At 57.1% G+C, this 263493-nt stretch overlaps 1 protein-coding gene across 3 annotated transcripts; it reads right to left on the bottom strand.

Moving 5' to 3' along the window:
* Positions 1–24103: 24103 nt before the first annotated feature.
* AGAP3 (ArfGAP with GTPase domain, ankyrin repeat and PH domain 3) lies at positions 24104–255775 on the bottom strand. Of its 3 annotated transcripts, none has more exons than XM_045004285.1 (18): positions 255489–255768; positions 160494–160552; positions 155565–155652; positions 155252–155337; positions 153115–153256; positions 150430–150564; positions 135815–135942; positions 128304–128459; positions 122796–122888; positions 111896–112000; positions 105067–105235; positions 58213–58377; positions 47724–47885; positions 32193–32347; positions 31552–31642; positions 30111–30333; positions 28066–28321; positions 24104–25613 (listed from the first exon to the last, which is right to left on the bottom strand). In XM_045004285.1, exons 1-18 carry the CDS (start codon positions 255751–255753, stop codon positions 25395–25397), a joined length of 2697 nt encoding a protein of 898 aa, XP_044860220.1. In that variant the 5' UTR covers positions 255754–255768; the 3' UTR covers positions 24104–25394. The 3 variants fall into 3 exon arrangements, with proteins under 3 accessions (XP_044860220.1, XP_044860219.1, XP_044860221.1); XM_045004284.1 differs by lacking the exon at positions 255489–255768 and adding an exon at positions 190650–191530; XM_045004286.1 differs by lacking the exons at positions 24104–25613; positions 28066–28321; positions 30111–30333; ... (5 more) ...; positions 111896–112000; positions 122796–122888 and adding an exon at positions 124147–124280 and having other exon boundaries at positions 255489–255775.
* Between the last annotated feature and the right edge of the window lie 7718 nt (positions 255776–263493).

Genomic DNA, 263493 nt, shown 5'->3' with positions numbered 1-263493 from the left:
CCAAAATCTGGGGAACTAAGCAGCTCCGCTGGGTGCCACTAGGCAATACTCCCCCCTTAACACATCCCTCCCCTGCATCGCACTCTGCTGTCTGAGGTCAGTGACGTCCCAGAGGCCAGGGCACAGTCAGCCCCAGCCCTGTGAGGGGCAGGTACTGCGGCACAGCCTCTGCTTCTCAGCCTCTCGCTGCCACCGTGTCCCCGGGCCAGCCCCCCAGCCCCTCGCCCGGCTCAGTGGCCACAGCTCTCCCATGTGCTGGGCAGAGGGCGCTTGTCCTGCTGCATCTTTTAACCAGATGCCATGGGCTGAGGTGTTCTTAGTGATTTCTGCTCTCTCACTGCCCCGCCTACTCTGCACTGCGTCTCACTGCAACCGTAGCTACATGCCGGAAACCCCAGCCCTGAGCAACCAGATCAGCAAGGGCAGGGTAGCAGTTAGCAAGAAGAAAGACCCCAGGACTATTCAGCTTTCTGTGAACACTAGAAGAGCAAACTAGCATCTAAGAACCTCGAACACGCTCCTCACTGCCTATTCCAATGTCCCTCCCCCCACTGTCTTTTGGCTACCACGCCATGCTTAGTGAGTGAGGTTAACATTATGCCCTCCCCCCGGTCAGGGTATATTAAATACAGTTCTGTGGCCTGTCAGTCACACAATAAGGATAACAACATTTCATTTCCCCTGCTTCCAGGAATTAGGTGGATTTTATCTCAAAATGGCCAAAATTGATCTTGGCAAAGTAGGTGTGTCTTTGCAGATAAGATCTGCCCACGAGGTCCTTTTCTCTAGTTCATCAAGTGATGGCAAGAGAGAGAACGCGTGGTGTCCATCAGATTACATCACTAAAGCCGAAGGCCTCTGCCAAGGCTACTGAAACCCTGGGCCACAGGCCCACACCACAGCACCTCCCACAGGGCGCATGACACGACGGCTACAGCAACCAAACAGCTCCTGCACCGCAGAGCTGCCTGGCCTGGCGGGAGCTGTCTGCACCGCTCTACGTGGTACGGAGACACACACCGTAGAGCTGGGGCCGTGTTCCTGCCTGAGGCAGTAACAGCAGCGCGCAAAGGGGGTGCAGAGCCACCCTTTGAAACTCATTGTCCAACCTGCAGCCCAAGGCTGTGTAGGGGCCATGCTGCAGTAGCGGAACAGCAACTGGGGCGGGGAATGTGGGCGTGGTTATGCTAATGAGATGGTGTCAGCCAAGCATGGCTGTGGCTATTGAAACATGATGATGTCACAGACTCATATAGTTTAGGACCGGACGGGACCACTACGACTGTCCAATCCAACCTACTGCACAGCCCAAGCAAGCGCCCCTCACCAGCGATTCCTGCACCCAGAGCATCACCTCTGCTTGAGCTGGAGTGGGTCTGAGAGAGCAGGCCAGTGGGGAGAGTCCAAGGCACAGAACCAACTCCAGCCCTAGCCATTTGACATGCATCTGACGAAGTGGGTATTCACCCACGAAAGCTCATGCTCCAATACGTCTGTTACAGATTTGTGCCTCTTTCCACTCTGAATTTGTCTAACTTCAGCGTGCACCCATGGGATGACATTCTGCCTTTTCCTCCAGCTACTACCTGAAACCTCCTTCCCATGCAGCCAAGTCACTTCTTAGCCTTCTCTCAGATACACTAAAGGGCTTGTGCTTCTTTAGCCTCTCACCTTTTCCAGCCTTCCAATCCCCTTGTAGCGCCTTCCTGGGCCTTTCGTAGAGGGCTAGTAGGGGTCCCTCCCCCTCTGGCGCAGTGGGATGCCATGCCCCCTCACTCCACCTTTCCAGTGGTTCCATGTCGTGTTTGAAGGGTGTGCCCAGAACTGGTCACAGTATCCACTAATGGCATAGACAGACGGAATATTGCCTCCTCCTTACTAGTCCTTGCTTATACGTCCAAGAGTCGTGTTGCCGCTTAGCTACAGTGACGTGCTGGAGCTCATGTTCAGGTGGTTTCTACCAGGACCCTTAGGTCCTTGTCAGTGTCGCCACATTCCAGGCTAGAGTCTCTCATTTCCTGAGCGTGACCTTTGGGCCTAGAGGTCTGACCTTGCATTTGGCTGGATTAAAATCCATGTTACTCAAAATGAGCCTCCCCTTCCCAAGCAATCCAGGCTGGTCTGTAGAACTCACCCAGCCCCCATCATTATTTACCACTCCTGCTGATACAGCCCAGAAGGATGTTTGCTTTTTTTGCAACAGTGTTACACCATTGACTCATATTTAGCTTGTGATCCACTCGGACCCCCAGATCCCTTTCCGCAGGACTCCTTCCTAGGCAGTCACTGCCCATTGTGTGTGTGCAACCGATTGTTCCTGCCTAAGGGGAGCACTTTGCATTGGTCCTTATTGAATTTCATCCTGTTTACTTCAGACCATTTCTCCAGAGTGTCCAGATCATTTTGAATTTTAATCCTAATCTTCCAAAACACTTGCAGCCCCTCCCAGCTTGGTATCATCCGCACACTTTATAAGTGCGCTCTCTATGCCATTAGCTAAATCACTGATGAAGGCATTGAACAGAACCGGTCCCAGAACTGATCCCTGCGGGACCCCACTCGTTATGCCCTTCCAGCTTGACTGTGAACCACTGATACCGACTCCCTGGGAATGGTTTTCCAGCCAGTTCTGCACCCACCTTATAGTAAGTCCATCTAGATTGTATTTCCCTAGTTTGTTTATGAGGCGGTCACGTGAAACAATATCAAAAGCCTTACTAAAGTCAAGATCTACCACTTCCTCCCTGTCCACGGCCTTGTTACCCTGTCACAGAAAGCTATTAGGTTGGTTTGACAGGATTTGTTCTTGACAAATCCATGCTACTGTTACTTATCACCTTATTATCTTCTAGGTCAGGGGTAGGCAACCTATGGCATGCGTGCTGAAGGCGGCACCAAAGCTGATTTTCAGTGGCATTCACACTGCCTGGGTCCTGGCCATCGGTCCGGGGGGGGGGGGGGGGGGGGCGGGGCATTTTAATTTGATTTCAAATGAAGCTTCTTAAACATTTTAAAAACCTTATTTACTTTACATACAACAATAGTTTAGTTATATATTATAGACTTATAGAAAGAGACCTAAAAACGTTAAAATGTATTACTGGCACACAAAACCTTAAATTAGAGTGAATAAATCAAGACTCAACGCACCACTTCTGAAAGGTTGCCAACCCCTGTTCTAGGTGTCTGCAAATTGATTGCTTAATTATTTGCTCCATTATCTCTCTGGGTACAGAAGTTAAGCTGACCGGTTTGCAATTCCCTGGGTTGTCCTTATTTCCCTTTTTATAGGTGGGCACTATATTTGCCCTTTTCCAGTCGTCAGTAAAAGAAAAAAGGTTTTCCCAATCCCAAAGGACCACGCCCAGACCCAGGTCAATATACAAATCAGATGTTTCCCACAAATCACGCTGTTGCCAATTTTAGGGTCTAAAATCTAAAGGTTTATTCATAAAAGGAAAAAGATGTAGATGGGACATTATTGATATAATCTGGGACCATATAGAACATGATTGCAACCAAGGTCCTGTAGTGGCACCAAATCTTATGTAAAGGGGGTCATATAAGGTGTCTAAGACCAGGTTATGGGTTGCTGGTTATAATTATGGTGTCTATATATATGTATCATTTTGTAGTTGAAGTTATGAGTATTGGCTCTATACTGTCTGTATTTCAAATTTATGCTGTGCTTCTGGGTGACATCCCAGACAAGTTGGTGTTAGCTCTGCCTAGCCTGCTTGATGGCCCATTAAGGACCATCAGCTACAGAACTGACCCATTGAGAGAAGGTAGATATGCCTTGTAACTCAGCAAAGTATGCAAGGACTTGCCCATGTGACTCCAGACTCCATTTTGCTGTAATTTTCCACAGTAAGAACAAAGAGGTTCTTACATCTGGAAAAAGCCTATAAAAGGCTGATGCCTCATCTCCTCATGCCTCATCTGATGCTCTGGTCTTCAGTCCTGCTTCTTACCTCTGGAGGGACTTTGCTATATACTGAAGCTCTGAACAAAGGACTGATGACCCATCCCAGCTGTGGATGTTCCAGAGACTTGATTTGAACCTGCAGTTTACTCCATCACTGCTACAAGCCTGAACTAAGAATTTTGCCATCACTGTATGTAATTGATTCCATTTAACCAATTCTAGCTCTCATCTATATCTTTTTCCTTTTATGAATAAACCTTTAGATTTTAGATTCTAAAGGATTGGCAACAGCGTGATTTGTGGGTAAGATCTGATTTGTATATTGACCTGGGTCTGGGGCTTGATTCTTTGGGATCGAGAGAACCTTTTTCCTGTATTGGGGTGTTCGTTTCCATAACCATTCATCCCCAGGACGAGTGGGACTGGTGGTGATATTGGGAAACTGGAGTGTCAAAGGAAATTGCTTGTGTGACTTGTGGTTAGCCAGTGGGATGAAACCAAAGTCCTCTTTGTCTGGCTGGTTTGGTTTGCCTTAGAGGTGGAAAAACCCCAGCCTAGGGCTGTGACTGCCCTGTTTAAGCAATTGGTCCTGATTTGGCACTCTCAGTCGGGTCCCACCAGAACCGCATCGTCACAATAGATGAGAGCTAGAATTGGTTAAATGGAATCAATTACATCCAGTAACGGTAAAGTTCTTGGTTCAGGCTTGTAGCAGTGATGGAATAAACTGCAGGTTCAAATCAAGTCTCTGGAACATCCACAGCTGGGATGGGTCTGTGACGATGCAGTTCTGGTAAGAAGCAGGACTGAAGACAAGATGGAGATAAGGCATCAGCCTTTTATAGTCTTTTCCAGGTGTAAGAACACTTCTTTGTTCTTACTGTGGAAAATTACAGCAAAATGGAGTCTGCAGTCACACGGGCAAATCCCTGCATACTTTGCTGAGTCACAAGGCGTATCTGCCTCCTCTCCATGGGTCAATTGTGTAGCTGATGGTCCTTAATGGGCCATCAAGCAGGCTAGGCAGAGCTAACACCAACTTGTCTGGGGTGTCACCCAGAAGCAGAGCACAAGTTTGAAATACAGACAGTACAGAGCCAATATTCATAACTTCAACTACAAAACTGATACACACACACAGAGATCATAATCACAACCAGCAAACCAGAACCTCTCCATAGGCCTCTCACACGACAACCTTTGTACAACATTTGCTGCAAATATATAACAGTGGTCACAACGGTGATCTATACGGCTACAGATTATGTCAATAACATCACAAGCACCTCTGCCATTTCCACATTTTCTGTTATTGTCTCCCCCCTACCCACTGAGTAATGGGCCTACCCTGCCTTTGGCCTGCCTCTTGCTTCTAATGTATCTGTAGAATGTTTTCTTGTTACCCCTTATGTCTCCAGCTAGTTTGAGCTCGTTTTGTGCCTTGGCCTTTCTCATTTTGTCCCTACAGATTTGTGTTGTTTGTTTATATTCACCCTTTGTCATTTGACCGAGTTTCCACTTCTTGTAGGACTCCTGTTTGAGGTTCAGGTCATTGAAGATCTCCTGGGTAAGCCAGGCTGGTCTCTTGCCAGACTTCCTGTCCGTCCTACGCAGGGGGATAGTTTGCTCTTGTCTCTGAAATTCTGCCAACTCTCTTGGACTGTTTTCCCCCATCTAGGCTCCCTGTGGAATTGGCATCCCAGGGCCTTTCCCCACATACCCCTCTGTGGTTCCTCTTTTCTCTCCACATCTCCAGCTCCAGTTCATGTTTTCCCTGCATCTCCTGGTGCTGCTGCCGCTCTTACTCATGCATTCACTGCTTCTCACAGTCAGTTCGCGCCCTTCACTGGGCCTCCAGCCTCTGTTGGTCTAGCTGAAGATCCCCCCACTTAAATCCAGTGATGGGGGAGGTCATGAAGAGCCCTGCAGGACAAGGAGGCTTGAGGACACCCTGCTGTGGCTCTGTCACTCTCAGACCCTTGTGGAGGCCCACTTGGGTCTGGCACACTGCAGGGTTCCTCCTAGAGCCAGTGCCAAAGCTGGGCTGTGGGACTGAGCCACCTCCTTAGCCTTGTTAGACCCTCGCCTGTGGCTGGCTGAGCTTTATCAGTGCCGCACCCCAGGGCAGGAGGCCACGTGCTGCCCCGTGAGAACCACCCAGAGGTTTATCTGGGGAGGGCCCAGGGCAGCCTTTGCATGGAGGTAACTGGAATCAGTTTGCAGGAGGTAAAACTGGCAGAGGCATCTCGGGCCTCGGGCTGGTCACACCCATGGGCTTGCACTGACATGGTGGAATCTGTGTGATGCGGGTGTGCCAGCACAATCGTGCTGGGCTACATCAGGACATGCTCCCAGCCGAAGCCGCGGACTCACTGAATGAGACTGAGTTCTAATGGACAACTGGAAAAAGGCTACTGTAGTGCCCATCTTTAAAAAAGGGAAGGAGGAGGATCCAGGGAACTACAGGCCAGTCAGCCTCACCTCAGTCCCCAGAAGAATCAGGGAGCAGGTCCGCAAGGAATCCATTTTGAAGCACTCAGAGGAGAGGAAAGTGATCAGGAACAGTCAACATGGATTCACCAAGGGCAAGTCATGCCTGAGCAACCTGGTTGCCTTCTATGAGGAAATGATTGGCTCTGTGAATGAGGGGAAAGTAGTGGCCATGTTATTCCTTGACTTTAGCAAAGCTTTTGATACGGTCTCCACAGTATCCTTGCCAGCAAGTTAAAGAAGTCTGGGCTGGATGAATGGACTATAAGGGGCTCAACGGGTAGTGATCAATGGCTCCATGTCTAGGTGGCAGCCGGTATCAAGTGGAGGGTCTCAGGGTTCGGTCCTGGGGCGAGTTTTGTTCAACATCTTTATTAATGCTCTGGATGATGGCGTGGACTGCACCCTCAGCAAGTCTGCAGATGACACTATGCTGTGGGGAGAGGTAGATACACTGGAGGGTAGGGATAGAGTCATAGAAGGTTGGAAGAGACCTCAGGAGGTATCTAGTCCAACCCCCTGATCAAAGCAGGACCAACCCCAACTAAATCATCCCAGCCAGGGCTTTGTCAAGCCGGGCCTGAAAAACCTCTAAGGAAGGAGCTTCCACCACCTCCCTAGGTAACCCATTCCAGTGCTTCACCACCCTCCTAGTGAAATAGTGTTTCCTAATATCCAACCTAGACCTTCCGCACTGCAACTTGAGACCATTACTCCTTGTTCTGTCATCTGCCAACAATGAGAACAGTCTAGATCCATCCTCTTTGGAACCCCCTTTCAGGTAGTTGAAAGCAGCTATCAAATCCCCCCTCATTCTTCTCTTCTGCAGACTAAATAAGCCCAGTTCCCTCAGCCTCTCCTCGTAAGTCATATGCTCCAGCCCCCTAATCATTTTCGTTGCTCTCCGCTGACTAGCTCCAATTTGTCCACATCCCTTCTGTAGTTGGGGACCAAAACTGGATGCATTACTCCAGATGTGACCTCACGGGTGCCAAACAGAGGGGAGTAATCACATCCCTCGATCTGCTAGCAATGCTCCTACTAATGCAGCCCAATATGCCATTAGCCTTCTTGGCAATGAGGGCACACTGCTGACTCATATCCAGCTTCTTGTCCACTGTAATCCCCAGGTCCTTTTCTGCAGAACTGCAGTTTAGCCAGTCAGTCCCCAGCCTGTAGCGGGGCATGGGATTCTTCCTTCCTAAATGCAGGACTCTGCACTTGTCCTTGTTGAATCTCATCAGGTTTCTTTTGGCCCAGTCCTCCAATTTGTCTTGGTCACTCTGGACCCTATTCCTACCCTCCAGCGTATCTACCTCCCCGCCCAGTTTAGTGTCAGCTTGCTGAGGGTGCAATCCACGTCATCCTCCAGCTCATTAATAAAGATGTTGAACAAGGGCTCTAGGGGTGATCCTGGCAATTACAGACCGGTAAGTCTAACGTCGGTACCGGGCAAATTAGTTGAAACAATAGTTAAGAATAAAATTGTCAGACACATAGAAAAACATAAACTGTTGTGCAATAGTCAACATGGTTTCTGTAAAGGGAAATCGTGTCTTACTAATCTATTAGAGTTCTTTGAAGGGGTCAACAAACATGTGGACAAGGGGGATCCGGTGGACATAGTGTACTTAGATTTCCAGAAAGCCTTTGACACGATCCCTCACCAAAGGCTCTTAAGTAAATTAAGCTGTCATGGGATAAAAGGGAAGGTCCTTTCAGGATTGAGAACTGGTTAAAGGACAGGGAACAAAGGGTAGGAATTAATGGTAAATTCTCAGAATGGAGAGGGGTAACTAGTGGTGTTCCCCAGGGGTCAGTCCTAGGACCAATCCTATTCAATTTATTCATAAATGATCTGGAGAAAGGGGTAAACAGTGAGGTGGCAAAGTTTGCAGATGATACTAAACTGCTCAAGATAGTTAAGACCAAAGCAGATTGTGAAGAACTTCAAAAAGATCTCACAAAACTAAGTGATTGGGCAACAAAATGGCAAATGAAATTTAATGTGGATAAATGTAAAGTAATGCACATTGGAAAAAATAACCCCAACTATACATACAACATGATGGGGGCTAATTTAGCTACAACGAATCATGGAAAAGATCTTGGAGCCATCGTGGATAGTTCTCTGAAGATGTCCACGCAGTGTGCAGAGGCGGTCAAAAAAGCAAACAGGATGTTAGGAATCATTTAAAAGGGGATAGAGAATAAGACTGAGAATATATTATTGCCCTTATATAAATCCATGGTACGCCCACATCTCGAATACTGTGTACAGATGTGGTCTCCTCACCTCAAAAAAGATATTCTAGCACTAGAAAAGGTTCAGAAAAGGGCAACTAAAATGATTAGGGGTTTGGAGAGGGTCCCATACGAGGAAAGGTTAAAGAGGCTAGGACTCTTCAGCTTGGAAAAGAGAAGACTAAGGGGGGAAATGATAGAGGTATATAAAATCATGAGTGATGTCGAGAAAGTGGATAAGGAAAAGTTATTTACTTATTCCCATAATACAAGAACTAGGGGTCACCAAATGAAATTAATAGGCAGCAGGTTTAAAACAAATAAAAGGAAGTTCTTCTTCACGCAGCGCACAGTCAACTTGTGGAACTCCTTACCTGAGGAGGTTGTGAAGGCTAGGACTATAACAATGTTTAAAAGGGGACTGGATAAATTCATGGTGGCTAAGTCCATAAATGGCTATTAGCTAGGATGGGTAAGAATGGTGTCCCTAGCCTCTGTTCGTCAGAGGATGGAGATGGATGGCAGGAGAGAGAGATCACTTGATCATTGCCTGTTAGGTTCACTCCCTCTGGGGCACCTGGCATTGGCCACTGTCGGTAGACAGATACTGGGTTAGATGGACCTTTGGTCTGACCCGGTACGGCCATTCTTATGTTCTTATGTTATGTTCTTATGTTCTTATGTAACAAAACTGGCCCCAGGACCGACCCCTGGGGCACTCCGCTTGATACCAGCTGCCAACTAGACATGGAGCCGTTGATCGCTACCCATTGAGACTGACAATCTAGCCAGCTTTCTATCCACCTTACTTCTTACTATCCAGCCCATACTTCTTTAACTTGCTCTCAAGAATACTGTGGGAGACCGTATCAAAAGCTTTGCTAAAGATAGGGTCCAGAGTGGGCCAAAAGAAATCTTGTATAAAGGAGGTTAAGTAATGTGTCTATGACAAGGTTATGATTGGCTGGTTATGGTTATGCTGTTTGGGTGCATGTATCATTTTGTATTTAAAGTTATAAGTATTGGCTCTGTCCTCTCTGTATTTCAAACTTGTGCTCTGCTTCTGGGTGACACCACAGACAATTTGGCGTCAGCTCAGCCTAGCCTGCTTGATGGCCCATTAAGGACCATCAGCTACACAACTGACCCATTGAGAGAAGGCAGATATGCCTTGTGACTCATCAAGGCAGGAACATGCCTATGGACAGAACTCTACAGTTTTTCCATGCCATGTGCTGGGCAGCTTGTGTTTGGAACAAAGGAAGCACAGGTCACATGGCAAGAGACTATAAAAGATTGCTGCATCTCCTCCATCTTGTCTTCAATCCTGCTTCTTGCCTCTGGAGGGACTTTGCTACAAACTGAAGCTCTGAACAAAGGACTGAATGACCCATCCAAGCTGTGGATGTATTCCAGAGACTTGATTTGAACCTGCAGTTTATTCCAACTGCTACAAGCCTGAACCAAGAACTTGCCATTGCTGTATGTAATTGATTCCATTTAACCAATTCTAGCTCTCATCTATATTTCTTTCTCTTTATGAATAAACCTTTCGATTTTAGATTCTAAAGGATTGGCAACAGCGTGATTTGTGGGTAAGATCTGACTTGTATATTGACCTGGGTCTTGGCATTGGTCCTTTGGGATCGAGAGAACCTTTTTTCCTTTACTGGGGTGTTGGTTTTCATAACCATTTATCCCCAGGACGAGTGGGACTGGTGGTGATACTGGGAAACTGGAGTGTCTAAGGGAATTGCTTGTGTGACTTGTGGTTAGCCAGTGGGGTGAGACCGAAGTCCTCTCTGTCTGGCTGGTTTGGTGTGTGTTAGTAATAAAGAACACCCAGCTTTGGGCTGTGACTGCCCTGCTCTAAGCAATTTGTCCTGACTTGATACTCTCATTTGTGTCCCACCAAAGGCAGCATCATTACAGTGGTGTAGTTGTGCTAGGAGCCTCAGAACCAGGTCAATTAAGCTTTGCATCAGAACCCCACACTATCCAAATGTGAATTTTGGGACTGAGAGTTTTGTTGGGTTAAAGATCAGTGACCATGAGCCAAAAAGCATCAGCAGAAGCAATGAAACTGCAAACCCTGAGAGACAGCCTGCAATTTGAACATAATAAAAAATTGGCAGAAATTTGAATGAGAGAGAAGCAAGCCTTGGTCCAGCTGGAAAAAGAAGCTGACAGGGGGCATATGGAACTGATGACTGTTGAGGAGAGGGTTCGCCAGATGCAACAAGAAACTACCAGACTTCAGCTCCAAGTTAAAAAAGCGACGGAAGAACAGCAGAAGCTGTATCCTCTTGGAAGTCCAGTTTATAACAATGTTGGTATGCTTGTCACAAAGTCCCTGGGCGATGCTCTGGAACTGCTTCCCACAAAGTCATTCAGGACTTTGGGGAGCCTCCTCTCCCTCGGAGCAGCCTGTCTTCAGGGCAAGAAGCTCACACGGCTTCACCTTCCTGGGTCTGACCTTGGAGCATTCAGCATGTGCCCCTCCGAGTGCTTCCCACAGTGAGTCCACCCAGTCGGGGTCCTCGGGAAGCCAGAGGGTCCTGCACCCCCACTTTGCAGTCAGGCGTGACTCTCAGCCAGCCAGTAAAACAGAGGTGTATTCGATGACAGGAACACATTCTAAAACAGAGCTTGTAGGTACAGAGAACGGGACCCTCAGCCGGGTCCATTTTGGGGACCAGTGAGCCACACCCCCACATCTGCTCTCACTCCTCGTCCCCAGACAGCTCCAAACTGAAACCCCCTCCTTCTCTGCTGAGTTCCTTTCCCGGGCCAGGAGCTCACCTGAGCGCTTTGTTCTCCCACACCTTTAGCATCCCCTTGCAGGGGGGAAGGGCCTAGCCATTTGTTGCCAGGAGACAGAGTGTTGGCCAGAAACTGAGGCACCCACACAGTATTCAGAGGAAACATTAAGAACAGTCCCACTTCGTCACAATGCTATATTACTCTGAGCAGTTTTCTGTGTTTAACCCATTATGCTATGACCATTGAGAGGAGGAGAAGGACCTAGGGGTTACAGTGGACAAGAAGCTGGATATGAGCCAACAGTGTGCCCTTGTTGCCAAGAAGCTAACAGCATTTTGGGCTGTATAAGTAGGGGCATTGCCAGCAGATCGAGGAATGTGATCATTCCCCTCTATTCAACATTGGTGGAGGACATAGACTTTTTCACTAGGAGGGTGGTGAAGCACTGGAATGGGTTCCCTAGGGAGGTGGTGGAATCTCTTTCCTTAGAGGTTTTTAAGGCCCGGCTTGACAAAGCCCTGGCTGGGATGATTTAGTTGCGGTTGGTCCTGCTTTGAGCAGGGGGTTGGACTAGATACCTCCTGAGGTCCCTGCCAACCCTGATATGCTATAATTCTATAAAGCTAACTCGGGAGAACTGCTGTGTCAAACAGCCAAAGCCAGCCAGCCTTGGGGAGGCTACAGAAGCCCACCTCACCCTGCGACAGGGCCAGCAGGCGGACAGTCCCCACTGAAATGGAGCACATCTCCTGCCTGGGTAATGCCGTGCCATCAGCGCTGGGCACACGTACCAGGAGCGCCTGAGGATCAGCCCTGCCAGATCCACAGGAGCTAGTCTTACCCCTGTTGTGCAGCACCACTGGAGGGGGCCATGACACATGACACCTTCCACCAGAGTGTGACAAACTCTGGTGGGTCATTAGTTTTCCCTTCGCTTACTAGCTGGCCCAATTTTGAGTAACACCTGCGATAACCCCAACCCCTGCATGGCAGAGGGTGGTGAAATGAGCTGAGGAAAAAGCCTTGGCATCAGCAGGGGAAAGCTAGAGGATCTTGGCCAGTCACCTTTTGAAGTCTTGTGCGACACTAGTCAGGGCCTATTGTGGATAGTTCTCTAAAACGTCTGCTCAATGTGCAGCGGCGTCAAAACAGCGAACGGAACATTGGGAATCATTGGGACAGGGATAGATAATGAGACAGAAAATATCACATTGCCTCTATATAAATCCATGGTACACCCACATCTTGAATACTGCGTGTGGATGTGGTCGTCCCAGCTCAAAAAGATATATTGGCATTGGAAAAAGGTGCAGAGAAGGGCAACAAAAGTGATTAGGGGTACGGGACAGCTTATATATGAGGAGAGATTAATAGGACTGGGACTGTTCCTATTAGAAAAGAGACAACGAAGGAGGGATATGAGAGAGGTCTGTAAAATCATGGTGTGGCGAAAGTGGCTAGGGAAGTGTTATTTACCCCTGTCCAGAACACAAGAACCAGGGGTCACCCAATGAAATTAATAGGCAGCACATTTAAAACAACCACAAAAAGTTTTCTTCACCCAACGCACAGTCAGCTTGTGGGACTTGTTGCCAGGGGAAGCCATGAAGGCCAGAAGTATAACTTGATTCAAAATGGAACTCGATCAGTTCCTGGAGGACGGGTCCATCAATGGCTATTAGCCAGGATGGCCAGGGATGTGACCTCACGGTCTGGGTGTCCCCAGCCTCTGACTGCCAGAAGCTGGGGCTGGACGGCAGGGGATGGATCACTCAATAACTGGCCTGTTCTGTTCAGTCCCTTTGACGTGTCTGGCTCTGGCCGCTGCCAGACGGGGCACTGGGCTAGATGGCCCATTGGTCTGGCCCATTGTCACACAGCCACAGGTCCAGTGCTCTGGAGCAGTCCCCAGGAGGTCCCCTTCAGTGTATCAGGCCCCCGCTTTAGGGTCACACGCTCTCACTGGGGTCAGTCCTTCAGTTTCACCGCCTCCTGGGATCCACCCTGGGAGCCTTCAGCCGCCTGCTTCATGCCGTGAGCTCCCCTCAGGGCGTCCTGGGGCGAGACACCTGCACCCCCAGAGGGAGTCCTGCACCCCCAGTTCCTGCCTGCAGTGAGCTCGGCCAGCGTGTGAGAGCCGGGGGTCAGTGGGTGTCTGGACCCAGCGCAGACAGTCTGTAGTTACCACAGAGAACAGAAAGTTACAGCCAAGTCCAGCTGGGTCAGGCCAGAGCCAGGACCCCTCCCTAGGCCCAGGCCAGGCGCTTCTGGGTCCAGCAGCCCCCACTTAACACCCCCGGCCCCTCCTCAGCCCTTTGTCCTTGTTCCCCATGAACACGGTCACCTGCCTCCTCCTCAGCCCTTGTCCTCCCGCTGGTCACACCCGGCTGGCCTGCTGCAGAGGGGCCGGGCCATGGGTGCCAAACGTCCGGGCAATTGGAGTGGCCCTTGTCTTTGGGGATGTTCCATGGGCCCGGGGCCCAGCCCCCAGATAGCCAGTCGTCCGTCACACCCGGATCTCTAGGGTTCTGCAAAGAGCAAACAACCCCGCCCCCTTGCCGAGTTAACCATGCAGCCTTAAGGGTAAACTGAGGCACACACCGTATTCATACAAAACGTTACAGACAAACCTCACTCTGGCACATCCAGTATGCCCAGGCTTAGGTCCCCCCAGGCCTCGCAGCAGGACACTGGACACCCCCTCTCACCCCAGATGTTTGTTTGCTCTGTGGGCAGGGACAGTCTCGTCCTCGCAGGAAATTCCCACAAACGAAGGGTCACAGTCACCCTCCCATAGCACAGGCCCTCTGGGCACCCCTAGGCCTCTCCTGTGGCACAGTCATGCCCCGGGCTTGCCTGGCCCATCCGTGGCTTGTTCTCTCTCCCCACACAGGCTCTGGGCTCTCCTGGGCCCCACCCCAAGGCGCTGAGGACAGATGGGAAGGGAGGTCTCAGGGCTGGTGAGTCAAGCTGGGTCGGGAATGGGCACAGGGGCTCTGGGGGTGCTGGGCTGGGGCGAGATGGTCAGGCAAGGCCTGGGGCTGGTGGGCTGGGCCACAGAGGGTCGCAGGCTAGAATGGGGCAGAGAGGGGGCTGGGGTGAGCTGGGAAGGGAGGGTATGTGACTGGTGGGATGGGGCTATGGCCAGAAGAGTATGGGGCTGCTGGGCAGGGCAGGAGCATATAGGGCTGGGGCCTGTCAGGCTAAGTATGGGGCCAGGCTGGGGATGCTGTATGAGGCCGGGCCAGGGGTGAAGTATGGGCCCAGAGCCAGGCCAGCAATTATATATGGGCCCAGGGCTGGGCCAGGTGGGCATGGGGCTGGGCCAGGGATGATTTATGAGCCCAGGGCCGGGCCAGGAGGGCATGGGGCTGGGCCGGGGCTGATGTATGGGCCCAGGGCCGGGCTGGGTGGGCATGGGGCTGGGCCGGGGATGATGTATGGGCCTAGGGCTGGGCCGGGTGGGCATGGGGCTGGGCCGGGGATGATGTATGGGCCTAGAGCTGGGCTGGACTGATGTATGGGCCCAGGGCTGGGCTGGGGATGATATATGGGTCCAGGGCCGGGCTGGGTGGGCATGGGGCCGGGCCGGGGATGATGTATGGGCCCAGGGCTGGGCTGGACTGATGTATGGGCCCTGGGCTGGGCTGGGTGGGCATGGGGCTGGGCCAGGGCTGATGTATGGGCCCAGGGCCGGGCTGGGTGGGCATGGGGCTGGGCCGGGGATGATGTATGGGCCCAAGGCCGGGCTGGGTGGGCATGGGGCTGGGCTGGGGATGATGTATGGGCCCAGGGCCGGGCTGAGTAGACATGGGGCTGGGCAGGGGCTGATGTATGGGGGCTGGGCTGGGGCTGATGTATGGGGGCTGGGCCGGGCTGGGTGGGCATGGGGCTGGGCAGGGGCTGATGTATGGGGGCTGGGCCGGGGCTGATGTATGGGGGCTGGGCCGGGCTGGGTGGGCATGGGGCTGGGCAGGGGCTGATGTATGGGCCCAGGGCCGGGCTGAGTAGGCATGGGGCTGGGCCGGGGCTGATGTATGGGGGCTGGGCCGGGCTGGGTGGGCATGGGGCTGGGCAGGGGCTGATGTATGGGCCCAGGGCCGGGCTGAGTAGGCATGGGGCTGGGCCGGGGCTGATGTATGGGGGCTGGGCCGGGCTGGGTGGGCATGGGGCTGATGTATGGGCCCAGGGCCGGGCTGAGTAGGCATGGGGCTGGGCAGGGGCTGATGTATGGGGGCTGGGCCGGGCTGGGTGGGCATGGGGCTGGGCCGGGGCTGATGTATGGGGGCTGGGCCGGGCTGGGTGGGCATGGGGCTGGGCAGGGGCTGATGTATGGGCCCAGGGCCGGGCTGAGTAGGCATGGGGCTGGGTGGGCATGGGGCTGATGTATGGGGGCTGGGCCGGGCTGGGTGGGCATGGGGCTGGGCCGGGGCTGATGTATGGGCCCAGGGCCGGGCTGAGTAGGCATGGGGCTGGGCCGGGGATGATGTATGGGCAGATGTATCAGATCGCACAAGATAAACAAGCAGGGAATTTCATCAGCGCCCATCATGGCTTTAATTTGGCTGCCTAATGAGTCAGATCCAGCCGCGCAGATAAAAGTTGTCAGAGCCGCAGCCCTAATGAATTTCTTGCCACTTGTAATCAAGGCAGCTTGTCGGAGGGGGATGATTAATGGGTCCCCAGAGGAGCTGCCGTCCCTTCTCTGCCATTCGCACTAATGCAGCCGCCAAGAACTTCGCCAAACCGGGCGCAGCGCGGCCTGGGGCTTGGGGCAGAGCATGGGCCACGTGGGGATCCAGGCTGGGGTGGGGCACGAAGGGCTGAGGGTGCAGGCTTGAAGTGGGGCAGAGGAGGAGTGGGGGGGAGGAATGGGGTGGGGAGGAGGGAGGAGGAGAGGGACAGAGATAAGATAAGATGGGGTTGGGGGGAGGGGGCCGGTGGTATATGAAAAGCTCAGGAAAAAGATCTTGGCGTCATCGTGGACAGTTCTCTGAAGACGTCCACGCAGTGTGCAGTGGCAGTCAAAAAAGCAAACAGGATGTTAGGAGTCATTAAAAAGGGGATGGAGAATAAGACTGAGAATATCTTCTTGCCTTTATATAAATCCATGGTACGCCCACATCTTGAACACTGAATACAGATGTGGTCTCCTCATCTCAAAAAAGATACACTGGCACTAGAAAAGGGTCAGAGGGCAACTAAAATGATTAGGGGTTTGGAACGGGTCCCATAGGAGGAGAGATTAAAGAGGCTGTCACGGGGTCCCCGGGCGCTGCTCTGGAACTGCTCCCCACAAAGCCAGGCAGGACTCTGGGGAGCCTCCTCTCCCTCGGAGCAGCCTGTCTGCAGGGCAAGAAGCTCCCACGGCTTCACCTCCTGGGTCTCTCCTTGGCGCATTCAGCATCCTCTGCCCGTCCGTGCGCTTCCCCCAGCGAGTCCGCCCAGGCGGGGTCCTGGGGAAGCCACCGGGTCCTGCCCCCCCACTTTGCAGTCAGACGTGACTCTCAGCCAGCCAGTAACACAGAGGTTTATTCGATGACAGGAACAGGGTCTAACACAGAGCTTGTAGGTACCGCGAACCGGACCCCTCGGCCGGGTCCATCCTGGGGGGCAGTGAGCCAGACCCCCACGTCTGCCCTTCACTCCTGGTCCCCAGCCAGCTCCAGACTGAAACCCCCTCCAGCCCCCCCTCCTCTGCTCAGCTCCTTTCCCGGGCCAGGAGGTCACCTGATCTCTTTGTCTCCAACACCTTCAGTTGGCACCTTTGCAGGGGAGGGGCCCAGGCCATCAGTTGCTAGGAGACAGTGCCAGGCATTTAGGTGCACTGGCCCCTTGCTCTGCAGCAATCACACACCCTGATCCCACCACCTAGATACCTAAGAACTGCAGAGGGGACACTGAGGCACCAACACAGTATTCAGAGAAAACATTAAGAACATTCCTAGTTCGTCACATCTCTCCCCCCTTCGAGACCGAACTGAGCGAGGTCTCTTCAGCCAGTGACCTGGGGAAGTTCGAACCCACCAATGTTCCCAGGGATGCCCCAGCATCTCTCCCATTCCTTGGTGGGAGTTACACCAGGACAGTCCAGTCTCACGCCCTCCCTTAGGCCGGGGGTGCTTGATGGCACTCGCAGGCCGCATGTGGGAAGGTTTATGCGGCCCGAACCCTTTTGCCACCCTGTGATGGAGCAGGGGCTGTCTGTGGGGGGGTTGGGAGAGCCGGGGAGGATTTAGGTGAGAGACAGGACCTGAGCCTGTAACCTGAGCTAGGCAGGGGGGAGGGGAAGTCAGGGAAACTAGACAAAGGCAGGGAACCGGCTGGACGGAGGGGGGTCAGTTTTCGGTTTGGGGCTTGGGGGTGAGTTCAGGGAATCCTATGCTGGGATCCAAGCCCCCTGAACCCCAGAAGGACTCGATTGAGGGGTCCTGGTTGTGCTGTATCCTGTGCTCCTGTGTCCAATAAACCTTCTGCTTTACTGGCTGGCTGAGAGTCACTGTGAGTCCCAGGAAGAGGGGTGCAGGGCCGGATTCCTCCACACTCCGTGACACACCCCAATACCCCTGGGGTTCAAACTGGGACGGGGTCTTCTCCCAGCACCCTGGTCTGCGATTCGGGCTCTCTTGGTTAAGAGCCCTCATCTTGGCCTAGGCCAGCTCTGGGCTTGGGCAGCCGCTCCCCACCTTGTGCCCAGATACGACACCTCTGCCATCCCCACCTTGCACTTTCACCGTCAGTCCCACCTCCTTGAGGCAGCCCAGCCCCCTCTTCACCTGGGACACCTGTTCCTCCCAGATCAGTGTACGCCAGGGCCAAGTTCTCCATCCCCCTCAGCTTGTCTAGACTCTCCCCAGGCCTAGGCAGGGGGTCGGCATCGGACACCGCGATGGCTTTAAGCTTCCGATGGTCCCCACAGAACCAGATCATCCTGTCTCCCTTGGGGACCAGCCCCACGGGTGAGGCCCATGGGCTGTTGAACGGCTGGATCCCATCTAAAGCCAGCAGGTCCCTGACCTCTCTCTCCAGGTTCTGGGCTGCTTTCCCAGTGACTCTGAACGGGAAACCCCTGATGGGGAGATTGGCTCCCACCTCAGGGAAGAGATCCCCCAGGGGGTCTACCCCCTTCTCCTCCCCTTCCAGGTCCAGGGGTCCCCTCACTCTCCTCCCATCCAGCAGCTCGAGAGGGAAGAACCCTGTGGATTCCTGGGGCACCCCCAGCTGCCTCCCGATTCCCCCCAGTTCTACTTCCCCTTGGGGAGCCCATTCCCGGTACAGGAATCCCTTCTCCCGCAGGACTCTGTCCCTGCAGCCTTCCCCAAGGGGGTTTGCAGCACTGGGGCCAGCAAGTTCCCTCAGCTTCTCCAAGGAGGGTCCCTCTGCAGCTCGGTCTGGGATTCAGCTGCTGGGGCAGGGAGTGGGACCTGCTCCCTCTCGCTGGCTGGGCCTGGGGTCACAGCCCCCCTGAGCCCTGTCCCTGGTAGCTCCCTCCCTGCTGTGTAATCACTTCCCAGCAGCACGTCTGGACCAGGCAAACTTGGTTGGCAGCCGACCTGCCCTGCCTGGGTGTCCCCCCACTCAGCTGGGGTCTCCGCTCCCCCTGTGCTCAGCGCTGCCCTGGCTGTCCCAGTGGGGGCAGGCAGCGAGCTCTCTGCTCTGGTCACAGCCTCAGAGCCAGCGTGAGCCCCTCTCCGGTGTGCAGGGGGGCGGGGAGCATCTCTCCCTCCCACTCAGCCCCAGGGGGCTGGTTACAGGCAGGCAGGTACCCTGAGCCCAGCAGCCCCTCCCCCCTGCCCGCCAGGTCATTTGCATTTTCACTGACCATTTCGCTCTTAGCTGATTGTTTCCCTGGATTTAAATTCAAACCCTCGGCCATTACAGGAGCAGGGCCTGGATCCTGTCCCAGAGAGACCCAGTCACCCCCCAACAGGGCCTCCCAGCCAATATCCTGGAGAACCCCAACTACCAACCAGTCCGACCCCTCCTGGGGCTGCACAGGGATCCGGGCCATAGGCAGGGTGAGGGGCTTCACCCCGGGGACCTTCACCCAGGTCCCACAGCCCCTCAGCATCTGCGGCTGCACCACCACAATTCTCTCTGTCCCAGGGTCTCGCCACCCCAGGCGTGTCTCCCCACTGACCCCTGGGCAGCCCCCTATGTCTCTCCACTCCACCATCACCAGTCCATGCTGCTGCTGCTTCTCCTGCAGCTTTTCCTCGGGCTCTTGCTCTCTCTCACGGTCCTCTCACTCTCTCGGGCTCTGCTCCAATCCCATCCGTCTCTGATCGGGAACCCGATCGTGAAGACCCTTGTCTGGTTGGGGACCAGACTCTCAGGGATGCCTGGCTGCTGCTCCAGCTGCTCCCAGATCCTCCTGTAGCCCCATCTGGGTCAGGAATCTGCTCCTCAGAGCAGTCCTCCTCCTCCAGCTGCACGATTAACTGGGCCTTGGTGAACTTCCCCATGCGTCACCCTCTCTCTGTGCACAGGATCACAATGTCCTTAAGGAGATGGTGACAGGCCATCACTGCACCGCTCCCAAGTGGCTCTGGACTCAGAGGCCTGTGTGCTCTTGGCTCCCCCATGGTTTCCAGGAAGAACCCCTGGTGTGCCAGCCCTCCTCATGGTCACCACCTCTCTGCCAGGGTCGAGCTGCAGCCTCCTCCGCCCCTGGGACGGCTCCTGCAATCCCCAGGGGAACCCTGCTACTGCAAAAATCCTTCTCTCTCCCAGGGTCGAGCGGCAGCTCCTCCGCCCCGAGACTGCTCCCTGCAGCCCTCAGGGGGACCCCGTTACTCCAACAGTCCTTCTCGCTGGTCACACACTCCCAGAGGTTAACCGCCCCCTGAAACCGTCCCTCGCTGAGCCTTCAGCACGCCTGGTCCTCATTATCCCCCCCTTCGTTTTACTGCTCCCCAGTCACTTACTGCAAGAATCACCATTCACGGGGTGTAGCACATCCCACCGCTACCACCAGTTGTCATGGAGTCCCTGGGCGATGCTCTGGAACTGCTCCCCACCAAGCCAGGCAGGACTCTGGGGAGCCTCCTCTCCCTTGGAGCAGCCTGTCTGCAGGGCAAGAAGCTCACACGGCTTCACCTCCTGGGTCTCTCCTTGGAGCATTCAGCATGTGCCCCTCCGTGCGCTTCCCACAGCGAGCCCGCCCCAGCGGGGTCCTGGGGAAGCCACCGGGTCCTGCAGCCCCACTGCGCAGTCAGACGTGACTCTCAGCCAGCCAGTAACACAGAGGTTTATTCCATAACTGGAACACAGTCTAAAACAGAGCTTGTAGATACCGCGAACGGGACCCTCAGCCGGGTCCATTCTGGGGGGCAGTGAGCCAGACCCCCCCGTCTGCACTTCACTCCTCGTCCCCAGCCAGCTCCAGACTGACACGTCCTCCAGCCCCTCCTCTGCTCAGCTCCTTTCCCGGGCCAGGAGGTCACCTGATCTCTTTGTCTCCAACACCTTTAGTTGGCACCTATGCAGAGGAGGGACCCAGGCCATCAGTTGCTAGGAGACAGAGTGTCAGGCATTTAGGTGCACTGGCCCGTTGCTCTGTAGCAATCACACACCCTCCTCCCACCACCTAGATACTTAAGAACTGCAGAGGGGACACTGAGGCACCAACACAGCATTCAGAGAAAACATTCCCAGTTTGTCAGAGGCTAGGACTGTTCAGCTTGGAAAAGAGGAGACTAAGGGGGGATATGATAGAGGTGTATAAAATCATGAGTGGTGTTGAGAAAGTGGATAAGGAAAAGTTATTTACTTATTCCCATAATACAAGAACTAGGGGTCACCAAATGAAATTAATAGGCAGCAGGTTTAAAACAAATAAAAGGAAGTTCTTCTTCACGCAGCGCACAGTCAACTTGTGGAACTCCTCACCTGAGGAGGTTGTGAAGGCTAGGACTATAACAATGTTTAAAAGGGGACTGGATAAATTCATGGTGGCTAAGTCCATAAATGGCTATTAGCTAGGATGGGTAAGAATGGTGTCCCTAGCCTCTGTTCGTCAGAGGATGGAGATGGATGGCAGGAGAGAGATCACTTGATCATTGCCTGTTAGGTTCACTCCCTCTGGGGCACCTGGCATTGGCCACTGTCGGTAGACAGGATACTGGGCTGGATGGACCTTTGGTCTGACCCAGTCTGGCCCCTCTTACGTTCTTAAGGGATGGGCAGGGATAGGACTAAGTTGGAGGGATGTGGAGGGGAGGAGGCAGGAGAGGAGGGACTGGGGCAGGGATACGAGTGGGGAGGAGGGTGGGGCAAGTGCTAGCCGTCAGGGGGAGGGATAGCCCTGACCTGGGTGTAGGCGCTGCCCCGTTCCAATGCCCCCAAGGAGTGGTGCTCAGTAGGGGCAGGGGGTGCCTGTCCTTCCCCAGGAGCTGCCCCCGCTCCTTTGTCCCAGCTGTCCCTGCCGGCTGTCGCCCAGCCTGTCCGTGTGGCCGGGCAGCCCTGAGGCAGACTGTCCCCCTGCGTGCCAGGCCGTGCCTGGGAGGGCAGCCCAGCCTGGGGACCTGCTCAGATGCAGCTAGTTTCTGCCTCATCCTGACAGCCCCCGTGTGACCCCCCAGGCCCTGCGGCAGGGCAGCCTGTGACCCACTGGCGCGTGGGGGCGGGCACTCAGCCCAAGCCCTGGGGACGAGCCTGTGAGGGCACCGGCTGCTCGGGGACGTAAGCCAGGCCCAGGGGCCCAAGCTGGGCATTGTGCTGAGAGCCGACAGGCCGGGCCTGCGTGGCCCCTCCGGAGTGGCGCTGGCACTGTGCCCCAGGTCTGTGGTGATACTGACCTGGCCACCCGGAACTGGAACCGCCCGGCACCTGGGATCCGCAGCACCACGCTGGCTCCAGCCGTCCCTCACCAGGGCATCTCCAGAGCCCCGAGGTGCGGGGCCTGTCGGGCCAGCACGGCCCCCTTCTCCTCAGGGGCCTGAGGAGAGCGTGGGGAGGTGGTGGGCCACCAGATCCCAGCTCCTGCCAGGCCTCCAGTGCGCATCAGAAGGGTCCCAGCATCGGGCCCAGCTCCCCCTGCGGCTGCCTCTCCCCAACCCACCGAGCTGCTCTGGGCTAACGCTGGCACTGCCCAGGCACTGGTGGCAGCATGATCCACTGGGGCCGCTCAGCCACTTCCTCAGCGCCCAACGGGGATGGGCCCCTGGCGCTGACCTGGAAGGGCTGGAGACTAATGGCTGTGAGGGGCTCGCATGCTGTGTGGCTGGCTCAGCCCCACATACGTTCCCTCACCCCATCACTGCTCCATCTCCCTAGCGCCTTGGGTGTCCACGTCTTCCCTGCGTGGCCCCTTGCGTCCTCACTAGCACTGGGCACCGTGCCCTGCCCGGGGAAGGCGCGGGCTCCTGCTGCAGCTGTGTGGTACGTGCCGCAGGCATGCCCGGGGCGGGGGGCCTGCACCCACGCTGCCCTCACTGGTTCCCGGTCTTGGAGGCAGAAACGGAGGCGCAGGCCGGCCTCGTGGAGCCTCAGCTGGAGTTTAGTTTGGGTCACGGCTTACGGGCACGTCTGAAGGCCAAACCCACGGGTCTCACGCCCCCTCTTGCTCCGGGAGCTGCTCACCTGGCACCAGTGTGGTGACGGGTGTACAAGCAAGGGCAGCCAGAGGACATGCCGTGGGACCCTGGATTGGAGAGGTGTCAGCTGGGCATTGCCGTGCCAGGGAGCTCTGCAAGGGCTGGGCCATGACTGGTTCAGCCAGTTAGCCGGGCAGAGAGAGGGTCCGTGCTCCAATCGCCAGCACTGGCTGCCCAGCTGCAGTAGCCGACAGGTTACATTCGTGCTAGCAGCACAGCAGGGTGATGGAGCAGTTCCTCCCGCCTCAGCCCAACGTCGCTCTGGGGCCAGTGTTTCCTACCCTCCCTGGGCAAACTAAGGCCCAGCTGTGAGGCCCCCACCTCCCGAAGTGACCCCGTGGCCCCCTGCCTGCCACCTAGAGCCCTCGGAGGGGCTTACGGCTGGCTAGCAGCTCCCCCATTTGCTCCTATTCCCCTCCTGCCCGGCTGTGCCTCGCTCCCCCAATCACAGGGCTGGGTTTAGCTCCCACCCTGTTACCCAGGGTCCCCTGACTGGCCCTTCCAGAGTCTAGTGGCTGCTTGGGCAACCTCTGGCCCGTAACGACCATTCCCTTCACTCTGCTCGTCTGTTCCCAGTTCTGGGTGTCTGAATCCCCTGGGCTCGCTAGCTCCCTCGGAGATGGTGCAGCCCACTGGCCCAGCCACAGCTCCTCGTGCCCAGGTGTTTGCCTGTTCCTGGGCTGTGCAATCAGGGATGTGCAGTGACAGCCCACAGCCCTGCCTGTGCAGTGGGGCGGGGGGGCTCGTGGCATTCGCAAAAGGCCCCATAGCGCCTGCTCACCACATCCACACCTGGCACGCCCCTGTGCCAGGCCTCCCGGCTGCACCCTTCCATGCTCAGCGCGATGGACAAGCCGAGGCCTCAGCACCTGGGGGCCTGGTGCCACTGCTGGCCAGGCCCGAGCCCATCAGGCCAGTGGGGGCAGGGGCTCCCTGGGCTGCAGGCCGGGCTGAATGTCCTGGGGGAGGGGGCACAGAGAGGCTGGGCTGGCAGGAGGAGGGAGCTTTATTGGCCGTTATCTCCTGGGCTGCAGGTCACACACACAGGGCAAAGAAACAGTATTTACAGCGCGTCCATATAAATATTTCCAATGTACATTTTATACATGCGCAGCGGCGCCGCCCCAGAAGCGGTGTCCCAAGCCTGGGGGCTCAGCACGTGGTGCAGGCTCGGGCCAGGCCGTCAGAGGACCCGGCTCCTCTCCCCAGGCTCAGCCGGAGACCAGGCCCCTGGCAGGGCAGCAGGAGTTGGGCACGAGCCATGGGGAAGGCCAGGGAGTCTCCAGGGGAAGAGACACAGCCAGGAGGGTCCCAGAGCGGGTCAGTCCCTCTCCTCTCCTGCTTGCAAGCGAGGGGCCGCGGATGCCCAGGAGGGCGATTCCCTTTGCAGTTGTAGGCAGAGGAAGCAGCGAGGCCACAGCACGGAGCTGGGCTCCGTCCAACAGTGATGCCAGCCAACATGCACGCAGCCCCCCGAGCCTGGCACCCATGGGGGGCAGGGGAGGGTGCACAGGAACTGCCTCCATGTACCGACGGGGCGTGCGAAGGGGCACACAGGGACTGTCTCTCTGTACAGGGTGGAGGGCACATAGGAACTGTCTCTGTACTGAGTGGGGGTGCACAGAAACTGCCTCCATGTATGGGATGGGGCAGACAGGAACTGTCCCTGTACCAGGTAGGGGGAGCCAGGAACTGTGTCTCTGTACTGGCTGGGGGCACACAAGGACTGTCTCTCTATACCGGGGGTGGGGGGCAGACAGGGACTGTCCCTGTACCAGGTAGCGGGGAGCCAGGAACTGTCTCTCTGTACCGGGTGGGGGCACACAGGGACTGTCTCTCTGTACCGGGGGTGGGGGGCAGACAGGGACTGTCCCTTTACCAGGTAGCGGGAGCCAGGAACTGTGTCTCTGTACCAGGTGGGGGCACACAAGGACTGTCTCTCTATACCGGGGCGGGGGGTGGGGGTGGGGGGCAGACAGGGACTGTCCCTGTACCAGGTAGCGGGAGCCAGGAACTGTCTCTCTGTACCGGGTGGGGGCACACAAGGACTGTCTCTCTGTACCGGGGGGGAGGGGGAGTACACAGGGACTGTCTGTACCAGGTGGGGGGCGGGGGGTGCATAGGAACTGCCTTCCCATATGGGGTGGGGATGCAAGGCAGGGGAGCCCCTTCTCCTGCGAGGGCACCTCTGCGCGTGGAGCAGTTCAGCTGGGGTGTCGGCCACAGGGTGCACCGTGCCAGCCCCACTGCTCCTGTGAGACCCCCCAGCAAGGCAGGGAGAGCAGGTCCCTGCACCAGCAGCAGTGTCTGGCGGGGCCGGGAGCCCCCCACTGTCTCGCGGCTCCGAGTGGGAGGCCGGCCCGGCAGGGTGGCTAGAGGACGCTGGGGCTGGAGCCCAGCTCAGCCGGGGACGCCGAGCAGGAGTTGTTGGCATTGCGGCGGGGCAGGCTGGGGGTCAGCGTGCTGACGGAGCTGTCGCTCGGGCATCCGTGCTGCAGGAGGATGTCGATACACTCCTGGCTGCCAGCTTGCCGGGCGTACGCCAGGGGCGTCAGGCCACGGGCGTCCCTGCTCTTCACGTCCACCCCGTACTGCACAGGGACAGAACACACCAGGGCAGCCGGTCAGTGCCAGCCAGCACCGGGTGGCTGCCGGCAGGACAGCCACGCAATGCGAGTGGGGCTCCCCTCCAGGAAGGGGAGCCCCATGTGGGTTTCAGGAAATGGTGGGAGTTGTGGGACTTAGAAAGGGCCTGGTGCAGGAGATCAACAATGGGAGGGGGAGAAAGGGGGTGCTGTGGGCTCAGCGAGGGGCGCGGGGGGACCGGAGCCGGGAACCGGGCTCAGCGAGGGGCAGGGGGGGACCAGAGCCGGGAACCGGGCTCAGCGAGGGGCTGGGGGGACCGGAGCCGGGAACCGGGCTCAGCGAGGGGACTGGAGCCGGGAACCGGAGCCGGGAACCGGGCTCAGCTAGGGGACTGGAGCCGGGAACCGGAGCCGGGAACCGGGCTCAGCGAGGGGACTGGAGCCGGGAACCGGGCTCAGCGAGGGGACTGGAGCCGGGAACCGGAGCCGGGAACCGGGCTCAGCGAGGGGACTGGAGCCGGGAACCGGAGCCGGGAACCGGGCTCAGCGAGGGGACTGGGGGGGACCAGAGCAGGGAACCGGGCTCAGCAAGGGGCAGGGCGGGGACCGGAGCCGGGAACCGGGCTCAGCGAGGGGACTGGAGCCGGGAACCGGAGCCGGGAACCAGGCTCAGCGAGGGGCTGGGAGGACCGGAGCCGGGAACCAGGCTCAGCGAGGGGCTGGGGGGGACCGGAGCCGGGAACCGGGCTCAGCGAGGCACAGGGGGGGACCGGAGCCGGGAACCGGAGCCCAGAGCTGGGAACCGGGCTCAGCGAGGGGTAGGGGGAACCGGAGCCGGGAACCGGGCTCAGCAAGGGGCAGGGTGGGGACTGGAGCCGGGGACCGGGCTCAGCGAGGGGCAGGGCGGGGACTGGAGCCAGGGACCGGGCTCAGCGATGGGGGGGACCAGAGCCGGGAACCAGGCTCAGCAAGGGGCTGGGGGGGACCAGAGCCGGGAACCGGGCTCAGCGATGGGGGGGACCAGAGCAGGGAACCGGGCTTAGCGAGGGGCTGGGGGGGACCGGAGCCGGGAACCGGACTCAGCGAGGGGCAGGGGGGGACCAGAGCCGGGAACCGGGCTCAGCGAGGGGCAGCGGGGGACCAGAGCCGGGAACCGGGCTCAGCGAGGGGCTGGGGGGGACCAGAGCAGGGAACCGGGCTTAGCGAGGGGCTGGGGGGGACCAAAGCAGGGAACCGGGCTCAGCGAGGGGCTGGGGGGGACCGGAGCCGGGAACCGGGCTCAGCGAGGGGCAGGGGGGGACAAGAGCAGGGACCCGGGCAAAGCGAGGGGCTGGGGGGGCCCAGAGCCAGGAACCGGGCTCAGCGAGGGGCAGGGGGGACCAGAGCCAGGAACCGGGCTCAGCGAGGGGCAGGGGGGGACCAGAGCCCGGAACCGGGCTCAGCGAGGGGCAGGGGGGACCGGAGCCGGGAACCGGAGCCCGGAGCCGGGAACCGGGCTCAGCGAGGGGGGACCAGAGCAGGGAACCGGGCTCAGCGAGGGGCAGGGGGGGACCAGAGCAGGGCACCGGGCTCAGCGAGGGGCGGGGGGGGACCAGAGCAGGGCACCGGGCTCAGCGAGGGTCTGGGGGGGACCAGAGCAGGGAACCGGGCTCAGCGAGGGTCTGGGGGAACCGGAGCCGGGAACCGGGCTCAGCGAGGGGCAGGGGGGACCGGAGCCGGGAACCGGGCTCAGCGAGGGGCTGGGGGGACCGGAGACGGGAACCGGGCTCAGCGAGGGGCTGGGGGGACCGGAGCCGGGAACCGGGCTCAGCGAGGGGCTGGGGGGATCGGAGCCGGGAACCGGGCTCAGCGAGGGTCTGGGGGGACCGGAGACGGGAACCGGGCTCAGCGAGGGGCTGGGGGGTACCGGAGACGGGAACCGGGCTCAGCGAGGGGCTGGGGGGACCGGAGCCGGGAACCGGGCTCAGCGAGGGTCTGGGGGGGACCAGAGCAGGGAACCGGGCTCAGCGAGGGTCGGGGGGGCCCCAGAGCAGGGAACCGGGCTCAGCGAGGGGCTGGGGGGATCGGAGCCGGGAACCGGGCTCAGCGAGGGTCTGGGGGGACCGGAGACGGGAACCGGGCTCAGCGAGGGGCTGGGGGGGACCCGAGAAGGGAACCGGGCTCAGCGAGGGGCTGGGGGGGACCAGAGCAGGGAACCGGGCTCAGCGAGGGTCTGGGGGGGACCAGAGCAGGGAACCGGGCTCAGCGAGGGGCAGGGGGGACCGGAGCCGGGAACCGGGCTCAGCGAGGGGCAGGGGGGACCGGAGCCGGGAACCGGGCTCAGCGAGGGGCTGGGGGGACCGGAGACGGGAACCGGGCTCAGCGAGGGGCTGGGGGGACCGGAGACGGGAACCGGGCTCAGCGAGGGGCAGGGGGGACCGGAGACGGGAACCGGGCTCAGCGAGGGGTTTCTCCTCACCCATATGAGTAGCTGTGTGAAGACAACGTTGGCCATGGCGCTGGAGAGGTGCAGTGCCGTTCGCCCGTCCCCGTCCCCGTACGTCTCGTTCACCTCCTCCTTGGTGCCATGGGCCAGCAGCGTCACCACCAGGCGCACGTCGTCCTCCACCACGGCCCGCAGCAGCTGCTGCCCCAGGGGCACGTCCGAGTGCGGCAGCGCAGCCAGGAACAGCTTCTGCTCATACTTGGCCCGGATCCAGCGCTCCTTCTCCTCCCTGCAGGGAGGGACCCCTCACCGGGGCACCAGTGTCACAGGGCACCACATGGCAGGGGCGGCTTGTGCCCCACACCACCCCGCACATGTGCCCCTTACACTATGCAGCAGCGCTCGTGCCCCAAGGGCAGACCTCTGTCCCTCATGGCCTTCACTCCCCCTTGCTTGTGCACCATGTGCAACCCCAGCTCTCGTGCCCCTCACATACACTCCCCAGAACTCGTGCCCCACGTGCACCTGCCTGGCTCTTGTGCCCCATGTGCACCCCCACCTTGGCACTCATGCCCTGGGCACCCTTGCCCCAGCTCTCACACCCCACGTGCCCCCAGCTCTCGTGCCCCACGTGCCCCCAGCTCTCGTGCCCCACGCACCCCCCCCAGCTCTCGTGCCCCACGTGCACCTGCCTGGCTCTTGTGCCCCATGTGCACCCCCACATTGGCACTCATGCCCTGGGCACCTCGCCCCAGCTCTCACGCCCCACGTGCCCCTAGCTCTTGTGCTCCACGTGCCCCCAGCTCTCGTGCCCCATGCACCCCCCCAGCTCTCGTGCCCCACGTGCCCCCAGCTCTTGTGCTCCACGTGTACCTGCCTGGCTCTTGTGCCCCATGTGCACCCCCACCTTGGCACTCATGTCCTGGGCACCCTTGCCCCAGCTCTCGTGCCCCACGTGCCCCCAGCTCTCGTGCCCCTCACATACACTCCCCAGAACTCGTGCCCCACGTGCACCTGCCTGGCTCTTGTGACCCATGTGCACCCCCACCTTGGCACTCATGCCCTGGGCACCCTTGCCCCAGCTCTCACACCCCACGTGCCCCCAGCTCTCGTGCCCCATGCACCCCCCCAGCTCTCGTGCCCCACGCCCCCCCCAGCTCTCGTGCCCCACGCACCCCTCCCAGCTCTCGTGCCCCACGTGCCCCCAGCTCTTGTGCTCCACGTGTACCTGCCTGGCTCTTGTGCCCCATGTGCACCCCCACCTTGGCACTCATGCTCTGGGCACCGTTGCCCCAGCTCTCGTGCCCCACGTGCCCCCAGCTCTCGTGCCCCACGCACCCCCCCCAGCTCTCGTGCCCCACGTGCATCCTCCCAGCTCTGGTGCCCAGTGTCCCCCCCACTCGGCACTCCTGCCCTGTCTGTGCACATGCACCCTGCTGTTCTCATGCCCCTCCTGCTGGCGCAGGTCCCCGGAGCGTCTCCCTCGCGCTGGGCCCGGCCCGCGGCAGGGAAAGGTTAGCTGCTGCGTGGAGCTGCCTGGTGCCGCAGGGGGCAGCGTTATCGCAGCTGCCGTCGCGCCTGGTGCAGACAAAGGCTGAGCCGCCGGCCGGGCCCGCCTGGGGCTGCCGGGCCCGGCAGATCGATGTGCGCCGTGCGCCCCGCTATCTGCTCCCATTCTATCCATCTGCATCTGGCAGGCAGCGATCAATACCCGGCGTGGAGCATGCTCACTGCCGCTGCCCTCTGACCCGCGCCGAGCCGCTGATAAGGCGCAGAATGGGCTCTTGTCTGGGTGGCGGGATGAGTGACAGGAGAGACGCTCCGATAGGGACAGACAAGGCCTGAAAGGGACGCACCCCTGAGACCCACAGGCAGGCGCCGGCAAGCTGTCGCCGTTAACCCCTTCCACTCCGCAGCCAGCCGGCACCAGGGCAGCCACAGCACCCGCCAGCCGGACTCACCTGCCCCCAAGGGAGACACCCACCCCCTGGGGCCGACAGGGCTTCCGAGCTGCAGACCCCTGGAGCTGCCTCCCGCTGCCCCCATCTGCCCACGAGCTCCCCACCGCAGCCCCTCACCTGCTGCTCTCGGGGCCCGGCTTCTGGTAGCCCTCCACCGCCCCTTCCCAGACAGCGTTGGCCAGCGCGTTGCCGATGGCCGTCATGACCACGATGAGCTCGCCAGGCCAGTCGTCCAGGTCCAGGGAGCGCACCCGGGACAGGTGGGTGCCCAGGTTACGGTGGATCCCAGAGCACTCGATGCACATGAGGGAGCCCAGGTTCAGACTCGCCCAGTCAGGGTCTGGAGGGTGGAAGGTGAGCGCACCGTGTTAGCAGAGGCCCCAGGGACCCACAAGCCCCAGGGGCACCAGCCCTGCCGGGACCCACAAGCCCGTCCTCCGCCCCCCGGGGCACCAGCCCTGCCGGGACCCACAAGCCCGTCCTCCGCCCCCAGGGGCACCAGCCCTGCCGGGACCCACAAGCCCGTCCTCCGCCCCTAGGGGCACCAGCCCTGCCGGGACCCACAAGCCCGTCCTCCGCCCCTAGGGGCACCAGCCCTGCCGGGACCCACAAGCCCGTCCTCCGCCCCCGGGGGCACCAGCCCTGCCGGGACCCACAAGCCCGTCCTCCGCCCCCCGGGGCACCAGTCCTGCCGGGACCCACAAGCCCGTCCTCCGCCCCCCGGGGCACCAGCCCTGCCGGGACCCACAAGCCCGTCCTCCGCCCCCAGGGGCACCAGCCCTGCCGGGACCCACAAGCCCGTCCTCCGCCCCCGGGGGCACCAGCCCTGCCGGGACCCACAAGCCCGTCCTCCGCCCCCCGGGGGCACCAGCCCTGCCGGGACCCACAAGCCCGTCCTCCGCCCCCGGGGGCACCAGCCCTGCCGGGACCCACAAGCCCGTCCTCCGCCCCCGGGGGCACCAGCCCTGCCGGGACCCACAAGCCCGTCCTCCGCCCCCCGGGGCACCAGCCCTGCCGGGACCCACAAGCCCGTCCTCCGCCCCCCGGGGCACCAGCCCTGCCGGGACCCACAAGCCCGTCCTCCGCCCCCGGGGGCACCAGCCCTGCCGGGACCCACAAGCCCGTCCTCCGCCCCCCGGGGCACCAGCCCTGCCGGGACCCACAAGCCCGTCCTCCGCCCCCAGGGGTACCAGCCCTGCCGGGACCCACAAGCCCGTCCTCCGCCCCCGGGGGCACCAGCCCTGCCGGGACCCACAAGCCCGTCCTCCGCCCCCAGGGGCACCAGCCCTGCCAGGACCCACATGTCCCTCCCCAAACCTGCAGAGTCACCAGCCCCACAGGGATCCAGGGACCCACATTTTTTGCCTCTCTTGGGCAGTAAGATCTCATGGGGAAGTGAGGCCCTAGGGCAGGGTGGGAGGGCCTGTGGGGCGCAAACCCCCCTTCCCTGGGCAGGGCAGGAGGGCCTGTGGGGCGCAGGGTGGGAGGGCCCTGTGGAGCACAAACCCCCCTTCCAGGGCAGGGCGAGAGGGCCCCATCCTCAGGCAGCGTCACTCACTGGGCGCGTCGCAGTCCACGCAGAAGCTGTTCCCACGTGCAGTGCGGACCGTCTGCAGGGCCAGTGCGTCGCTCTGGCTGCCCAGCCGAGCCTGGAACAGGAAGGGCAACCCCCCGAGTCGTTAGGGGCTGGCTGGCCCCCCGGGCCTGTCTCCTCTCATCGTTGTCCTCAAGACCAGCCCACCGGGCAGCCACCAGGGCCGCGCTCTGATGGGCACCAGAGGGGCAGACAGCACTGGGGGCTGTCCCTGGCCAAGGCAGGGCACGGGGGGCAGGAGAGAGATGGGTGAGTGATGCCAGCCCAGGCAGGGTTGAGGGCGCAGGGGGGCAGGCACCAGCCTGGTGGTGTGGAGGATACACAAGAAGTGGCCTAGGCAGGACCCCCAGTGGGGCACACACTTACCGGGGTGGGGGTGCAGGGGCTGTGGGGCAGGAGCCAACCCAGGTAGGGTGAGGCTGGGGTGCATGGGGGCCGGCACCAGCCGGGGTGGTGTGGGCCTGGCCTGCGTAGGGGCGAGTGGAGCAGGCGCTGATGGGGGGCCCAGACCAGGAGGGCCTGTGGTGGGGCAGGTGTCAGCCCACGCAGGGCAGGGTGGGGCACAGTGGGACACCTGCCAGCCTGGGCAGAGAGGGGTCCCTCACCTTGTTCTTGCTGCTCTCGCAGCCCTGGAGGCTGGCCAGGATCTGGCTCTCGATGGCCTGGACCCACAGCTCCCGTTCCTCGGACGTCGAGGCCTCAAAAAGCCAGGTCTGGCCCGTCAGCGACACGATGATGAACTCGAACGACTCGTCTTGTTCTGGAACAGAAGGGAGGGGTCACTGCGCTGGGCCGGAGGGGGGGGTGATGGGGTTACTGCGCCGGGCCGGAAACGGGGGGTGATGGGGTCACTGCGCCGGCACTGGGGTGGTGATGGTGTCATTGCACTGGCACGGGGGGGGGGGTGATGGGGTCACTGCGCCGGCACAGGGGGTGGTGATGGGGTCACTATGCTGGCATGGGGGTAGTGGTGATAGGGTCACTATGCTGGCATGGGCGGGTGATGGGGTCACTGCGCAGGCACAGGGGATGGTGATGGGGTCACTGCGCCGGCACAGGGGGTGGTGATGGGGTCACTATGCTGGCAGGGGGGGAGTGGTGATGGGGTCACTGCACAGGCACAGGGGATGGTGATGGGGTCACTGCGCCGGCACAGGGGGTGGTGATGGGGTCACTATGCTGGCATGGGGGTAGTGGTGATAGGGTCACTATGCTGGCATGGGGGGGTGATGGGGTCACTGCGCAGGCACAGGGGATGGTGATGGGGTCACTGCGCCGGCACAGGGGGTGGTGATGGGGTCACTAAGCCGGCATGGGGGGTAGTGGTGATAGGGTCACTGTGCTGGCCCATGTTCTCTTAGGAGATTGGCATCCAGATCTGCCCGTCATGGCGACTTAGCCAGGGAGGGCCCAGTGCTGACCCAAAGGGGCTGCCGGGGGGGGAGAGCAGTAACCCCTCTGCGAGAGGGACTCCTTAGGGTGTGCCATGGGCAAGGGGGACTATTCTGCCAGAAGCTGGGAATGGGCGACAGGGGATGGATCACTTGATGGTTCCCTGTTCTGTTCACTCCCTCTGGGGCACCAGGCATTGGCCACTGTCGGCAGACAGGACACTGGGCTGGATGGACCTTCGGTTTGACCCAGTGTGGCTCTTCTTATGTACTCAGGGACTCTATGGTGGGTGGGTGGATGTGGGGGGGAGGGGGCTCTGCTTAGAGTCCCCCTAGTGGGTGGGGCCCTGATGAAGGTCTCCCTGGTGGGGGGAGGAAGGGGCTCTGCTCAGAGTCTCCCTGGTGGGTGGGGCCCTGATGAAGGTCTCCCTGGTGCGTGTGTGCAGGGGTGGGGGAGGGGGCCCTGCTGAAGGACTCCCTGGTGCTGGGGTGGGGGTTTCCCCGCAGGGGTGCCTGGGCGTGGGATGCTCGCACCCAGAGTTCACACGGGGTACGTGTCCCATCTCTGCACCCAGACGCCAGATTTACCGTTTATTGCCCAACTTGAGCAGTTAGTGCAGCGAACGACTGAACTACGCAGGGCCCGAATGGAATGACTAATAAACGTTATGTCACAGCACACGCTTCAGCTCATAGCAAAATGATTTGTAATTACCTAATTAGCGTTATGCAAATAACACCCTCATCTCCATAATGTGCCTTCCCAGTTCTCTATTAAAAGCAGGGAGCCAACTGCGCAGCTCCGGAGCCAGCAGGGAGGTTGAGAGGCCGGTCCTGGAGCAAGCCAGGGCTCTGCTAGCCCCGGGCCTGGAAGTGATGGGGGCCCCGGCCTTCGCTCTGCTCTCTGTCCTCCGCCCCCGGCCCTGTGAGCTGCAGGCCAGAGCAGGCTCTCCCCAGGGGCAAACAGGACACTTCAACTGTGCAGAACACCCCCCAGAGAAAGAGGGGGGCCGGCCACCACTCCCACTCAACTGCCGCATTGCTGGGTGACTGCTAGCTAGGCCCTGGGTGATGCTCACAACCCCTCCTCGCAGCCTGGGAGAGAAGGGGGCCAGCCAGGGCGCCACAGCAATGGCAGGTCCCCACCACAGCATCCAAGGCAGAGAACCGCAGAGCAGCAACCAGCTCCAGCCTGCGAGGGTCTGCCAAGCAGCCCTCAGCCACAGCCCGGGGGAGAAGGCAGCCGTGACGGGGGCTGGGGAGCACAGCTCTCTCCATCCACGGGGCTCCCACTCAGGTCAGAAACCCTGCCAGCCGCTGTGATGCCTCTTGGACCAACCAGCACTGCTGAGCCACCACAGTGCAGCAAGAGGGTAAACGGCACCCAGGGCTCTACGCCGCTCCAGGGGCAGGACAACGGGACTGGGCTGGTCCTGGCGAGGGCTGAGCGGCTGCTTCTGGGTACTGACGGGCCACCATCCCAGCTGCTCCTGCCCTGGGGCCCACTGGGAGGTTCGGGCCAGGAGGGTGCAGGGGCTTGTCCATCTGGTAAGCTGCACCATTGCAAAAGCCGCAGCGGAGATGAGGCCTGACAAGCGTGCCAGCCTGGGGCCGGCTCCATATAGATTTCCTAAGTCAGTTAGGAGGTGACTCTTTACTGGTAGAGTTAGACCAGGCCAAGGCCAAGTGTGGCCGCAGTGAAACTGGGATAGAGGGGCCGCACACCCGGACAGCTTACCCCCGTCCCTCACACCGCCGAGCCCTTCGTACTGGAGTAGCTATAGCCACACAGGGACCTCACACCTGGACAGCTTACCCCATCCATCACACCGCCGAGCCCTTTGTTCTGGGGTAGCTACAGCCACACAGGGACCTCACATCCGGACAGCTTACCCCGTCCCTCACACTGCCAAGCCTTTCGTTCTGGGGTAGCTACAGCCACACAGGAACCTCACACCTGGACAGCTTACCCTGTCCCTCACACCGCCAAGCCCTTCGTACTGGAGTAGCTACAGCCACACAGGAACCTCACACCTGGACAGCTTACCCCGTCCCTCACACCGCCGAGCCCTTCGTACTGGAGTAGCTATAGCCACACAGGGACCTCACACCTGGACAGCTTACCCCATCCATCACACCGCCGAGCCCTTTGTTCTGGGGTAGCTACAGCCACACAGGAACCTCACACCTGGACAGCTTACCCCGTCCCTCACACCGCCAAGCCCTTCGTACTGGAGTAGCTACAGCCACACAGAGACCTCACACCCGGACAGCTTACCCCCGTCCCTCACACCGCCAAGCCCTTCGTTCTGGGGTAGCTACAGCCACACAGGAACCTCACACCTGGACAGCTTACCCCCGTCCCTCACACCGCCAAGCCCTTCGTACTGGAGTAGCTATAGCCACACAGGAACCTCACACCTGGACAGCTTACCCCGTCCCTCACACCGCCAAGCCCTTCGTACTGGAGTAGCTACAGCCACACAGAGACCTCACACCCAGACAGCTTACCCCCGTCCCTCACACTGCCAAGCCCTTCGTACTGGAGTAGCTACAGCCACACAGAGACCTCACACCCGGACAGCTTACCCCCGTCCCTCACACCGCCAAGCCCTTCGTTCTGGGGTAGCTACAGCCACACAGGAACCTCACACCTGGACAGCTTACCCCCGTCCCTCACACCGCCAAGCCCTTCGTACTGGAGTAGCTATAGCCACACAGGAACCTCACACCTGGACAGCTTACCCCGTCCCTCACACCGCCAAGCCCTTCGTACTGGAGTAGCTACAGCCACACAGAGACCTCACACCCAGACAGCTTACCCCCGTCCCTCACACCGCCAAGCCCTTCGTACTGGGGTAGCTACAGCCACACAGGGACCTCACACCTGGACAGCTTACCCCCGTCCCACACACCGCCAAGCCCTTCGTTCTGGAGTAGCTACAGCCACACAGGGACCTCACAACTGGACAGCTTACCCCGTCCCTCACACCGCCAAGCCCTTCGTACTGGAGTAGCTACAGCCACACAGGGACCTCACACCCGGACAGCTTACCGTCCCTCACACCGCCGAGCCCTTCATACTGAGCTAGCTACATCCACACAGGGCCTCACACCTGGACAGCTTACCCCGTCCCTCACACCGCCAAGCCCTTCGTACTGGAGTAGCTACAGCCACACAGGGACCTCACACCCGGACAGCTTACCCCGTCCCTCACACCACTGAGCCCTTCGTACTGGGGTTGTTACAGCCACACAGGGCCCTCACACCCGAACAGCTTACCCCGTCCCTCACACCGCCAAGCCCTTCGTACTGGAGTAGCTACAGCCACACAGGGACCTCACACCCGGACAGCTTACCCTGTCCCTCACACCGCCGAGCCCTTCATACTGAGCTAGCTACATTCACACAGGGCCTCACACCTGGACAGCTTACCCCCGTCCCACACACCGCCGAGCCCTTCGTTCTGGGGTAGCTACAGCCACACAGGGACCTCACACCCGGACAGCTTACCCCGTCCCTCACACCACTGAGCCCTTCGTACTGGGGTTGTTAAAGCCACACAGGGGCCTCACACCCGGACAGCTTACTCCGGTCCCACAGACCACCGAGCCCTTCGTACTGGGGTAGCTACAGCCACACAGGGGCCCTATCACCTGGACAGCTCACCCCCGTCTCGCACACTGCCAAGCCCTTCGTACTGGGCTAGCTACATCCACACAGGGCCTCACACCTGGACAGCTTACCCACGTTCCTCACACCGCCGAGCCCTTCGTACTGGGGTAGCTACATCCACACAGGGGCCTCACACCTGGACAGCTCACCCCCGTCCCGCACACCGCCGAGCCCTTTGCACTGGGGTAGCTGCACCCTCACAGGGGTGTCACACCCAGACAGCTTACCCCGTCCTGCACACAGCTGAGTCTCCCTGCTCCAAGTCCTTCGCACTAGGGTAGCTACACCCACAGTCAGAGTGTGGATAGGCAAGGAGCTGCCTGCCTGCCCTAGCCCAGAGCTTCCTGTTAGGGGCTCCTTGTGAGGAACCCTCTCCTGCCTCACACTATTGCTACCCCTCGGAGCATGGCCATGGGCATTTCCCTCCAGAGCCGGGTTCCTGCCTGACCCATCCCAGCAGCCTGGCAGGACAGGCAGGGGCCTGCTTTGCTCTAGTGGCACAGCCCACTTTTGTGAGAGACTCGAATCCAAGAGTTAGAGAATTTCGGTGTTAGGCTCCAGGCCAGTGCTCAGGCTCCTGGTGCTGGGAACATGCCCACCCCGCTCAGCTGAGACTAGTTACTGGAGGAGGACTGAACTTCCCTGTTTGGTGCCAGCTCACTGCCAGGGTCCCATGCTCCAAGTCTGCCCCCTCTCAGGAGAATGCCCATGTGCTGACCCCATGGGGACGGCTTGGCTCCCGACCCACAGCCCCCCTGTTCTCCCCACCCTGGGCGCCGTGCTGCTGATACCCCCATGCCTGACCGACAGCCCCCTGCAATCCCCACCCTGGGCTCTGCGCTGCCGGTGCCCCCATACCTGACCCAGATCCCCCCTATTCTCCCCACCCTGGGCGCCGTGCTGCCAGCCCCCTGCAATCCCCACCCTGGGCATTGCGCTGCTGGTACCCCCATGCCTGACCCACAGCCCCCCTGGGCTCCCACCCCAGCTCTGCTGGTGCCCCTCAATCCTGAACCGCCATATCCCATCTGGATCAGGCATGGGGCAGCAAGCCCCGGGGAGGGGGCTCTCCTAGCTGGCTGGGGGGGGCAGCGAGCCCCGAGGAGGGGGCTCTCCTAGCTGGATGGGGGTTGGGCAGGGGGACTCCCCAGCTGGCTGGGCAGAGGCTATCCCAGGGACAGCCCCTCACACAGGCTGGGCCAGCCTGAGAGCAGGACTAGTGGGAGTGTATTACGCCAGATCCATTAGAATTAGTGGGCAGTGGAAATGAACAAGGCAATTCTCTGCCTCTTGATGAGGTTTTGATGAGGTTTTGAAGACTGAGCGCTGTGCAGAGCTGCCGAGCAGAGCGTGGCGGGACCTGCCGTTGTTAATGTGCGTTAACCCCCTGACCCCATCTCCAATGCCGCCCAGCAACAAGTCCTCCAGCTGAGAGTGAAATTAGCAAGGGCACGGGATGGGCGCACACGGCACACGCAATTAACACGCATGCCACCGAGTCGAGCACAGCTCCCTGTGCTAAGCCCCGCAGGCCCATGGAGCCAGCACTGGGGAAGGGACGCACCCACACCACCAAGCAGTCAGTACGGGGGTAGAGGGACCCAGCCCCATCCGCCAGGGAGTGGGAAGTCAGCCCCCTTCTGCCAGGGAGGGGGGCAGTCAGGCAGCACAGACTTCCCTTCCCTTGGTGTGACAGCCCAGCTCCCAGAGCGCCCTGAGGCTGGGGAGAGGAGGCAGCAGGAGGACGGATCGATCTCATCTGGCAGCAGCAGGAGCTGCTGGTGCTTGACTAAGGTCTTGGGGCTCCCGGCCCTCCAAGGGGGCACGGGAAGGAAGGGCCAGCTCTGGGCTGGGGGTGACAGAAGGAGCGGGACTGGGCTGGTTCCCAATGGGAAGCTGCCTGGGCCTGTCTGACTGCACTGACCCCAGAACCCAGGGCTTGCCCTCCAAGGTGCGAGAGCACAACCCCGGAGAGCTCTCCCTCCGCCTGCGCATGCCCACAAGCACGGAGTAAAGCTGGGGGCTCCCTGGCACTTGCCAGGGCAAGCTACGCTGCAGCAGCTGTGGGTGTGAGAACACAGTGCCCCCTCCCCCGGAGCAGAGGACACTGCGCTAGGGCCAGTGCGCACAGGCGCATGGGAATGCTGAGCACCCTCTCTTCTGGACTGCGGGGGCAGCACTGCCCAGCATGCAGGACACAACCACCTCTTGGCATGCAGGGTGGCAACCCGCAGAGCATGCTGGCACTCCCCACAGCGTGCTGGGCATAGGGACTCTGGGGCCGTGGGGTGGCATCACCCACAGCGTGCTGGGCATAGGGCCCTGGGGGCACAAGGTGGCATCCCCCACAGCATGCTGGGCATAGGGCTCTGGGGGCACAGGGTGGTATCCCCCACAGCATGCTGGGCATAGGGCTCTGGGGGCACAGGGTGGCATCCCCCACAGCATGCTGGGCATAGGGCTCTGGGGGCACAGGGTGGCATCCCCCACAGCATGCTGGGCATAGGGCTCTGGGGGCACAGGGTGGCATCCCCCACAGCATGCTGGGCATAGGGCTCTGGGGGCACAGGGTGGCATCCCCCACAGCATGCTGGGCATAGGGCCTTGGGGGCACAGGGTGGCATCCCCCACAGCATGCTGGGCATAGGGCCTTGGGGGCACAGGGTGGCATCCCCCACAGCATGCTGGGCATAGGGCCTTGGGGTGGCATCACCCAAAGCAACAAACCTAGCAAGGGAGCAGAGCCTCCAGCAGAATAAGGAACTGGAGCTTCACACCCAGAATCAAGTGCTGCATCTTGGAGCAGAATCCACTTCGGAGATGCCCCTGCCCTCGCCCCTGGGCCGACACCCCCAGTGCCTCACTCCTCCCCTCCTCCTTCAGGACCCTCCCCGAATTCACCCTGTCCCTCACTCTGCCTTGCCATGGGGAAGGGGCAAGGGCCTAATGGTGCAGAGAGAAGGAGAGGAAGTGCTGCCGGGGTCATGGCTGGCAGCAGGGGAGCGGCCCCTGCTCATACAGGATCACTCTTGCCCAGCTGAGGCCGAGCTGCAGCCCCCTTCTCGCCCCAGGCCCAGCAGCAGGGGCAGACGGCAGGCCCGTGGCTGGGGCTGGCAGGCGGCCGCGGGGTGTCTGTTTGCAAGCTGCCAGTGTGTCACTGTATTGTGATGAGGTGTTTGGGATATCAACAAATTAGCAGGCGTGGGGAAGAGAAGGATGCAGGCGCCATTCGTAAATGTCAGCTCGCTGCCTCCTCATTTTGCAGCTCATTAAACCCAATATTCTAACCTGTATTAGTACAACGGGAACAGGCCCCTCCGAGGAGACAAGCCTCTGGGAGAACCACAGCAGCAGGCATGGAGTGGAGACTCCCACTGCGCGTCCCCCGGCCTGGGGCCCAGCAGGACCAACTGCGCCCTCACCTGCCAGCTAGCCTAGCCCACCAGCCAGTCCCCCAAGGACCCCGTCCGCTCCTGCCTCTCGGGAGGTACCCAATGAGGGTGGGTGCGCAGGGGGGTGGCCAAGGGGCACACAGTGGGGGGCCGTGGGGTGGGCACAGGGATGGTGGGGTCAGACCGAGGGGCACCCAGTGCTGGGACGGGGGTTTGGCACGTATGGAGCAGGGGGGGTTGTACCAAGGGGCGCACAGGGGTGGAGGATGCGGTACATACAGAGGAGGGGAGGTTGTACCAAGGGGCACAGAGGGGTGGGGGGTGGGGTACATATGGGGGAGGGTTGTACCAAGGGGCACACAGAGGTGGGGTACATATAGAGTGGGGGGGGTGAACCAAGGGGCGCACAGGGATGGGGGGTGTGGTACACACAGAGCGGGGGGGTTGTACCAAGGGGCGCACAGGGGTGGGGAGTGGAGTACATACAGCGCAGAGGGGCTTGTACCAAGGGCACACAGGGGTGGGGTACATATAGAGCTGGGGGGTTGTACCAAGAGGCGCACGGGGTGGGGGATGGGGTACATTCAGAACGGGGGGGTTGTACAAAGGGAAGCACAGGGGTGGGGGGGTGCGGTACACACAGAGCGGGGGGGGGGTTGTACCAAGGGCGCACAGGGGTGGGGTACATATAGAGCGGGGGGCTTGTACCAAGGGCGCACAGGGATGGGGGGTGGGGTACACACAGAGCAGGGGGGGTTGTACCAAGGGCACACAGGGGTGGGGGGTGGGATTACATACAGAGCTGGGGGTGTTGTACCAAGGGGCGCACAGGAGTGGGGGGTGCGGTACATACAGAGCAGGGGGGGTTGTACCAAGGGGCGCACAGGGGTGGGGTACATATAGAGCGGGGGGGGTTGTACCAAGGGCACACAGGGGTGGGGGGTGGGGTACATACAGAGCTGGGGGAGGTTGTACCAAGGGCACACAGGGGTGGGGGGTGGGGTACATACAGAGCTGGGGGGGTTGTACCAAGGGCACACAGGGGTGGGGTACATACAGAGCAGGGGGGGTTGTACCAAGGGCACACAGGGGTGGGGAATGGGGTACATACAGCACAGGGTGGGTTGTACCAAGGGGAGCACAGGGGTGGGGAATGGGGTACATACAGCACAGGGGGGGTTGTACCAAGGGCACACAGGGGTGGGGGGTGGGGTACATACAGAGCTGGGGGAGGTTGTACCAAGGGCACACGGGGTGGGGGGTGGGGTACATACAGAGCAGGGGGGTTGTACCAAGGGGTGCACAGGGGTGGGGGGTGGGGTACATACAGAGCAGGGGGGGTTGTACCAAGGGGTGCACAGGGGTGGGGGGTGGGGTACATACAGAGCTGGGGAGGTTGTACCAAGGGCACACAGCGGTGGGGGGTGGGGTACATACAGAGCTGGGGGGGTTGTACCAAGGGGCGCACAGGGATGGGGGGTGGGGTACATACAGCACGGGGGCGGGTGTACCAAGTGGCGCACAGGGGTGGGGTACATATAGAACGGGGGGGTTGTACCAAGAGCGCACAGGGGTGGGGGGTGGGGTACACACAGAGCAGGGGGGGGTGTACGAAGGGGCACACAGGAGTGGGGGGTGGGGTACATACAGAGCAGGGGGGGTTGTACCAAGGGGCGCACAGGGGTGGGGTACATATAGAGCGGGGGGGGTTGTACCAAGGGCGCACAGGGGTGGGGGGTGGGGTACACACAGAGCAGGGGGGGTTGTACCAAGGGCACACAGGGGTGGGGGGTGGGGTACATACAGAGCAGGGGGGGTTGTACCAAGGGGCGCACAGGAGTGGGGGGTGCGGTACATACAGAGCAGGGGGGGTTGTACCAACGGGCGCACAGGGATGGGGGGTGCGGTACATACAGAGCAGGGGGGGGTTGTACCAAGGACGCACAGGGGTGGGGGGTGGGGTACATACAGAGCTGGGGGAGGTTGTACCAAGGGCACACAGGGGTGGGGGGTGGGGTACATACAGAGCTGGGGGGGTTGTACCAAGGGCACACAGGGGTGGGGGGTGGGGTACATACAGAGCTGGGGGAGGTTGTACCAAGGGCACACAGGGGTGGGGTACATACAGCACAGGGGGGGATGTACCAAGGGCGCACGGGGTGGGGTACATACAGAGCTGGGGGAGGTTGTACCAAGGGCACACAGAGGTGGGGGGTGGGATTACATACAGAGCAGGGGGGGTTGTACCAAGGGCACACAGGGGTGGGGGGTGGGGTACATACAGAGCAGGGGGGGTTGTACCAAGGGTCGCACAGGGGTGGGGGGTGGGATAACATACAGAGCAGGGGGGGTTGTACCAAGGGGCGCACAGGAGTGGGGGGTGCGGTACATACAGAGCAGGGGGGGTTGTACCAAGGGGCACACAGGGGTGGGGGGTGGGGTACATACAGAGCAGGGGGGGTTGTACCAAGGGGCGCACAGGGGTGGGGGGTGGGATTACATACAGAGCAGGGGGGGTTGTACCAAGGGGCGCACAGGGGTGGGGGGTGGGATTACATACAAAGCAGGGGGGGTTGTACCAAGGACACACAGGGGTGGGGGGTGGGGTACATACAGAGCAGGGGGGGTTGTACCAAGGGGCACACAGGGGTGGGGGGTGGGATTACCTACAGAGCAGGGGGGGTTGTACCAAGGGGTGCACAGGGGTGGGGGGTGGGATAACCTACAGAGCAGGGGGGGTTGTACCAAGGGCGCACAGGGGTGGGGGGTGGGATTACATACAGAGCAGGGGGGGTTGTACCAAGGGCACAGAGGGGTGGGGTACATACAGAGCAGGGGGGGGTTGTACCAAGGGGCGCACAGGGGTGGGGGGTGGGGTACATACAGAGCAGGGGGGGTTGTACCAAGGGGCGCACAGGGGTGGGGGCCTGTGGCACGTATGGAGCAAGGGGGGTTGTACCAAGAAGCACACGGGGTGGGGCACCTGCAGAGCACGGGGCTGTCCCAAGGCGCACACGGGAGGGGCGAGGCGTGCATACGAGGTCGAAGGGGCAGGCGGAGGGGGTGGCCGCCTGCCAGCGGAGGAGGGAGCGCAGGAAGGCCGCGTTAGGGCCGAAGGAAGGGGTTCCAGGGAAGGGGAGCGTGCGGGTGACGGTGTCTGCGTGGGGCAGGAAGGAGCTGAGCGCTACCAGCCGTAATCCCCGGCAAGCTGGTAAATGCAGCTCAGAGAAGTGTTTCCAGCCAGCGAGATGGGCGCTCCCGACAGCCCCTGACAGTCTGCATTAATCACGCCCGGCGCCCAGCACAGCTCTTTACTGGCCATCAATTTCCCCCGGGTTTTCAAACTACAAAACAAAGACAAAAGCGCGTCGTTTTGCCGCCGCTGAGAAGCACATTAAGGGGCTGTCAGCTTCTCGCCATGCACCCTGCATCACTCTTTAAGCACATGAGAAGTTCATTATCCCTGGAGCTCTGGCAGCCATGGGGATGCTGGGCCAGGGAGCGTCGCAAAGGCGCCTGCTGCCAGCACATCCCTCGCATGCTCGCCTGGGCTCCTCCTGGCTGCCGAGAGCCAAGCCAAAGGGCTGGAGCGGCCGGGGGAGCCTAGGGCGACAGGCTGGGGCTGATGGGCAGGGCTCTGAGCTGGCAGCTCCTGGCCTGCTTCATCCCATGGAGTTCAGTGCTGGCCCCTCACAGCCCGACATCTCTCCCTGGCCAGCATGGCAGGTCTGTGGCACTCCCAGAGCGCCCCGGTTTCCCGATGCTCCTGCTGCACTCGCTCGTTTGGTGATGCACCCTCGCAGCCTGATTGCACGCTTGCCATAGTTTGTTGATGCTCCCTAGCAGCCTGACACGCCGCTCTCTTTAACATGCGACCATGTAAAAAAGCAACAGCTCGTTTGATTTATGATACTTCAGAACAACTAAGATTCAATTGCTCTGCACGTCCCCAGCTCTGATTACCTCCTAAATGAGATAAACTGATGGCAATTTATCCCAGACCTCCCCAACTTTCCCAGGGTGCTAACCTGAGAGACGCATCGGCACATGGGGCCAGCATGCCGGGCAGGGGCCGTGCCAGGGAGAGCGGGTGGCAGAGCATGTGCACACGCTGCCGGGCAGGGAGAGGGGCAGGAGGGGGCAGGGGCCCTGACACCAGGACAGCAGTCATGGACGTCAGCCACTGCCCAGCAGGGGGAGGGTTGTCTCAGTTCTGGGAAGTGGACTCCAGCCGTCTACATGGGAATATTATTTCCCCTGAAGTAAGTGACTTGCTGCAGGCAAAGCCATGGGCACACTGAGCGCCCTGCTTTGCCCTGCAAAACCACGGTGGCAGCTGGGCAGACCTGTCGGCAGCCTCATGCCTGGGCCTGTCTGACAACAAGCAGCACCCGTGCAGGCAGGCACTAGTGCACTCGAGGCAGCTGCTGACCCAGGCTGCCTCGGAGAACACAGAGCTGGAATGTGTAACCCCACAGAGCTGGCAAAACACAGTTTGGGGGGACGCTCCCCCCTGGCAAGCCCTCCCTGCTCCTCAGCGTGGGCGAGCTAGCCGCAGTCCCTCTGGCAGATGGCTCCACGACAGGACGCTGGCTCCTCGCAGAGCACGGCATCTCTGTCCCTGAAGGCCCAGCCCCCCACCCAGGGGCTCTCTCATTTCCCCAGCATGGTCACTGCTCCAGGAGGGCCTGGCCATCAAGGGGAGACCCGGCGCTATGGCTAACAGCAGCGATTCCAGGAGGCTATGACAGCGCCTGCACCAGGGCTTCCGCCGACCTGACTATGAGAGAGGGGGAGGGCCTAAGATAATCCCCATCAGCTCCTGTGGGGTTCTTCCACCTGCTGCTGCAGCACCAGGTGCTGGCCACTGGCCGAGGCTGGGCACTGGTCTAGTGCTATGCAATGCCTCAGGGAACATCAAATGCCAAATTACCCCCACTGCCAAGCTTCCCGGCGTGGCCCATCCTGCATGTGTCTGGCTGGCTGGGGCCGCCCCACGCAGTGCCCCGTCCAGCGCTCAGTAGTGCAGAAGGGGGCCTGGCAGGGTGCAGGACGTCTGAGCCTGGGAGGAGGGTCCTGCCAGTCCCAGCCCAGAGGAGGGCTGAGCTGGGCTCCCCCAGAAGGAGCACACAACTTGGCCGAGGAGGTTTCTGTTGAGTATAGGCGTGACTGAGACATTTCCCAGCCATGCTACAGAAGCTGCCTCAGACCGAGCAGAATGGGGCCTACAACCGCCAGCTACAGGGCTCCTGGCTGGCTACGGCTGTACTGCATTGCCACCCTGGGAGCAAACAGGGCTTCTCCTTAGGAGCAGCCCCAAACGGCACAAACAGCCTGGGGCGGGAAAAGGCTTTGTCCTACCCAGAGCACACTGCAGCTCAGGGCCCTCCCTGAGCCCCAGTTAACGGCCCTGTCTTCCCCAGCCAAGGGGTGAGATTCCAGAGAGACTAACAGAATTAACCCAACTTTTCAGGGCTTGGCTTCGCATCCTTATCCTCTTTTTAACACAGGAAATTGCATTAGTAACGTACGTTTTTTAAAAAGCACACGTTCTATGATTCCATGTCCCTCTCTGGCCAGCCTATCCCGCTATGCGCCTGCTCCCCCAGCCTCACCCCGCCCTCAGTGTCCCAGCCCCTGCACTGCAGCAGCAGGCAGCTGCTCCCCCTCCTCTAGGCGCCTGCAGCCTGGGCACCAGCAGGGTGAGGACTGAGCGCACAGCACAGGGGTCCCCCTACACTCAGGGCTGGCGCCTGGCACCACAGGGGCCTCTGGCAGCCGGGAGGGGCAGTGACAAATGAATCACAGAATCATAGAATCTCAGGGTTGGCAGGGACCTCAGGAGGTATCTAGTCCAACCCCCTGCTCAAAGCAGGACCAACCCCAACTAAATCATCCCAGCCAGGGCTTTGTCAAGCCTCAAAAACCTCTAAGGAAGGAGATTCCACCACCTCCCTAGGGAACCCATTCCAGTGCTTCACCACCCTCCTAGGGAAATAGTGTTTCCTAATATCCAACCTAAGCCTCCCCCACTGCAACTTGAGACCATTTTGGTACATGACATTTCACTGGCAAATGAACTTTAATGGGACAGAGAAATGCACATTGGAGGGGAACATTGTAACGCCTCGTACACCTGACGGGTTCTGAGTTAACTCTCAACTCAGGAACGGGACCTGGCCTCAGTGGAGGCAGACAGCTCAGTGGAGTGGAGGCCTCTGCTGTGATCAGACACGTTACCAAGGTGTTCGGACGCACAAGGAGAGGGGTTGGGGTTAGATCAGATGGATAGGTTGACATAAATCAATGGTGCAGCAGCATCCGGATCCCGTGTGCAGCACCATCTCAAAAAGGGTTTGCAGAACTACTGGGGGCTCAGAGAAGGGAGAGGAGATTGATTGAGGGCCTGGAAAAACTCCCCTATGAAGAGAGACTGAAATAACTGGGATTGTTACAGTACAGAGCAAATGAGTAATAGGGGACAGTAAAGGTCTATAAAATAAAAGCTCTAGACAAGGGAGACTGGGAACTTCTCTTCGCCCTATCTCCTAACACAGGAACAAGGGGACACGCCATGCAATTACGTGGGAAGTTCAAAACACAATGCATCGTTAGACAGTGGAACTCCCTGTCCCAGGCAGCTGTTGAGGCCAAGAACGTAGCCAGATTCAAAGAGGTGTTTATATGGATATGGATATTTATATGGATATCCAGAATTTCCAGAGTTGTCATAATTAGCGCTAACAATTGTGGAAGGGATATTATAGCTCATGCTTCAAGGCTCAGAGATTGCTGTAACTATGAGAGATCAGCCTGAGAGCTTGCGTGGGGGAAAACTTATCCCCATCTGCTACTGTGGGATTCTTATACCTTCCTCGGCAGCACCTGATGCTGCCAGTCACCAGGTACTGGGCTAGCTGGACCTCCGGTCTGATCTAGTCTGGCCATCCCTACGTTCCTCAGCCCTGCTGTGGGGGTCGCTACAGTTAGAACTGACAGGGAATTTAGCAGTTGGGGCAGATTTTCACCAGGACAGCAAAAAGCTCCTTTCTGGCCCCAGGGCAACCCCTGGGCTCAAATGGGAGATGCTGGAGCTTCTCAACGCAATGGATGTCGGAGCTTTTAAACTCTTATGTTCCTGAACCTTTCTCAGAAAGCTTGGCCTGAGGCAGCCAGACACAGTCCGAAATTAAGGCCAGCAGGCACTACCAGACCATCCCTGCACATCACAGGCCACTAAGCATGACCCAGCACCCACCCAGCACGCCAGCAACCACAACAGGTCAAAGTACTGCAGCCCTCAAGAGACTAACCTTCTGCATGCCAACGCCGAGCACGGGAGAGACCAAGGGCGCCAGCCTTGGGATGGGAAGTTCCAATCGCTACAGCTGGGCACATTTATAAGCAAATGAAAATAGGATCTTACACTGGCAGGAGTCTGACAGCCTCTCCTATGGGCCCTCCCAGGTTTGCCACTGGTGTCAGAAACAAACACACACATACCCAGAGCAGCAGCTGCCACGGGAGCATGGTCCCTGCTCCCAGCTGCAGGGGAGAAAGCGAGGGCAGACAAGCTGGCCTGGAAGTTCATTTCCATGGCAGGGCGGAGAGCTCAGGCTCCCCCAGGTACTACTGGCTGGCTGCGGCCGCCCTGGCAGGACGACAGACACTTCCTACCTTCTGCTGCTGTGCTGGGGCCGTCAGGGCGGGCTGTCCCTGTGCTCTTTTTCCTGCGGTGTTTCTTCCTGTTTGCATGAGGAGAAGGAGGCGGCTCCAGCTTTGGGCTTGCAGCGTTGGACATGTTTGGGCTGGAGCTGAGAGCATCTGCGGTGCCATTAGCTATGGACAGAGAAAGACAGAGACGGCGACGTTTAGAGACTCCAGCACCACCATGCTCAGACCTGCCTGACTCCCTCCCACAGAGAAAGCCCAAGACACCCCACCCTGCCCCACAGAGACGCCCCGAACATCCCCGCCTGCTCCTGTGCCACAGAGACGCCCCGAACATCCCCGCCTGCTCCTGTGCCACAGAGACGCCCCGAACATCCCCGCCTGCTCCTGTGCCCCAGAGACGCCCCGAACATCCCCGCCTGCTCCTGTGCCCCAGAGACGCCCCGAACATCCCCGCCTGCTCCTGTGCCCCAGAGACGCCCCGAACATCCCCGCCTGCTCCTGTGCCCCAGAGACGCCCCGAACATCCCCGCCTGCTCCTGTGTCACAGAGACGCCCCGAACATCCCCGCCTGCTCCTGTGTCACAGAGACGCCCCGAACATCCCCGCCTGCTCCTATGCCACAGAGACGCCCCGACCATCCCCGCCTGCTCCTGTGCCACAGAGACGCCCCGACCATCCCCGCCTGCTCCTGTGTCACAGAGACGCCCCGAACATCCCCGCCTGCTCCTGTGCCACAGAGACGCCCCGAACATCCCCGCCTGCTCCTGTGCCACAGAGACGCCCCGAACATCCCCACCTGCTCCTGTGCCCCAGAGACGCCCCGAACATCCTAATCTGCTCCTGTGCCCCAGAGACGCCCCGAACATCCCCGCCTGCTCCTGTGCCCCAGAGACGCCCCGAACATCCCCGCCTGCTCCTGTGCCCCAGAGACGCCCCGAACATCCCCGCCTGCTCCTGTGCCCCAGAGACGCCCCGAACATCCCCGCCTGCTCCTGTGCCCCAGAGACGCCCCGAACATCCCCGCCTGCTCCTGTGCCCCAGAGACGCCCCGAACATCCCCGCCTGCTCCTGTGCCACAGAGACGCCCCGAACATCCCCGCCTGCTCCTGTGCCCCAGAGACGCCCCGAACATCCCCGCCTGCTCCTGTGCCACAGAGACGCCCCGAACATCCCCGCCTGCTCCTGTGCCACAGAGACAGCCCCAGACACCCCCACCTGCGCCCACCCATCAGAGATGTCCCAGCTGCCCCCCACTCCCCAGACAGGCCCTGGGACGCCCCACCCTGCTCCACGAGTCGGGCCGTGTCCCCAGAGGGAGGCGGGGGGGCTGTTGGAGCACACACCTGCTGGGAGTCCCACCTAGGCCCTGCTCAGGCGCTCTGCCGCGGCTGGCAGCCATCGCCAGGCCCAGCGCGGGACTCCTCCTCCAGAGGAGACGACTGGGCTGCCTCTCTCAGGAGCCCGAGTAGGATGGGCTCCAGAGGCTGCTGATACAGAGCAGAAGAAGCCGTATCCCCGGTAGCAACGCACCAAATTTATCCTCAATCATACTGTTCCTTACAATTAATAGCAGAATTAGAAACAATCAGGGAGCTGCCTAATTACTGTCAATTAGAGTGCGCTAATCAAGCTCCGCTCACACACACACATGCTGCCGCTGCACTCACCATTAAATGTCAAATTTCATTAGAGACCAGCAACAAAATCAAAAGCCTGACATTCAATTTCAGCAGCGCACACAGCACAGGCTTCCAATCAGCATAAAAATGCAGACTCCGGGGAAGGCAGCGAGGTGCGAGCGCCTCGCTCCGAGTTAACCCTCTCTGAAATACGCTCCTGCCTCCTCTGAGGGCCAGGTGCTGGGCCTCTGCTCCGAGTCCCGGCCCAACGCCCCCGAGAACCTCCCTCTCTGCTGCTCTGACACCCCTCCCGCCACGTCCCCTTTGATCTCTGGGCACTGGGCTGGAACTCAGGGGATCCGGTTCCACTCCGACCCTGCTACTGACCCCCATGGGGACCTTGGCCAAGTCGCTTCCTTTCTCTGGGCCTGTCCCCGCATCTGTTAAGTGTGGTTAGACCAGCGTGACCAGCGCTCTGCGGGACGGCCCCCATCCAAACAGCGCAGTACTGGCGGGATGGAGAAGGCTGGGACAGCCTCACGAGGTAGCAGCCAGGGCCCTTTAACACTAGCTAGGATACAGCCCTGCGGAACACCCTTGGTCTGCCCTGGCTTAGGGATTGGGAGGGCCCCAAGCTCTGTCTACACTGCAGAGCCTATGCCAGCAGGACCCCTAGTCTGGACACAGCGTACACCCACAGAAGCGTTTCCGTCAGCACAGCAGTAACAGCACTTCCCTGAATGATGTCAGCGACGCTGACAGATGCCCTCGTCCATCGGGATAGCTGTCAGTCAGGGGTCTGGCTTTTACACTCCCTGACCAGCGGAGCTGCGCCAGCCTAACTTTTACGGGTTGCTCAAGCCCTGGTATAAAAGCGTCTCTCTCTCTAGTGTCTCACGCTCACCCCCAGTGGAGACGCACAGTAGCTGGGGGTTTCTGCCACCAATTATCCACAGGGAAAGAGTTCACAGAGTTGACAATTAAGGCAGCTGAGTCTAATAAACTGAATCAATTCCCCAAACCAATGACTCACACCAGGGCAGGGACATAGTTTCTTGGCATTGGAAATGGCTGCTTCCCAGACACAGGGAGGAGGTGCTGTGCTTGGCACAGGCCGGAGACACACACAAGCTGGTTCAAGAATCCCTGGGCCTGGTCTACCCAGAATGCTGCACCAGTGTAACCAACGGTGCCACATGAACCCAGTCAGCTAACGCAGCACTGCTGTGTGCAGGGGCAATGGGCATCTAAGCAGAGTATCTAAGCAGAGACAAACAGCTCAGTCACTTCCCTCCCTACTCCGCTCCTGGTGCCTTGCTGCTCAGTGTGTTCCAGCACCCACCCTCTTGCCCGTGGTCTCGGGCAGCACCTCCCCATAGGTAGCAGGTCTGGGATGGGCATCTCCCAACATCCGCCCTGGTGGAGGCGGATGCGAAGGAGTCTTTTAGCTACTTTGCAATGTCCTTAGCCTCCAAAACTCTGTCTTCCCTGCAGTGACCCTGCTGGTTCTCTTGCAGGCGCCTTCCTTCTGATTCTCCCAGAGACCGAGAGCCCTGGGCATCCCTGTGCAGTGGAGCCCTGTGGCACATGCAGGGAAGGGGACAGGGCTGTGTCCCAGCTCTCTGCTCCTCAGCTCACCTGGACCCCTGGGGCTGGCTTCGTGGATTTGATCTCTGACAGGACCCTTCCCCATAGCTCCCTTCCCCCCCCCCCTTTGCACAGCTGTGCCCAGTTGTGAGGCTGGTGCACAGATGGCGGGATGCAGGAAAGGGAAGGCTGCTCTCCCGTCGTAACAGTGACCATACCCCACTGCTCTCTGGCTCTGGGCAGGGTCAGCCCAGAAAATGACCAGGAAAGTGGAACTGACCTGGTAGGCCGAGAAGGCTGCCCTCTCCCCGGTCCGCCTTGCCTGTTCTTGTCTCCCCTTTGGCTGGGTTACAGAGTCTGAGTGAGGTTCTGTCTGTCCCACTAGAACCCGCTGGGTGGCCAGAGTGGTGGGGAGCTCCCTGCGGAGCAGACACGCACTCAGCAGCTCCTTCAGACACACAATTAGCTCTGGAGCCGAGATCTCCACCCCCTCCATGTCACCGTGAATTGGCAGCGACTTGTTCCCTATTTGTATCAATCTCGGGGTTACTTTGCATGAAATGAGTGGATTGCTCGGGGTGGCAGCAAGCAGAGGCAGCTCTGTCATGTGGAACACGAGCAGAGAGGCTGCCACGCCCCTCTGGGAGCTCCTGGACCAGCATGGGAGGCAAAGTGACCCCCCCCCCGAGCAACAGCATGTGCCAGGCACAGCCCCTGCCAGCCTCTGCAAGTGGGCTGACAACCCGGGCATGAGCCAACAGCCAGCAAGCCTGAGGGCAGGCAGGCAAATAGCAGCTTGCTGAGCCGCTCTAGCCTGTGACGGGGCCCCATACATCATCACAAAGGCACCTGGCTGGGGGGTGGGGGTAGATTCCACCCCACCCCAGCCCACCACCCACCTCTGCGTGTGTGTGAATTCCAGCACTGCCTGATCACCGGCCTACTAAAGAGAGCATGTGTATGCGAGGACGTGCACAGAGATGTTACAATGCTGAGTGGCTTGCCCACACACGGGGTAGGAGCCCTGCAGTATTGGGATGGGCGGCTCCCCCATTTCTTGGGGGACCCTGAGGGGTTGGGGTAGGCAGCACCCTCACGTCTGGGGGAACCCTGCGGTATCGCGTTGGGTGGCTCCCCCATGCCCAGGGAGACACCTGCAGTATCGGGGTGGGTGGCTCCCCCATGCCCAGGGAGACACCTGCAGTATCGGGTTGGGCGGCTCCTCCATGCACGAGGGGATCCTGCAGTAAATGTCCAGGGGGACCCTCTGGCAAATGAAGTGTAAAAATATCATTAGGAAGGCAAAAAAGAATTTGACAAACAGCTAGCCAAAGACTCAAAAAGTAATAGCAACAATTTTTTTAAGTACGTCAGAAGCAGGAAGCTGGCTACACAACCAGTGGGGCCACTGGACGATCGAGGTGCTAAAGGAGCACTCAAGGACAACAAGGCCACTGCAGAGAAACTACATGAATTCTTTGCATCGGTCTTCACAGCTGAGGACGTGAGGGAGATTCCCACACCTGAGCCATGCTTTTTAAGTGACAGATCTGAGGGACTGTCCCAGATTGAGGTATCATTAGAGGAGGTTTTGGAACAAATTGATAAGCTAAACTGCAATAAGTCACCCGGACCAGGTGGGATTCACCCAAGAGTTCTGAAGGAGCTCAAATGTGAAATTGCAGGACTACTAACTATAGTCTGTAACCTATCATTTAAATCAGCTTCTGTCCCAGATGACTAGAGGAGAGCTAATGTGATGCCAATTTTCAAAAAGGGCTCCAGGGGTGATCCAGGCAATCACAGGCTGGTAAGCCTGACTTCAGTACCCAGCAAACTGGTTGAAACTATAATAAAAAACAAAATTGCCAGACACATAGATTAACATAATTTGTTGAGGAAGAGTCAACATGGTTTTTGTAAAGGTAAATCATGCCTCACCAATCTACTAGAATTTTTTGAAGGAGTCAACAAACATGTGGACAAGAGGAATCCAGTGGATACAGTGTATTTAGATTTTCCGAAAGCCTTTCACAAGGTCCCTCACCAAAGGCTCTTAAGCAAAGTAAGCTGCCATGGGATAAGAGGGAAGGTTCTCTTATGGATCAGTAACTGATTAAAAGATAGGAAACAAAGGGTAGGAATAAATGGTCAGTGTTCAGAATGGAGAGAGGTAAATAGTGGTGTTCCCCAGGGGTCTGTACTGGGCCCAGTCCTATTTAACATATTCATAAATGATCTGAAAAAAAGGGATAAACAGTGAGGTGGCAAAATTTGCAGATGATCCAAAATTATTCAAGATAGTTAAATCCAAAGCAGGCTGTGAACAGCTAGAAAGGGATCTCACAAAACTGGGTGACTGGGCAACAAAATGGCAGATGAAATTCAATGTTGATAAATGCAAAGTAATGCACATTGGAAAATATAATCCCAACTATACGTATAAAATGATGGGGTCTAAATTAGCTGTTACCACTCCAGAAAGAGATCTTGGAGTCATTGTGGATAGTTCTCTGAAAACATCCACTCAATGTGCAGCGGCAGTCAAAAAAGTGAACAGAATGTTGGGAATCATTAAGAAAGGGAGAGATAATAAGACTGTAAATATCATATTGCTGCTATATAAATCCATGATACGCCCACATCTTGAATACTGTGTGCAGATGTGATCACCCCATCTCAAAAAAAAAATTGGAATTGGAAAAGGTTCAGAAAAGGGCAACAAAAATTATTAGGGGTATGGAATGGCTGCCATATGAGGAGAGATTAATAAGGCTGGGACTTTTTAGCTTGGAAAAGAGACGACTAAGGGGGGTTATGATAGAGGTCTATAAAATCATGATTGCTGTGGAGAAAGTAGATAAGGAAGTGTTATTTACTCCTTCTCATAACACAAGAACGAGGGGTCACCCAATGAAATTAATAGGCAGCAGGTTTAAAATGAACTAAAGGAAGTATTTCTTCATACAACACAGACAGGGGTGGCTCCAGGCACCAGCGCAGCAAGCGCGTGCCTGGGGCGGCAAGCCGTGGGTGGCGGCCTACCGGTCGCTGTGAGCGCGGCAGTCAGGCAGCCTTCAGCAGCATGCCTGCGGGAGTGTCATGGAGTCCCCGGGCGCTGCTCTGGAACTGCTCCCCACAAAGCCAGGCAGGACTTTGAGGAGCCTCCTCTTCCTTGGAGCAGATTGTCTTCAAGGCAAGAAGCTCACACGGCTTCACCTTCCTGGGTCTCTCCTTGGAGCATTCAGCATCCTCTGCCCCTCCGTGCGCTTCCCCCAGCGAGTCCACCCAGGCGGAGTCCTGGAGAAGCCACAGGGTCCTGCACCCCCCACTGCGCAGTCAGACGTGACTCTCAGCCAGCCAGTAAAACAGAGGTTTATTCGATGACAGGAACATGGTCTAAAACAGAGCTTGTAGGTACAGAGAACGCGACCCCTCAGCCGGGTCCATTCTGGGGCCCAGCGAGCCAGACACCCACGTCTGCTCTCACTCCTCGTCCCCAGCTGCTCCAAACTGAAACTCCCTCCAGCCCCTCCTCTCTGGCCTTTGTCTCTTTCCCAGGCCAGGAGGTCACCTGATCTTTGTTCACCTTTCGTCATCCCCTTGCAGGGGGGAAGGGCCCTGGCCATTTGCTGCCAAGAGACAGAGTGTCGGCCATTTATGCACACTGGAGACTTAAGAAATGCATAGGGGAAACTGAGGCACCCACACAGTATTCAGAGGAAACATTAAGAACAGTCCCACTTCGTCACAGGGAGGTCCACCAGTCCCGCGGCTTCAGTGGCAATTTGGCGGCGGGTACACTGAAGGCGTGGGACCGGCAGATCACCCACAGAACCGCCACCGAATCCGTGTGACCAGTGGACCGCCCGCAGGCATGCCGCCAAAGGCTGCCTGACTGTCGTGCTTGGGGTGGCAAAAAACATAGAGCTGCCCCTGAACACAGAGACAACCTGTAGAACTCTTTGCCAGAGGATGTTGTGAAGGCCAAGACTATAACAGGGTTCAAAAAAGAACTAGATAAATTCATGGAGGACAGGTCCATCAATGGCTATTAGCCAGGGTGGGCAGGGATGGTGTCCCGAGCCTCTGTTTGCCAGAAGCTGGCAATGGGCAGCAGGGGATGGATCACTTGATGGTTCCCTGTTCTGTTCATTCCCTCTGGGGCACCTGGCATTGGCCACTGTCAGAGAGGATACTGGGCTAGATGGACCTTTGGCCTGACCCAGTGTGGCCCTTCTTGTTCTTACTGGGGCAAGCATGAGGAGACCTCTGCAGTATTGGGTTGGGTGGCTTCCCCATGTTGGTGAGACACCTGCTGTATTGAGGGGTCAGATCCCTTATGCCCAGGGGGATCCTGTGGTAGTGGGGGGAGCGGCTCCCTGTGCCCAGGGAGTCACCTGCAGTATCGGGGTAGGCTGCTCCCCCATGTTCAGGAAGACACCTGTGGTATTGGGGTGAGTGGCTCCCTCATGTCCGGGGGGAGCTCTGCGGTATTGGGGTGGGCAGTTCCCCCATGTACAGGGGGGACTCTGTGGTATCAGGGTGGGCAGTGCCTCCATGTACGGGAGGACCCTGCGGTAACAGGGTGGGTGCTCCCTATGTCCAGGGGGGACCCTGCTGTATTGGGGGGGTGCCTCCATGTCTTGGGGGACCCTGTGGTATTGGGATGGGTGACTTCCCCATGCCTGGGGAGACCCTGCAGTATCGGGAGGCAGCTCCCTCATATTCAGAGGGACCCTATGGTAACAGCGTAGGTGGCTCCCCCATGTCCAGGGAACCCTGTGGTGTTGAGGTGGGCGGCTGCCCCATGTACAGGGGGGACCATGCAGTTCTGGGGTGAGCGGCTCCCCCATGTCCTGGGGAACCCTGTGGTATCAGGAGGCAGCTCCCTCATGTTCAGGGGGACCCTACGGTAACAGGGTGGGTGGCTCCCCATGTCCAGGGGAACCCTGCAGTATCAGGGCGAGCATGGGGAGACACCTGCAGTATCGAGGGGTCAGCTCCCCCATGTCCAGGGAACCCTGTGGTCAGGGCCGGCTTATGACCCGCGGGGCCCAATTGGAATACTCGGCGGTGGGGGGTCCTTCAGCTGAAATGCCGATGACCCCCGAAGCGGACCCCCCCCCCCACTGCCGAAATGCCACCGAGGCCCCCTTAGACGCAGGGCCCAATTCCGGCTCTGCCTGTGGTGTTGGGGTGGGCGGCTCCCCCATGTACAAGGGGGACCCTGGGGTATTGGGGTGAGCAGCTCCCCCATGTCCAGGGAACCCTGTGATGTTGCGGTGGGCAGCTCCCCCATGTCTTGGGGGACCCTGTGGTGTTGCGGTGGGCGGCTCCCCCATGTCTTGGGGGACCCTGCAATATCGGAATGGGCAGCTCCCCCTTGTACAGGGGGGACCCTGTGGTATCGGAGTGGGAAGCTCCCCCATATTCAGGGGGACCTTGCGGTAACAGGGTGGGTGGCTCCCTATGTCCAAGGGGACCCTGCAGTATCGGGGTGGGTGGCTACTCCACGTTGGGGAGATACCTGTGGTATTGGGGTGCCCGGGAAGACACCTGCAGTATCAGGGTGCGCTTCTCCCCCATGTCTGGGGGGACCCTGTGGTATCATGGTGGGCAGCTCCCCCATGTCCAGGGAGACACCTGTGGTATTGGGATGGGCGGCTTCCCCGTGTACAGGAGGATCCTGCGGTATCAGGGGGCAGCTCCCCCATGTCCGGGGGGGACCTGCGGTATCAGGGGGCAGCTCCCCCATGTCCGGGGAGACCCTGCGGTATCAGGGGGCAGCTCCCCCATGTCCGGGGAGACCCTGCGGTATCGGGGGGCAGCTCCCCCATGTCTGGGGAGACCCTGCGATATCAGGGAGCAGCTCCCCCATGTCCGGGGGGGGCTGCGGTATCGGGGGCAGCTCCCCCATGTCGGGGGGGGACCCTGGGGTATCAGGGGGCAGCTCCCCCATGTCTGGGGAGACCCTGCGATATCGGGGGGCAGCTCCCCCATGTCTGGGGGGGACCCTGTAGTATCGGGGAGCACCTCCCCCATGTCAGGTGGGACCCTGCGGTATCAGGGGGCAGCTCCCCCATGTCGGGGGGGGACCCTGCAGTATCAGGGAGCAGCTCCCCCATGTCGGGGGGACCTGCGGTATCGGGGGCAGCTCCCCCTTACAGGGCAGGGCACGGAGGGGCTCCGCGGTGGGACGGGGTCCTGTGTGGCTGTGGGTGCCGTGGCCAGCCTGGCTCTCGCTCGTCAGCTGCTCCGGAGCGAGAGGAGCGTGGGAGCTGGCCCGGCCCTGCTCAGTGTCCGACGGGGGGCGGGGGAGCGCGAGCACATTAATGCTCAGAGCTGCGCCCTTCCGCTCCCGTCGCCTGCGCTGCCCCATCAGCAGTAACAGTCTGATTAATTCGCTTCCAGCAGGGAGCTGATGGGGCCAATGATGGAGCCGCTGCATCAGGCGCGCTGAAATTGATAGTTTTTCACAGTTACAAATGAGGAGCCTCCTCAGCTGCAAATGGCGCCCGCACAGTCGGACTCCGGTAATGATCATAAAGAGGCTCTCTTTAAACTGCGAAAGCCCCTGGGACGGAGCGGGGGGGCGGCTGCCGCGCTAATGAGAACGACAAGGGGGCGAGCAGGCATGGAAATGGCTCCTCCACTCTTGATGTGCATTTAACTGCTTTTTTAGTGCGGCGGCAGCGCCAGGAACGAAGGAGTGATGGATGCAGCACAAAGGCATTTATTTTCCAATTCGGCAAAGTGGCTACGTTGGGAAATGTATGAATTATTTTAATTCACTCAACTGTCCTGAACCATCGTGTGTGTGGGGGGGGGGGGAGGGGGGGGAGGAGTACACAGCCCGTATGTATGAGAAACAGGTCTTCCTCCGACTCACTTCACTCTCCCCAAACCTGGGGTCTGGGGAGCAGTAAAGAGAGGGGGACAGGGAGGAGAGAAGACGGGGGGAAGAGACCAAACGCAGGGAGAACGGCGCTGGCAGTGTGGGGTGGGCAGAGGGAGCAAGGGGCATCCTCTGCAGAGGGAGCAGGCCCTGGGTGAGCGACAACCCAGCACAGCTGCAGTCTCTGTGCGCTTGGCTCCCCAGCACAGACAGGCGACCGGCCCCAATGCAGCGCCCACCTCCCCACAGTGTCTGCTCCTGAGAGCGCTGGCAGGGCGCTCGGTGCCACGCTGCCGACAGGGCACGGCTCCTGCAGGGGGCCCGCACGCCCCTCCCGCCCGCAGCAGCTGAGCGGCGCAGGTGAGGGAGAGGAGCAAAGGGTACTCACGGGGGTTGGGGCAGCTGCCGGGGATCACCACAGCCTCGTTCCACTGATCTGCGCTGGAGACGGAGTAGGAGCGCTGGTGCAAGCCGTCCGGCTTCGAGCTGAAGCCCACCAAGTTGATGGAGCGTTCGGAGTGCAGGGAGGTGCTGCTGGTCGAGTGAGGCGCACCTGCAAGACAGGCCCAAGCTCAGCACCAGGCTGCCCCAACGGCACAGAAAAGTGAGTCAGACGCCAGTTCGCCAGCTGGGCCCCACAGCACGTCCCAGCCAGACACCCCAAAACGTCCCCCCCAACCAACACGTCCCAGCCGGGCCCCACAACACGTCCCCCCCTCCAACCAACACGTACCAGCCGGGCCCCACAGCACGTCCCAGCCGGGCCCCACAACACATCCCCCCCAACCAACACGTCCCAGCCGGGCCCCACAGCACGTCCCAGCCAGACACCCCAAAACGTCCCCCCCAACCAACACGTCCCAGCCGGGCCCCACAACACGTCCCCCCCTCCAACCAACACGTCCCAGCCGGGCCCCACAGCACGTCCCAGCCGGGCCCCACAACACATCCCCCCCAACCAACACATCCCAGCCGGGCCCCACAGCACGTCCCAGCCAGACACCCCAAAACGTCCCCCCCAACCAACACGTCCCAGCCGGGCCCCACAACACGTCCCCCCCTCCAACCACCACGTCCCAGCCGGGCCCCACAGCATGTCCCAGCCGGGCCCCACAACACATCCCCCCCAACCAACACGTCCCAGCCGGGCCCCACAGCATGTCCCAGCCAGACACCCCAAAACATCCCCCCCAACCAACACGTCCCAGCCGGGCCCCACAACACGTCCCCCCCTCCAACCAACACGTCCCAGCCGGGCCCCACAGCACGTCCCAGCCGGGCCCCACAACACATCCCCCCCAACCAACACGTCCCAGCCGGGCCCCACAACACGTCCCCCCCTCCAACCAACACGTCCCAGCCGGGCCCCACAACATGCCCCCTCCCCCAACCAACACATCCCACAACACGTCTCCCTCAGCCAACATGTCCCAGCCAGGCCCCACGACACGTCCCCACTCAACACATCCCAGCAGAACGACAGGCTTCAGAGAAGGGCAACACCCCCTTGAAGAGAGATTGACAACTGGGATCGTTAGCTCAGAGAGCGGACGTGAGACAAGCCTATAAAATAATGACCGGCCTAGAGACGGGAGAGTTTTCTCCCTGATTCACAACCCAAGGACAAGGGGACGTGCCATGACATTCAATGGCGGGAAACGCAAAACCGCAAACAGGAAATACTTCTTCAAACAATGCATGATTAAATGGTGGAACCTGGTGCTACAAGAAGTCACTGACACCAGGAATTTAGCAAGCTTCGCGGAGAGATGGGATGTTTCTACTGATCACACCAATATCCAGAGTTCAGTAAATACTAAACGCGGCTTTGGAAGGGAGCCATAATCTCCTATTTCAGGGCTTTAACCCAGGGCTATTAAGGGTGGGGCAGAGTGCCCCAGGAGAGATTAGCCCACATCTGCCCACTGCAGGGTGCTTCTGATTTCCCCAGAAGCATTTGGGGCTAGCCCCGGATATTGGATGCAGGAAGGGGAGGACCAGAAATGACCAGGCTAACGGGTTCCCAAGCTGCCAGCAGGAGAGGCTCTGGTCAGCTGCACTCCCTGCTGGGGAGGAGTCTCAGGGAAGCCATAGAATCATAGAATATCAGGGTTAGAAGGGACCTCAGGAGGTATCTAGTCCAACCCCCTGCTCAAAGCAGGACCAACCCCAACTAAATCATCCCAGCCAGGGCTTTGTCAAGCCAGGCCTGAAAAACCTCTAAGGAAGGAGATTCCACCACCTCCCTAGGGAACCCATTCCAGTGCTTCACCACCCTCCTAGGGAAATAGTGTTTCCTAATATCCAACCTAAACCTTCCTCCTAGGGAATGGTGTCCCTAGCCTCTGTTGGTCAGAGGATGGAGATGGATGGCAGGAGAGAGATCACTTGATCGTTGCCTGTTAGGTTCACTCCCTCTGGGGCACCTGGCATTGGCCACTGTCGGTAGACAGATACTGGGCTAGATGGACCTTTGGTCTGACCCGGTACGGCCTTTCTTATGTTCTTATGTTCCTCCCCTGGCAAGGACTGGTGAGCGCTGAGGTGGTTTAAAGCTACCTTTGCCACCCTGTTCCTTTCTGGTCCTGGGCTGAGGCCTCCACTGCCAGATGTTAAGTATCAGAGGGGTAGCCGTGTTAGTCTGGTTCTGTAGAAGCAGCAAAGAATCCTGTGGCACCTTATAGACTAACAGACGTTTTGCAGCATGAGCTTTCGTGGGTGAATACCCACTTCTTCGGATGCAACTGCCAGATGTTGACTTGCATCCGACGAAGTGGGCATTCACCCATGAAAGCTCATGCTGCAAAACGTCTGTTAGTCTATAAGGTGCCACAGGATTCTTTGCTGCTTTCACTGCCAGAGTGCAGCCTTGAGTTCACAGGCTTCCCCTCCGTTCACCATAACCCACTGGGTGGGGCCCAATCCACGGTCAACTGGCCCTGCACAACTGGGGACAGCTCCCCTCAAGAACCTGCACACAGCAGCCCCCACAATTGCTGGGGCTGGGGGCTGTGTTCAGAGTGCTAGGCAGCCTGCCCTGGAGCCAGAGCCTGTCTCATCCCAGGTCAAGATCTTGGAGGGGCTGAGAACAGCTGAGCCATCCTGGGGTCAGCAGTCACTGGGCTCCAAAAGCCCAGAGCTCCTGGGAGACGAGGCATCTCCCAGTCGCTGCCTGACATTTCCCCATTTTCAGAGGTGTCCCTCGAAAGCGTCTCTCTGTCACCAACAGAATTCGGTCCAATAAAAGATATCCCCTCCCCCACCTCGTCTCTCTAATTCTCAGAAGGGTCAGTAAGTAGCAGCAGACAGTTCTTGGGCAAGGAAAGCCAGGCGGGGTGGCATGAACACACCTCTGGGGCCCACAATTTAAGAAGAATGTTGACAAATTTCAGAGGGCTCAGAGAAGAGCCACAAGAATGATTACAGCAACACGACCCCCTTCTGACAACAAAAATTACTACAGGACCCCAGGAGACCGAAGCCTGAGCCCACCCGAGCCCCGCTGCCCTGGGAGCAGGGGGGTGGCCAAAGCCGAAGCCCAATGGCTTCAGCCCCAGACAGGGGGACCTGTAACCTGAGTCCCACGGCCTTGGGCTTTGGCCCTGGGCCCCAGCAAGTCTAATCCTGGCTCTAGCAACCCTATTAAAACAGGGTCCCGACCCACAGTTTGAGAACCGCTGGATTACAGGATTGGAAAACCTGCCTCCTGGTGCTCATAGATTCATAGACTCTAGGGCCAGAAGGAACCATTGTGATCATCTAGTCTAAACTTCTGTAGAGCACAGGCCCTAGAATTGCCCTGAATTAAACTCAATCCAGCTTAACAAAGACTCAACGAATTCTGTCTCTTGGCAGGGAGTCAGACTAGACCAGGTATCTCAGCCTTTGATACCAGGGACAGGCTTGCTGCCCTCCTACGTGTCAGGAAGATCTCGGGGACCGGCACCGGTCCACGGAGGGGTCATTGAGAAACACTGGACTTGATGACCCTGGTGGTCCCTTCTAACCCTGTGGTTCTCTGACTCCATGAAGGAGAAGGTTGGGGGTGAGCTGATCACAGTACCTACATGGGGAACAAATACGTGTTCAGTCCAGCAGACGAAGGTCTACCACCATCCAGTGGCTGGAAGCTGAAGCTAGACAAATTCAGAGTGGAAATAAGGGGCAAGTTTTAACTGAGAATCATTAACCACTGAACCATCTTCCCAAGGGCTGTGGTGGATTTTCCATCCCTGGCAACGTTCACATCAGGCTGGGATGTATTTCTACATGACGCGCTCTCGTCCAAACAGGAATTCATGCAGGGAAGTCTTGCAGCCAGTGTTACGGAGGAGGGCAGACTACCTGATCAGAGTGGCTCCTTCTGGCGTTATAATGTAGGAGAGCACATGTTGAGCCTCTGGTCCTCGAGTCAGCCGCTGCCAGGAGAGTGCCAAGGGGGGTCCTGCCGCCAGGACCAGGGGTGGAGATTCGGTATGTCTACACTGCAACAGAACACCCGCGGCTGGCCCAGGTCAGCTGACTCGGGCTTGCGGGGCTATGAAACTGCTGTGTCGGCATTCGGGGGGAGGATCCCCCAGCCCGAGCCCAAACATCTACACTGCCATTGTATAGCCCTGACATGGGCCAGCGGCGGTGTTTCACTGCAGTGCAGATGTACCTGGGAGGCTGCCCCCTGGCCAGGGCAGAGGGAGCCTTTGGGGGCAGCAGAAGTGCCTGTTCTTATGCTTCTTCTCTTTTCTATAAGCCCTGAGCCCCCCAAGATCTGGGAACCAAACCCTGACCTGCGAGCCCCATCTGCTCCCGAGGCCAAGGCTCAATACATACAACCTCCCGAGGTCCCTTCCAGCCCTGATATTCTATGATTCTATGATCCTCTGCTTGAGCCCTACTAGCTGTTGTGTGTCCCTCACTCGAGGTCCTGCGCTCCGGCCAGGGTCCCATGCCATCTGCGATCCCATGGCCACAGGACTGGCTGCAGCACCCAAGCTGCCATTTGTCAAATCCCATTTCCAATCCTTTGCAGATCCAAAGGAAACCTTGGAAACATGGCCCAAGTGTCTGCAGACAGCCTGAAACTGCAGCTCGGAGCGGCCTGGCCTGCCCCAGCTCCAAACACAGGGATGCCGGGACAGCAGGACATTCAGCAAATCCAGCATCCGAGGATTGCAGCATGTTTACTTCATTCAAAAACCACAGTGTTCATTTAGATGAAGTGGCCGCAGAACTCCCTGTCTGCCACCCTGAACACACAGGTCAGGGAACTACCCACAAACCTTGCCTGTGACGGCTGCCTGCCCACGCCAGCTGCAGCCGTGGTGCCCCTAGGGCCAGTGCTCCTGTCTGACCCACTCCACAGCCTCACTGTGCCAGTGCCGCTGTTCCCGGAGCCCTGCCCCCTGCAATGCGTGCACAGCGAGTGATCGGCCTGGCTGCTGCGCACTCCCCCTCCCCTCCCCTCCCGTCGTTCAGCGCCACAGAAACACGTGTAAAACCATGACACTGACTTTGCCTCTAATTAGCCCTTAATTTACAAGACACACTTGGAAGGGTAATTAGCTGGCACTCGGCTCCTGACGGCAGCATCCATCTCCACTCCTTCCCCTTGGGGGAGGGGGCCTGCTGGTGGTAGGAGCAGGGAGGATTCTATCTCCCTGTGGGCTGGGGACATGCTCAGAGGGGAGCCTGCCGTCCCCACGACACAGAGCAGTTCCTCACACAGCTCCAAGACCCTCCTCTTCCCAGACACAGCCGGACCCCAGCAGGGTGCCTGAGAGGAACCTCCCCAGACAGCCCCCACCAGTGGGCCTGGGGACTCGAGATTAGCTCCCCACCAGGCAGTCCCCAGCAGCAGGTCTCCAGCGCCTGAGCTGAGAGCCCCTGCCACCCCACTCCAGGTCAGCGTGTCTGTGATTGCAACCCCTCTAAACAGACAGGAAGCCAAAAGCTTCCGGGGCAGAGATTTGCTGCAAATCAAACACCAGGTATTTCATTTCATTATTAATTGTCCTGTCTTTATTCCAGAGTCTGTAACTGGCTCTGCACTCAGCCCACGCTGCCAGTTACTCACCCATTCCCTGTGGCCATGTATCTAGTCCCCTCTAGGTGGGTAGGCACCAGTGCACTTGAGACAGTGTGGAAAACACCCCCCCACACCCACGCACGGACAATACAGCTCACAGAACCACAGTCACTGTACACCGTAACTATTTCTTCTCCTCTGAGTGACGTCTGTACACAGACGTTCCATTGCTGGCGGTTCCCACACAACAACCCTCGCTGAAGAGGAGTACCGAGAGTCTAGCGAAACAGCGAATGTAGAACAGTCCCGCCAGGCTCTTGGCCTCGTTAGATGCCTCGACCGTGGCACAGTGTTGTGCGGATGGAAGACCAGCTGCCACTTTACAAATGTCCACGAGTGGGAGATTTCTGAGAGCGGCTACTAAAGCGGACTGAGCTCTTGTCGAATATGCCGTGCCTCCGAGGGGGATATTTACTGGCCAACTCACAGCAGAGCCTGCCGCAAGATGAGATCCCAACAGAAATTCCTTGGGGTGAAACATCTTCATCTTTAACCTTCTCCCTCTGTGCTGTACGAAGTCAGGGAGATTTCCTAAAGCGTCCAGGCCTGTCCAAATACAATGGAAGTGCTCTACCTACGTCCCAAAATGTAATTTTTCTCCATCTTTATTTGAGTGAGGTTTGTGGAAAAATTCTGGCGGATGAATGATTTGGTTCAAATGCAATTCAGAAGCCGCGTGAGGTAAGAACTGGGGGGTGGGTTCCAGGGTATCTTGATGGAAGGTGGAGTGCGGTGCCTGTAATTCTCCCACTCTTCTGCCCGAGGGTATTGCCACAAAAGGACATTCTGATGGAAAGGCAGAACAAAGAGCAGGTAGCGAAGGTGAACCCTCGAGACCTCGCAGAACTCCATTTCCATCCCAGAGAGCCACAGGTTTCCTTATTGGTTACCACAGGGTGAGAAGAAAAGGACCCCCACCCTTCTCTGGGCTGGGGAATCACTGAGACAGCCACCACATGGACTCCCAGGAAGCTGAGTGACAGGCCTGGGCTCTCTGACTCCAGGAGGGAGTGTAGCATGACTGGATCCCAGGAGCTGAGGGAGACAATTGACGCTGATAAGCCCATATTGAGAATCTCTCCCATTTTGCTAGCTAAGCAGACGTTGGGGAGTCCCACCTCCTATGTCTGAGCATAGTCCGCCCTTCTGAGGAACAAGCTCTCTCTGACAGAGGCAGCCGGTCAGCATCATGCTGTCAAGTGGTGAGTTGTGGGATATGGATCCAGGATCTGTACCTGCATCTGAGTGAGAACGTTCAGAGGCAGTGGTAAGGTTATGGATGGCTGAACAGATAATATTTGGAGATCTGAAGACCAAAATTGCCTGGGCCAGGCTGGGGTTATCATAATTAATTCGGCTGCTTCCTGCTTGAGCTTCCTAAGTGTTCGTGCTATGAGTGGAGTTGGGGGACAGGCAGACTAAGTAGCCCCGAGGACCATGAGATTAGAAATAGGTCAGAGATGGATCCTGGGCTCTGTCACCCTCTAGGGCAGAATCAATGACACTTCCTGTTCCTCCTGCTGGTACAGGGGGAAACGCCTCTTTAAGAAGATGGACTGAATCCCCTCTTCTCTTCCTGGTGACTCGTAACTGCTCAGGCTGCCTGCCAGGGAACTGCAGTCCCTGCAAGGTGAACAGGTGTCAGGGAGCTGCCGTGAAGTCCACCAACACTCCACAGTGGGAGCAGGACCCTGCTTTATCTTGCGGGTTTAGGTAAAACATGGCAGTCATGCAGTCTGTCACCACCTGAACAGAGAGGCCTTTGGGCTCCGCCTGAAAGACTTCGCATCTCAAGTAGGTTTATGGAGAGAGACATTTCTTGAGGGAACCACACAGCCTGAGTCTGTAGGTTGTCTCTAGGCGGTCCGCATCCCAAGGAAGATACGTGTGTGTCACTGGTCCCCAACAGACGGGGAGGAGAACAGGAAACCCCTCTGCAAACTTTCGCTGGGTCCATTTCAACCACTGCAGGACCTCTGGTTGAACATGCACCTGTGTGTGCAGGTGATGTTTGACAGGTTAGTGCACTGACCGAGCCCAGCTCTGTAAGCGGCGCATGATCTTACCAAAGTCCTGGTGCTGGCACGTGAGTGGGCACAGAGAGGGAAGAGTGGTTGAAATCTGTCTGTTGTGGAGTCTAGCATGGTCCCAATAGACTCTCTTGTCTGGGCTGGGGGTCAATACTGGTTTTTCTTTGTTTATTACCAGTCCCAAGTGTGAGAACAGAAGAAGAATTTGATAAATGCTGTTTTTTGTACCTGTTGCCACAAGCTTCTGCAAACCAGCCAGTCGTCTAGATAAGGGAACACCTGGATTCCCATCCTTCTGCTGTAGGCTGCTACTACAGCAAAGCATCTATTGATAGTGCCCTCTCCAACCACAAACCTCAACTATCTTCTGTGTGACAGATAGGTCACAATATGGAACTACGTGTCTTGAAGACCAAGAGCAGAGTACCAATCATTTGGATCTAGGGATAGTATGATAGTGACTAGAAACACCATCCTGAACTTGATCCTTCTGCAGAACGTGCTCAACTGGCATAGATCCAGGATAGGCCAAAGTCCTCCCTCCTTTTGGGGATGAGGAAGAACCTAGAATAAAACAACTTCCCCTTAAGAGAGGAAAGGACCTCTTCTATTGTTCTGAGAGCTAGAAGTGACTGGACTTCCTGAGCTAACGCTTTCATGAGAGGGGTCCCTGGTGAGGGTGATTGAGACTGAAATGTAATAGCATATCTCACCTCTACAATCCGGTCGGTGGTGAGAGTGCTCCAGAAATGGCAGAAATGGGACAGATTAGAATAGGTAGAATAGGTAGTTCCTTCCAGAACCATTGGTGAACTGCTCCTATGAGAGCAGTCAAACCTGCTGCCTCAAAGATCCAGGAGGCAGGTGAGATGAACCGGCAGCAGGTGCAGAGGATTTCTGCCTAAGAAACATCTGCTGTTTCTTGATGGATTTGTTTGCTTGTATAAGCAACGTGCCTCTGGTCAGGCTGTGGCTTGTACTGTTTACATGTGGGAGCAGCCAGAGACCTGAAGGTTCCCTAAAATCTCTGAGTAAGTGCAATGCCTCATCTGCCTACTTGCTAAACAGATGACACTCTTCAGTGGTTATTTATACCTTCTTACATGTCCCAGAGCAATTGAGCCATAAAGCCCTGTGCATTGTAATGGACATTGTCCTAGATCTAGATGCTTTGTCTGCTGTGTCAAGGGCCACCAGAAGTGATGGTCTTGCGACCAGGTGACCCTCAGCTATCACAGCCCTGAGCTCGTCCCTCAAACTCTGTGACACGTTTTCCAAAATATTTCAACACACAGTCCCAATTATTTCTCATATTTAGTCAGTACAGTTTGATAGTTTGAGATCCTCAGCTGTAAGCTTGATTTGGAGTAATCTTTCTGCTAGAGTGGCTGGGCTCTTCATGGGCTCTTTATCCGTTCACGTAGATCTCTGTTGTCCCTGGCAAGATCCTTCACTGGCTAGTGCTACAATCAAAGAACCTGGTACAGAGTGGGCGAAGAATTGTTCGAAACCACTGAATGGTACTTGATAGCATCAATCAACACCCTTTGATATAATGGCCAAGGAAACCAGGGTTTGCCATAGTAATTTGGCTGGGCCTAACAAGCCCTTCTTTATAGGAAGGCCATTTATTTGGCGTATGCAAGCTGGTCAAGCCAAGCCACAGTGTTCCTATCAACAAAGTTCAAGGCACAAAGACCTCCAGGAAGTTGAGTCATTTTGCAGTTTTCAACAATGTGTGTCATGGTTGGTGGCTGCCCACACGGACATAGTGGGTGTCTCTAAAATGGCACCAAAATTCAGCTGCAGCACAAATTCCATGTCTGGTACAAAACCGGTTCAGAAGGCTCCATTGCCTTTGCGGTAACTCAAAAGTTGACGTTGATGTTGAGTGGGGTCAGAGATAAGATAATTATTTGTCACTTTCTCTATGGCCCATGAACCTCACCATGTGTCTGCTACTGTAAATCCCTCGCCCTCCCTCAGAGGAAGACCAAACCACCTGACACAGGGATGTGTGAAATGTCTCAGGGCCTGTGCTGGACCTGTGGCTGTCCTGGACCATCTTCACCGCTATTTCTAGAGTCAAGGCCACTCTCCTCATTAGGTCTTGGAAGGCCTTGTAGTCATCAGGATCGGGTGCCGACAACTCAGGAATCACCATCTTGCTGGAGAAAGAGGAAGAAACCTGCACAGGAATAGGGTGTTCTGCAGCCTGCGCTTCCTCATCAGATGGTGAGACATTAATAAGAGGTTCCGTCTACTGTGAAGGAGAAATATCCTTCCGTACTGGTTTAGGAGAGTAAGATCTTGGCCTAGATTAGGTAGTTGATACCAATGGCACTGCCCCAAAGGCCCCAGTAGCTCAGGGCTATTGGTATGTAAATGGGTCCAGTGACCAAGGAGAAAACGACCATAGTTCTCAGTTTCCGTAAGAGCCCTTATATCTCTGGTGGTAATTAGAGGCAGTCCCGGACTTTTGTATCCAGGTAGGAGGGTCAGAACAACGTCAAATGAACTCTCTCTGTGTCCTCTTTCAATCTTGAAGAGAAAAAGGAGTTTTCCTCATGAAGAAGTGGAGCTGTTTTTCATCCATAGATCCCAAGGCCAGAAGAGATCATGTAGCTTGACTTCCTGTATAACACAGGCCACAGACCTGCCCCAGAATAATTCCTAGAGCAGATCTTTTATAAAAACATCCAGTCCTTATTTAAAAATTGTCCGTGATGGAGAATCCACCTCAACCCTTGGTAAATTGTTCCATGGTTAATTACCCTGCCTGGCAAAAATATACACCTTATTTCCAGTCTGAATTTGTGTAGCTTCAACTTCCAGCCATTGGATCATGTTAGAGCTTTCTCTGCTGAACTGAAGAACCTGTTATCAAATATGTGCTCCCCAGGTAGATCCTGTGACAAAGTTCCTCCTCTACCTTGGTGGGTCCTGCGCTTATTGGTGGATTTGCTCACCTCACAGATTCACCCTGTGGGTTGGGAAACAGCCCAGAGACCTTCCCCTCTGGGAGAACCCACAGTCCAGGTCAATTCCTCCTGTGTCTGATCAGGAGTTGGGAGGCTTGGGGGGAACCCGGGCCCACCCTCTACTCCGGGTTCCAGCCCAGGGCCCTGTGGACTGCAGCTGTCTAGAGTGCCTCCTGGTACAGCTGCGCGACAGCTACAACTCCCTGGGCTACTTCCCCATGGCCTCCTCCCAACACCTTCTTTATCCTCACCACAGGACCTTCCTCCTGATGTCTGATAACGCTTGTACTTCTCAGTCCTCCAGCAGGATGCCTACTCACTCTCAGCTTCTTGCACACCTCTTGCTCCCAGTTCCTCTCCTCTGGCTCCCTCTGGCTTGACTGGAGTGAGCCCTTTTATAGCATCAGAGGGGCCTTAATCAGAGTCAGGTGCTTAACAGCCTCACCTGACTTTTAGCAGGTTAATTGGAGTCAGGTGTTCTCATTAGCCTGGAGTCAGGTGTTCTCATTAGCCCCTGCTCTGGTCACTCAGGGAACAGAAAACTGGTTATCCAGTGGCCAGTATATCTCCCTTCTGCTACTCTGCTGTTCCCAACTGGTCTGGATCTATCACAATACTTATAGACTATGATCCAGTCACCCCTTAGCTTTCTCTTTAAGTTAAACAGATCGAGCTCTGTGAGTCTGTCACCATGAGGCGGGTTTGCCAATACTTTACTCATTCTTGTGGCTCTTCGCTGAACCATCTGCAATTTATCAACTTCCTTAAATTGTGGACACCAGAACTAGCCCCAGCATCCCAAGAATGGTGCCACAAGTGCCAAACACAGAGGTAAAGCAACCTTTTATCCCTACTCAAGAGTTTCCCGTTTATGCATCCCAACCACAGCATCGCACTGGGAGCTCATGCTCAGCGGATTGTTCTTTTCCAGAGTCACTGCTGCCCAGGATAGCGTCCCCCAACCCACTCTCGCTGAACAGCCTGGAATCTGAAGAGCAAGCCCCTCATGGTACTGGCAATGACAAAGGTACCAGGGTCGATACTGGGGGAAGCTCTTTGGTGGAGGCCAGTGAAGGAGACTCTGCTACTGGGGAGACAAGGAACTCAGCGCCGGTACCGAGGCTGATGGTAACCAAGGGCGGTACTGCATGATGACTCTCAGTGGAGCCTTTGACACTGCTGAAATCGGAACCGCTTTTATCAGTACAGGAGTGGTCTGTCCCAAGGCCATCGGCACCGGGTGACCAGAGTCAGCCAGTCTGGTCTCAGCACACGCACTCATGGAGCTCTGGGAGCTCTCTCTTTGCCCTGTGTACCTTATGCTCCTTCCGTCTTCTGTTGCAAGGAAATTTCTGTGGCTCAGAAGGTATCACGATGGCCACAGCAGTCTGGTGCAGCAGGGGCAGTTCCCCTGGAGATGGCGTCTGATGTTTCTGCCCTGGGCAAATCAGCATCAGAGGCTGGGTGCATGGACCTTTCTGGAAGCAGAGTTTTAAGGCAAGATTCTCTCACTTGCCAGGCCCTCTTTGAACATGAGTTACAAAAGGGACATTTGTCAGCAATGTGCCCCTCGCCCTGGGAAATGGGGCAGTTTAAATCTTAGAATATCAGGGTTGGAGGGAACTCAGGAGGTATCTAGTCCAACCCCCTGCTCAAAGCAGGACCAATCCCACATTTAACAGCATCCCTGCCTCACAAGACAGACAGTTCTTACATCCTGGGGATCTGTGCTCAGTCCTGGCAACTGCAGGGCCACACAGTACCCCAGGAAAAGGAAACCTGTCCTCCCACAGACATGGGAACGCTGGGCTGTGCTCACAGCTCATCTCCTGATGGCTGGCAGGTTGGGGAGGATGAGGACGGAGTGCGGGTTCAGTTCCAAGGCTCTTAGGTCCACAACAAGGTGACTCATTATCTCCCCAGTGCAATGGAGCCAGAGCCTGTTGCTGAGCGGACGACCCAGCACTTCAGCCTGTAGGGGATCAATACCCTGGATCAGTGGTGAGCTGGAGCAGGTTCCCACAGGTTCTCAAGAACCGGTTGCTAAAATTAGACCTCCGTGGAGAACCGGTTGTTAAAGGGCCAGGGGATGGGCAAAGAACTCTGGTCCGTGGGCCGAACCATCCTGTTGCTCCCAGGATTCCCAGCTGGGGAGGCTGAGGCTCCCCCAGCCCTTCCCCCGCTTCCCCCCAGCTGCAGCGTGGCCAGCCACCGGCACCAGCTGGGCAGCTCAGCTGAGCTCTGGAGTCATCCTGCTGCCACTTTTTGAATGGCCCAGCAAGGTGTGTGTGTGGGGGGGCTGCTGCACGCTCCAGGGCTGGCCAGAGGGGAGGGGAGGGGGAAAGTGGGGCAATTGGCCCAGGCCCTGCAGGGCCCCCCGGCCCCACGAGGATCAGAACTTTTTATAGGGAACCGGTTGTTAAGATTTTGGCAGCTCATCACTGCCCTGGATGTCTGAAAGCAGATGCAGCTGGAGTGGCCTCACTGCTGACTTCCAGCACCTCCAGGACCTATGTAAGTGAGCTGAGCTGGGTGAGAGGCGCCTGGAGGTGGCCGTGTGCCTGGTGTGACCTGCTCGGTTGTGCTGCCAGCCACTCCTGCCTGTGCAGGCCCAGTGGAATAGACCGGAGAATCCTTGGCTCTGTTACTGCACGAGGCCATCAGGATGTACCAGCCTGTCCCCCGACCCTGGGCTACACAGGTGCTACGCACAGGAGGCAGCTCCCTGCTTCTCCCCGTGCCAGACAGAAAAGCAGCTGGATTGACTGTTATTTCTATAAGTTCAGCCATTGCCAGGCAGCATCTGAGACAAAGCTGGGACCCTTCACAGACCTTCAGTCTCTGTGAGGGGCCACCGCTGTGCGGAGGATGGGAAGACCCTGACTCCTTTCCATGGGAGGGGAAGACCTGACCATGACAAGACGTCATGTCACATCCCCATCTCCAGTCCCACAGATCAGACCCTCAGCATCTCCTCCTCTAAGCAGGATACTCCCATGGCTGTGGGGGCCAGGAGATCATAAACTGACACACACGAGCCATCCTTGCACAGACGCCAACCCGGAGCCAGACCCCACATCTCACGGGAATGCTCAGGACCCGCACGCTCAAACCGTGTGGGACCCCCCAGCACCACCGGACTCTCGCTGGCTCGATCACACACCCCGGCAGAGCAAGCTGGGCCAGCTGAACCAGGCTTCACCTCTGCAGGTGGGTTTCCGCCTCAGGCAAGCGCCGCCTGGGCCACACGGCTAACAGGAGCACCCAGCGAATGCGAACAAAACGAACTTCCAACGGGAGACTGAACTTGTTGCTTTGGGGCTTATGACTGTCTGACTCAGAGATTGGAAGACCTTCAGGGGAGGCGGGGCAGGGGCAGATTATGCCATCTCTGCTACAGTAGGGCCCTTGAAGCTCCCTCTGTGGCTGCTGGCACTAGCCGCTGCCAGAGCCAGGCTCCTGGGCGCGCTGGGCCTGGGTCTGTCCATGACAGACGGCTGTGGGGGAAAGATCCTGGACTGGGACTCCAGGGTATTAGATTCTCTCTGGCTCTGCCACAACCTTCCTTTGTCATGCTGGCAAGTCACTTACACCAAACATTGCCCAGGCACCGCTCACGGTGTGTTGCTTATTTTCCGGATGCCCAACGTGTGGCACCCGAGGCCACATTTGCAGAAGAGCTTATTGCTCCCGACTGCAACCAAAGTCAATGGGTATGGCCCACGGCCGCTGTGCCACGATGCACCATGCTAGGCTCCCTCTCGCCCCACATCCCTCCTTTCCTCACTGCCTCCTTCCCCCCCCCCCCCGGTTAGCCCTGCAGGGCACAGCTACTTTACTGTTCTAACAAGTAGAACGTGAATCAAGTCCCAGTAATTATCTCTAATTAGGGTTAGTGATTACAGTGCTGGGTCAGAGCAAATCAGCCTCTGGGTTTCCGTCAGGGAGGGAGGCGAGAGAGGAGGGGAGCAGATGCCAGCAGCTCCAGCGCTTGGGTTCCTCCGGGTCAGCACGCCCCTGCGCAGATTGCTAATGGCTTTGCCAGCAGGTGCAGGGCAGGGGCTCAGTGTGGGGAATCTCCTGTACCACAGAGCGAGAGTGTGACACAGACAGAGCAAGAACATGGCCCCTGGTACCCAGCCCCGCCCAGCGTGGGGAGGGTCTAGGGCCCGTGTGAGAGCAGGCCACCAATGGGTACTCAGAAAAACTGGGAAATAAATTAAAAAGTGGTAGTGAGGGTTTGTACCTGAGCAGAGCGGCCCCTTGGAAGCTATTGCACAGTGCTGTGGGGTCCAAGCAGCCACTGGACAGGCAGGGCTGAGCCTCCAGGAAATCCAGACTCCAGCTCTGCCACCCCTGGCCAATGGTCACATGTCCCCGGAGTCTCCAGCCCGACACGTCCCGTTCAGAATGCGGAATGAGACTCTCACCACAGTAACCCATCTCTTAAATCAGATTCTGCACCAGATGACTGGCAGATAGCTAATGTGAGGCTGCTTTTTAAAAAAAGACTCCAGAGGTGATCCTGGCAATTACAGGCCTGTAAGCCTAACTTCGGTACCACACAAATTAGTTGAAACTATAGTAAAGAACAGACTTATCAGACACACAGATCAACATGACATGTTGGGGCACAGCCAACATGGTTTCTATAAAGGGAAATCATGCCTCACCAATCTACTAGAATTCTTTGAGGGGGTCAACGGGCATGGGGTGATCCAGTGGATATAGTGTACTTGACTTTCCGAAAGCCTTGGACAAGGTTCCTTTCCTTAAGCAAAGTAAGCTGTCATGGGATAAGAGGGAAGGTCCTCTCATGGAAGTCAAATCCTAGTGAGGTAAATAGAAAGGAGCATAAACACTGCCAAATTAAGTGTAAAAATGTAATAAGAAAAGCCAAAAACGAGTTTGAAGAACGGCTAACCAAAAACTCAAAAAGTTATAACATAATGTTTTTTAAGTACATCGGAAGCAGGAAGCTGCTAAACAAACAGTGGGGCCCCTGGACGATCGAGATACAAAAGGAGCGCTTAAAGACAATAAAGTCCTTGCGGAGAAACTAAATGAATTTTTTGCTTCAGTCTTCACGGCTGAGGGTGTTAGGGAGATTCCCAAACCTGAACTGGCTTTTGTAGGTGACAAATCTGAGGAATTGTCACAGATTGAGGTGTCACTAGTGGAGGTTTTGGAATTAATTGAGAAACTCAACATTAACAAGTCACCGGGACCAGATGGCATTCACCGAAGAGTTCTGAAGGAACTCAAATGTGAAATTGTGGAACTAACAACTATGGTTTATAACCTGTCCTTTAAATCGGCTTCTGCACCCAATGACTGGAAGATGGCTAATGTAACACCAATATGTAACATACAGAGCACAGTCAACTTGTGGAACTCCTTGCCTGATGAGGTTGTGAAGGCTAGGACTTTAACAGCGTTTAAAAGAGAACTGGATAAATTCATGGAGGTTAATCCATTAATGGCTATTGGCCAGGATGGGTAAGGAATGGTGTCCCTAGCCTCTGTTTGTCAGAGGGTGGTGATGGACGGCAGGAGAGAGATCACTTGATCATTACCTGTTAGGTTCACTCCCTCGGGGGCACCTGGCATTGGCCACTGTCGGTAGACAGGATACTGGGCTAGATGGACCTTTGGTCTGACCCAGTACGGCCATTCTTATATTCTTATGGGTCAGTAACTGGTTAAAAGACAGCAAATAAATGGTCAATTTTCACAGTGGAGAGAGATAAATAGCAGGGTCCCCCAGGGGTCTGTACTAGGACCAGAGTTGTTCAACATAGACTCATAGACTTTAAGGTCAGAAGGGACCATTATGATCATCTAGTCTGACCTCCTGCACAATGCAGGCCACAGAATCTCACCCATCCACTCCTGTAACAAACCCCTAACCTATGTCTGAGTTATTGAAGTCCTCAAATTGTGGTTTGAAGACCTCAAGCTGCAGAGAATCCTCCAGCAAGTGACTTGGGCCACACACTGAAGAGGAAGGCAAAAAACCTCCAGGGCCTCTGCCAATCTGCCCTGGAGGAAAATTCCTTCCCGACCCCAAATATGGCGATTAGTTAAACCCTGAGCATGTGGGCAAGACTCACCAGCCAGCACCCCAGAAAGAATTATCTGTAGTAACTCAGATCCCAACCCATCTAACATCCCATCACAGACCACTGGGCATACTTACCTGCTGATAATCAAAGATCAATTGCCAAATTAATTGCCAAAATTAGGCTATCCCATCATACCATCCCCTCCATAAACTTATCAAGCTTAGTCTTAAAGCCAGATATGTCTTTTGCCTCCACTACTGCCCTTGGAAGGCTGTTCCAGAACTTCACTCCTCTAATGGTTAGAAACCTTCGTCTAATTTCAAGTCTAAACTTCCTAATGTCCAGTTTATATCCATTTGTTCTTGTGTCGACATTGGTATTAAGCTTAAATAATTCCTCTCCCTCCCTAATATTTATCCCTCTGATATATTTATAGAGAGCAATCATCTCTCTCCTCAGCCTTCTTTTGGTTAGGCTAAACAAGCCAAGCTCTTTGAGTCTCCTTTCATAAGCCAGGTTTTCCATTCCTTGGATCATCCTAGTAGCCCGTCTCTGAACCTGTTCCAGTTTGAATTCATCCTTCTTAAACATGGGAGATCAGAACTGCACACAGTATTCCAGATGAGGTCTCACCAGTGCCTTGTATAACGGTACTAACACCTCTTTATCTTTGCTGGAAATACCTCGCCTGATGCATCCTAAAACCGCATTAGCTTTTTTAACGACCATAACACATTGGCGGCTCATAGTCATCCTGTGATCAACCAATACTCTGAGGTCCTTCTCCTCCTCTGTTACTTCCAACTGATGTGTCCCCAATTTATAACCAAAATTCTTGTTGTTAATCCCTAAATGCATGACTTTGCACTTAACATATTCATAACTGATCTGGAAAATGGGGTAAATAGTAAGGTGGCAAAGTTTGCAGATGATACAAAATTAGTCAAGGTAGTTAATTCCAAAGCAGATTGTGAAGAGCTACAAAAGGATATCTCAAAACTGGGTGACTGGGCAACAAAATGGCAGATGAAATTCAATGCTGATAAATACAAAGTAATGCACATTGGAAAATATAATCCCAACTATATATATAAAAGGATGGAGTCTAAATTAGCTGTTACCATTCCAGAAAGATCTTGGCGTCGTTGTGGATAGTTCTCTGAAAACATCCACTCAATGTGCAGCAGTCAAAAAGGGAACAGAATGTTGGGAACCATTAGGAAAGGGATAGAAAATAAAACTGAAATTATCATAAAGCCACTAGGTAAATGCCTGGTTTGTGCACATCTTGAGTACTGAATGCACTTCTAGTTGCCCCATCTCAAAAAAGATAGAATAGTAACAGAAAAGGACAACAAAATTCATTAGGGATATGGTACATATGAGGAGAGATTAATAAGACTGGGACTGTCCAGTCTAGAAAAGAGATGACTATGGAGGTATATGATAGAGGTTTATAAAATCATTAATAGTGTTGAGCAAGTGAATAAGAGTTATTTACCTTTTCACATAACCGAAGAACCAGGAGGTCACTCAGTGCAATTAATAGGTAGCAGGTTTAAAACAAACACAAGGAAGTATTTCTTCACACAACACACAGTCAACCTGTGAAACTCGTAACCAGGGGATGTTGTGAAGGCCATAGGTTTAACAGGGTTCAAAAAAGAACTAGATCATTTCCTGGAGGATCGGTCCATTAATGGCTATTAGCCAATAAGGAAAATGATGAAACCCTATGCTCTGGGTGTCCCTAAACCTCTGACTGCCAGACTGGATGACAGGGGATGGATCACTTGATAATTGTCCTGTTCTGTTCATTCCCTCTGAAGCACCTGGCATTGGCCATGGCTGGAAGACAGGATACTGGGCTTAGGTGGGCCATTGGTCTGACCCAATATGGCCGTTCTTATGGTGTAAACAATGACAAAATGAGGTCCACGTTGTGCCAGTAATTCCATTGACAAAAAGCCTGTTCAGGCAGAACATTTCCTAACGTAGGCAAGGTCTCTGGGGCTTTCCAGTACCAACGCAGTGCTAAGGCGGAGCTCTCAGTGCTGCTCCAGCCCCAGCAGAGTGAGACTTTGGCTCCATCTGACCATAAACGGCTTGGGTGCAAAGCCTCATCTAAATGGTCTGTCTCTTGGATGAGGTGCCCTGCTCTGATTTGTCCTTGAATGTTGCAATAACTGTCTAGCCCTTTTTACATTCGCTGTGCCCAGCAAACCAGGAGGTTTTGGAAGAAGCACAAGCTGAAAGACCAGCATCTAGTAGCCACAAGAAATTGCCTTTAAAGGTCTCTGGGGCTTTCCAGTACCAACGCAGTGCTAAGGCGGAGCTCTCAGTGCTGCTCCAGCCCCAGCATCTAGTAGCCACAAGAAATTGCCTTTAAAGATGAGTGATAAAAAGGACAATGAGGGGTGATGAATCCCTGAGTCTAGTGAGCATCATGTTAAAATCTCATGAGCTATAGGTTATACATGCTCAAGGTTATACAGAGACCCTTTAGGGATCTTTTAAAAGGTAGCTGGACAAAAAGACAGGGCAGGCATTGTCCATGTGGGGTAGCAAGCCACAAATATACATATCCAGGGAGACACCTAAGAGCGACTCATAGATTCTAAGACCTATGGTCATCTAGTCTGACCTCCTGCGTAACATAGGCTTTAGGACATCCCTGAATTAATTCCCATTTGCACTAGAGCAAATCTTTCAGGAAAACATCCAATCTTGATTTTAAAATGGCCAGTGATGGAGAACAAAACCAACAAGATGTGGCTCTCCCTTTCCGAGGCCAACCCGAACGACTGCCACTTTAGAGTGCAAGTTTTCTGCTCAGGAAGCTTCTGGGACTACAGCCTAAGTCTGTGCTCACTGTGGCCTGGCCTACACTTGAACTCAGATCATTTCTCGGGGGGGGGGGTGATAATCCGCACGCCTGAGTGCCAGAGATACGCTGACCTAACTCCCACTGTAGACGCATCAAGGTCTAGTTTCCATTGCTCAGGGAGGTGGAGTTCCTACAGTGACAGAAAAAACCCTTCCATTGTGGTAGGCTGTGTGTACACTATGGGGTTTCAGTGGCATAGCTACATCGCAAGAGCTGCGCCTCTGTAGCGCCACGTGTAGACGTGGTCTAAGTGCCAAACCTCCCGGTGAAGAAACTTCTGGATCCAGCTGTAGGATCTGAACTGTCCCCCCACCTCTTACATCCTGAGATAGCAGGCCTAGGGACAATCTGCCTTGTATGCTGGGTCAGCCATAAAGGCTCCCAGATCCCCCTGCACCCACCCCCAGCCATGGTGATGGCTATGAGGAATGAAGTCTTGAGGGGCAAATGGAGGAGGGAATAATTCTCCAGAGGTTCAGACAGGAGTTTCCCAGCTCACTGAGGACTAAGCTGATGCTCCATGGTGAAGTAGGTTCTCTGACAGGAGGAAAAAGGATGAACAGACCCTTAATGAACCTTGTAGTGGTTGGGTGACCAAAGACTGACTACTCCTCAATGGGAGTGTGTGAAAAGCTGTAGTGGCAGCCAGGCAAACTTTGAGTTCAGCAATAATTCCATGGTTCTTCAATGTAGCAGGAAATTGAGACTGTCCATACAGCGCACCTCTAGAGGAGGCACAAATTGGTGGCTGCACCAAACCCGAGAATGTTTCCACTTCTGTAGGCAAGTGTCCTTGTAGTCCGTTTTCTACTCTAGAGCAGTACTCTGGGCCTCTGGAGAGCAGTCACGTTCGAGGCCAGAGAGCCAGCTAGTAGCCAGGCCCTGAGGTGACGCGACGAGAAGTTGGGGTGGGCCATGGAGCCTGACTCCTGGGTGAGGAGCTCCTCTGTCAGAGGAAGGCAGAGAAGCAGCTGCAGGGACATGTGAACCAGCTCTGGGAACCATACCTGCCTTGAGGAGTACAGTGCTGGGGGATACGTGTACAGCAATGCGTGAGGCCAAGGGCTAACAAGGGCACCTCCCAGCAAAGTGAATCGGCTGCACTTCGTGTTGGATGAAGAGATCTCCCTGTGGATGACCCCAGGCAAGCCATATCCATCAGAGCACTGCATCATTCAGGTCAAGACAGAAATGCCTGCTCCAGAAGTCTGCTGCCAGGCCATGCATTCTGGGTAGGTAAACCATGGAGATCTCTATGCACCTGTGCCACAGCTTCATGGATTCTGCGCACAAGGACTGGGATCTGTTCCTCCTTCCCCGTTTATATAATACACTGCTACTCTGTTGTCCAGCATTATTCTTACTGAGTGGCCCTTGATATGGGGTAGGAAGCGATGGCAGGCATAGTGGACTGTCCTGAGTTCCAGTATGTTGACATCGAGAGTTGCTTCCCGGGGGCCTATTTGCCCTAAGCTGTGAAGTCCTGGAAGTGTGGGCCTCAGCTGTCAGAGAGGGGTCTTTGGTGATCTTTGTATGGCGGAGGATGTGAGAACAGAACACCCACACAGAGCTCTTGGGAATCCTTCCACCAATTAAGAGAGCCAAGGACCCTCTGAGGTATGGCCACCCGCCATACCTGTGTTTGCTGAGGGTATAGACAGTTGTCAGCCAGGCCTAAAGACATTTGGGGTGTGTAGTCTTACCATGGGTGCTACGAGCATACAATCATAGAACCACAGAATATTAGGATTAGGATAACCTCAGGAGGTCATCTAGTCCAACCACCTGCTCAAAGCAGGACCAATCCCCAACTAAATCATCCCAGCCAGGGCTTTGTCAAGCCTGACTTTGAAAACCTCTAAGGAAGGAGACTCCACCACCTCCCTAGGTAACCCATTGCAGTGCTTCTCCACCCTCCTAGTGAAAAAGTGTTTCCTAATATCCAACCTAGACCTCCCACACTGTAACTTGAGATCATTCCTCCTTGTTCTGTCATCTGCCACCACTGAGAACAGATGAGCTCCATCCTCTTTGGAACCCCCTTTCAGATAGTTGAAAGCAGCTATCAAATCCCCCCTCATTCTTCTCTTCAGCAGACTAAATAATAAATAATCCCACTTCCCTCAGCCTCTCCTCATAAGTCATGTGCTCCAGCTCCCTAATCATTTTTGTTACCCTCCGCTGGACTCTTTCCAGTTTTTCCACATCATTCCACAAAACTGGTATAGGAATAGGGCTTTGCTGGTTGATGATTGCACCTCAAGAAATGGACAACCCGTCAGGAACCAATCATCTATCTAAGGAAGGATGATTATTCCCATCTGATGGAGATGGGCTGATGGCCAAGAGGACTTTGGTAAAGACCCTTGGGGCAGTGGAGAGCACAAGGATATGCTCGGCGCAGGTGTGGATCTGAGGACATGGCTGATAAAATACTGGGTCAAGAGCACCTGGGCACAGACAGCCTGGCACACAGCACCCACGGGGACAGGAACTCGACCGGAGATAGAGAGCACACGAGCACACACAGCCGGGCACGCAGCGCCCACGGGGACGGGAACTCGACCGGAGGGAGAGAGCACACGGGCACGCACAGCCAGGCACGCAGCGCCCATGGGGACGGGAACTCGACCGGAGGCAGAGAGCACACGGGCACAGCCGGGCACGCAGCGCCCACGGGGACGGGAACTCGACCGGAGGCAGAGAGCACACGGGCACAGCCGGGCACGCAGCGGCCATGGGGACGGGAACTTGACCGGAGGGAGAGAACACACGGGCACACGCAGCCGGGCACGCAGAACCCACGGGGACGGGAACTCGACTGGAGGGAGAGAGCACACGGGCACACACAGCCGGGCACTCAGCGCCCACGGGGACGGGAACTCGACCGGAGGCAGAGAGCACACGGGCACACACAGCCGGGCACGCAGCGCCCACGGGGACGGGAACTTGACCGGAGGGAGAGAACACACGGGCACACGCAGCCGGGCACGCAGCACCCACGGGGACGGGAACTCGACCGGAGGCAGAGAGCACACGGGCACAGACAGCCTAGCATGCAGCGCCCACGGGGACGGGAACTCGACCGGAGGGAGAGAGCACACGGGCACACACAGCCGGGCACGCAGCGCCCACAGGGACGGGAACTCGACCGGAGATAGAGAGCACACGAGCACACACAGCCGGGCACGCAGCGCCCACGGGGACGGGAACTCGACCGGAGGGAGAGAGCACACGGGCACGCACAGCCAGGCACGCAGCGCCCATGGGGACGGGAACTCGACCGGAGGCAGAGAGCACACGGGCACAGCCGGGCACACAGCGCCCACGGGGACGGGAACTCGACCGGAGGCAGAGAGCACACGGGCACACACAGCCGGGCACGCAGCGCCCACGGGGACGGGAACTTGACCGGAGGGAGAGAACACACGGGCACACGCAGCCGGGCACGCAGCACCCACGGGGACGGGAACTCGACCGGAGGCAGAGAGCACACGGGCACAGACAGCCTAGCATGCAGCGCCCACGGGGACGGGAACTCGACCGGAGGGAGAGAGCACACGGGCACACACAGCCGGGCACGCAGCGCCCACAGGGACGGGAACTCGACCGGAGGGAGAGAGCACACGGGCACACACAGCCGGGCATGCAGCGCCCATGGGGACGGGAACTCGACCGGAGGGAGAGAGCACACGGGCGCACACAGCCGGGCACGCAGTTCCCATGGGAACGGGAACTCGACAGGAGGCAGAGAGCACACGGGCGCACACAGCCGGGCACGCAGCACCCACGGGGATGGGAACTCGACCAGAGGGAGAGAGCACACGGGCGCACACAGCCGGGCATGCAGCGCCCACGGGGACGGGAACTCGACAGGAGGCAGAGAGCACACGGGCACACGCAGCCGGGCACGCAGCACCCACGGGGACGGGAACTCGACCGGAGGCAGATAGCACACGGGCGCACACAGCCGGGCATGCAGCGCCCACGGGGACGGGAACTCGACAGGAGGCAGAGAGCACACGGGCACACGCAGCCGGGCACGCAGCACCCACGGGGACGGGAACTCGACCGGAGGCAGAGAGCACACGGGCGCACACAGCCGGGCATGCAGCACCCACGGGGACGGGAACTCGACCGGAGGCAGAGAGCACACGGGCACAGACAGCCTAGCACGCAGCGCCCACGGGGACGGGAGCTCGACCGGAGGGAGAGAGCACACGGGCACACACAGCCGGGCACGCAGTTCCCACGGGGACGGGAACTCGACCGGAGGGAGAGAGCACACGGGCACACACAGCCGGGCACGCAGCGCCCACGGGGACGGGAACTCGACCGGAGGCAGAGAGCACACGGGCGCACACAGCCGGGCACGCAGCGCCCACGGTGACGGGAACTCGACCGGAGATAGAGAGCACACGGGCACACGCAGCCGGGCACGCAGCACCCACGGGGACGGGAACTCGACCGGAGGCAGAGAGCACACGGGCACAGACAGCCTAGCACGCAGCGCCCACGGGGACGGGAACTCGACCGGAGGGAGAGAGCACACGGGCACACACAGCCGGGCACGCAGTTCCCACGGGGACGGGAACTCGACCGGAGGGAGAGAGCACACGGGCACACACAGCCGGGCACGCAGTTCCCACGGGGACGGGAACTCGACCGGAGGGAGAGAGCACACGGGCACACACAGCCAGGCACGCAGCGCCCACGGGGACGGGAACTCGACCGGAGGGAGAGAGCACACGGGCGCACACAGCCGGGCACGCAGTTCCCATGGGAACGGGAACTCGACAGGAGGCAGAGAGCACACGGGCGCACACAGCCGGGCATGCAGCGCCAATGGGGACGGGAACTCGACCGGAGGGAGAGAGCACACGGGCACACACAGCCAGGCACACAGCGCCCACGGGGCCGGGAACTCGACCGGAGGGAGAGAGCACACGGGCACACGCAGCCGGGCACGCAGCGCCCACGAGGACGGGAACTCGACCGGAGGCAGAGAGCACACGGGCACACACAGCCGGGCACGCAGCGCCCACGGGGACGGGAACTCGACCGGAGGGAGAGAGCACACGGGCGCACACAGCCGGGCATGCAGCGCCAATGGGGATGGGAATTCAATCGGAGGCAGAGAGCACACGGGCACACACAGCCGGGCACGCAGCGCCCACGGGGACAGGAACTCGACCGGAGGGAGAGAGCACATGGGCACAGACTGCCTGGCACGCAGTGCCCACGGGGACGGGAACTCGACCGGAGGCAGAGAGCACACGGGCGCACACAGCCTGGCACGCAGTGCCCACGGGGACGGGAACTCGACCGGAGGGAGAGAGCACACGGGCACACGCAGCCGGGCACGCAGTGCCCACGGGGACGGGAACTCGACCAGAGGCAGAGAGCACACGGGTGCACACAGCCTGGCACGCAGTGCCCACGGGGACGGGAACTCGACCGGAGGGAGAGAGCACACGGGCACACGCAGCCGGGCACGCAGCGCCCACGGGGACGGGAACTCGACTCAAAGGGGAAGGGATTTTCTCCAAATCACACAGGGTGTCAGTGGCACGGCTGGAACAGAACCAAGGTCCCTGCTCTAACTATTGGACCATCCTTCCGCAGAGATGGAAGCTCACCAGGAAAGCACCAAGACCTGTCCCAATTGTCCCTGGTGCAGGGGGACTGGAGCCTGGCTCTGCCCAGACCACTGGGCTACAGTCCTTCTCTCTCGCTCACATGCCGGCCCAGCCACTCTTCTATTCATCCCCAGCGAAGCAGACAGAAGGGAGCTGGAGGAAGCCCCACCCCAGCCTAGCCCCCAGCTCCACTCTCAACGCACCCTCATGTTCAAACCCTCTCTCCACCTCAGGCAGAGGGGGATTGAGTCTGGGTCCCCTTCAGCCAAGGCGACTGCTCTAAGCACTGGGTAAGAGGGTATAAGGAGAACTGCTCCTCTCCCTCCCCGTTCGTGTGTAGACATGTCCCGTTCACCTCAGCCCCCCGTCTGCAGGAGCAGGCTCTGCACTGTGGAGCCGCAGGTGCCTTTGCCTGGGATTAGTACACCCCCCTTGGTCGGCATCTCCCATCGGTTAGCTTAGGCCACCCCTCCTGCATGCTGACTTTCGTGGCTCACATTCATAGACGCCCATTTCTCCCCAATCACTGCACAGGGAGTCTTGGCACCGAACTCCTGGATCCCGGTGCTATCCCTAGGATTTCCTAGGCCGCCATGTTGAGTGTTCCAGCACCTAAGGCCTCTGTGGATCTGCTCTCTTGGCCTCATTCCAAAGCTCTAGAATCTGGCTAACAGCAGCTCCCTCCCTCCCAGTGAGGTTCTGAAGATAAACTTGTTAACGTTAGTGAAGCACCAGATACTGTGGCCATGAGGACCACAGGAAATTGCCCAAGGATGTCACGAATTTTGCATTCAGTGCAGGGTTAGGATGGTGTGCAGGAAATAATGCATGTGGAGGCTAACAGTAAATACCGAATAGCTATCCGTTCCACGAGCACTGTCCACCCAGTGCCCTGAGTGAGGCCAGGGCCTGTGGGAAAAACAGAATATGATCACGGCCTTAAAGACTGCCTCGTACGCAGATGTCCAAGGAGCTGAATTAAGGTTGCATGGTCAGCTTCAGTTCTCACATTTCCTGATTTTTCCGTGCTGGACGTTGCAACCTTGGAAGCTACATGTAGGAAATGCTCTGTTGTTACTATTCCAAATGCAGCAGCACCTAACGCTAAGGGTACGTCCACACTACTCTCCGGTCCGGCGGGTAGCGCTCGATCTGTCGGGGATCAATGTATCGCATCTCGTCTAGACGCGATATATCAATCCCCGAACGCGCTCCCGTCGACTCCGGAACTCCACCAGGGCGAGCGGCGGTAGCGGAGTCGACGGGGGAGCCGCGGCCGTCGATCCCGCGCCGTGAGGACGGGAGGTAAGTCGAACTAAGATACGTTGCCTTCAGCTACTCTATTCCCATAGCTGAAGTTGCGTATCTTACATCGACCCCCACAGTGTAGACCAGGCCTAAGTCAGAGAGACAGAACCCACTGGGCTCCCTGTGTCATTCACCTAAGTCCTAATCAACTGAACCAGGGCTGAAGCCAATTGTCTTTACACTGAATTGTGAGCGACAGTTCCCGCTCCTCCCTGACGGCAACGCACTCACTACTGACTGCTAGTTAAACACAAGCTGCAGCCACGATCCCACAACCCAACCAGCCCCTATAAATCTCTGGGAGACAGGAGCAGCCTCCCACTCTGGAACTGAGATGGGAGAGTCCCTGTCTCCGGGGCTCTGCGAAGATGCCATGCTCAGCTCTGAGCACCTTGTTCTCAGGGAGATGCTGGCGAACAGGAAGGCGTTGCAAGGAAAGCTATTGCCAGAGCCAGCCGGGGTTGAGTTCAGGGGACAGAGTGGAAGAGCAAGACCCGTCTGCCTCAGCTCAGTGACACTGGGGGCGGGGGGAGGATAAGACTGCCAAGGTCAGAAGGGGCTGGCAGCCAGGAGGGCAGAAACAGGCAGGAATGCAGAAACGGCCAGCGGGCTCCGGACGTACCCCCCCGATGCGGAGCAGCACCAGTGCAGTGCTGGAGCCCCCCAGCAACTCTTCACATGCCACCAAAATAGCAACCAGGGGCTTCTGCAAAAGGATGTGGAAAAATTGGAGTCCAGCAGAGAGCAACAAAAATGATTAGGGGGCTGGAGCACATGACTTATGAGGAGAGGCTGAGGGAACTGGGATTGTTTAGTCTGCAGAGGAAAAGAATGAGGGGGGATTCGATAGAAGCCTTCAACTACCAAAGAAGATGGAGCTCGGCTGTTCTCAGTGGTGGCAGATGACAGAACAAGGAGTAATGGTCTCAAGTTGCAGTGGGGGAGGTCTAGGTTGGATATTAGGAAACACTATTTCACTAGTAGGGTGGTGAAGCACTGGAATGGGTTACCTAGGGAGGTGGTGGAATCTCCTTCCTTAGAGGTTTTTAAGGCCCGGCTTGACAAAGCCCTGGCTGGGATGATTTAGTTGGGGTTGGTCCTGCTTTGAGCAGGGGGTTGGACTAGATACCTCCTGAGGTCCTTTCCAACCCTGAAATTCTATGATTCTAAAACCTGCCCATGCCAGTCACCAACACACGCCCCTGCTGGTGAAGGGCTGGGGAAGAACAGGGTCCTCTATGGTATTGGGCCAGTCGGGGAGGAGGGGGTCCCCTTTGATGGTCAGCTGCGGGGGGTGGTGGTTCTTAAGCAGGCTTCCCCATTTCACATGTGAAGCTGGGGACAGGTAAGAGGGGAGGCAGATCTCCCACAGCTGCTGCGGCAGGACAGGAGGGGAACACGGCTCTGGGATTCTGTCTGGGAACAAGCAGACAGGCTCCAGCAGGGAGAGAGATGGGCCGCAGGATTCCCAGGCAGTGCAGCAGCTGCAGCTTCGTTCTGCCACCCCATGTGTCGCTGGAGCTGCCAGGGGTGGTGCTGCCTTTCCGGGGGCTGGCTCGGGAGAGCAGCACGGGCAGCTGTTGGTCCCTTCCAGCTTCGGAGAGGGACGGTGTTCGAAGGAGCAGAGCCGCCGTAGCACGGGAGGGCAGGCCTGTGAAATTATGTTTTGCAGGCCCCAGGGAAGTGATTCCTGTGCACCATGCCCACCCCACTCTGCATGGACAGGCTGCCCACAGCCTGTGGGGAAATCAGCAGGAGCACTCTCTGGGACACCCCAGATGCCACTGACTAGCTTTACTAGTTCAAAGTGGGGGCGAGGGAAAGGGGGAGATCTCTTTAGGTTCCCCTGACCTTTCTGGTGCAGAAGGGAAGGCAGACTGCTTGCTCCTCTGAGCCCTGCGAGTCTGTGACACCCTTCTGGGCTGCTCCTAGGGGAACAGGCCAGCCAGACTGGCTCTCTTGCTGAAAGCTCAGTTTCTCTTGCATGGAGCCCAAATGTGGTTCTGTTAGCAGGGGCCAACATGGGCCCGCTCTGGGTCTGGAGAACAGGCTGCACTGGCTGGGATCAGTGGAGGCGTGTGGCATGAGCTAACGGGGCTTTTCTCAGCAATGTCCTGTGCCACCCGGCCCCATGGCGTGCTTTCTGCCGCCTCTTCTTCCCTCAATGTCATTGTCCCCCACAGCGAGCAGCAGTGTGCCGGGGAAACAGGTTTTCCCTTTTCTTTGTTAATTCTCCCCTCATTACATTTGAAATTCCACAATCAGTGTGCACTGTAATTGTCGAATTTGATGCTAATGATTAATGAATTAAACATGGATCCATCAATTAGTCCTCGGAGAATAATTCTGCATAAAGCAGCGGATAATGTAATTACAGTAACAAAGATAATGAGATGTTAACATCGACGGAGCCCGACGTGACATGATCACAGCAGGCTCAGCAACCCCGGCCTGGGGGAGCCAATCCCTCGCTCAGCAGAGAGGGAGCCGCAGGGGCAGTGCACACACCCCTTCACCCTGCCCAGAGGGGGAAGGGCAAGGCTCCGTCTCGTTAGGGACCAGAGGCCAGGCAGCGGAATGGGCAGGCTGGCTTCCCTCCACTTGCACGGGTACAAACATGCCCCAGACTCTGCATTCTGGAGGTGATGATGAAATGTGCCATTAGGGCTGCCCCCAAGCACTGCTGCCACCTGCTTGGGCTACCAGGAACACCCCCCAGCAGTGGCTCCCTGTCTCTGCAAAGCACGTTACAGGCCCCCCTCATTCCAATGGGCCCTGCACATGGGGCCCCGACTCACAGCCTGACCCTACTTCCAGAGGCAGGCCCACGGGTGAGTGGGTTCCCCAACCCCCCCGCACTAGAAGAAATACTGCAGCGGATAGGCAAGAAGAGCTCATACTACAGGAGACCATCCAATTCCTCCCCTGGGGGGTGGGCAGCGTCAAGCCTAGAGTCTGTTCTCCCGTTCACGTAATCACAGTGCCTGCGCTCCCCTGGGAGAGGATTCCCCAGCGGGAGCCATCTCCTGGCCAGGCACCTGCCCTGAGATTCAGCCTCAGTCTCCTCTCTGCTGCTAACCCCCCAGCATCCCACCATTAACAATCCCCACTTGGGACTTTCAGCCCTCAGGAGTCTGCAGATCCTGCACCTTAGTCATTGCTGAGCTAAGCCAGAGAAATCTCAGCCTCAGACTCTTCCTGACCTCACCTCTCTGGCTCCCTGGGAATTTGCATTATTCTGGTTATAGATCTGTAGATTTGAAAGCCAGAAGGGACCATTCTGACCATCCTGCATGACAAAGGACAGACAACTTCTGGTGCTAACTTCCGGATGAGCTTTGCACTGGTCTTCAAGGCTGAGGTTGTGAGGGAGATTCCCAAACCTGAGCCATTCTTTTTCGGTGACAAATCTAAGGAACTGTCCCAGATTGAGGTGTCAATAGAGGAGGTTTTGGAACAAATTGATAAATTAAACAGCAATAAGTCACCAGGACCAGATGGGATTCACCTGGGAGTTCTCAAAGAGCTCAGACATGGAATTGCAGAACCACTAACTGTGGTAGTAACCTATCATGTAAATCAGCTCCTGTACCAGATGACTGGAGGAGACTTAGTGTGATGCCAATTTTTACAAAAGGCTGCAGAGGTGATCCTGGCACTTATAGGCCAGTAAGACTAATTTCAGTGCTGGGCAAATTGGTTGAAACTATAGTAACAAACAGAATTATGAAGACACGTAGGCCTGGTCTACACTAGGAAATTAGGTCTGTGACATTACTGACATAACCTGTAGCTGTATAGATCATTGTTGCACCCACTGTTATATATTTGCAGCAAATATTGTACAGGGGTTGTCGTGTGAGGTGTCTATGAAAAGGTTTGATTTGCTGGTTATGATTATACTATCTAGCTGCTGAAGTTGTGAATATTGGCTCTGTACTTGTATCTCAATGTGTTTGATTCCAAGTAGCCTCAGTGAAGCATTTGGGAAGCTTCTTGAGAAAGGACCATTCCCAGTAACTGCCCAACTGACACTGAACTTTGGGAGACGCCAATCCACATCTGAGCTTTCCTGGGAACGTTCAAACTAACATGCAAACATTGGCATCGGCCTGTAAAGAACTGAGTCATGCATGGACAGGTGGCTTGTCCATGTGACTCCAGGCTCCATCTTGCTGCTGTGATTTCCACAGTAAGAACGGAGGGGTGTCCTTCTGCATGGAGAGGATATAAAAGGCCCTGGAAACCCCTCCATGTTGTCTTCTATCCTGCTTCTTACTTCTGGAGGAACATTGCTACAAACTGAAGCTCTGAACAAAGGACTGAATGACCCATCCCAGCTGGGGATGTTCCAGAGACTTGATTTGAACCTGCTGTTTATTCCATCACTGCTACAAGCCTGAACCAAGAATTTTGCCATTACTGGATGTAATTGATTCCATTTAACCAATTCTAGCTCTCATCTCTATCTTTTTCCTTTTATGAATAAACCTTTAGATTTTAGATTCTAAAGGATTGGCAACAGCGTGATTCGTGGGTAAGATCTGATTTGTATATTGACCTGGGTCTGGGGCTTGGTCCTTTGGGATCAGGAGAAACTTTTTTCTTTTACTGGGGTTTTGGTTTTCATAACCATTCATCCCCATAACGAGTGGCACTGGTGGTGATACTAGGAAGCTGGAGTGTCTAAGGGAATTGCTTGTATGACTTGTGGTTAGCCAGTGGGGTGAGACCAAAGTCCTCTCTGTCTGGGTGGTTTAGTGCCTTAGAAGTGGAGAAACCCCAGCCTTGGGCTGTAACTGCCCCGCTCTAAGCAATTTGTCCTGAATTGATACTCTCAGAAGTGTCCCACCAAAGGCAGCATCGTTACAAGGTCAGTATAACCATGTTGCTCGAGGTGTGAAAAATCCACACCCCTGAGTGATGCAGCTAATCATATCTAGAGTGATGCAGGACCTAACCCCTGGTGTAGTGTGAGGTCGACGGGAGAATTCTCCCATTGAGCAAGCTTCTGCCTCTTGGGGAGGAGGATTAGCTATGCTGAACAGAGAACCCCTCTCACTGGCACAGATAGTATCGGCAGTGAAGCACTACAGCGGTGCAGCTTTGCTGCTGTAGCGGCTTATGTGTCGAAACACCCATAGATGAATACAATATGTTGGGGGAGAGTCAACATGGCTTTTGTAAAGGGAAATCATGCCTCACCAATCTACTAGAATTCTTTGATGGGGTCAACAAGCATGTGGACAAGGGGGATCCAGTGGATATAGTGTATTTAGATTTTCAGAAAGCCTTTCACAAGGTCCCTCACCAAAGGCTCTTAAGCAAAGTAAGCTGTCATGGGAGAAGAGGGGAGATCGTCTCATGGATCGGTAACGAGTTAAAAGACAGGAAACAAAGGGTAGGAATAAATGGTCAGTTTTCAGAATGGAGAGAGGTAAATAGTGGTTTCCCCCAGGGGTCTGTTCTGGGACCAGTCCTATTTAACATATTCATAAATGGTCTGGAAAACGGTGTAAACAGTGAGGTGGCAAAGTTTGCAGATGATCCAAAATTATTCAAGATAGTTAAATCCAAAGCAGGCTGTGAACAGCTAGAAAGGGATCTCACAAAACTGGGTGACTGGGCAACAAAATGGCAGATGAAATTCAATGTTGATAAATGCAAAGTGATGCACATTGGAAAACATAATCCCAGCTATACATATAAAATGATGGGGTCTAAATTAGCTGTTACCACTCAAGAAAGATCTTGGCGTCATTGTGGATAGTTCTCTGACAACATCCACTGAATGTGCAGCGGCGGTCAAAAAAGCGAACAGAATGTTGGGAATCATTAAGAAAGGGAGAGATAATAAGACAGAAAATTCACATTGCCTCTATGCCCGTATCTTGAATACTGTGTGCAGATCTGGTCGCCCCATCTCAAAAAAGATGTATTAGATTGAAAAAGTATAGAGAAGGGCAATGAAAATGATTAGGGGTGTGGAACGGCTTCTATGTGAGGAGAGATTAAAAAGACTGGGAATGTTCAGCTTGGAACAGAGATGACTAAGGGGAGATTGATAGAGGTCTATAAAATCATGAACAGTGTCGAGAAAGTAAGTATTATTTACCCCTACACATAACACAAGAACCTGGGGTCACCCAATGCAATTAATAGGCAGCTGGTTTAAAACTAACATAAGGAAGTTCTTCTTCACACAACGCACAGTAAGCCTGTGGAACTCATTGCCAGGGGATGTTGTGAAGGCCAAGACTACAATATGGTTCAAAAAAGAGCCAGATAAGTTCATGGAGGATAGGTCCATCAATGGCTATTAGCCACGATGGGCAGGGATGGTGTCCCTAGCCTCTGTCTGCCAGAAGCTGGGAATGGGTGACAGTTCATTCCCTCTGGGGCACCCGGCATTGGCCACTGTCGGTAGACAGGACACTGGGCTGGATGGACCTTTGGCCTGACCCAGTGTGGCCGTTCTTATGTTCTTTAGTCTCTCACTGTCAGGTAGGTTTTCCAGACCTCAGATCATTTTTGTGTTGTTTTCTTTTTGTGGACATCTTTCCAATTTCACATCATCCTATTAAAGGATGGACAAAATATCCAGTAATGATCTCAATAACGCCGTACATGGAGGTATATTACATAGCTCATCATTCACTTGTTCAATTTTCAAACAAGCACCATTGCGTTTTCTCTCATGCTGCCACTCATGCTTGGGAGGAACTCCCGTAAACAGCCACAAAGTCACCTCATGCAAATCCCTTCTTACAATTTTCCTTTTCCTTTATGTCTATGGGCTGCTGGTGTGCTGAGACCATTCAATTCATTCTGACCAATATACAGTAGAACTTCAGAGTTACGAACCCCTCGGGAATGGAGCTTGTTTGTAACTCTCATAACTCTGAACAAAACGTTATGAGTTGTTCTTTCAGAAGTTTACAACTGAACATTGGCTTAATAGAGCTTTGAAATTTTACTGTGCAGAAGACAAATGCTGTTTTTAACCATCTTAATGCCAATGAAACAAGCACAGAAACAGTTTCCTTACCGTGTCAATTTTTTTTAAACTTTCCCTTTATTTTGTAGTACTTTATGTTTAACACAGTATGGTACTGTATTCGCTTTTCCATGTGCGTCTCTGCTGCTGCCTGATTGCATACTTCTGGTTCCAAAGGAGGTGTGTGGTTGACCGGTCAGTTCGTATCTTTGGTGTTTGTAACTCTGAGGTTCTACTGTAGTCTCATTGCTCCCTTGTGTTCCCATCTGTCTCTCTGTCGCCAGCTACTGTCTCTGACCCTGTTGCTTGGATTGCAAACCCTTTGGGCAGGGACTGGCTTTGTTCTGTGTGGGGGCCTATGAGGTGCTGCCACAATACATATTAATTAAAGGTACTGCCACCTCCCTGCTCCTATTCACGGTTCTCCGCTTATATCCATGGACTCAGCTAGCCCTTAGCTACAGCATCGCACTGGGGGCTCATGTTCAGCTGCTTTCCACATGAGCCTAAAGTCCTCCTCATAGTCGCTTGTCTCCAAAATAGCCTCCCATCCTCTAAGCGTGACCTGCATTCCTGGCTCTCAAGACCTACGACCTTCTGCTCTAAACTCCCTGCAGATGTTCAGTATCTTGCTGGGATTTGCTGGATCCTGTGATCAGTGAGGAAATGGGGTTCTGTGCTGGGGAAGGGGGAGCGGGGTCTGGGTCATTGGGAGGCAGGGCTGGGATTCTAGGTTGGGGCACGTCCTGTCCGACCCAGGTAAAATTCCCTTTTTGTCCAGTCTGCACGTCCAGTAGAAGCTGCCTCTCCCAGGTGCCTGGCACCTGCCTCTGCCCCTCATGCCAGGAACAAGCGGAGGCGGCAGGCTGGGGGATGAGAGGGGAACCAGGCTCTGTGAAGTGCAGAAGCAGGACCAGGAAGGTGTTGGCCTGCTGGTTGGGGGTGGAGCTGTGTTCTCTCAATTGGCTCTCAGGTGTGAACAGAAGTGTGGAGAGAAACGGGCTCCGGCTGGGAAGAGGAGCTGTAAACACGCTCCCTCCACTCAGTGCCCGGGAATATGTTCTCAGCCAGTTCAAATCCGCACGGCAGCAGCTCCTCCTGCAGCCAGTGAAATCTGAAATACTATCTCATACCCAGGACTACCATTGTACATCCCACTGCTGCATTCACCAGTCCAAACGCAACTCTGCCTGCCTGGCACCCTTGTCTTGTACACATTGCTGGGTTTTAAATTAGCAGAAGACAGACCTGGGTATCAATGTGGAATGAGGAGTGGAACCTCTGAAAAATGACCAGTGCTTATTGTGCTAAGATAGGCTTGTCTTACGGCTATCTCATTCTTGAGATAATAGTAAAACTCGCAGCGAGCTGGTAAATAACCCTAAAAATATCCTAATGCTGTTATATATTTTTACTTACTATTTGTGTTCCCGCAGGGTCTCGGAGCCCAGTCAGGGCCCCGCACAGACAGAACAAAGAGAGGGGCTCTGCCCCAAGGAGCTGACAATCTGAGTATAAGACAAGAGACACCAGATGGAGGAGCACGAAGAAATAACACTGGCCAGCCTGAGGCACCAGCAGCCTCACTGTTACCAAGCTGTTTGCCGGCATTGTGCCAAAGGAGACTTTGGAGTCAATCATTCGATGGTGTGGCCTCCTCTGGGCCGTTGCCCGCACTGGTGATCCCAGGTCTCACCGGATACCGCAGCACTGGGGAGGGGACAGAGGCGAACGAAGAGAATTACTGGAGACCTGAGGAATTCATTCGAGGCAGCGCAGGAAGTGGGCTCGGGCTGCCCAAGACCTTCTGTTATAAGATCGTGTTGTCAGTTGTTTATAACTTCGCCATGGTTCAGGCTGACATTTTCCATGCCAGGGGATTGCTTCAGGCTGAATTTTACTGGGATGTTTCATCTAAAAGGGACCAGCCATTTCCAAGAACACAATCTATTTCCCCCAACCTTGTAGGAAGTGGCTGAGCCGTTTGGAGCAGTGACTTGGAATGTGACGGGGAGGTGAGATAGTCGCCCGGGTCTCAGGGAGATGCCATTAGATGCATCTGTGAAAAATTGCCCAAATTTGAGCAAGTTATCACTCTCTGAAAAAAGATCTGTTTGCACATGCTCAGTAAAGACTTGGGAGTTTGGCAGCTAAAGTCTCTGATTATTCCATCTGATCTCAGGGGACCCCCCTGCCCCCGACAGCTCCAACATGTGACCGGCCTGTGCATGCGCCGTCCCACAGAGAGACTGAGCAAACTGCAGCTCAGGGCAGCCGTGGCTGAGTAGCACTTCTCCTGCAATTGCTCCTCCAAGCTGCAGAAAGCCACTGTGGTGCTGGGCCCAGGAACAGAGCAGGGAGCCTGTCCCCTGGGCACTCAATGTCCCCACTGAGCCAGCAGCTCAGGGCGTGCAGAGACGAGCTGATGGAGATGCAGGAGGCTAGGAGCAGAGGTAGGTTGGGAAGGGAGTAGGAGCAAGGAGGAGCCACGGGAGCAGAGAAGGGCAGACGTAGGCAGGAGGAGAGGACGGGGCAGGAGAGGAGCAGAGAAGGGCGGACGAAGGCAGCAGAGGACGGGGCAGGAGAGGAGCAGAGAAGGGCGGACGAAGGCAGCAGAGGACGGGGCAGGAGAGGAGCAGAGAAGGGCGAACGAAGGCAGCAGAGGACGGGGCAGGAGAGGAGCAGAGAAGGGCGGACGAAGGCAGCAGAGGACGGGGCAGGAGAGGAGCAGAGAAGGGCGGACGAAGGCAGCAGAGGACGGGGCAGGAGAGGAGCAGAGAAGGGCGGACGTAGGCAGGAGGAGAGGACGGGGCAGGAGAGGAGCAGAGAAGGGCGGACGAAGGCAGCAGAGGACGGGGCAGGAGAGGAGCAGAGAAGGGCGGACGAAGGCAGCAGAGGACGGGGCAGGAGAGGAGCAGAGAAGGGCGGACGAAGGCAGCAGAGGACGGGGCAGGAGAGGAGCAGAGAAGGGCGGACGAAGGCAGCAGAGGACGGGGCAGGAGAGGAGCAGAGAAGGGCGGACGTAGGCAGGAGGAGAGGACGGGGCAGGAGAGGAGCAGAGAAGGGCGGACGTAGGCAGGAGGAGAGGACGGGGCAGGAGAGGAGCAGAGAAGGGCGGACGTAGGCAGGAGGAGAGGACGGGGCAGGAGAGGAGCAGAGAAGGGCGGACGAAGGCAGCAGAGGACGGGGCAGGAGAGGAGCAGAGAAGGGCGGACGAAGGCAGCAGAGGACGGGGCAGGAGAGGAGCAGAGAAGGGCGGACGAAGGCAGCAGAGGACGGGGCAGGAGAGGAGCAGAGAAGGGCGGACGTAGGCAGCAGGGGACGGGGCAGGAGAGGAGCAGGGTGGGGGATAAGTGGAGCTGTGTGGGACCAGGGGTGCAGGAGCAGAAGGGGACAGAGAATTAACTTTATAAACACTACAGTTCTCTGCCCTACAGAACCTGGCATTTAACCTATTTTTTCTGTCTCTCAGCTTTCGTTTAGGGTCTGGTAAAAGGCTGAGAGGCCACGGGCAAAGTGTGAGTCTTCTACTCTTATCAGTTAATCTGTAGCTTGAGCAGCACGGGACTGTGTTGTGGATCTAAAGGTCTGAACCCCGCTGACCATCCACACAGGGTTAACACACTAACTGATGCACACAGGCTTCACACCTTTAGTTAATGGGCCTGCACTCTCCTTAGTCCCCATGTAGACAGCGAGCTGGTGCTCGCCTGCTGAAAAGCCTCCCCTGCTTCTCCTGCTTCCCTGCCACCTGGCCCTAAGCCCCTCCCATTCCCAGCTCACCAGGCCCCACCCCATCGGAGTCCACCCTAAACACTTGTATTACTTTGCTTGTTGCAGTCGAGTTCCTCCCCTCCTCCCCCCGGGCACCCTGCATGCGCCATCCTGTCTCTCTGGGGTCCAGCTGGCACTGCCAGGTCTCTGGGTGAGGAACTGACTCGTTCCGGGTCTTGTCAGCACTGAACTAATAATGCCTTTCCCCAGCGAACTTGACATTGAAGAATGTGATGAGCTACCAGAGGCTGCACATCCTGGGAACGCCGGCAGCTCGAGCCGATTGGGCATTTTTTGACAAAATGGTTTTTCATTGAAAAGTAACAGTTTATGAAAACCAAATGTTTTTCTGGAAATGTACTGGTTCCAAAGAAACGTTTGTCAGGAAGGTTGTTTGGTCCAGGACGCACTTTGTGATTGAAACGAGAAAGAGAGAGAGACCCCAGACTAGCCAGTTGGGTAGAGAATTGTTCTCTCTCTCCGGCCTAATGAATATGTAATTATTGATACCAAATGGAAGAGCTCCAGCAGGAGGCTGAGAGGGAGAGAAAGACACTGACTCTACAGCCCTGTGCTCATTGCCGGGGATCGCTATGTGCTAGTTCCTTACCCGGAGGCCTGGCACTCACCTGGGAGATGGGAGACCCCGGTTCACGGCCCAAATCATCCTGATTCGGAGACGGGAAATGTTCCAAAGCCAGGACTCGTCTCCCACATCCCCGGTGAGTGACCTCGCTGCTGGGCAGTCTGAGGTGCACCTCTGTCCCCTCCCTCCACTTCTGAAAGGTCTCCGGTTCATTCCAATGCAGAATCACCAGGACTTTCAAAGCCTCACCATTTTTTTGCAACACAGAATTCTTGTTTCCAGCCAGTCCTACTCACCCGCCATTACGCCCCCTTCCGGCCAGGCAGCTGACCCTCCTCCCAGGGTGCGGCTCTGCCCATCCTCAGAGCAGGGCTGCCTCCCCACCCCCCCTCCTTCCTCCACCTGCAGGCAGGCGCCTTTAAAGTGGTTGTGTTCCCAGACATGAAGGGGGGGCCTCAACTCCCCTCACCTGTGGCCCAACAGTTCCGCGAGCTGAGCTCCGCAGGGCAGTGGCTCCCTCTCTGGAGACGCACTGGCAGTGGGAGCCCCTGCAGAGCCCAGCCCCGGCACTGAGCAGCACCACCAGGCTGGCTGGGCGGCTGCGCGTGGCACTGTCATTTCGGAAGCTGAGATGATTCAAGGCTCCCTTGGCTGGCAGTGAAGGGGAATGAGGTGACAAGGACACACTGGAGCAGATTTGAGAGGTAGCTGTGGACGGTGGAGAACTCAGAACTTTCTCAAATTCCCTGTGGTCTGACGGCTCCCAGGCTTCCCTAGAGGGCATGGTCTGGGGTATGTCTGAGCAAAACAGGTCAGCTAGTTTTCAGTTTCAAACCAAAAGTGAAAAAAACCAACCCCTTTTCTAACCTGCTCCAGTCCCAGGGGTGGGGATTTGCTTGCCAGGCCAGTTTGCCTTGCTCAGCGTAACCCTGTAGATCAGGCCTGCACAACATGCGGCCCGCATGGGCTCGCTGTGCGGCCCGTGGGCGGTGAGTGGGCAAGTGGCAGGTGAAGGAGGTGAGCGGGCGGGCAGTGATGGGGGGTGAGTAGGCGAGCTGGGGGGGCGGGAGGCTGAGGAGGAGAGCGGGCAGGCAGTGATGGGGGTGAGAAGGCGAGCTGGGGGGGCGGGAGGCTGAGGAGGAGAGCGGGCGGGCAGTGATGGGGGGTGAGTAGGCGAGCTGGGGGGGCGGGAGGCTGAGGAGGAGAGCGGGCGGGCAGTGAAGGGGGGTGAGTAGGCGAGCTGGGGGGGCGGGAGGCTGAGGAGGTGAGCGGGCGGGCAGTGATGGGGGGTGAGTAGGCGAGCTGGGGGGGGCGGGAGGCTGAGGAGGAGAGCGGGCGGGCAGTGATGGGGGGTGAGTAGGCGAGCTGGGGGGGCGGGAGGCTGAGGAGGAGAGCGGCGGGCAGTGATGGGGGGTGAGTAGGCGAGCTGGGGGGGCGGGAGGCTGAGGAGGAGAGCGGGCGGGCAGTGATGGGGGGTGAGTAGGCGAGCTGGGGGGGCGGAGGCTGAGGAGGAGAGCGGCGGGCAGTGATGGGGGGTGAGTAGGCGAGCTGGGGGGGCGGGAGGCTGAGGAGGAGAGCGGGCGGGCAGTGATGGGGGGTGAGTAGGCGAGCTGGGGGGGCGGGAGGCTGAGGAGGAGAGCGGGCGGGCAGTGATGGGGGGTGAGTAGGCGAGCTGGGGGGGCGGGAGGCTGAGGAGGAGAGCGGGCAGGCAGTGATGGGGGGTGAGTAGGCGAGCTGGGGGGGCGGGAGGCTGAGGAGGAGAGCGGGCGGGCAGTGAAGGAGGGTGAGTAGGCGAGCTGGGGGGGCGGGAGGCTGAGGAGGAGAGCGGGCGGGCAGTGATGGGGGGTGAGTAGGCGAGCTGGGGGGGCGGGAGGCTGAGGAGGTGAGCGGGCAGGCAGTGATGGGGGGTGAGTAGGCGAGCTGGGGGGGCGGGAGGCTGAGGAGGAGAGCGGGCGGGCAGTGGCACAGGAGGTGGCTGAGGCGAGTGGGCAGGCAGTGGCGGGGGGGCAGGTGAGCCAGCAGCGGCGGGGGCCTGAGGAGGCGAGCTGCGAGTCGGTGGGGGGGCGGGGGCCTGAGGAGGCGAGCTGCGAGTCGGTGGGGGGGGTGGGGGCCTGAGGAGGCGAGCTGCGAGTCGGTGGGGGGGTGGGGGGGCTGAGGAGGCGAGCTGCGAGTCGGTGGGGGGGGGCCTGAGGAGGCGAGCTGCGAGTTGGTGGGTGGGGGGGGCCTGAGGAGGCGAGCTGCGAGTCGGTGGGGGGGGTGGGGGGGAATGAGGAGGCGAGCTGCGAGTCGGTGGGGGGGGTGGGGGGGACTGAGGAGGCGAGCTGCGAGTCGGTGGGGGGGGGGGGCCTGAGGAGGCGAGCTGCGAGTCGGTGGGGGGGTGGGGGGGCTGAGGAGGCGAGCTGCGAGTCGGTGGGGGGGGGGGCCTGAGGAGGCGAGCTGCGAGTCGGTGGGGGGTGGGGGGTGAGGAGGCGAGCTGCGAGTCGGGGTGGGCGGGGGCCTGAGGAGGCGAGCTGCGAGTCGGTGGGGGGGCCTGAGGAGGCGAGCTGCGAGTCGGTGGGGGGGGGGGGGCCTGAGGAGGCGAGCTGCGAGTCGGTGGGGGGGTGAGGAGGCGAGCTGCGAGTCGGTGGGGGGGGGCGGGGGCCTGAGGAGGCGACCTGAGATTCGGGGTGGGGGGGCGGGGGCCTGAGGAGGCGAGCTGCGAGTCGGTGGGGGGGGTGGGGGCCTGAGGAGGCGAGCTGCGAGTCGGTGGGGGGGTGGGGGGCCTGAGGAGGCGAGCTGCGAGTCGGGGGGGGGGGGTAGGGGCCGGAGGAGGCGAGCTGCGAGTCGGTGGGGGGGGGCTGAGGAGGCGAGCTGCGAGGCGGTGGGGGGGGGGGGGGGCGGGGGCCTGAGGAGGCGAGCTGCGAGTCGGTGGGGGGGGGGCCTGAGGAGGTGAGCTGCGAGTCGGTGGGGGCGGGGGCCTGAGGAGGCGAGCTGCGAGTCGGTGGGGGGGGGGGGCCTGAGGAGGCGAGCTTCGAGTCGGTGGGGGGGGGGTGAGCAGGCCAGCAGCGAGTAGGTGGGGGGGGTGGGGGCCAGCCGAGGCGAGCGGCGAGTCGGTGGGGGGGGGGGGGGGGAGGAGGCGAGCTGCGAGTCGGTGGGGGGGGTGGGGGACTGAGGAGGCGAGCTGCGAGTCGGTGGGGGGGGGGGGGCCTGAAAAGGCGAGCTGCGAGTCGGGGGGGAGTGGGGGGCCTGAGGAGGCGAGCTGCGAGTCGGGGGGGAGTGGGGGGCCTGAGGAGGCGAGCTGCGAGTCGATGGGGGGGGGCCAGAGGAGGCGAGCTGCGAGTCGGTGGGGGGAACGGGGGCCTGAGGAGGCGAGCTGCGAGTTGGTGGGGGGGGGGGCCTGAGGAGGAGAGCTGCGAGTCGGGGGGGTTGGGGGGGCCGAGGAGGTGAGCTGTGAGTCGGTGGGGGGAGCGGGGGCATGAGGAGGCGAGCTGCGAGTCAGTGGGGGGGGTGAGGAGGCGAGCTGCGAGTCGGTGGGGGGGGCCTGAGGAGGCGAACTGCGAGTCGGTGGGTGGGGGGTGAGGAGGCGAGCAGCGAGACGGAGGGGGGGGCGGGGGCCGGAGGAGGCGAGCTGCGAGTCGGTGGGGGGGCGGGGGCCTGAGGAGGCGAGCTGCGAGTCGGTGGGGGGGGGGGGGGCGGGGCCTGAGGAGGCGAGCTGCGAGTCGGTGGGGGGGGGGCGGGGGCCTGAGGAGGCGAGCTGCGAGTCGGTGGGGGGGTGTGGGGGGGCTGAGGAGGCGAGCTGCGAGTCGGTGGGGGGGGCGGGGGCCTGAGGAGGCGAGCTGCGAGTCGGTGGGTGGGGGGGGGGGGGCTGAGGAGGCGAGCTGCGAGTCGGTGGGGGGGGCGGGGGCCTGAGGAGGCGAGCTGCGAGTCGGTGGGGGGGGGGCCTGAGGAGGCGAGCTGCGAGTCGGTTGGGGGGGGGGCCTGAGGAGGCGAGCTGCGAGTCGGTGGGGGGGGGGGCCTGAGGAGGCGAGCTGCGAGTCGGTGGGGGGGGTGGGGGCCTGAGGAGCCGAGCTGGGAGGCGGTGGGGGGGGGGCGTGAGGAGGCGAGCTGCGAGTAGGTGGGGGGGGGGCGGTGGAGGCAAGCTGCGAGTCGGTGGGGGAAGTGAGGAGGCGAGCTGCGAGTCGGGGGGGGGGGGGGGCTGAGGAGGCGAGCTGCGAGTCGGTGGGGGGGGGGCCTGAGGAGGCGACCTGCGAGGCGGTGGGGGGGGTGGGGGGGCTGAGGAGGCGAGCTGCGAGTCGGTGGGGGGTGGGGCCCTGAGGAGCCGAGCTGCGAGACGGTGGGGGGGGGCCACAGGAGGAGAGCAGCGAGTCGGTGGGGGGGGGCCTGAGGAGGAGGCGAGCTGCGAGTCGGTGGGGGGGGGCCTGAGGAGGCGAGCTGCGAGTCGGTGGGGGGGGGGGGTAGGGGCCTGAGGAGGCGAGCTGCGAGTCGGTGGGGGGGGGCCTGAGGAGGCGAGCTGCGAGTCGGTGGGGGGGGGCCTGAGGAGGCGAGCTGCGAGTCGGTGGGGGGGGGGCCGGAGGAGGCGAGCTGCGGGTCGGTGGGGGGGGGGGGGGCCTGGGGGGGCGAGCTGCGAGTCGGTGGGGGGGGGCCTGAGGAGGCGAGCTGCGAGTTGGTGGGGGGGGGGGCCGAGGAGGCAAGCTGCGAGTCGGTGGGGGAAGTGAGGAGGCGAGCTGCGAGTCGGGGGGGGGGGGGCCTGAGGAGGCGAGCTGCGAGTCGGTGGGGGGGTGGGGGGGCTGAGGAGGCGAGCTGCGAGTCGGTGGGGCGGGGCCTGAGGAGGCGAGCTGCGAGTCGGTGGGGGGGGGCCTGAGGAGGCGAGCTGCGAGTCGGTGGGGGGGGGCCTGAGGAGGCGAGCTGCGAGTCGGTGGGGGGGGCCTGAGGAGGCGAGCTGCGAGTCGGTGGGGGGGGCCTGAGGAGGCGAGCTGCGAGTCGGTGGGGGGGGGGCCTGAGGAGGCGAGCTGCGAGTCGGGGGGGGGGGGGCCTGAGGAGGCGAGCTGCGAGTCGGTGGGGCGGGGCCTGAGGAGGCGAGCTGCGCGTCGGTGGGGGGGGGTGGGGGCCTGAGGAGTCGAGCTGCGAGTCGGTGGGGGGGGGGCCTGAGGAGGCGAGCTGCGAGTTGGTGGGGGGGGGGCCGAGGAGGCAAGCTGCGAGTCGGTGGGGGAAGTGAGGAGGCGAGCTGCGAGTCGGGGTGGGGGGGGGCCTGAGGAGGCGAGCTGCGAGTCGGTGGGGGGGGGGCCTGAGGAGGCGAGCTGCGAGTCGGTGGGGGGGTGGGGGGGCTGAGGAGGCGAGCTGCGAGTCGGTGGGGCGGGGCCTGAGGAGGAGAGCTGCGAGTCGGTGGGGGGGGGCCTGAGGAGGCGAGAGGCGAGTCGGGGGGGGTGGGCGGGAGGAGGAGAGATGCGAGTCGGTGGGGGGGTAGGGGCCTGAGGAGGCGAGCTGCGAGTCGGTGGGGGGGGCCTGAGGATACGAGCAGCGAAACGGTGGGGGGGGGGCCTGAGGAGGCGAGCTGCGAGTCGGTGGGGGGGGGCCTGAGGAGGCGAGCTGCGAGTCGGTGGGGGGGGTGGGGGCCTGAGGAGGCGAGCTGCGAGTCGGTGGGGGGGCCTGAGGAGGCGAGCTGCGAGTCGGTGGGGGGGGGCCTGAGGAGGCGAGCTGCGAGTGGGGGGGGTGGGGGCCTGAGGAGGCGAGCTGCGAGTCGGTGGGGGGGGGGTGGGGGCCTGAGGAGGCGAGCTGCGAGTCGGTGGGGGTGCCTGAGGAGGCGAGCTGCGAGTCGGTGGGGGGGGTGGGGGCCTGAGGAGGCGAGCTGCGAGTCGGTGGGGGGGGTGGGGGCCTGAGGAGGCGAGCTGCGAGTCGGTGGGGGGGGGGGGGGCCTGAGGAGGCGAGCTGCGAGTCGGTGGGGGGGGCGGGCGTGTGGAGGCGAGCGGCGAGGCGGGGGGGGGGGGGCCTGAGGAGGTGAGCTGTGAGTCGGTGGGGGGGGGCCGGAGGAGGCGAGCTGCGAGTCGGTGGAGGGGGGGGGGCCTGAGGAGGCGAGCTGCGAGTCGGTGGGGGGGGGGGCCTGAGGAGGCGAGCTGCGAGTCGGTGGGGGGGGGGGCTGAGGAGGCGAGCTGCGAGTCGGTGGGGGGGGGGCTGAGGAGACGAGCTGCGAGTCGGTGGCTGACCTGTTCTGCTGATCTGGTCTGGCTCCCAGCCCCACTCCAAGGGTTGCTGCTGTCTGGAGGTGCTGCCTTCCCGCCTTCCTCAGTCCCACCTCATTCATTCAACAGGGCAATGGGTTACCAAGTGGGGGGAAGATCTTATTCTACTTCTAGTAAAAAGACATTTTTCTTTTACCTTAATTATACTACCTTAGGGGCCCGCTATAACATATTACCACGGTTCACTACCGCTGTTTCGGTGGGTCGGCGCTGGGGAAGGAGGGTTTGTTTCCGTGGGGCGGGTGGCGCTGGGAGGGACTGGGAGGTGCTGGGGGGTTGTTTCCGTGGGGCGGGGGGGGTGTTGTGTTTTGGGGGGAGCTGGGCGGCACTGGGGGAGCGGAGCCGGGCGGTTTCGGCCCTCAGCTATTTTCTTTGGAGCAATATGGCCCTTTCCGCTTCGTGAGTTGTGCAGGCCAGCTGTAAAGTATCATGGTCTGTGATGAATGCAGACAGGAAATGCAAACTGGGTGAGTTAACATGGGACAGCAACACTCACTTCGGGAAATTCCTGACTCGATTGCTCACCCTTAATGCTTTATTAACACTAGTCATCTGCATTTAATTAGATACTAAAAACTGTTAACAGACCTTACACTTGGCCTCAGCAATGGGCTTGTCCCTGGTTGGATTCTCTACTCTCTGTATCATTCCATACAAAAAACCCCAAACAAATCGATATCAAAAGAACATTAGGGTTGCAAAGTCGAGCACTCAGAGAATAAGAATGCACAGGCTGTCCTGTCACAAGCTCCAGCTCTGGGAGCCAAGGAGCATGCTCAGTGTGGAAGGAATGTTCAAGAGATTTTATCAGCAAGCTTCTAACAAGCTCTACTGAGTATGCGCAAATGCAGTGTACAGGGGTTTATAATGCTGCCAAATCTGAACACATTTGCATGGGGATTACAAAAGATGCCTCTCTAACCCCAGGACTATTCCCTGGCTACATTTCAAGTTCCTGTTCTACGCCCCAAGGGGCTGAAGCTCTTCAGGTGGAAAAAATTCTTCAGCGTTGGCAAAGCTAATGGTGAATCATTTTTGCTTAAATGTTTAAAAATTCAGCCTCAGGCAGAAGCCCAACATGGAATATTTCATCCCAAAGAGTTCAAGTTTGGCAATGTTATATGCAGCTGAAAATAGGAGCTTATAATGGAAAATGTTATTCCACCTTAACTAGAGGCATCTCTACCAGTTCTGACTATAAATTGTCCTCTTTGTAACCTTTTTGACCGTCGATGTTCAGGTTTTTCCCCCCAAAAGATATTGAGGTAAAGTCACCCATGAGTCAGTGTCCTGCAGTTTCTGAGGATTTATTGTTCTCTCCCCATTCCATCTGAGGAGTGGAGGTGGCCTGGAGCAGATGTGTCTGACATTTCTCCGTTACCCTTAGCCCTTCCCAATGGTTTCTCCCACAACCACTTCCTGCCACTCTGCCCCCCGTGCCCAGGCTCCCCCACCCCCTGCCTGATGGGCAAGACCACCACCATCTCCTCCTTCACCTGTCATAACATCCCCGAGAAACCAGCCCATGAAGCTGGCTGGGCGCAGGAGCCACGGATATAACAGTTGTCCCTATTGTCCCTTGGGGATTGTGCCTGGAGCCATCACCTGAGTACCCAGATGTAGGGTGGGAGGGAGATTTCTGCTTTTCTTCTTAGCTCTTGGGCAGGGACTGTGTCTCCTGTTAATGTGAATGGCACATGGGCAGTGCTCAGCCCACCAGGCCCCAGTAAAGCCCTAGGTCAGAATCTCCTCTCAGCAACACCCAAGTTCTTGTGGCTCCGTCTCCCAGGCTCCTGGCAAGTCTGGACAGAGGGTTCAGCATGTCGGAGTCAATCAGTCGTAATCTGTTTGAGAACTTCCCTCCAGCTCTGACTGAGAGCACCTGCTGGAGTCATGAAGTTCAGCAAGACCAGTGGCTCTCAAACTTTGTACTGGTGACACAGCGAGCCTCTGAGTGCGACCCCCCTTATCAATTAAAAACACTTTTTGTATATTTAACCCATTATAAATGCTGGAGGCAAAGCAGGGTTTGGGGTGGAGGCTGACAGCTCGCGACCCCCCCCCCCGCAATGACCTTGCGACCTCCTGAGGGGTCCCGACTCCCAGTTTGAGAACCCCTGCACTAGACCCTAGGAAACGTCTCATTCCTCCCACCCCGAACGTCTCTTAAAGGGACACCAATCAATGAAAATCCACTTGTCTGAAAATCTGGGACTTGCTCTTGTCCCGTAACTCTCCAACCACTGCCACTGAGACTGCCGATGGAAAAGCTTTCACATGCTTGACAGTCTCTTTCTTTATGCATTTGCCAGCACTTTGTGCAGTCGGATAGTTCCCTGTCTGCCTGGCAGACCAGTCAGTCACGGGGCTTCCATGGCAACAGAGGGGAAACATTTTCTAAAAACAGGAAAATGTGACTGTAAAGCCACAAAGATGTCAGGGGCCTGAGAGGCAGGCGTATCAGCCCCGTCCCGTCTCCAGAAGGGAAGCCAGACGTCCCTGCCCAAACAGGGCGCTCATCTCGGCCCGTGCACACACAGGGTCCCTGTGTAAAAGACACTGGTGAAAGGAGTGGGAGGAGCAGCAGACACCAGAACCACTCGTTCACTGTCTGTTTGTGACTTAGCTAAGAGCCCTGTAGCCGCTCAGCCTGGGCGAGAGCCTCCTCCTCTCCTTACCTGCGCCTCCTGGGAACTGCATGCTGCTCCGCTCCTTGGCAAGCCCGTTGGTTTTGGGGCTGGCGCTGGGGGCTGTCGCCGTCGTCGCCCTGGGGAGCCGCTTGCCCGGCACCTTCACTGTTGTTCTCAGCAGATCTATTTCCTTGCCATGGACGTTCTGCATGTAATCCTACAGCAGAGAGACAGCAGGTTCAGGCTCAGAGCAAGCCTCTCCGCCTCCCTCTGCTCACAGGCTCTGCCAGGCGGCCATTGCCCCAGACAGCCGCAAGGCGGCCAGCAAGCAACATGGAGGTGTTTCAGAGCTCCGGATTCACTTCCCCATTACAGCTCAAACACCCCAGGCTCCTCTTGTGCTTCCCCTGCACTACCAGTGAGAGGCTCCCTGTCCTGTTCCCAGGGCCAGCCACTGCCTGACATGAATAATGCCATCCCTGAGCCAGCCAGCCCCCTCCCAACCTGGGGCAGGGTTAGACCTCAGTGCCCACAGCCCAGGCCCCTTCGTCAGAGCACAGGTAGCGATGCTGAGCTGCGGGAACAGCGGGCAGTCCCATCCTTCCTTCCTGTAGCCTGTGGAACACAGAGCTGAAAAATCTCTCCCAGATCCCAGCTCCTGGGATCCAACACAGGGAGTTCCCTGTGGTACATTCGCCAGCACGACTTTCAATGACTCTAGACTCTGGGCTACACCTCTTCTCTTGGGAAACCATGACAGCAAGTGGCACACCTCACCCACAGACTGCAAGTACGAGCCACCCTGAGAGACACACTTCAATCTTTCAGCCTCTCCTCATAACTCAGTCCCCCAAGCAAGTCCCTCCAATCTGGGACTGATGTGCCCAGAAATATGTGCACGAGTCCATGTGTGATGCCCTCACAGAAAGGGGGTGTCCCTCCTGCTCTGGGACACAGGCCTCGGGCTGAGAGCAAGGTCCCAGGAGCAGAGGAGGAGGGGAAGGCTACAGAGAGGGGCTGTCCCCTCCCTGCTCTGGGACCCAAGGCAGCTCTGCCCAGCATCCCCTGCCTGGGGGCTTGCGCTGTACGTGGCAGAGGAGGGACAGCAGCTGGCCCGGACGAAGCTGCAGCTGCAGTTCTCTGTTCTGCAGGAAAGCTTGGGTTTGCTCCAGTTCACAAGGAGGTCACCAAAAAGATTAAGTCAGAGTTGGTCCCTGTGTAAATCCTCTGCTTCTAAACTCAGGAAGATAGAGCAACAAACAGGCCCAACCTAGGAGCCACGGCTCCTCTGACCACCCCCTGGCTTAAAGAGGCAGGTGGAGGAGGGTTGTATGGGTCACACTTCCATAGCCTCCAGGTCATGATGTGCAAGGAGCACCGCTGCTGGGCTGGCTCAGCCAGTCTGCACGGACCTCCCTCACTCTGACAGTGCCTCACCCCGGGGCCTAGCTCCCAGCCCAGCAGAGAACGGCCACAGCACTTCACGCCGCACACCCTTCCCAGGCACTGGACTCCTAGGGGCCTTGACTCGACCCGAGCAGAGCGCCCAAGCCAACAGACACCCTTGGGTGTCCCCAGCGTTCCCCAGCTGTACAGCCTCATTCCCAGCTCCTCCAAGCAGCACCGGGGCTGAGTGGGAGACCGGAGAAGCCCCTGGGCAGGGAATCTCACAGGGGCTGAAGGATTTTCCCTAGCTCAGCACAAACGCTGTGCTAGCCGGCTGCCTGCCGGAGAGAGCGGTCACCAGCACGCTGCTTTTATTACATGCTATAAAAGAGCAATTTCTTCCCCAAGCCTCCTCACTAATTACCCAGCCAGTTCTCTCATTTCATTTTATTACTGGAATTAACAACGAGTTCAAAGCGTGGAAAGCTATTAAGATGTGTGATTAAGCCACATTCAATTAGTTTCTACAAACAATTTAATTGATGTTGCAGATAGAATTAACAGAAGGTGATTGTGTGAATGGCTCCACTGGCTGCAAAATGGGAGATGCTTTCTCTCTGGCGCTGCTTCGCGCAGCCTGGCCGGGCCGAGCCGTGTGCTTTCCCCAGGAGCAGAGACACTTGCTCTCCAAGGCTTTGGGAAAGTGACTTGAAACTGCCTTGGCCTTTCCATGAAATTTGCTCTTTTCCTCGCATGGAACAAACTCAGACACCAAAGAAGGGAAAAGAGGCCAAGGGAATGTGGAAAGCTGTGCCAGAGACCTGCAGCCCTGGGACCCGGCCTGCAGAGCCCTGCTGTCTGCAGCATCAGCTGCTGCTCTCAACTCCAGCTCAGGACACCCCATCTGCACAATGCCCAAAGCTGCTGAAAACTCAGAGTCAATGAACACAGATTCCAGGGACAGCAACAAGAGGAGATACCAGCTGTGGGCTGCAAGACAAGGCTCTGCTTGAGCTCCAGGGAGATAGCAGCAGGTCCAGGCTACCAAGGATTACCTGACCAGTACAACCAAGGGGGTAAAGGACAGTTACCTCCAGGGTTGAACAAGGTCTTATGAGAGCGTCACTGCAAGAACTACAAGTCTAATCCCTGGAGATAGTGAGGAGTCTAGGGAAAGGGGGGGAGGGGGGCTTTTTCCATTGCTGGAGCTGGAGGTGCCAAGAGCTCAACTTGCTGATCAACGAATCCCAGTAAAACCAAAGCATAGAATATCGGGGGTGGAAGGGACCTCAGGAGGTATCTAGTCCAACCCCCTGCTCAAAGCAGGACCAATCCCCAACTAAATCATCCCAGCCAGGGCTTTGTCAAGCCTGACCTTAAAAACCTCTAAGGAAGGAGATTCCACCACCTCCCTAGGTAACCCTTTCCAGTGCTTCACCACCCTCCTAGTGAAAAAGTTTTTCCTAATATCCAACCTAAACCTCCCCCTCTGCAACTTGAGACCATTGCTCCTTGTTCTGTCATCTGGTACCACTGAGACCAGCCGAGCTCCATCTGCTTTGGAACCCCCTTCAGGTAGCTGAAGGCTGTTATCAAATCCCCCCTCATTCTTCTCTTCTGCAGACTAAACAAGCCCAGTTCCCTCAGCCTCTCCTCATAAGTCATGTGCCCCAGCCCCCTAATCTTTTTTGTTGCCCTCCGCTGGACTCTTTCCAATTTGTCCACATCTGTAGTGGGGGGACCAAAACTGGACACGATACTTCAGATGTTGCCTCACCAATGCCAAATAGATGGGAATAATCACTTCCCTCGATCTGCTGGCAATGCTCCTACTAATGCAGCCCAATATGCCGTTGGCCTTCTTGGCAACAAGGGCACATTGCTGACTCATATTCAGCTTCTCATCCACTGTAACCCCTAGGTCCTTTTCTGCAGAACTGCTGCTTAGCCACTCGGTCCCCAGCCTGTAGCAGTGCATGGGATTCTTCCGTCCTAAGTGCAGGACTCTGCACTTGTCCTTGTTGAACCTCATCAGATTTCTTTTGGCCCAATCCTCCAATTTGTCTAGGTCACTCTGGACCCTATCCCTACCCTCCAGCTCAGTGTCATCCACAAATTGGCTGAGGGTTCAATCCATCCCATCATCCAGATCATTAATAAAGATGTTGAACAAAACTGGCCCCAGGACCGAGCTCTGGGGCACTCTCGTTGAGCCAGATGATCTAGCCAGTTTTCTATCCACCTTATAGTCCATTCATCCAATCCATACTTCTTTAACTTGCTGGCAAGAATACTGTGGAGACCATGTCAAAAGCTTTGCTAAAGTCAAGATATATCACATCCACTGCTTTCCCCATATCCACAGAGCCAGTTATCTCATCAGAGAAGGCAATCAGGTTGATCAGGCATGACTTTCCCTTGGTGAATCCATGTTGACTGTTCCTGATCACCTTCCTCTCCTCCCAGTGCTTCAAAATGGATTCCTGGAGGATCTGCTCCCTGATTTTTCCAGGGACTGAGGTGAGACTGACTGGTCTGTAATTCCCCGGGTTCTCCTCCTTCCCTTTTTAAAAGATGGGCACTACATTAGCCTTTTTCCAGTCATCCGGGACCTCCCTGGATCGCCATGAGTTTTCAAAGAAAATGGCCAATAGCTCTGCAATCACCTCAGCCAATTCCCTTAACACCCTTGGATACATTAGATCTGGCCCCATGGACTTGTGCTCGTCCAGCTTTTCTAAACAGTCCCGAACCACTTCTTTCTCCAGAGGGCTGGTCACCTCCTCGCCATGCTGTGCTGCCCAGTGCAGCAGTCTGGGAGCTGACCTTGTTTGTGAAGACCGAGGCAAAAAAAGCATTGAGTACTTCAGCTTTTTCCACATCACCTGTCACTAGGTTGCCTCCCCCATTCAGTAAGGGGCCCACACTTTCCTTGACCTTCTTCTTGTTGCTAACATGCCTGTAGAAACCCTTCTTGTTACTCTTAACATCTCTTGCTAGCTGCAACTCCAGTTGAGCTTTGGCCTTCCTGATTACATGCCCGCATGCTTGAGCAATATTTTTATACTCCTCCCTAGTCATCTGTCCAAATTTCCACTTCTTGTAAGCTTCCTTTCTGAGTTTAAGTTCACCGAAGATTTCACTGTTGAGCCAAGCTGGTTGCCTGCCATATTTGCTATTCTTTCTGCACATCGGGATGGTTTGTTCTGTGTCCTCAGTAAGGATTCTTTAAAATACAGCCAGCTCTCCTGGACTCCTTTCCCCCTCATATTAGCTTCCCAGGGGATCCTGCCCATCAGTTCCCTGAGGGAATCAAAGTTACTTTTCTGAAGTCCAGGGTCCGTACTCTGCTACTCTCCTTTCTTCGTGTGCCTGCTGGACCCATGCTGCTGCTGCGGCCCCGGCGATCCTTGCTTTGGAATATAGCCCTCGCTAATCAGCCAGGCTGTTCTAGTGTCACATGCTCGGCTCAGGGCGCCCCTCGAGGACCCACGGGAACGCCCGCTGGCGCTCTCCTCGGAAGTGGCTCCTGCTGCGCTCCCAAGTGGTGAGGACAGCCTATGACCCCCCCCGCAGGGCTCCCTTCCCCTCCCTGTGTCGTGTGGCTCCAGCTGACCCCTGGCCCCAGAGCAGAGTTCTCGGAGCAGGCGTCAGGCCAGCCGCAAGGGGCACTCGGCCATTCAGGCCTGCCCACAGCCCACCAACACTCGAGTCTGCCAGCCTTCCGGAAGCAAAACAACATGGAAGTGTCCAGTGCGGCTCTTGGCGCCTGGGGAAGACGGTGTCTGGGTGGGGAGGAGACAGACGCCCTTTGCCCTGCAGGGAGCTGGGGGGGCAGAGAGGGCTACCAGCATGTGCATGCCAGGCAGGCCTTATCACTCCTCACTTTACTTCCCTGCTCAGCACCTCGGTGGAAAGGCACGTAGAGGAGGCGATGCCTTTGGCATGTAGTTCCCTGGGTGTCCAGCCGCACTGGGCGAAGGGCCCAGGGTGCCGGCGCTGGGCAGTACCGTAATGTCACACGATGACGGCGAGGGACATCCCAAGGAGTTCCTCCACCCTCAGCAGTGGGAGCTGACCGAGGTAACAAGGGCCGGCTCTGACCCCAGTGTAAAGGTGGTGCACACGCACACACACACACACACACAAGGCACATGCACACACAGGGCATACACACATGGGGTGGGCGCATGCACACATGGGCCACACGCACGCACACACGGGCCACACACATGCACGGGGAACACACATGCACGCACAGGGCACACGCACGCACGCACACATGGGGCACACGCACGCACACATGGGGCACACGCACGCACGCACACATGGGGCACACGCACGCACACATGGGGCACACGCACGCACACACACACGGGGCACACGCACGCACACACGCACGGGGCACACGCACGCACACACGCACGCACGGGGCACACGCACGCACGCCCTCTCTCTAGGCAATGGCAGGGTCCAAGGCTATGGAAGGGAGAATGCAGGAGGGAGTCGGGGGTTGGAAGAGGAGTCGGGTGGCACAGCAGAGCTAGGAGGAGGAGAACAGGTTTTACAGTCCCATGGCTTCAGGCAATGGGATGAGAGGTGGCGCTCCAAGCTGAGCTGCGGCAGGACAGGGCACAGAGAGCGGCCAGGGCACACGGGGTTCCAGGAGCTGAGGAGCAGAGGGATGGAGCTCTGGGCATTAGAACACTTGGGGTCCGAGGGATTCAGGGCTCTGAGCATGGAGCAGCTCACCCCTCAAGCCCCGGGGCAGGACGGCACCCCTTTGGCTAGCTCCGGACCCCACCGCGCACTGGCTGCCCTGTGCCCCCCAGGAAGTGATCCCTGCTGTCCAGAGGGTGCAGCGGTCTGCAGGGCCACAGGTGTGTCGGTGGCCACAGTTCACTGTCTTAGCAGCAAACTGTGCTCAAGAGGGAACGGGAGAGAAGCCATTAGCCCCGCAGCAGGGAGGCGACAGAGATGGATGGAAGAGGCAGCTGTGAGCCAGCCGCGAAGAGGATTGTAGATGCATCGAGTGACAGCTCAGCTCGCAGGCTGTGCACGGCACCTCCTCTCTGTTACCCAGTACCTAACAGCCAGGAACACGTTCCACACCCAGAAGGAGCTTTCGCCGTCTCCCTCCTGCCAGGGGCCCTGCCTGACTGGGGACTGGCCAGGAAAAGAAAGGGGCATGTTCACTGACCCCTCCCCTCAGCCAGACGCTCCATGTGCTGCCGAGCTCCGGAGGGGGCCGAGAGGTGCTGCCCTGGCCGGCGGGGACCAGAGTGCCTGCCTGGGTTCCCATTACGGGGAGAGGCTGAGTCCTGGGTCTACCCAGGCTGCGGAGCCCCCCCTCCCCCCCATCAGGCCTGGTGCTTTGGGGGGAGTCACGACACCCCCCGAGGGACCTGCAGGAGCAGCAGAGCAGAGACCACCTCTGTGCCTCCCCCTGGCCACCCCCCGGCTCTGCAGGGCCTGCCCGGGGGTCACTCACGTGCAGGCTGGGGTGGTAGGTGAGGACTCCGTTATCGCACAGCGTCACATACTTCTTCTTCCACTCCTTGTTGAGGGACTTGCCGCTGCGCTTCAGGAGAATGCCCTGCGGGAGAGGAGTCGAGAACCTCAAATCCTGCCCTGGCCTGGCGCTGCCCCCCCACCCTGCCGCCCCGGGAGCACCCCTCGTGGGACACCGTCCCTGGCACCGCCCCACCCCTACCGCCCTGGGACTGCCCCTAATGGGACATCATCCCTGGCACCGCCACACCCCTGCCCCCCCACCCTTATCACCCCAGGAGCACCCCTCGTGGGACACCGTCCCTGGCACGGCTCCACCCCTGCCCCTCCACCCCTACCACCCTCTGACTGCCCCTCGTGGGACACCGTCCCTGGCACCACCCCACCCTGCCGCCCCGGGAGCACCCCTCGTGGGACACCATCCCTGGCACCGCCCCACCCCTACCACCCTCTGACTGCCCCTCGTGGGACATCATCCCTGGCGCCGCCCCCTCCTCCCCCCCCACCCCTGCTACCCCAGGAGCACCCCTCGTGGGACACCGTCCCTGGCACGGCTCCACCCCTGCTGCCCTGGGATTGCCCCTATCCCTGGCACCGCCCCCCCCTGCCCCCCCACCCCTACCACCCTCCAACTGCCCCTTGTGGGACACCGTCCCTGGCGCCGCCCCCTCCTTCCCCCCCACCCCTGCCGCCCTGGGAGCATCCCTTGTGGGACATCATCCCTGGCACCGCCCCACCCCTGCCCCCCCACCCTTATCACCCCAGGAGCACCCCTCGTGGGACATCGTCCCTGGCACGGCTCCACCCCGGCCAGCGCGGCCCACGCCTTTCCCCCACCCCCTCAACACTTACCCCGGCCGGCGGGGCCCACGCCCCCCCCCAACATCTACCCGGCCGGCGGGGCCCACGCCCCCCCCCCAACATCTACCCGGCCGGCGGGGCCCACGCCCCGCCCCCCTCCTGCCGCTCTCCACACCCCCCTCAGGCCTTCTCACGCCCGCACCCCAGCCGTGCTCCCCAGCAGCTCCTGAGTCGGGAGGCAAGCCGCCCAGGGGTGCGAGGTCGGGGTGGCGGAAGGGCATGCGACCAGCAGTGCCAAGCAACCCGCAGCACACAGCGAAAACACACAATGAGCTCCCAGGCCTGCCTCTCCCCTGCCATCGGCTGGGCCCAGGGGGCTGGCAGAGGGCATGGGGCAGACACTGCAGCAAGGGGCATCAGGGACTCCTGTCCCCAGGGTAGAAGCCAGGTAGCAGGGCGCAGCCTATGGCTCCTCTTGAGTTGTCTGGCTTCATTTCTCATCCCCTCTGAGCAGCTGCTCAGCCCGGCTCCGCCTGGATCAGGTGAGGCCCTGGGCTCTGACACTTTTCCCCGGGCTGTGGCTGCCTGAAGGGGTGTCCACCCCGCCCCCGGCCCGAGGGGTCCGTTCGGCCCATTAACGCGTGGGCTGCACCCAACGGAAAGCCGGCGCGCTGCCGAAGCCCAGCGGGGAGAGGAGCTGAGCTGGGTTTATAAAGCCAGGACGCTGGCAGCAGAAGGTGGCTGCAGTCACTCCGTCAGAGCAGGGAGGTACATTACGGGTAGCAGGGGTGTCCACAGTCACTCCCCGAGAGGAGGGAGGTGGGAGGCTGGGGAACCCAGGAAGGTAGGGGAAGGCTCGGGGGAAAGCAGCATGGCAGAACAGTGCAGGCCGTGGCTGCTGATCGGAGGGACCTTGAGCTGGAACCCGGAGTAGGGGGCTGGCCCGGGTTCCCCTACCAGCCACTGGGGATGTGGCCTGGGATGGTTACATCCCCCCTTCCCCTCCAGAAGGGGACATTGCGTAGCGACCTGGCCGGAGGGCTGATGACGAAGAGGAGGCAGCAGTTCCTGGAGTGAGAGGGGCTGCAGGGCAAGACCGCCGGAGGAGGGCGCAATGCCTGGCAAAGCTAATCGCCAGGATGGCCAGGAGGCGGTGCCGTGTCTGCACTAGGGCACTGCAGTGCTGTAGCTATGCGGCTGTAGGAGTGTAGACGCACACTACAGCGACTGTTGCTATAGTAACTCCACCTCCCCAAGCAATGGTGGTGTTCTTCCACCGACCTGTACTGGCGCTTAGGGCGGCACAACTGTGAATTCTGCACATGCCTGAGTGCCGGAGCTGTGTCCACCTAAGTTTTAAGTGCAGCCCAGCCTTGAGCCTGTCGGGCCCCTGGGGTCAAGCACAACCAGCTAAAGGAGTTAAAACCATCTACCCTCGTTGCTAATCTAGTTAGGCAAACAAACCTCACCAAGGGGAGGGAGACGGGAGCCAGAGACTGCTCTGCAGACACAGATAGCAAGAAGGGCCTCCTGCATGGTGCTACAGCCAAATCAAGAGGAGTGCTCAGCACGGGAGGCCAAGAGAGAACTGGGAAACAAAAACAAGAATGGAAAATGGAGTCTGGGGACAAAGCTGGATCTAGCCCATTGTTGGCCCAAATGCCACTGCCTAACTGCAGCTAGCAGGCCAACAGCACCGCAAAAACCTGGATCGAAAACCTCCGGACTGCTAGATCAAACCAACTTTGGGACCCAGTCCCACTGCCTAATCTCCATCAGAAAGACCCAACATATGACACCTCCAGGGGCAGCAGTGAAACTATCATTGTAAAACGGCCACCGTGACACAGGAGAGGCAGAAGTGTTCAGCAAATATTTCTGTTCAGTATTTGGGAAGAAGTTGGATGATATACTTACCGTTCACAATGAGACGGAAATACTTCCTATTTTTACAGGAACTGGGGAGGATGTTAAACAGCAATTGCTGAAGCTAAACATCTTCAGATCTTCAGGCTCAGATAACTTGTGCCCAGGAATTCTAAGAGAATTTGCTGAGGTGGTTTCTGAGCCATTAATGTTGATTTTTAAGAAATCCTGGGACACCGGTGAAGTCCAGAGGACTGGAAAAATGTGAACGTTGTGCCAGTATTTAAAAAGGGTGAAAGGGAAGGCCCCGGTGGCTATGGGCTGGACAGCCTGACACTGATACCAGGCAAAATCATGGAAAGGCCAGTATGGAAAGAAATCAGATAAGCATTAAAGGACTGCAGCATGATTAATGCCAATCAACAGTGTTTTATAGAAAACAGATCCTGTCAGACAAGCCTGATACTATTTTTGATGAGATCATGAGTTTCATTGAGAAAGTTATCTGTGTTGATAACCATGCTTAGACCTCTGCAAGGACCTTGTTACAGAATGACATTCTGATTTAAAAATTACTACGATATACAATCAACATAGCTGATAAAAAATGGAGTAAAAACCGGTTACATGATAGATCACAAAAAGTAACTGTAAACAGTGAATCATCATCCAATGACAGTCTTTCTAGAGGTGTCCCACACGGATCAGCTCTTGGCCCAAATCCATTCAATATCTTTATCAATGATCTCGAAAAACATATAAAATGATGCTGGTAAAATCTGAAGAGGACACAAAATTGGTGGAGTGGTAAATGATGGTTGGGACAGGTCAGTGATACAAACCTATCGGTATCACCCAATGCAAGGTCATTCATCTAGGAACAAACAAGACAGGCCAAATGTACAGGGAATCTGTCTCCTGGAATGCAGTGACACTGAAAAGAACGTACGGGTCATGGTGGAAATGGAGAGAACATCGGCGCTCGGTGCGATCTGTAGCTAAGAGGGTGAATGCAATCCAGGGATATAGAAGCAAGGGGATATCAAGTTGGAGCACAAAGATGATACTGACTCTGCCCAAGGCATTAGTGCAACCATGACTGGATACCGTGTCCAATTCTGGTGTCCACACTTCCAAAGGACGTTGACAAATTGGAAAGAGCCACAAGAATCATTTGAGGCCTGGAAAACCTGCCTTATCATGAGAGACTAAAGGAGCTCGATCTAGTTTATCTCCGAGATAAAGGAGTGACTTGATCATGGGGTCTACAAGTAACTAGTGGAGAAGAGATTTCTGATAGCCGAGAGTTCTTTGCTCTGTCAGACAAAGGCAGAATGAGATCCGATGGCTGGAAGCTGAAGCGAGATACATTCAGACTAGGAACAGGGCACCAAACGTTTAGAGTGAGGGCTTTTACCCTGGGAACAACTGACCTAAGGATGTAGTGAATTCTCCATCACTTGGAGTCTAAATCAAAGCCGGATCTCTTTCTAATAGCTCAGGGAGACGTTACGGGCTTGACTCAGGAACCACTGGGCAAGATTCCCTATCTCAGCTATGTAGGAGGTCATAATGGCCCCTGCTGGCTTTTTAACATCTGACTTCTCTAGCCAGATCCTGCTAATATTTACTACAAAACAAAAATTCTACCATGTAAACAGAGGCCAAGTGTAACTGCCCCTGTTCTCCTTGAAAAGACTGGATCCTGATGTGCCTGGGTGCAACAGCATTGCAAACTAAGTCACTGAGTGCCGGTACCCTGCTACCCCTTGCCAATGCTGGCCTCAACCCCAAACTGTGCTGTCTAGAGAGACAACAAATGCAGCTGCTCCTAACCCACTATGCAAATCAGGACCACGACAAATCCTGGCACACGAGAAGGCAGGTATCAGCGTCGTGTTTTTCCAAGACTATTGAGCTAGGGTGCCCCAGATTCCAGATATTTCCAGTGGAGTTTGCATCAGCCAGACTTGCTCTTTATTTAGATTATACAGATTGAGGGTTCAGGGCCAAAACCTTGCAAGCTCCATGTAGATCCAGGCTTTTGCAGCACGGCTGGGTTGGGACGCAAGGGGCTCCAGACGTTTTCAGGGCAGTGGAAGCAGACAGACTTGTTCTGTACTGAGGCATTAGAAATTGGGCGGGTTGGAGAAAGAAGTGGGAGGGAGCAAGGGCTGGATCCAGGTTTTCGTGACACTGCAGTGTGGCTTGCACCAGGGCTCCCTGTTAATAAATATAATAATAATTGGAGATATACCAATCTCCTAGAACTGGAAGGGACCTTGAAAGGTCATCGAGTCCAGCCCCCTGCCTTCACTAGCAGGACCAATTTTTGCCCCAGATCCCTAAGCGGCCTCCTCAAGGATTGAACTCACAACCGTGGGTTTAGCAGGCCAATGCTCAAACCACTGGCTGACTTGTTCTCTGGGCTGGACCTAGAAGCAGCTAGGGAGATCCAGCTTTCCCATTTCCTGAGAAATGGAGCAAAATCCCAATCCTACACAGAAAAAGAAATAAGGAGCTGAGGAGAGGAAGGAGGGAGGAGAAGGACAAAGCCCAGGTGAGATGCAGCAGCCACATGTGAACCTAGGGGCAGATCCATCACAAACGGGGGGGTCCACCCCCAAAGGGCTGGAGACCTCTGTGCTAGCACATCCCACTCACGCGCATGCTCTGTGCACACAATGCCCCAGCTCCCCCCACAGAATCCCCAACCCCACATACTCACACACACACTCTCCACAAATCCTGCGTGTTCCCAATGGCCACGCACATCCCCAGGCCTCCCCTGGGGAGTCCTGTACGTTCTGAATCCTTTGCTAGCGCCTTTTCCCCAGTGTGAATGTCCCAGCAGGGAAGAGGCCGGGAGGGATGAACCACAGGCCAGTCCACCGCCTCCGAGGCGCCTCCCCTGCCCCGCGAGGCTGGACTGTGTGACTGTCTCGGCGTGTTGTGTTCGGATTGGGTGGTGCACAGTAAACGCAGTGGCAGCAGCAGCAATATGCAGTGTAATGAGGCAGGGAGCCACGATGGCCCCCAAAGGACTCGTTCACTCCACAAATCTCCCTTCCACTCACTTTTCGCTAAGAATTTTAACACCAAACTTAATTGTAAAGTCGTGTATTGATTGGAAAATGCAAATGGCAATTTAAATGTAATCTCAGCTCCCAGCATGGTCCCAGATCCCGAGGAGGAGGAGTCCCTGTCCCCGGCTCTGGGCCCCGCTGAAGAAGCCAGCCCAGCCAGAGCTGGCCCAGGGACCCCAGGCCCTCAGGGCTGACTATGTGACTGTGCACTCAACAGCAGCATCTGCAGGAGGAAGGGGATGTGTGTTTGTTCCCAGTAACCACCAGCTGGGAACAGCAGCCTCCCAGCCCAGCTAGCCCAGTTCTCAGTGACAAGCGTCCAGCCACAAAGGTCCTCTCCCCACCCAGTGCGGGCCTGGGCCTGCCGAGGCCACAGGATGGGCACCAGGTGGGGAGCTGGAGCCTCAGGTGCAGCACCCCTCGCACCAGCAGGAGCTCAGAGGGGAAGGGCTAGAGAGAGGAGGTTGGACTCCTTCGTCTCACGCGGGGGCCATGGGAGTTGGGCGCCTCCAGCTCTAGAGACTGCGACTGGAGTTTGGGGGAGACGAACATCAGCTCACGAGCAGCACGTTCTGGGCGTGCTGTGAGTGGCAGGGCTCAGCGGCTGCCACCAGCTTCCTGCAGGGCAGTGCTGCTCCCTGGTACAGCAGCCTTCCCCACTGGTGCAAAAGCATCCCCCAAACTCACTCCTTCCGGGATGCTCTTAACCAGCCTCCTGCCCGAGCAGGCAGCCCACTCGCGCAGGGCCCTGCGGCTCTGCCGCTGAAGCTGGGATGAATTCAGCCACCCAGAAAGGTCACTAGGCAGATTGGACTGAGAATAAGGGAGGTCACCTACGAGTAGCAGGACTTCCCCCACGTACTGGCTGTGCCCGCTGGGCAGCATTCTACCGGAGGCCGCACACGCCCAGGCAGAAGGTCCCACTTTCCAGCCACCTCACTTAGCCCATATCCATCCTCAGTCCCCCTGCGTCAGTGGGGGAGCGTTAGCCCCTCCGCAGTTCCACAGCCAGCTGTCACACGAGCTGTGACACTCTGGAGAGGTGGGGATCTGCTGAGGTCCCCACTCCCCTCGGAAGGAACAGCCCCAGGAGAGCTGAGCAGCGGTTACAAGGTTTGCACTTCTCGGCAACAGCTTCCGAAGCCCTGGCGGCTGTTCTGCATTTGGAATATCGGCCCTCATGACCTCTCTGCAGGGAGCCCTGAACCAGAGTGCAGGGCAAGACTGCATCCTTCCCACGCCCCTGCTGAGGCTCTGAGGACCTCTCACTGCAGGTTTACAGCCAGCTCCTCCCCACAGATGCTGGGAAATGGATCTTAGCCTCTCTTCCTTTACGAATTAACTCACTTGTCTTTGTATGGCTCTGGCCACACTCTCCTTGCTAGCAGCAGCAGAGTGGTGATTTCACAGTGCAGTCGTTTCTCGCAGGACGGACGGGTCCCTGGAAAGGGGGTTGTGGTTAGGGCTGAGCCGTATTCTACCATCTCCAGGGCCCACCAGTTCATTGGGACGCAACACCATGCAGAAATAAAATGGGACTGTGGTCCTCAGAGCCTCAGGGAAGGGGACCTGTATCAGCATCCACTGGTCCCCAGCTCTCTGCAGAGACATCAGAAATGCTGCTTCCCAGGGGTCAAGGTCTCTGGCAGCGGCCAGTGTTTGCCCTGGGAGAGCTATCTCAAGGTGGCACCTGGCAAAAGGATGGTCCAGTGGTTGGGGCTCTACTCTGGGACCCAGAAGACCTGGGTTCAGGTTCCTGTTTGGCCAGTTACTCCTAAGGCTGGTCCCTCCGTGTCTGTGGGCCAGTTCCCCGATGATTGCTTTGGCCTGCCTACAGTGAGAGCGAATGCAGGAAGCCTGTCAGAGTGTGAGGCACTCCACGCTGCGGTGACGGGGCCAGAGAAACAAGGAAAAGGTACCTGTTGCCACCCTTCAGGCAGGCTGGGATCCCCTGAGCCGGGCTGCTGGCCAGGGCCTGTCAAAGCCTGCCAGGGCTCTGCTGACACCCATCAGAGGCAGCGTGCCGTGAGAGCAGAGCCGGCCTGGCCTGGCCGGGAAAGCCCAGGAGGAGCTATAACTGGCATGCCGGGGCAGTGCAGCCAATCAGCTGCAGGGATCTCAGTCACCCCACAAGGGTTCGGGGTCAGAGGTATGACCCAGGAGCCATCACAGCTCCGAGAGCTGGAGCCCTGGGAGAACGTCTGAAAGGAACGGGACCTGCTGGAAGTGAAGGGAGGCCCTCATCCAAGCCATGGGCGCCACCCTCCCAGCTGAAGGGTCTATGGGCACCTGAGCAGAGACGGCTCTGCACACGCCTCGGACAAGGAGAGAACAGCGCTTGTGCACCCTGCTGGGCTGCTACAAGCAAAGACTTTACGTTTCCCATCCAAGCAGGGGCCTTTCAGCAGCGAGTGCAGCGAGACTCCGGAGGCATCGCTCTCTCCTTGCTCTCAGGGCGAAAGCAGTGCAGGCCGAGCGTCCCCTGGGCCCACCTGGCAGGGCAGTCGGTTCCTCCACACCGTGACACCCCAGAAGCCCAAGCATATCCCGGGGCCGCTGCACAGGATCTGTCCACCCAGCAGTTCAAATTCCTGCTCCCCACCGTACCTGAGCCTCCCTGACTGACCACATCTGCACTGCCCTTTGGCAACGGGGACAACTCCCACAATGCTCCTTGGGCCAGGGACTGTCTGGGACACGTTTGTACAGAGCCCGGCACAACAGGGCCCCAGCCGCTATGTCCCACCAGAGTCACCAATTCTCGTGATTTTATTGTGGTTTCTGCAGCACTTGGTGCTTCTCCGACAGCCCCAGCTCCTGGAGTCCAGTGAACATGGAGAATTGCAACTTTCCGAGGCCAGTCTTGGGGGCTGACTCACGAGTACAGTGAGGGTACAGCCTTGTCCCTACACGCAGGGATTCTGCCCAGCACTTTCCCCTGCCCCTCCCGCCTGGCAGCCTGCACAGGGGTAGGGGCACAGCACATGAACCCAGCCACTAAGGACCCACCCTGACCTGACACTGCTTCTAAAAGTTGGGGAGGAGGGGGTGGATCAGCTCTAGGAATAATTGGGGGGCAGGTCTCTGGCCTGCGTTACACCGGGGGTCAGACGAGATGGTCATGTGACCCTTCTTCCAGTCAGAGAGGGCAGCAACAAGGGCCAGGTTCCATATCTAGGGGTTCCTCTTCAACAATACAACACAAAACCGACTCTAGCCCCGACCCGGTGACCCAGGACAATCACACACCACCCCTGGGCGCCTCGAAGAGGCAAAACTTCCCCTGTCACAAGCACAAAGGTCTCTGTTGGCCTTGGCATCCATGAACCTGGGGAAAGTGATGGTGCTGGGGCAGCTGTGGGGCTGGGGATATGTTCATCCCACAGCAGACGCCTGCAGAGGGGCTGGGAGAGCCAGGGCCAGCACACGACCCCTGCAGTGGGGCCCGGGGATGCAGCCAGCCCCACAAGCCAGGGAGAAAGGGGAGCAAGGGGAAGGGATGGCCAGACGCCCCCAGCTAACAGAAACAGGATTAAACAGCCCACAGGGACCTCAGGTCGAGCTCCACTTTGGTGGGGAGGAAAAGACTCAATGAGCAGACCCCTCCCCATCGCCTCAGAGCCAACCACAGACCCCTCCCCATCGCCAACCACAGACCCCTCCCCATCGCCTCAGAGCCAACCACAGACCCCTCCCCATCGCCTCAGAGCCAACTGCAAACCCCTCCCCAGAGCCAACCACAGACCCCTCCCCATCGCCTCAGAGCCAACTGCAAACCCCTCCCCAGAGCCAACCACAGACCCCTCCCCATCACCCCAGAGCCAACCGCAGACCCCTCCCCAGAGCCAACCACAGACCCCTCCCTATCACCCTAGAGCCAACCACAGACCCCTCCCCAGAGCCAACCACAGACCCCTCCCCATCACCCCAGAGCCATCCACAGACCCCTCCCCATCGCCTCAGAGCCAACGGCAGACCCCTCCCCAGAGCCAACCACAGACCCCTCCCCATCACCTCAGAGCCAACCACAGACCCCTCCCCATCGCCTCAGAGCCAACTGCAGACCCCTCCCCATCGCCTCAGAGCCAACTGCAGACCCCTCCCCAGAGCCAACCACAGACCCCTCCCCATCGCCTCAGAGCCAGCCACAGACCCCTCCCCATCACCCCAGAGCCAGCCACAGACCCCTCCCCATCACCCCAGAGCCAGCCACAGACCCCTCCCCATCGCCTGAGAGCCAACCACAGACCCCTCCCCAAAGCCAACCACAGACTCCTCCCCATCGCCCAAGAGCCAACCACAGACCCCTCCCCAGAGCCAGCCGCAGACCCCTCCCCATCGTCCCAGAGCCAGAGCTGCCCTCAGCTCTCCCTATCCCTGGAGCCAGAGCTGCCCTGGCTGCCCCTTCCCCCTGGCCTGGCCTTCCCCACCAGAGCTGCCACGGGGACAGAATGATGCCTGGCCCCTCCCTTCCCCTTTGCTCGCTGCCCTGGGGCGCCTCCTTGTGACTGCACGGGAGCTGCCGCTGGCCCCACTCCCACCATCCGCCACCCTGGAGCCTGGGCTCAGAACCACCTCTGGGGCTGCAGGACACAGAGAGGGGCTGCAGGCTGGAGTCACGGCTCCCCAGCTCTCCAGCAGAACCTGAGCTGCCCAGCGTGAATTGGCGCACTCTGGCCATGCAGGCCCGGCCACGGCGCACTGCTCGGCATCACGAGGTCAGAGCCTGCGTGTCCTCAGACAGCAAACCCCAGCCAGGAGCCGGAGCCGGCAGCCAGGAGCCGGAGCCAGTGGCTGAGCCACAGCGGCGCTCTGCTGCCCTCTGCTGGGCAGCATTAGGACCAGCACGAGTATGGCAAACACCCACGCAGCAGGTGCACACGCACGAGGGGGCACAGGTGGGGGCTGCGCGCACACACACACACACGCACGCTGAACGCAGAGCCGGTGACAGCGACACATGCATGGAAACACAATGAGCCTGAGACAGACACTCCCCCTGCTACCACTTGGACGCCCACGCGGCCTGGCCCAGCGTGCACCCATGGCACATCCATTCAGCACGCCCCGGCCCAGGCTGAGGACCCCGCCCCAGCAGCACGGCTAGGAGGGTCAGGGAATCCGAACCTGCTTAATGGGAATGGCTCGCCCACTGCCGATACTGTCCGCCTTGCACTCCGGCACCTTCTTCTCCCGCTCCGGGTCTGCGCCCTTTCGAGACTGGAAGAGAAGAGACACAGGCGCATTAGACACAGGGGCAGGGGTAGGAGTAACACGCAGCCCACTTTTCTCCCCACCGGGCCAGCACACGCTCCCAGGGCAGCCTCTTCCCCGTCCCCTCTAAGGACGCTGTGACCAGACTCAGCTCCCATCCTGGCCTCCCCACCTGCTGCCAAGCTTCCCGCCCAGCCCCCCGACCATCTAACACCCTGCCCCAGAGCCGTTCTCCTGACTCCTCACTCCCTCGGGGGCACACAGCACACGGTGACACAAACAGGAAGAGCATGGGATGTCGGTGGAGCATGGATGGAAGCAGGAGGCCAAGGCAGTGAAAGGAACTCACACTCCTACTAATCCAACAGATTTATTCTGTGAACACACTTGCACCATACAAAGTAGCACAGGTCACTGGGCAGAGACCAGCCCCTTACAAAAGAGCATGGACAATAACTATCTAGTTTACATCTAGAGAGTCTAGCGCAGTATCGGATACTCCTTGAGGATGGCTGTGGTGAGAGCAAACTCCAATAAATACAATATGAAATATACAGTCTGTTGAGCAGAACTCATTCAAGGTGCTTAAGACAGGAAAATATCAAGTCATACACGGCATGGAGCACAATCAATACATTCAGAATCACAACAATGGCAGCAGAAGGGCAGCAACAACGTCTCTCCCTTGTGTCCTACGAGCTCCCTCAGGTGGGGAGCTCCCCGTGTGCTTTGACTCAGAAAGGAACGTCTGCCCCGCGCGCCTGGGACACCAATCCGCTCGCGTTTGGGCCCAGAATAAAACCAGGAGATTGAAAGAGAAGAAATGAAAGAGACACAGATGGCTGCTCTGCCACGAGGAGGAAGAGAAGGAGGAGCAGGAGTCCATGCAGGCTGCAGGAAAATGCAGGAGGAAGGAAGGGGCCGGAGTGCTAGCAGCAGGCGCTAGTGGCAGCAAAGCGTCCCTTGGCCCATCCAGCTCCACTTGCTGCCGTTGCCCTGGTCCCGCTGGGTCTGCAGGTCTTTCCATCCCAGGAGGGTCGTCCGCCTGGCATCCCCGACAGACGGAAAGTGCCTAGACAGCGTCCGGCAGGCCCAGAAATGTCCCAGCTTAGAGTGCAGGCGCAGGCCGTCTCAGCGCTTCCTAGACTGTACATTGGGGGGGGGTTAAAAGGCTCCTGCGTGTCTCCAGGAGGGGAACCCATGCTGGCTGGAGGGCGGGCGGGCGAGCCTCTAATCTTAGATCAATCCCAGTGCCCATCCCTTATCCGGCCCTGGAGAGGCAATGAAAAGTGAGAGAATTTGTACAGAGGTGCCGTGTGTAACCACCTGGATCTTCTAATTTGGAAGGAGTTGGAAAGGCCTTTTTGTAGATGAAAAGTTGGAAACAGTGGCACATATCTGCAAATATCGAAAGAATAAAGAGTTTGGCAAGTTATACTCAGAACACGGACATGAGTCTGTCAGCGGTGGGGACAGACAGACAGGCCATGGAGCGCGGAGCCAGAGGCAGCAGCAGGCCGAGCCCGGGAGTTACTCCCCTGCTAGCTTGGGAGGCAGCCGTCACTGAGAACGGGAGTCTGTCTCCACCTGGTGGCCACTGACACACACCCTCTGCCTGCACCTCACTCACCGGGACAGGAACACAGGAGAGGCCCAAGGCAGCCTGCAGAAGAAACTCCAGGGAACAAACTGCAGCTCAGAGCTGGATGAGCTGCCTCTGGGACTCAGCTGCTCCCAGAGCAGGTACTTAGAGTCTCTCCCCAATGCTAGAAACCCAGGCCAGGCCCTGCACACCCAACCAGAGGGGCCAGCCGACCCAGCGAGAGCAGGCCTTGCCGCTTGGCCGCGCTAGCAGCCGGACAAACTGCTCTGCCCAGCCCAGCTGCGGGGGGAGGGAGGAAATCAGCACCTTCAAATTCTGCTGCTGCCGCCACCGCCACCACCCGATGCGAGTCACGTGCGTGCAGCCAGCGAGCGTCAGCCCCAGAATGAGCAAGCGAGCGTGAGCCCCAGCACAAAGTCAAGTGAGCAAGAACCCCAGACTGAGCGAGCATGAACCCCACAGAGAGCAAGCGAGTGTGAGCCCCACATAGAAGGCAAGCGAGCAGGAACCCCCAAGAGACGGCAAGCAAGCGTGAGCCCCACACCAAGCATGTGCCCCCCAAAGGGCAAGTGAGTGTGAGCCCCAGACAGAGAGCGTGAGCCCCACATAAAAGGCAAGCGAGCAGGAACCCCCTGGAGACGGCAAGCAAGCGTGAGCCCCAGGCTGAGCGAGAGAGGGCAAGCGAGCAGGAACCCCCTGGAGACGGCAAGCGAGCGTGAGCCCCAGGCTGAGCGAGAGAGGGCAAGCGAGCAGGAACCCCCTGGAGACGGCAGGTGAGCGTGAGCCCCAGGCTGAGCGAGAGAGGGCAAGCAAGCAGGAACCCCCTGGAGACGGCAAGCGAGCGTGAGCCCCGATTGATGACTTCCATAGTGATGAAGCATGAGCCCAGAATGAAGAAGCTGAGAATGAGCATGTCACCACAAGCCTGACGCGCTCCAGCAGGAGCGAAAGGGAGAGCGTGAACATGAACCGACCGCGAGTCCGGAACCAGTGGGTGCGTGGACGAGCGTGAGAGCGCATGAGAGAACCGATGTGCACTGGTGCACAACAGCAAGTGTGAACATGAGCGACAGTAACGGCGGGGGAGGGAGCAGGAACATCCATTAGAACAGGAGCACAACGCTGGGCATGGCCACATAGGAAACTCTACAGGCCCTTGTTGAGCGGAAATGGGGCAAGAATTTGGGGGGTGCACGTGCTGGAGGGTGCTGGGGAGCAGCGGGGTCCACGGTGGGAACTGTGTGCACTGGGGACGAGGGTGTTGGGGAGGTGAAGATGGGTGAGAGGTGTATGCATTGAGCATATGGGTATGCACACTGGGAAGGTGGGTATGTGTGGGTGTTGGGGAGCAGTGGGAGGGTGTGCGCACTGGTGTACGGGTGTTGGGGAACAGTGGGCGGGTGTGCGCACTGGTGTTGGGGAACAGTGGACAGGTGTGCACACTGGTGTACGGGTGTTGGGGAGCAGTGGGCGGGTGTGCGCACTGGTGTTGGGGAACAGTGGACAGGTGTGCACACTGGTGTATGGGTGTTGGGGAACAGTGGACGAGTGTACGCACTGGTATACGAGTGTTGGGGAACAGTGGGCGGGTGTGCGCACTGGTGTTGGGGAACAGTGGACTGGTGTGCCCACTGGTGTACGGGTGTTGGGGAACAGTGGACAAGTGTGCGCACTGGTGTACGAGTGTTGGGGAACAGTGGGCGGGTGTGCGCATTGGTGTACGGGTGTTGGGGAGCAGTGGGCGGGTGTGCGCATTGGTGTACGGGTGTTGGGGAACAGTGGATGGGTGTGCGCACTCATGTTGGGGAACAGTGGACGGGTGTGCGCAATGGTGTACGGGTGTTGGGGAATAGTGGGCGGGTGTGCGCACTGGTGTACGAGTGTTGGGGGACAGTGGGCGGGTGTGCGCACTGGTGTTGGGGAACAGTGGACAGGTGTGCACACTGGTGTACGGGTGTTGGGGAGCAGTGGGCGGGTGTGCACAATGGTGTACGGGTGTTGGGGAACAGTGGATGGGTGTGCGCACTCATGTTGGGGAACAGTGGGCGGGTGTGCGCACTGGTGTTGGGGAAGAGTGGACAGGTGTGCACACTGGTGTACGGGTGTTGGGGAGCAGTGGGCGGGTGTGCACAATGGTGTACGGGTGTTGGGGAACAGTGGATGGGTGTGCGCACTCATGTTGGGGAACAGTGGACGGGTGTGCGCAATGGTGTACGGGTGTTGGGGAACAGTGGACGGGTGTGCGCAATGGTGTACGGGTGTTGGGGAACAGTGGACGGGTGTGTGCAATGGTGTTGGGGAACAGTGGACGGGTGTGCGCAATGGTGTACGGGTGTTGGGGAACAGTGGACGGGTATGTGCACTGGTGTTGGGGAACAGTGGACGGGTGTGCGCACTGGTGTATGGGTGTTGGGAGCAGTGGGTGGGTGTGCACAATGGTTTACGGGTGTTGGGGAATAGTGGGGTTCCTACTTGCTGTGTGTGTTCAGACATGGGGACGGAGGTGCATGTGGGGCACGTTGAGATGGTGTGTGCGGAGGCCTAGGTGCCTTGGGCACAGTGGGGTGGCTGTGTGTGCACATGGGTGTAGAGTGTGCTGAGAGATGAGGTGCAAACACAACCAGCAGAAATAACAGCTGTAAATGTCCCCAATTGACTCCCCATGATGTCGCAGGGCTGGGGGTCCCTCAATCCCCTGGTTCAGACACGCCCAGCCCTCCCCCTACATATCAGCAGGGGCCCCACAAAGCTCCTAGGTGTCTGGCTAGCATCACACATGGATGCAAGAGGAGCTCTATGCGCCATTGCTGGCTCTGAGCACCACTGCCTACGAGACCCTGCCTGGCCCATTCAGCCAGTGCAGAAACAGAGCCCCAGCCTCTGGGGATGTCGGCCCCTGCGCGGGGGACAGGGCACCAGGGAGAGCGATGGGAAAGGAGCACCAGCGCTGTATGCCCACAGGCAGAGCCGCTCCTCACGCCCCCCACCAGGAGGATGCACACGCACACACACGGAGGATGCACTCACACACATGGATGTGGAGGATACACACACAGGATGCACGTGCTCATGCACGCAGAGGAGACACACATACGTGATACACATGCACACGGAGGATGCACACGCACAAGGGGAGGATTCACACATGCACACACGGAGAATGCACATGCACACACAGAGGACAGGCACACAGAGGATGCACACACACATGAAGGATGCATGCACACACGCACACATGCACACGGAGGAAACACATGGAAGATGCACCCGCACACAGAATGCGCACACACACACAGGATGCACACGCATGCACCCACAAACACACAGAGGATATGCGCGCGCGCACACACAGAAGACACACAGGGCGAATTCACACATGCACACAGAGGATGCACACACACACACACACACACACGGCAAATTCACACACACAGAGGATGCACACACATGCACACACAAACACACAGAGGATGTGCGCGCGCACACACACAGAGGACACACACATACACACAGGGCGAATTCACACATGCACACAGAGGATGCACACACAGAGGATGTGCGTGCACACACACATGGAGGACGCACACACACAGACATGCACGCACACACACACAGAGGATACACACACACACACACACACACACAAACGCACTGCATCGCGCTCCCCACAGCCTCTCTGTGCCCACGTGCCCACAGAAGTCACGCTCTGCTCGGTGGCACCAGCACGTGAATGACCGTGAGCAGGGCCGCCCTGTCCTGATGGGGCCACTCTCCCCTCGCCCGCCTGCCTGGTGTGTCCCGCCACTGGCCACGCTTACCGTGAAGATGTTGGAGCGCCGCTTGGACTGCTTGCGGATGGGGGTGGGGGTATTGGAGGCAGCGATGGTCTCGATGCGCAGCTCCCGCTGGCTGATGCTGGGGGTGGAGGGCACAGAGGAGGAGTAGTCGCTAAAGGCGCCGCTGCCGTTGGTGGCCTGCAAGAGAGAGAGCTGGGTGAGCTGGCGTGTGACTGGCACCCGCCTGCAGGCTGCCCCCCGGGTGGCTACAACATCCCCCTTGGGTGTGCTGACACTGAGCGACCTCACTCCGCGGGGCCACCTCAGACTGTCCCTGGCGCCCCAGGGAAGCCGGCTCAGACAAGGGCTTGGAGCGGAGGGCACGGAGCCCACGGGGGACCACACAGCTCACCACCCTGACTCCGTGTTCTCCCCGGGCTGGGATGCGGCTCGTGACACTGCAGCAGGGCTGGCTTCTCTGAGGACTGTAGCACTAGCCCCTCGGTGCTGGACCTGGGAGTGCAGTGGAGTTTCCCTCGTATGCAGGATTCGTTCGGTTCAGTGGCTCTCAGCACCCCCACTACACAGACTATCCCAGCAGCCCCAACCAGCCAGAGTAAACCAGGAGGGCACAGCTGGCACGATGCCAGCTGCACGAGGCCTGTGGTGAGCAGTTCTTCTCTCCTGCCCCTTCCCAGGGAGGCTGCAAACACCCCAAAGCAGGAGGCCGGGGAGCCCTGCCAGACTCTTGGGTTCGTTTCAGTTCTTTGTCACCCCCCTGTGGCAGCTCCAGATGCGCCTGTATCCAGACAAACATCTGACCCTTGTCTGGCTCCATGTCTAGCTGGCAGCCGGTATCAAGCGGAGTGCCCCAAGGGTCGGTCAATATTTTCATTAACGATCTGGAGGATGGCGTGGGCTGCACCCTTAGCAAGTTTGCAGATGACACTAAACTGGGAGGAGTGGTTGATACGCTGGAGGGTAGGGATAGGATACAGAGGGACCTAGACAAATTAGAGGATTGGGCCAAAAGAAATATGATGAGGTTCAACAAGGACAAGTGCAGAGTCCTGCACTTAGGATGGAAGAATCCCATGTACTGCTACAGACTAGGGACCGAGTGGCTAGGAAGCAGTTCTGCAGAAAAGGACCTAGGGGTTACAGTGACGAGAAGCTGGATATGAGTCAACAGTGTGCCCTTGTTGCCAAGAAGGCTAATGGCATTTTGGGCTGTATAAGTAGGGGCATTTCCAGCAGATCGAGGGATGTGATCATTCCCCTCTGTTCAGCACTGGTGAGGCCTCATCTGGAGACTGTGTCCAGTTTTGGGCCCCACACTACAAGGAGGATGTGGAAAAATTGGAAAGAGTCCAGCGGAGGGCAACAAAAATGATTAGGGGGCTGGAGCACATGACTTATGAGGAGAGGCTGAGGGAACTGGGATTATTTAGCCTGCAGAAGAGAAGAATGAGGGGGGATTTGATAGCTGCTTTCAACTACCTGAAAGGGGGTTCCAAAGAGGATGGATCTAGACTGTTCTCAGTGGTAGCAGATGACAGAACAAGGAGTAATGGTCTCAAGTTGCAGTGGAGGAGGTTTAGGTTGGATATTAGGAGGAGGGTGATGAAGCACTGGAATGGGTTCCCTAGGGAGGTGGTGGAATCTCCTTCCTTAGAGGTGTTTAAGGTCGGGCTTGACAAAGCCCTGGCTGGGATGATTTAGTTGGGGTTGGTCCTGCTTTGAGCAGGGGGTTGGACTAGATACCGCCTGAGGTCCCTTCCAACCCTGATATTCTATGATTCTATGACTCCTGCTCAGCCCTCGGACTAGTGGCAGTGAGTTCCTCAGGCCAAGTGCCCACTGTAAAGAATGGCTCCTGACTGTACAGTAACCAGTTGTTGGTGACATTTGTCCGGGTGAATCCCACTGCCGGGGCACGTGTGGGGCCTCCTGCCCAGCCGCGTCCATTGGGGTTGCACCTGCGTACTGTGCGTCCAGCAGCACCCCGCTTGGAGTCCCCCCTGGGAGATGCAGCCTCCCCCACCGCGCCCTTCCCTCACTGATCCAGAGGGCAAGCTGGCCTCGAAGGAGTGGGAGAGGAGCACAGGTTGCAGGATCTGCACAACCATCTCCGCCTCCTGCCAGTGAGGATCCACACACACCACTGACAATCCACGACAAGCGAGCAGCTGCCAAATGAGGCAGGTGAGGTCTGAGGAGGGAGCCAGATCTAGGCAAGAACACAGCGCCAAGGTGCAGACGACTCCATGATGCAACCCTGCCAGGCTCTCTGGTAGCAAGGTTCCTAAGTCTTGCTAAAGGAGCTGCAGCGCCGATACACACGGGATGGGGGAGGCCTGCAGCTCACAACAAAATGGGCTGGTCCACTGGGATAACCTCTGGGGAAAAGATTGCCCCCAGAACTACCACTGCGGGTTGCAAACTACCATGCAACTCCAGAGTGGTTTTGTCCTATCTGGATAAACAGAAGGAGCTCTCTGAGCACCCAAGGCATGCAGCCTCGCCTCCCCAGGGTGAGAAATCAGGTAGGTCACTTGCCTGCTTCAGATGGGAGCAAGAACGCACCTTGGAGAAGGCTTGGGGCAGGGACTGAGCCTCCCCTCTCCCTATGAGCACCATGTAGGAAAGCGAGGCCTCAGGGCCCGCAGCTCACCATCTCTGGCTGTGGCGACAGCCACCGAGAAAGCCATCGAGATACTAGTGATAAAGGGAACAGTCCTTCCTGGGTCCCAGCAGACCAGGCGGACCATCTAACTGATGGATTAACACCCTGGAGGAGTCTGGGTGACCACAGGGGGTGAGCACTAGGTAGGCTCAGGTGGATGGCAGGCAGAGGCTGCAGCCAGGGGGGCTCTGACTGAAGTGACGGCAGGACCGGTTTGCTACAAGCAAAGGAGACAGTTCAGTCCTCAGGGCAGGAGTTTGTACAAGAACCAGGTGAGTCCAAGTACCCCAGACAGAGAACCTTTTGCCCACCCCCTGCAGAGGGAGCTGGTGGGTGGTTCCTTGCTGTGGATGAGGATGCCATGAACATCTGTGAAGCGGGATCTTTTGGTGATGCTCAGTGAGCTAACATCCATGTGGCCAGCGGCAGCGACCTGAAGGATCTGTCCCTGCTTTTGAGACAGAAGATCCAGGATGTTTGGAAGTGGGAGCGGGGGCCATATGGACATTGTAGCAGGTCCGTCTCACCTCGAAAGGAGCTGCACAATTCATTGTAGCTGCATCTCATCTACTCTCCCGATGACCCTGGAGATGAGGCCCTGGAGAAAGCATGCAGGAGACTTCCTGTCCATGAGAAGAGGAAGGCATGTGAGAGACTGCGTGTGGAGCAGAGCAGGGGGCACTTGCTCTGATTACTGGCGAACTGATCTGTCCAAGGGAACAGGGATTTGAGGACAGTTTCCTTCCGGAGCCCCTCCTGGGCAATGAATGCTTCCTGCCAAGGGAGTGGGCCAGGCCGCTCTCACTCGTTAGCACTGCTGAGTGTGGATGGCTTCCGGACCAGAGATGTCCAAGCCCTGACCTGCCCCCTGACACAGCACATGGTCCATGGTGCTCTCTGTCAGGAAAGGGGAAGCCGCACCCTTCCCCAGAGCCCTGCCATGACACGGCCTGCTCTGCTCCCCAGGGCCCACAGACCCGGGGCATTCCCCACCCCAGAGCGGACGCTGCTGCAGGAAGGGGTGAGTGGAAGGCCCCCCTGTGCAGACTGACTTTCGCTCAGCGAGATGGGCGCCCCCACCGTGTCTGCTGGCTGGTAGACTGCCTTCTGCCAAGGGAACGGGCCAGACGCCCCAGCAGCCTGCGTGTGGCTGGCTGTGGCGAGAGGATGAGCTGGGATCTCTCCGGAGGCTGGAAGGTCTTTGGAATGCAGTAGTGCTCCTACGAAGCCAGAGACCACTGGCACAGGTCCCTTGCAAACCCAGGCACGAGACAGACTCCGCACTGCAGCTGTCCTGCAGGGATCTGCCCTGGACAAACCAGGCTGCAAGGCGGGGTGCACGTCTCACGGCTCTCCAGGGGTGAGCTCTGCCATAGCCTCGATATACTTTCGGGGAAGACCCCCATGGTTTGCCAAGCTCTAGGCTTAGCTTTCCCCACGATGAGCCCCATGGATCCATGCTCCCAGACCAGGCCTGTGGGCGCCAGCCCCCTCTGACTCGCAGCACGGCTCCCCAGACTCCTGGAGAGACATCCCTCTCTCAGGACACGACGCTCTCAGTGTCTGCAGCACAGCCCGCTCACAACAAGGCAGCGTTTATCTGGACTCAGAGTCCTCAGCACAGGGAAGCCACGTTTCAGGCAGAGCCCAGGCTGGCAGAAGCAGCTGCTCTGACTCCCTGCCATCCTCTCTCTCCCTCCGGCTGCAGGTCTGGGCGTCTGCAGCTGCACACCTAGCACCCAGCTGCTCCCGCCTCAGTTTCTCTGTCTCCGCACGCTGGGTTTGCGCTTCAGCTTCCTTTGTTTCCAATCGTTAAACTAATCTGCATCGCGGAGGGTTCCAGCGTCTCCGCAGAGGCTCTGAGAAGGCCACTGGCCGGGCCGGCCCCGATCACGGACTGGCTCCTTTCGGCAGCTGGGAGCGAGAGGCCCAGGGACCGGGGCCTGGCTTCGGAGCCCTTGAGGGTGTGCAGAGATCACTGCGCGGCTCGGCCAGGCCTGCAGGAAGCGGTGCTCTCAGTGCTGGGTTCGCTGTCTTCTCGCTCCAATGCCCAGGGTCTAATGAATTGGCACATGTGCGGTCAGGAAGGAATCGTCCCCCAGGTCCGACTGGCTGTGACCTTTTCGCCTCCCTCCGTAGCGTGTGGCTGCAGATCACTCGCTGGGATTACCTGGGACTATCTCAGTATCATTTCCCTGCCACTGCTCGAGCGCGGTGCCCCTCAGTCCCCCGCAGTCTCGGCCTGTGGCACATCAGTTGCCCCCTGTGTGTCTCAGTTGGGTGGCTGCGCTGAGTGGGCAGGCGCTGGGTAGACAGGGGGTCAGACAGATGATCTGGTGGCCATTAAACTCTGTGACTCTAAGATAAGGACCAAGACCATGAACCTGAATAGAAACTCACCCAATGAAAGACGCCAGCAGCTCATTCTGGCAGCTGTGTCCCTGTTACCGCCTCATTCTCAGCATGTTCAATTCTGTGTTTAATCCTTGTTTCAACCACTTTAAGCACTCCTGGAGCCAGGCTCCCAGGTCTGTGAGTCAGGCACAGTGTTTGTACCTGCCAGGTCTCTGCTGTGGGAGCTGACTTGACTAAGAGACGCAAACTCTTGCTAGCAGCTCAGCTGCTTGGCCTCTCGGGCAGACAAACATCCAGTTCCGGAGACTTGCTGCTCCCTACTGACCAGTGTGTCCAGCACCTCCTCTCGTACACCTCTGTCTCGGACAGCGCCTCAGGGCCAGGGCAGCCATCTCCCAACATGCTCTCTGGATTGAAGACTGATGGCTCTCTGCAATGTCCTCCTCCTCCTTACCTGCGCCCTTCCCCCAGGGCTCCCAAGAACCATTTTCTCACAGCCTTCCTGCTTCTCAAACACTTCGACAATATTTTGTTTCAAAGTCTTCGGATATTTGCTCTTTAAATTCCCTCAGGCTCCCTGTTTCTGCACCCGCCTTACCTGCCAGAGTTTGTTCCTTCTGCAGGCCACCCTTGGCTGCATGTCCCTGGCCCAGCAAGGGGTCTGTTTGCCTCGGGGACCCTGGAACCTGGTTACGTAGCCAGACTGGCTAAGCTCTTGCTGCCCTGCCGCCTTTGCGGTCTACAGCTTCCCTGCCTGCTAGGACTCTGTTTTGTTGCCTCAGGTTCCCACGCTGATCGAAAGATTGTAACATCCTCACTTTGGACTCCAGGATCTTCAGGGTTTGGAATCCCCCTTCCCAGAGCCAAGTGTCACTGGGCCGGTGTTTGGTACCTTCCCTCACGTCAGGACGGTGAACTGACCCATCCCATGGTCACTGGTACTTGGTGGCTCACCCAGGTTACTCCTTGAACCCGCAGCTGTGCGCTGGGAGCATTCCCTGTGCTCCAGGTCTCGCTACTCCAAGACACAGTCGTTTCCAGCGTGGAGAAACTCCTTGTGAGAACTGACTGATTTAAATGCAGGGAGCAGAAGTCCTGTTTGCTTAGACCTCGCTGCCTCTCTAGTCTCCCTCAGCACTGCGTGAAAGGTCTCCTGTCCCGGAGCTGGATGCCCTTGCGGGGGGGTGTGCACAGGGCTGGGAGGCACCTCCTGGGTCACTGAGTCCAGCCCCAGCTATCACAGGCCACCCCGTCACATCAGCCCGTTCAGAAACCAGTCAGCTCCCTCTCCACCAAAGGGATCTGCTGTGTGCATGTCTCCGCTAGGTGCGTTCTCAAGGACTCTGTTGGGCAGAGTGCCCCTCTCCCCCCTCCGGCTGCCCTGCCTGCGTGGGGTACAGCCCCCATCTGTGTCCCACCTGGCAGGGATGCCTGTTCTTCACGCGCCCCTCTGGGGCCAGGCCTCGAGTCACGGCCTTTCACTCATCAGTATCTCTTAGCGGAGCAGACACATTTCTAGAGTTTGTTTCATTCCTTGGTGCAACGCCCCATCCTGCTCCTGGAGGGGTCTGCCCCTGAAGTCTTCTCCTTCCCTGCAATGTCTCTCCCCAGGCTCAGCCTGCCCCTGCCCCAGGTCAGCTGGAATTTCTGCCCTGGCTACACCAGTCCCTTTGGCTCAGTGACCTCCCAGGTGGAGGCCTCTGCCTGCCTGACCAGGGCTCCTCAGGCCCTGCTGGCATTCCCAGCTCCTAGGCGGTTACCCCCAAACCTAGCCTGCTCTCTGCTGGCAGCCTGGTTCCCTTTGCTAATGGTGGAGCCCGTCCCTTTTGCAAGGACTCTGCCTTCCCCAGAACCCCATCAACACAACCCCTCCTCCTCCTCCTCCTCCACCTTCGGTACCTGCACTGGGTCCCTGGGGTTCCCCGCAGGCTGGCCCTGCCCCTGGTGCATGGCAGGGGACAGCCACAGGCCTTGGCATAGCCTGTTCCTAGCCCTGGAGCTGCAGCTCCCAGGAACTGACCCCACCCCCTGGGCTCCCCCCAGCGCCCTCTTGGAGCTTCTCCAGGTGCCTCCCACCCGGGGGCAGGTTCCTGCCTGGCTCTCAGAGTCTCCACAGCCATAGCACAGCCTGGCTGCACCCCCCAGCTGGCACCTCAGCTCCTGGAGCGTCCCCCATGCTGCGGGAGGGACCGTCGGCCTCCCCTACGTCCAGCCGACAGCAGGGCCAGCTGCGCAGTGTGTCCGCTCCCCCATCTACAGAGCCGGCCCGGGCAGCCAGGCTAGACTCTACACGCTGCCCCGGGGCTCTGGGGCCCCCACGCTGCTTCCCTGCAGCCCCCTGGGCCCCAGGCAGGCAGTGAGCTGTTGTGGGCCCTAGGCCGGCAGCCCCCCGCCGGCTGCTCCTCCAGCTGCACTGGCTGCTCCAGGGTGTGTTCAGAGACAGGGGCTAGGCAGACCCAGCCTTTACCTTTCAGTCAGTGGGGAGTGCTGGGGCGAGGGTCCCACTTCTCACCTGGTTGATGTGCACAGAAGGAATAGAGGCAGCGGAGACAGACGAATGACTAGGTGAATTGGGCAGGGACTTGCAGGGCCCTATGGAGAGCTGCTGTTTCTTCCGCAGGGCCACCACCTTCTGAGCCACTGGAAGAGAGAAGAGAGGGGCTAGGGTCAGACGGCTTTCCCCACCCAACTGCCTCTCCAGAGCAGTTCAGAGAGACCCAGTGCCGGCTCCTGCCTCTGCCTGCAGCCATTACCTGGGGCTTCAAACTGCCCCTCACTGCGGCACCAGGGACTCCCTGCGGCTGCCTCAGGCTGCAGCAGACTAGAGCATGGAGCCGCTCCTGGCTCCCTAGGGGAGCGCCGTACCACTGCAGTTTGCCCTGCCCTCGGGTACGTGCCCCGCAGTTCCTGGCACTGCCCCATAAAGCACTGGCTTCAGGGGGATTGTGAAAGATCTTCTAGGAGCCCAGGTGAACTGCAGGAGAAAGAGTCAAACTCCCATAATTTCTTGGGACACCCCCATCAGTCTGTGGCACTGGCTCCGTACCCAAGCCCTGGTCTCAGAACAGGGCCAGGCTGAACCCGCAGCTGCTGAAGCTTTTTTTTTTTATATATATATAATAATTGGAGATACACCTATCTCCTAGAACTGGAAGGGACCTTGAAAGGTCATTGAGTCCAGCCCCCTGCCTTCACTAGCAGGACCAAGTACTGATTTTTTTTGCCCCAGATCCTTAAGTGGCCCCCTCAAGGATTGAACTCACAACCCTGAGTGTAGCAGGCCAATGCTCAAACCACTGAGCTATCCTGCCCCTCCTTTGGAAAGCTGTTGCAAGGCACCAGGGGCAGCGGAGGGGCTCCCGCAGGAACGGCAGCGGGTGCAGCAGCTCACAGAGCCAGCTCCTGAACTGGGCATGCCCTGAGCACACCAGCTAGCCCTGGCCTTCATCCCAGCTTCTCCTGTGATCCGCCTCAAATGCCCCGGGTGCCCCCATCCCAACCTCCACATCCCTGTCCTCCAACCTGGGCACTTGGCACCTCCATCCTCCAAACTGGGAGCCCTCCACTCTAGACACTCCTCTACCCATGTTTAAACAAAGATAAACACCCCCCTCTCCTGTGACCCACACCGTAAGCACAGCTCAGAACCCAGAGCCCAGGCCTTCACAGTCTCTGCCGGAGCCCTGCCCACCCTGAGGAGAGCAGACAGCTCCACAGAATGCCCTGAAGGATGACGCACATGGGAGCAGGGGAAGCAGGCGCCCCGGTGAGGGGCCATGCAGAGAACGCCCTGCCAGAAGCGCTCCTCTCTCCTACGTATGGGGCTCCAGCCAGTGCCCCACTGATCACAACAGCATCAATACGGCACTGGGAGAGGTGCCCCTCAGACAGGCAGTGCAAAGCCACTGAGAGCTTCATGGGGTAAAGCCAACCTGGTCGTGCCATATGCTGCTGGCACCATGTGCCCTGTCACACGCCTGCTGCTAAACCAGCGGTTCTCAAACTTTTGTACTGGTGACCCCTTTCACACAGCGAGCCTCTGAGTGTGACCCCACCCCCCTTATAAATTAAAAACACTTGTTTATATATTTAACACCATTATAAATGCTGGAGGCAAAGCGGGGTTTGAGGTGGAGGCTGACAGCTCACAACCCCCCATGTGATAACCTTGTGACCCCCTGAAGAGTCCTGACCCCCAGTTTGAGAACCCCTGGGCTAAACTCTGTGCTGGCTGCAGTTCCCAGAGAGCCTGAAGATGCCACACCAAATACAGCATCGAACTGGGAAGTGTCTAACCCTCAGGTAGCCCCAAGGGTCCCTGCACCCCAACACCAAGGCTGCACGCAGATGGGAAAGGCTGACCTGCCTTCTCGGCCAGAGCTGGGAGTCCAGCCCAAACTCCCTCAATCAGAGCAGCCCGTATTACCTCTGCCATCTCTCCCAGCTGCCCCCCCACCACACAAACCGACAGCACTTCCCTCTTCTCGGGGTGAGCCTCAGGAAGCAGGCTCGCACCCAGGCTCTGCGCTCACTCCAGTGCTGGGCTGGGGCACTGAGCATGCTGGCTGGACCTGGTGATGTCGAGACACAGAGCCATGTGTAGCCAGCCTACTGCAGGCACCACAACCCCTCGCCCTCAGCCTGTCTGCAGGCAGAAGAAGAAGGGAGACGAGATGGACCCAGCAGACCCTCACCATGCTGTGATGGTCATGCAATCCCCCGCTCAGGAGCAGCGACCCACCCAGCCCTGGAGGCCAGTGCTCAGCGGGTGGAGTGTGACCGCAGACTGGTAGCACAGAGCTGTTGTCCGGCTGGCAGCAGAGGCTGCAGAACTTTTTCATCCCTCTGTGGGGAACAGGCCTCAGCCATGCAGCCTCAGGCCACGTGCATGAGAGTGGCCATTGCCCTGCCCATGAGCCCACTCGATTGTTCCTGGACAACTGGGCACTGGCTTGCGGTCAGGACTCCACCGTGGGTGCTGTTGTCACGTCTGTTTCCATGCACTACACAGAATGCTGCAATGGAGGGGGCCAATTTACCAGCGCGTACCGAGGGACAGAAACAGCTGGAGCCATCTGCTCCCCCACCCCACCCCCAGCAAGCCCAGGAGGCTCCACGCCAGCCTTGGTGGCAGGTCTCTGCAGGTCTCCTCAAGAGCTGGCAGAGGAGGACACTTCGCACCACGTAACACTGACCCTGGGGCACCAGGCACACACGCTTGTGCCCAGGCTCCCAAGTCCTCTCCCAAGCTGCGCAGAGCGTTGGCAATTCTGCTAGGCAGCGAGTAAGGGCAGAGTGGGCTGGGGTTTGACTAGGAGAGTCTGAGGACGTGGCAGTCCCTGATGGCCCACGGTGACAGCTCTAGGGTGGAGCCACACCACGGCATGAGGCAGCAGCAAGATGGACACTATCCACAGCTGGACAGAAGAGCAGCCGCTGGGCGCAGCCTGCATCAGAAATGCTCCGTGCGCACAGGTTCCAAGGGAGGGGGAAGGAGGACGGCTCATTGAGCTAGTGCTGGCCTGTCATTTCCTGCTCCGCTGCGGGGGGTTTCTACATCTGTATTAGTTATTCCACTGCTTTTGTTTGCATTGTGAGGGGTTTTCATGGAGCAGAGAGCCCTGTGTGCGCTGATGAGGCAGGAATTATTAGCGACTGTAGCTACAGGCACCGCAAGGGACTTTGGGTGGCGAGTTTGCTCTTTGGCCCGATGGCCGTTTTCCTCCTGGTGAGTTTGGGTTTGTATTGGTTGTGGTGAGGGAGCACAGGCCGACTGATGTGCTGCCTATGCAGAGACCTTCGGCAGAAATTCCTTCATTAAACGAGCATAAACACGCAGGAGAGCGGTGAGATCCAATGCAGGGAACACGCACCCTGAACCGAGGGCAGCAGGGCCATGACATGTGTGCCTTGGGGAGTCTCGTTTTCTTTGCCACCATCACAGGAAGGAAGGAGCTGGCAGGTGAAGGAGCTGCCCTGAATAACCAGGTGGAGCAGAAACCAGCTGCTGTGTCTGCCATCCTCTCCCTGGAACCATGGCGCCCAGAGCTCATTTGCCTATTCTGCCACCAGTTCTTGTCCCGGCTCTCTCCTGCTCAAGATGGAGTGTCGACTCCGAATCCCTCTCTCCTGGCCCCTGGTGTGTGTAGTTGCTCTGACACTTGGATCCTGCAGGCCTGACCCACCACCTGCTCTGGGCGCTGCGGGGGGTGTACGGGTCACTACAAGGAATAAGAAGTGAACGGGATAATGGCCATAGCAATGGCACCTCCACCCTTGGACTACCAAGGAACGCCAAGCCCAGCGCCTCCCCTGCATCCTACAGCGGCAATGGCAAGTCGCAAACTCTGCAGTGAGGCGGGGGGCAGGTATGGACGCGCGTGGGGGGCGGCGGTTACGGCTTGCAGGGGAAGAGCTCCCTTCGGAACAGCTGGGTATTAGCCAGGGCTTCAGGAATCCTGCAACAGCAGGGTGACTAAAATCAGCGGGACTCTGCTCTGGGGGTTTCATGGGAGAAGACGAGGAGCGGCCCAGAGACTTCAGCTCCAGCCAACAGTCCCGAAGAGATCAGACAGGCAGGGAACAGGCAAACATTATCTGCTGCCCCCCGAGAAGCTTTTCACTCCCCAGAGCCGAGGGCTTTCTGCATGCCGTCTGCACTCCCGCTGGGCTCAGCAGCTCTGAAATCCTGCCCTGACACTCAGGCCAGGAGGCGGCGCGATTCCCGAGCAGGAGGCAGGATCAGACCATCTCCTTGAGACAGCAGGGCTCAGGGTACCAGTAGGGAAAATGAAGGCTCCCATAAGAGATTTGGGAGGGCCTAGCTGAGGCTGGAGCAACCAGCATGACTCGAGCTCTGGCAGTGGGGAGACGCTCCAGCCTAGCACGGCCATGGGATGGCGTCTCTGGGGCAGAGCACAGCGCACTTCACACTGATGCTTGCTGGAGAGGGGTCCTCCACGTCTTTAACAGCAGATCCACCGGGGCCTGTTTCAAGCAGGATTCCTGTCCCTGTCATAGATACTGCATCTGGGCTCCTCACAATTTGTAGTGCCCCTGTGAGGTGGGGCAGGGCTGTTACCCCATTTTGCAGTTGGAAACTGAGGCAGAGAGCGAGAGACCAAGGGCTTGTCTACATGGGACATCACTGTGTGGCCAGCTAGGATGCTGCAGATTCACATTCTGGCTTGTTGCACAGGAATGTCCCGTGCAGAGAAGAAGCCCCACGTGACGTGGCCAGGATCACAAAGGATGTTTGCTGTGGAGCAGGAACTGAACCCAGGTCTCCAATCACCAGACCCAGCCTTCCTCCCCGTGCCCACGGCTGTCTCTAGTGCTCTCTTTGCCGGCTGGATGACGAGCCAAGCACCAGTCCCACAGACCCATTCCCACCTGACAGGTCTGGGAATATGCACTTGTTTGGTGATGGAACAGGAAGCGTTCACGGGTGATTGGGCAACACAACATCACATCTCCTGAGCAGCAGCACAGACGATTTTCCAACTCATCTCCCAGCTCTTGGTTCCAGATGCTGCTGCAGAACACGGTCCCCAAACATCTCACTGCCACGAGCTGTCCGCTCTGGGGAACCAGCCACCGCCTGGGTGATGATCCCCAAAGGGGCTCAGAGAACTCAGCTGCACTCCCTTCAGCCCAGCGTCCAGAAGCGCCCACCAAGAGGTGGGCCAGGGAGCACTGCCTTGTCATCGGCACTGAGTGTGAATCCTGCTGCCAGCCAGGGCTGTCGCAGCCTCATTTGCAGCTACACCAATGTCTGTGTGAAGAGACCAAATGTCCCTTTGTCCCAGGCAGACTCCCACTGATCTCTGAGGATCCTATCTCAGGAGAAGGGTAACTGGTAAACATCTCTGGAATAAAGGCCTTGGCCTGGCCTGAGCCCTTGATGTGGGGGAGAGTGGACTTGTCTCGAATCCAGAGACCGAGGGCCTGGAATACCTTGAATGATTCCTTGAATGCTGGGGAGAACGGGGACAAACTAGCCAATTGTCTAGCGATGGGAACATCTCGACACCCGAGATTGACATGAGCCACTCCCATGCATTTGGTGAGTCCCCTTGGTGCAGCCCGTTGCACTGAGAACAGACGCTGTTCCTCCGCAGAGAGAGGCGTCACTCCGACAGCCACACAGACGCAGGCATCGCTACACAGAGAGCTCCAAGCCAGTTTAGAGGGGACAGGACAACATATGGAGCTTCCCAGGAAGCTAGGTTTCAGAGTGGTAGCTGTGTTAGTCTGTATCAGCAAAAACAACGAGGAGTCCTTGTGGCACCTTAGAGACTAACACATTTATTTGGGCAGAAGCTTTCGTGGGCTAAAACCCACTTCATCAGATGCATGGAGTGAAAAATACAGTAGGCAGTATCAAGTATCAGAATACCCACTTTGTCAGATGCATGTAGTGGAAGTTGCATCTGACGAAGTGGGTATTCACCCACGAAAGCTTATGCTCCAATACGTCTGTTAGTCTATAAGATGCCACAGGACTCTGTCGTTCAGTAAGCAGGATATATATTACAGCACATGAAAAGATGGGAGTTGCCTTACCAAGTGGCAGTCATCATTTTATAGACCTCTATCATATCCCGCCTTTTCCAAGCTGAAAAGTCCCAGTCTTATTAATCTCTCATGCAGCAGCTTTTCCATACCCTAATCATTTTGTTACCCTTTTCCAAGTCCAATATATCTTTTTTGAGATGGTGTGACCAAATCTAGAGGGGAGGGATAGCTCAGTGGTTTCAGCACTGGCCTGCTAAACCCAGGGGTGTGAGTTCCATCCTTGAAGGGGCCACTTAGGGATCTGGGGCAAAATCAGTACTTGGTCCAAGTAGGGGGCTGGACTCAATGACCTTTCAGGGTCCCTTCCAGCTCTATGAGATAGGTGTATATCTGCACACAGTATTCAAAATGTGGGGGTACCATGGTTTTATATAGTGGCAACATGATATTTACTGTCTTATTATCTATCCCTTTCTTAATGATTCCCAACATTCTGTTTGCTTTTTTGACTGTCGCTGCACATTGAGTGGATATTTTCAGAGAACTATCCACAATGATGCCAAGATCTTTCTGGAATGGTAACAGCTAATTTAGACCCCATCATTTTATACGTATAGTTGGGATTATGTTTTCCAATGTGCATCACTTTACATTTATCAACATTGAATTTCATCTGCCATTTTATTGCCCAGTCACCCAGTTTTGTGAGATCCTTTTGTAGCTCTTCGCAGTCTGCTTTGGACTTAACTATCTTGAATAATTTTGGATTATCTGCAATTTTTGCCACCTCCCTGTTTACCCCTTTTTCCAGATTATTTATGACTATGTTGAATAGGACTGGTCCCAGTACAGACCCTGACCATTTATACCTACCCTTTGTTTTGTCTCTTTTAACCAGTTACTGATCCATGAGAGAACCTTCCCTCTTACCCCATGGCTCCTTACTTTGCTTAAGAGCCTTTGGTGAGGGACCTTGTCAAAGGCTTTCTGAAAATCTAAGTACACTATGTCCACTGGATCCCCCTTGTCCATATGTTTGTTGACCCCTTCAGAGAACTCTAATAGATTAGTAAAACACGATTTCCCTTTACAAAAGACATGTTGACTCTTCCTTAACAAATTATGATCATCTATGTGCCTGGAAATTTTGTTCTTTACTATAGTTTCAACCAAGTTGCCCGGTACTGAAGTCAGGCTTACCGGCCTGTAATTGCTGGGGTCACCTATGGAGCCTTTTTTAAAAATTGGCATCACATTAGCTATCCTCCAGTCATTTGATACAGAAGCTGATTTAAATTATCTGCAGTCATAGAATCATAGAATGTCAGGGTTGGAAGAGACTTCAGGAGGTCATCAAGTCCAATCACTGCTCAATGCAGGACCAACCCCAACTAAATCATCCCAGCCAGGGCTTTGTCAAGCCGGGCCTTAAAAAATTCCACCACCTCCCTAGGTAACCCATTCCAGTGCTTCACCACCCTCCTAGTGAAAAAGTTTTTCCTAATATCTAACCTAGACCTCCTCCACTGCAACTTGAGACCATTGCTCCTTGTTCTGTCACCTGCCACCACTGAGAACAGCCGAGCTCCATCCCCTTTGGAACCCCTCTTCATGTAGTTGAAGGCTGCTATCAAATCCCCCCTCTTCTGCAGACTAAACAATTTCACATTCGAGTTCCCTCAGAACTCTTGGGTTAATACCATCTGGTCCTGGTAGCTTATTACTGTTTAGTTTATCAATTTGTTCCAAAACCTCCTCTACTGACACCTCAATCTGGGACAGTTCCTCAGATTTGTTACCTAACAAGAATGGCTCAGGTTTGGGAATCTCCCTCACATCCTCAATAGTGAAGACTGATGCAAAGAATTCATGTAGTTTCTCTGCAATGGCCTTGTCATCCTTGAGTGCTCCTTTAGCATCTTGATCATCCAGTGGCCCCACTGGTTGTTTAACAGGCTTCCTGCTTCTCATGTACTTAAAAAAAAATTGCTATTACTTTTTAAGTCTTTGACTAGCTGTTCTTCAAATTTTTTTTTAGCCTTCCTAATAATATTTTTACACTTCATTTGCCAGTGTTTATGCGCCTTTCCTTTCTATTTTCCTCACTAAGATTTAATTTCCACTTTTTAAAGGATTCCTTTTTGCCTCTCACTGCTTCTTTTACTCTGTTTTTTAGCTACGGTGGTGCTTTTTTGGTTCTCTTACTACGTTTTTTAAATTGGGGTATACAATGACGTTGAGCCTCTATTATGGTATCTTTAAAAAGTTTCCATGCAGCTTGCAGGGATTTCACTTTTTGCGCTGTACCTTTTAATTTCTGTTTAACTAACTTCCTCATTTTGTGTAGTTCCCCTTGCTGAAATTAAATGTTATAGTGTTGGGCTGCTGTAGTGTTTTCCCCACCACAGGGATGTTAAATTTAGTTATATTATGGTCACTATTACCAAGGGGTCCAGCTATATTCACCTCTTGGACCCGATCCCGTGCTCCACTTAGGACTACATCAAGAATTGCCTCTCCTCTGGTGGGTTCCAGGACTAGCTGCTCCAAGAAGCAGTCATTTAAGGTGTCAAGAAACTTTATCTCTGCATCCTGTCCTGAGGTGACATGTGCCCAGTCAATATGGGGATAGCTGAAATCCCCCATTATTATTGATTTTTTTTATTTTAATAGCCTCTCTAATCTCCCTGCGCATTTCACAGTCACTATCACCATCCTGATCAGATGGTCTTATGTGCTTATGTTCTTATGACAGCGGAGAGATAAGCAGGAGAACTGAATGGGGTCGGGTGGGGAGGGGCTGAGCAGTAATGGGTGGGGAGCGGGGACTAGAAGGACATGGGGAGAGAGACAAGATCATAACCGCTCCTTTAGACAACACTAAAGGCAACATTCATTCAGAACTCTCCCTGAGCCAGCACCATCGGGCCCCAGAGCACACACTGCTTACCTGCGTTAGCGGGCTCCTCCTGCCAAACTGGCTTGGTCACTGTCTCTGCTACTGTGTCTGGATCCTGAGACTCACTGAACAGATCCTGGCATCCCAGCAATATCTCAAGGGCACCCCTTGTCCCTGCGCTCCCCGTTTCACAGACCCAGCACTCTCCCCTCATTCCCGGTCTATAGCCGCAGCAGCGGGTGAAGCCTGCGTGCTGTCCCGCTGCATCTCAGGCTGGCAGAAAGATGAACACTGAGAATTCATTCCAAAACTTCAGAGAGCTGAGGAGTCCCACTGCTTCGCCCCTGCTACCCCGACCCTAACACACCAGAACCGACATCCCTTCCCTTCTCCACAGCTCTCCAGAGTCCTGAGCAGAGCAGAGTGAATTCAGCACAGCCCATCACCCCGTTCATAGAGATATACCTGCCTCATAGAACTGGAAGGGACCCTGAAAGGTCATTGAGTCTAGCCCCCTGCCTTCACTAGCAGGACCTGCACATCTGCTATCACTAGCAGCATGCTCAAAGGAAGGCCTCCGAGACATGCCAGCAACAGAAGCAGAAGGGAATAATCATCATTCAGGATGCTGATGCTGGCAAAATGGTGACAAAAACTGAGCTCCATGGCACCTGCAGTGCTACTGCACAAGGAGGAGGCCGTAGAAAACTTGATCCCTGTGCAACAGAGTGAAGGAAGCAGACCAGACAGGTCACAGACTCATAATGTTTAATCTCAGAAGGAACCATCAGATCATCTGACCTCCTGTGTCTGACAGATCATTCAGTTACACCCAGTGATCCCTGCACTGAACCCAGTCACTGGCGCTTAGATAAAGCACCTTCCAGAAAGGCCCCTAGTCTGGATCGAGAGACACCCGGAAATGGAGAACTCACCCCTTCCCTGGGGAGTTTGTTGCAGTGGTTAATCATACTGTTAAAAACGTGCACCTCATTTCTAGTTCGAATGTGTCAGGTTTCAGCTTCCAGCCAGTGTTCTGCCTGTCTCCACTAGAGTACAGAGCCCTCTAGTGCCCAGGTACACGTACACTGCAATCACGTCACCTCTCAGTTGTCTCTGTGAGAAGCTACACAAATCGAGCTCCTGGAGCCTCTCCCCGCCAGGCATTTTCTGCAGCCCGTGAATCATTTCTCTCTCTTTTCTGAACCCTCTCCAGCTTTTCAACTTCCTTTTGAAAATGCAAACACCAGAACTGGCTGCCATGTTCAGGATCGGACTCACCAACTGTGCAGAGGTAACATCACTTCCCTACTCCTATTCCCGTTTACACATGCAAAGATCATACTAACACTTTTGCCTTAGCATCACACTGGAAACTCACAGACTAAGTCCAGAAGAGATCTCATCATCACCTAGTCTGATCTCCTCCGACACCAATCTTCATGTCGTCCACACAGTAATTCTCTATGGATTTCCAGGTCGCTGGTTAAAATGCTGACTGGCATTGGGCCAAGTCCCAATCCCTGTGGACCCTGACACTCAATGGCGACTCTCTATTGATAACTACATTTTAACTCTTAATCCATCTGATCTGCGCTTCACTGATACCGGGTACTGCTGATATTTTAATCAGAAAGTCGCGCGGTGGGCTGTATTGACTGGGCCTAGAAATTAATCCTCATTGTAAATTCAACTGTAAGAAGTGACTGAAAGTTCATAAAATGTCACAATAAGCTGCAACAACAAATTTTGTGTGAAAAGGTACAAAGGGGAGAGAGAAAAACTGAATTAGCCCAAACAAAAAGGCCTGCTGACATAAGTCAAGGCCTGTGTTAAAAACATGTCTGGTAAACAAGACCGTGTGAGCCCGAAAATCAATGAACCAAAACTGGCATGTTGGCAGTTAGGCCCAGCTGATGGGCTAGTCCACCCACCACTCCCTTTTCAGGCCCTTAATGAAAGAGACTTTGGGGGTGAAATTGGCAACTGGAGCACGCTTCACCCTCATGACTGCCTCCCCCACCCCCTGTGGGACCCTGGACCACCTTCGTCCTAATCCTGAGAGGTGCGCTGGCCGCACTGGGCCACAGAGAGGGAGCCGGACGACACCAGCACCAGCTATTCCCGAATGCCACCTGCGATGTGAGACTCTGGCTCTCTCCCCCTCCCCCACGTGTCCTTCCCCCTTTCCAACCTCACTCCTCCTCTTTCCTAGCCCTCTCCTTTTTCCTTCTGTCTAACAGGAGCCCAGCTTAGCCGGCCAAAACGGGATATTCTGCAACGCGGCCGTAAGCCTGAGACCCGAAAGAGGCAGCTAAAAGCAATGGCCTGACAGCCTGTTGCTGGTACAAGTTTGCCAGGCCCCAGAGTGGCTGATCAGCCAGGCGCTGCTCCCGTTTCTCCAGCAGGGGGAGGGGGCAAGTGAAAGTCGACAGCCAACACAGAAGCTGCATTGTCTCCGTTTTCTTTTCTCTCCCCTTTCGTGTGCGTTTGGCTTGTTTTGTCTTCTGGGAAATGGGATCAGACTTTAGCAGTAACAACCGCTCCAGCTCATCCATCTAATTATGTCTGTGTTCCGTTACTACCACCTGTGATACCCCTCACCCAAGCGGGGTCCTTCTAAAATCTCTCCCCAGCTAAAGGGAAAGGGAGAAGGAATGTTGTTAAAATGAGAGCCTGATGTCATACTTAACCTTTCGAGCGCTGCAACTGCTATTCCTTCTGTTCTGTGGCTTTAATACCAGGTTAACAAGAGTGCTTAGAGGAGTGTTTGCCATGGAGCTAAGCAGGCTGCGGTCCCTGGATACCAAACCTCAAACCTTGTTTAAAACTGTTTAATGTTGGACGGTGACTGGGTCATGTTTACACCTTACACCGTGTCCCTGGCCTCTGTTTGCCGGAAGCTGGGAATGGGTGACAGGGGATGGATCACTTGGTGATTCCCTGCTCTGTTCATTCCCTCTGGGGCACCTGGCATTGGCCACTGTCAGAAGACAGGATACTGGGCTGAATGGACCTTTGGGCTGACCCAGTATGGCTGCCCTTATGTTCGGGGCACACAGTCCATCTAAATCAATACAAGGTACTGGGGGCTGCTCCACATGGAGCCGTGGTGTGCGGCAGGCTGGGGTGTAACTCTAAAGCACACTAGGCTGATGCACACTCACTGGCCAAGCAGGCCCTGCTGCTGTGCACTAATGGTGCCATAGTGCACTCTGACCTACCGCTGTGTGAGCACGAGGGCTGACAGTGCGCTGTGCAGCAGGCCAGGTGGCTCTAGATTTACGTCCCAGCTTGCCGCGCACTAAGGGAGCTCTCTACACGTGCAGTACGATACAGGGCGCTGTCTACACCAATACAGCTGCGCCGCTTCAGTGCAGCTGGTGAAAACACACGATGCCGATGGGAGAGAGCTCCTGTCGCTATAATAAAATCACCTCTGTGAGCAGCAGAAGCTGTGTCGGGGAGAAGCTCTCTTGCTGACATAGCGCTGTCCACACCAGCGCACTTGGGGGTGTAACTCATGTCACTCAGGGGCTGGTTTATTCACACCCCTGAGTGACATCAGTTATGCCAACGTCGGCTATGTCTACACTAGTCTCCACATGGACAAGCCCTAAGCCCTGCTCAACCTTCTCCTGCCAATCCAGCTACCGCCTCTCGGGGAGGTGGGATACCTACGCCACAGGAGAAGCTCCCTCACCCGTCGGCGTAGGAGCATCTTCACTAGGCGCGACAGGGCGGAGCTGCACCAGGGCAGCTCTGTCAGTGGAGACAAAGCCTTACGTCAAACGCCTTGCAAACTCCACGTCTAGTACATACACAATCACCTTTATCGAGCAAACCTGGAATCTCCTCCTAGCAGGACACCAGCTGTGTCTGAGGGTACGTCCATACTACCCGCCCGGGTCGGCGGGTAGCGATCGACTTCTCGGAGTTCGATATATCGCGTCTCATCTAGACGTGATATATCGAACTCCAAACGCGCTCCCATCGACTCCGGAACTCCGCCACCGCTGTTCGCGGTGGTGGAGTCGACGGGGGAGCCGCGGAGTTCGATCCCGCGCCGTGAGGACAGGTAAGTACTTCGAACTAAGGTACTTCGAATAGCGTAGCTGAACTTGCATACCTTAGTTCGAACCCCCACCCCCAGTGTAGACCAGGCCTGAGAAGACCTATTTTCCATAAACCCATCTCGACTGGCATTATGATATTCCCGTCCTTCAATTTATCCCCTGAATCCTGTCTCACTTTCCCCAGGAAGGGTGCCAGGCTAATGGGCCCGTATCATCCCTCTTGCCTTCACCCGGAAGTGAGGCTGGGGTCACACTGGGGAGTCCCTCGCAAGTGCACAAATTGGTGGTGTCTGGTAAATTCAGTTCGCTAGTTCCCATAAGCTCCCAGAACACACATTGCCCAGGCCCACTTCCCTGTGTCTCGTCAGACGATCCTTTATCCATGTTTCATCCAGGTCTCCACTACATCCTAAATGTCCAGACCTCCTCTTGATAGCAGCTCTGGATCCCAGCCATTTTAGAGCCATCACTTCTGCCACCCCCTGCTGGTTTATCTGTGCCCATATCATGCTCTCTCTAGCTCAACCCATCCCGCTTACCTGACCTGGGATGACCCCTCGGTAGGAAGTCATTAGCCTAATGACAGCAAAGCAGTGCGGTCAGGAGCAGTGTTTCTCAGCGGGGCAGTGGGAGGGAGGGGATGTCAGCAACCCCCAGCAGGTCCTAAAGCACTGAACGCTTTATTACAATCTAAAGCCAAGAAAATCTGGCTCCTCCACGCCCTGCACCCCCGGCCTGTCGAGACCAAGTATTCCCTGCCAGCCTTCCGAAGGCACCCGGTTATCACTGCTACTCTTCCTTCCCTTCCTTCAGTGGGCCCAGTCACCCAGCAGGTGAATCCCCGAACCCTCAGCTCTTGGATAGCCCTTCCCCTGGAGCCCAAGAGGCTTTGCAGAGGGGGAGCAGGGTCATTACTTAGCTTACAAAAGGGGAAGGACTCAGTGGCAGAGTCAGCCGGGGCCCTGCCCACTAGACCACGCTTCCCTCTTCTAGGACCAAGAGAGGAAGAAATCAAGCCCGGCCGCAGTGGATTGCATTGCACCCTTGTGTTCCTTCACTTCCACTCCAGCTGCCCCTTGCTCCAACCTGCCTCTCCCTTGTCAGCAGTGCACTGTCCTTTCCAAACCTCCTTCCATGCCCCTTCCTCTGTGGGCACAGTTCTCCTCCTCCTCCCATTCCCCTGCACACAGCTCCAATCCATCCGGCCACACAGCCCCTGCCAAGCTCGCCCTGGAGAGACGGGGTGGGAAGGGAGAGCAGCCTTTGCAGCGTCTCGCCCAAGGAAGGCTCCAGCTGCGACCCCCTGCTCTGTGCAAGCAACAGCAGCAGCGTTTCTATCCCAGCTGTTCCAGTGCTCTGTTCCCTGGCTCGGGGCAGCTGCTCCGGCCAGCAGTACGGCTGCTCCCCGGCCCACTGCACGTCTAGATACAAAGGATTCAACTGGATTTCCTCTGCCTCTCGGTACATTTGCAATCGCCTATTTCTCCGGCCGCGCAATCCCTTTGGCTCACACAGGCCCCCTGGGGGAGCCAAGCACTCCGGCGAGCCGGTCGCAGGTATCTGGGGCTGCAGGTGCCAGAGCACCGTATCTGCGGGAGAGCGAGGGGGCAGGGACGGGCGCTGCGCTGCAGTTACCATCTTGGAAGACTCTCTCGACGTTCAGGCCATAGGTGGCACAGGTCTCGTAGTACGTGCAGCGCTTCAAATCATTGGAGAGTTTGCGGGCCCGGGAGTCATCGATGACACGGGGATTTGTGGCACTGATCGCATCTGGAGCCCAAAGAGAGGAAGAGATAGAAAACAGGTTTCCATACCCCCATCCCACCCTGGAGCCCCCCAAGATACCAGGGTCCCACAGCACATTCCCAGGGTCCCTCCAGCCCCATCCAGGGCTGGGATAGCCAGCTCCAAAGCCCAGGCCCCTTCTGTCCCGGGCTGAGATAGGCGGGTTCCACAGCCGTCACTGGAAACCTGGCAGCCCTCGTCTCCCCACCAGCCCTGCCTCCAGATCCCCCGGTTCCACAACCCACGCCGGGGGTCCGAGGACTTGGGTCAGGAAGGCACCGTCCACCACTGACGATTCTCCGCTATCTGTAATTCCTTGTAGCCCAACCCTAGGAATTTCTCCACCCAGCCCCTCAAGCACTGGAGCTCTGGCTACAGCACCCCCACTGCCACATCCTCCAGCCCCCACCGCCACTCCCATGCCCAGAACAATCCTCCCCCAGCCCCTGGCAATCCCACCCCCCGGCCCCTGCCCTTCTGTCTACAATCACAGGCACACATCAAGATTTCAGAAGTCCCGGAGTTCAGGCTGTCCATGCCCAAGTCCCCCGCCCCTCCCGCCTCCCTCCCCTGCCTGAGTGAGTGTTGGCTAATGTGAGTGGCACCCCTGCAAGGCAGGACTCGGCCTCGTGGCCGCATGAAGCACCCTGCACGAGGCAGAGGCAGTAACGCTCACACCAGCGCTAGGCCTTTGCAGTCTGAGTGGCGTCGCTACCACCAAGGCTTGAGAGCCCAAGCCGCAGCCTGAGCCGCCAGGCCCACAGGCTTGCTGGAGCCCCGCGAGCGCCAGGCCGGCTGCCAGGCTGGGACGCTGGCTGCCAGCTGCAGGCTCCTTGTTCGCCCACTTCTGCTGCAGGACGGCCAGCTTCTGCCTTGTGCCCCCGATTCTGACCGAAGGGAAAGCTCCTCCCGGCTCAAATCCCCTGGCCAGCCCCGCCCACGGGACCCCCCATGCAGCCAGTCACCTTCCCCCAAACCCACTGTGCCATCCTGGGCAGGTCTGTCCGACCCATCTCCTCCTCTGCACCCGGCACTGGCAGGACCTGGAGAAGTTTCCCCGCACCCAGCATCTTCAGTCTCTGCCCAGGGCCCCGAGAGATTCATATGCTCATCACACTGGCCTTTGCTGGGGCTGAGATCCTTGGTGAGCCCCTAAGACCCCCTCTCCACCCTCTGCCCGACTCCAACCTCCTGCAGGGGGGTGCCAGGATGTCTCAGGGGGGCCCAGATTTGGGGTGGGTCTGGGGGGGAGATGCCGGGACACCTCAGGGGGACACAGAGTCGGGATGAGGGTGGGGGGATGTGCCAGGATGCCTCAGCATGGCCCAGAGTGGGGGTGAGGGAGGTGCCAGGACGCCTCAGCATGGCCCAGAGTGGGGGTGAGGGATGTGCCAGGACGCCTCAGCATGGCCCAGAGTGGGGGTGAGGGAGGTGCCGGACGCCTCCGCATGACCCAGAGTGGGGGTGAGGGAGGTGCCGGACGCCTCCGCATGACCCAGAGTGGGGGTGAGGGAGGTGCCGGTCGCCACAGCATGGCCCAGAGTGGGGGTGAGGGAGGTGCCAGACGCCTCAGCATGGCCCAGAGTGGGGGTGAGGGATGTGCCAGGACGCCTCAGCATGGCCCAGAGTGGGGGTGGGGGGATGTGCCAGGACGCCTCAGCATGGCCCAGAGTGGGGGTGAGGGAGGTGCCGGACGCCTCAGCATGGCCCAGAGTGGGGGTGAGGGAGGTGCCAGGACGCCTCAGCATGGCCCAGAGTGGGGGTGAGGGATGTGCCAGGACGCCTCAGCATGGCCCAGAGTGGGGGTGGGGGGATGTGCCAGGACGCCTCAGCATGGCCCAGAGTGGGGGTGAGGGAGGTGCCAGACGCCTCAGCATGGCCCAGAGTGGGGGTGAGGGAGGTGCCAGACGCCTCAGCATGGCCCAGAGTGGGGGTGGGGGGGGGTGCCGGATGCCTCAGCATGGCCCAGAGTGGGGGTGGGGGGGAGGTGCCAGGACGCCTCAGCATGGCCCAGAGTGGGGGTGAGGGAGGTGCCAGACGCCTCAGCATGGCCCAGAGTGGGGGTGGGGGGGGGGTGCCGGATGCCTCAGCATGGCCCAGAGTGGGGGTTGGGGGGAGGTGCCGGATGCCTCAGCATGGCCCAGAGTGGGGGTGAGGGAGGTGCCGGATGCCTCAGCATGGCCCAGAGTGGGGGTGAGGGAGGTGCCGGACGCCTCAGCATGGCCCAGAGTGGGGGTGAGGGAGGTGCCGGACGCCTCAGCATGGCCCAGAGTGGGGGTGAGGGAGGTAGCAAGATGTCTCAGGGGGGCCCAGAGCCGGGGTGGGGGAGGTGCTGGACGCCTCAGGGTGCCTGCAGGGGAGGCACCGTATGGCCTGGTGTTTGACGTTCCCAGCAGGGCTCGCCACCCCAGTGCAGGACAGGCTGGGTCAGGGGAGCGACTGGCCCCACACGGAGTCCCTGTGAGCCCCTTACAGGCCCGGCCAGCCCTGGCACCCTGGGGTGTCCCGGCAGCGCACGCCCTGGGTCCCTCTCACCTTGCGTCCCCACCAGGACCATGGGCACCTCGGCCGTGCTGCGGCAGCTGCAGAGCCGCAGGTAGTAGTTATACACCGTCTGGAAGCTGATCTCGTCCTCCAGGCTGAAGACAAACACCACGGCGTCCACCCAGGCGGCAAACTGGGGAGACACCGACCATCAGCCCATCGCCTGCCCCACCGAGCCCCACCCTGATCCCTGCAGCCCAGCGCCTGCCCCACTGAGCCTCCACCCCAGCGCCTGCCCCGCTCCCTGCACCCCTGCGCCTGCCCCACTGAGCCCCCATCCCGCTCCCTGCAGCCCAGCGCCCCCTGCCGAGCCCCTGCCCCGCTCCCTGCTCCCCTGCACCTGCCTCACTGAGCCCCCATCCCGCTCCCTGCAGCCCAGCGCCCCCTGCCGAGCCCCTGCCCCGCTCCCTGCTCCCCTGCGCCTGCCCCACTGAGCCCCCATCCCGCTCCCTGCAGCCCAGCGCCCCCTGCCGAGCCCCTGCCCCGCTCCCTGCTCCCCTGCACCTGCCCCACTGAGCCCCCATCCCGCTCCCTGCAGCCCAGCGCCCCCTGCCGAGCCCCTGCCCCGCTCCCTGCACCCCTGCACCTGCCCCACTGAGCCCCCATCCCGCTCCCTGCAGCCCAGCGCCCCCTGCCGAGCCCCTGCCCCGCTCCCTGCTCCCCTGCACCTGCCTCACTGAGCCCCCATCCCGCTCCCTGCAGCCCAGCGCCCCCTGCCGAGCCCCTGCCCCGCTCCCTGCTCCCCTGCGCCTGCCCCACTGAGCCCCCATCCCGCTCCCTGCAGCCCAGCGCCCCCTGCCGAGCCCCTGCCCCGCTCCCTGCTCCCCTGCGCCTGCCCCACTGAGCCCCCTTCCCGCTCCCTGCAGCCCAGCGCCCCCTGCCGAGCCCCTGCCCCGCTCCCTGCACCCCTGCACCTGCCTCACTGAGCCCCCATCCCGCTCCCTGCAGCCCAGCGCCCCCTGCCGAGCCCCTGCCCCGCTCCCTGCTCCCCTGCGCCTGCCCCACTGAGCCCCCATCCCGCTCCCTGCAGCCCAGCGCCCCCTGCCGAGCCCGTGCCCCGCTCCCTGCACCCCTGTGCCTGCCCCATTGAGCCCCTGCAGCCCAGCACCTGCCCCACTGAGCCCCTGCCCCGCTCCCTGCACCCCTGTGCCTGCCCCATTGAGCCCCTGCAGCCCAGCACCTGCCCCACTGAGCCCCTGCCCCGCTCCCTGCACCCCAGCGCCTGCCCCACTGAGCCCCTGCAGCCCTGCGAGAACCAATGGATATAAATTGGCAGTCGGGAAGTTTAGGCTTGCAATTAGACGAAGGTTTCTAACCATCAGGGGAGTGAAATTCTGGAACAGCCTACCGAGGGAAACAGTGGGGGCGAAGGACCTCTCTGGCTTTAAGATTAAGCTTGATAAGTTTATGGAGGGAATGGTTTGATAGGAGAACGTGATTTAGTCAATAGGTCAATAACGTGCCGCCACTGGTAATTAGTACCGAGGGTCAATGTTGGGATATTGAAAGTCTTTTTCCTGAGTGTCTGGCTGGAGAGTCTTGCCCGCATGCTCGGGGTTCAGCTGATCGCCATATTTGGGGTCGGGAAGGAATTTTCCTCCAGGGTAGATTGGCAGTGGCCCTGGAGGTTTTTCGCCTTCCTCTGCAGCATGGGGCAGGGGTCGCTTGCTGGAGGATTCTCTGCTACTTGAAGTCTTTAAATCAGGATTTGGGGACTTCAACAGCTGAGTCAAGGGAGAGAATTATTTCAGGAGTGGGTGGGTCAGCTTTTGTGGCCTGCATCTTGCGGGAGGTCAGACTAGATGATCATAATGGTCCCTTCTGATCTTAAGTTCTATGATTCTATGACCCCGCTCCCTGCAGCCCAGCGCCCCTCACACCACACTGGGGTCAGCACTGACTGAGGGGAGTGCGGCCTTGCTGAGCCCCACCCTGCTCCCTTTTAAGCGTTTCCTGGTCTCCCATCCAGCCCTGCTGTGAGATCCAAACCCCTGACGCCTCCAGGAGAGGACCTGGTCCCGGACTGACGGCCAGGCCAGCGGCCTCCTCTCCTTCCCCAGGAGCTCGCTACTCCTTGTGCTGGGCTCTCAAGGGGCAGGATTAGTGCAAGGGAGAGGGGGGCTCTTACCTGGAGCTCGGGGGGGCCCCCTTCATCTCGAATCAGCAGCAGGTAACTCTGACCATCCACTACGATCTCCTTCTTAAACCGGCCACCTGGGGACAAGGCAAAGCACCGCACTGAGCCGGGGTGGGGGCGGGGGGGTGAATGGAGGGCACCCACCTCCAGGGACACACCTGACGGAAGGCAGCTGTGAGGCTGGCACTGCGCACAGAGGTGTCTAGCGGGGGGTCCCCTCTTGAGCCAGGGACTAGGAGTCAGAGCCCAGCCTGCCCTGCCGAGCTCAGTATGGGGACAGCCCCCAGGAGGGCGAGGCCCTTACCTTCTGGGGACTCCTCCTGCACGTACGTGCCAGTCAGGTAGCGATGCACCAGGGCCGACTTGCCGCTGGACAGGTTCCCCACGATGCCCTGCAACACAAAGGTGCGTGAAAGCGCCCTGCCCCCTCCGCGCTAATATCACCAGAGGGCCCGGCCCATCGACACGGGGCCAGCACTAGCCACCTGAGAGGGCCCAGCCACTGCACGCCCCAGCTTGCCATCCAGGAGCACTGAGCGGCCTGGAACGGTGCAGGAGCGGAGAGCAGATGCCGGAGCCCTGCTGGCTCAAGGCAAGTGGGCTTCCCGTTGTACCGCAGAACAGCTACCGCCACCGCGGGCCCAGCACCAGCCCCCCCTCCACCAGCCCCCAGGTCTCCCATTGCTTTGATGGACACTCGTGCTGGAGACCCTTCTCCCGGCCCACACCAACCTCCCAAGGGCCACACGACCAGTGAGGCAGAGAAAGCGCCTGGCTGTGGGTCCCAGCAAGTGGGGGTGAGATCTGCCCTTTCTCCGTCAGCAGCAGCGCACACATTTATAAGCGGGGCTGGCCGCGCTGCCTGGAGATATGGTTGCCTGACACAACCCATTATAAGCCCGTTGCTAATGACTTTGCCAAACTTGAGCTGCCTGGGCTGAGATTTGCCAAGTCAGTGCCTGCTTCTGGCTGGCTCATTCAGGGCGTCTCCGTAATAACATGCTGCTCTTTTGGAGAGCAAGCTCAGGCGTTTCTCTGGAGAGCTCTAGTGCCTCGGGGGGCTGTAGCAGGTACTGGAAAGTTGGCAAGAGGATAGTCCGGGGGTCAGGGAGGCACCTTCCGCTGTCTGGGAAAACCCGGTCAGAGGTGGCCAAGTTCTAACCTGTAGAGCAGACAATCCCCACTTGCACATGTCCAGTGCAGCTGGGTGCTGGCTTGTGCCTTCCTTTTCTGAACTGTCCATCTGCACTGAGCACGCTCCTCCAGCCCCACTGAACGCCACCGCACAGAGACAACATGGATCCTTCACCTGCTGTTCTCCCCCAGCCTACGGGACGCGGCACTTGGCCAGGGGCCAGGAGAAGGAGAGTTCTTACCGCACCTCTTCTCCTGAGGGCTGTTCCTGGGTGCACGTCCCTTTCTGCTGACCAAGGCCTCGCTGCCCCACACTGGGAAGTGGGCCAGTATCAGCCTGTTACTTTGCAGAGCTGGGAGTGTAGCACAGAGTCTAGCGGCGCAGACCCAAGTCTCAGCTGCTTAGCCCTGCCTGAGGTTAAGATTTTGCCACAAGTACTTTTAGTAAAAGTCATAGACAGGTCATGGGCAACAAACAAAAATTCACGGAAGCCTGTGATGTGTCCTTGACCTTTACTAAAAATACCCGGGGGGGCTAAACGTCAGATCCCCGCCAGGGGATGGCCGCTGGCCACTGCTCCTGCCCCAGCCACTGCTCCTGTGATGGAGGCTGACCCAGCCCGGCCGCTGCTCCTGGGCAGGGGCTGACAGTTGCTCCAGCTCCGCTGAAGAAGCCAGGAAGGTCCATTAAAGTCACAGAATCCGTGACTTCTGTGACACAATCGGATCCTTAGCCACGCTGCCTCGCAGAAAGAACTTGCATATCTTTGGCCTTGGCCATGCTGTCTGTAAAGTGGGGCTACTCGTGTATAAATAACCCAGTGTGTTTTGTGTCTGTCTCTAGTGGCTGCTTCAAAGAGGATATAACCTACCACTGCTGCTAGCTAGGTGCACTGCACCCAGAAATCCTGAGTTCAGACCCTGCTAGTGACTGAGGCAAAGATGCTTACAGTTGTATATAAATGAATTTTTTCCCTTCATTTTTCTATTTTCAAAAAAAATGCTAGTAAATTCCATCTCCATAGCTAGGAAACCCGTGCACTGAGCGAGGCATGGTCCTGTGGGAACACACCCAGACAAACCCAGTGCCAGAGTAGACACCCCAGGGATGAGGAAAGGTTCATTTCTGGCATTTCTGAACTCCCGAGTGCTCAACTTTTAAACCTGGTCCCAGTCTCTTCTGACAGTTTTGTGTGTGGACGGATAAATGCAGCATGCTAGGAGTCAGCATCCAGGTGCTGCACCACATTGGCTCTCCCCCGCACCCTGAGCCCATATGGGCCTGACCCTTGGAAGAGTGGACAACCTGATCAATCTGGCTCAGGGTAACTTTGTGTGACTGGGTATGACACCGCCATGCAGTGTGTGGCTGGGTGAGGGTTAACCCCCTGAGGAACGGCGACCACACCACGACTGTCCATCCACAAGGGGCACATGGCTGGGCTGCTCTGTGCCCCATTTTCTCCTCCTCCCCAGGTGCCAGGAGGAGGATGGCTGCTATGACTCTACAAGGACATGTGATGAGACCACGTCTCTACACTCCACCCTGGGACGTGCTGGACCCCGGCGAGAGGGCTCCGTAGCCTGTGCACGGAACACCCGGGCATTCCAAGCCGTGAGCAAGTGCAGTTTGCCCCTAAGAATCTGCAGCCTGCCGGTGTCATCTCTTGGGGTGAGACTCTGCTACTCAGACCCAGTCTAGCTAGCACGTTAAGCTGGGTTTGCGTCTTTTGTTTATTTGCTAGGTGATCTGCTTTGATCTGTTTGCTAGCCCTTACACTCACTTAAAATCTCTCTTTTATAGTTAATAAACTTGGTTTTGCTTTATCTAAACAAGTGAGCTGGAGTGAAGTGTGTGGGAATCAGAACTCAGGGGCAAAGGCTGTTGTATATTCCTCTCCACACTGAGGGAGGGGGCGAACTCTATGAGCTTGCACTGTGCAGTTCCCTGGGTTTATACTCCAGAGGGGTGTGCGCCTGGGGAGCTGGGAGTTGCCTTAACTGTAGCCTTCCTATGCAGGGGCTGGTCAGAGAGCCTGCATGTAACTGCAGCTGGGTGTGTCCCTACCTGTGGGTGTGCTGGTGAGCATGCAGGCTGGAGGGCTTTGTAGCTTGTCACAGCAGTGCAGTGTGAGAAAGAGCCCAGACTGGTGGGTCATGGGGCTCAGTGGTACCCCAGTTCCAGGTGGCACCCCGGGGGGAACCCATCACACCCATCCCATGCCCAGGCCAGCTGCTCCAGTGGGGAATTATCCTTGCTGGGAAAAAATTTGCTTATTTCCAGTTTGAACTTTGCCGACATCAACTTCCAGCCACTGGCTCTTGTTCTACCTTCATCTGGGAGATCAAATCTCCTCCCCGCTTAGGCACTTCTGGACTGTGAACCGTCTCTTTGCTAAGCTAAGCAGAATGAGCTTCTCCAGTCTCTCACTACAGGACAAGTTTTCCAGACTTAAAATCCCTGAAGTTCTGTGCAGACAGAGAACAAGTCCCAGACATGCTGAGGTGCCGCGGTCAGACCCAGATCCAGCGCCAACCAGGTGGGGTGCTGGCAAGAGAGCACCCACTGAGGACCCCGGGAGACTGGGCAGGACCTAGCCACGCCAGGAGCTCTTTGCCGGTGCGATGCACAGGGAGAGCTGGCTCCCGTTCTGAGCACAGCCTGGCCATGCTGCACACCCAGCGAACTGCACGGATGGGGCTCAGGCTCACAGGGACCTGCCCAAGGTCACACAGAGAGTCTGTGGCAGAGCCCAGAATTGAATCTGGGTCCCCCGACTCCCAGCCAGGTCCTGAATCCTAAGGCCAGGTGTGAGACACCCCGTCAGCAGGAGGGAAATCCAGGTACCACGACACTGCTGCCATGCCCAGGGCCACACACAGGAGTGCCCTGAACAGTGCGAGGCTGCACATGGGGAGGGAAATGGAGCAGCCAACAGTAAGGTAGAGGGGAGGGGAGAGGAGCTTGGTTCCCCCAGGCACCTATCACCACGTAACAGGACACCAGGAACAGACAGGGGCTGAATGGAGACAAACAATGGAACAGCTGACTGGGCGGGGGCAGGGACTCCATCACGCAGGGTGAATCCAGACCAGGAGTCTCTCTAACCCACCTGCTCTAGCTACACCAGATGGGCTGGGCTGGGCTGAAGGAGTCCCTGGGTGAGGGTCCCTGCCCTGGACCCTGCAGGAGGCTGGATGGGATGGGCAGAACGGTCCCTGGGGCTTTCATGTCTAAGGACCTAACCCCAGCCCAGCAGTGACAAAATGAGAGTTTTCTTAATGTTTTGTATGAATACTGCCTCAGGGTGCTTCGGTTTCCCTTGTGTGTTCCACAAGTCTCCAGGTGGTGGGATAAGGGTGGGTGATCAGAGACCCCTAGAGGGCAGGTGTGACTGCCAGAGAACGCCGGGGTCGACACTCTATCCTGGCAACTGATGGCCGGACCCCCTGCCCTGAGTTGGAGAACAAAGTGAGAGGTGGAGACCAGGTGACCAGTTGGCGGGAGCAGAGGCAGCTGGGTGTGCCTGAGGCTGGGTGGCTGGAAGCTGGTCAGTCTCCTGGTTGGGACTTGGGGGGAGGGGGGAGCCCAGGGCTCTGGATCCCCCCAGGATGGACTTGGCTGTAACTGCCGGTTTCCTGTGCTAACAAGCTCTGCTCTACGCTGGGCTCCTGACAACTAATAACCCGTCTGTGTCACAGGCTGGCTGGGAGTCCCTGGTGGCTGCGGTTTGGGGGGCAGGGCCCTTTGGGGGGGGTGAGGCTCCCCAGGTGTCCCCTACTCACTGCGGGGTGCTCCTGGTGCGAACAGGGACTGAATGCTCCGAGATCAGACCCAGGAGGAGGGGGCTTGCCCTGGTGAGAGCGCACCCCAGGGGAGTCACACTGCCCGAGGGCCCCGTCTGACTTCATTCCCAGGGTTGCAGAGCACCCAGCCCGTGCAGCCGACACCATCCAAGGGGACATGCACACGGCAGCCCTGCCCCACCTCCCGCAGAGCAGGGGGGCCTCACTCCCACGGCTCACAAGCAGGCACACGCCCCAGCCACAGGCCCTCCGAGGGGCTCCGCAGGCAGAGCCGGCTGGGCCAAGCACTCACCACTTTGAGCTCAGGCACCGAGCGGCTCAGGGTCCATTCCTGGCTGTTTACAAACGAATCTGCAGAACAGAGAAAAGAGGCCGTCAGCGCTGGGCGGGAAAATCAGCAGGAGCCATGGGCAGGGTGACCAGACGGCAAGTGTGAGCAATGGGTGGGGGTGGGGGGCCAATGGCTCCGATATGAAACAAAGCCCCGAATACTGGGACTGTCCCATAAAATCGGGACAGCTGGTGACCTAGGCTGGGGGATACACCCGGAGGTGAAGGGATACAGCGGGGGGGAGAGGTTGGCCTGGGTGGGAGCGGGAGGTGGGGGCAGGGGAAGGGGCAGGTGGGAGGTGTGGGAGGGCCCAGGGGAGGGGCAGGGAAGACGCAGCCAGAGCTGTGATGCCGGGGGGGGGGGCAAGTGAGGGGACGCAGCGCGAGGAAAGAGGCAGGTGGGAGGTGGGGGAGGGCCCAGGGGGAGGGGCAGGGACTCCAACCCAGCCAGTCTGCTCACCTCAGGCTCTGTCCAGCCGCCCTGCCCCCTGTTCGTCCGCCCCCCCCCCTCGTTAAACCCCAGCCAACATCAGAGCCAGCCCAGGGGCTGCCTCGCCCTGTCCATTGCCCCGGCCTGTGCCAGTTCTGGAGGGAAGGGGCTGTTACTGCCCGTGCAGCGCCCAGCACCCCAGGCACCACTGCTGGCCAGGCCCGTGGCACTCAGCCCCGACCCTCCTCCCATTCCCCATGGTGCTGCTGCCTCCACTGCACCCCTCCACCGGGCTATACAGCCCCCCTGCGCCGGCCGACTTCTCCCCACCCAGAGAACAGCACCCGCACCCCCTGCCATCCCGGAGCGGGATCCAACGGCCCCCAGCCCATTTCTCTGGCACCTGTGGCTCCTCCCCTGTCTAAGAACCACCCGACAAGTTCACAACAGTGCCACTCAAACCAGTTGTGCCAGTCGAGCAGCTGTGGGTCCCGGCCCCGGCCGATGCTTCACCCCTCAGCCCCCACTCACACGGGACACCCAGCCCGGGACACGCCAGCAAGAGAAGGGTTTCCAGCCCAGCTTCGGTCTCCTGTACATGCAGCGGGGCAGCGTGACAGGCCTGCACCCCATGGCCATGGGGCCTGGCCAGGGAACACAGGAGACCCAGCCCTGCCCAGCCAGGCCGGTCTCCACCAATCACCAATGACAGCAGGAGCTCAAAGCGCTTCACAAAGGAGGTCAGTGTCATTAACCACATCTTACAGATGGGGAAACTGAGTCACAGAGAGGCAAAGGGACTCGCCTGCCAGGGCGGAGCTGGGAAGAGAACCCAGGTCTCCTGGGTCCTAGGTCAGTCCTCACACAGCTGCCTCCCACCAGCCCAGTCAGGAGCACAGAGCTGCAGAGCAGGGGCCCAGCTAGCCAGGAAGCTCAGCAGGACCCAGCACGGGAGCCATTTTTCTATCCCTTTCAAACAATGGAAATTAAATGCAACAACCTGGGCGGGCAACTGCTGAGCTGCCGTGGCCTCTGCCCCCATCACTGCCTCTGGGGCAGGCAGGCGGCACCGTCCAGGCCAGCTTGGGCTGCTGGCCAGAGCTTTGAGCCAGCAGCCACTATGGCACCACGACACCACTGTCTGCATCCCCCGCAATGGCCGACGGCATTCAGTTGGGGCCCTGAGCGCTTGGGGGGAGATTTAGGGTCCCCGAGAAGGGGAGCTCCTGTCGCAGGAGATGGAGGCTGCCCTGCCCCTTCTGCCTGGGCCACGAGCACTCACTGGTGCACCCATGCCACCACACCCATGCCCATTAGCATGCACAGGGGCTCATCACTGCACACACTCCACTGCACGTGGGCGTGGGTGCAGTGTGCCCATGCACGCTAATAGGTGCGGGTGCAGTGTGCATAAGCACTCATGGGTGCACATGTACCATTGCACCCACGCCCATTAGCGTGCATGAGCACACTGCACCCGCACCCATTAGCGTGCATGGGCACACTGCACCCGCACCCATTAGCGTGCATGAGCACACTGCACCCGCACCCATTAGCGTGCCTGAGCACACTGCACCCGCACCCATTAGCGTGCCTGAGCACACTGCACCCGCACCCATTAGCGTGCCTGAGCACACTGCACCCGCGCCCATTAGCGTGCCTGAGCACACTGCACCCGCGCCCATTAGCGTGCCTGAGCACACTGCACCCACACCTATTAGCGTGCCTGAGCACACTGCACCCGCACCTATTAGCGTGCCTGAGCACACTGCACCCGCACCCATTAGCGTGCATGGGCACACTGCACCCGCACCCATTAGCGTGCATGGGCACACTGCACCCGCACCCATTAGCGTGCATGGGCACACTGCACCCACGCCCATTAGCGTGCATGAGCACACTGCACCCGCGCCCATTAGCGTGCCTGAGCACACTGCACCCGCACCCATTAGCGTGCATGAGCACACTGCACCCGCACCCATTAGCGTGCATGCACTCTCACCAGTGTGCCCACACCACTGCGCCACACCCACTACTGTGCATGCACACTCACACCACTGCACCTGCACAGTCCAGAGTACATGAGCACTCACTTGTGAGCCTGCACCACTGCACCCTTGCTTGCTAGCATGCACATGAGAGCTCACCAGCGTGTGTGAGCCCACTCGTGCATGTGCAAGCTGGGCCACTTTTCAGCTCACAAATCTCTCCACGGGCCCAAGCGAAGCCCACAGGCGTGGGAGGATGGAACCGGAGTTGTGTCGGGGCCAAGTCTCCCAGTGACCAGCCTGAGCCAGCCCATTGTGGGGGGATGGAGGACGCGTCTGACATCCCAAATCAGGTCCCTTTAAGTCACTCTGGGTCCCACCTTTCAGCAGCCATCACACAAGGGCCGAAATGGACCTCCTGGGTCTTCGATGCCAGTCCCCGTGGCCAGCCGTCACCCATCACGTCATTCCCATCACAAAACTCACCACGCTCCGCCTTTCAGCTTGTGAGCTCCTTTGTACTCCTATTGGGAGGCTGGTCCAGAACCTGCCTCCTCCCAGGTTAGAAACCCGCTTCTCATTTCCTGCTTCAGTTTACTCCCTGACAGTTCGTCCCCATTTGTTCTTGTGCCAACACTGTCCATTAGCTTCACTAGCTCTTCTCCCTCCCTGGCATTCACACTGACGTATTTCTAGGGCACTCAGATCCCATGGGCCTTCACTGTGCTGGGCTAAAGGAGCCAGCCTCCTCTCCAGAGGCCACCCCTCCAATCAGAGATTAGCCTAGCTGCCCGTCACTGCACCTGCTCCAGTCTGGATCCCGCTTTCTTCAACACAAGTGACCAGAACTGCATGCAGCGCTCCAGGGCCTTGTGCAATGGCATTAATACTTCCCTGTCTCGACTGGACATACCTTGCCTGATGCAACCCTAGAACACGGCTGCATCTCATCCTGTGTTTGACTGATACACTCAGGTCTTTCTCCTTCTCCCGGGCCAGAGCTCCAAGCCCGGGACCCCTCCCCTGTTCCGCCCCCATTCTGCCGCTTCCCCCCGATGCCGATGCCCTACCCCTATTCTAAGACCAAAAGCAATTCTGTGAACATCTCGTCTGACTTCCTCGGTGTAACAGGCCATAGGCCTTCCCTGAATTCCCTGCTGTTTGAACCTTGCAGAGAAATAGCCCAGCACGATTTAAAACCTGCCAGTGATGGAGAATCCATCATAACCCTTGGGAAACTGTCCCAAATGGTTAATTACCCGCACGGTACAAAAAGGTTCCGGTTATTTCCAGTCTGTACTTGTCTAGCTTCAACTTCCAGCCATTGGATCGTGTTATATCTTTGTCTGCTAAATCGAAGAGCCCATTATCAAAGACTTGTTTGCCATGTTAGGTAGTTATAAAGTGTGATCAAATCACCCCTAACGGTCTCTGTGTTAAGGTAAACAGAGAGACTGTGGGAGATCAATCACCGAAGGCAGGTTTGTAATCCTTTAACCATCTTCTCTGAGCCCTCTCCAATTTATCAACATGCTTCTTGAATGGCGGGCAACACAACTGGACACAGGATTCCAGCGGTGGTCGCACCAGTGCCTAAGAAAGAGGTCAAAGAACCTCTCTGCTCCTACCTCGAGATTCCCCTGGTTATGCATTCTCGGATCCCATTAGCCCTTTTGGCCACAGCAACACACTGGGAGCTCGTGTTCAGCTGATTATGCATCACCACCTGCAACTCTCTGCCTGAGTCGCTGCTTCCCAGGACAGAGCCCCCAGCCCGTCAGGGTGGTCTGCATTCTTCGCTCCTGGACGTGTACGTTTACATTTAGTGGTGTCAAGATGCACATTATCAGAGGGGTAGCCGTGTTAGTCTGGTTCTGTAGAAGCAGCAAAGAGTCCTGTGGCACCTTATAGACTAACAGACGTTTTGCAGCATGAGCTTTCGTGGGTGAATACCCACTTCTTCAGATGCAAGACATCTTGCATCTGAAGAAGTGGGTATTCACCCACGAAAGCTCATGCTGCAAAACGTCTGTTAGTCTGTTAGTCTATAAGGTGCCACAGGACTCTTTGCTGAAGATGCACATTGTTTGCTTGCACCCAACTTACTGAGCGATCCAGATCACCCTGGGTCAGCGCCCTGCCCTCTTCGTTATTTACCACTCCCCCACTCTGTGGGCCAGCCGCAAACTTTATCAGTGACGATCTTATGTTTTCTCCCAGGTCATTAACAAAAAATGCATGGGGCCAAGAACTGCACTAGAACCTCAGAGTTACGAACTGACCAGTCAGCCACACCCCGCGTTTGGCACCGGACGTGCGCAATCGGGCAGCAGGAGAGAGAGAGACACAAAAAACCACACCCCGCGTTTGGCACCGGACGTGCACAATGGGGCAGCAGGAGAGAGAGACACAAAAAAACACACCCCGCGTTTGGCACCGGACACACGCAATCGGGCAGCAGGAGAGAGAGACACAAAAAACCACACCCCGCGTTTGGCACCGGACGCGCACAATCGGGCAGCAGGAGAGAGAGACACAAAAAACCACACCCCGCGTTTGGCACCGGACGTGCACAATCGGGCAGCAGGAGAGAGACACAAAAAACCACACCCCGCGTTTGGCACCGGACGCGCGCAATCGGGCAGCAGGAGAGACACACAAAAAACCACACCCCGCGTTTGGCACCGGACGTGCGCAATCGGGCAGCAGGAGAGACACACAAAAAACCACACCCCGCGTTTGGCACCGGACGCGCGCAATCGGGCAGCAGGAGAGAGACACAAAAAACCACACCCCGCGTTTGGCACCGGACGCGCGCAATCGGGCAGCAGGAGAGAGACACAAAAAACCACACCCCGCGTTTGGCACCGGACACGCGCAATCGGGCAGCACAAGAGAGAGACACAAAAAACCACACCCCGCGTTTGGCACCGGACGCGCACAATCGGGCAGCAGGAGAGAGAGAGTCACAAAAAACCACACCCCGCGTTTGGCACCGGACGTGCACAATCGGGCAGCAGGAGAGAGAGAGTCACAAAAAACCACACCCCACGTTTGGCACCGGACGCGCACAATCGGGAAGCAGGAGAGAGAGAGAGACACAAAAAACCACACCCCGCGTTTGGCACCGGACGCACGCAATCGGGAAGCAGGAGAGAGAGAGAGACAAAAAACCACACCCCGCGTTTGGCACCGGACACACGCAATCGGGCAGCAGGAGAGACACACAAAAAACCACACCCCGCGTTTGGCACCGGAAGTGCGCAATCGGGAAGCAGGAGAGAGACACAGAAAACCACACCCCGCGTTTGGCACCGGACACACGCAATCGGGCAGCAGGAGAGAGAGAGAGAGAGAGTCAAAAAACCACACCCCGCGTTTGGCACCGGACGCGCGCAATCGGGCAGCAGGAGAGAGACACAAAAAACCACACCCCGCGTTTGGCACCGGACGCACGCAATCGGGCAGCAGGAGAGAGAGTCAAAAAACCACACCCCGCGTTTGGCACCGGACACACGCAATCGGGCAGCAGGAGAGAGACACAAAAAACCACACCCCGCGTTTGGCACCGGACACGCGCAATCGGGCAGCAGGAGAGAGAGAGAGACAAAAAACCACACCCCGCGTTTGGCACCGGACGCGCGCAATCGGGCAGCAGGAGAGAGAGTCAAAAAACCACACCCCGTGTTTGGCACCGGACACACGCAATCGGGCAGCAGGAGAGAGACACAAAAAACCACACCCCGCGTTTGGCACCGGACACGCGCAATCGGGCAGCAGGAGAGAGACACAAAAAACCACACCCCGCGTTTGGCACCGGACGCGCGCAATCGGGCAGCACGAGAGAGAGACACAAAAAACCACACCCCGCGTTTGGCACCGGACGTGCGCAATCGGGCAGCACGAGAGAGAGACACAAAAAACCACACCCCGCGTTTGGCACCGGACGTGCGCAATCGGGCAGCAGGAGAGAGAGAGAGAGAGAGACAAAAAACCACATCCCGCGTTTGGCACCAACTCCACCAGAGAGGTCCTTTGGGGCCAGCTGCCTGTCCCAAGTCAGGGGAAAGGAGGAGGGTTGGGCGTGGGACTAGCAACTTCACCCCGTAAAAAAATCAACTTGCTACAGAAACGCCAACAATAGAGATAACAGAGACTTTTAGCCTGGAAAAAGAAGGGTCTTCAACTCGAAGACGCATGACGCTGGGTGGTGAAAGCCACGAGGAAGCCACTAAGCCGATTACCCTTCTTGCAACCAGGAGGATTACCATCGGCACATGGAACATGAGGACCATGTACAAGTCAGGAAAGACGGTGCAGGTTGCAGCAGAGATGAGGAGCAACAACCTGACCCTACTAGGCATTAGCGAGACAAGGTGGACACAAGCTGGACAGAGACGACTGTTGACAGGAGAGCTGTTGCTGTATTCAGGACATGAAGAGAGTGACGCACCCCACATACAGGGAGTAGGCTTCATGTTGTCTAAGCAGGCACAGAGAGCACTGATTGGTTGGGAGGCACATGGTCCCAGGATCATCACAGCATCCTTCAGAACTAAAATGAAGAGGATTAAGATGAATGTTGTTCAGTGCTATGCCCCAACCAATGACAGCGAAGAGGATGATAAAGATCACTTTTACAATAGACTTCAGAAAATATTAGAGACTCTCCCAGACAAAGATATCACCATTTTTATGGGAGACTTCAATGCCAAAATTGGACCCGACAATACAGGATACGAACAAGTCATGGGGACCCACGCTCTGGGAGAGATGAGTGAGAATGGAGAGAGATTTGTGGATCTGTGTGCATTTAACAACTTGGTCATAGGAGGCAGCATCTTTCCTCACAAGCGGATCCACAAGAGTACTTGGGTATCGCCAGCAGGCACGACAGAAAACCAGATCGACCACGTCTGCATTAGCAAGAAGTTCAGAAGATCCTTGCAGGACGTTAGAGTTAGAAGAGGAGCAGACGTGGCGTCCGACCATCACTTAGTGGTGGCCAGACTGAAGCTGAAGCTGAAGAAGAACTGGATAGACGCGTCAGACAGAAGAGCGAAGTACAACGTCAGCCTTCTGAAGGACCATAAGACCAAGGAAGATTTTGGATTGACGCTGAAGAATAAGTTTTCAGTACTACAGGATCGGTCTGAGGAAGAGGAAGACAGTGTACTCAACTGACGGCAGAAAGTGAGAGAAACACTTAGGTTAGCATGCCAGGAAGTGCTTGGAATTAAGAAACACCAGCAGAAAGAGTGGATTACAGCAGAGACCTTGACTAAGATAGAAGACAGAAAGAAGAAGAAGGCAGCAGTTAACAACAGCAGGACTAGAGCAGCAAAGGCCAAAGCTCAAAAAGAGTATGCTGAAGCTCACAGAGCAGTGAAGAGGAATATTAGGAAGGATAAGAGAGATTATGTGGATGGACTGGCAGCAGAAGCGGAGCAGGCAGCATACAGCGGCAACATGAAACAGCTGTACGATACTACCAAGCGACTGTCTGGAAAGTTCAGCAAGCCAGAACGTCCCGTTAAAGACAAGCAGGGAAAGTCTATATCAGGAATAGAACAACAGATGAACAGATGGGCGGAGTATTTTGAGGAACTTCTGAACAGACCAGCACCACCAAATCCACCAGACATCGACCCAGCCAACGAGGACCTCCCAATCAATTGCGATAAACCAACCAGACATGAGATCAGAAAAGCCACCACCATGATGAAGAACAGGAAGGCGGCTGGACCTGACGACATCCCAGCAGAGGCCCTGAAAGCAGGCCTGGATGCTTCAGTGGAAATGCTGTACCCCCTCTTTGAGAAGATATGGGAAGAAGAAGTGATTCCGGCAGACTGGAAAGAGGGATACCTCATCAAAATCCCCAAGAAAGGAGACCTCAGCAACTGTGCCAACTATAGAGGAATCACACTCCTGTCGGTGCCAGGGAAGGTCTTTAACCAAGTCCTCTTAGAGAGAATGAAGGATGCCGTTGATCCACAGCTACGAGATGAACAGGCAGGTTTCCGGCAGAACAGATCATGCACGGACCAGATAGCAACGCTCCGCATCGTAGTCGAGCAGTCTATGGAGTGGAACTCCTCGTTGTACATCAACTTTGTTGACTATGAGAAAGCGTTCGATAGCATGGATCGAGAGACCCTCTGGAAGCTCCTTCGGCACTATGGCATCCCAGCAAAGGTGGTCAACCTGATCAAGAACTCATACGACGGTATACACTGTAGAGTGATCCATGGAGGGCAGCTCACAAACAGCTTCCAGGTGCGAACTGGAGTCAGACAAGGATGCTTGTTGTCACCATTTCTCTTTCTCCTTGTCATTGATTGGATTATGAAGACATTCACTTACGAGCATAGGAACGGAATCCAGTGGACGTTGTGGACCCAGCTTGATGACCTGGACTTTGCCAACGACCTTGCACTCCTTTCGCACAGTAAACAGCAGATGCAAGAGAAGACCAACGTAGTGGCAGCCACGTCATCACAGGTTGGCCTCAACATCCACAAGGACCAGACCAAGATCCTTAGGATTAACTCCATCAGCAATGACCCAGTCACACTGAATGGAAGCCCCCTGGAAGAAGTGCAGTCCTTCACCTACCTAGGTAGCATCATTGACCAGCAGGGTGGCACAGAAGCAGACATCAAAGTAAGGATTGGTAAGGCAAGAGCAGCCTTTTTACAGCTTAAGAACATCTGGAGCTCCAGAGAGCTGTCTTTGGCAATAAAAATTCGACTGTTCAACTCCAACGTGAAATCAGTCCTACTATATGGAGCTGAAACCTGGAGGACAACCAAAATAACCATCAGGAAGATCCAGACCTTCATTAATAGCTGCCTTAGAAGGATTCTCCAGATCCGCTGGCCAGACACCATCAGTAACATCCACCTCTTGGAGAGGACCCGTCAATTCCCAGCAGAGGAAGAAATCAGAAGGAGAAGGTGGGGCTGGATAGGACATACACTACGCAAGCAGCCAACTAACATCACCAGACAGACATTGCGGTGGAACCCGCAAGGCAAGCGGAAAAGAGGCCGTCCAAGAAACACCTGGTGACGCGACCTTCAGGCTGATAGCAAAAAAATGGGCTTTACCTGGAACCAGCTAGAGCGAATGGCCCAGGACAGAGGACTCTGGAGATCTGTGGTTGGCGGCCGACACCCCGACTGGGATGACGGGCATGAGTGAGTGAGTGAGAGCGTTTGGCACCAGACGCACGCAATCGGGCAGCAGGAGAGAGACACAAAAAACGACACCCCGCGTTTGGCACCGGACGCACGCAATCGGGCAGCAGGAGAGAGACACAAAAAACCACACCCCGCGTTTGGCACCGGACGCGCGCAATCGGGCAGCAGGAGAGAGACACAAAAAGCAAGTACTGTACTGTGCTGTGTTAAACGTAAAGAGCTATTTTGTTTGACAAGATGCTGATTGACATTACCCTTCGTTAGTTTTTCATTAATCAAGTCCCATATCAGTTGCTCCATTATTGTTCCCGGGATGGAAGGGCTGGCAGGCGTATCCCATTTACCCTTGTATATGCTGGCATGTTACCCTTCTTCCAGGGAAATGCCCTTTTGTTCAAACTCTAACCTTTCACCCACATTTTGGGTGTTTAAAAAAAAGCGCCATTACAAACCTATGCCATTCACAGCTGAGCTGCCAGGGAGGCAGGGAAAAGGGAAGCACCCAGCTGTTGAGAGAGGGACTTTTCTGTCTGCATGGCCAAGTAACTGGTTTGTATGACTTCAGTGCCAGCGGGACACTAGCCTGACATGGTTTGATCCTTTGGGGCTCCAAACGGCACGAGCTGTGAGTCCTTGGGACCAAGAGAAGCTGGCATCAACTTTGCAAAATCACCTGGCTCAGCATGTCTGCACCTCCCAGTATTTGTGGGACTTGCCAGATGGGAAGGGGCGGATCTTTGTCTGCACAAATCCCCTAATCTAACCTGACTGGGCAGTCAGGGCCTTGCTTCCATTGGCCAAAGGAGGTGCTACACGAGGCAGGACACACCAAGCCCATGCCTTGAAGCCTGAACTCTGACACCACTGAGATCTGGGTTCCCTTCCCCACAACCGGCTGCGAGAGACGCAGGAACCAGCAATACCTGCAGCTCTTTGCAGAGATCAGCAGGGTCTAAAGACTGGTCCTATCAAGCCCAGTCAGCCACTCAGTCCATCACTGTGGATTGGCTGAGCCAGGCAGATCACCGGCTAATCTGTCCGGCTTGAGCACCAGCTTCTTCCAGCAGCAGGAAGTCACCACGACCACCTTGCAGAAAGACTTGCAGCTTTTTGGTTTTAGTTTGATTTTCCTCGGCAGAGGGGGCCCCTGCTAGCTCAGCAGCCTTGCACTTGTTTTTGTTAATGCCACTAGTGCTCACTGGCATTGAGGGAGGGAGGGAGCGTGTCCGCAGAGAGCCCACAGCAGGTATCAGCATGGCACCTCCAGACACCCAACAGCCCTAGGTCAAACCACCACCTAAGAGAGCCCACACGTCTCTCGAGGGGCTGGAGCTGTCTGTCTGTGTACACCCAAGGACGCAGCGACCTCCATCTAGAACCGGGTGTGAGTTAAACGTACCCAGTTCTGTTAGCCACGCATTGGGCTGTTCTGAGAGCAGAGCACATGTCTGTGGGCAAGCAGCTCATTGCCGGCATGGGAACTGCAACGGCACACGTGGGGGTTGGTTCACTCCCCCTCTGGACCCTGTTTAAACCTCCCTGGCACAAAGCCCAGTGTGGGGCTGACACCTCAATGGACGGTCCCCTCCTATCTGGTCCAGGGTCAGGGTAGGGATTGTTGGGGATAGTAATTTGTCTGATTCACCTCACAATTGGACGAATTTGATGTTTATTATTAATGGGATTTTTCTTTGGTTTTCCATTTCCCTTCACTAATATAAAACACAGTATAGAAAACTGGAAGCCAGGGGCGGATGGGGGGTGTTGACTGTTTCTGCCCCAGGCGTCCAGGATCTCGAGAACCTAGAAGGAAAGAGACCTATGACCTGCCCTTATCCTCTCTGATCCTCACAGCCGGCAATATGGCCTCCCTTGAACCACGTGCATTTTATTACAGCCAAATGCAAGCTCTAGAAACCAAGCCTGTAGGTCGCACAAGCTGGGGATCTCGCGTCGCACAGTGACGGTTCAGAGCAGCTCTCTGATGGTGGAGGGCTCTTTTCTCCAGCAGGCAAAGACGGAACACGATCCAACAGCTGGAATTTGTAGGTAGCAAAGTTCAAACTTGAAACGAGGTGCCGATGTGTAGCGGCGAGATTAACTAACCCCTGAGTAACTGACCTGAGCCCTGGTGGAGTCACCATCTCTTGGCACTTGTAAATCGGAACCAATGTCTCTTTCCAAAGAGCCCCTCTGGCTCAGCCGCAGGATAGCTGGCTGGTGTCCAAGGAAGGAAAAGGAATTGCCTCCACTGCAGAGGGGGCTCTGGGCAGAGGTCTGCGCTCCGTAACAGAAGCCCATCTCCACCGTCAAGGAACAGGGCTGGGAAAAGTCGAGAAATCAGACACGACGAGCGCTTGCTCTGACCCAAGGGCTGTGTTAAGGCATAGCTGGTAAGCCCAGGAGACTGGAACCCAAAGTTAACAGAGCACAGTGGGTGGGCTGGAAGTCAGACCTAACTGGAGAACAAACTAATGAGGGCTGGGCTGTTCCACCATCATCCCCTGGTGGCACCTTCCGATGGAGATTCTGCTGGGCTGGGCAGGGCAGGGCAGGAAGGGGAGTCCAAAGGGCTGAGACGGTGGAGTGAAAGGAGCCAGCTTCACCCGGGGCTGCCACCCCCCCAGTCTCCCAGGATCCAGGCCTTCCCTGTCCAGATCCTGGGAGACATCCTGACCAGGCCAGGCCAGAGAGAGGGACCCAGGTGACAGCGCCACCTCCACCGTCTGGGGCTAAATCCCAAACACCATGTGAGACGTGGGTTCCTGCCCCACCTCCGTTCCCTCCCCCTGTGTTTCTTCTCCTTCCTGGCCCTCTCGTTTTGCCTTCTGTGTAATAATCTGGCTTGGCTGGCCAATGCCGTCTCTTCTGCGACACTGCTGAGCCTGTGACCAGAGGGAGCTGAAAGCTAGGCACAAAAAGGGCCGATGCGGGGGCAGGCTCCCAAGTGTCAGAGTGGCAGATCCGACCATGCTGCGCCTGCTCCAGCAGCAAGGCTGCAAGCGACAGTCAGCACCAGAGACAAACGCTGCATGTTCTGTCTTTGCTGTTCCTTCCTGCTCCCTTCTGTGAGTGTTTGGCTTAAAGGAAGCAGGACTGGGCTTTACCAGCAGCAGCCCAGCCCAGCTAACTTCTTTTCTCCCCCAAAGGGGCAGTTACCGCCATCTTTAACATCATCTTAACGACCGTCACACAGGGAGGAAGAGCTCCTTTGCAGCTCCCAGGGAAAGGCAATACGGGACATGGCTCCATACGCGCCTTACTCAATGTTCTACAGTTCATTTGCTGTCACCGTTTTCCTGCATTTTCTGGGTCTTCACTAGCCGGTTACAGAGATTACCGTGGCGCCAAGCAGGCCAAGGTCTCTGCACTCCAAGCCCTGAACCATTTCACTGGTCAGTGCTGGACAGGGACAGGGGAATGGGAACACGGGACTTTGGGCCCCAGTATTCCATTGAAATTAACCCAACAGAAGGCTTTGGCCCGTGTGTGCAGGACACCAGACGGTTCCTTCTGCCTCTACAAAGTACAACAGCCACCCCATGAGCCATGTCTAGAAGCTCCGTGCAGCTACTCAGCACACGGGAGTGGGGGTTGGGGAGAGGACGCAGCCCAGACTGCTCCTCGAACTGGCGACCTTCCTGCAGCTAGCAGTGGAAGCAGGTGCTGCTCAGCCAGCCAATTGCTGTGCGCAGGCATCTCCTCCCCACGCAGACACGGACTGACAGCCCTGCCAAAGGAGGGCACTTAATAATTACCTAACTCCGGAGTCACTGAGGGACTAATCAGCACATTGAACCTCCGGGCACTGAAATCCCGGCCCTAAAACTAGTCCAGAGGCTGAACAAATCTGCTGTGTCCACAGAATCATAAAATATCGGGGTTAGAAGGGACCTCAGGAGGCATCTAGTCCAACCCCCTGCTTAAAGCAGGACCAATCCCCAACTAAATCATCCCAGCCAGGGCTTTGTCAAGCTGGGCCTTAAAAACCTCTAAGGAAGGAGATTCCACCCCCTCCCTAGGTAACCCATTCCAGTGCTTCACCACCCTACTAGTGAAAAAGTGTTTCCTAGTATCCAACCTAAACCTCCCCCACTGCAACTTGAGACCATCACTTCTTGTTCTGTCGCCTGCCAACACTGAGAAGAGCCGAGTTCCATTCTCTTTGGAACCCCTTCAGGTAGTTGAAAGCAGCTATCAAATCCCCCTTCACTCTTCTCTTCTGCAGACTAAACAATCCCAGTTCCCTCAGCCTCTCCTCATAAGTCATGTGCTCCAGCCCCCTAATCATTTTTGTTGCCCTCTGCTGGACTCTCTCCAATTTTTGCAGATCTTTCTTGTAGTGTGGGGCCCAAAACTGGACACAGTACTCCAGATGAGGCCTTATTAATCCTGAAAAGAGGGGAATGATCACGTCCCTTGATCTGCTGGCAATGCCCCTACTTATACAGCCCAAAATGCCGTTAGCCTTCTTGGCAACAAGGGCACACTGTCGACTCATCTCCAGCTTCCCGTCCACTGTAACCCCTAGATCCTTTTCTGCAGAACTGCTGCTTAGCCAGTTGGAGGATTGGGCCAAAAGAAATCTGATGAGGTTCAACAAGGACAAGTGCAGAGTCCTGCACTTAGGATGGAAGAATCCCATTCACTGCTACAGACTAGAGACCGAATGGCTAGGCAGCAGTTCTGCAGAAAATGACCTAGGGGTTACAGTGGACGAGAAGCTGGATATGAGTCAACAGTGTGCCCTTGTTGCCAAGAAGGCTAACGGCATTTTGGGCTGTATAAGTAGGGGCATTGCCAGCAGATCGAGGGACGTGACCATTCCCCTGTATTTGGCATTGGTGAGGCCTCATCTGGAGAACTGTGTCCAGTTTTGGGCCCCACACTACAAGAAGGATGTGGAAAAATTGGAAAGAGTCCAGTGGAGGGCAACAAAAATGATTAGGGGGCTGGAGCACATGACTTATGAGGAGAGTTTGAGGGAACTGGGATTGTTTAGTCTGCAGAAGAGAAGAATGAGGCGGGATTTGATAGCTGCTTTCAACTACCTGGAAGGGGGTTCCAAAGAGGATGGATCTAGACTGTTCTCAGTGGTGGCAGATGACAGAACAAGGAGCAATGGTCTCAAGTTGCAGTGGGGGAGGCCTAGGTTGGATATTAGGAAACACTATTTCCCTAGGAGGGTGGTGAAGCACTGGAATGGGTTACCTAGGGAGGGGGTGGAATCTCCTTCCTTAGAGGTGTTTAAGGTCAGGCTTGACAAAGCCCTGGCTGGGGTGATTTAGTTGGGGATTGTCCCTGCTTTGAGCAGGGGGTTGGACTACATATCTCCTGAGGTCCCTCCCAACCCTGAGATTCTATGATTCTATGAAATGCCTGAGACAACTACACCCTCCTCCTGGAAGCTGCACCAAGCTCCCCATACCACTCCAAAGGCCACCCACAGAAATGGCAGCTGGGCACTGCCAGGTGAACCAGAAGGAAGAAGAATTCCCACCTTGGAGCCAGGATCACATAATGGTCCAGCGAGTCAGGCATGCTGCAAAGTCAGTGGTGGGTCTCTTCCCTCACATGCTCCAGAACACGCCCTGCTCTGCAACTCTATCATTTGTTGATATGGGTCAGTGTCAGCCCATTTTTGTTCGTAATATACGAACCAGCCAGACGGCACCAGTAGCTGATGTGCACACCTGGTGTCTTCTGCGCTGCCTCAGGAGCGGATTTGTAACCAGCGATCCCTGGCCAGGTGAGTCTCTGCCACGCATGTCCTTCATGGAAACATCACGGGAAATCCCCACTTTGATCTGCTCCCATGGTGAGTTACCCTCACTACCAGAAATCGGAGCCTGAAACTGTCGTGCCACCGGTTCTCATGCTGCCTTTCTCTGCCAGGTTAGAGAGATGTCTTCTCTCAGCCATCTCCTCCCTAGGGAGGCTTTATACACCATGGCCCAGTCATCCTTAACCTTCTCTAGTAACACTAGGTTGATCGAGCTCCTTCGGGCAGGTTCCCAGACCTCAGATCACTCTTGTGGCTCTCTTCTGACTCCTCTCCAATTTGTCCGCTTCTCTTTTGAAGTGCGGACACAGCACGGGACATCGTAACAGTCTCTCCCAATGCTGTATGTGAAAGGCACCATATCTCCCTTCTCCTACTCGATGCTCCCCAGCTAACGTATACGTTTCCCTTGGCAGGCCAGTGCGACATGTGTAAGAGATGGTGCATGGGAGTGTTTCATGATTTCACTGTACACGAGTAAGGTGAAAAATCTTCCTCTTCTCCCAGCCACTTCCCATTAGCCGTGGAAAGCACTCTACCCCCAGCAAATCCTTCTCTTTCACACAGCCAAGCTTCCCGAAGGTCCGACTCAACAAGGGTGAGATCCAACGTCGGGGGATTCTATACTGCACCTATCCTGACAGATAGCGAGGAACCGGTCACAGAACCAAAAGTGAGTGGTTCTTAATCACGTTCGTTATGTACAAACAAACTAAAGTCCAGACTAGTAATATACATGGCACGACCCAGGTAACTGTAGATCTATCAGTATATATCAATCTATATACTTGGGGCTTTCAGAAGGCCAATTTCACAAAGCAATTATCAGCCACCTCACCTCAGAGGAACAATTCAAACTGAAAATATAAATGACCATTTGGAGTTATTTATTTAAGAACATTTTGCTAGATGCCTCAAAAGCCACAAGTCCACAATCAAAAGGGAAGGCTGCACTAGCTAAAATGACAACCCAGTTCAGAAGGGAAGCAAAAGGCAACAAAAAATAAAAAAACAACAGATAACAAATGGAAGCAAGGGGAAGCGTATATTAATGAATATAAATCAGAAGATCGGACTTGTAGAAAGTGATAAGGAAAGCAAAAGGATACAAGGAGGAATCTCTGGCCAGCAGAAGGTATTTTTTCAGTATATTACGAACAAAAAGAACCCTAACAATGGTCCATTACTAGACAGAAATGGTAGAATTATCAATAATGCAGAAAAGGCAGAGGTGTTCAATAAATATTTCTGTTCTGTATTTGGGGCAAAACAGAGGATGTAATCATATCACGGCAATGGTGACAATGACATCAGGAGGATACTACAGGAGGAGGTTAAACAGCAGCTACTAAAGTTAATAATTTTTAAATCAATAGGTCCAGATAACTTGCACCCAAGAGTTTTAAAAGAGCTGTCCGAGAGGCTCGCTGGACCATTCATGTTGATTTTCAGTAAGTCTTGGAACATTGGGGAAGTTCCAGAGGATTACAAGAAAGCAACTGATGTGCCAATATTTAAAAAGGGTAAATGGGATGACCCAGGTAATTGTAAATCTATCCGTCTGCACTGATCCTGGGCAAAATAATGGAGTGGCTGATCTGGATTTGGGGGAGGGATAGCTCAGTGGTCTGAGCATTGGCCTGCTAAACCCAGGGTTATGAGTTCAATCCTTGAGGGGACCACTTAAGGATCTGGGGCAAAAATCAGTACTTGGTTCTGCTAGTGAAGGCAGGGGCTGGACTCAATGATCTTTCAAGGTCCCTTCCAGTTCTAGGAGATTGGTATATCTCCTATTATTATTAAAAATCTGCAACTCAATCAATAAAAGATTAAAGGAGGGTAATGTAATTACTGTCAATCAACACCAGTTTATGAAAAGTGGAGCCTGTCAAACTAACTAGTTATCTTCTTTTAATGAGATTACCAGTTTGACTGATAAAGATAATAGCATTGATGTAATAGACTTGGACTTCTAGAAGGCATTTGACTTGATCCCACATAACACTTCAAGAAACTAAAACAAATGAAGAATTAACCTGGTGCCCATTCAATGGATTAAAAGCCGACTGACTGATAAGTCTCCAAATGTTGCATGTAGTGTTGTTGTAGCTGAGTTGGTCTCAGGATATTGGAGCGACCAGGGGGGTGAGGTGATATCTTTTATTGGACCAACTTCTGTTGGGGAGAGAGACGAGCTTTCGGGCTACACAGACCTGAAGAAGAGCTCTAGGTAATCTCGAAAGCTCGTCTCTCTCCCCTGCAGAAGTTGGTCCAATAAAAGATATCACCTCACCCACCAGGTCTCAGAATGTAACTGTGAACAGGGAATCATCATCGAGTGGGACTATTTCTAGTGGGGTTCCACAGGGATCGGTTCTTGGCCCTGTTGTTTAACATGTTTATCATCACTGACCCAAGTTTGTAGGCAAAGATTGGAGGAGCGGTAAATGATGAAGAGGGCAGGATACAGACCAAAGACTGATTTGGATCACTTGGTAAACTGGGAGCAACTAAACAATATGCATTTCAATCTGGCCCGATGTAGAACACAACCAGGAACAAAGAATGATAATGGCCATGCTTATAGGATGGGGGAATCCAACCTGGGAATCGGGACTGGGGGGTCATGGCAGATAATCAGCTTAACAAGAGAACCCCCTGTGACGGAGCGATTCTGGCGGGACCCAACTGAGAGTGCCAAATCAGGACCAATTGCTCAAACAGGGCAGTCACAGCCCTAGGCTGGGGTTTTTCCACCTCTAAGGCAAACCAAACCAGCCAGACAAAAAGGACTTTGGTCTCACCCCACTGGCTAACCACAAGTCACACAAGCAATTTCCTTAGACACTCCAGTCTCCCAGCATCACCACCAGTGCACTCGTCCTGGGGATGAATGGTTATGAAAACCAACACCCCAATAAAAGAAAACGGTTCCCTCGATCCCAAAGGACCAAGCCCCAGACCCAGGTCAATATACACATCAGATCTTACCCACAAATCACGCTGTTGCCAATCCTTTAGAATCTAAAATCTAAAGGTTTATTTACAAAGGGAAAAAGGTGGAAATGAGAGGTAGAATTGGTTAAATGGAATCAATTACATACAGTAATGGCAAAGTTCTTAGTTCAGGCTTGCAGCAGTGCTGGAGTAAACTGCAGGTTCAAATTGAGTCTCTGGAACATCCCCCGCTGGGATGGGTCGTTCAGTCCCTTGTGTAAAGCTTCAGTTTGTAGCAAAGTCCTTCCAGAGGTCAGAAGCAGGATTGAAGACCAGATGGAGATGAAGCATCAGCCTTATATAGGCTTTTCCAGGTGTAAGAATCTCTTTGTCTTCACTGTGGAAATTTACAGCAAAATGGAGCCTGGAGTCACATGGGCCAGTCCCTGCATACTTTGCTGAGTCACAAGGCGTGTCTGCCTTCTCTCCATGGGTCCATTGTGTCCTTAATGGTCCTTAATGGGCCATCAAACAGGCTAGGCAGAGCTAACACCAGCTTGTCTGGGAGGCTTCCCCCAGAAGCACAGCACAAACTTGAAATACAGACAGCCTAGAGCCAACATTCATAACTTCAACTAAAAATGATACAGACATATAGACAGCATAATTATAATCAGCAACCCAGAACCTGGTCTTAGACACCTTATATGACCCCCTTTACTTAGGATTTGGTGCCACTACAGGACCTTGGTTGCAACCCATGTTCTATATGGTCCCCATTTATATCAATAACGTCACACCCCCAACGCAAAATTGATGCAGGAAGGGATGACAAAACATCGCTGACTGCATCCCAAGAGCCCCCTTTCCTTGGGTCTGTCTCACTACAGCTAGTGTTGGGCTAGAGGCCGTACCAGTGTATAACCGAAATGGTTTATCAAAGTCATGTTCAATAACATGAATGGATCTCTTTACAAACTCAAGGTATAACTTGGTTAGCTTTTGCAGCATGGTTCCTGTATGTTTCATGTGATCTTGCCAAGAGCTAAAGAAAATAGCTACTTTATCCATACCAGTTCTGGCCAATGTTTTGAACCCCAATAACATTAAACCAATGTAGATATTGAGGTTGTTCATAGTACAGGAATCTTGGCATTTAGCCATGAAAGCAATATGGTAGTGTGCCTCAGTTTCCCCTTTCATACAGCACATCAGGTCTGGAATGTATTTTCCCCTGTGAAAAGTTCCAACACTGTTTACATGCATTAACGGTGAAACATCAGTATAGCAAGGCCCTTTAACATAAAGTGTGTTTTCATGTATTCCTTTCAACATGTTTAAGGGATTTTCCAAAAGATTAGGCACATTGTACATTGTTACAGTTCTTGGCCATAGCAACACATTAGTTACAAAAATTAGCATTAGCAATAACAACAAATTCATTGCAAGTGTCCATTTACAATCATGTTTGTCATGCCACACCCTTGGCTCAATACCATTGGAGTTTGGACATTTTAGGGTTAACCTGTGGCTTCCCTTTGCAAAATTCAGTCTTCTCTTTCCTTCTGGATTAAACCCTGATTTCTCTTGCTTAACAGAATTCACTGGCTGATGGGGCGGGCCCTCTGTGCTAACAGCTATTAGCAATTCTGTCTTCTCCCTGCCAGCCAAGTAATTCGCATCAACACACACACTAGCTTTTAACTCTTCAGCTGCTATGGATTCCAAGGCTGGACTTTGTCTCACAGAGGTACCACACAAATCCAAAGAGTCTGAGGGTGAGAGCTGGCTTGCTCTCCCCTGCCTCCTCAAGCATTTAGCCATACAACTGTTCTGCTCTGAAACACCAGTAACTGAATCTGTCCTCAGATCCTGAAGCACAGACTGCTCACTTACAGATTCAGCATGGAGACATTCCTGTCCCAACAGCATTGTCTCCCCACCAACAAGCTGGCCACACACAGCCAGGTGGTTATAGGGCTGCTCAACTTCCTTAACAGCTTCTACTCCACCTGAGACCTTTTCAAAGCTGCCCACACTGGATCTCTCAAAAGGAAAGTCAGTGGATCCATTCACAACAGAAAATTTCTGGCTGTTAGGAACTGAAACTTTCTTGATTAAATCACTTTTACACCCTTCAGTTGCAGTAAACTGCTTGCACAGGCTACCATGAGGATTCCTTTCCCTAGGAGCTTCTCTAAGCAGCAATTCACCCCTCACAGAAATTCTGCCCTTCCCCTCTTCACCTAGGGCTTGCTCTACAGGAACACTTCCCTGAGCAACCACAGATGCTACAGACTTTCTAGATAACAGGTTAGAAACAATATCCTTCCCTTGGCCATGAACAAGTTCAGGAATCTTTTCCTTCTTGCTACAAGTTGTCAAACTGTCAGTCGGTAACACAATTAAATCACCTTTATGCTCTCCTTGTGCCCTGGCTGGGGTATCACCCTGATCAGACAGAGTTGCTGCACCCTTTTCCAACCACACATTAGCAACTGGCAAACCACAAGCACCAGAATTGTCTGTTCTCTGGGATTTTGCTAAGACACTAACTGGATGCAACCTAGTCACAGTGCCATTCTCCCCAGCAGACCCAAACTCAGGACCATTCCCTTCCTGGGCTTTAGCTGTATTTACAACCAACTTCGAGACAACTGAATCACCCTCAACCATCACAGGCTGACAGGCACCTTCTGTCTGCTCCACAGACACAGAAGAGCCGGAGACACATTCTCCTTTACCAGACACACAGCTTGGGATTTTACTTCCCTTGTCCCAGCACACAGGGCTGTTCACAGACAACTGCTTGGAGACTGGGGTAGCTTCCTTTATAGGCAAGTCAATACTCCTGACAGACACAGGCACATTCCCTCCACTGTCACATTTCTCCACACAGGAAACAGGTAAGGGATATGGACACTCATCTTCCACTATCCCTCCCTTCCCAAACTGCTGATTAGACAAAGCCATCAGCTCACAAGGCTGCCTAGGCTCCTCCAAACTTTCCCTACCAGGCACATTGCCTCTCCCAACAGATAAGCTGCTGCTCTTTTCACTACACTGAGCTACTTTTAGCAAATCACAGTTACCCATTTCAGGTTTACTTCTACAAGCTGCACTAGCCACCAATCCATTACCCATTACAAATTTACCCTCTCCTTCCTCAGTTAGGGATTTAACCTGAGAAACATTTTCCTCCCCAATGAGATTTTTCTGCTCTTGATCTAACTCCAGATTTCCTTCTGAGACATCAGACAGACATTCAGAAACTTCATTCCCAGACACACTGCTTTTTTGCACAGACAAACCTTTGGAGCAACCCTCCTCAGGCAAATCATTGCTCACAATAGACACAGGTTTAAGATCATTCCTCTCCTGTGACTGGCTACCTGGACTGAACAAAGCTGTAACATTCTCCCCAATTAAAAGATCTTTAGGCAATAACTTCCTGACGCCAGCTATCACTTCATGCTGAGCCCCATTCCACTCAAGGTGGATTCTAGCTAAAGGCACACGGACAGTAAACTCACAGAGGATCACAACATTCACACTCTGATTTGGTAAATAATCTTCCTCTTTGACCAGATCTGCTTTAACAAGAGTGATGTTAGAAGCCATAATTTGCCCTAAACAGCTTTTACCATTGACTTTTACACACTCTATGAATTTTCCATTACCATTCCCATCCATAGCACTGGCACAATTTATGGGGCCACCCCCTACTGAACACACAGTAACAGCATTGACATAAAAGGTGGCATTGTTGGGGTACATTTGGTTACCCCCAGACAACTGCTCAGAGTTATACAACATACCAACATTGTTACAAACTGGACTTTCAAGAGGATACAGTCTCTGCTGTTCTTCCATTGCTTTTTTGACTTGGAGTTGGAGTCTAGCTGTCTCCTGTTGCATCTGTCGAGTTTTCTCCTCAGCAGCCAGCAGCTCCAGACGCCTCTTACGAGCTTTTTCTTCTCTCCTAGCAACTTCTTTCTTTCTCTCATCAGCCTCTTTCTCCATTCGAATTTCTGCCAGTTCTTGCTCATAATCAAACTGCAGACTGTCTCTCAAGGCTTGCAGTTTCCTTGCTTTTCCTGATGCTCTCTGTAGCATGGTCACTGATCTTTAACCCACCAAACTCTCAATCCCAAAGTTAAAATTTGGATAGCGTGGGGTTCTGACCCAAAGCTTAATTGACCTGGTTCTGTGGATCCTGCCGACTACGCCACTGTGACGGAGCGATTCTGGCGGGACCCAACTGAGAGTGCCAAATCAGGACCAATTGCTCAAACAGGGCAGTCACAGCCCTAGGCTGGGGTTTTTCCACCTCTAAGGCCAACCAAACCAGCCAGACAAAAAGGACTTTGGTCTCACCCCACTGGCTAACCACAAGTCACACAAGCAATTTCCTTAGACACTCCAGTCTCCCAGCATCACCACCAGTGCACTCGTCCTGGGGATGAATGGTTATGAAAACCAACACCCCAATAAAAGAAAACGGTTCCCTCGATCCCAAAGGACCAAGCCCCAGACCCAGGTCAATATACACATCAGATCTTACCCACAAATCACGCTGTTGCCAATCCTTTAGAATCTAAAATCTAAAGGTTTATTTACAAAGGGAAAAAGGTGGAAATGAGAGGTAGAATTGGTTAAATGGAATCAATTACATACAGTAATGGCAAAGTTCTTAGTTCAGGCTTGCAGCAGTGCTGGAGTAAACTGCAGGTTCAAATTGAGTCTCTGGAATGCATCCCCCACTGGGATGGGTCGTTCAGTCCCTTGTGTAAAGCTTCAGTTTGTAGCAAAGTCCTTCCAGAGGTCAGAAGCAGGATTGAAGACCAGTGTAAGAATCTCTTTGTCTTCACTGTGGAAATTTACAGCAAAATGGAGCCTGGAGTCACATGGGCCAGTCCCTGCATACTTTGCTGAGTCACAAGGCGTGTCTGCCTTCTCTCCATGGGTCCATTGTGTCCTTAATGGTCCTTAATGGGCCATCAAACAGGCTAGGCAGAGCTAACACCAGCTTGTCTGGGAGGCTTCCCCCAGAAGCACAGCACAAACTTGAAATACAGACAGCCTAGAGCCAACATTCATAACTTCAACTAAAAATGATACAGACATATAGACAGCATAATTATAATCAGCAACCCAGAACCTGGTCTTAGACACCTTATATGACCCCCTTTACTTAGGATTTGGTGCCACTACAGGACCTTGGTTGCAACCCATGTTCTATATGGTCCCCATTTATATCAATAACGTCACACCCCCCCAGGCTACACTGTGGCCAAAAGAGCTAATGCCATCCTAGGAGGTAAGGACAGGAGGGAGGTTATTTTACCTTTGTATCTGACACTGGTGCAACATTGCTGGAATACGGTGCCCAGTTCTGCTGTCCACAGGGCAAGAAGGATGTGGATACATTGCAGAGGGTTTAGAGAAGGACTGGAAAACCTGCCTTATGATAGGCTTGAAGAGCTCACTGTCTAGCTGAACAAAGAGCAGGTTCTGGGTGATCTGATCGCACTTTACAGCTATCGACATGCGGAACAAACACCTGGCAATGGGCTGTTCAGTCTAGCAGAGGGAGGTCTGACCCGGTCCAGCGGCTGGAAGCTGAAGCTAGCCGAATTCAGACTGGACAGAACGTGTACATCTTTGGACAGGGAGGATAATGAACCACTGGAACAACTTGTGACACTGGCAGAGCAGGTGCCAGCTCCTGCCAAGGACCCTGTGTGTCACTGAACACTGACAGATACCTAGCCGGGTTCCGGCTGGCTCACCTGGGTGTTAGCACTGTTAGAACAGAATCACAGAACGTGGCTAGTGCTCAGACTGTCTGGAATGCTTGTAAACTGCGGCCGGCATTAACCTCCCTTATAACAGCCGTACCCCATGTCGTGAGGTGATATCTGAGCGGTTGTACTGTGAGCCTCCGTGACAGTGCACGTCACCAGACCAGAGATGTTAAAGTAGCGAGCAGCGCTGCTCTCCAGCAGAGGCCCAACAGGAAACGGCCATCGACAGCAGACCGACAATTGTAGGAGGATAAAAAGGGACTCCGCCGGTCAGCTGAGTTTGCAGCTCAGAGCACACAAGAGTTGGAGAATAAAACCCCCTGGATCTCTGTGCTGCATAGACTGAGGGGGGAGGGGGGATCCCCCGTGCTCAGCCTGGGCTAGCCCTAAAGGTCACACACAGCTTGCTGATTCTAGACACTTCTATGACTTTTTGGAACTTAAGACTGAAGTAAGTGAGAGAGAGAGAGAGAGAGAGAGAGAGAAAGAGAGTGTGTTCGTTCACCTGCTTTAACCTCGTAATTAACTCGTTTCCTTTTCCTCGTTAACATGTCTGTCGCTAGTTTATTACAGGATAACATAGTGAATGCTTATGGGAAGGGGGTATGTTTAGACGTTAAAATAAAAAAAGAACAAGTAAAAAATCACTTAGAAAAGTTAGATGCCTGCAAGTCACCAGGGCCTGATGAAATGCATCCTAGAATACTCAAGGAGCTAACAGAGGAGGTATCTGAGCCTCTAGCTATTATCTTTGGAAAATCATGGGAGACGGGAGAGATTCCAGAAGACTGGAAAAGGGCAAACATAGTGCCCATCTATAAAAAGGGAAATAAAAACAACCCAGGAAACTACAGACCAGTTAGTTTAACTTCTGTGCCAGGGAAGATAATGGAGCAAGTAATTAAGGAAATCATCTGCAAACACTTGGAAGGTGGTAAGGTGATAGGGAATAGCCAGCATGGATTTGTAAAGAACAAATCGTGTCAAACCAATCTGAGAGCTTTCTTTGATAGGATAACGAGTCTTGTGGATAAGGGAGAAGCGGTGGATGTGGTATACCTAGACTTTACTAAGGCATTTGATACTGTCTCGCGTGATATTCTTATCGATAAACTAGGCAAATACAACTTAGATGGGGCTACTATAAGGTGGGTGCATAACTGGCTGGATAACCGTACTCAGAGAGTCGTTATTAATGGTTCCCAATCCTGCTGGAAAGGTATAACTAGTGGGGTTCCGCAGGGGTCTGTTTTGGGACAGGCTCTGTTCAATATCTTCATCAATGACTTAGATGTTGGCATAGAAAGTACGCTTATTAAGTTTGCAGATGATACCAAACTGGGAGGGATTGCAGCTGCTTTGGAGGACAGGGTCATAATTCAAAATGATCTGGACAAATTGGAGAAATGGTCTGAGGTAAATCGGATGAAGTTTAATAAAGACAAATGCAAAAGTGCTCCACTTAGGAAGGAACAATCAGTTTCACACATACAGAATGGGAAGAGACTGTCTAGGAAGGAGTATGGCAGAAAGGGATCTAGGGGTTATAGTGGACCACAAGCTAAATATGAGTCAACAGTGTGATGCTGTTGCAAAAAAAGCAAACGTGATTCTGGGATGCATTAACAGGTGTGTTTGAACAAGACACGAGAAGTCATTCTTCTGCTCTACTCTGCGCTGGTTAGGCCTCAGCTGGAGTATTGTGTCCAGTTCTGGGCACCGCATTTCAGGAAAGATGTAGAGAAATTGGAGAGGGTCCAGAGAAGAGCAACAAGAATGATTAAAGGTCTAGAGAACATGACCTAGGAAGGAAGGCTGCAAGAATTGGGTTTGTTTAGTTTGGAAAAGAGAAGACTGAGCGGGGACATGACAGCAGTTTTCAGGTATCTAAAAGGGTGTCATGAGGAGGAGGGAGAAAGCTTGTTCACCTTAGCCTCTAAGGATCGAACAAGAAGCAATGGGCTTAAACTGCAGCAAGGGAGGTTTAGGTTGGACATTAGGAAAAAGTTCCTTACTGTCAGGGTGGTTAAACACTGGAATAAATTGCCTAGGGAGGTTGTGGAATCTCCATCTCTGGAGATATTTAAGAGTAGGTTAGATAAATGTCTATCAGGGATGGTCTAGACAGTATTTGGTCCTGCCATGAGGGCAGCGGACTGGACTCGATGACCTCTCGAGGTCCCTTCCAGTCCTGGAGTCTATGAATCTATAAGGATTGCCTTGTCTTTTTGATGTAAGAGCTAAGGCAAAATTGACCTGGCCCTTTCGACCTGAATATTGCTAAAAACAAGGAGCCCTTGTGGCACCTTAGAGACTAAAAAATGTATTTGGGCATAAGCTTTCGTGGGCTAGAACCCACTTCATCGGATGCTAGTCTCTAAGGCACCCAAGGACTCCCCGTTGTTGTTACTGATACAGACTAACCCGGCTACCCCTCTGTAACCTGACTACTGTTGTGACCCTTCCATCTATCACAGGCAGGCTCTGCTGGGCGCTGAGATGGACCGGATGCCAAGGCGACTGTCAGTGACTCCATGGTCAGGCTGCTGTAGTCCCTGAGGAGTTCACACTCGCGAAGTACAGAACTCACGGCCAGGGTGGGTTTTTGCACTGCTCCTTGCCAGCCTGCCCTGAGGTTGGTGCTCACGTGCAAGTCACAGCAGGCAGCTTTCCACAGCTAACCAAGGGTTGTGGTGGTTTCTCCGTTACTGGCAATGTTTAAATCAAGACTGGATGCCTTGTAAAGCTAGGCTCTAGTTCCAACCGGAATTATCCTGGGGAGTGCTATGGCCTAAACCTTCCGGCCTCACAACCAGGAATCTAGTCATTCTCACTGCACGCAGGGCCCAGCTCTCTGTCTGACAGACTGAACAGCCCTGTCGGGTCTCCACATCGGTACTTACCGACTGTGATCACGTGGCCCTTCACCTTCTCTTCGTTAGCGAGAGACTGGGCTCCGTGAGTCTGTCACGATCACCATCCCCCAGGCCTCTTCTCTGAACCCGCTGCAATTTATCAACAGCCTTCTGGGAGTGCCGACCCAGGATTCCAGCAGCAGTCGCGCCAGTGCCAGTCAGAGGTGAAATCACCTCTGCTCCGGGAGTCCCCAGGACTGCATTAGCCCCTCGCCACAGCATCGCACCGGAAGCTCATGTTCAGCTGATTATCTACCCCCACCATCCCCAAGCCCTTGTCAGAGTCTGATTCCCAGGACAGAGTCCCCCATCCTGCAAGTATGGCCCACAGCCGTTATTCCTAAAGGTACGACTTGACATTTGCCTGTATTCAAACGCATATTGATACTAGTGCCTGCTTTACCAAGTGCTCCCGATCACTCTGCCAGTGCCCTGTCCTCTTCCTCCCCCGCCCCAGTCCGTGTGTCACCTGCAAACCCCCAGTGGGGAGTTGATGTTTTCTTCCAGGTCACTGATAAAAACGTTCAGCAGTGGAGGGACCCCCTAGAAACAGACCCACTGCAGGATGATTCCCAGCTACCTTCTGAGAGCCAGCCGCTAGCCACTTCCTAATCCATCGAATGAGTGCCAGGTTAATTTTATATCGCTCTGTGTTTAAGCCAGATGTCATGTGGGACCAACACAAGGCTTTGTGACGACACCGTTACCAACCAAAGGGGTGATCTCATTCAGAGAGAGATCTGGGTTGTTTGACGGGCTCCCTCCTTCATCCTCTGTTCCTCAGCGCTGCAGACAGCTCCCCAGTCACACGCTCTGGTCCGAGCCACAGCCGTGCTTGGGAGGCAGCTCCTGCATGGGGCGGCTGGCAAGTAGCAACAGGTCCCCCGCTGCAAGGGAAGGGGCCAAACCCTCCTCTGTTTGGGACGCACCCACATTCCTGAGCCATGAACGCTGCCTCCCTGCAGCCTGGGAACCTCCTGCCTCGGAGCCCAACAGCACTGAGCTCTGCACCCACCAGCTCCAGCCAGGGGACGTGCCAGGAGGCAGCGTGCAGCCCCAGGGAGCCTGGAGACCTGCATCAAGTTCCCTCCTTTCTGCACCATCACAAAGCACAGCCAGCCCCTCCCCTGGGAGGTGAGAGAAGCACAGAGGATGATGGCGTCTGCACCAGGGGCCCCCCAGGATAAGAGCCCCAGTGCACTGCCTGACCCAGCCCATACTCCCATCCCTTCGCTGCTCACCCAGCTCGGCAGCTCTAGCCCACTCCCTCTTCTGACACTTCCCAGGCCCAGAGCTGGCTCCTCAGGGTCGCCCGAGGCCCCTGGCTAGTCCCAATCAGTCGCCTCCAGGAGAGAGCAGCTCTGCTTTCACAGTTGCTCTGAGCCAAGAGCAGGACGGAAACCAGAGGAGCCCTGGGTCTGAGCAGGCGCCTGGCGAACATGGTGCCCTGACCCGCCGGGGACCCATCTGTGAGAGCAGCCCGACCCCCTGACTCTGCCAACCTGCCAGCATGCACCACCCTGCATCCTGCAGCCACCGTTCTCTGCCTAGCCCAGCGCCACCCCAGCCAGGGCACCCCTCCCACCCACTGCTCCGGGCTGGGCACACGCCAGGCTGCAGGCCACTGCCACCCTCTCGCCCAAACCCGGGTCAGAGCCACCTTGGGCGGGTTCAGCACTGGGGCTGCTCCATGCCATGGCTCCGGCAGGCCAGAGGAGCCCTAGGCTCTGAGGAAGGAGCAGGCCCAAGGCGGCACGAGCTGTGGGACAGACGGCGAGTGACAGCACCTGCTTCTGTCCACACAGACCTTGTGGCCGTTCATTGCCAGGGCCCCACAGGCGACGAGGGGGAGTCACAGATTCCCGGGCCAGAAGGGACCCCTGTGAGCATCCAGTCTGACTCGTGTAGAACAGGCCAGACCATGCCCACGGCACTGCCCTGCCACAGCTCTGCCCAGCGGGGTCTGGGGGTGAGCCAGCCGCCGCCAGGGAGAGGGGGCCAGCGCAGACCCTGTCAGGGAAATGCCCAGAGCGGCTCCCGCGCTGCCCGGGGAAGGAAGCTCTGAGCCAGGCTGGGTGTGTCAGCCCCAGGCCAGCCCGCGCACTGCCCAGGAACCTCATTCAGCGCCTGTGGCCAGACCTGCTAGAGCCCTCCAACCGGCGCGCGAGCCAGAGAACCTCCCTGCCAGGGGCCACTCTGTGGCCTTGTGCTCCATGCCCTTCGCCCCCTGCTACCAGCCTCTGCCCCCCCCCCCCGCTCTCACCACAGCTACACGGCCCTGCCCGCTCCTGCTGAACCACTGGGCACCTCTCCCTGGGGACCAAACGAGCCGTTGTTCATTCAGCACCTGTGATGACAGCGCCGCAGACTCCCCTTGGGGGTGGGACCCAGCCCCCACCACTGTCCCCCGCCCCCTACACACACACACACACACACAACACCCCTCCCCCCACTCTCACCCATCCATATTATGGCAGAGCCAGAGCCACGCAATGAGACCAGGGATACAGCAACCAGCATTTCCGCCCCAGTGCAAAGGGCCCAAATGTGTCACCTCCCAGCTACTGTGACCAGGGCCTGGGGCCTTCACTGGGGCAGGCTCTCACCGCCCTCCCACAGCCCCACAGGCCGGGGCTCTCACCACCCCTCCGAGCCCCACACTCACTGGGGCAGGCTCTCACCACCCTCCCACAGCCCCACAGGCCGGGGCTCTCACCACCCCTCCGAGCCCCACACTCACTGGGGCAGGCTCTCACCACCCTCCCACAGCCCCACAGGCCAGGGCTCTCACCGCCCCTCCGAGCCCCACACTCACTGGGGCAGGCTCTCACCACCCTCCCACAGCCCCACAGGCCAGGGCTCTCACCGCCCCTCCGAGCCCCACACTCTCACTGGGGCAGGCTCTCACCCCGCCCCCCCGAGCCCCACACTCTCACTGGGGCAGGCTCTCACTGCCCCCCGGCCCAGGGCGTCTCTCTCTGGCTGCCCAGCCCACCTGCCCCTCGCCAGCAGCCTAGGCTCCTCCCCGCGGCACCGGAGCCGGGCGGCACTTACCCAATGCTCGCAGCGGGCTGCCCCCCACGGCCACAAGGATGGACTCGGTGCCTCGGGGGGGCTCCTGGGGAGCGGCGCTGCCCCGGTCCCGCCTGCGGAAGCGGCCGGTGAGGAGTTTCCAGAGGCTGCCGGCCTGGCCGGAGCCTGAGCACGGCTTCCCGCCGGCTCGGCCCAGCTCCGGGTACAGCAGGTCCCGCTTGCTGGGGCAGGTGTGCAGGGAGCTGGCGTCGCCCTCGCTCTTGGTGCGGAGGCGCGACGGGCGCAGCAGCCCCCCCGACTCCGAGCGCCGCAGCTCCTGGCCCCGCCGCAGGCGGAAGCTGAAGCTCTTGCGCAGGGAGCTGAAGTTCCTCCTGGGGCCGGGGCTGCTGCGGCTGCTGCCCCGGAAGATGTTCCAACGCCCGCTGCCCCACAGGGAGCTGCCCCGCAGGAAGCCCGAGGCCTCGGCCGCGGGCGGCTGCCGCCCCGAGGGCAGGCAGGTCATGCTGGCCGGGCGCAGGCGCTGCGCCCCATCTGCCAGGCCCCCCTCCTCCCGCCGGCGGGGAGGCCGCAGCCTGAAGAAGTCCAGCAAGCCGCTGCGGGCTCTGGCGGGGGGCGCTGGGAGCAGCAGGGCGCCGGGGCCTAGCCCGTTGCCCACCGAGCACAGGCTCTTGGGCCGTCTCTTCTGCTGCTGGGCGGCCGAGAGGGCAGCCTGCACCGCCGGGTCGCCCCGCAGGTCCAGCGACTCGCACATGCTCACGGCCCTGCGGGGGCAGGCAGCCCCGGGCCGGGAGCTCCATGGCCAGCCCTCGGCCATGGTCAGCTGCTGGGCTCTCCCTGCCCCATGCCCCAGACGTGCCCGGCCCGGCCGGGGCAGTGCAGACTGTCAGCCACCCCAGCGCTCCGGCTCCGTGCACCTTCGCTCAGCTCCTCCGCTCACACTGCGCCTGCAAGCCCAGACCTGGCCCCCGGCCGGCCGGCGTGCCACAAACTGCGGTGCTGGATCCTGCCCTGGGACGGGAGCCAGGCCCTGCACACACAGACCTCCCCTGGCCAGGGGCCACAGCCCCACACCCACCCAGCCGCTGCCAAAGGAGCAGAGGGCAGGAGGCCAGAGATGGCGCCCGCCCCCGTCCCGCCCCTCAGCACCGGCAGAGCTCCCCCCACTGAGCCACAGGCCAGCCTGCCCTGAACCCAGGGAGGAGCAGGGTGCAGAGCTGGCCCGCCCGCCCACGGGAGCTCCCGGCAGACCGGCAGGGCAATCTGAACAGCTGGGTTTCCCCGCCCCGCACGCCGGGCCCAGGGGCACACCAGGGACTGTGAACGTAGGGGGGCCAAGCCCGTCCAGCTGTTACCCCCCAGCTCCAGTGAGACGCCAAGGGGGGTTCTCACAAGTGGAGGACATGAACCCCCAGAGTGCAGAGTGCAATGTCCCACCCCCAGCACCCATGGCTAGGATCCCCGCCTCCTGTCCAGCCAGGCAGCACAGCACCCTCGGCTGGGCTCTGCGGTTCTGTGAGGAGCCGTGGGTGCTCGAGATGTGAGGGCAGACAAGCCAGGGTGGGCGTGAGTCAGGGACTGCAGCCTGGAGGAATCAGGGGCAGGGGGTGCTGCAGTCAGGCACTGGCCAGGAGCAGGGTGTCACGGGGTCCCCGGGCGCTGCTCTGGAACTGCTCCCCACAAAGCCAGGCAGGACTGTCTGCAGGGCAAGAAGCTCCCACGGCTTCACCTCCTGGGTCTGACCTCAGAGCATTCAGCACCCTCTGCCCCTCCGTGCGCTTCCCACAGCGAGTCCGCCCAGGCGGGGTCCTGGGGAAGCCACCAGGTCCTGCCCCCCCACTGCGCAGTCAGACGTGACTCTCAGCCAGCCAGTAACACAGAGGTTTATTAGATGACAGGAACAGGGTCTAAAACAGAGCTTGTAGGTACAGAGAACGGGACCCTCAGCCAGGTCCATTCTGGGGGGCAGTGAGCCAGACCCCCATGTCTGCCCTCACTTCCTGTCCCCAGCCAGCTCCAAACTGAAACCCCCTCCAGTCCCTCCTCTCTGGCCTTTGTCTCTTTCCCAGGCCAGGAGGTCACCTGATCTCCTTGTTCACCTTTAGCCATCCCCTTGCAGGGGGGAAGGGCCCCAGCCATTTGTTGCCAGGAGACAGTGTGTCGGCCATTTATGCACCCTGGAGACTTAAGAAATGCATAGGGGAAACTGAGGCACCCACACAGTATTCAGAGGAAACATTAAGAACAGACCCACTTCATCACACAGATTCCTGCCTTGGACGCCCTCTCCCACAGACACACAGAGTTCAGGGCCCGAAAGGACCCTTCAATCGTCTCGTCTGAGCTTCTGCACCGCACAGGGGAGTGAATCTCACCCACTTAGCCAATAACTGGTGTTTGGCCAAGCATCTTCCAGCAGGTACCCGCCTGGCTCTGGAGACAGCCAAGTACAGAGACCCCACCACTGCCCTGGGGGTTTGCTCCTCCCACAGGTTCATCCCTCACTTGGAAGTTTGGGCCCAACTCCTCCCTGAGTTAGCTGGGTTTTAACGTTCTGCCGTCGGTTCTGTCCGGACTCTCTCAGCTAGCTGACCCCGGCTGGTGTCCCCAGCACAGTACCCACACGCTAACCGAGTCACCCCTCTGGGGGCTGAGTGCCTCTCCCTGCCAGGCTCCAGCCCTCAGATCATTGCTGGGGCTCTGTTCTGCGCCCCCTTTGAAATGTGGGCCCAGCCCTGAGACAGCGCTCCAGCTCGGCTGTTCCCAGCCACGGGATCACACGCTGTCAGGATGGAAGGGACCTCGAGAGTTCACCAAGTCCAGCCCCCTGCGCTCAGGCAGGGCCGACCGTTACCGAGACCCTCCCTGACAGGGCTTGTCCGGCCACCCCGCCGCCACCTTCCCTCAGAGTCAGGTTTGCCAACCTTCCATCGTTTTGTCGCTCTCCTGTGGACTCTCTCTAGTTTGTCCACATCTTTCCAGAAGTGTGGCTCTCAGAACTGGACCCAGGGCTCCAGCTGGGGCCTCACCAGTGCTGAGTAGAGCAGGACAATGACCTCCCGTGTCATACATACGACACTCCTGTTAATACGCCCCAGAACGACAGGAACCATTTTCACAGCTGCATCACGTTGGGCCATATTCCATTTGTGATCCTCTAGAACCCGCAGATCCTTTTCCGCTGGCTACCACCGAGCCAACTGTTCCCCAGTTTGCAGCTGTGCTGGATGCACGAATGCGCAGAGGTACCAATCCCACCCTGCTCCTGCGCACACATCCCTGCATCGCACTGGCCCTGTGTGGCTCAGCATGGCCCAGGGAGCTCCTGTTCAGCTGACTGCCCACTCTGACCCCTCCATCCTTCCCAGGCTCCCACCCCATGCAGCCGCCCGTGGCCTGCACTGCTGGGTCCTGGGGTGCTGAGATGGCTACCTGAGCGGTGCCCGCAGCACATGGCTGGCTGCCGGGGCAGGACCAGGCATGATACTCAGAGCTACATGCAAGGCCAGAGGGCATGGAGGGCCGGGAGGATGGCAGCATCCTGAGGGGAACACCCGCCGCTTCGCTCAGATTGTCTGAGCCCCGCGCCCAAGTTGCTGCACAGAGCACTGGCTGCTTGCGCAGTGCCGGCTCTGCAGTAACATACAGCAATGCACATGCCAAGCTGTCCTGCGGGGGCCAGAGCACGGTGCCACTCTCGGGGCAGGACACGAAGCGCACACGGGCTGTGAGTTCTGTACTTAGATTCACCAACAGTGTGAAATCCTCAGGCTTGGTAACAGCCTGACCATGAAGTCAGTCAGTCCCCGGGGCACCCGTCTCTCTCGCCGCCTACACAAGCCTGCCTTTGCGAGAGGTGCCTCTTTCACCAAAAATCACAGCAACACTCAGGTCACTTCCCCAGGTCAGCGGCACCTTAGATCTCCCCACAGAGAGCGCGTGGCGCCAATCCCATAGTAAACAATCTGAAGATTTATTAACTAGGGTTAATTAACTAAGATTAATTAACCAGGATTTATTAACTAGGAAAAGGAAACGAGTTATTTACAAGGTTAAAGCAGGGAGACACAACACACCCATGAGTTACAATCTGAGGTTTCAAAAGGCAATAGGACCTTCTATAATAAGCAAGCTGTGTGTGTCTCTTCGGGCTAACTCCGGCAAAACATTGGGGCGTCTCTTGCTTACGCCCAGAAAACCTTGCCCGGACAGTCCAAACTGCACAGTGCTACAGTTATTCGCTCCCCCTGCACTGTGAGCTGCAAACTCAGCTGGTGGGAAGAATTCACAGGCATGTCGCCTCTTTGCGAGGGCAATAAAGTCTCTTGTCCTCTGCTGCCCCACAATCGTCCGTCTGGCGTCGATGGGCAATCTCTGCTGGCAGGACCGAGCGCCGTCTGCTGGACCCAGCATTTCACACTAACTCATGTCCTTTCCTGCCTGGGCATTTACACCGTAGGAGGCTCCCAATGCAAACACTGAGATATCACCTTACAACACGGGTACTGATGTTATCAGTGAGATTAATGCAGGCAGCAACTTACACGCATGTAAGAGAGTCTAAACACGAAGGGCACATCTATACTTACAGCGCTACAGCAGCGCTGCGGAAGATGCTCTGTGCCAATGGGAGCCTGCCCAATAACAGACATCACCTCCCAGCCCCACTGCAGCCGAACACCAAGCACACGGTTACAGCTCGAATCCCTCTTTTCGCCAGGTGAACAGACACTGACCTAGCCCCAGGCCAGCTGTGTGTCAGCATCCCCGTGGGCATGGGGGCTGGGCATCAGCTGGCCTGCCAGTGTCACAACACACACGCTGGATGTTGCTGCAGGAGCCATGGGTCGGGGGAGAGGAAGGGAGTCTCTGGAGAGAGGCTGAGACAGGCTGGGGACATGGAGTTGGGGTCCAGCCTTCTCCATGGGGCTCCCCAATGTGAGGAGGCGAAAGCACTTTGCTCAGTGAAGCAGGCCAAACTCTCTCACCCAGGGGCATGCGCCAGAGGGGGCAAGCAGGGACGCCCCGCCCCCATCAGCAGGGGCACACAACTCCCCTGGGGCCGGGACGGGCTCCACTGGCACTGGGTCCACAGCTGCAGCACAGAGAGGCAGCTCCTCCAGCTGCAAGGGGGGGGAGGGGGAGTTCCTCCAGCTGCCGGGGTGGGGGGGAAGTGGGGGGAGGGAGAGGCAGCGCCTCCAGCGGTGGGGGGGGAGTGGGGGAGGGAGAGGCAGCGCCTCCAGCAGGGGGGGGGGAAGTGGGGGGAGGGAGAGGCAGCGCCTCCAGCCGCCGGGGTGGGGGGGGAAGTGGGGGGGGGGAGAGGCAGCGCCACCAGCCGCCGGGGTGGGGGGAGGGAGAGGCAGCGCCTCCAGCCGCCGGGGGGGGGGGGGAAGTGGGGGGAGGGAGAGGCAGCGCCTCCAGCCGCCGGGGTGGGGGGGGAAGTGGGGGGAGGGAGAGGCAGCTCCTCCAGCGGTGGGGGGGGGGAGTGGGGGGAGGGAGAGGCAGCGCCTCCAGCCGCCGGGGTGGGGGCGGAGTGGGGGGAGGGAGAGGCAGCGCCTCCAGCCGCCGGGGTGGTGGCGGAGTGGGGGGAGGGAGAGGCAGCGCCTCCAGCCGCCGGGGTGGGGGGGGAGTGGGGGAGGGAGAGGCAGCGCCTCCAGCCGCCGGGGTGGGGGGGGAAGTAGGGGGAGGGAGAGGCAAAGCCTCCAGCCGCCGGGGGTGGGGGGAAGGTGGGGGAGGGAGAGGCAGCGCCTCCAGCTGTGGGGGGAGGAGTGGGGGGAGGGAGAGGCAGCGCCTCCAGCCGCCGGGGTGGGGGGGGAAGTGGGGGGAGGGAGAGGCAATGCCTCCAGCCACCGGGGTGGGGGGGGAAGTGGGGGGAGGAAGAGGCAGCGCCTCCAGCTGTGGGGGGAGGAGTGGGGGGAGGGAGAGGCAGCGCCTCCAGCCGCCAGGGTGGGGGGGGAAGTGGGGGGAGGGAGAGGCAGCGCCTCCAGCTGCAGGGGGGCCACAGAAAGTGCCATCGTCATCATCACAATAGGGGGCCGTGACCCTCCCACTTTTTGAAAGTTTTGGTTGCTCTCCTCTGGACTTGCCAATTTGTCCACATCCTTCCTGAAGTGCGATGCCCACGACTGGACACAGGACTCCATCAGTGTGGAGTAAAGCGGGATAATTACAGGGCCCCCGCCCCTCGCCCTACACCCCCAGCCAGGCCAGGGGCACGAGCCCGGGCGGGGAGCCGTGCAGCAGACCCTCCACCTGCCCGGGATGGGAGGGCCGAGAGCAGCCCATGGCCCCACCCCAGGGCAGGCGAAGGGTCCTTGGCGCCTCACAGCTGCCTGGCCGCACGGCTCTTACCATGGCCGGGCTGCGGCTCCGAGGCCCCATCCCCCGGCCAGAGCTAGGTCGAGGTAACAGCTGTGGGGAGCCTGGGTCCCTCCACCTTCCCTGGGCGGGGGGTCCAGGAGACGGGACATGGGCTGCTCTCGGCCCCTCCACCCTGGGCAGGTGGAGGGTCCGCAGCTCCCAGCCTGCTCCAGCTTCTGCCTTGGGCAGGAGGGATGGGGGCCTTGGCCTTGGCCCTGGCCCCCACTTTTGGAAAGGCTCTGCCAGGGCTGAAAGTGCCCCTCCAAAAGCAGCCACATTTTTATTCCTGGGCACGCGCCTGCTCTCACCCAGCCTGGTGACGTGACACAGCTGCAGTAGCCACCAGGTGGCAGCAGAGCCGCTCGACGGAGAGCTGGCGGGAGACCATGCAGCCCACTCCCCGGCCCCTCCGCCTGCAGGACGCGCCCTGGACCTGACTCCTGGGCACAGGGCACGTGTGTATCAGAACCGCAACTGGGGCAGAGACGGGCAACAACCAACTTCCCTCTGCAGAGAGGGTGAACAGCCCGGGCTGCTCAGCTGGAAAAGGGACGACTGAGGGGGGATATGACAATCATGGCCGGTGTGTAGAAAGTGAATAGGGAGGTGTTATTTATCCTGTCACATAACACAAGAACTAGGGGCCCCCCAATGAAATTAATAGGCAGCAGGTTTAAAACAAACAAAAGGAAGTATTTTTTCACACAACGCACAGTCAATCTGTGGAACTCTTTGCCTGGGGATGTTGTGAAGACCTAGACTACAGCAGGGTTCAAAAAAGAACTAGATAAATTCATGGAGGACAGGTCCATCAATGGCTATTAGCCAGGATGGGCAGGGATGCAACCACATGCTCTGGGTGTCCCTAAACCTCTGTTTGCCAGAAGCTGGGAATGGGCGACAAGGGATGGATCACTTGATGATTCCCTGCTCTGTTCATTCCCTCTGGGGCACTGGGCATTGGCCACTCTCGGTAGACAGGATACTGGGCTAGATGGACCTTTGGTCTGACCCAGTGCGGCTGCCCTTATGTTCTTATGTAATGGGGCTACCCCCACCCCACCTATTGGACCAGGATCCCTGCCTAGGAGGCAGTGTTATGAGACCATGGTAGGGACGACTGCAGAGTGAAGTTGTCTTTCCACAAGCCTCCTTGTCACAATGACCCACCCATGTACAAATCATAGAATATCAGGGTTGGAAGGGACCTCAGGAGGTCATCTAGTCCAACCCCCTGCTCAAAGCAGGACCAACCCCCAACTAAACCATCCCAGCCAGAGCTTTGTCAAGCCGGGCCTGAAAAACCTCTAAGGAAGGAGATTCCACCACCTCCCCAGGTAACCCATTCCAGTGCTTCACCACCCTCCTAGTGAAAAAGTTTTTCCTAATATCCAACCTAGACGTCTCCCACTGCAACCTGAGACCATTACTCCTTGTTCTGTCATCTGGTACCACTGAGAACAGTCTAGATCAGGGGTAGGCAACCTATGGCACGCGTGCCGAAGGCGTCACTTGAGCTGATTTACAATGGCACTCACACTGCCGGGTCCTGGCCACTGGTCCAGGGGGGCTCTGCATTTTAATTTAATTTTAAATGAAGCTTCTTAAACATTTTAAAAACCTTATTTACTTTACATAAAACAATAGCTTAGTTATATATTATAGACTTCTAGAAAGAGACCTAAAAATATTAAAATGTATTACTGGCACGTGAAATCTTACATTAGAGTGAATAAATGAAGACTCGGCACAGCACTTCAGAAAGGCTGCCGACCCCTGGTCTAGATCCACTCTCTTTGGAAACCCCTTTCAGGTAGTTGAAAGCAGCTATCAAATCCCCCCTCATTCTTCTCTTCTGCAGACTAAACAATCCCAGTTCCCTCAGCCTCTCCTCATAAGTCATGTGCTCCAGCCCCCTAATCATTTTTGTTGCCCTCCGTTGGACTCTTTCCAATTTTTCCACATCCTTCTTGTAGTGTGGGGGCCAAAACTGGACACAGTTCTCCAGATGAGGCCTCACCAATGTCGAATAGAGGGGAATAATCACTTCCCTCAATCTGCTGGCAATGCTCCTACTAATGCAGCCCAATATGCCGTTAGCCTTCTTGGCAACAGGGGCACACTGTCGACTCATCTTCAGCTTCTCGTCCACTGTAACCCCTAGGTCCTTTTCTGCAGAACTGCTGCCCAGCCATTCGGTCCCTAGTCTGTGGCAGTGCATGGGATTCTTCCGTCCTAAGTGCAGGACTCTGCACTTGTCCTTGTTGAACCTCATCATGTTTCTTTTGGCCCAGACCTCTAATTTGTCTACGCCCCCCTGTATCCTATCCCTACCCTCCAGCGTATCTACCGCTCCTCCCAGTTTAGTGTCATCTGTAAACTTGCTGAGGGTGCAGCCCACGCCATCCTCCAGATCGTTAATGAAGATATTGAACCAAACCAGCCCCAGGACCGACCCTTGGGGCACTCCGCTTGATACCGGCTGCCAACTAGACATGGAGCCGTTGATCACTACCCGTTGAGCCCGACGATCTAGCCAGCTTTCTATCCACCTTATAGTCCATTCATCCAGCCCATACTTCTTTAACTTGCCAGCAAGAATACTGTTTGGAGACCGTATCAAAAGCTTTGCTAAAGTCAAGGAATAACACGTCCACTGCTTTCCCCTCATCCCCAGAGCCAGTTATCTCCTCATAGAAGGCAATTAGGTTAGTCAGGCATGACTTGCCCTTGGTGAATCCATGCTGACTGTTCCTGATCACTTTCTTCTCCTCTAAGTGCTTCAGAATTGATTCCTTGAGGACCTGCTCCATGATTTTTTCCAGGGACTGAGGTGAGGCTGACTGGCCTGTAGTTCCCTGGATCCTCCTCCTTCCCTTTTTTAAAGATGGGCACTACATTAGCCTTTTTCCAGTCATCCGGGACCTCCCCCGATCGCCATGAGTTTTCAAAGATAATGGCCAATGGCTCTGCCATCACATCCGCCAACTCCTTTAGCACCCTCGGATGCAGCGCATCCGGCCCCATGGATTTGTGCTCGTCCAGCTTTTCTAAACAGTCCCGAACCACTTCTTTCTCCACAGAGAGCTGGTCACCTCCTCCCCATGCTGTGCTGCCCGGTGCAGCAGTCTGGGAGCTGCCCTTGTTCGTGAAGACAGGGGGGGGGGGGAAGGGGGAAGCATTGAGTACACTAGCTTTCTCCACATCCTCTGTCACTAGGTTGCCTCCCTCATTCAGCCAGGGGCCCACACTTTCCTTGACTTTCTTCTTGTTGCCAACATACCTGAAGAAACCTGAAGATGACTACCCCCACTCCAGCACCCATCCCAATCATCTGCCCCCGCCCCCCACAAGGCAGCCTGCCCCAAGGTACCTGCTTGTGCCCTGGCACTTATCCGCGCCCCAGTGCCTACCTCATGGTCCATGACTGGAGCACCCAGTACCAATAACAAAGGGTAAAGCAGATCCCAGGGTGTCACCAACACCCCCAAACCCTACAACAAGTGCCGGTGACACGCAAAGAATGTGTCTGTGGTACAGGAGGGAGTCCCGACTCAAGTGCCAGCAGCAGGAGAGCAGCACCGTCAGAAAGCTGAGTGAGGTACGGATTGTACAGAGCCCAGAAACCTGACCGTCACCAGCAAGCACCAGCACTGCCCAGGGAGGCCAGCTCCAGTCTCACAGACAAAGGGCTTGGCAGGTCTGAACACAGAATGCGCAAGCCCCCGCCTTTCACCCACCCTGCTGGTATCTCTTCAAGGGCCTGTCCTCTGCATCAGCACCTGATGGCACCATGCTGCACAGACCAGATGTTGGCAGATGTGGGTGCAGTTCATAGATAAGGCCACAAGGGACCACGATGATCCTCTAGTTTGACCTGTGAGCAAGAGGCCAGAGACCCCACCCAAGGGATGCCACATCCCAGCCCAACACATCTGGCTGAGCTCTGCGGTGGGTTTGCTCCAGAGAGATGCCCAGGCTGGATCTTCAGACTCCACGCGAGGGAGAATCCACATCAGCTGTTCCAACGTAGCAATCTGCACCTGACTTCTAGCCTGACTTCGGGCAGCTTCAGCGTCCAGCCACGGGATCTCGCTCAGCCTTTTCCTCCTAGATTAAAGAACCGGCGACTATCAGAAATCTCTTCCCCGCATAGGTACGTGTAGGCTGGGATCAAGTCATACCTCAGCCTTCACTTAGTTGAACTAAACAGACCGAGCTCCTGCAGTCTCTCTCCCACTGCTCTTTCCTGAGCCCTTTCCAATTGGTCAGTGTCTTTTCTGAAGTGTGAACCCCAGAACTGGACACAGCTCACAAACGCTGTATACAAGGCAGCAATACCCCCTCCCTAGTCCTGCTGGATATCCCCGGCGTATACAGCCAGGAGCCACATTAGCCCTTTTAGAGAGACAAGGTGGCTGAGGCAGCAGCTTTTCCTGGGCCAACTTCTGCTGGTGCAAGAGACAAGCATCCAAGCTACGCTGCGCCCTTCATCAGGGCTGGGGAAGTATGGAGCACGTCACAGCTAAACGCAAGGGGAACAGTCAGCACACGTTCTAAGGGACCCCGCCAGGTGAGGTGACCCATTAACCCCTCTGCAGTCATTGGGCAAAAAGGGGGCTAGTGGGTTACAGGTTGTTGTAATGAGCCATCAATCCAGTGTCTCTGTTCAGACCGTGAATTTTGGTGTCTAGCAAAGTTATGAATTTAAAGTTCCCAGGCTCGTCTGTTGAAAGCGTTGTGCTGGTTCCCTTTGAGGACGAGGGCTGACAGGACAGATATCGAGTGGCTGCATTGTGAGACGTGTTCACCACAGGTGATAATGATAAAAGACAAAAACATCCTTTCATGTTTGAGGTTATTCGAGTGCACAGTGATCATCTGGTTTCACCCACACAGCTGTTTTGGGGCATTTAGTGCACCGGATGAGATACACCCCATGTTGTACTAGGCATGTGTAGGACCCACGGACCTTGAAAGGTGTGTCAGGGGCGCTGATCATTGTAACAGTGGAGATATGGCTGCAGGTTTTCCATCTGCTGTTCTGGCAGAGTCTGGTGCCACTTTGAGTTGGTGTGTCCTGGTCTGTGGGGAGCTTGCTTCTGATGATGAGCTTGGTGAGGTTGGGGGGTTGCTTGAAGGCCAGAAGAGGGGGTTTGGGAAATTAATAGGCAGCAGGTTTAAAACAAACAAAAGGAAGTATTTTTTCATACAACGCACAGTCAACCTGTGGAACTCCTTGCCAGAGGATGTTGTGAAGGCCAAGACTATAACAGGGTTCAAAAAAGAACTAGGTAAGTCCATGGAGGATAGGTCCATCAATGGCTATTAGCCAGGATGGGCAGGGATGGTGTCCCGAGCCTCTGTTTGCCAGAAGCTGGGAATGGGCGACAGGGGATGGATCACTTGATGATTCCCTGTTCTGCTCTTTCCCTCTGGGGCACCTGGCACTGGCCACTGTCAGACAGGATACTGGGCTAGATGGACCTTTGGTCTGACCCAGTGTGGCCTTTCTTATGTTCTTAATTTTCAACAGGCACCACCAGGCCTCCCAGACATTATGTGGCTTGGGCATAATCTTTGACCAAGTCCTCTCTAGAGTCACACACCCAGGCCATGGCTAAGTCTGGCCTCTCCTTCCTACATGACATCTCTAAGCTCAGCCTTTCTTCTGCAGCCACACAGCTCAACTTGTCCAGGCCCTCTTCATCCCACAATTTGACTCCTGCAGGCTCCTCTCTGCCTTCGACAATCCACTCATCCTGGTGCTGCAAAGATCATTATCCTGACTTGTCACATGGACTACACACCCACCCCGTATGTCCCTCCACTGGCTCGCCCTGCTTTCTTCTTCTTCTGTATCCTCCTGAACCTACAGGTGCATATGGTATCCTGCAGTTCCCACCTTTATGTTGGTCTCATTCTGGTCCGGTTCAGGCTTCTGAATGTCGTGGTGATGGATCTGGTTTCTCTCTCTAGGGTTCTGCATCATGTTTCTCTAAGTTGCCCTCTTGTTCTCTTTCCCAGTGATGTCCGTCCATATTATCACTTGCCATGGAAGCCGTGTTGGTGACATTCTTAATGCGCATCCTAAATATGTCCATCATCTTGGTCTTACCATATTTGATGCTTTAAGGTTGGTTTGCTCTCTTTCGAATTTCTGATGTTGCAAGAACCTCTTTCCAATGGACACTGGAAATCTCCTGCAGCCATTTACTTTGGGACGTACTGATCTTCATTTCTGTTGTCCATTTCCAAGACTCTGCTCCATAAAGGAGGACAGACATGAGGCCAGTATTAAAAATTCACATTTTTGTATCACAGAATCGTAGGACAGGAAGGGACCTCGAGAGGTCACCTTGTCCAGTCCCCTGCACTCATGGCAGGACTAAGGATTATCCAGACCATCCCTGAGAGGGGTTTGTCCAACCTGCTCTTAAAAGCCTTCAGTGACGGAGACTCCACAACCTCCCTGGGCAATTCATTTCAGTGCCTAACCACCCTGACAGTTAGGGTGTTTTTCAGTCAGTGCCAATCCAAATCTTTTCAGGTTTATGAAAGTTGTTTGCTGCTTTTGATATTCATTGCTCGATGTCTAGCATGGGGTTGCCATCACTGCACATCACATGTCCTCGATGAGTAAAATAACTGATTTCTTCTAGTGTTTCGTCACCCGCTCTGATGGTTACTTTGGGGACATGGATGGCCATCTGTTACACCCTTCCCTTACTCCAGCTGTCACAGCAAACCATTGGCTGATGCTGTTACCACTCCTGATTGTCATATAGATTCTGGATTATTCTAATTACTTTTACTGGTATCCCATCGCATGTCAATTTTCCAAAGTCTGTCTCTGTGTCGGCTGCCCAAAGCCGTCTGGACATCTATAACGCTTATCACGAGAGAGGCTGGCCACTCCACACTGGGTTCTAGGAGAAGAACGTAGGGCCTACCTGTGATCTCAATGGGCTAAAACCTGCTTGTTCCTCTCTAAGCTGAAGCTCCCCCTAGATCAAACACAAGCTTGTCCTTTCCTTGAAGAGTCATCACAACCTTTAGCCCTGGCCCAACTAGGTACCTCAAAACAACGGCCTGTGCCTTCACTCTCCCACAGGCGTCAGCAACCTATGGCAGCACGCAAGCTGATTTTTAATGGCACGCTGCTGCCTGCCGGGGTCCCGGCCGCCGGCCCTGCTCAGCCCACTGCCGAACCCAGGCCAGCAGCAGGCTGAGTGGGGCCGGTGGCCAGGACCCCAGCAGGCAGCAGCGTGCCATTAAACATCCTGCCCGGCCCGCTCTTCCCTGCCCCTCCCGCCGGCATTTGCACATGCTTTCCTGACCTCCGTCACTTCCGGCGGGAGGTTGTGTTTCCAGGTTAGCGTGTCCACGGAGTCTGAGCAGCCCCGGGAGCAGCCCCGCCAGCAGGGGTAGGAATTGGGACCTGGCCCCACAGGAGTTGCAGCTCCCACGAGGCCTGTAAGTGGGGAAGGGTCCTGGGTCCCAACTGTGCCATGCGCCCGCCCCGAGCACGGCCGGTCCCACTCCCTGGACTCAGGCAGGCTGCCCCGGGGTTGGAGCCCCAGTGCTGGGATGAGCTCGGCTCTGTACTGGGGCAGGCCACGTCCCACAGCCCAAACCCGAGCCCAGGGGCTGCAGCTCGCCGCCTGCTGGACCCTGGGAACAGCTGGGGCGCGCCTCTTTCCCCACCCCAGGTCACTGGACCCCGCTCCCCTCCGGCATTGAGGGCAGAACCCAGGAGTCCAGAGCCCTACTCTCCGTCTGCCCCTCATCTCCTCAAACAACTAGAGCCCAGCTGGAAACCTAGGAATCCAGAGTCCTCGCTCCCAGCACTCCTCCCCCGAGCTCAGACACCAGCCCCTTCCCGGAGCCCAGTGCACTCCCACCCTCAGCGTAGTGCAGAGAGAGGAAGAGAATGGGCTCGAACCAGGGAGAAGGTAGCTACCCCGCTGTATGTGGGCAGGGCCAGGACCCCAGACCGGCAGCTGGCTGAGCCGCTCATCCCACTGCCGGTCTGGGGTCCCGGCCGCCGGCCCCACTCAGCCTGCCGCCGACCTAGGTGAACGGAACCCCAGGCCGGCAACGGGCTGAGCGGGCCGGCAGCGTAAGATCAGCATTTTAATTTAATTTTAAATGAAGCTTCTTAAACATTGTGAAAACCTTGTTTACTTTACATATGACACTAGTTTAGTTATATAATATAGACAGAGAGAGACCTTCTAAAAAAAGTTACAGGCATGTGAAACCTTAAATTAAAGTGAATAAATGAAGAGTTGACACAGCCCCGCTGAAAGGTTGCCGACTCCTGCTCTACCACATTCCCAGCCTGAACTACTCCCCACTCCGACACCGCCTGCAGCATCCCCTCTGCCCATCGGAAGCTCCCTGGTAAAATCTGGGCAGCCACTCACTTCCCTGTTCTCCATCAAACTCAGCTCAGCCATGCTACCCCCAGAACCCAGGCTGATGGTGACAGGGGCAGCCGACGAGGTAAGACTGTCCTCCCTGATCTGCCTGCCTTTCCCTATCCCTTCACTCCCACTACCTCCCCGTTCCTGCTATTCCTTCACTCCACCCGCCCCAGTTCAAACACCCGGACCCCCATCGCCGCCTCAGTAACCTCTGCCCCTCTCCGCCCCAGTTCAAACACCCGGACCCCCATCGCCCCCTCAGTAACCTCTGCCCCTCACCTCCCCAGTTCAAACACCCGGACCCCCATCGCCCCCTCAGTAACCTCTGCCCCTCACCTCCCCAGTTCAAACACCCGGACCCCCATCACCCCCTCTGTAACCTCTGCCCCTCTCCACCCCAGTTCAAACACCCGGACCCCCATCGCTGCATCAGTAACCTCTGCCCCTCTCCGCCCCAGTTCAGACACCCGGACCCCCATCGCCCCCTCAGTAACCTCTGCCCCTCTCCGCCCCAGTTCAGACACCCGGACCCCCATCGCCCCCTCAGTAACCTCTGCCCCTCTCCGCCCCAGCTCAAACACCCAGACCCCCAACGCCCCCTCAGTAACCTCTGCCCCTCACCTCCCTGGTTCAGACACCCGGACCCCCCAACGCCCCCTCAGTAACCTCTGCCCCTCACCTCCCTGGTTCAGACACCCGGACCCCCCATCGCCACCTCAGTAACCTCTGCCCCTCACCTCCCCAGTTCAGACACCCGGACCCCCATCGCCCCCTCAGTAACCTCTGCCCCTCACCTCCCCAGTTCAGACACCCGGACCCCCATCGCCCCCTCAGTAACCTCTGCCCCTCTCTGCCCCAGTTCAGACACCTGGACCCCCATCGCCCCCTCAGTAACCTCTTCCCCTCACCGCCCCAGTTCAGACACCTGGACCCCCATCGCCACCTCAGTAACCTCTGCCCCTCACCGCCCCAGTTCAGACACCTAGACCCCCATTGCCGCATCAGTAACCTCTGCCCTTCACCGCCCCAGTTCAGACACCTGGACCCCCATCGCCGCGCCGATGTCAGGAAGTGGCTGGTGACATGCCACAGAAGCAGTTATACCATCTGCCCCAAGGCCACAGGAACACAGCCCTGCCAGCCTGGCTCAGACCCCGGCCCATCTGTCCTGGCATCCTGTCCCGCCGTGGCCAGCAGCAAGGTGACAGGAGCGCCACAGAAGGCCCCTACGGCAGTCAGCTTTCCCTAGCTGCCATTACTTAGAGGCCGGCTCGGGAAGCAGGAGCACTGGGGCTTGTTTTCTCTGTGTTGTAACAAGTCCGGATCTGACCCTGTCCGATCCTCTCTTGAATCCGGCTAGATTCTTGGCCTTAACGATCTCTTGGGGCAATGAATTCCATGAACGAACTCTTCCGAATTAGCCATGCCTGAGCGCCAGCCCGCCCAGAGGAACAGGAGACACCCAGACAGAACCCAAGAGGACACAGGCTGTTTCTGTGGGCCCCTGAACATGCCCCAGGCCCCGACAGTGCAAAGCACCAGAAGGAACCATCCGGAGAACAGAGAGTAGCCGCCAGTGTGGTTTGGGCCAGTTTTTCAGCCCTGCCGCATCTGTGCAGGCAGGGCAGGGCTGGAGCACTGCAAACAGCTGGGTGCTAGGCAGCGCCCCGATGGGCTGGGTCCTTGGCTCCTACACAGCGTGTATCTCAGCCTGCGACAGACGCCAGCCCGCTGCGGGCAGCGCCAGGAGCATGCAGGGTCCAGGCGGCTGAGAGCTGCACCGAGCCCTGGTTCCCTGCGGGGCTGAGGCTGCAGCAACTGCTGACACAGGCCCTTCCCCGAGGGCAGCTTCACGCTTCTGCTTCATGGACCAACCAACAGGGCTCCACAGGGCCAGCGCTGCCACGGGGCGGGGGGAGGGGGCAGCACACGATGTCATCCCAGGGCCAGTGCTGCCAGGAGGTGGGGGGGGTAGGTGCCATGTCACCCCAGGGCCAGCACTGCCGGGGGGCGGGGGGGCAGGACACGATGTCACCCCATGGCCAGCGCTGCCAGGGGACAGGGGGATTGGGGGGAGGACACGATGTCACCCCATGGCCAGTGCTGCCACGGGGCAGGGGGGCCAGGTACCATGTCACCCCAGGGCCAGCGCTGCCAGGGGGCAGCACACGATGTCACCCCATGGCCAGCGCTGCCAGGAGGTGGGGGGGGGGTAGGTGCCATGTCACCCCAGGGCCAGCACTGCCGGGGGGCGGGGGGGCAGGACACGATGTCACCCCATGGCCAGCGCTGCCAGGGGACAGGGGGGTTGGGGGGAGGACACGATGTCACCCCATGGCCAGTGCTGCCACAGGGCAGGGGGGCCAGGTACCATGTCACCCCAGGGCCAGCGCTGCCAGGGGGCAGCACACGATGTCACCCCATGGCCAGCGCTGCCAGGAGGTGGGGGGGGTAGGTGCCATGTCACCCCAGGGCCAGCACTGCCGGGGGGGGCAGCACACGATGTCACCCCATGGCCAGTGCTGCCATGGGGCAGGGGGGCCAGGTACCATGTCACCCCAGGGCCAGCGCTGCCACGGGGTGGGGGGGCAGGACACGATGTCACCCCATGGCCAGCGCTGCCAGGGGACAGGGGGGTTGGGGGGAGGACACGATGTCACCCCATGGCCAGTGCTGCCATGGGGCAGGGGGGCCAGGTACCATGTCACCCCAGGGCCAGCACTGCCGGGGGGGGCAGCACACGATGTCATCCCAGGGCCAGCGCTGCCAGGGGGCAGGGGGGGCAGCACACGATGTCACCCCATGGCCAGCGCTGCCAGGAGGTGGGGGGGGGTAGGTGCCATGTCACCCCAGGGCCAGCACTGCCAGGAGGTGGGGGGGGGGGTAGGTGCCATGTCACCCCAGGGCCAGCACTGCCGGGGGGGCAGCACACGATGTCACCCCATGGCCAGTGCTGCCATGGGGCAGGGGGGCCAGGTACCATGTCACCCCAGGGCCAGCACTGCCGGGGGGGGGGCAGCACACGATGTCACCCCATGGCCAGTGCTGCCATGGGGCAGGGGGGCCAGGTACCATGTCACCCCAGGGCCAGCGCTGCCACGGGGTGGGGGGGCAGGACACGATGTCACCCCATGGCCAGCGCTGCCATGGGGCGGGGGGGGCAGGACACGATGTCACCCCATGGCCAGCGCTGCCAGGGGGGTTGGGGGGAGGACACGATGTCACCCCATGGCCAGCGCTGCCAGGGGGGTTGGGGGGAGGACACGATGTCACCCCATGGCCAGCGCTGCCAGGGGACAGGGGGGTTGGGGGGAGGACACGATGTCACCCCATGGCCAGCGCTGCCACGGGGCAGGGGGGGCAGGACACGATGTCACCCCATGGCCAGCGCTGCCAGGGAGCAGGGGGGTTGGGGGGAGGACAAGATGTCACCCCATGGCCAGCGCTGCCAGGGGACAGGGGGGTTGGGGAAGGACACGATGTCACCCCAGGGCCAGTGCTGCCAGGGGGCGGGGGGAGCAGGACACGATGTCACCCCATGGCCACCGCTGCCAGGGGGCAGGGGGGCAGGACACGATGTCACCCCATGGCCAGCGCTGCCACGGGGCAGGGGGGCCAGGACACGATGTCAGCCCAGGGCCAGCGCTGCCACGGGGCAGAGGGGACCAGGACACTATGTCACCCCATGGGCAGCGCTGCCAGGGGGCCGGGAGCTAGGTCTCCTCGCGGGCAGCGCTGCCACAGGGTGGAGGGGCACTGGGGGGGCAGGAGTGATTCACCCCATGGCCAGGGCTGCCAGGGGTGGGGGCGCGACGTCTCCCCATGGCCAGCGCTGCCCAGCCCGGAAGCAGCACCAGGCCAATGTTGCTGGTGGAAGAGCCGCATGCGGAGTCACGGGCACGCGGCAGCTGCTGGCCCCCCAACAGCTAGGCAGGAGCCCGGTGCCTGTGCCAGGGGCCCGCTGGGGGAGCTGCGCCCCCGCCCCCCCGTGCACACGGAGACCAGCGCCAGCCGGCTCTGCGCTGCACCACGAATACCAATGAGGCCTCCTCACCAGGCTGTCAGGAGGGGGAGACGGAGCTGCAGCCCGCACAATCCCACGTCACAGCCTGTTCTCACTGCACAGAAATTACAGCCAACCCGCCAGTGCGTCAGCAGCAGGCAACCAGCTCTGCGTTCGCTCGTCACCGGGGGCTGACAGCCGGGGGGGGGGGGCTCGGCTGCTCCCCCAAGGAAAGGACGGGCAGCTCCCTGGCCCCCATCCCCATTCAGAGACCCACGGGGGGGGGGGCTTGGGGGAGAGGGTCTCGGTAAAGAGGAATGAGAAATTCACACACCTCAGGCTCAGGTGGGGAGGGGCCCTGAGGGGAGCAGCAGTGCCCCCCCCAGCGCCCCCAGGCTCAGCCCAGCCAGCAGGAGAGGAAAGGACCATCTACTCCAACTCAGCTGTTGTAACCCAGTCGCCTCGTCCCACCCCTTGGGAGCACCATTCCCGCAGCCGCCCACCGATCCACAGAGGGCAAGGCCAGAAGCTCCTGTATTCACGGGTCACCCCGCCCCCCGTGCCGAGCCCCAGAACCTTCGACAGCCTCTTGAGAAATGCTCCTTTGCTTCCTCCGTCTGAGCACTGTCCTGAGAGGAAACTGAGGCCCAGTGAGAGACGGTCACACAGGGAGTGGGTGGCAGAGCTGGGAACAGACCTAACTAACCCCAGGCCCCGCTCAGGAGTCCTGGGCCCTAGGCCCCGGTCTCACTTCTAGCCCTGTTAGCCAACCCAAGTGCCGCAGCTCAGCCGAGCCACGTCCGCCTCCCATTCACACCCCCAAGGACGGCGATCGGCCAAGGAGCATCACCCTGACGGCTGTACTGGGCTGAGTGCGTGCCCGGCACAGGTCCCTTTGGGCAGGACGGAGCTCGTGGCAGACGCTGCGCTCCAGTCACCAAGCGGTTAACGAGAGCCAGGAAGCAAACAGAAGACGCACACAGTGGCTGACTCCAGCACAAGCTCCTTCCCTCCTCCCACGCCCAGTCAGCACCGCTGTGCCGCCCTCTTCTCCCTGGCAGGCCTGGTACCAAAGCAAGCTGCCTTCTTCCCACATGCCACGAGGTCCCTCTCCTGCCACCACCCCCACACTGGCACCGGGCACAGGAAAATCCAGGAGCAGCAAATCCAGGCGTGAGTCCTTTGCGTGGGGCAGGCCCTGGAACTGGCCCTCCCTTGGCCTGTGCCCATGGTGCTGAGCGGGCAGTGCAGGGACTCCGAAAGGGGCACTTCCCCACCGAGCCAGCAGCGATGGGGGCAAGGCAAAGGCCCGGACCCGTAAGAACATAAGAACATAAGAAAGGCCGTACCGGGTCAGACCAAAGGTCCATCTAGCCCAGTATCTGTCCACCGACAGTGGCCAATGCCAGGTGCCCCAGAGGGAGTGAACCTAACAGGCAATGATCAAGTGATCTCTCTCCTGCCATCCATCTCCATCCTCTGACGAACAGAGGCTAGGGACACCATTCTTACCCATCCTGGCTAATAGCCATTTATGGACTTAGCCACCATGAATTTATCCAGTCCCCTTTTAAACATTGTTATAGTCCTAGCCTTCACAACCTCCTCAGGCAAGGAGTTCCACAAGTTGACTGTGCGCTGCATGAAGAAGAACTTCCTTTTATTTGTTTTAAACCTGCTGCCTATTCATTTCATTTGGTGACCCCTAGTTCTTGTATTATGGGAATAGGTAAATAACTTCTCCTTATCCACTTTCTCAACATCACTCATGATTTTATATACCTCTATCATATCCCCCCTTAGTCTCCTCTTTTCCAAGCTGAAGAGTCCTAGCCTCTTTAATCTTTCCTCGTATGGGACCCTCTCCAAACCCCTAATCATTTTAGTTGCCCTTTTCTGAACCTTTTCTAGTGCTAGAATATCTTTTTTGAGGTGAGGAGACCACATCTGTACACAGTATTCGAGATGTGGGCGTACCATGGATTTATATAAGGGCAATAATATATTCTCAGTCTTATTCTCTATCCCGTTTCTGACCCAGGTCAGATCCCCGGCACTTTTCATGCCAGCGGCCTGCCAGGCGAAACCCAGCGTCTCCTTCCCCGCGGTTTCTGTCCGACCTGGGATTCCACATGTGTTCTACACTGCTGGGCAGACCCACCATGCGCTGTTAGCTGCTGCACTCCACCCCAGACCTGGCTGCATTTCCGTGATCGCCCTATATTCCTTACCTACCTAACAGGCCATGCTGTGGTGATGAGTGTTTTATAAGAACCTATCTAGTGCTGTGAGGCTTAGCAAATCCGCAAACAACAGAGGCTTAAGAGACAATGTAAAACCGCTAACCCTGGTCAGCTTGGGGGGGGAGACAACTGGCACTATCAGCAGGGAGGGGACATGGCGGGGGATGGGGCTGATACTAGATCTGTGGGTGGAGACCAGGCAGGAGGGAAAGGGAAGAGGATGCAGGATCCTCCCCCAGGGAAGGGCAGGGTTCCTAGAATAAGCCCTGGAGAACAGCCTGCAGGAGGTGCTGCACTGGCCCTAGGAAGGAGCAGAGAGGACCCAGCAGGCCGGCCTGCCGCCCGGTGAGCCCCTTGCGGAAAGGCCAGAGGGGCCCTGCACACGGGCAAAGGCCTGGAGACTTGGGGAGGATGCTGCACAAGGCGGCAGCCCCCTGGCATGTCCTCGGCAAAGCAGCCAGCCCAGTGAGGTAACCCCCCCCCCAAACACCCCCACACACACGTACGCTCAGCACAGCGGTGCTGGGGAAAGCAGAGGACCTGCCAGGGAACCTGAGCAGCAGAATGCACAGAAAATGTAACTGACCAATGGCAAAGCCACCCCCGGGCCCTACAGACCTAGCCAGTGCTCAGCAGAGCCGCTGCACATCCCGCCCCACAACCAGCAGAAAAAGGCTCAACTCCAAGGGGCAGACAGGGGAAGAGAAATGGTCTGGTGCAGGTTGCCATAAAGGAAGGGAACCACATCTCTGGGCCCATTACCATAGGCTCTACCTGGCTCCAAATATTTATGTGTTAAGTCTCACCAGCCCCTGAGAGGCAGGGCAGTGCTGGTGCCCGGGGGGGGGCAGATGGGGCAGAGAGACTGAGGGACTCAGGAAGCCTGCGTCAGAGCAGGAAACTGAACCTGTCTCCCCAGTGCCAGCGCCAGACCCACTGGCCTATCCTCTCCATCTGTGACCCCCGTGACCTTACATCTACCTGCAGATCCCCCGCCACACAAACCCGCGCTCCAGTGTGGGAAGGAGAAATGGGCACACGTTCAAGATGCCACAGACAGCAGCTCCTGGCAAAGCTGGAACAGCTTAAAACCCAATAAAAAGAAGCAAATGCCAGCAATGCAGAATGGGAAACTCTGGACAGACCCTCCCAAGACTATTCCAGACAACGGATCCAAGCCAGACAGCATCATTAGAAAAGCAAGGACATGGTGAGAGACCATGGAAATCCAGGAGCCTCCCTGCCCCCGTCCCTATCACAACACAGGGGAACCTCCAAAAATGCAAACCTGGGAAGCCAGGCAGCCCAGGGAATGGCGCAAAGGAGAGGTTTCAACAGCACAGAGCCCTTCTAAAATGGCCCCTCTCCTACGCCATGGTCAGACGGACCACGACCCCAGTGCACAAAAGCACAAATTACTTTCCTCACGAATAACTAGAGGACATTTGTGAGAACAGCAACATCAGCAAACTCCTGGGGCATCCCCAGTGAGAAATAACAGAGCAACAAGAGAACCACAAAAGCCAGGCTCACTTCCTCCCTGCAAACAGGCCCCAGCCCATCTTCACTTTGCAGAGGCTCATTAGCGAAGCTTTGCTGCTTCACAGGACTTCACCGAGTGTCTGACTCAGCCTGGCCCCCCAGGATTGCTACGAATGGAACCGATGGGGAACCATACGCCCTCATTAGCTCCATGCACCGCCCAGCGACTGCACAACAATACACAACATGCACCAGAGCCCTTCCAGCAAGGGGAGTAACCTCAGTCCAACCTCCCTGCCCCAGCCCAGGCCTCCAGAGCTACCTACCTGCCACACGCTGACGATCTGTCCCCAGGACCTCCAAACCACCATGTCCAGGGCAGATCACAAGAGCTGTCTGCTGAACTGGCAGGAGTTGCACCATTGCTCCTCCCCAGAAGGGGGAGCCCTCACTTCCCAGCACCACTGCTCTCCCCCCTCAGAGGTGCTGGAGCAGGGGGGCTCAGCCCCCACCTACCCAAGCAGATGTCTGAGGGGCACCAGCTGACCCCACTCCAGCAGGGTCAGCATGGGACTCTCACAATGCCCTCTGTTGAGGCCTCCGAACTAACACCCACTGGCACGAAAGGGGGCAGCTCCGTCTCCAGGCTTGGCTACACCAGTGGTTCTGCTCCTGCTTCACTCGTGTTAACAGCTTGCCAATTAATCAGTGTTAGCTAACCCGACTGCCAATGCCAGGCTAGACACTCCACAAAGGTTTGTGCCGGGTGGCCATGTTTGCAGCCTACTGCAGGCTGAGCCACTGGGTGAACTACAAGTGTTTGCGAGTATCTAGCTTGTTACCTTGATGAAACAAGGACAACGGACTCTGGACAAACCCCCAGCTCCCTCATCTGGGGCTGCCTGCAGACTCAGGCTGGCATCACAGCACTGGGCATGCTCGGGTCGCATTTCCAAACCTTCCTGTGCAAACAGGAGGGCTGGAAACAATTTTTAAAAATGTCACTGACATCACAGGATTCCCGGAGCCCAATAGGCCTGCACTACCTACACCTTAACCCAGCCCCGCTGCCCCTGCCGGAAACCTCCCGCAGCGCTTGGGCCCGAGATCACTCTGGGAATGACAACTCCGGGTGTTTCAGAACAGGCCCTGGAACAGCCGACCAGGTAAACACTTGTGACGACGACACAGAAACTGAGCAGCCCCGAAATGACACACCCCTGCTCCTCACAATCAATGCACGGCTGGAGAGACAGCATGAAAAGGAAAAGCTGGGCAGGGCTCCACGCTATAACAACCCCACCAAATGGATTCAGTCCTCTTGCAGAGCTACTGCTCCAGCGATTGCACAGCCCAGCCGACTCGCTCTCCCACACCGGGCAGAGACCGGGGTCCAGCATACACAGCTGGCTGCACCAGACTGGTGCTCAGATACGCCATGCAGGCTGGAGGGGCAGCACGGATGGCTGCCACGCAGCGCTGGGCCCATCTCCTGCTAATCCAGAGACAATCACACAACACAACTCCTGGGCCCCTATGCCAAAGCAGCGCCCCTGACCCATTCCCCGCCCCCTGCAAAGCACAGCGGAACACGCTCTGCAGCACATGGGAGCGAGGGGAAGAGACCGTGTCCACCCAAAAGACGGCGAGGTCACTACTCAGTCCCTGGGAACGGGATGGATCCCCAAGGGACCCAGCCAGGACACTAACAGGTCCTGCTCCCATCCAGAGGGGAAGGACAGAAGAAAACACCGGGAGAAACTGATTCTGGGGGACAACAAATGAAAAGCAGGAGGGGGGGACAGTCAGAGGGCCCAAGAAGGGGATACTGAGCAGAGACCCTGCCCAGCGCCCAAATCCCAGGAGCTGACGCCGCCCAGAGGAACTCTGCCCGGAGTGCCCAGAATCCAGCCCCGCAGGCGCGGTCACAGGTCAGTGGGTGGCCGCTTGGGCACCGCCAGGAGGAGGCTGGCGAGGAGCTCCCGCAACACCGTTGGGCTGCGACTGGGGAGCACATCAATAAAGAGTGGGTTCAGAGTAGCAGCCGTGTTAGTCTGTATCCGCAAAAAGAACAGGAGCACTTGTGGCACCTTAAAGACTAACAAATTTATTTTAGCATGAGCTTTCGTGAGCTGCAGCTCACTTCTTCGGATGCATAGAATGGAACACACAGACAGGAGATATTTATACATACAGAGAACATGAAAAGGTGGAAGTATGCATACCAACAGGCAGGGTCTAATCAATTGAGATGAGCTATCGTTAGCAGGAGGAAAAAAAAACTTTTTGAAGTGATAATTAAGATGGCCCATAGAAGGTGTGAGGAGAACTTAACATAGGGAAATAGATTCAATTGGTGTAATGACCCAACCAATAAAGAGGTGTGGGGAGAAATGCAGCCAGCGGCGCCACAGGCGGCTCTGGGGGAGGCGCTGCAGCCGGGCGCGCTGGCAATATGCATGCGCCAGGGTCTCCCTCTCACCACAAGCAAAGAGGTGTCTGAGAGCCAGAGCTTCCCGCAGGCTCCCAGAGGGGAAACCCAGCAACGAGCAAGATGACGGGATGGGGGCTCCTGCCACCCAGGAGGGGCCAAAAGCGGCTGCTATCTAGAGGGGCTGCTCAGATCAGGGTCTCTGCCAGGCTTGGGACTGTTCTGGGGAGGCAAGGTGCCCCCCCCCAGCACCCAAAGCAGTGGGCCTCCTTCCTGAGGCCATGGAGCTGGGCAGACTGACACCCTTCCGTGCTGGGGTGCAGAGAACCAACAGAACTCCTGTCTCTTGTGGCCAAAGGCGGCTTCACAGCTTGCAATCCAAGGCCTAGTCTCATCGCTCACCAGGCCCCAAGGAGGCAGAGCACGAGTGAGCAGCCCGAAGCCGAACGGTGCCAGCTGGCCCGAGAGCCCCCAGTTCGGCAGCTCCACTGGCCCGGGCAGGACTGAAGGAAACCAGCAGCAGTGCAGGGGGAGGTGGTCAGGGCACTGCGGGGCACTCCGCCAGCCGGGCACACCCTGGGAACAGACCTTCTAGGGAGCTCTGAGATTGCCCTGGGCCGTGCAGCTCCACCTGGCATCCCTGCTGGCACCCTCCAGGTGCACACCCAGCCCCGAGCCCTCCCCGCACCCCTTCGCCGTGACAGCATGCCGGCTGGACCTGGCAAGCACCCCCCAGCACAGCACTTGGCTGTGTCTGAGTGAGCCTGCACCGAAGCTCTGTGCTCATCAGATGGAAACAATGCAGGCTGGGCAGGCGTTTGGATAGTTAGGAGAAACCCAGGCTCCGCAGGGAGCCAGCTGGGTGGGGGCCCTCTCCCCTCACATTCAGAGGTGCCCCAATCGGGTGTGGGGTGCTGCACTGGGAGCAGGGGGGTCTTTCAGAGGAGACAAAACAAGAGTCTACGGTCACGGCACTTCCCCGAGAACTGGGGGATTAAGCCGAGGTTCGAGCCAAACTCCAGCTCAGTAATTACAGGCTGTTTCTGTTCCTTCGCTGCCAAGGGCCGTGCTCCAGCCCAGAGGCGGCTGGTTTCCGAGGGGGGTGAAATGACTCCCCGAACATAGTCTGTGGTCACGGGATTAACGACCTTCTTTTACCAATAAGCAGCATGTGAGCTCTCTGGGCCAGCAGCTGTCTGCGCACACGTCTCTCGTACCACGCGGAGCGCAGCAGCCTCCATCCCCCACTGGGTCCTTGGATTATTTGCTATTTCGGTGATGGCAGCAGCTCAGAGAACAGGTTTTAGCCCAGCAAGAAACTGGGACGATGGCACGTAACAGGCACCTCACTGCTCCCAGCACAGAGTACAAGTCCTGGGCGTGAAAGGAGCACGCTTCTTGCTTTGCTTCAGAAAAACCATCGAAAACAGAAAAGCAGATCTGGAGCTATATGGAGCGGGGCCTGGCTCGCGGCACAGGGGTAGGCCTCGTGACACCAGGGGGCAGGGGGGCTCGTGGCACCGGGAGACAAGGGGGGCTCGTGGCAGACACACTCCATAGTGGGGGCAGCTCTGCCCATTCGGGGGAGACCCCGACTGCAGGAAGTTTGGGAGAGACACCTCATGAGCAGGGCTCCCAAGATACATCAGGGCAGGGCCTCCCTCACGTCTCATACGGAGCACACAGAGCTCTGCAGAACTCGTAGGTAATGGTCCGGGAGGGAAACAGAGACGAGGGCTCCACAAGAACCTTGCTCTCCCCTCCGGCCGGCCCTGTGACAAGCAGCCCAGTGCCCAGCTGCAGGTTCCCTGCTGCCCTGGGACTAGGGACCAGCCCTGGCAGAGGGCAGCTCTGCCAAGCCAGCGAGGGAGTCAGCACCGGAGTCCTCAGCCTGGAGCATGCTGACCCCTTTCAGGCACCCTGAACCCTGGCCATTGGGAGGCACTGCCACAGCCTTGGCCTTGCCTGGATAGTCTTTGGGGACGCAGCGTCGGGAGTGGTGAGCAGGTGAGAGGCGCTGGCGGGAGACAAGGGCTGCAGCGTTCGGTACTGGCTGGAATGGGCTGAGGCCCCACACGTTCCTCTCCTCCCCAGCCCCAGACTTGCAGACAGGGGGAGGAGACGCCAGGCAATGCCGCTGCTGAGACAGGAATCAAGAGGCAGACCGTGCTCGCCAAGCATGCAAAGCGTTAAGGACACCAGGCTCCAGAGCCCCACGGACACCCCATGGGCATACGCAGGCCACAAGATTCAGCAAGTCTCCAACAAACCTGCTTTCCAGCTGCCCCTTCCACCTCCCAGGAAAGGGGGAGGGGACAGCTCCAGCTCAGGGCAGATCCAGCAGGTGCCACGGTGCTGAGCATGGCAGACAACCTAGAGGGATTCAGGGTGGCACAGGGCTGATCTGGGTCAGGGGATAACCGTGCATTTCCAGAGCAGCACAGCTCCAGGATAATCCTTGCTGCTCCCGCTGCAAGGAAAGCAGAGACTCTCTGCGCAGGGGGCACGCTGGGCCAGGAGCTCAGCCCAGAGACGGGGACAGGAGATTACTTTTCCCCCACCGCCAGCTGCTCTATAAATCTGCTCCAAAGAGTAACACGCAGCACTTCCCCCACAGCCAGCCCCCCTCAGATCACAGTGCAGCCAGGGCGAGGGAACTCACCCAAGGCCACGGCACAGCACGGGAGAGGGTTCTCGTCCTGCTGGGGGCACATGGGCCTCCCAGACAACCCCACAATGCGCAGCAGCAAGCAAGCTCCCAGCCCAGGGCCTCAGCCCAAACTCTGGTGGAAGCACCCCCGACCATAGGCGCTGACTCCGTGGGTGCTCCGGGGCTGGAGCACCCACGGAAAAAAAATGGTGGGTGGTCAGCACCCACCGGCAGCCCCCCGCCCCACCACTCCAGCTCACCTCCACGTCCCTCAGCACCCCCCAGTCCCCCCATACCGAACAGAGCCCTCAGCCCCCTGCCCCTCAGCACCCCCCATATCCCCTCGTACCAGAGTCCTCAACCCCCTGCCCCTCAGAACCCCCATACCAAAAAGAGCCCTCAGCCCCCCATCCCTCAGCACACCCCAGCCCCTCCGTACCAGAGTCCTGAGCCCCCCATCCCTCAGCACCCCCCAGAACCCCCTGTACCAGAGTCCTGAGCCCCCCATCCCTCAGTGTCCCCCAGACCTACCCATACCAGAGTCCTGAGCCCCCCATCCCTCAGCACCCCCCAGAACCCCTTCTACCAGAGTCCTCATCCCCCTGCCCCCCAGAACCTTCTGTACCAGAGTCCTGAGCCCCCCATCCCTCAGCACCCCCCATAGCCCCCCACACCGAACAGAGCCCTCAGCCCCCTGCCCCTCAGCACCCCCGTACCAGAGTCCTGAGCCCCCCATCCCTCAGCGCCCCCCAGCACCCCCGTACCAAACAGAGCCCTCAGCCCCCCATCCCTCAGCACACCCCAGGCCCCCCCCGTACCAGAGCCCTCAGCCCCTGCCCCTCAGCGCCCCCCATATCCTCCCGTACCACACAGAGTCCTCAGCCCCCTGCCCCTCAGCGCCCCTGTACCAGAGTCCTCAGCCCCCCATCCCTCAGCACCCCGCAGACCCACCCAATATCAGAGTCCTCAGCCCCCCATCCCTCAGCACCCCCATATCCCCCTGTACCGAACAGAGCGCTCAGCCCCCTGTCCCTCTGACAGAGAAATCTTCAGTGAGCTTAAACACAAAAAGGAAGCTTACAAGAAGTGAACATTTGGACAGATGACAGGGAGGAGTATAAAAATATTGCTCGAACATGCAGGGGTGTAATCAGGAAGGCCAAAGCCCAACCGGAGTTGCAGCTAGCGAGAGATGTGAAGGGTAACAAGAAGGGTTTCTACAGGTATGTTAGCAACAAGAAGGTGGTCAGGGAAAGTGTGGGCCCCTTACTGAACGGGGGAGGCAACCTAGTGACAGAGGATATGGAAAAGGCTGAAGTACTCAATGCTTTTTTTTGCCTCAGTCTTCACAGACAAAATCAGCTCCCAGACTGCTGCACAGCATGGGGAGGAGGTGAGCAGCCCTCAGTGGTGAAAAACAGGTTAAGGACTAGTTAGAAAAGCTGGACATGCACAAGTCCATGGGGCCAGATCTAATGCATCCGAGGGTGTAAAGGGAATTGGCTGATGCAATTGCAGAGCCATTGGCCATTATCTTTTAAAACTCATGGCAATCCGGGGAGGTCCCAGATGACTGGAAAAAGGCTAATGTAGTGCCCATCTTTAAAAATGGGAAGAAGGAGAATCCAGGGAACTACAGACTGGTCAAACTCACCTCAGTCCCTGGAAAAATCATGGAGCAGGTCCTCAAGGAAACCATATTGAAGCACTTGGAGGAGAGGAAGATGATCAGGAACAGTCAGCATGGATTCTCCAAGGGCAAGTCATACCTGACCAACCTGATTGCCTTCTACGATGAGAAAACTGGCTCGGGGGATGAGGGGAAAGCAGTGGACGTGTTATTCCTTGAATTTAGCAAAGCTTTTGATACGGTCTCCCACAGTATTCTTGCCGGCAAGTTAAAGAAGTATGGGCTGGATGATTGGACTATAAGGTGGATAGAAAGCTGGCTAGATGGTCGGGCTCAACGGGTAGTGATCAACGGCTCCATGTCTAGTTGGCAGCTGGTATCAAGCAGAGTGCCCCAAGGGTCAGTCCAGGGGCCGGCGAACCCAGAGGCAGCGTGACACAGCAAGACCTATAGACTCTGGATTCAAACTAAAGCCTACAAAAAGGATGGGTGAGATGGAAGACTTTGGAGGGTAACGTTCTGCTGCCAACATGGGAGGACAGACCCAGCCCTTCCTTGTGCCCGGCTTTCCTGGCCAGTTGGCCGCCACAAGCTGCAAGATCAAGCCACGGACTCAAGCTATGTTCAGGACTGGTAACTATACAACAGCTGCAGAACATCTGATGGATGAATGGGTATGTGTGTGCGGGGGGTATCATTAATGATCTGGAGGATGGTGTGGACTGCACCCTCAGCAAGTTTGCAGATGACATTAACTGGGAGGAGTGGTAGATACACTGGAGGGTAGGGATAGGATACAGAGGGACCTAGACAAATTAGAGGACTGGGCCAAAAGAAACCTGATGAGGTTCAACAAGGACAAGTGCAGAGTCCTGCACTTAGGATGGAAGAATCCCATTCACTGTTACAGACTAGGGACCAAATGGCTGGGCAGCAGTTCTGCAGAAAAGGACCTAGGGGATTACAGTGGACGAGAACCTGGAGATGAGTCAGCAGCATGCCCTTGTTGCCAAGAAGGCTAACGGCATTTTGGGCTGTATAAGTAGGGGCATTGCCAGCAGATCGACGGATGTGATTATTCCCCTCCATTCAGCACTGGTGAGGCCTCATCTGAAGTATCGTGTCCAGTTTTGGGCCCCACACTACAAGAAGGATGTGGACAAATTGGGGAGAGTCCAGCGAAGGGCAACGAAAATGATTAGGGGGCTGGAGCACATGACTTACGAGGAGAGGCTGAGGGAACTGGGGTTATTTAGTCTGCAGAAGAGAAGAGTGAGGGGGGATTTGATAGCTGCTTTCAACTACCTGAAAGGAGGTTGCAAAGAGGATGGATCTAGACTGTTCTCAGTGGTGGCAGATGACAGAACAAGGAGTAATGGTCTCAAGTTGCAGTGGGGGAGGTCTAGGTTGGATATTAGGAAAAACTTTTTCACTAGGAGGGTGGTGAAGCACTGGAATGGGTTCCCCAGGGAGGTGGTGGAATCTCCTTCATTGGAGGTGTTTAAGGCCCAGCTTGACAAAGCCCTGGCTGGGATGATTTAGTTGGGTTTGGTCCTGCTTTGAGCAGGGGGTTGGACTAGATACCTCCTGAGGTCCCTTCCAACCTGATATTCTATGATTCCCCCCGGTACTGAACAGAGTCCTCTGACCCCCTGCTCCTCAGCACCCCCCATGCTCTCCTGTACCAGAGTCCTCAGCCCCCCTGCCCATCAGTGCCCCACACTCCAGACCCCCCTGTACTGAACAGAGCCAGCCTGACGCAAAACCTAACAAAACACCGACACCATCATGTGTCAGCCCCCTGGTCCTCACCTCCCCAGTGCCCCCTACCTCCCACACTCCAGATCTCCCTCTGCCCTTCACCCCACCAACCCACACATTCCAAACCTCCCCACTTCACTCCCCCTACACACCATGCGCCCCTCCTGTCCCTCATGCCCCCTCCACTCCAGACCCCACTTCTGCCCCCCAGGCTCTATATACACACACAGTCAGCCCCCTCTCCCCCCGCACATTCTAGGCTCCTCCCCAATGCCACCACCCAGAGCTCAAACCCTGACCAAGGAATTAAAAAAACCCAAACCACTGGAGGTTCCTGCGCCGCCCCCTCCCCCCCCAGAGATCCCACCATCCCCCAGAGAAGGGCCAGGAAGTTGGGGGGGGGGCTCCTGCCTGCCACTCCCAGCCCCAGAAGGGGGAGCCCAGTCCCCACACCCCCAGCACACACCTCTGACCACTACCCCCCCTCCCCAGGCAGGGCAGCCCTGCTTTCCCCACCACTTCCTGCCACACCGCAAGGGGAAGTCCCGCAGCCCACAGAAGCGGGGAGGGGGGGTTCCTGCCACATCAAAACACAGAGCTGAACTTCCCCTGTGGTTGGGGCCAGGAGAGCCACCAACGCCTTCTACTCCCTGAAACCCGCTCCCCAGTTAGCGGGGTGAGGGGTCCCCCGACCACCAGCCCCCTGCCCCAGACACATCCCACCAGCCCCCAGAGAAGGGCCAGGAGGGCGGGGAACTGCCTGCCGCCCCAATCCCCAAAGGGGAGAGGCCAGTACCCCCCCCCGTACCCTCTTACTTTCTCCCCAAGGGACCAGCCCAGCCCACACCTCTCCCCACCGCAAGGGGAAGTCCCGCAGCACCCAAAAGGGACCCCCGAGAGGGGGGTTCTCTGCCACATCAAAACACCGAGCTGAACTTCCCCTGTGGCTGGGGCCGAGACACAGAACGGGAGAGCCACCGGCGCCTTCTACTGCCCTGGAAGCCACACACACACACACACACACCCCCGGTTAGTGGGATGTGGGGGGGGCTCCCTTACCGCCCAGTCCCCGGTTACCGGGGGTGTAAAGGGGGCTCCCTGACCGCCCAGACACCCCATTTAGCAGGGGAGTGGGGGGCTCCCTGACCACTGCCCCCCCCAGGTTAGCAGGGGTGTGGGGGGCTCCCCAACCACCCGCCCTCTCCCAGGTTAGCAGGACATGGCTGCTCCTTGTCCTCAGGTGAACCGGGTTCCATCCAGCAGAAAGGGAGACTCAACCCCCCTCACTTCAGCATGGCAGCCCCAGTCCAGCAGCGAGATCACAGGTGCCAGCAGTAACCCCCCCCCCTCCTCGAGGACACCTCCCACTCCTCGTCCCCATCACCCGGCATAGGAGGATGGTCCAGCAGATGGGGCAGAGTCACGAGATCCACAGGCATAGCCTGCCTCTTTCCCAGTGTTCCCTTTCTCACCCCACCCCCCACACTGCCCCGCCCTGCCCCGGCTCCTCTGGCCTGACCAGGGTAGCCAACGTTTTTAATTTGTTGTCCATTTATTGCGCAGTGTTACAGTTAAGTAAATATATATAATATAACGATTATGTTAATTAGAGTTGATTTCTGGAATTACAGAAGTATAAAATGAATTAATCTCTAGAGGAACTATTTAGCAGACATAAATTAAACAAGCTAAAACGCAAAGAACGGTGGGCTGAGGCCTGCAAGATTTTCGCGTAGCTATTTTAGGCCTGGAAAACAAGAAATGGTGGCGTAAGTCAATAGCCGAACCCTAACGATTATGGGGAGAGAGAGGTGCCAACTGGTGAGATTGCAAAAGTGGAGCTGGGAAGATTAAATTTAAATTGTAAAATGCTGTAACAACAGATATTACCTCCAGCATGGGCCTTAGCCGCAAAATAACTGTGGCAAGTCAACGTTAATAAAAACCTACGCGGCCTATAAAATTCGGGGTCCCTCGTGTTTCCAGGGGACACAGGCCAATAAGAAGAGAGGGTTACGCTTCCATGTCCATGCGCAGAGTGTAGGTACAGACAGACTCACAGTATAAAGCAGGTGCCCAGAGCAAAAAAACTGAGCTTCCTCTGGGAAACTCCAGCAGAAACCACCCCCGTATTAATATTCAATCCAGAAAAGGTCCAAGAGACTCTAACACCATCTAGGGGGATGTGAGTACGTCTGTAGGTGTAACTGGTACACGGTGCTTACCTGTAGGAATTGCATGTGCTGGGACACTTCTAACTTCGTTGGTAACTTTAATAAAATTGCTAAAAAACCAATGCTCTTGTAATGGTGTGTGTGTTACTTGCCTATGACTCCATGTGTTCCTATGGGCTCTAAATCCAGAACAAACATTAATAAAAGGCTTCACCAGCCAGCCCCAGCCCCGACAGACCTCCAAGAGGAAGGCTCCCCACACTGACGCGGTGGCCGCACACAATGGCCTGGCCACAGGTCGGGGAAACCTGTTCTATCTCCTCCCCAACCTGGCCGCAGTTCACAGCCGGACCCCAGGCCTGCCTCGCATCAGCCCGAGCCCCAAGGTGCTCCAAGCCCAGGAGAGCCAGGCAGCCACCCTTCACAAGCCACATGGCCTGGCAGGGCTGGGCCCCGGCACCTCCGGGCTGGGGTGGGGGGAGACAGAGAGGGGGAAAGCCACCTGCTGGAGAGCGGCCAGGGCATCTCCCCTCTAGCTCCCTTTGCCCCAAGGGAAGGGGGCTGCCGCCAGGGCCCGTCAGGGGACACCCCGTCCCCAGCAGCAAGCCTGCTTAGGGTGACCAGACGTCCCGATTTTATCGGGACTGTCCCGATATTTGCTTGTTTGTCCCGCGTCCCGACCAAAGTTAGGTCGGGACACTGGACAAACAAGCAAAGGCTCCGGAGCCTGGAAGGCTCGCGCCCTTCCCCGCCCCGACTCCGCCCCCTCCTTCTCCAATTGGATCCCTCCCCAAATCCCCGCCTCTTGCCAAGCAAACCATGCCCAGGAGACGCAGGGGAACGCGGGGCCCGGGGTGAGTGTGAGTCCGGCCTGGCCCCGAGCAGGCAGGACTCGGGCGCGGTACCTGGAGGGAGAGTACGGGGTGGCCTGCGGGGCCAGGCGGTGGCTGTTCTCCCCACCTGGGCAGCCGGACGTGGGAGCAACTGCTGCTGCAGCTCCCACTGCCACGGGGGGAGGAAACGGCCAAGCATGTGGCGCCTGGGCCCGAACCCCCCGAGCCTGGGCCTGCTGCGGGGATCCAGCAGCACACACGCTGCGCCCAGCCGCTGGCCAGTCGCGTCTGGGCTGGCTGCCCAGCTGGTGCAATCCCGCGGCGGAGGCATCGGCAGCCCAGCCCCGTTCGTTTCCCTGTGGGACCCGAGCGGGATGGGGGGGCTGGGGCCTGCTGCCCCCACTCCAGGGCCGCCCGCGGGATTGCACCAGCTGGGCAGCCAGCCCAGAGGCGAGTGGCCAGGGGCTGGGTGTGCGCTGTGTGCGCGCTGGGTCCCCGCAGCAGGCCCGGGCTCGGGGGGTTCGTGGGCACAAGAGCCGCAGCTGCCAAGCTTGGCCAGCGGCCGCTTCCTCCCCCCGCGGATGTGGGAGCTGCAGCAGCGGCTGCTCTCAAGTCCCGCTGCCCAGGTGGGGAGAACAGCCGCCGCCGCCTGGCCCCGCAGGCCACTCCCTACTCTCCCTACAGGTACCGCGCCTGAGTCCTGCCTGCTCGGGGCCAGGCCGGACTCACACTCACCCTGGCCCCGCGCTCCCCTGAGTCTCCCGGGCCTCCCTCCAGCGCTTGCGGAGGGAGGAGGAATCAGGAGTGGGGGATTTATTTATTTTTTGCTCTGCCGCCATTTTTTCCCCCTCTGCCCCCCTCCCCCCCCCCGCGTCCCAATATTTGACCTAGGTGATCTGGTCACCCTAAGCCTGCTCTGGCAGAGTTGATTGTCCAGCACGAAACACAGGCTGCTGGGGACAGAGGCAGGAAAAGATCTGCTCTGTTTCCTGGCACCCCTGACCTCTAGTGCGGGAGCAGGCAGCAGATGGCCAGTCCCCCTCCTGCAGCACTAAGCTGTGCATGGAGAGACTTAGCTCCCCAGAGCATCTGTCCCGAGCTGCCTCTTGCAGCCCCTCACAAAGTCCAGCTGCACCAGATGTTCCCACGGCTCCTCCTTTTACAGCCAGCTCAGACGGGCAGCTCGGGGCCCCACCTCGGCCAGATTACTGGGCTGGGACTGGTGAACGAGTCAGAACCCGCAGAGAACTGGAGCACGAGGCCTAGCCAGGGACCCCCAGACTCGGGGCAAATCTGGCACTGCCCCCTGCCTTGCTGTCAGGCCCCCAAACACTTGCCTGCCCCTATGCACGGACCCACTTCCAGGGTCCTGTCCCCAGGGCCCTTCCCTCTCCAGTGAGCCCCCTTCCACTCTGGAGCGAATCTTATCGATTTGCACAGAAATCCCCCTTGTTCTCCTTCCCTGACCTCCGTCCTCTGCCTGCCTGTGGGCGCTCCTAGGGCACAGGCACCATGTGCAGCAGGTGCTCACCCAAACTTCCCAGTCCCACCATATGGGCTTGGGGGAGTGCGACTGTGACGTTATTGATATAAATTGGGACCATATAGAACATGGGTTGCAACCAAGGTCCTGTAGTGGCACCAAATCTTAGATAAAGGGAGTCATCTAAGGTGTCTAAGACCAGGTTATGGGTTGCTGGTTATAATTATGCTGTCTGTGTGCATGTATCATTGTTAGTTGAAGTTATGAATGTCGGCTCTATGCTGTCTGTATTTCAAGTTTGTGCTGTGCTTCTGGGGGAAGCCTCCCAGACAAGCTGGTGTTAGCTCTGCCTAGCCTGCTTGATGGCCCATTAAGGACCATCAGCTATACAATTGACCCATGGAGAGAAGGCAGACACGCCTTGTGACTCAGCAAGGTATGCAGAGACTTGTCCATGTGACTGCAGACTCCGTTTTGCTGGGATTTTCCACAGTGAGAACAAAGAGATTCTTACACCTGGAAAAGCCTATATAAGGCTGATGCTGCATCTCCATCTTGTCTTCAATCCTGCTTCTGACCTCTGGAGGGACTTTGCTACAAACTGAAGCTCTACACAAGGGACTGAACGACCCATCCCAGTGGCGGATGTTCCAGAGACTTAATTTGAACCTGCAGTTTACTCCATCACTGCTGCAAGCCTGAACTAAGAACTTTGCCATTACTGTATGTAATTGATTCCATTTAACCAATTCTACCTCTCATCTCTACCTTTTTCCCTTTGTAAATAAACCTTTAGATTTTAGATTCTAAAGGATTGGCAACAGCGTGATTTGTGGGTAAGATCTGATGTGTATATTGACCTGGGTCTGGGGCTTGGTCCTTTTGGATCGAGAGAAACTTTTTCTTTTATTGGGGTGTTGGTTTTCATAACCATTCATCCCCAGGACGAGTGCACTGGTGGTGATGCTGGGAGACTGGAGTGTCTAAGGAAATTGCTTGTGTGACTTGTGGTTAGCCAGTGGGGTGAGACCAAAGTCCTTTTTGTCTGGCTGGTTTGGTTTGCCTTAGAGGTGGAAAAACCCCAGCCTAGGGCTGTGACTGCCCAGTTTAAGCAATTGGTCCTGATTTGGCCCTCTCAGTTGGGTCCCGCCAGAATCGCTCCGTCACAGTGACGAAGTGGGAATGTTCTAAATGCTTTCTCTGACTAGTGTGTGGGTGCCTCAGTTTCCCCTATGCAGTTGTTAAGTATCTAGGTGGTAGGATCAGGGTGTGTGATTGCTGCAGAGCCCTAGAGGGCAGGGGTGATGGTGCCTGCACAGAGAATGGCCGACTCCCTGTCTCCTGGTAACTGATGGCCTGGGCCCCTCCTCCCCTGCAAGGTGCCAGATGAAGGTGTTGGAGAACAAGGAGATCAGGTGGCCTCCTGGCCCAGGAAAGAGACAAAGGCAGAGGAGAGGCTGGAGGGAGTTTCAGTTTAGAGCTGGCTGGGGAAACGGAGGGAGGCCCAGAACCGGGGTCTGGGCTCCCCATCCCCCAAGATGGACCTGAGGGGTCCTGATCTCTGTACCTACAAGCTCTGTCTTGGACTGTGTTCCTGTCGTCTAATAAACCGTCTGCTTTACTGGCTGGCTGAGAGTCACAGTGAATTGTAGGAAGTCGGGGGTGCAGGGCCCTGACTGTACCACACTCCGTGACAGGGAGGCAGTGCAAAGGGTAGGGTCCTGAGGGATGTGATTATTCCCCTCTATTCGACATTGGTGAGGCCTCATCTGAAGTATCGTGTCCAGTTTTGGGCCCCACACTACAAGAAGGATGTGGACAAATTGGGGAGAGTCCAGCGAAGGGCAACGAAAATGATTAGGGGGCTGGAGCACATGACTTACGAGGAGAGGCTGAGGGAACTGGGATTGTTTAGTCTGCAGAAGAGAAGAATGAGGGGGGATTTGATAGCTGCTTTCAACTACCTGAAGGGGGTTCCAAAGAGGATGGATCTAGACTGTTCTCAGTGGTGGCAGATGACAGAACAAGGAGTAATGGTCTCAAGTTGCAGTGCGGGAGGTCTAGGTTGGATATTAGGAAACACTATTTCACTAGGAGGGTGGAGGAATTGGTTACCTAGGGAGGTAGTGGAATCTCCTTCCTTAGAGGTGTTTAAGGTCAGGCTTGACAAAGCCCTGGCTGGGATGATTTAGTTGGGAATTGGTCCTGCTTTGAGCAGGGGGTTGGACTAGATACCTCCTGAGGTCTCTTCCAACCCTGATATACTATGATTCCTCTCCCACAGAGAGACAAGGCTCCTGCAGCTACCATATGTTTCCCATGGAGCCAGGGTCTAGCTGCCAGTCAGGAGGGCTGTCGGCTGAGCTGTCAGGCGAAGAGCCCCCATGGGTCACGAGGCCCCTGTCTATTCTGGCTGCATTACGGGCATCTGGGTACAGTCCGTGCCGCTTACAAAACTCCACTGTACTATCCAAACCTTCGAGGGCTGTTGCAAAGGCCCACCTGTCCCTGCTCCCCTCAGGTGTTAGGCTCTTCCCATTGCCTGCCTGCGCGCCAGCCCGCCCTTGTCTGCTCGCATGGAGTGCTCTGGGGCAGGGACTGGGCCCGTTCCACCCGGAAAGCACCCAGCACACAAATAACTCAAGAGCAGCATTGTGCTCGCTGTGGGGAGGGGCAGGACTGACCCCTCCCCTGCTCCTACCCCTGTAACAGGGCAGTTAGGGCAAACCAACAACTCAGCAATAACCCCATCGCTATGTGCTTCTTCCTCCAAAATCCCCTGGGCCGTGCCACAGACTCCTCCAGCAGCCAATGGGATTTCAGTCCATGCAATGATCCATTCTAGGGAACGGTCTGTGAAGCAGAAGTTATTCAGCGGTGGCGGCTGAACGCTGCTACCGTTCAGCTGCCCTCAACTTTGTGCCACTCATGGCACTGGGAGACAGAGACAGACACAGTCACTTACCACTGGGCCTCTGCCCTGGACCATTGGACTCCCCTCCACTCAGATCTGGAACATGATGGGCCCCTCCCTCTCTGGTCCAGAGAGGAAACCAAAGGCCCTTGGAGACCCTGAGGGTCCCTGTAGCAGAAGTCGGCAGCAAATCCCGCTGAGCTGTGCACCTGAGAGACAGGCAGCCAGAGCAGGAAAGGGGGAACCTTGGTTCCATCAAGGGAGACCCATCATCAGGTTAAAATGAGCTTGTCGATTCCCCGAGCCTAAGGCCAGACAGGACCCCAGTTCTGCTAGTCCAACCTCCCACCCACACAGACCCACCCGGATGCCCATGCTGAGCCCAACAGCACCAAACTGAATCGCTTTGGAGAGAGAAAGCGAGTGAGGGAATATCTAGTATGGGGCCAACTTCTGCTGGTGGAAGGCACAAGCTCCCAAGTTCCACAGAGGTCCTCAGACACCTGGAGTTCAAAAGTTTGGTACCTTCCACAAACAGAAGTTGGTGAAATAAAAGATACCTGCCAACCCGGCTACACCACCACCAGGGAATGTCAGTCCTCAGGAATCTAAACCGTGGGCCCCCGGCAGAGAACAGGGCCCACGAGCAAAGGGGATGAGCAGGGGACCCACAGATCTGAAGGCCTGGAGAAACCACTGTGCGCTTCCAGCCCACCCCTGCCATGTGCACACACACAGAGGTTTCAGAATTCCTCTGAGCAGCTGAATTAAACCCTGCTCTTAAGAAAGAGATCTAATTTTGTTGTACAGACTCCAAGCGATGGTGAGTCTACCACATCTCCTGGGAACCCGGTCCAATGTTCAGCTACCCTTGCTGCTAGGAACTGTGTCTCATTCCAAGGTTGAATTTGTCTCACTTCAGCTTCCAGGCACTGGATCTTTTGCCTTTCTCAGCAGGACTGCAAAACCCCCACTATCAGATCTTGTCCATGTGTCAGTGCCTAGACACAGCGATCAAATCACCTCTCAGCTTTCTCTTCCAGAAGCTGAATAGATTGAGCTCCGCAAACATCACATCATATTGGATAATGGAGAGAAAGTATGCTTATAAAATGTGCAGATGATACCAAACTGGGAGGGGTTGCAAGCACTTTGGCGGACAGGATTAGAATTCAAAACAATCTCAAGAAGTTGAAGAACTGGTCTGAATTCGACAAGATGAAATTCAGTAAAGACAAGTGCAAAGTACCTCACTTAGGAAGGAAAAATCAAATGCAGTACTACAAAATGGGAACAACTGACCAAGCGGTCGCACTGATGAAGACGATCTGGGGTTTATAGTGGACCACAAACTGAATAGGAGTCAACAATGTGATGCAGTTGCAAAAAAAGGCCAGTATCATTCTGGGGTGTATGAACAGGAATGTCGTATGTAAGACACGGGAGGTAATTGACCCACTCACCTCAACACTGGCGAGGCCTCAGCTGGAGCACGATGTCCAGTTCTGGGTGCCGCACTTCAGGAAAGAAGTGGAAAAATTGGAGAGAGTCCAGAAAAGAGCAAAAAAACTATAAAAGGTTCAGAAAACCTGCCCTGTGAGGAAAGGTTAGAAACCCTGGGCCTGTTCAGTCTTGAGAAAAGAAGACGGGGGTGGGGGAGCTGATAACAGCCTTCAGTTCTGTTACGGGCTGTTAGAAAGAGGGAGGTGATCAACCGTTCTCCATGTCCGCTGAACCAGGACAAGAAGTAATGGGCTTAATCTGCAGCAAGGGAGATTTAGATTGGATATAGTTAAGCTCTGGAACAAGCTTCCAAGGGAGGTCGTGGAATCCCCATCATTGGAGGTGTTTAAGAACAGGCTGGACAAACTACTGTCAGGAATGGTCTAGGGTTACTTGGTCCTGCCTCAGCACAGGGGCTCGACTTGAGTTCTCACTGTGCCTTCCAGACCTACATTTCTATGATCGTAAAACTGGTTTCCAGACCCTGGGTCGTTTCTGTGGCCTCCTTTGAACTATTTCCAGTATCTCCACCGCCTTCTCGAAACACGTACACCAGAACTGGACACGGTATTCTGCTAATGGTCTTTCCAATGCTGTGTACAGGGGCGAGCTCACTTCCCCACTTCTCCTTGAAACCTCCCTTTCCACACACCAAAGGATCGCCTCAGCCCTTTTTCCCACCACACTGCACTCAGCGCTCCTCTGGAGGTGATTACCTACAAAGACCCTGCTCTGAGGCACGGCTTTCCAAGAGAGGTCTCCCACCCTGGAGGTATCACCTCCCCTCTTAGTTCCCAGATGTATTACCTTTAACACAGCCAAATGTAAGTGCATTTTGTTGAATTATGACCCTTTAACTAAGTGCTTTAGATCAGTGTAACACCGACCTGTCCTCCTCAATATTTTTTACTCCACCAACCTTTGTTATCTGCAAACCTGAACAGCAAAGATTTTATATCATTATCTAGATCACTGTTAAAATACTGAATAGCACTGGATTAAGAACCGATCTCTGCAATACCCTACTAGAAACAGCCCCAATCATTTATATCACCCACTGGGAACTATATTTTGAGATCTGCCAGTGAGCCTGTTTTGAATCCATCTAACACGTGCCCTGTTACTCGGTTCTAAGTCAAACGCCTTTGAGAAACCCAAGTATACTACAACAATACAGTTACATTTATCAAGCAGACCTGTAATCCCGTAAGAAAAAAGACAACAGGTTTCTTTGCCTTCCACAAGTCATTCAGACTGGCATTAATGATATTTGGAGTTGCTAATTCTTTGCTGAGTCGCAAATTGTCCGTTCCATTACTTTACCTGGAATCGACATCAGGCCAGCCAGTCCATAGTTCCCTGGAACCCCCCTTTTAAATACTGGAACTGCTCTGGAATTTTCCTAGTTTTCCAAGATTGATTAAAAATTAACATCAGTGGCTCAGAGAGCTCCTCAGCTGGTTCCTTTGTGACTCTTGGGTGTAAATACTCCAGGACTGTTGATTTGAAAATGTTTAATTTTGCTGCCTTACATCCTCCATTGTTACAGATGGTAAACTTTCTATTCCATCCACAACATCACATGAGATGGACACAGACTTCTGCTTCATTCCAGATACAGAACAGAAATACCCATGGATCATTTCTATCTTTTCTACATCACTATTTACAATTTTACCATCTGCATCTAGCAATGGACCTATTTTTGACCTAAGGTTTTTCTTGTTCCTAATACATTTTAAAATGCCTTATCTTTAACCCTATTGGTCACTGATATTTCATTGGTTCCTTTGGCTTCCCTTATCAGTCATCTACTTCCCAACTTGTAACTTATATTCATTTCCATTTACTTCCCCTATTTTCCCCTCCTTTACATTTGTGTGTTTGTTTTATCACTGCTTCCGCATCTCCTTTTAATCAGGGTGGCTTCTGGACCAGAAGAACTTTGTTGTGTGTCTCTGTGGTGTCATGGCTTTTCGGACATCCAGAAGAATGTCCTTGGACAAGTCCCAGTTTTCATTAACACTTCTCACTTTAAATTTATATTCCCAGTCAGTTGTGCCAAAAATTACATGTAGCTCGACAAAACCCGTCGTTAGTGTCCCAGGAGCCAGGGATGCTAGTGCCACCCTGCCTAGGGAGCGCAGGAACATGGCTTTCATTCCCTCCCACAGAGAGTGGACACTTCACGATCCATTATTACTGTCAGTGGAGCTGATGGCGATGCGCAGAGTTACGGTTGCCCAACACCTCTCATTAGAGGCCCCTGTTTTCAGCTGCTTGTAACTTTGGCAAACAAACGATTCAGGCTGAAATTTTCCATGCTTGCTCTCTGCTTCAGACTGAGCATTTCTGGAAAGTTTCAGCCAAAATAGTTCAGCCATTTCCAAAAGTGAGGGGAGGGAAACCCAGGTGGCTTTGCCAAGGTCTGACGTTGTTTCCAGCTCACGCTTCTCGATTTTAAGAGCTGCAGCAGCTCCATGGTTTGGAGCAGGAACTTACCATTTGGTGGAAATCACCCTCACCCCAGGGAGGTGCTTTCTGCTGCTCATGAAAATACTCCCAGATTTGGCAAAGCCGTAATCTCCATTCACAGGTGCGCAGAACAGCACGTTAGCATGCACGTCACCAGGAAAAACAGGCGCCTTATTAGCACGGGGTAACTAATGCCCCAGCGAAGACAAGGCCACTTATCGTTTTAACACATTGGCAGATCAACCTAGGCTACATCTGAGGGACACGGGGCTGGAAGGGGCCCCGGCTCATGGAGCCCAGGCCCTGCTGTCGCAGGCCACCTGGCGTATCAGCCCACACATACAACGATCATGCTCCTTCTTGCCCCCACTGCTGCTATTGGGAGGCTGTTCCCGAGCCTCCCTCCTCCGATGGTCACAGACCTTCTTCTCATTTCCCGCCTGGATTTATGCCTGGCCCGTTTATCCCCTTTGCTCTGGTGCTAACGCTGCCCTTCGGTTTAAATAGCTCTTCCCCTCTCTGCGTTTAACACCCCCACCCCACCCCATGTAGGAGCAACCAGATCCTGCTCAGCCCTTGCTTTGCTGCAAGATAACGCAACCCGCAGCCCTGGGCAGCCATGCCGCACGGCCACTCGCGGGCTGGGTCTGGCCATGACGAGCAGCACAGCTCACTGGGCACATGGCCCGAGACCGAGAGCACCACCACTCACAGTGCTGCTCTCTGCTCGCCTTTCCAGGGTGTCACGGGACCGGCTCTGGGGAGCGGGGGACCAAACAGTCCAGGCCTAGGAAACTCATATCCTGGCAGGACCCGCACAGGCACCCGTCCAACCCCAGAGGGGCACTGCACGGCCTCTCCCACCCTCCCCGCCACAGGCACCCGTCCAACCCCGGCAGGGCACGGCCTCTCCCACCCTCCCCGCCACGGGCACCCATCCAACCCCGGCGGGGCACTGCACGGCCTCTCCCACCCTCCCCGCCACGGGCACCCGTCCAACCCCAGCGGGGCATTGCACGGCCTCTCCCACCCTCCCCGCCACGGGCACCCGTCCAACCCCAGCAAGGCACTGCACGGCCTCTCCCACCCTCCCTGCCACGGGCACCCGTCCAACCCCAGCAGGGCACTGCCTCTCCCACCCTCCCCGCCACGGGCACCCGTCCAACCCCAGCAGGGCACTGCACGGCCTCTCCCACCCTCCCTGCCACGGGCACCCGTCCAACCCCAGCGGGGCACTGCACGGCCTCTCCCACCCTCCCCGCCACGGGCACCCGTCCAACCCCAGCAGGGCACTGCATGGCCTCTCCCACCCTCCCCGCCACGGGCACCCGTCCAACCCCGGCGGGGCACTGCACGGCCTCTCCCACCCTCCCTGCCACGGGCACCAGTCCAACCCCGGCAGGGCACGGCCTCTCCCACCCTCCCCGCCACGGGCACCCGTCCACCCCCGGCGGGGCATTGCACGGCCTCTCCCACCCTCCCCGCCACGGGCACCCGTCCAACCCCAGCGGGGCAGTGCACGGCCTCTCCCACCCTCCCCGCCACGGGCACCCGTCCAACCCCAGCGGGGCACTGCACGGCCTCTCCCACCCTCCCCGCCACGGGCACCCGTCCAACCCCAGCGGGGCACTGCACGGCCTCTCCCACCCTCCCCGCCACGGGCACCCGTCCAACCCCGGCGGGGCACTGCACGGCCTCTCCCACCCTCCCTGCCACGGGCACCCGTCCAACCCTGGCAGGGCACGGCCTCTCCCACCCTCCCCGCCACGGGCACCCATCCAACCCCAGCGGGGCACTGCACGGCCACTCCCACCCTCCCCGCCACGGGCACCCGTCCAACCCCGGCGGGGCACTGCACGGCCTCTCCCACCCTCCCCGCCACGGGCACCCGTCCAACCCCGGCGGGGCACTGCACGGCCTCTCCCACCCTCCCCGCCACGGGCACCCGTCCAACCCCGGCAGGGCACTGCACGGCCTCTCCCACCCTCCCCGCCACGGGCACCCGTCCAACCCCGGCGGGGCACTGCACGGCCTCTCCCACCCTCCCCGCCACGGGCACCCGTCCAACCCCGGCGGGGCACTGCACGGCCTCTCCCACCCTCCCCGCCACGGGCACCCGTCCAACCCCGGCGGGGCACTGCACGGCCTCTCCCACCCTCCCCGCCACGGGCACCCGTCCAACCCCGGCGGGGCACTGCACGGCCTCTCCCACCCTCCCCGCCACGGGCACCCGTCCAACCCCAGCAGGGCATTGCACGGCCTCTCCCACCCTCCCGCCACGGGCACCGTCCAACCCCGGCGGGGCATTGCACGGCCTCTCCCACCCTCCCCGCCACGGGCACCCGTCCAACCCCGGCAGGGCACGGCCTCTCCCACCCTCCCCGCCACGGGCACCCGTCCAACCCCGGCGGGGCACTGCACGGCCTCTCCCACCCTCCCCGCCACGGGCACCCGTCCAACCCCGGCGGGGCACTGCACGGCCTCTCCCACCCTCCCCGCCACGGGCACCCGTCCAACCCCGGCGGGGCACTGCACGGCCTCTCCCACCCTCCCCGCCACGGGCACCCGTCCAACCCCAGCAGGGCATTGCACGGCCTCTCCCACCCTCCCCGCCACGGGCACCCGTCCAACCCCAGCGGGGCACTGCACGGCCTCTCCCACCCTCCCCGCCACGGGCACCCGTCCAACCCCAGCGGGGCATTGCACGGCCTCTCCCACCCTCCCCGCCACGGGCACCCGTCCAACCCCGGCGGGGCACTGCACGGCCTCTCCCACCCTCCCCGCCACGGGCACCCGTCCAACCCCGGCACGACACTGCCCCCAGGCACCCAGCCAGCCCCGACACCCGCCCAGCCCCGGCAGGGTATTCAAAGGAATCCACCCCCGTGACCATGGTCATAGCCTCACACAATGAAGCGCAAGCACAGCTGAAACCACAGCTACGGCTGATCTATGACTAAACCTGAGAGAGACTCTAGCAGGGCCCTGTCTGCAGAGCGGGGGAGGGGACAGTCACATACATCCTCCCGCTCACCCCCAGCTGAAGAGGAGTCAGTGGGGGGCACAGCCTCCTGCCCCCTAGTGAACCTAGGGCACAGAGACTCTCCTGAACAGTATTTCCCATTCATCCCCTACAGCACTCAGCCAGCTGCATGGGCCTGTTTGGCACCACCTCCCCTGGGAGGCCCAGGGGCACCACCCTGCAGCTACCCGGCAGGTTCAAAGCCAGCCCTGGGCTCCGGACCCCAACACGCTCTCCCAGCCTGTTAGCCTCAGGGAGTGAGGCACCACGACCCAGCCCAGGGGCCGTAGCAACGAGCCTCCCGGAAGACGGACAGGATCACCATGAAACCCTGCGTGCCCTGCACCTCCCCTGAGCGGGGACTCCCGGCACGGTCTCACTGTCCCGTCTGGGTCTGTCTCGCCAACAACAGGATCCCAGGCCCGAATCCAGGGCTTTTGTCCAGCAGGCAAAGCGCAGACCCTAATACCTCACTCCAGTGGAACCTGAGACTCATTCGCTAAGGCCTCTCCTCAAGCCAGTTCTGCGAGGCCCAAACTGCTCTGGGAGGCACCAGGTTTAGGGGGACACATTCAATTAGATTTCCAGTTAATGAGATTTTCTCCTACTGAATTAAATGGCGCAGGACTCAGATTCCTTCAACCCGAAGAGGGCAGCTGTCGCTGGACTTCACTCTTCAGCTCCTGTCTGACCCCACACCCCCACCGTGGAGAAATCCAGCTTCGTGCTCTCTGGCTGCATGCTGCCTCCAGCGTGGGAAGGGTTACGACACAGAACCCAGGCCCACCAGGATGCCCAGCCGCCCGCTCAGGGCAACAAAGTCACCGAAACTCGAATGTGGCCCCTTGGCTGCTCATATTATGGTGGAACCACTTCCTGTCTGAGCACCACGCGGTCCTCTCCCCAGCCGGGGGCACACAGCCCAGCCGCATGCAGTGCCACTGCAGTGTCAGAACCAAGGCCACGGGCACCTGCCTGAACCACAGCTGGATCAGAGCTCTGATGCCAGGTCTTCTGGAGCAGTGTTTCTCTACGGCCAGTCCATGGATGGGCGCCTGCCCCTGAGATCTCCCGACACACGTAGGAAGGCAGCAAGCCCATCCCCGGTATCAGAAAGACTGAGAAACACAGATCCAGGGGGATGGCTGATAACAGCACAGACCAGCTGAGTGCAGAGGAAACAGGATACAGTCCATTAGCACCTGGAACTATTTAGCCTTCTGCTGCCCAACTGCTCGCCAGCCCCAGCAGCTCTATCGTCCCAGCGTGACTCAGTGCTCAGTGAGTCAGCCTGCCACCTCCCACGTGCCACACTGCCTGAGCCTGACTCACTACCAGGCAGGGAGCTGCGCCCGCGGCTGCACCTGCTGCTGCTCCTCCAGGGCTGGTTTCTCCACTCACCTTCCAAGGCTTCACGTGCGTGGGTTCCGCAGCCAGCCCAAACAAGAGAGCGCAAGACTGGGGAGAAGGAGCAGCATAAAGGCACCTGCCCTGCAGCGCTCTGGGCCAGGGGAGAGACGTGGACCTGACCCAGCTGTGCTCTAAGGTGGGGGTGTCATCTGGACCAGCTGTCCAGACTTTGGAAATGTCACCAATGCCGCAGGCTCTGCCGGAGTCTGCACATAGCCTGAAACGGTAATTCAGAGAGGAGCGAACTGCCCCATTCATTTCCGGGGGGTGTTAATGCCGATTCCCAGTCATAAGTTCAATAGTGGCGTTGCTAACCCTCTCCCTGCTGGTCAAAGCGCGCACAGAAGAGCAACACGCATGTCATGGGGATCTGAAAATCCACCATGAATGACTGCTCAGTATGGGGTCAACTGAGTGGAGCCCAGGCTGCAAGCAGACCATGGGAGAGCAACCAGTTACCACTTTCTAACCTGACCCCTGCAGCCAACAAGCTACAGGGAAAGAACAGAGCTGGGGGGGGGGGTTTGAACCCCACCAAAGAACCAAGACCAACACTGAACCCAATTACTTATGTGAAGAAAGGTGATACAATTCGTATTACTGAGACCTGCTGGGAAATTCACGACTGCAATGTTAAGCCACTGGTTACCATCCGTTAAGGAGGGGCAGAGAAGGTAAAAGAGTTGGAGGGGGTTGCACACTACCATTAAAGACACCACTAGCTGTTCCAGCGTTATCGGTAACTCAGAAGTCCAGAATCTGGAATGCACGTGGATCAATGTGCTAACGAACAAAGCCCAGGAGGGGACACGTGCTGGGGTGTGTTATAGACCATCAAGTCAAATCAGAGAACAGGATGAGTTACTCCTTAAACACCCATCTGTAATCTGTAGAAAGAAAACTTGTATTTTATAGGGGACTACAATGTGGGAGGCGTATGCTGGAGGTTTTATGCAGCCAGCAGTAAAACATCGTTGGTGCTTCAAAAATTACAGATAATCATTTTCTAACACAAAGGTATTGCAGCCAACACAAAATAATTATTTTAGACCTCATTATGTTGAATAAAAAATTAATCACTGCACAGGAAGTTGGTGGTTGCCTAGAAACCAGCGATCATGACCTGACTGCATTCAATAGGGCAAACGGAGGACAGACCCCATCAGTTGGTGTATTTTATGTTATAAATATAAGCATACATACACATGGTGCTTTAAAAGGGCTAATTTCCCAAAGTTAAGGAAAACTATGAGCTAAACTGATTGTGAGGAAACAGAAGAGTGGGAATGAAAGCAGGGAATTCCTTAAAAAGAGTTTATTAGATGGTGAAAAAGTCACAATTCCACAACTGAGAAAAAGAACAACTTTGGCTAAAAGCTCACCTGGTTTAGAGGCAAAGTGAAGGCAGCAATTAGAAATAAAAAAGCAATATATAGCAAATATAAAAATGGGGAAATAGCATTAAATATAAATCAGAAGTTATGAAGTGTAGGAAATTGATACGGGAAGCTAAAAAAACATAAGAATGGCCATAGTGCAGGGTTTCTCAAACAGGGGTCACCTCCTGTGTAGGGAAAGCCCCTGGCGGGCCACAGGTCTGGCCAATCGCAGCTCCCACTGGCCGCAGATCACTGCTCCGAGCCAATGGGAGCTGTTGGAAGCAGCGGCCAGGACGTCCCTCAGCCTGTGCTGCTTCCAGCGGTTCCCATTGGCCTAAAGTAGTGAACCACGCCCAGTGGGAGCCGCGATCGGTCGGACCTGTGGACGGGGCAAGTAAACAAACCGGCCCGGCCCACCAGGGGCTTTCCCTACACAAGCGGCGATCCCTGTTTGAGAAACCCTGCCATAGTGGGTCAGACCAAACGCCCATCTAGCCCAGTATCCTGTCTTCCAACAGTGGCCAATACCAGGTGCCCCAGAGGGAATGAACAGAACAGGGAATCATCAAGTGATCCATCCCCTGTCTCCCATTCCCAGCTTCCGGCAAACACAGGCTAGGGATACCATCCCATCAGGGGAAATGCATGGCTGGCAGGGCTAAGGATGATAATGGGTTTTTTAAATTATAATAGGAACAAATGAAATCTCAACAATGGTATAGGCCCATTAAGAGAAAAGAGACGGTAATAATGATTGTTAATGATGCAGAAATGGCGGAAGTGTTCAATACATTTCTGTTCTATAGCTGGAAAGAAGTAAGTTGATGTACTCATATGACATGGGGATGCTGAAGTACTTTCCAGTCCATTAGTAATTAAGGAGGATTTAAATGTCTAATAAAGACAAACATTTTTTTTTAAATGAGCAGGCCCAGATAACTTGCACGCAAGTGTCCTAAAAAGTTGGCTCAGGAGATCTCTGGCCCACTGATGTTAATTTTTATTAAATCTTGGAATACCAAAACCATTTCAGAAGACAGGAAGAGCGCTAACATTGAACCAACATTCAAAAAGGGCACAGGTTCACCTGGCATCAATCCTGGGCAAAAACCTTGGAAAAGCTAATACGAGATTCAATCAATAAAAAATTCAACAACAGGAATATAATTAATGTCAATCAACATAGTTTTATAAAAACTAGATCTGTCATACAAACCTTATTTCATTCTTTGAGGAGATTACAAGTTTGGTTGATAAAAATAACTGCATATATGTAATAGACTTGACTTTTCCAGGCCTTTGACTTAGTACCACGTGACAGTCTGATTAAAAAATTAGCACTACATGATATCAATAGTGCATTCATTAAGTGGAACAAGATCCGGCTAACTGACAGATCTCAAGAAGCAGTTTTCAAAAGGGAATGGTCATCGAATTGGGAGAATTAACAGTGGGGTTACATAAGAACGGCCAGGCTGGTCAGACCAATGGTCCATCTAGCCCAGTATCAGGTCTTCTGACAGAGGCCAATCCCAGGTGCCCCAGAGGGAATGAACAGAACAGGGAATCATTAAGTGATCCATCCCGTCGCCCATTCCCAGCTTCTGGCAAACAGACACTAGGGACACTCAGAGTATGGGGTTGCATCCCTGCCCATCCCGGCTAATCGCCACTGATGGACCTATCTGCCAAAAACTTATCTCATTTTTTTTTGTACCCTGTTATACTTCTGGCCTTTACAACATCCCCTGGCAACGAGTTCCACAGGTTGACTGTGCGTTGGGTGAAGAAGAACTTCCTTTCATTTGTTTTAAACCTGCTGCCTATTAATTTCAATGGGTGACCCCTGGTTCTTGCCTTATGTGAAAGGGTAAACAGCACTTCCTTAGTCACTTTCTCCACACCAGCCATGATTTTATAGACCTCTATCATATCCCCCCTTAGTCGTCTCTTTTCTAAACTGAACAGTCCCAGTCTTTTTAATCTCTCCTTGAATGGAAGCGCTTCCATACCCCTAATCATTTTTGTTGCCCTTCTCTGCACCTTTTCCATTTCTAAGATATCTTTTTGGGGTGGAGTAACCAGAACTGCAGGCAGTATTCAAGGCGTGGGCGTACCATGGATTTACATAGTGGCATTACGATATTTACGGTCTTATTATCTATCCCTTTTTTAATTATCCCCAACATTCTGTTCCCTTTTTTGATTGTCGCTGCACATCGAGTGGATGTTTTCGGAGAACTATCTACAATGACTCCAAGATCTTTCTGGAGTGGTAACAGCTAATTTAGCCCCCATCATTTTATATGTATAGTTGGGATGATGTTTTCCAATGTGCATTACTTTGCATTTATCAACAGTGAATTTCATCTGCCATTTTGTTGCCCAGTCACCCAGTTCTGTGACATCCCTTTTTAGCTCTTTGCAATTTGCTTTGAACTTAATTATTCTGAATGATTTTGGATCATCTACAAACTTTGCTTCCTCACCTTTTCCAGAACATTTATGAATCTGTTGAACAGCAGTGGTCCTAGTACAGATCTGCGGGGGACACCGCTATTTACCTCTCGCCATTCTGAAAACTAACCACTTATCCCGACCCTTTGTTTCTTGTCTTTTAACCAGTTACTGACCCATGAGAGCAGGGTAACAAGGGCGAGGCGAGTGAGGCACTTGCCTCAGGAGCGCAAAGCGGAGGGGCGCAGCTCTACCGCCAGCGCTTCTTCGCCGGTGGGTCCCCGAGTCCCTCTTGGAGGGAAGGACCTGCCGCCGCTTCATTCATTCTTCAGCGGCGGGTCCTTCTCTCCGAGAGGGACTCGGGGACCCACCGGCGAAGAATAAATGAAGCAGCGGCGGCAATTCGGAGGCAGGTCCTTCCCACCGACAGGGACTAAGGGACCCGCCTCTTCCACCTCCGCTCTGCTCCCTCCCCCAGTGCCCCACCCTCCCGCCGCCTCTTCCTGCCTCTGCTCCGTCCCCTCCCCCCACCGCCAAACAGCTGATCAGCAGGTGGCTGGCGGGTGCTTTATTCCTGTGGGTGCTCCAGCCCTGGATCACACCCGGAGTCAGTGCCTAGGGGGTGGGGGATGTCACACAGCACAGTGCACTGAACCGGGGGCAGGGGGGTCTGGAGCACCACTGCACAAGCCTGAAGTGCCCGCACAGAGACGTGAACCCACCAACGTAAGACAAAAACATCCTCAACAATGCACAGCAACACACAAAGGCAGGCCTGAGACCACAGCGCCCCGGCCCTTTCCTCTAGTCGCCGCAGCATTTCTATCACTCCCGTTATCATCAGATATGGCGTCTTGGGAAGCCACTCAAACCCAACAGCACCCAGCCTCAGGCACAGGGGGAGCTGGGCCTGCCAGGCCTGAGGGCAGGGCTACACCTAACCACTGCAGCGGAGCAGCCGTGTCGCCGGAGCGCTTCCTACGCCAAAGGGGGGCTTCTCCCGTCAGCAGAGGCACCTACACTGACAGGAGAAGCCTTCCCAGCGACAGAGCGCTGTCTACACGGGGGGTACAACGGAGGAGAAGCAGGCGTCTGCCCGAGCACACAGCCCCCAAGTACACACATCTCTCCTGCCCCATGCCCCAAGCTGCCACCAGCCATCTGCCCCTTACCCAGACCCCTTCCCAGTGCCCACCACTCTCCTTACCCAGCACTTTCTGTTCAGGCCTCTCAAGGCAGGGTCAATTCTGCAAGGTCCTGGGCATCCTACCTCCCATAGATTTCAAAGCAAGCCAGGGGCACTCAGCACCCTGCAAGATCAAGGATCCTTCTTCGCTAAGACAGAAGATGTCCAGAGAAAAGTGACCCCAGAGCTGCTGCCTTGTGCTCCTTCCTTTGCTCTAACGACTCCAATCCGCCCCATCTGCACAGAAGGGGGGGTCAGAACGAACAGCTGATCAAGCCATTTCCTTCGGCTCCCCCTTTCCAGGGTCCCTGCACTGCTCCAGCATATACAGCCAAGAACTCGCCGCCTCCACAGTAACACCTGATTTGCCCAAGGAGTGACGGACATGCCAGGATTCCCAGGCCCACTCTCCCAAAGAGGATCCAGCCAGGACTCTACCACTGACTGTGTTCGGAGACCCTGAGTGACGCTTGCCTAGCTCACCTCCTCCAGCCACTCCCTGTGATTTCTAAAGCCCTGGGACTGTAAAGGCTCCAGCGGGACAGTTCTGCCAAGGTCATGGAATTAGCAGAAAAGAAGCTGGCTAAGCAGAACTCTCCCCTTCCCCGAGGGTGTCATTTACTCCAGGCCAATTCAGCTGAGCCAAGGAGCTCATCACACCACAGCCAGGGACAGAAACCTGGGAGGAATCCCAGTCAACTTCAGATTCATTTTCCTTTACAAGTGCCTTCACCTGGTGGCAGCCCTTCTCCATATTCTGCTTTGCAAGCCTGAGCCCCAGAAATGCACATCCCATTTTACAAGGCTGTTGAAAAATTGGAAAGGGTGCAGAAAAGAGCCACAAAAATGATGCGAGGGCTGGAAAAAAATGCCTTATGGTGAGACGCAAAGTGCTGAATCTGCTGAGTTTATCAAAAAGACGAGTGAGGTGACATGATTACAGCGTATAAGTACCTCCCCGGGGAGACAAGACCAGGTTCTCCAGGGCTCTGTAATCTAGTGGAGCCAGGCAGGATGAGAACCAGTGCCTGGAAGCTGAAGCCAGACATACTCAACTGAGAAATAAGGCACAAATAGTGCCAGTGACGGTGATTAGCTACTGGAACAAGCATTTCTCCATAGGGTGACCAGACAGCAAGTGTGAAAAATTGGGACAGGGGGTGGGGGGTAATAGGCACCTATATAAGACAAAGCCCCAAATATCGGGAGATCTGGTCACCCTATTTCTCCAGCTCTCGGTGTGACTGGGGCCCTTGTGGCAGATGGGCTTGCCAAGCGCAAACAGAAATGACTGGGCTCAGTACAGGGGGAATTGGGTGAGATTTAATGGCCTGGGATGGGTCAGGCTAGATGGTCTAATGGTTCTTTCCAGCCTTAAACACTATAAATCCATGACTCGGCTGGGGATGAGGCCAAGAACTATGGCACAGTTCAGAGCTCACCTGCCCAAGAGAAACAAAAGGACCGTGCAGCACCATGCACACTCAGCCCCGTGTGCTCAGCCCCAGGCTCCCTCCAGAGACAGGCAGCCTGTGCACCAGCCTCCAGCAGGACAGAGGGAAGCGGTTTCCAAACCAACACTTTGACAACAAAGCCCTAACCCAGGTGCAGGTGAAGCACCCTGGGGTCTGTGGGAAATGGCAGAGCACGGAGACACCAGCCTTGGGACGGAAGGCGCCAGCGCAGTGCAAGCTCCGCTCTCACCTCTAAGGGGTCTCCCGCTAGTCCACTCCCGCGTCCCCTGCACTACTTCAGCCTTTCCTGAGCCTCTGCCCATCCCACTCACCCGCTCCAGGGCTGGGTTGTGCAGAACAGCTCAGTGCCAGGCAGACGGTGGCCGAGTCACAGGGGCCAGGGCCAGGAAGGTCTCTCTCTCTCTAGCCCCAGCCCAAAGGCTCTTGTCCAGGGCCTCATGTCCTGAAGACTGCAGGCTCCTCCCCTCACCGGCCTGGGTGCACACAAAACACTGCTGCCAAGATCAGTCTCCAGGCTCTTCATTCTCACCACACTATCCCCCATTTCATCCCTTCGCTGACCCCCATCTTCTAACCCCTGCAGCCCCGTCCCTCGCTAGCTAGCAGCCTTTATTTCACATTGGCACTGTTCCTCCAACCCCATTCACGATGCCAGCTTTATGCACCCATCTGTCAGGGTCTCAGACAAACGCCTTCCAGGCCACCCTCTGCTAGGACTGCACATTCCAGTCCCTCCTGAAAATTCCTCTGTGTCAAGGCACTTCTTAACTCACCAGGTCACCCCGGGTACCACGTACCTATCACACACATTGGGGGGAAGGGGGGGAAGAGCCCTTTAAAATGAAGACACTAAGATCTACAGTATAAAAATTCTTAGCTTGTTTTTTCCCAGGAGCTCTAGTGTCTCCATGGTTTGCAGCAGGACTCTGAAATCTCGCTGCGAGACAGCCCTGAGGTCAGGGAAGTACCTTTTTCAAGCCTGCTGAAAAGCTATGCAGGTTTGCCAGAGCTATTGCAACTTACCATGTCCTGCCCGTGGCTCACATCATGCCACGGCTGCTGGCAACACACCCAACACCCTAACCATTCCATAGCACTGCATACGCATACACAAGGAACCCACAATTTCAGTGTGCTCTGCACCCTCTTTCTGCTGCTGCCAGCTAACATCGCCCTCATGCTCAGAGGCCAAAGTCTCTGCTGAAGTGCTGAACTTCCAGGGTTCAAGCGCTGATGGGGAGGGTGCTGGCCTGTGCAACCTTCACTCGAGGAGTTTAAAGCCAGCAGGCACCATTCGATCATCATGTCTGGCCTCCTGCACCCAGTGATTTCTGTATCAAGCCCAGAACTTCGGCTCGACCTAGGACACGTCTTTTAGAAAGCCATCCCGGCTCAATGCAAAGCCCTCACGTGATGGGAGAATCCCCACATCCCTAGGGAACTGCTCCAATGGTGAATTCCCTCACTGTTAATTCTGCCCTGTTCTGCATATATCTTGTGGCAGAGCTTTTGGGTCTGCCTGCCCTGCAAAAACCCCAAACCCACGGCAGCGAGTCTTAGTGCCCAGGTCAACTGACTCAGGACTCGGAACCCTCCTTCCCTGCCGGGTTTCAGAGCCCAGACTGCAGCCCAAGCAGGAAGCTCTAGCGCAAGCCCGAGTCTGTTGATCCAGCCTCAGAGACTCACTACCACAGGGTCTTTTTTTGCGTGTAAACAAACCCTTTAATTACTACTTTTCCCCAAGAGAATAAATCAAGGAGAGTAAGACAAGAATCTGTAGGACCTCTCCCTTATTCAGCTCTGAAGCTGGAAGGCCTGTAGAGAATAAGGCAGGGGCTGCAGGAAGAGAATGGGTGGCCTGGTGGCTAAGGCAGCTGAATACCACCAAGGAGAACTAGAGTCTAACCTTGCCTCTGCCACAGAGTTCCTATGTGATGCTGGCCAAGTCACTTAGCCAAAAGTTTAGCAGACGGCCACTTCCTGTGCATTCCTCATTTTCCAGATGCCCAACATGAGAACTCTGGGACCTGACTTCCAGAAGTGCAGAGCAGTTAGAGCTGAAACTCGAGTCGGTTGCACCTGAAAGATTTCGGTTTTACGTTTTTCCTCTTTCCAAAGAAATTATATTCAAAACATTCTGTTGAAAGACAATTCTGAAAGAGTCTGTCTACACCGCAATCAAACACCGTGACTGGCTCGTGTCAGCTCCCTCTGGCTCACGGGGCTTGGGCTGCGGAGTTATAAAAGCTCAGAATAGATGTTCGGGCTCAGAGATGCCACAAGGGGGGAGAGTCCCAGAGCCCAGCTGACACAGCCAGCTGCACGCATTTTATTGCAGTGTAAGCATAACCAAAGTTGCAACACGCAAAGCTGAAAGCCAGGGGGACCCAGGCAACCCCATCACTGCTCCCTTGCGTATGGGCAGCCTCATTTTCAAGCATGTGAATTTGCAACTTTAACTGGCAAATTTAACTGGCAAAGTTATACATCAGCTTGCCAGCACTTCTGTTTGATGTAACACAACAGCTTCTGAGCTCCACATTCGAACAACTGCAAATGTCACGGAATGTTCTAAGCAGCTCTGGGAAGAACTCTGCTGATTCTGATGAAAATCAGAAAAGGGACATGAGGAGCACATCCGGTCAGCACACCTGACAAGTTCAACCATCTCTGTCTACATCTTGTCTACAGGCCAAAGAACCACTCAATGGCTGCCAGTAACACTTTGCAGCAGAACAATACCCCCATCTCAGCTCCCAATGCAGGTTTAAAATGTTGACATTGTAAATGATTTCTCTCCCAGAGAGAAAGGAAAGAAATAAGAAAGGTGGAGGGGAAAAGCAATTGTGAGGGCACAGAGGGAAAGGGAGAGAATGTGGAGCACAGAGCCCCTGGCATGAGGGGAAAGGAGGTCTGGGGGACACAGAGCCCCTGGCATGAGGGAGAGCACAGAGCCCCTGGCATGAGGGGAACGGAGGTCTGGGGGACACAGAGTCCCTGGCATGAGGGGAAAGGAGGTCTGGGGGACACAGAGCCCCTGGCATGAGGGAGAGCACAGAGCCCCTGGCATGAGGGAGAGCACAGAGCCCCTGGCATTAGGGGAAAGGAGGTCTGGGGGACACAGAGCCCCTGGCATGAGGGGAACGGAGGTCTGGGGGACACAGAGCCCCTGGCATGAGGGAGAGCAGAGCCCCTGGCATGAGGGAGAGCACAGAGCCCCTGGCATGAGGGGAACGGAGGTCTGGGGGACACAGAGCCCCTGGCATTAGGGGAAAGGAGGTCTGGGGGACACAGAGCCCCTGGCATGAGGGAGAGCACAGAGCCCCTGGCATGAGGGAGAGCACAGAGCCCCTGGCATTAGGGGAAAGGAGGTCTGGGGGACACAGAGCCCCTGGCATGAGGGGAACGGAGGTCTGGGGGACACAGAGCCCCTGGCATGAGGGAGAGCACAGAGCCCCTGGCATGAGGGGAACGGAGGTCTGGGGGACACAGAGCCCCTGGCATGAGGGGAAAGGAGGTCTGGGGGACACAGAGCCCCTGGCATGAGGGAGAGCACAGAGCCCCTGGCATGAGGGGAAAGGAGGTCTGGGGGACACAGAGCCCCTGGCATGAGGGAGAGCACAGAGCCCCTGGCATGAGGGGAAAGGAGGTCTGGGGGACACAGAGCCCCTGGCATGAGGGAAGAGTGGGAGGGGGGGCAGAGTCCCTGAAGTACAGGGGGCTCAGAGCGGGGCACACAGGAGCTTGTTGGGGGAATGGACAAATGCCAGGAGACCTCGGTGTACACAATGTGCTGGGCCGACACAGGAACAAAGTGTGCAGCCAGCCAGCAGCTTTCTTTGAACGTATTTTTGGACAGAATATCTTAATTCTTTGTAACAAAAGGAAAAAGGTAAAACCAACGGATATCAGGGGCAGCCGCCACCTCTCCCGCCCACCATGTGTCCCCAGCAGGCTCTGAATTAGGAAGCTTTGGCACCACAGCACAGCCTGCATGATGTGAATGAACAATTGAGGGGAGGGACAGCTCAGTGGTTTGAGCATTGGCCTGCTAAACCCAGGGTTGTGAGCTCAATCCTTGAAGGGGGCCATTTGGGGATCTCTGGGGCAAAATTGGTACTTGGTCCTGCTAGTGAAGGCTGGGGGCTGGACTCAATGACCTCTCAGGGTCCCTTCCAGTTCTAGGAGATTGGTATATCTCCATATCATCTAGGGAATGCAGTTTGGGAGCAATCTTCCCTATTTTAATATATGGAGATATACACCTATCTCCTAGAACTGGAAGGGACCCTGAAAGGTCATTGAGTCCAGCCCCCTGCCTTCACTAGCAGGACCAAGTACTGATTTTTGCCCCAGATCCCTAAGTGGCCCCCTCAAGAATTGAACTCACAATGCTGGGTTTAGCAGGCCAATGCTCAAACCACTGAGCTATCCCTCCCCCCAACAGTGGACCTGCCAGACTGGATCAGACCGGAAGTCCGTCTAACCCAGTGTCCTCTCTGACAGTGGTCAGCACCAGATTCTGCAGAAGACGGTGTAGGAATCCCATAGTGGTAAATGGGGGGGAATGTGCCCCTTGCATAGGTCTCAGCGTGATCGCTCCTAGTTTGAAACTGACTTAAACCCAGAAGCAAAAGGTTCAATATCCATTCCAATATCTGTGGTCATTAATTATCACAACTCTGAATATTCCTGGTGGAAATAAGGTGTAAATTTTTAACAGTGAGAGTAACTAACCATTGGAACAGCTTACTAAGAGTCATGGTGGATTCTCCATCATTGACCATTTTTAAATCAAGATTGAATGTTTTTCTAAAAGATATGCTCTCAGAATTATTTTTGGGAAGTTCTATGGTCTGTTATATAAGAGGTCAGACTAGATGATCACAATGGTCCCTTCTGGCCTTGGATCTGCCAGGTTCAAAGACCAGACGACACCAATAGGCAGCAGGTTTAAAACAAACACAAGGAAGTATTTCTTCACCCAACGCACAGTCAACCTGTGAAACTCATTTCCAGGGGATGCTGTGAAGACCAAAAGTGTAAAGGGGTTCAAAAAAGAACTAGATCAGCTCCTGGAGGATAGGTCCAACAATGGCTATTAGCCAAGATGGTCAGAGATACAACCCCAGGCTCTGGGTGTCTCTAGCCTCTGACTACAAATGCTGGGACTGGACAACAGGGGATGGATCACTCGACAACTGACCTGACCTGCTCATTCCCTCTGTAGCACCTGGGACTGGCCATTGTCAGAAAACAAGGTACGGGGCTAGATAGACCATTGATCTGACCGTATCTGACCATTCTCATGTTCAATGTGATCATCTCATCTGACCTCCTGCACAACACCGGCCATAGGATGTCCCTGAATTAGCTCCTCTTTGGACTAGAGCAGAACTTTTAGAAAAAATCCCATCTTGAATCTATCACTCTAATCCTTAAATCATTCTCCTGGCTCTTCTCTGAACCCAGTGCAATTTATCAACCTCCTTCTTGAGCCATGCACCTCAGACACTGTACTGCAGCAGCGGTCGCCCCAGTGAGACCTGCATTCCAGCCCCAGGTCACGTAGCCCCTCGGTGGGGGGTGACTTTGCGGCTGCGAAGGGGACACACTTGACCCCAGCTGGGAGAAGCAGCAAGTCCCAATTCTGATGTGTCTTTGCTCCAAGGAGTTTTGGCCCTTGTTGTGCCCCAAGCGGGGGCAGGCTGCTGGACCCAAGTTCTGTGTAAAGGGGGTCAAACAAGGGGAGCCTGGCCCAGCTGTCCTCCATCCGTGGGAGCAGAGATAGCCCCCCGAGGCTATGGGCTGAGTCTGGGGTGACTGGGTGGGAGCTCAGCCCAGCCTGGCGCTCTCCTCCCCAGCAGCTCTGGCTACAGCTGGGCTGCATTTGGGTTTCCAGAGCAGCGAGCGCTGGTGGCAGCAGCCCAGCCGCAGAACTTCAGGGGTTGGACACATGCCAGAGCAAAGTCGTGACAACACACACCACAGCAGGGAAATGGCAAATTTCTACAGTTTACAGCCCAGACAAGCCTAGATAAATTGTCATGGGCCCTGCAAGCCAAGGACTCATCTCCAGCTGAGACTCCCCTGCTGGGAACAGCCAAAGATCTGCTGCCACCAACGGAGGTGGGCCAGTTCTCAGGCAGTCACACCTTGGGCAGGCTGATGAGAGGGGCTGCTGCCAGCTCCCCCAGTATCTGTCAGCCTAGCTCACCACCCTTGGTTTATCTGCCTATTTCTCTCTCTTTCAAGCCTCAGTTCCTGGGGCAGAGGACAGGGGAAGAACCCAGTGCACTGACAGTACTATTGGGAGCGATTTACTACTAGTAAAGTGGACAAATTCTTCTCACTCAGAACCAGGTGCAGATCTGAAACCAGGTCTCCTCAGGCCAGAAGGATGAGCAGCTCTGTCCCTTGCTAGAGGACTGCACAGCAGGGCCGGCTTTAGGCTGATTCACCCAATTCCCCGGAATCAGGCCCCGCGCCGGCGCCTGTTTAATTTTTACTCACACGGCGGCGCTCCGGGGGTCTTCGGCGGCATTTCGGCAGCGGGTCCTTGAGTGCTGCCGAAGACCCGGAGCGCCGCCGGGTGAGTACGAATCGGGCCCCGCACTTGCTAAAGCCGGCCCTGCTGCACAGTCCCCCCACAAGACCCAGGCTGCCAGCTCCTGGGCCCTACGCTGGGAACTCACTGACAGAGCTCAGGCTGGACAAGGACGCAAGTAACTGCAACCTAGATTGACTCAAGACAATACTCGGGACAGTTTCTTTATTTAAATGAATCGGGGGGAGGGTGGGGCACTAGGCAGAATCAAGACAGACCTGGGGGAACCAGTTCCACAGCTGTGCTACCAAGCGGCACCTGAGACGCTCCAGCAGATTCCTCAGGCAGAATAACGGGCCTCTTCGTGGGCAGAGGTCTGAATCCCCACAGTCAAAATCAGGCAGAGCATGGCCTCATTGCCCAGCCTCCCCCGCCTGCTAGACACAACTCAGTGGCCAAGCTCCCAATGCGGACTCTCCCTGCCACTCCCACGCCCCATTCCTGCAGTCAGCTTTGCGCGCTCTGATGCAGTTCCTAGGACCAAGCTCCCACAGCTGGCAATACACAAGCCTCCTGGAGAGCAGCTGTGACAGCATGTGCTGCAAACACTGGAGGGATAAACAAGCCTGGAACATATTGGGAACCAGCTAGCTGAGTGCACCTGTCCAGCAAATGCACGCCTGGCCATTGCAGCTTCTGGCCGATATACAGGCTTCTTGCAATCACCCCTGGGAAACAGCCATTGCCACCTGCTTTCCCCTGTGAGCACGCAGACAAGCAGCCCCTACCCCTGCCCCCTACCAGACCCCCACACACGTCCCCACTGGAGCCTGTGCCAACTGGGCAAAGACTGGACCATGCACTGCCTCGTGCACAGGGCCGGCTCTATAGTTTTCGCCGCCCCAAGCAGCACGCCGAATTGCCGCCGCCACCGCCGCGGGGGCCCTTAGGGCGGCAGGTGCGTTTCCGCGGCGGTGGCAATTCGGCGGCAGCTTCTATGTTTAGCTGAAGCCGATGCGGACAGCTAACATAGACGCTGCTGCCGAATTGCCACCACCGCAGAAACACGCCTGCCGCCCTAAAGGCACACGGACCGCCCCTGCTGTCCGCGGCGGCAATTCGGCGCACTGCTTGGGGCGGCGAAAACACAAGGACTGCCGCCCCTTGCAGACTGCCGCCCCAAGCCCCAGCTTGGAATGCTGGTGCCTGGAGCCGGCCCTGCTCGTGCAGTAACCCTGGCAAAAGCTGCTAGCTCAAAGGAGCTTTTATTAACACAGATACAAACACCCAGGGCAATTGTTGCTAATAAGCTGCCTCCCCCGCCTTCGAGGAGCAGTGGGCGCTGTCCGGGGTTCTCTGCTCGGTGTCCCCGTCAGGCTCCCTTCTTATGACCCTTTGACCGCACTCCTGTCCCTGTTCTTTTATTAGTTGTCCCCCGCAATTAGTGGGATTCTGAGGCCCTATAGATCCTCCCCTTAGGCTGAGGGGGAGATCCGTTAGCCCCGGAAACCCAATATATACCTGCAGGGGATCTGAGCTTCCTGCACCCCACCCCCACCTGACATTGCAGGATTAACAAACAAGAGGCACATGCTGTTGAACACCACACCCGTCTGGTCAGTCCCAAAGTGGAGGGATCCACCCAACCACACCATGGCACCACTCGGGTCTCCAGAGCCCCAACTTCTCCCCTCCACCTCACACCACAGACCCACGGCTACTTCGCACAGGCAAACGGTGCCCCTTTCTCAGCCTTCTGTCTGGGGGGCCTCCCATTTCCCAGCCAGCACAGGGCCACAAGGACTTCAATCTAAACTGAGCAGTGGACAGAGAAGAGACACAGGGACTCTGAAGGTGAGAAGAGCCCAGGTCCACAAACAGTCTTCCCACAATTACAGAAATCTGTAACCATCTGACCCACTTTGGCCACCCAGGCAGAGGAATTAATCCCATCTGCGTGCAGGAGGGGTCAGAGCCACCAACGCAGGTTCACTGTGAGGGGCTGTTCTGGCTGAAGCCAACAGTAAATCTATAGCAGGCTCTGTTCTGGGGAAAGACACGCTGTTACCAGCGGCTTCCCCCAACCTTTGGCTTGTAAGGGCACAAGTAACCCCCTCTGGCAATGGGCCCTTCTACCAGCCCTCAGCCCCTTACTGGGGGCAGCAGCAGAGAGGGCACCAGTCCCACTCAAGTGTACACATGCCCTAAGCAAAGCCTGGGTCTCAGGAGACGATTCTCACATCGGATCGTCTCCTCTCATTAATAAACACCAGGGCTGAAGCACAGGAGGGCTCTGTGACGTTTAGTAATTGATTAATCACAACCTATCTGCAGCGCCAGGGAGAAAACCCACCATCTCTCCCTCCCAGCAGCAGGGGCTCCATTTTCTGCAGCAGCCTCGCAGCTCTCTGCTGCCCAGGGGAAGCTGAGTGGGCAGGCGGAGGCAGCTCTTTAGAGGAAGGATCTGATGGCACTTTTATAAGGGACTTTGATCATGTCTAATCAGACGCTGCAAACACAGCAGAACAAGGAGCTGACGAGCCTCCTTGGGAAGGAGACAAAACACACACAGGCAGCAATTCTGACAGGCACAAAATGAAGGCAGCAAGAATGGGCAAGACACCCAAACATTTCCCTGCGCCTCCCAGTGGCAAGTTCAGGGGAACGAGGGGGTCCCAACCCTCTGAGCACTGGCAGCACAGAGCCGGCCAGGAAAGGGCTGACAAGCAACCCCAAAGAGAGGCGAAAGTGCGCCAGCCACATCCATCCCTAGGACTCAGGGCCAGGGGGCAGCCAGTCCCGGCAGAAACCACCAGTGGGTCTGACCCCTCTCAGCCACGCCATGGCAGATCAGACAGTTGAGATCAATGGGCATTAACCAGTGTTGCCACCGGAATCGGTCCCAATGTCTCTGGAGAGTGAAGCCAAGTCAGTGCAAAGGCCAAAGGAACCCAGCATCCCTCCCCCTCGGTCCGGAAGACGAGCCCTTCGGAAACAAGTCCGACTGCAGGGGAGCTCTGAGCAGCTGCCCCATGCACCCTGGCTCCTCCCTGGCGAGCAGCTGTCACCGCCCCACACCCGGGGCCCATCCTTCCTGAGGAGCCCCAACCAGTGCTGGGTTTACAGTGGTGCCAGTGGCACCACGGAGCCAGGCCCGTGCGCTGAAGGGGCCCCAGCCTGCTCTGCTTGCACTGTGCTGAGACCCTGCCAGTCCGCCTCCGGGCAGCCTCTGCTTCCCACCACCTGCGGGGCCCCACCTGCCCCCTGGAGCTGAGCCACCTGGGACTGATGCAGAAGCCTGGCCAGTCTCAGCCAGCTGGGGGGTGGGAACAGTGGGGGGGCTTGCCTGGGCCCCTCCAGACAAGTGGGTCCTGAGGGACCAGCCCTCCTTGCGCTGCCGGCTCAGCCCAGCAAACAGAGTGATCTCCCAGTGAGTGCGGCCGGGAGGCAGGGCGTGGAGGACTGGGTCTCTGGAGGGCCTGGGGGTGCTGCTGGGCTGTGAGGGGGTGGGGAAGATCTGTGTGTTGGGGCACGAGGGAGTGGGGGTGCTGGGTGCGGTGCTGGGCAGTTGTGGTGGGGCTGTGAGCGGGGGGGCAGGGTGCTGTGCATTTGTGGCAGGATCTGGGGGAGGCACTTGGCACAGCAGGTCGGGGGCGGGTTCTGGCCATAGGGAATCAGGGGGTGTTCTGGTGTTGGGCAGGGGCGTGGCATGACATGGGCCCACCCCTGAGGGGAAGGGACATGCTGGCAGCACAGGGCTGGCAACTGCCCGTTTGTAAATAGTGCCCTCACACTGGGCGAAGCAGGGCTGCCCCTGCCATGCCCCTGGCCCCTCGCTCCAGGGACCAACCCCCGCACTATGCTCCATTGCCTCCCCCCCCCCCCCCCGGGGGGCTGTGGCAGGGTGCTGGTGGAGAAGCCCTTAATCAGCTCCTGCCTCTCCAGCCCCAATCAAGGGGAATGGATTGGGGCTGGGTGTAGGGCCGCACCTGCCAGCCTCATTAACCCGGGGCGATAAAGGCTGCGGGGAAGGTCAGGCACAGACAGAGATGGGAGCCTCCTAGTCTGTTTCTGGCCAGGCCTGTTGTAGATGAATTAGCTGTGAAACCTGTACAGAGTTGGGACCTGGTGGTGAGGAACCCTTTGAGACTCAGGGGCAGGGGTGTTGCACCACACTGGAGTGTCCCTGACTCACTGAAGAGGGAGGCCCAAGGGCGCAGCATGAACCCCATTACAGGGGCCCACAAATGTGTTTGGTGCCAGGCCCACAGCAGGTTAATCCAGCCCTGGCCCCAGCATAACATGGTCCAGACCCAGCGGGGCTCCCCACAGACTCCCAGTCCCATTTGAGCTCCTCCTCGGCCGAGACTGGACCCTGTTCGCGAGGCACCCCATCCCGGGAGTCCCTTCCCTGACCCCCAGCATCTCTGCTTTCAGCTCGGCCCCAGCGAGGCCGGGGCAGTCGGGGGGGGGGGCCTGCCCACGGCCCAGTCTCTCCAATCCCAGCGCATTTGTTCCCAACTCAAAGCCTTGGAGACCTGGTTCTCGGGCCGGGGCCGAGGCCTGTCCCCAGGGGCCGGCATGTCCCTCCTCAGCTACTTCAGTCTCCTCCTTGAGAAGATCTCAGACCTGACTGGCCTCTCCCTGCCTCAAGTGCCAGTTCGGCCCATGCGCCCCCCGGCTCTGTACCCCCAACCGCAGCTCTGGGGCCCCCGGCTCTGTGCCCCCAACCCCAGCTCTGTAGCCCCCAGCTCTGGGGCCCCAACCGCGGCTCTGGGGCCCCCAGCTCTGGGGCTCCCTGGCTCTGTGCCCCCCAGCCTGGTTTGGCCCATACTCCCCTGAGAGGGCTGCACAGAAAGCAGGTGCCACATTCCCCGACCCGGTTCGGTTCGGTCCGGCCCGCCCTCAGACCCGGCCCGGCTCACGCTCCCCGTCGGACCCGGCTCGGTTCGGTTCGGCCCGGCTCACGCTCCCCCTCGGACCCGGCTCGGTTCGGCTCGGTTCGGCCCGGCTCACCCTCGATGGAGATGACGTGCTCCCGGATCTGGCTCTGCAGCCCCAGGTCCTCCACCCGCTCGATCAGGTCGTAGATCGCGTAGATGTTGGGATGCACCGACTCGAAGCGGCCGATCTCGGCGCGGATGGCGGCGGAGTTGGAGAGGCCGAACTGCGGCGGGGGCGGCCCGGCCTGCGGCTGCCCCGAGGAGCCCGGCCCCGGCCCGCCCGGCGCCGCCAGGCTCTGCTGCTGCGGGCTCTGCCCGGGCCCCGCCTGGAAGTTCATGGCTGCGGCGGGCGCGGCTCAGCGGCGCGGGGCGGCGGGTGCCCGGGGCGGCGGCAGCGGCTGCATGGCCGGCGCGGCGCGGCTCGGCTCGGTCCGGTCCGATCTCCGCTGCTGGCTCCGCCGCTTCCCGAGCCCGGCCCGCCGGCAGCCGCCGCAGCAGGACCCGCGTCACGCACCGCCCCCGCCTCGCCCCGCGTCAGCGCCGGCTCCGGGGACCGGCCCCCGCAGGGGAGGGGGAGGGGAAGGGGAAGGGGCCGGGGCCTCCCTCCGGCAGCCTCAGCCTCAGCCCCGGGCCGGGCCGGCTCCCGGCTCCGTGCCGCCCGCGCTGCAGCTGAGCGGCCCCCGCAGGGCTGGGCCGGGCCGGGCCGAGCCAGGCCAGGCCAGGACACCCCGGACCCGCCGGCCGCTCGGCCCGGGACAGGCTGGGGCATCAGTCACAGCAATGGCTCTGCCGGGGACGCCCCTGAATGGATTCGCCACCCAAACATTTTGTCAGGGCAGAGCTCGGGCTCCCCAGCACCTCTCATCCCGCCTAAGCCTGGGCAGCCGCCTCCCGAGGTGCCAGATGTTACCACCCCTTGAGGCTTGTCCCAGGGGTTCCCTTGGGAACATCACTGGCCCTTACCCAGCCCGACCCATCCCGGTGACCAGACCAGACCACACTTCTCTGCTTGCACAACTGGCATCGCTCAGCGCGGAAAGGAGGGTCCGAGATCTCGGGGTGTAGCTGCACCTCCCCTGGCCCTCTGCAGTGTGACCTATAGGGTCACTATGGCCTGACCCCCCAGCACAGTGCAGGGAGACACAAGAGAGACACACCACACCATATACAAAATGGCACATTGCCCCCAGGTCACTTTGTGTGTTGGTTTAGGGACAAAACCTACCTACAAATACATCCCAGCGTGTACCTTCGCTCTGTATCGATTTGCACAGACCAAGTGAAGGGGCTGATTATAGGCCTGGAGTAGCCAGCCAGTAATTAGTAGCCTGGCCCTGAATGTGACTGCCTTAATGAGGACACAGCCTGACTGTTTCTCCTACAATGTCTACAGGCTGCATCCCTGCAGCTCTCCATGTTGCCTGGAAAGACAGAGTGCTATCCAGTGTCTGTCAGGGGCAGGCTGGGGCATTGCTCAAAAGCCAGCAGAGTTCAGTTTGCAAGGCAAGGTACTGAACCTCAGAGGCAGATAAGAGAGAGAGAGAAGCATACAGCAGGGTGTCATCAGCACACTCAAAACACCACACCCAGTGCCTCAGGGTTTATCTACACAGGAATGTTACAGCGGATTAGGTTCTTTCCTCTGAGTGGGGCACACTGGCTCTGTTAAACTGAAGTGCAGCCACACCACTTTGTTATGGCAGCTTAGCGGACTTCCCTTATTAATCATTGTGTTCACACAGCTCTGTGCTTGTTCCAATTCACTGCGCAGCATTCTGGCCAGATATCCTAGGGTGCAACGCCACCACTCCACCCTGCGCTGAGTTTTGTCTCACAATGCAGCGTTGGGATCTCTACTGGAACCTACAGGAATAATGGGGCAAACTAGCAAATAACCATAATTTGTCTCCTGGCATCCCATAAGTCAGCCATGTTTTGGCAACACCATTTTTTAACTGGTATGAGGCAGTATGGAAGACATGCTACCGAGCACCATGATCATGACACTCATCAATACAAACAGGATGATGCACATGCATCTGGAGTCACCCAGCCAGATGGATTTTTAAGGTCAGGCTTGACAAAGCCCTGGCTGGGATGATTTAGTTGGGAATTGGTCCTGCTTTGAGCAGGGGGTTGGACTAGATGACCTCCAGAGGTCCCTTCCAACCCTGATATTCTATGATTCAATGATTTGCCCCGGCAGCTTCGGACTCTGTCGGTGGAGGAGAAGCAAGAGATTAAAACTGAGCAATGACTTTTGCAGGGCATGTATCTGGAGCAGCTTCACTTGGTGAAGCACCATGTCTGGACTCTCCACTCTCACTGCCTGGTGAGACAGGACAGTGATGCAGAAGCAGGATGACCAACAGTAGCTGCAGACCTTCAGGATGTGAAAGACGTCCCTAGAGATGTGTGCAGAGCTTGCCCTGTGGCTGCAGTGGCAGAACACCAACATGGGAGTTCCCCTTAGTGTGGAAAAGTCACCATCCGTACAGAGAAATCTCCTCCCAGTCAGCCCGCAGGGGACACATGAGGTCAAGGATGCTGCCATGAGGGTTTGGGGGCTTTTTGGAAAACTGTCCACCAGCTGCTTCTTCGGTGCGGTGAAGGCAGCCTCACTTACAAAAATGCAGTCCAGTTCCTCCTAATCGGAGTGGGTAGTTGTGATGCTCTGTACCTCAGAGAAACACCCCACACCCCCATGTTCATCTTTATAAAATGATTGTGTGGTATCCAGTGCAAAGTTTGTCATGTCAGATGTCTTCGGAAGGCTCACGATGCACTGAGCATTGTTGTTATGGTAATGTTATAGGTTATAATTTCATGTATGTAGTTATGAGGCTGAAAATGTATCCTCATGTCTTAAAATAAACCCAGGCAAAAACTCTCCAAGAACAGAGGGGCAGTTCACACCTCATCAGGGCAGGTATGGGACAAACCCAGCCCAGCCTCACAGGAACAAAGGACACTGGCCTCGGCAGCAACAAACAAATCTGTTGGACTCTCAAGGGAGTCACCCCGCTTCCCTTGGTCAGTTTGGGACTGCGATGAGGTAATGCTCACCTGACTCTGAAGGCAAAGCTAAGAGGGAAGAAAGGACATGATAAAAGGGGGAGACATTTGCCATGCTCGTTCTCTCTCTCCTCTACCTACATCTACGGACACCACACCAAGCGACAGAAGTGCTGATCAAAGGGGAGAGCGTGGCTCAAGGGCACCCAGCCAGCCTGTGGTGAGAAACATCTAAGTTTGTAAGGGCACTGAAAGTGTTAAAATCAGCTTAGAATGCATTTTGCTTTTATTTCGTTTGACCAAATCCAACTTAAGGTAAATAAGGTAATAATTGGAGATATACCAATCTCCTAGAACTGGAAGGGACCTTGAAAGGTCATCTAGTCCAGCCCCTTGCTAAGCTTTGACTTATCATCACTTAAAATCTATCTGTGTAGTTAATAAATCTGTTTGTTTATTCTACCTGAAGCAGTGCGTTTGGTTTGTACTGTGTCAGGGTAGGTCCATACTTACCGCGTGGGTCGACGCGGTGAGTTCGATTTCTCGGAGTTCGAACTATCGCGTCTAATCAAGACGCGATAGTTCGAACTCCCCACGCGCTCCGGTCGACTCCGGAACTCCACCACCGCGAATGGCGGTGGCGGAGTCGACCTTGGAGCCGTGGAGTTCGACCCCGCCACGTCTGGACGGGTAAGTCAGTCGAATTAAGCTATTCGCGTAGCTGAAGTCGCGTACCTTAGTTCGACACACACACACACACACACCCCGTAGTGTAGACCAGACCTCAGATACTCCCCTTGGGATAACAAGCCTGGTACATATCAATTTCTTTGTTACATTGACGAACTCATATACGTTTGCAGCGTCTAGGGGGCATAACTGGACACTGCAAGACGGAGGTTCCTAAGGTTGTGTCTGGGACCGGAGATATTGGCTAGTGTCATTCGGTTGCACAATCCAAGGAGCAGCTTACATGCCAGCGTCTGTGCGTGAATAACCCAGGAGTGGGGGTTCTCAGAGCAGGGTAAGGCTGGCTCCCAGAGTCGAGGACTGGAGTGACCAAGCAGATCACCGGTCCGGATAACACCACGGGAACGTCACCGTAGTAAGAGCATTACCAGAGGCCCGGTTCTCGTCCCTTGTCATCAGGTGCTTTTGCTGGAGCTCTTTTGCTTTGGCTTGGCACTTGTCCCAGCTCCAGAAGTGCCATGTCTGCCTTGGGGCGCCTCTTCTCTAGATGGGATTTGACATGCAGCTCTCCCAAGAGGGCCATCAAGTACCGGAGCTGTGCAGGGCTCCATGCAGAAGCACAGGGAGCATGCCTGCTGGGACGGGTATATGAACGTACCACTACCTGGTATCAAAACGGGGCACACCTGGCTGAGTGCCAGCATTTAAATGGAGGGTGGCAGCTGGTCAAGCTAACCCTAGAACAGCAGAGGGGCATCGGTGATCCCTCAATCTCTACCACAGATTTACAGATGAGTCCTGAGATGACTCAGGAGGCCAATCCTGGAACCACAGATCCGCCTGCAGTAGGTACAGACATTTCCCGGCCGGTCAGCTGCCTGCCTGGAGAATGTTTTTTGTTTTTTTCTTCCTTCTCTCTCTCTTTTCAGCTTCGAGGGCAAGGCGCTTCTCCTCGAAGTGGGCCACTGCCTGATGGAGGATGTGGCACCATTGTGATTGGTTTGTGGTTTGCTTCTCCCACCTTGCAATAGCCACATCAGCTTTCTTCAGATACGCTTTCAGGGTGTCTTTGTAGCATTTCCTATGACCACCGCGGGATCTCTGGCCATGGGTGAGCTGAGAGTAGAGGGCTTGTTTGGGGAGGTGAGAGTCTGGCTCCGCACACAATGTCCAGCCCAGCAGAGTTAGTGTTTGAGGACCATTGCTTCAGTGCTGGTGACATTAGCTTCAGTGAGGATGTTGGCATTAGTATAGTGATCGTAGAATCATAGAATATCAGGGTTAGAAGGGACCTCAGGAGGCATCTAGTCCAACCCCCTGCTCAGAGCAGGACCAAACCCAACTAAATCATCCCAGCCAGGGCTTTGTCAAGCCTGACCTTAAAAACCTCTAAGGAAGGAGATTCCACCACCTCCCTAGGTAACCCATTCCAGTGCTTCACCACCCTCCTAGTGAAATAGTGTTTCCTAATATCCAACCTAGACCTCCCCCTCTGCAACTTGAGACCATTACTCCTTGTTCTGTCATCTGCCACCACTGAGAACAGTCTAGATCCATCCTCTTTGGAACCCCCCTTCAGGTAGTTGAAAGCAGCTATCAAATCCCCCCTCACTCTTCTCTTCTGCAGGCTAAACAATCCCAGTTCCCTCAGCCTCTCCTCATAAGTCATGTGCTCCAGCCCCCTAATCATTTTTGTTGCCTTCCGCTGAACCCCCCCAATTTGTCCACATACTTTCTGTAGTGGGAGGACCAGAACTGGACACAATACTCCAGGTGTGGCCTCACCAGTGCCAAACGGGAATAATCACTTCCCTCGATCTGCTGGCAATGCTCCTACTAATACAGCCCAATATGCCATTAGCCTTCTTGGCAACAAGGGCACACTGTTGACTCATATCCAGCTTCTCATCCACTGTAACCCCTAGGTCCTTTTCTGCAGAACTGCTGCCAAGCCGCTTGGTCCCTAGTCTGTAACAGTGCATGGGATTCTTCTGTTCTAAGTTCAGGACTCTGCACTTGTCCTTGTTGAACCTCATCAGGTTTCTTTTGGCCCAATCCTCCAATTTGTCTAGGTCCCTCTGTATCCTATCCCTACCCTCCAGCGTATCTACCACTCCTCCCAGTTTAGTGTCATCTGCAAACTTGCTAAGGGTGCAGTCCACACCATCCTCCAGATCATTAATGAAGATATTGAACAAAACCAGCCCCAAGACAGACCCCTGGGGCACTCCACTTGATACCGGCTGCCAACTAGACATGGAGCCATTGATCACTACCTGTTGAGCCCGATGATCTAGCCAGCTTTCTATCCACCTTATAGTCCAATCATCCAGCCCATATTTCTTTAACTTGCTGGCAAGAATACTGTGGGAGACCGTATCAAAAGCTTTGCTAAAGTCAAGATATATCACATCCACCACTTTCCCCATATCCACAGAGCCAGTTACCGTATTTTTCCGTGTATAAGACTATACTTTTTCCTAAAATCCTTAGACTAAAAATTGAGGGTAGTCTTATACACGGAAGTAAGCCCCCTGTTCCCTGCCTTCTGCCCCCCCCCAACCCCTATCCACCCCCCCACCCCTGAACTCCCCTGCCCTCTCTCCAACACCCCCTCCCTGCCCCCTTACCGCGCTGCCTGCACGTGGCTGGATCCGGCGAAGCGGGACCGGGGAAGCGGGGCCGGGCGGCCGTGGACGGGGACCGGAGCCAGGCAGCCAAAGAAGCGGGGACGGGTAAGCGGGGCGGGCGGCCGGCAAAGCGGGACCGGGTAAGCGGGGCCGGGCGGCCGGTGAAGCGGGACCGGGGACGCGGGGAGCCGGGCGGCTGGGGAACCACGCGGCTGGGGATGCGGGGCTGGGGAGCCGGGGAGCGGGCGGCCGGGGACACGGGGGCCGGGCGGCCGGGGACGCAGGAGCCGGGCGGCTGGGAACGCGGGAGCCAGGCGGCCGGGGACGCGGGAGCCGGGCGGCCGGGGACGCGGGAGCCGGGCGGCCGGGTATGCGGGGTGCCGGGCGGCTGGGGACGCGGGGAGCCGGGCGGCTGGGGAGCCGGGCGGCCGGGGACGCGGGGAGCCGGGCGGCCGGGGACGCGGGGAGCCGGGCGGCTGGGGACGCGGGGAGCCGGGCGGCTGGGGAGCCGGGCGCCGGGGACGCGGGGAGCCGGGCGGCCGGGGACGCGGGGAGCCGGGCGGCCGGGACGCGGGGAGCCGGGCGGCCGGGGACGCGGGAGCCGGGCGGCCGGGGACGCGGGAGCCGGGCGGCTGGGGACGCGGGGCCGGGCGGCTGGGGAGCCGGGCGCTGGGGACGCGGGGAGCCGGGCGGCTGGGGAGCCGGGCGGCCGGGGACGCGGGGAGCCGGGCAGCTGGGGAGCCGGGTGGCTGGGGACGCGGGGAGCCGGGCGGCTGGGGACGCGGGGAGCCGGGCAGCTGGGAGCGGAGGCCGGGCGGCGGCTGGGGACGTGGGGAGCCGGGCGGCTGGGACGCGGGGAGCCGGGCAGCTGGGGAGCCGGGCGGCTGGGGACGCGGGGAGCCGGGCGGCGGGGGTCGGGGGGAGCCGAGCGGCTGGGGAGCCGAGCGGCTGGGGACGCGGGGAGCCGGGCGGCTGGGGACGCGGGGAGCCGGGCGGCTGGGGACGCGGGGAGCCGGGCGGCTGGGGAGCCGAGCGGCTGGGGAGCCGAGCGGCTGGGGACGCGGGGAGCCGGGCGGCTGGGGACGCGGGGAGCCGGGCAGCTGGGGAACCGGGCGGCTGGGGACGCGGGGAGCTGAGCGGCTGGGGACGCGGGGAGCCGGGCGGCTGGGGAGCCGAGCGGCTGGGGACGCGGGGAGCCGAGCGGCTGGGGATGTGGGGAGCTGGGCGGCTGGGGAGCCGAGCGGCTGGGGACACGGGGAGCCGGGCGGCTGGGGACGCGGGGCGCCGAGCGGCTGGGGACGCGGGGAGCCGGGCGGCTGGGGAGCCGAGCGGCTGGGGACGCGGGGAGCCAGGCGGCTGGGGACGCGGGGAGCCGGGCGGCTGGGGAACCGGGCGGCTGGGGACGCGGGGCGCCGGGCGGCTGGGGACGCGGGGAGCCAGGCGGCTGGGGACGCGGGGAGCCGAGCGGCTGGGGAGCCGAGCGGCTGGGGAGCCGAGCGGCTGGGGACGCGGGGAGCCGGGCGGCTGGGGAACCGGGCGGCTGGGGACACGGGGAGCCGGGCGGCTGGGGACGCGGGGAGCCGGGCGGCTGGGGACCCGGGCAGCCGAGCGGCTGGGGACGCGGGGAGCCGGGCGGCTGGGGAGCCGTGCGGCTGGGGACGCGGGGAGCTGGGCGGCTGGGGACGCGGGGAGCCGGGCGGCTGGGGAACCGGACGGCTGGGGACGCGGGGAGCCAGGCGGCTG

This window comes from Mauremys mutica, chromosome 2, assembly GCF_020497125.1.
Source record: "Mauremys mutica isolate MM-2020 ecotype Southern chromosome 2, ASM2049712v1, whole genome shotgun sequence".
Taxonomy (NCBI): domain Eukaryota; kingdom Metazoa; phylum Chordata; order Testudines; family Geoemydidae; genus Mauremys; species Mauremys mutica.
Note: the sequence above shows the minus strand (reverse complement) of the source record. Positions and strands in the feature narration are given on the sequence as shown.

What these genes read in the sequence shown, in the direction of transcription:
- AGAP3 (XM_045004284.1), bottom strand. Translation starts at nt 191,442, where the DNA reads ATGGCCGAGGGCTGGCCATGGAGCTCCCGGCCCGGGGCTGCCTGCCCC. An exon ending in GCAGGAGGAGTCCCCAGAAG is followed by an intron (nt 155,338 to 155,564) that starts GTAAGGGCCTCG and finishes CCTTGTCCCCAG; the next exon opens with GTGGCCGGTTTAAGAAGGAG. An exon ending in TCACACAGCTACTCATATGG is followed by an intron (nt 25,614 to 28,065) that starts GTGAGGAGAAAC and finishes GTCCCTGTGCAG; the next exon opens with TACGGGGTGGACGTGAAGAG.